Genomic DNA, 265,887 nt, shown 5'->3' with positions numbered 1-265,887 from the left:
ATTCCATTGGCAACAACATGGATGGAACTAAGACCAGAAAAGAAAAAAATAAAAGAGCATTCATGTTTTCATTCAGGGAATATTTGTTGAGGTCCTACTATGTGCCAAGCTCTGAGCCAGGCACTGGGATCAGAACTATGAATCAAAATCACAATCCTCACTGGACTTGAATTTCCCATGGGAGTATTTGACAGCACAGGAAGAAGAGAGATACCATTAAAACAAAACGCAAAATGTGTTTTAGGCTGTTATAGTGCCCACTAGCTTCATCTTGCCTTTTCCAGGTGAAATCTCAGGGGAGCCCACTTCACCATGACCATGGTGCTCTCACCCGGGGAAAACACTGGAAAGTCAAAACAGGTAAGTGTAATTTGAAATAGCAATGGCTGTGAAGAATGGTGGAAACCACAACTCATTGTTTCAGCATTTTAGGGCAAGACCCTCCCTTCAGTTCACTTGGCCACTGAACTGGCCAACCACTTGGCCAACCTCTGATTAGGCCAAAAATTTAAGCAGACAACTTGTTTCCAGCTAGCTGCCAACTAATCTCAATTAAAGAAAGAGCCAATAGCTTGACGTTTTTATAGAATATTACAATCCCTGGGGAAGTGCCCTGAAGGTTAACCAGTCTCAGAAATCTTTCAACTACATTCTTGCCAAGTGGTTTTCCAACTCTTCACAAATTCGCTGCATTCTTGGGCAGCCCTGTGGCCCATGCTGAGTTTTGGAAAGTTAGGTCTTGCACTGATCTAAGACTGGGGTCCAAGAAGGCTTCTTCCTGTTGTCCCAGCTCTTGTGCCCAAGCAAGATGACATCTTCTTCTACATGAATCCCTACCTGAAAGCAGCTTTCCTGCCTGCCTTGCTTTCCCTCTGCAGATAGCATGGTTCTTCCAACCATTTCTCATATGCTGTGGGCTTGAATTCCCTCAGCACCCTGGCTGTTCTCCTCCAGACACTCCTGGCTGATCAGCTCCCTCCCGCAGTTTGGTGCCCAACACCCAGCCCAATGCCACGTGTGGTTTTCACCAGTTAAGTCAGGTAGGTCACCTTCCTGCACATGGTAATCTGGTTATCGCAGACTAAGACTCTATGAGTTCACTTTAGCAGCCAATCACAAATAGCCTACAACCAAGCATCTAAAACCCCAAATTCCTTTTTCAAGAGGATTCTTCTTTTTTTTTAAGGTTTTATTTATTTATTTGACAGAGAGAGAGATCACAAGTAGGCAGAGAGGCAGGCAGAGAGGGGAAGCAGGCTTCCCACTGAGCAGAGCGCTGGATGCGGGGCTCAATCCCAGGACCCTGAGATCATGACCTGAGCTGAAGGCAAAGGCTTAACCCACTGAGCCACCCAGGTGCCCCTCAAGAGGATTCTTCTGATGGCAAATGATGAGGCATTTGAAAAGGGAAAGTAACACTGAAAATGGAATTTGGGGGCTCACCTTATTTGTGAATTTCAAGGGAATTTCAAGGCATGTCTGAAGCCAGGTCTCCAAGGAAGATGCCATAGTTCTATCTGTCTGATTCTCTCCATGCCCTTTTCCATCTCTGCTGCTTCAATTGGGTCTGATTCTCAGTCGGGACCTCTCCATAGGGTACCAGCGGCTCCCAGTTGCTGTAGCCTACCCTCCTGCCAGCAGTTTCACACCCCCAGTGGAAAAGTGCATCTATCCCAAGGTCCTGGGAGAACTCTAGTCTAGCTGACCACATGTACACCCAAGACCCAATCACCAAAAGCAGGAAAATGGGGTGCACTAATTGATCAGGGTCGAGTTTTGCATTGACCTTTGTGTAATTGGCTCCACAGAGAAGAGTGTTTCTAAGAGCAAATGAAGGTAAGAGGAACACTGCTTAGGCAAGAATAGGAGACACGTACTCCAGCCATGTTGGCCATATTTAAATCTTGATCAGTCCCGTACCCATTCCAGGCATGAAATCAGCACCAAGCCCAGTAGCTGTACAGAGAAGTAACAGCCCTCTCAACACAGGTGATATTGCACACTGCTTTGTAGCCTGCTTTGTTTCACTTAACATTATAGTATAATATATATATTATATTATATACATTATAATAAATATATATAACATATTATAATATATTAATTAATTATAATATAACAAAATTTATATATATATATATCTATATAGATATATAGATATATTCCCTCAAGTGATTAAGACTTCCTGATGACATATTTTAAAATCCTGGTTACTAATTCATAGATGTACCATCATTTGTCTAACTGTTCCTCTACTGTTAGACATCATGTTTCTTTCATTCTTTTTTGTGTCTATAAAAAGTAGACACCAATATGAACATTTGTTTACATATTTCTTCAGAATTTCTGATTATCTCTTTAGAAGAGGTTTTTAGAAGTTGATTAAATATATCAAAGAGTATTTCAAAGTTCTTGATTGATATAAACCACATTGCTTCCCAGAAAGATTATACCGAAGGACATACTTACGGAAATAGTGGTAAATGGTAACTTTAATCTGAAAACAAAACCACAACATATAACTAAGGTCCTAGCTAGCTCAGAGACTGAAACTTTCAGGACATTCTGTGCCTGCAGATAGTGGCTAGATATGTCCAGATTAAATCTGGGAGACAGTGAGTTGGGGATTTCTCAGACCAGACCATCCAGAAGGGATGATGTGGTTGGCAAAGATTGCATCAGCCATACCAGCATCACAGTCTTGTCCCCTGTGTCACCCTGCCTCACCCATTTCCCCATCCCTGCCCTTTTTAGAAAAAACACTAACAACATCATTCACACTAGATGGCTGTCAGGTTTAATCCAAGGAGATTAATTAACATGAAACAAAGTTAAATACATTAATTCCTCATCCTAACTTTTCAGGCATCAGTTCTATTGGACATCACCTATTGGAAAGGTGTTCTTGGATAAACCTCCTTATTCCCGTAATCATACAGGGCAAGCAGCTGCCTTTCCAAACCAGTCCTAAAATTCATCTTAGTCCTATAAAAGCTTAAGGACCCAGTGAGTTGTAGGCAGGTGGAGTGGTTGATGTATCAGGAGCTGACAGTAAATTCTTTATAGTAGTATATCAAAGTATCAGTGAGAAATTAATGTAGAAGTTGGAAATTCTGAGATTAGTCTTTGTTTACCAGAGGAAGAAAGAGGCCAATTGTGTCAAGATAATTCTGTGCCAGTTACTGTTTATTGAGCTCATACAAGCACACAAGCACCACACTAAGAAGTTACAGATTTATTTAATCCTTAAAAGCAAACCTTGTGTCTCACTCATATTAAATGATGTGAACATACCATACAAACACTACTTCTGGCATCTGACTCCCAGACTCTTGTCTTCTTGCCACATCTCCATGTCTTGAAATCGGCTGCCCACAGTGGCCACCTCTCCTGGCCTCTCTAACACTGAAATATGATTTGTGCCCCTATTGGTATAGTGTAATGTTGTTAAACGGAAAAATAGTCAAAGCTAATAAAATTGTTTTAAACTACTGGTGGAACCACTATCGATGCTTTAATACTGGGCATTCATAATGAGCCAAGTGTCAAGTGTCTGACTGGTCATTGCTGGGAAAAGGAGCATCTTCTTCTGAACAGCCTCATGTCAAGTTCAAGGCTATAAATCCAGTCCTCCTTCAGGATTATTTGCCCTCCCTATCTTTGACCTTATCCCTTATGGCAGACATGGACAGTGCCTGGTGATTACAACACGATGTAAGGACTGCTGTCATTAGGCTCCCTTCAATCCCACCTCCCTTTGGAAATCTTGACACATCCCACTTTCCCTGGGGGCTTGCCCTCCACCAGCCTCCCTTTACCCCCACCTGTCCCAATCACACTGTCTCATACTTTTCCCTAGCTATATCAAGGGGAAAGGTTTAAAGACCAACAGTAATATTTTCAAAACCTAAACTGTGTAAATATTTCATCTTTTTTATACCCACTCATTCTGTCTCTTTTTTCCATCCAGAAAAATTTGCAACTACTTCCTATGAACAGAAGTCAAACTTTAACCAATGACATGTCTCATTTGAACTTGGATATTTTAAAGGATATGATTTGAACAATTTCACATAAAAATTTGACATTTCTCCTTCTCCTGAAAAATGAGAAGACCTAGCTCTTCATCCCTGTATCCCCACCAGGCAACAGGTGGGAGTTGACAGCAGCGCCCTATAGGTGGTTGTGGGCAGGCATCCTCATACACTCTCCTGCTGAGTTTTGAAGGGGGAGCAATGTGGCATGATTGAGTTTTAAAGGTTTTTCCTGGCTGGGTGACTGACTTGGTTTGGCTAGACACTCTGGTGGATATACACAGAATCTGATTGCTTCTCACCACCCCCAACCTTCCTAGCATGAGCTACCAATCTCTCCCACCTAGACCATTACAAAAACCCCCTAACTTCCTTGCTCTGTGGTCTCTTCTCACAGGCAACCTGAATGGTTCCTGAGGAAACTATTCAAAACCTCCAATGGCTCCCATCTCACTTGGATTCCAACCCAGTACCCTTCCCAGAGTCTACGCAGCCCCGCCTACCTCTCTGGCCTCTCTTTCCCTCTTTCCACCTTCTCCCATGCCCCTGGCACATTCTGGCCTTCCTAAAGCTCCTCAACAGGCCAAATGCTCTCCTCCTGACCCTCACCTTTGCATGCACTGTTCTAGACTTAGTGTCCTCTTGTCCACTTAGCTGGCTGACAACTTCCCTATCCTGGCTATCTGCTTATGATGCCTCAATTCCCCTACAAAGTGAGATCAAACAGGATCCCATATCACTCCCGCCCTTCACCATCTCTCCATCCCTGTTCTGCTTTATTCTTTACACATCACTAGCTAACAGAAGATTCTGTTCTGTCATCGGTCTCGGCTCTCAGCCCAACCTGCACCATAAGTCTACTGCTGTGGCCAGAAAACCCAACAGATACCCGGCACCTGGTCACATGCAACAACTATTTTGGAGGGAGAAGCTGAGAGATGATCCATAGCAAGTCTGTCACAGGAGACCAAGGGCAAGATCATGGGGATGTGGCCAAGAGAGCATGGTGGACATGGAGCAAGGAGCAATATGGGAAGTTATCCAGGGCAACAGTGGTGATGAGCTATAGGGGGCATCAGAAAGTGCTCCAGCCCTCTGATTTGGACAGCCAGGTGGAAGATTGTAGCATTTCATCCAGAGGGGTCACCAGGAGATATCAGGCTGGAGGGGAAGGCCATGAGATTGGGTTTAGACACTGGACATTGTGTGGGAAGTACAAGCTATAAGGATGCCAGAAGATGGACATTTTATGGTCATCCTGAGATCTTTCTGTTCAGTACAAGGGACTTGAGAATCCATTGTTAGAAGAGGAGTCACTCAGAGGGAGGATGTTCTGGATTTGGGCTGGTAGCCTCCCTTTTCTGTGTCAAGGAGCAGCTGGCAACAAAAAATGGGGGAGGAGGGGCATTGATCAGGGACTCTCCATACCTGGTGAGCCTACTTCCTACAGGTTGCTGAACTCAGAGGAGGGCCAGGAGGCTCTAAGAAGCTTCAGCTGACTCATTGATACAATTGTTTCCTTTAATAAAGTAAAGCCTTTCTTTAAAATCTGGGGGCATGACTTTTTTGATGGAAATCAATTCAAAATCTTTATATAACACCTGCAGCTTAACGGCAAGGGCTGCATTACAGTATTCGGAAAGTGACATGAAAGCAGCAAGAATGAAGCCAGCCAGCTGTCAGGACTACCTAAGGGAGGCATTGATATCTGGCCGCCTGGGAATTCTAGGACCTTCTAGAAAATTTAACGTGGTGGAACTAGAAGGATATTCTTTCACACAGTCCTAAGCATTCGTTGCCCTAGATGTAGAAAGGGATTAAAAATGAAAATAAAGCATTGACTCACAAAGCAGGCTTGGGAGTGAGGTCAATGGCTAGAGTAGAGACACATGGCTGGCATGAAAGATTAAACATAGAAGGCGCCACAGGTATGGGCAAATCCGCACCCCACCACGGATGAAGCCAGGATTCTGGTAACTAGAGACTTGTTTATAGCATAAAATAACTGAGAGAGTCCTCCTCAATTAAGGAGGAGAGAGAGGGAAGATGAGAAAAGCTTCACATTTTCAGAGATTAAATCCTTCCCATAGACCACAAAAGGGAGAACCATTACAGGAAATTTCATTTTAATGGGCACTCTGGTTGACTATTATCACTGTTGACTGTGAGTAATTCTGTTTTAGTACATGTGAGTTAAAATTTCTGCTTTTTCAGACAACAGTACTTTCTGCCAATGAACTGTGACTTGAAGCTGTGTGATTTGTGTAAATGTGTTCTAATTAATTGAGCTCTAAAAATTGACTTTGAGGGTCTGAAGGTTTTGGAAATGGATATTGGCTTGGGAAAAGGCACCTTCTAGAAAGGTGATCAAAGATACTTAATTGGCGGAAAGCTCCTCTAAACTTATTTTGGTGGAGGAAATTTTTAAAAACCTGTGCATGTTTAAATAAGGTAAAACTTAATTAAAAAGTATTTTAACATTAGAACAAAGTAAAGAATGGCTTAGTAAAGTTAGAGTTGAATGGGAAACATCAGTATGAAGTCACCTACTTTTTAAAAGATTTTATTTATTTATTTGACAGAGAGAGACACAGCAAGAGAGGGAACACAAGCAGGCGAGTGAGAGAGGGAGAGGTAGGATTCCTGTTGAGCAGGGAGCCCAGATTCAGGGCTCGATCCCATGTGATCTCAGGATCCTGGGATCATGACCCGAGCTGAAGGCAGACGCTTAACAACTGAGCCACCCAGGTGCCCCTGAACTCATCTACATTAAAGGGATTCTAATTCTATCACAGGAGCACTGGACAGCCCCTGCAGGGTGTAATATCTGTCTATAGTCTAGGCTTACAGAGAGCTCCAAGGCCTACTTCTTGGTGTCTATTACATTCCCCATAAATAGGGGTCAGAAATCCTTGGAAGATCACTAAATTTGTGCTAGGATGGAGAAAATCAAGATGGGCCCAGGACCCTTGGTGGTTGCCAGAAAACGTTTTTCAAACTGTTTGGAATATTGCTAAATGAAAGAACCCTCACTAACCAAACTGTTGCTTTTTCAAAAAGAAAGTACACATTCTAGCCAACTGAAGCATGCTGAGCACGAGAGTACTTAATCTAAAGGAAAGAGTTTGTTTTTTTAAACTGAAGCTTAATTTATTCAAATTGTGTGAGTCATATGCTCAAGTTCTGATCACCTAAATTGGCAATCTTAAATCATATGTAAGAATATAGGGGTGCCTGGTTAGCTCAGTTAGTAGAACATGCAACTCTTGATGTCAAAGTTGTGGGTTTGAGCCCCTTGTTGAGGGTTTGTTAATCTTAAGGTATAGTGTATTAAAATATATGTTGACAATGTAGGGATGCAGTTATCCAAAAGCTAAGTGTATAAAATGGTAGCTAAATGAAACTTTTATAAACAATTTTAAAAACTGAACTCCAGTAATCATGCTCTTGGCATTTACCTGGTACACACACATATTTATAGTAACCTTATTTATAACTGACCTAACTTGGAAGAAATCAGGATGTCAGGGAGCCTAGGTGGCTCAGTCCATTAAGCATCTGCCCTCTGTTGGGGTCATGATTCAAAGGTCCTGGGATCGAGACCCACAGCAGGCTTCCCACTCAGTGGGGAGCCTGCTTCTCCCTCTCCCTCTGCTTTGTCCTCTCTCAGATAAATAAATTCTTTGAAAGAAAGAAAGAAAGAAAGAAAGAAAGAAAGACCAAGATGTTCTTCAGTAAGTGAACAGTTAAATGAACTGTGGTACATCCAAACAATGGATTATTATCTGCAATTAAATAAAAAGAACTATCACGCCATGAAAAGGCATGGAAGAACTTCAAATGGATATTGTTAGCTAAAAGAAGCAAATCTAAAAAGGCTACATATGATATAATTCCAATTATATGACATTCTAGGAAAAGCAAAACTATAAAGACAGTTAAAAAAAGAATCAGTGGTTCCAAGTAGCTGAGGGGAGAGAGGGATGAATAGGTAGAGTATGGGGAATTTTTAGGGCAGTGAAACTATTCTATCTGATACTGTAATGATTGATACATGTCATTATACATTTTTCAAAACCCATAGAAAGTACAACACCAAGAGTGAAACTTAATGTAAATTATGGACTTCAGTTATTAAGAAAGCATCAATGGGGGCACCTGGGTGGCTCAGTTAATTAAGCATCTGCCTTCTGCTCAGGTCCTGATCATGGGTTTCTGGGATTGAGTCCCATGTCGGGCTACACGCTCGGTGAGAGTCTGATTCTCCCTCTCCTTCTCTTAAATAAATAAATAAAATCTGGGGGGAAAAAAGGGTAAAGTATCAATTTGGCTCATCAATTGAAACATTAGCATATCACACTAATAGAAGATATCAATATTAAATGTAATGGGGCTAGGGAGAGGCAGTGAGAAAATATATGATAATCCACTATACTTTCCACTTGATTTTTCTGTAAATCCAAAACCACTCAAAAATTAAAGTTTATTAGCCAAAATAAGACAGTTAGTTTCTTATCTAGGCATCTCATAAAATGGTCTCCAATAGGAGCATAAGCAAATATCTCCATTACAGACAACTAGAAATCAGGATTGGTCCTACAACAAAGGTTTATCTATCCATCACAAGTGCAAAAGGCTCAAAAGATGGTCATCAAAGCAATCTCTAAGCTGAACCCAGGTATGTGTCCAATAAAGTCAACATTCCTTTTTTTTTAAGATTATTTATTTATTTACTTGACAGATCACAAGTAGGCAGAGAGGCAGGGGGCGGGGCCAGGGGTGGGAGAAGCAGGCTCCCTGCCAGCTCCATCCCAGGATCCTCGGATCATGACCTGAGCCGAAGGCAGAGGCTTTAACCCACTGAGCCACCCAGGCACCCCTAAAATCAACATTCTTAATGGTTATTTTAGTATTATGTTGGGCTCATTATTTACAGTGCCATATTTGTTGCTTCAATTATCAAATTCAATCTCTTACAAAGGTAATAGTACATATACTTAAAAAACTAGTTTGTAGGACAAGGGACTTGGGCTTCCAGTCAAGCATGGAAGATCAGTCTTGTGTTTATTGCTCCCCCTTCAAAAGCCCTGCTGAAGTGATAATAAAAGAATAGAAAAAATGCAACCCCACGAGGTTGAAAAAAAAAATGAGAGGAAACCAGCTCAGTGCATCTCAGTGGACTTTTGGAGAATGGAAAGAAGATGAAGCTTAGAAAAACATCACAGGAGTGGGTAGATATATCAATCATTCAGTGCACCAATTTGTTGCACAGAACCTGTGAAGAATGTCAGTGGGTGGGAGGGGAGCTGGGTAGGCATGAGACTGGGAAAAGGAGTACATGTAGAGAGCGATTTAACTACTGGGTCCCCTTTCTCACCGTGAGCAGCCAAGAGACCTCCCTCTACCAGCTCCCTCTTTAGAGACCAAGGGTTATTTTCCCAGAGATGTCACACCTCATGGGCATTAGACTAGGGGCAGTAAATGAAGCAAGGAAGCATGGTGGTAAAGGCAGAGGATGAAGTGCCCAAGTGTACGGCCCTCTGACACTTCTTTCTGACCTGCTATCAACCATTTAAGTATTTATTCAACAAATATTAATATGAATATTAATCAACAAATATTTTTTGTGTGAAACTTGTGCCAGATACTGTTTTAGGGGATTCAACAGTGAACCAGACAGGGAAGTCCCTGGTCTCATGAAGCTGGCATTGTAATAGGGCAGACAGGCAATAAGTAAACAAATATTAAAAGAACAGGTAATGCTTGAAGAAAACTGAAATAGAATAATGGGACAGAGTGGCAGGACTCCACTTTTGACAGGTTGAGGGGGCTGAACTTCAGAGGAAGCGATACAGAAGCAAAGACTTGGATAAAATGGAGGCCCCCAGCAGGGAATTAGGTGCCAAGTACAAAGGTCGTGAGACAGAAGCATACAAGGCTTGCTCGATGAACAGCAAGGAGTCCTGTGGGTGCCAGGCATGCAATGATCCATGGAAAAGTAGGGATGACGTGAGAGAGATCCTATAGAGTGTCAAGATTATGATAAGAACCTGAGATGGATTCTAAGAGAGATTGGGAAGTCACTGGAAGAATCTGAATATAATATCTTGTCTATTGTAAATAACTCTGGGTGCCATGCAGAGAACAGATGAGGGGAAGATGGTGGAGGTGGCCAGACCTGTCAGGGGCTACAGCAGAGGCCCAGTGCCAGACTACCTATCACCACCAGCACGCCAGCAAAAGGGAGGAGAGTGGACTTTGGCTCCAACAAGTAGCCTCGAGAAGAGTTCTACTTATCAGCACCAGGGACTGCTGCTGAAAGGTGTTGGAGTCCTGGTCAGACCTTAGCGCAGTCTGCCAGGCCACTAGACAAAAAGATCCCACACATGTACACACAGAACTTCCAATCCCCACTTTTTTCTTAATTTTTCTAATTTTCAATTATAAGACAATTCAAACATATAAATACGAGAATAATATGATACCTAACAGCTGTGGGAAGATAAAGCAGAAATGGACATATCACTTTATCTACTTCATATCTTTCTATTTTGAAAAATGAATGGATGAACTAATAAAAAAGAAAAATACTATAAATGTAGGTGAAGTTCTCTCTCCTACAGATGGACATGACATTAATGGACATTATATCCTTTTTGCACTTTTACTAATTCTTATTACATCCATAAAAATCTGAACTATTGCTTTGTGTTTTTAAAAGTACATGATGTCATACAGTATATATCTTTTGCATCTTGATTTATTCACACAATGTAAGGGATGTGAGATATTTCTACTGATATGAGAGATAGCTTCTTAATTTTAACTGCTGGAGAGAGTGGTATTAAGCAAACAAATCACCACTATAACAATCAACCTGAAATTTGCCAGGTACTTTCTAAGCACCTGATTTGTATTAAGTGGTTTTGTCCACAAAATGACCCTAAAATATAGGGACTATTGTGACAACCCTTTTAGAGATGACAGAACATCTACAGAGAAGCTAAGAAAATTGCTCAAATTCACAGAGCTCATCAATGGCTGAGTTGGAATTTGAATCAAAGCAGTTTGGCTTCAGAGTTATCTTCTTAGCCACTCTTGTGTAAAAAAGAAGTTAGCTCCAATGTTTCACTATTATACAGGTTGTTAAACTAAACATCCTTATCCATATCTACTTGTACAAATATGAGAAAATCTCTTTAAAGCAGACAACTGTAAGTGGTTTATAGGACATGGGCATGCTTGATGTGGTATGCTGTGTAATGGCCCCCAAGATGTCCATGTCCTAATCCCTGGAACCTGTGGCTATGGTATTTTATATGGGAAAGGGGATTTGCAGATGTGATTAAGTTAAGGACTTTGAGATGAGAAGATTATCCTGGATTATCTGGGTGAGCCCAGTATAATCACAAAGATCCTTATAAGAGGGAAGCAGGAGGGTCAGAGTCAGAGAAGATGTGATAACGGGAGGAAAGGTGAGAGAGGGAAGCTAGGAGAGAGAAAGAGGAGGAGAAACAGGAGGAGAGGGGAGAGAGAGAGAGATTGAAAGATGCTACCCCATTGGCTATGAATATGAAGAAAAGACCATAAGCCAAGGAACACAAGCATCTTCTAGAAGCTAGAAGGGGCACACAAACAGATTCGGCCCTAGAGAGTCCAAAAGGAAATCAGCCCTGCTGACTCATTTTGGACTTCTGACCTCCAAAACTGTAAGACAGTAAATTAGTGTTGTTTTAAACCACCAAACTTGAGGTAGCTTGTTACAGCCACAACAGTTAACTAGTGCATCTGGAGTGTAGGAAGCTAGGTGGTGTGAATGATGTGGAAGTGTGGACATACAGGGTACTGAGTACAGGGTACTGAGGTGAAGTTAGAGAAGCAGTGGGGGCCAGATGGCCTTTAGGTCATGGTCAGGACAGCAGCTTTTACTCTGAGTGAGTGGGGAACCACTTAGGGTATAGCACAGTGGAGTGAATTGATTTCATTTACCTTATAAAGAATTCCTCTGGCTACTAAGTAAGAGTAAGGACAGTAGTAGAATAAGAGATGAAGGCAAGTCCAAGAGCATATCCAAATCTGTGCCTCCCTGAGGAACCAACATCAGAGGCTTAACATCACGGGGGGAAACAACTTCTCTAAAACAAACCATCCAGTCACTGAAAACATAAGCAAATAACCACCACCACCACAACAAAAAACACTACCTAGAGGTTCTACAATATTTTGTCAAAAAAGTCCAATTTCTAACAAAAAAAAGAGAAATATACAAAGAAACAAGAAAGCATGACCTGTACACACAGAAACACACACACACACACACAGAGGCAGGGAGCAGAAACTTCTCATTAAAAAAAACTGAAGGAAACCATACTTAAAGAAATAAAGAAGAGTGTGATGCCATCATGATATCACAGAGAGAACATCAATTAAGAGAAATTATTAAAAACAGCCAGGCATGCCTGGATGGTGCAGGCAATTAATCGTCTGACTCTTATTTTCAGCTCAGGTTGTGATCTCAGAGTCATGGGATCAAGTCCCACATGAGGCTCCATGTTGGGTGCAGAGTCTGCTGGCGTTTCCCTCTCCCTCTACTGCTCCACCCCTCCCCCCACATGTCCACTCTCTCCCTGTAAAGTTAAAACAAACAAACAAACCCAAATGGAAATTCTGGAGTTTGAAAGTACAATAACCAAAGTGGAAATTTCTTTGGAGGGGCCCAGCAGTAGGTTTGAGCTGACAGAAGAAAAAATTAGCAAACTGGAAGATAGGTTGATGAAGAATATGTAATCTGAAGAACAGAGGGAAAAATAATGAGGAAAAATGAACATAGCCTCAGAGATTAATGGGACACCATTAAGTACACCACATATGCCTAATGGAAGTATCAGGAGAGGAGAAAGAGAAAGGAAGAGAAAAATATTTAAAGAAATAATGGCTTGGAAACTCCTAAAGTTATTGAAAAATATTAACCTCGACATCTAAGAAGCTCATAGAAATCCAAGTAGGATAAGCTCAAAGACAGCCACAAACACTTTGGGGTAAAAATGCTGAAAGGGAAAGACAAGGAGAAAACCTTGAAAGCAGCAAGAGGAAAAGAACTCATGGCTTGCAAGGCTTGAGCCCCAGTGAGATCAACAATGGACTTAACCAGCACAAACAGCGGAGGCCAGAAGGCAGTGAAGTAACATTCAAAGTGCTCAAAGGAAAAAACTGTTCACCAAGAATCTTACAAACAGCAAAGCTGTCTTTCAAAACTGAAGATGAAATAAAGACATTCCCAGATAAAAACTGAGAGAATTTGTCACCAGCTAACTTATGTTCCAAGAAATAATAAAGAAATTTTTTCAGGTTAAAAGCAAATGATCCTAGACAGTGATCAAATCCACAATGTGGATGAAACTCAAAAATATTATGTTAAGTGAAAGATGCCTATATGATGTTATGTGTATGACATACCCCGAGATGGTAAATCCATAGAAACAGAAAGCATATTGGAAGTTGCTAAGAGCTGGGGGTGGGGAGGAGAGAATGGAGGGTAACTGCTTAGTGAGTATGGGGTCTTTTTTGGAATGATGAAAATGTTTTCGAATTAGATAGAGATGGAAGTTGCACAACATTGCCAATGTACTGTCATGAAATCATTCACTTTAAAATGGTTAATTTTATGTTATATGAATTTCATCTCAATAAAAAATTTTGAGTCCAAATTTTAAAAACGAAAGTAGAGCTAAAAATATAAAGAGAGTAACATGATGAAAAATAATATTGGGGGGGCTGCCTAGCTGGCTCAGTTGGAAGGAAGGACATGGTACTCTTGATCTTGAAGTTGTGAGTTCAAGTCCCACATTGGGTGTAGAGATTACTAATAAACAAATAAATAAAATAAAGTAATAATAATAATATGGAGGAAAAAAGAAAGGAGATCCAATCTGTAGATTACAGGTTTCCTCAAGAGTAATCAAGAAAGAATAAGACATAGGCAATCATCAGCCCCAATAAGAAAAATACAATTTAAAAAAAGTAAAAAGCTTTCCAGAGTTGAAACAAGCCTTGGTTCATGGATTAAGAGTACTTAGTGCATTTCAGGGGCTCCTGGGTAATTTAGTTGGTTAAGCATCCAACTCCTGATTTTAGCTCGGGTCACAATCTCAGGGTTGTGAGATTAAGCCACATATCTGGGTCCATGCTGCATGTGGAGCCTGCTTAAGATTCTTTTCCCCTGAGGATGCAGAGAAAGGGGAACCCTCTTAAACTGTTGGTCGGAATGCAAGCTGGTGCAGCCACTCTGGAAAACAGCATGGAGTTTCCTCAAAAAGTTGAAAATAGAACTACCCTATGACCCAGCAATCGCACTACTGGTTATTTACCCTAAAGATACCAATGTAGTGATCTGAAGGGGCACGTGTACCCCAATGTTTATAGCAGCAATGTCCACAATAGTCAAACTATGGAAGGAGCCCAGATGTCCAACAACAGATGAATGGATAAAGAAGACGTGGTGTGTATATACATATACATACACACACATATATATGTGTATATATACACACACATATATATATAGTTACCTATAATGTATATAATATATAAATACAAATATATATATATATAAATGGAATACTATGCAGTCATCAAAAGAAATGAAATCTTGCCATTTGCAATGACATGGATGGAATTAGAGGGTATTATGCTGAGTGAAATAAGTCAATCAGAGAAAGACAATTATCATATGATTTCCCTGATATGAGGAATTTGAGAGCAAAGTGGGAAGGTTGGGGGAAGGAAAAAATGAAATAAGATGGGATCAGGAGGGAGACAAACCATAAGAGACTCTTTTTTTTTTTAAGATTTTATTTATTTATTTGACAGAGAGAGAGAGATCACAAGTAGGCAGAGAGGCAGGCAGAGAGAGAGAGAGGGGGAAGCAGGCTCCCTGCTGAGCAGAGAGCCCAATGCTAGGCTCAATCCCAGGATCCTGAAATCATGACCTGAGCCAAAGGCAGAGGCTTTAACCCACTGAACCACCCATAAGAGACTCTTAATCTCACAAAACAAACTGAGGGTTGCTGGGGGAGGGGTGTATGGAGAGGGTGGTTGGGTTATGGACATTAGGGAGGGTATGTGCTATGATGAGTGCTGTGAAGTGTGTAAGCCTAACAATTCACAGACCTGTACCCTTGGGGCAAATAATATATTATATGTTAATAAAAATAATTAATACAAATTAAAAGATTCTCTCTCCCTCCCCTGCTGCCTCTCTCCCCAACCAAAAAAAGAGTACTGAGCACATTTCAGATAAAATTAATAGACAAAGACCCATACTTAATAATAGTCTGATAGCATTTTTATATCTAAGGATAAAGAGAAAAATTCTACTGGAATCCAATCATGAATCCAATCCATCAATCATGAGTTACCTACAAAGGAGTAAGGATCAAAGCAGCTTTTATACTTCTCCATAGCATTAAGTTTCTGGAGAAATATCACAGTAGGTCCAGAGATTTGAAGAGCAGAATTCTTTATCTAGGCAAATAGTCATTCATATATCATACAAAGACACTGAAATAGATTTCTCAAAAATATTTCTTGAATTATTGGAATACATAATATGTACTATGTTTATGTTTATTATGAATATATATGACATCTGAAAGCCAAATATTCAAGAAGAAGAAATTTGCAGTAGAAGGTATTGTTAGTAAAATTCAAAAGCAATTAAAAATGTAAATACTGAAACAGGGGTGTGCTGGTAAATGTTCAGCGAGATCTGGGGTGCAAAGGAAAGCTTTGGTTTATAGCAATTTCTGGGGCTAAGTTCTCCCATTATGACTGTTTCCAGCTATCAACATGATCTGATAGAAAAAAAAATCATAATCCTCATCTCAAATTGTATTAGCATGAACGCATCAAATGTAAGAAACATCAAAACCTACTACAAACCAATCAAAGCAATCAAAATAGTGTAGTGCTGGCATAAAGACAAACTATGGACCAATGGAATAGACTAGAAAGCCCAGAAATAAATCCTGCACATATAGCCAAATGGTTTCCGACAAGGACGCCAAGACGACCCAATATCAAAGAGACAGTCTTTTCAGCAAATGGCATTGGAAAAAATGGATATCCACATGCAAATGTATGAAGTTGGACTCTTACCTAACACCATATACAAAAATTAACTCAAAATGGATCAAAGACCCAAATGTGAGAGCTAGAACTATAAAATTCCTAGAAGAAAACATAGGGGAAAACTTTATGACATTCAATTTGGCAATCATTTCTTTTTTTTGTTTAAGATCTTATTTATTTATTTATTTGACAGACAGATCACAAGTAGGCAGAGAGGCAGGCAGAGAGAAGCAGGGAAGCAGGGTCCCTGCTGAGCAGAGAGCCAGGTGCAGGGCTCAATCCTAGGACCCTGGGATCATGACCTGAGCCGAAGGCAGAGGCTTTAACCCACTGAGCCACCCAGGTGCCCCTTGGAAATCATTTCTTGAATATGATACTTTTGGTTGTTGTCATAGGGAATAAAAGGAAAAAAACAGATAACTTGGACTATATCAAAATTAAAAACTTCTGGATATCAAGGGCATAATCAACAGAGTGAAAAGGCAGCCAACAGAATGGAAGAAAATATGTGCAAATCATGTATCTGACAAGAGATTAATATCCAGAATTTACAAAGAACTACAACTCAATGATAACAGTGACAACAAAACAAATAACCTAATTAAAAAATGGATAGATATTTCTCTAAAGAAGATATGCTAATGACCAATAAGCCCATGAAAAGATGCTTAATGTCACTAATCACTTAGAGAAATGCAAATCAGCAATGAGACAACATGATGAAATTGATCACACCCACCTGGATGGTTACTATTTTTTTAAAAAAAGGAAAAGAAATTAAAAACAAAAAAAGGAAGAATATTTGGGAAGATACATTGGAACTGTGTGCACTGTTGGAGATTCAAAGCAGTGCAGCTGTTGTGGAAAATACTCAAAAAGTTAAACATGAGGGATGCCTGGGTGGCTCAGTGGGTTAAAGCCTCTGCCTTCGGCTCAGGTGTGATCCCAGGGTCCTGGGATCGAGCCCCACATCAGGCTCTCTGCTCAGCACGGAGCCTGCTTCTCTCTCTCTCTCTCTCTCTCTGCCTGCTTCTCTGCCTACTTGTGATCTCTGTCTGTCAAATAAATAAAATCTTAAAAAAAAAAAAAGTTAAACATGAAATTACCGTATGATCCAACAATTCCACTTCTGGGTATGTAACCAAAAGAATCGAAAGCAGGGTTTCGAAGAGATATTGGTACACCCATGTTCATAGCAGCATTATTTACAAGAGCCAAAAGGTAGAAGCAACCCAAGTGCCCATCAGAGAGCGAGTACATAAAGTGTAGTATATATGGACAATTATTCAGCCTTTAAAAGGAAGGAAATTCTGACACATACTTACAACATGGATGAACACTGAGGACATGATGCTACATGAAACAAGTTAATCACACACAGAAAAATACTGTAGGAGCCCATGTATATGAGGTCCCTAGCATAGTCCAAATCGTAGAGATGGAACAGTAGCTGTTAACAGCTCGGGGGCTGGGGAACAAGACAGAGCTCTTGAATTTTTCAAGATGAAATAGTTCTGGGTATGGCTGGTGGTGATAGTTGCACAATAGTGTGAATGTACTTAATGCTACAGAACTATACACTTAAAAGTAGTTAAGATGGTAAAGTTTACGTTATGTGTATTTTATCAGAATTTAAAAATTCTAGGGGCACCTGGGTGGCTCAGTCGGTTAAGCGTCTGCCTTCGGCTTGGGTCACGATCCCAAAGTCCTGGCATTGAGCCCCACATCGGGCTCCCTGCTCAGCAGAGAGCCTGTTTCTCCCTCTCCCTCTGCCTGCCTCTCTGCCTACCTGTGTTCTATCTGTCAAATAAATAAAATCTTAAAAAAAAAAAGAATTAAAAATTCTTTACGGAAAAACACAGACATGAAGAACATTCGTATTAATACATAGAAAAAGAAAAAAAAGATGGGCACCCCTACTGAAACCCTGAAGAACTTAAAGTGTAAGTGTCACCTAGAGAAGAAGGATCCGGTAAGACCCAGAAAAGGAGCAGAGAGATAAGTAGGAAACTTGGACGCTGCTAGGCTTCAAAGGATGGAAGAAGAGTTACCAGGGAAAGAGTGTGATACTCTGTGTGTCTGAAAGTTGTGTGGCATCCGTGTCAGCGTATCTTTTCTCTTTTTAGCTCTTAAAAAAATACCTATGTTCTTGGAGCTAGCCTCCTATCTAGTAATCTCACTACTGGGCGTTTACCCCCAAAGTACTGAAACACTAATTCAAAGGGATGCATGCACCCCGATCTTTATTGCAGTATTATTGACAAAAGCCAAATGATGGAAACAGCTCAAGTGTCCCCTGACTGATGAACAGATAAAGAAGATGTGGTTTAAATACTACTCAGCCATAAAAAAGAAGGAAATCTTGCCACTGGCAAGAACATGGGCGGAGCTCAAGTATCATGCTAAGCAAAATAAGTCAGAGAGAGACAAATACCATATGATTTCACTCCTATGTGGAATTTAAGAAATGAAACAGATGAGCAAAGGAAAAAAAGAGGGAGAGAGGGAGAGAGAGACAAACCAAGAAAGAGACTTTTTAACTATAGAGAACAAACTGACGATTACAAGAGGGGGAGTCGGGGAGAGGATGGAGGAAACGGCTTCAAAGCATAAAGTGAACAAAAATCAAAATGGCTGCCCTAATGCCTCAGTAAAGCTCAATTTTTAAAAAGTAAGCTTTTTCCTCTCTTTCCAGCTATTTCCCTATAACCCCCCACCAGCCTCTTCCTCCCGGCAGGTTTGCAGCCTACTGCAGCCTCCTTCACCCAGCAAAGCAATAAAGCTATTGTTCCTCTTTATCCCAAACTCTGTCTTCCAGTTATATTTTGGCCCCGAAGCACAGAGATCAGTTTTTGACAATATGGGGATGAAAAGGTACATTTACCATAATGAACCCTGAGTGATATATAGAAGTGTTGAATCACTCAATTGCGCACCTGAAACTAATACAACATTATGTTAACTATTGGAATCAAAATAAAACACTTAAAGAAATGCAATAAAAAGTCATGTTCGAAGTAAAACAAAATAAAACACTTATGTTCTTCCTCTCTGTATCTTTTCTCTCTGTATCTTTCTCTTATCAATCTCCTTCTCTCTCTCTCCTCATTTTTGTTTCCTTTATGAATTCCTTCCCATGTTGCCTCCTCTAGCCAGAATAAGAAACTGAAGATATTACTTTATTTGTTGCTATTAAGTATGTAGGTTCATTTAATTGGTGAAAACAAATAAATGGATTCTTTTATTATATAAACGTGGAAAAATACAACCAAATAAGTGTCGTACTGGCCCTTAATTGATTTTTTTTTTCTTGTTAATAAGTGGCTTGAAGTCAGCAGAAAAAATGTGAAACTTACCTGGAGAATAAACATATTAAACATTGTTCTGGGGGCACCTGGGTGGCTCAGTGGGTTAAAGCCTCTGCCTTCGGCTCGGGTCATGATCCCAGGGTCCTGAGATCAAGCCTAGCATTGGGCCCTCTGCTCAGCAGGGAGTCTGCTTCCTCCTCTCTTTGTCTCTCTCTGCCTATTTGTGATCTCTATCTCTCAAATAAATAAATAAACTCTTTAAAAGATTGTTCTGGGATATTTCTCTTTTGGACCTACCAAGAAATAGAGAACAATATAACTGAACACACATACTAGATTGTTCAGAGCTTTATCTTGAGAAATTAAAAGTTACAGTCCTCCTTTGACCCCACTCTTACCTCCATTTGCCTTCCTCCCTTCCTAGAGATAACTCTTACCCTGAAGATAATGACGTAGTTTTGGGGTAGTGTTGGTGGTGAGGTCCAGAGCTAATGGCCAAGAAAGAATTCTTGAGACATCTTTGGTGCAAAAAGGTGATTTTATTGAAGCAAGAGCACAACACCCAGAGACAGAAAGAGCTGCAGCACTCAGGGTATGAGGAATGGCGGTATATATACTCGGGAGCTGGGGGGAGGGAAGGAATCAGGGAGGGATCCAAAAGGACTTTCATCTACTAAAGAAGACCCTCAGGATACTGGAGGCCTGGCTTTTGTCAAGCTAAGGTTGTTTTTCCATCTAGCAAAGCCTTCCCTTGAAGACAGTGGGGAGTTTTCTGGAGGAATGTCACACATATCCCAGCCAGGAGTTGGGGAGGTGGGAGGACAGGGTGGTTGCGGGGAGTCCGCTTGGGTTTTGTCTTCGGCTTGCCTTCTGCTCCCTCATCCGTAGTTGTCAAGAACTATGAGGAATCTGAAGTTGTACCATGCATGTGAACTAATAACTTAGCCTGTAAAAAGGAAAAACTTAGTTCTCTATCTCCAGGTGGAGGGTAGGGAAAATCCACATCTTCCCTGGGAGTCTACCCTTTACTACTCAAAACACTCCACTTCTAACATTCCCGGTCACCCAATGTGTGGAGCTTTTACCCCACACCAGGCAATAATCTGCAGCGTCTTCTGGGAATCCTACAGTTTAATTTAGTCTAATACTGTCTACCTGGAGAGAGTATCAGGTCTTACCGGTTAAGGGCTGAGTCCCACAAGACTGTCTCCATCCACCTCAGATGCCAATAGCAAGCGGTCCCCGGTTACCCACAGCTTCTATCCAATCAGCTACAACTTGGAGATTCCCACCACCCTCACCTCAGGTTATATTAATTTGCTAATGTGGCTCAAAGAACCCAGGGAAACACTAATTTATGTTTACCAATTTATTGAAGGAAAGGATAAAGGATATAGAGGAATGCCAGATGAAGAGATACATAGCATGAGTACGGAAGCTTCTGCCCCCATGGAATGGGGGTCACCTTGCCTGTGTGCATGTGTTTGCCACATGCTCTCCAAACCCCATACTACTGGGATTTTTATGAAGGTTTCATCAAAGAGGCATGATCTATTATTAACTCCATTTTCAGCCCTCCTCCCTACTCAAGAGAATGGGGGCAAGGCTGAACATTCCAAGCTTCCAATTATGGCTTGGTCTTTCTGGTTATCCATAAGCCATCCAGAAGTCCACCCAGAGTCACCCCACTAGAACAAAGACACTCCTATCACCCAGGAAGTTGTAAGGGTTTCAGAAGCCCTGTGTCACGAACCAGGGTCAAAAACCAAGTATTAGAAAAAAAGATGCTCCTGGTACATCTCACATGAACCCTATGTCAGGAACTGGAAGCAGAGGCTCATATACATTTATCTCCTTTTTTTTTTTTTTTGTATTTTAGTTTTTTTATTTTTTCAGCATAACAGTATTCATTATTTTTGCACCACACCCAGTGCTCCATGCAATCCGTGCCCTCTACAATACCCACCACCTGGTGCCCCCAACCTCCCACCCCCCACCCCTTCAAAATTCTCAGATCGTTTTTCAGAGTCCATAGTCTCTCATGGTTCACCTCCCCTTCCAATTTCCCTCAACTCCCTTCTCCTCTCCATCTCCCCTTGTCCTCCATGCTATTTGTTATGCTCCACAAATAAGTGAAACCATATTATTTATCTCCTTTTTTAAAAACAAGATTTATATATTTATTTGAGAGAGAGAGAGAGAGAGAGAGAGCACATGAGCTCATGAAGTGGGGGAGGATCAGAGGGAGAGAAATTTCAAGCAGACGCCCTGCTGAGCAGGGAGCCCCATGTGGGATTCCATCCCCAACTGTGTGTGAAACAAATGCAGAAGGAAATGTAGATAAAATTAAATGTCCTTATTACCTGCAGCCCATTGACAAATCCTTGAGGCAGGCAGAGTATAATGTTCCTCCAGGAAGCTCCTGACCACTGTCTTAATGTTATTGCCTTGCTGACCACTGTCTTAATGTTATTGCCTTGCTAGAGGGGGAAATAACTTTAACTTGACAATAGCAAGGCCTCCAGTATCCTGTGAGTCTTCTTTCACATATGAAAATCCTTTTGGAACTTCCTTTATCTTTACTTCCCCCAACCCCAAAATATATTATCAGTTGCTCCTCATAATCTCAGGACACCAGGCAGCAGCTGCCCCTCTTTCTGCCCAAAGGTTCTGTCCCTGTGCCTTAATAAAACCACCTTTTTGTACTACATTTTGTACCTTGGCCGTTGGCTCTGGACCACACCGACATTTCAAAACTACATCACCATGATCCATGAGATCAGGACCTGAGCCAAAACCAAGAGTCAGAGGCTTAACCAACTGAGTTACCCAGGTGCCCTATATATTTTTCTATTACCTCTCAGCTGTTAACTTCCCTTGGATTCTGGCAGAAGACATGAGACTCCAGGATCAAAGACAAAGGACAATTTATTATAACAATAGCAGGTCAGCATATTTACACTAATATTTTGAGCCCCAGTTCTCAAAGGGCAATGCAAAGAGAGCCAGATGACAATTAGATAGACAGTGGGGTGCATTTCAGGAACGGAGACTTGAGTTAAGGGACCTGAATCTTTTATACTGGTCTATAAGCTTGGCTGGCTTTGCCCCCAATGGGGACGCTATCTCTGTCTTCCAAGTTTGTTGACTATACAAGATCCTTCAAAAGGTAGTCTAGAACAAAAGTCACTCAGTGACTCACTTGTAAGACATGCTAACATATAAAAGACCAGCATTAGTATGTTCCTTCTACCTGTGTTGTTACACTAATGTTGCATATATCCAATTCCTTAACTATATATATGCTATATTACTTTGTGTGTTTGTAAACTTTATATAAATGCTTTTGTAGTATACACATGACTTTTTTTTCACTTGTTGCATTGTTTAAATTTATTCAATATGACACATGTAGTTTTATTTCATTTTTCTTTATTTTTTTAAAAAGATTTTATTTATTTATTTGACAGAGAGTGGAAGAGAGCAAGAGTGAGAGAAAGCACAAGTAGGAGGCGTGGTAGAGGGAGAGGGAGAAGCACACTCCCTGCTGAGCAGGCAGCCCAACACGGGGCTCAATCCCAGGACCCCAGGATCATGACCTGAGCCAAAGGCAGATGCTTAACCGACCGAGCCACTCAGTTGCCCCAACACATGTAGTTTTAGTTCATTTATTTTAACTGGTAATAGTATTTCACTGCGTGACTGTATCATGATGTACTTAACCATTCTCCTGTTGATGACATTAATGAGTTTCTAGTTCTTTCACTCTTACTCCATTATCGTAATGAGCATCCTTGTACATGTCTCTTTGCACACAGGTGTGAGATTTTTTTTTTCTTAGGGTCTATATTAGAATGGGATTTCTGGGATGTTAAGGTCTGTTCATCTTCAATTTTTAGTTGCTTCTTTTCTAGCAGATGCCTCCTGCCAGAGATCTTCCTCTCTGACTCCAGTTAACACGGGGACAACACATAACCTAGACAAGGCCAATGAGATGCTCTCAAGGGCTAAAGTGAGTGGTTTAAGGAAATGGGAACAACTGGAAGTCAAATTTGTCATGAAAGGGATACCCAAACCCAATTAGGTCTGCTGTGTGGCCTCAGTTGAGGCTCCGTGGACTCGGAACTCCAGGGGTTCTCAGTGCTGTTCTGTGTTCAAGCCTGCTTTGTATTCTGCCATTGAGAACACATGCCAGTAAGTTTCCTTTGTGCCTAAGAGAACTACTGTCAAATCCTATTGCAGGCAAATAAGAACTTTTTGATAGGTTATAGGAAAAAGCATAAGAGGTGCACCTTCTGCTCAGTCAGTAGAGCATGTGACTTTTGATCTCAGGGTCATGAGTTCAAGCCCCACATTGGGAGTATTGCTTACTTAAGAAAAAAAAAAAAGCAGAAGAGGGTAGAAGGAAAGGAGAAAGAGGGAGAAATAAAGCTAAAGAGAAGCAAGGAAAGAGAACGGTCTTCACAACTTTCAATTTTTGTGGGTTTTTTTTGTTTTTGTTTTTTTTTTTAATTCAGAGAGAAACTTTGCCAAGTAAGCAGGAAAAATGTCCCTTCAGCAGTATTAGTAAGACTTTGCTGGCAAAGTTTTAAAACATGTACAAGGATAATAACAACAAAGCAATTACAATGTACTGCCTACAAAAAAATAAAATAATAGGCAATGAAGCTTATTTTGCAAAAAGAAGATTGTTACTCTGGTTATGGAGGTTTTTGGGTTTTTTTCCCAAATGAATACAGTTGTCCTCCCATTATCTGGGGAGACTATGTTCCAAGACCCCCCCCCCAAGGGGGGGGCCAAAACCGCAAATAGCATCGATTTCTGTACACTACTATGTTTTTCCTACACATATATACCTCTGACAGTTTGAGTTATAAGTTAGATGAAGTAAGAGATCAACAAAAAAATAACTAATAATAAAATAAAACAATTAAAACAGTAATTGTGATGAAAGTTTTGTTAATGTGGTCTCTCTCAAAATAGCTTACCATACTGTACTTACTCTTCTTGTGAAGATGTGATGATACAATGACTACTTGATGACACGATGTGAGGGGAACGACATAGGTGTTGGGATGTAGTATGAAGCTGCTCCTAACCTTCCGGCCATCATTTCTGACAGAAAGTGAAAGGAGAGATAAGGGAGGAGCACTATATTAACACTATAGTACCTTTTACATGAAGCTTAGTAACTCTTTTTCCTTAATTTCCTATTATAAATGGCTTAGTTGACTCTACTAGTGAATGGAGATAGATCTTTGGTTAAAAAAAAACACAAAAGGTAAAGTACAGGAATGTGTTATATAAAAAGGAAATACATTATGTAAGGAAATGAGACTTTTTTTCTCTATACAAACCAAGGTGATTGTTGTATGCTGTACTCATTGATGACTGCATGACAAACTACCATAAACATTGTTCATTTAAAGTAACCCCATTTGTAAAAAAATATTTTATTTATATGAGAGAGAGAGATCACAAGTAGGCAGAGAGGCAGGCGGAGGGGGGGGACGCAGGCTCCCTGCGGAGCAGAGAGCCCGATGTAGGGCTCGATCCCAGGACCCTAAGATCATGACCTGAGCCGAAGGTAGAGGCTTAACCCACTGAGTCACCCAGGTGCCCCTCCATAAAGTAACCCCATTACTTTGTGCACATCTGTGAGGGTCAGGAATCTGGGGAAGGGTCAGCTGGGCAGATGGTCTCTAACCTCTAGGGCATCAGCCAGGATGACGGCGACAAGACCTGGTTCCAAGATGGTTATGTTGCTCACCTGTTGGCACCTCAGGCCCCTTGGCTTCTCTTGTCTCATGGGGTCTTATCTGCTAGGGCTTCTCAAAACAAGGTGTTTTCAGGATTTTTGCTTTTCTTACCTGAGGCCAGCTTCCAAGAAGAATAAAGCAGAAGCTGTCAGGTCCGTCAAAGGTGTGCTGGATCTGGCCATTATCACTAGGACACTTCTGTCATGTTTTGTTGGTTCATGCAATCATAGAGCCAGCCCAGAGTCACCAGGTTAGAGGAAGAGATCCCACCCTTGGTGAGGGAGGGGAAGCTCACATCGCAGAAGAGCGTGGGAAATGGTAGATACAATTGCAGCCAACTTTAGGAAATACACTTGGCCACACTGTGAAATAATGTTTGCTCTTTGTTCACTTGCAACGTCCTAGGATCAAAAGATCCTCAACTAGAAATACCGAGATTTTGTCTTTATTAATGTGAATTTTTTTTCTTTATACCACTTTCCTTTGAAATGAGTAAAATCATGTATGGTCATGTTAACAAGAGAAACTACCCAAAGATACATATTTTAAAGATGATCAAATCTCTCCTGCACTCATTGGATTTCCACTTCCCTGATGTAACCCATGCGTCCTTCCACGTGATCCTCTCCGCCCACACACAAACATGGACACTCACACGTGCAGACTCCTGTTGGAGGTTGTGTTTAGAAAACTGGTGTAACAATGTGCTTCTTGCTCTGTAACTTCCTGGTCACTTACAAGACCACGGGCATCCCTCCAGGCATACACTGAACTAATTTTTGTTAAAACTATGTAACATTCCATGTTGGTTGTAACTGTAATTTACCCAACCATCCCCTTTGTAGCAGAGATTTTTATGGTCCATCAGTACCCTGCTACCCTTCTGGGCACACACGCCTTAACGTTTGGCACCACCAATGGCCTCCCTCACCAGCTGAAGCATTGCATTTCCTTTGTGCTCCTCGGCTGCGGCAAGCATGCACACACATCCCACCCTGGCTCCTGAGAGGTCAATGTTAGCACAGCTTGATCCTGTGTCTTGATCCTGTGTTGCTTTTGCTGTTCTAAGCCATTGATGTTTTTGAGTCAAATGAATTTATGTTTCTGTTCATTCATTATGCTTCTTTCCTTTTTTTGGTTATACTTCTTCTTTTTTTAAAGATTTTATTTATTTATTTGACAGAGAGAGAGAGACGGCAATAGAGGGAACACAAGCAAGGGGAATGGGAGAGGGAAAAGCAGAGCCCGATGCAGGGCTCGAAACCAGGACCCTGGGATCATGACCTGAGCCAAAGGCAGACGCCTAATGACTGAGACACCCAGCTGCCCCTGGTTATACTTATTTCTATTGGATAAGCTTATTTGTTATGTTTATATCTATTGGATAAACTAATACACCCTAATGTGTACAGCCCTTTTGGTGCACCTCATATTGTTTGAAGTTCTGCTGCTGCAAACTACCTGATAAATTTATACTCTCTGGTGATTTCATTTGTACAGGATAGACTCCCAAAGTCTATCCTATAGATTGTTGGGTCAAAGGACTTTAAGTTTTAATAGACATTTTTAGATTACATTCCTCAAGAGTTTTAGCAGTTCACACCCCTACCAGCAAAGTAAGGCTATTTCTCATTCACTTCAATTTTTAATTTTTGTTGACTTGAGGAGCAAAACGAAAAAGAAAAAAAAGATATCTTATTATTGCTTTAATTTGCATTTCCCATCCCAGCAGTTCACACTCACCAGCAATGTAGGGATGCGTGATGCATTTAAATTTTTCAATCCCGAAAAATGGCATTTCACAATTGCTTTCATTTGCATTTTCTCAACCAATTTTCAGATGTCTATTAGCCAGCTAAGTTTTTCATTCTGTGAAATGTCTGTGCTCTTTTATCTACTTTTCTAGTAATTGTCTTTCCTTATCAATTTATGGGAGAATTTGGTGTGCTAGAAATAGAAAGTGCTGTAAATGGTTTTACCCAATATCCGGTCTCTTATCTTTGCTTGTGACATCTTCTTGATGTTCAGTATGTAAAATTTTGTGTTAAAATACATCCACTAGGAAGATGGAAAAATTCTGGTGATGGGGGTGCCTGGGTGGCTCAGTTGGTTAAGCATCTGCCTTTGGCTCAGGTCATGATCCCAGGGTCCTGGGATGGAGCCCCACATCAGGCTCCTTGCTCAGTGGGGAGCCTGCTTCTCCCTCTCCCTTTGCTCCTCTACTTGCTTGTGCTCTCTCTCTCTCTCTCTCTCTCAAATAAATAAATAAAATCTTTTTGAAAAAATTCTGGAGATGGATGGTGATGATGGTTGCACAATAGTGTGAATATGTTTAACACCACTGAACTGTACACTTAAAAATGGTAAAATGGTAAATTTTATGTTATGTATATTTTACAATAAAAAGCAATATGTCTGACTTTTCCTTATAGCTTCTGGGTTTCTTTTCCTGCTTAGGGAGCTCTCTTTCACTTAAGGTTATAGAAATCGTCTTTTAAAATTATAGTTTTGGGGGCGCCTGGGTGGCTCAGTGGGTTAAGCCGCTGCCTTCGGCTCAGGTCATGATCTCAGGGTCCTGGGATCGAGTCCCACATCGGGCTCTCTGCTCAGCAAGAAGCCTGCTTCCCTCTCTCTCTCTCTCTGCCTGCCTCTCCGTCTACTTGTGATCTCTCTCTGTCAAATAAATAAATAAAATCTTTAAAAAAAAATAAAAAAAAATTATAGTTTTGGGGACACCTGGGTGGCTCAGTGGGGTAAGCCTCTACCTTCGGCTCAGGTCATGATCTCAGGGTCCACATCAGGCTTTCTGCTCAGCGGGGAGCCTGCTTTCCTCTCTCTCTCTCTGCCTGCCTCTCTGCCTGCTTGTGATCTCTCTCTCTCTGTGTCAAATAAATAAAATCTTAAAATAATAATTTAAAAAAAAGAAATAAAATTATAATTTTATTTTTTACATTAAAAACTTGAATCCATCTGGAATTTACTTGTAAGTATGACATAAAGTATTGGCTTTCCAGTTGTATTAGTCAATTATACCATCATGATATTTTTCTTTTATTTCCATTAATCCATTTCTGGCCTTATTTTTATTTAATAATTAGAAATTACCAATGCATGTTTTTCTACTGAAGTCAATAAGTTATCTTTTGGGAGCAGACTATGAGATTTCTATAATTGATGGGATTCTAATCACTCTCAAGGAAAGAAAGAAACAAATATATACATTTATAAATTAAATCATCACAAATGGAGTCATTCTTTCTTACACTCTTCTAAATATGCAATGGAGAGTATTTTTCTAAAAGTCTGCATTTTTGTAACCAAAATGAAGTTGAAATTTGGCAATTAATTGAATTAATTAATGTGAACAATAAAACAAAATGCCTGTTGAGGCTTAAATTATTCACTTTGACTCTTTTATAAGAGTTATAATTATCCAGCTCAATTTTTCTATGTAGGCATGACATAACCATTCTTGAATATTAGCTTCGTATTTTTATTTTCTTCATTACATTGTTTTATGAATTAAGATAAAAATTAAAATAGTACTTCTGATTGTAGGTGCTTAGCAGCCATAGCTGGGTCCCACATCTATTCTCTCTAGGACTGTTATTGTAATGAGTTACAACTGCTTGGGGGTATTTTCAGTGGACAGAGATGGAAATACGGATTTTTTTTTAAATCATGAGGGCAAGCTAGTATTTCTGTTTTAAATTTAATATTCTGTTTTAAATTTAACTTCAAAGGGATTTTACTTAATACCTTAGTTTATCTTTGAATTATAATATCACTTTATCTCATGCGAAAAATCTCATTGCTAACAACCTTAATTCAATTACTCATTTACTCTACCCTGATATGTGTATCTGTAGACATTTTAAGATATATACATTTTTTTAAAGATTTCACTTATTTATTTGACAGACAGATCACAAGTAGGCAGAAAGGCAGGCAGAGAAAGAGGAAGGAAAGCAGGCTCCTCGCTGAGCAGAGAGCCGGATGTGGGGCTTGATCCCAGAACCTTGGGATCATGACCTGAGCCGAAAGCAGAGGCTTTAACCCACTGAGCCACCCAGGTGCCCCGACATTTTAAGATATTTTTAATAAACATATAAAACATATAAATATCCATGTATGTTACATATTTTATACAACACATGTAAAATAAACTATGGATACAACAGTTTCCAAAGTAACAATCCCATATTACTGCAAACAGCCGTAGTACAGAAGGAAGGTCTTTGCATCTCTACCTCTGTTTAGGCTTCTCACTAAGGATGGATAGCGTAAATACTGTGATCTAAAGTCTCTGAAAATAATTATTGCTCTCTGAATGGTTATGTCACCAGTCCAACAGGGTCATTCATTTCCGTTTGTTTTCGGAAATGTTAGGAAATTGTTAGGAACCGGTTCTTGCTTTTGGACTATTTACAATAATATATAACGTGTTTATATGACCCCGAAGTCAAAACTGTAAAGCACATTCTACTCTGAGAAGCCTCAGTTCCCCATTGTTGGCCTCATCTCACTCTGTCCCTTCCCTCCTCTGCAGTATTTGGGTCATCCTTTTCTTTTTCACAAATATGAGTGCATTCATAGGCACACATTCATGTTTCCCTATCTTTCTCACCAAACGTGAATGCACCACATACACCGTTCCGTATCTTGGGCTTTCCCACTTCACAGCGTGCCCCAGGGTTCCCTTTGTTATCCGTGCATCTCATCCCCTGTCCTCTCCACCGTGTGGGTGGACCCCAGTGCACTGAGCCAGGCCCATGACGGACACGAATAAAGCCACGATGAATAATAACCCTGTGCCTGAGTTACTTTGAGTTTTTACCTGTATTCCTCCAAAATATTTTTCTGTCGACATCAAATTTAGGAGAAATGCCTGAGAGCTAAAAGAATTGTGAACCTTAATTTTGAAGCTAAAACGGTCCTGAAACATTTTCTCAACCCTTTCTGCTCCCATTCTGGGGGACGGCATGCACCATTTCCCAGGTGCTAGCTGGGCTCTGGACGCAGGGCCCTTGCACGTGAGGCCCACGGTGCCAGGGGTCTGGCTACTGCGGACACGGTCTCCTCTGGGCAGGGGCTTGGCAGAGATGGCTCATTTCAACGTGATGCCAGAGGACATCTGACACCTAGTCACCCTAGGTTCCAACTTTTATGTAATTTATATCCTTAAGTTAGGTAGCAATCATTGAAGCAATATAAATACAAAGAAGAAAGCGCATAATATATAATTCACAAAACAATCACAGATATATAAACAAATAGTCTTGCTCCTTTATTTCATTTAATCTCCCCCCCCTTTCTCTGATGAACTTTTGCCTGTAGAGTATGCCATGGGCTTTTGTTTAAAACACACATAAGAGGGGCGCCTGGGTGGCTCAGTGGGTTAAAGCCTCTGCCTTCGGCTCAGGTGATGGTCCCAGTGTCCTGGGATCGAGCCCCACATCGGGCTCTCCGCTCAGCAGGGAACCTGCCTCCTCCTCTCTCTCTCTGCCTGCCTCTCTGCCTACATGTGATCTCTATCTGTCAAATAAATAAATAAAATCTTTAAAAAAAAATACACGTAAGAGGGGTGCCTGGGTGGCTCAGTAGTTAAGCACCTGCCTTCAGCTCAGGTCATAATCCCAGGGTCCTGGGATGGAGCCCCACATCAGGCTCCCTACTCCGCGGGAAGCCTGTTTCTCCCTCTCCTACTCTCCCTGCTTGTGTTCCCTCTCTCATTGTGTGTCTCTGTCAAATAAACAAATAAATAATCTTAAAAAAATAAAATAAAATACAAGAACTATATAAAATAAAGACTTATTATATTCTTTATTCTATTCTTCATTCTACATATTCTTTATTCTGTATTATATATCCTAATATATATCTATTATATTATACAAAATAAGAATTATGAACTCTAGTTCCTTCTACAGTAGGCCAGAACCCCCTGCAAAATGCCTGAAATGTACTAATCAATAAATATGCAAGAGATTTTTACAGTGGAATTTTCCCATAAGAAACCATTAGGCATAAATGACAGTTATGATCGGAAAGGAAGGGCACAGGAATTTTGAATTAATTGATCGATTATTTTCCTGCCGGAGTCCACCTGGCTCATGAACTTCCTTGGGGCGTAGGGTGAGCCTTTGAAAAGCTGTTTAAGTGCACCAGGAAGTAGAACTCTGTTCAACTTTGAAGCGAACAGATTTTTCAGGACACTGTGTCCTTCACTTCGGGTGGTGGGGGAGGACAGAGCCTTGCAGCCAGAGAGCAGGGGTGTGGCTTCTGAGCCACCTTTGCTGTCGGACCTGGAGGTATATTTACCCCTCCGTTTTAGGTTCCTCATGAGCAGAGTGACAGTTAAGAGTGACTGTTCTCACAGATCCCAGCCAAAATGATGACCGGGGCACCTAGGTAGCTCAGTTAGTTAAGCAAGCTACTGCCTTCAGCTCGGGTCATGATCTCAGGGTCTTGGGATGGAGTCCCACATTGGGCTCCCTTCTCTCTCTGCCGTTCCCCCTGTTTGTGCGTGCTCTCTTTCTCTGTGTCAAATAAATAAATAAAATCTTTTTTAAAATGTTGATAAATAATCCTTTTCTTTTGTGTAGCATGTTTTGGTAGAGAGTGGTTTCAGACAAGGTCCTGGGAAAATGTAACATTTCCTTTTTTTTTTTTAATTATATTCAGTTAGACACCATTTAGTACATCATTTTTGATGCAGTGTGTGTGTGTGTGTGTTTTAATCAAGTACTTACTCCATGTTCATCCACTAGCAGTGACGTCAGTGATCATCAGTGGGGCTGGAGACCTGAAGAAACCAAGCCTTGCATTCTGTGATGTCTTGGCAAGCAATAGCCTCCAGTCCTGCTGGCCTTTGTGTTGCATGGTTTTGTTGGGGCACATTTGTATTTTAGACAAATACACTGGGTTATGATTAGAGTTTTTAAAAAAAAAAAAAAGAATGTTCTTACGGGGGCACTGGATTATTAAAGTGAAAAGTTGGTAGGAGTGTGTTCTTTGAAATGAAAGCACCAAGAAAATGTCAGGTGTATTTGCCTTACCCCTTTGTCCAGATTTCGAGCTTTGAGGACAGATGTTGGTCTCATTAGTCTGTGTCTCGAGCCCGCTGAACAGAGCAGCACCTCACATGTGTTCACTGGGCTGGGGAGAGTCCCCAAGAAAGAGCTGAGTTCTTGGGCGGGGGGTGTCCGTTCTTTGTTTGGCAGTACTTCCTCTGAGATGGCTGGGGAGTAGCTGTGTGTGTTAGGCCATTGTGCAGGAAGGGGAGTTTTAAGACTAAGACCGAGGCCCTGCCAGGAACGTCTGCGGTTGGATATGGCCCAGGCTGCTTGGCATGACCCTGCTTGGGAAGTATCTGTCTGGTCTGCAGGCCTCCGTTTCCTCGCCTGTGAGGAGGCCTGCGGTCCTCATTCAACAGGCGTTCATTAGTCACCTACCTGTGTCACATGAGTGGGTACAGAAATAGAAAACCACGGCCCCACTCTGCAGGAGCTACCCTGTAGAAGGGAAGACGCCCCAGGAACTTGAGCTGCGAGGGAGCGTGAAGAGGCCAGTATAGGCAGAAAGGCAGGAATCAGACCCCAAGTGTCCCTGGGAGACAGGGGGCCCCTGCAGGGTGGCTCTCTCAGTCTTCAGTCTCTGTGGGTGCTGAGCTAACCAACCAGCCTCCAAGAGGGAGGTTCCCCCAAGGCTGATGCCCCCCAGGGGTGCCGGTGCAGCCTTTCCCTGCACTGCACAGTCCTGAGCTCCTGGGCTGGCAGGTTGGATGAAGGGCAGCGACTACTCTTGCTGTCCTGGCCTCCCCTGCACTGGCTGTCACATGAGGCACAGCCAGGCACACAGCCTGCCACCGGCCAGCTGTCAGCTCACAGCCAGGGGACACAGGCCTATGGCCGAAGCTGAGGGACTGGGGCTGGTCCTCACATTGCAATGATAACTGAGTACACCTGTGCTTGAGAAGACGGTGTGAGCTGCCACCCCCAAAGCCCCAGGCCAGCGTCAGGGCTGTTCCACTAGCTGACTTTGTCATTTTCACATAGCCCAGGGTGGTCCACAGAGCCTTTTTTTTTTTTTTTAAAGATTTTATTTATTTATTTGACAGATAGAGATCACAAGTAGGCAGAGAAGCAGGCAGAGAGAGAGGAGGAAGCAGGCTCCCCGCTGAGCAGAGAGCCCGATGCGGGGCTCGATCCCAGGACCCTGGGATCGTGACCTGAGCCGAAGGCAGAGGCTTTAACCCACTGAGCCACCCAGGCGCCCCTCCACAGAGCCTTTTGCTCCAATGACCGCCCTCAGTTCTTCCCACGCCCTCGGCAGCCCTCACTGCCCAAAAAAGAGAGAGATCACTCATCGGGACCCAAAACAGGGCTGCCCAATTCTAGCTGAGCTTCACAGCCACTTAAAACCACAGCAGTAATGATGGCAGGTGTACGTGGGATGCTCTCTGAGCCAGGTACCACCTCTCGTGCTCTCGTTGCATTACCACCGCGAACTGCCCCGTAGCGGCAGAGGAACACTAACTCTACTATCACCAACCCCCACTGACAGAGGAAACAGAGGGAGGCCTGTGAAAACAGTAAGAGGTGACAAGTCAGATGCCAGAGCTCTGACAGGCCCTCCAGGCCTTGGCGGGATCTCTCCAGGGAGCAGAGAAAAGCTTCCCACCTTCCTCTCCTTTCGAGCGTTGAAGGCTCTTCCTGGCCCCCCTGTAAGGCAGTGTGTGTGTTTTCTCTCTCCCTGGGTGCCTGATGGGCCTGATGCCCTACCCCTGGGAAGACTGGAAACCAACAGGAAGGCTAATGAGGCCCAGAATCTGGCGCTCAGGAGCCGGGCTCTCACAGCAAACCACATTCCCAAGTGAGAAGGATAAAACCAACATGGCTAACCAGAGGGATGAATCTGCGGTTTCATCAAAGGGCAGGCTTCGCTGCATCTTCTGGCTGCAGGAAGAAGCTTTGGGACAAAAATCTAATCCCTGGTTAGCCTTATGGGTCAGTCCTAACAAATCTTCTTCCTCATCAATCTTTACTCAGTTGGCCAGCGTCTTCCTTGGGCCACTCATGGAATCCCATGTAAGTCCATTTCCACTCTCCTCCCTGTATACACAAGGGTTTATTTCTGGGCTCCCTGATCTGTTCTACTGAGCTCTGTGTCTGTTGTTATGCCAATACCAGACAGTCTTAATGACTACAGCTTTATAACAGAGTCGGAATCAAGGTGTCTACTGTCTCCAGCTTTGTTCTTCTTTTTCACGACTGCTTCAGATCTTCAGGGTCTTTTATGGCTTTATACAAATTGTGGAACTGTTTCTTCTATTTCTGTGAAAAATGCCATTGGAATTTTGATAAGGATTGCACTGAAACTGAATATTGCTTTGGGTACCATGGAAATGTTAACAGTGTAAATTCTTCTAATTCATGAGTGTGGAACATGTTTCCATATACTTGTGTCTTCTTGAAATTCTTTCATTAACGTCATGTACTTTTTAATATACAGGGTTTTCACCTATTCACTTAAGTTTATTCCTAGGTATTTTACTTTTTAGTTGGATTATAAATTGGACTGTTTTCTATTTATTATAGTTCTTTATTAATGTATAGAAATGCATCCGATTTTTGTGTATTGATTTTTGCCCTGCAATTTTACTAAACTTGTTTATTAGTTCCAACAATTTTCTGATGAAATCAGAAAATGAGTGTTCCATATATAATATCATGTCATCTGCAAATTGTGAAAGTTTTACTTTTTTCTTTCTAATTTGGAATTCCAATTTTGTTTCTTTCTCTTACGTTATTGCTCTGGCTAGGATTTCCCATACTATGTAGAATAAGAGTGGCAAGAGTGGACATCCTTGTCTTGTTCCTGATCTTGAGGAAAAGCTTTTAGCTTTTCATCATTAAGAATGAACGTAGCCTTCATTATGTTGAAGTATGTTCCCTCTATACCTGCATTGTTGAGAGTTTTTATCAGAAATGGATGTTGAATTTTGTCAAATGCTTTTTCTGCATCTATTAAGATGATCATATGAGTTTTATCCTGCAGTTTGGTTAGTGTGTTGTATCACATTGAATGATCTGTAGATGTTGGACCATCCTTGCATTCCTGGAATAAATCCCACTTGATCATGGTCTATGATGTTTTTAATGTATTACTGAACTCAGTTTATTAATATTTGTTGAGGATTTTTACATCTATTTTCTTCAGGGATATTGGCCTGTAATTTTTTTGTTTTTGACGTGTCCTTGTCTGGTTTTAGCATTAAGGTAATGCTGGCCTCATAAAGAGAGTTTGGAAAAGTTCCCTCCTCTTCTATTTTATGGAAGTGTATGAGGACTAGTATTAATCCTTTGAATCTTTGGCAGAATTCACCAATGAAGCTGTCTGGTCCTGTACTTTTATTTTTTGATAAGTTTTTTTTATTATTGATTCATTCTCCTTACTAGTAATTGGTCTCTTTAGATTTTCGATTTCATCATGATTCAGTTTTGGTACATTGTATGTTTCTAGGAAATTAACAATTTTTTCTAGATTGTCCAATTTGTTTGTATATAATTGTTCATGGTCATCTCTGATGATCCTTCATATTTCTCTAGTATCAGTTGTAACATCTATTTCATTTCTGACTTTATTCAAAACCTCTCCCTTTTTATCTTGATGAATCTAGCTAAAGGTTTGTGAAGTTTTTATCTTTTCAAAGATCCTGTTCTTAGTATCACTAACCATTGTCTTTTTAGTCATCATTTCATTTATTTCTGCTCTAATCTTTGTTATTTCCTTCCTTCTGCTAACTTCGGGTTTTGTAATACTTTTTCTAGTTCCTTGAGGTGTAAAGTTAACTTGTTAATTTGAGATTTTTCTTCTTTCTAGAGATAGGCATTTATTATTATGAATTTCCCTCTTAGAACTTCTTTTGTTGCATCTCACACATTGTGATATGTTATTTTTTATTTCTCTTTTGATTTCTTCATTAATGCATTGGTTGTTCAATAGCATGTTGTTTAGTCTCCACATACTTGGGAAGTTTCATATCACTGTGTTTAGAAAAAATGTTTGATATGATTTCAATCTTCTTCAACTAATAAGTTTCATGCACCACCCACCACTGCCCCTCCCCACCCTACCTCCCCACCCCTCCACTCCACCCCCCCACCCTACCCCACCTCCAGCACCCGCCACCCCCTGATCCAGCAGCTCTGGAGCAGCTCCAGGTCTTAGCTCTTTACATTCAAATCAACCCCATACTCTCGGGGACAGTTAACAAATTATCTAAACCTGAAAAACTCTGTCTATTTATAAACAATTGAGAGTTTTAATAATATCATTTAAATGCCTATGTGGTTTGACAGTCTCATACACTGAAGGCACTAACAAACGCTAATTAATAATGAATGCTAAATAATTATAAGATGATGATAAAGTCTGTATCACTTCATAATTATAATCAGGAAGATAATTAATAATTAAACTCTAAACAAAGAAGAGTACAGAAAATAGTTCATGTAGACTCAATTCTTTTGTACTTTCCATTAGATTCATTAAAGAAGAAACTTTAAAATCACAACAAAATTTACAATATCACAGTCTTTTTTTAAAAGATTTTATTTATGGGATACCTGGGTGGTTCAGTCGGTTAAGCGACTGCCTTCAGCTCAGGTCATGATCCCAAGGACCTGGGATCCAGCCCCACATAGGGATCCCTGATTAACAGGGGAGTCTACTTCTCCCCATTCCCCTGCTCATGTTTTCGCTCCCATTCACTCTTTCTCTTTCAAATAAATAAATAAAATCTTTTTTAAAAAAGATTTTATTTATTTATTTGAACGACAAAGCATGAGAAAAGGTGAGGAGCAGAGGGAGAGGGAGAAGCAGGCTCCCTGCTGAGCAGGGAGCCCAATGCAGGGCTCTCCATCCCAGAACCCCCAGATCACAACCTGAGCCAAAGGCAGACACCTAAGCAACTGAGCACCCCCAGGCACCCCTACAATATCATATTCTTGACAAATGAGTTAGGACCCCACAAGAACGTGAAAAAACAAAAACACAATGACCGCGTCTCTCATGATGAATTACGTACTGAGTTTGGAAATCAACACAAATGGTGAAAGATACGCATGCATTATAAATTGCTTAAACATCCAAGAAAATAAGATTACTCCAGAAAAATGTGAACATAGAGATTTCTGTTATTCAGTAAATCATAAGTAAATATATGTACTAACCACATATGTATTAAATTATATATGTGAAACCTTTATGTCAGTTGAAGTTCTGAGATGCGTAAATGAATTCTATAAGCCAGTTTGACTATGGACTAGAAGGTCAAATGTATATATTTTGGTAAGTAATACATTCATGTAATAAATGGGCAGTGTAGAAAGGCGAAGTTCCCTGTGCGTATTTCCGAGGCGATTCCCAGAGCTGATGCAGGGCCCTTTCTCCACTAACGACCCGGTGTGTGTAGCCAGCAACCTCTTCCTCAAACTTCTCATGAAATCCTGAAATGACTCCCCATGTTGGTGGTTTGTTTTCAAAGTGTTGCCCCAAGCATACCTCAGCTACAGTAACACCTTCAATTCAGCAATCCCACTGTAAATCCGTTTATGCTGCTCAAATGTCAAACACAATTACAGGTTCTGGAAAGTCTCCCTTTTTACTCACTGACAATCATACCCTCACATAACACGTCATCAATACCAGGCGGGGATTCAATCATGCCTTAGTGCAATAATTTACAGCTTGAAAGTGCCATTTTAAAGTCCAAACAATTTACTAGTTTTCTGAAGGTCCCTGCGTTTTAATAAAATGTAGTTTACACTTCTGCTACAGACCCAGAAACTGTCTTTTAACATCAGCTCTTGGCACCAGATTCCATCTCCTGGGACCCAGGAGCCCCATCAGGGCCAGTGTGCCAGTCTTTATGTTTGCACCCTGTGGTCTGAGCTGGTTACAGACTCTGTATCTTCATCTGTGAAATGGTCACAATGTAGTGTTCACCCTGGTTTTTTCAGAGAAATTTTACAAACCAAATAAAGATTATCGGGGCACCTGGGTGGCTCAATCGTTGAGTGTCTGCCTTTGGCTCAGGTCATGATCCCAGGGTTCTGGGGTCGAACCCCACATCCGGGCTCCCTGCTCCATGGGAAACCTGCTTCTTCCTCTCCCACTCTCCCTGCTCGTGCTTCCTCTTTCACTGTGTCTTTCTCTGTCAAACAAATAAATAAAATCTTTTATTTTTAAAAAACAAACAAAGATTACTTGAGACAAAATATCTGTAAGATGAAAAGCACTATCTAACTCCATGGAGAGGAAAGAGGGGACAGGGGACAGAAGAGAACCAAGCAAGAATAAAAACGGGGAGAGTCACGGTACTGAATTAAGACAGCAGCACATGAGATAAATATATAGAAAAAAATGGAATAAATAAGTTTATCCTCAGAAGCCTTAGTGGAGACATTCCTCCTAACACAGGTAAAAGGGGACTACTTAAGATGAAGAAATTTGGGGTGCCTGGGTGGCTCAGTGGGTTAAACCGCTGCCTTCGGCTCAGGTCATGATCTCAGGGTCCTGGGATCGAGTCCCGCATCAGGCTCTCTGCTTGGCAGGGAGCCTGCTTCCCTCTCTCTCTCTGCCTGCCTCTCTGTCTACTTGTGATCTCTCTCTGTCAGGGAAATAAATAAAATCTTAAAAAAAAAAAAAGATAAAGAAATTCCTTTTCCAAGGACCATCTGTAGAAGGTGCTTCCAGGGATGGTGGCAGGTCCTCACAGACCAACCCTCCCTCAGGCAACAGCCATAAACTGGGGACAAAATATAAGCAGCTTTGAGGAGGCACCAGCGAGCCCCAGAGCAGACCAACTCTGAACGGAGTCTGTATCTGGAAGAAGGAAGCTGCAAATTCTTGTTTTCTGTGGCTTTTAGCCTGAAGACTGCCCCAGCCCCTGCTAAGTGGGGTAGCAGGCATTTAGAAGGTCTGAGGGCTTGCTGGCTTGAAGAACCAGAGAGCAGGATTTGAGCCGCCCAGAAACCCTGGAAAAGGAAAAAGCCAGAGAAGCCTAAATTCTGTGGTTACCTAAATCTCCTGGAGACTCCAGCTCGGGGGGGGGGGGGGTTGTAATTGATGGGTCTCCTTGCCAGATCAGATGCATTTTTAAAATAATATCAACATGGACTAGTAACATGTTGTGATATTATTTATTCTGGAATAAACTATGTTGAAAGAAACTGGTAATTGGTGGAAATGATAGTGCTTACAAAGCATGTTAATGTAGGCAACTACAACTTTTTATTGGAGTGAAAGTCTAAGTAACATTTTGCTATGCAAAAAAAAATAAATATATATATATAAATATATATATATATATATATATATTTTTTTTTTTTTGCTTTGGTTCAATACAAACTTTGAATAAAAGGTAAGCGGATTTCTTCAGGAGAGAAGCCTTCTGTGGAGCTACTGGTGGAGGCTGGAGGTATGAGCTTCTGTGGAATGATGGCCTCAGTCTCCCAGGAAGTGAGTGATACCAAAAGGCACCAAAGGTTTTGTGTCTACATCAAAATGTGGACCTTGGAAGAGCCGGCAGGCCTCAGAGAACTATGATCAGCAGCCAGCTATTTTTTTCACATGCTGTTTTCTGGGGGGTTTTGTTTGTTTTTTTGTTGTCAGAGAGAAAGTGCACAAGCATGGGGGGAGGCAAGGAGGCAGCCCACTGAGCAAGGAGGCAGGCCGCTGAGCAAGGAGCCTGACTCGGGACTTGATCCTGGCACACTGGGATCAGGACCTAAGCAGAAGGCAGACGCTCAATCAACTGAGCCCCCAGGCGACGCACCACATGCTGTTTCTATACATGTACATCAGAGTGCCTGTGGGATCCCTTTATGTCTCACTCTTGATCACATGCCTCCATAGGTCCAGGTAGACAGCCACGACCAAAGGAGTCCCATATTCAGCCACCACATAGAGATAGTCAACAGGACTTTTTCTTGTGTAAACTGTGGGGTATAGCTAAGCCCACCAGAAAGATTTCAAAAGAGTAACATGGGCATTAGCTTCACTGTCCTCCTGATTCCCTTATTAGTGAGTTCAATACATCTGTAACACATCTTTACTCTACATTTCTATGAAAGGAATGTTTTTTCTCTTTCTGCAAATTAGTTGGACAATTTTGGAGGCCCCATTGAGATGCCTGGTGGACTCACCCAACAGAGCCACAGAATTCCCCCTCCTGAGAGTGCCTCAAGGCTACAGACCTGATGCTTTAACCCCAGAGTAGATCCTAAATGGCCCTAGAACGTTCCCTTCACTGACTCATTGTTTCTTTTTCTCCTGACCCTGTGTTTCTGTTTTTGTTTCTGGTTTTTGGCCAGCTTTGATTCTGGTTCTGGTTTGGCCAGATCTGTACTTTCTTCCCCACTACCAGCAGCAGCAATGCCTAGAGCAGGTCTTATGGCTCGCCATTAGGAGGCCCATCTCCATTGGGGTGTCAGGGATCTACTGTGCACCAGTGACAGAAGACAAAAAATCTGGTTTACTCACCTTTTTTTTCTGCTTGTGTGCTCACCTCCATCAGAATGATGTGTTGAAGAAGAAGAATGGGTTTTTAAGGTCTCCGTCAGGGGGTTGTTATGTTTCTGTGTTGATTTCACCTGGGGCTGAGATTATAGAAAGAAAGCTATAAGAGCTCAGTGCTGTGTGTTTCCAGTGAGAATTTTCTCATCTTCTTTTCATCTCTCTTCATCAAGCAATTGAAACATTTTCTGAATCAAGAGTGAATTAATAAATTAGATTATAAAGTCTATCACAATATATAAATGTTGATTGGTTTATAGCCACTAATAATGCTTATATAAATGTAACATTCCCAGAATTCCTAGAAAATAAAGAAACTCAACTTCTAATAGTTTATTTAATGTGCTAACCTTTTAAGAGAAAATCTTTCTTTCCAAAATGTCTACCACTTACAGCACTTTTCTGTAAGAAACAAAGTGAATATAATCAAAGTGATTAAATAATCATTTTGTTAAAGAATACTAGGTTAATAAGTATATTATTAAGTTTATTAATAACAATGATTATTAAGTTTATTAAGAACAATTAAAACAATTAAAACAATTAACAATATCAGTATTTGTCATTAATTATATGATAATTATAATTATGTACTATAATATAATTATATATAATTACATATATTTGCATATTATAATTATATATTTTTATATAATTATATTTATAAATATAATTATAATTAATTCTATATTATGATTTTTATATAAATTTATAGTTATATAATATATATTATATAATTAAAATAATTATGATATTGAGTTGTGAATAATATTAATAATATTAAATAAGTTTAAAAACAGCTAATATGCTTTTTTCTTGGTTTTAACCTATGTGAAGTATAATGCAAGCATATATTTTACTTTTTATAAATTTTGAGTTTGTTTTATCCTGACTAGATTAGATAATCAGAACTTCCTATACTTCTTATATTGACCAAATATGCTAATATTACTTCCATATAAATTTTCAGATTTAAAAAATGTAAAATCATGTTCAACTCTATTGAATTACAAATCTAACAAACTTTATTATACCACCAGTAATTATGTTCTGTAGAATGTCATTTTTACATATCATTTCCAAGGTCCTTAATTACCTTTAAGACATTGCATTAATATTAAACTAATCAACAGATCATCTTCACATACTTACTTTTCTTATTTTTATATGCGCCATGTTACAAATGTGTCCATTTTTACCACTTTGATGGGTGCACTGTAGGGGTCCTCTTCTATGTCCGTGAGCCTCCCTGGCTGTGGTGGGTGGTGTGCGGGTGTGCAGCCAGAGGGCCCCACTGATCACTGGTCAGAGCCAGCTCCCAGGAGATGTGCGGTGCCTGGGGCTCACCACTGAATAGGGAGGGGCTTCACAGCCCCCACTATGCAGCCAGTGCAGGATGCCTCTTTTTGTCACTTCTGGTCCCACAGGCCCTGACTCCTTCCTCTGCCCAATTCTGCTTCTTCCCTGTCCTCCCAAGTGCTGGACCGTAGAAACCATCGGCACCCCCAGCTCTATCTTAGCAACTTCCCCAGAGGCTTCTACATGGGACACTGCTCAAATGCTGCACAATGGCGGGCAGTTCGCAGTCACCTACCTCCCAAGTCTCTCTGTGAAACAGAAGTTAATGACTTGGGTTAACCCTGGTAATTAACACTGGTAATTAATTATGGTGACTGAGACCATACTAGGAGCCATAGTGGCTCTCAGGATGTGCTTTTGTTTATCAAGGAGAAGAGATTCATTTGTCTAAAATAAAGTGTTGGTTTACTCCAGAGTGGAAGAGAGAGTTGCAAAAGATACAGCTTGAGGGAAAACAGAAAGTTATAGAAGGTTTGAAGAAAGTGAAGAAATGAAATGAAGAAAACTTCATTTTCCTTGGTTCCAAACATCGGCAAATAATATATCCAAAGAGAAAAAATGAGTTGTGTTAAAAGTTGGGCAAAATTTGTTCATACTTAATGGATTTGTTCATAAGAAAGTATAAAAGTGTATGAATTCGTCCCCGCCAAATATCATATTAATGCAACACTGGAATTTGGGCTTTCTCTCTGTTACAATAACAAATCAGCACTGGGGTATTTAGTCTGCTGTTTTAGAAATGATCATAAGTTCCTAAGTGATGGTGCATTGACCTGAATAACAAAAATGTTGAAAAATCTAAATGTCAGAAGAGTTAGGAGTATGTGAACAACTCTATGCCAACAAATTTGACAATCTGGAAGAAATGGATGCATTCCTAGAGACATATAAACTACCACAACTGAACCAGGAAGAAATAGAAAACCTGAATAGACCTATAACCAGTAAGGAGATTGAAACAATCATCAAAAATCTCCAAACAAACAAAAGCCCAGGGCCAGATGGCTTCCCAGGGGAATTCTACCAAACATTTAAAGAAAAATTAATACCTATTCTCCTGAAACTGTTCCAAAAAATAGAAATGGAAGGAAAACTTCCAAACTCATTTTATGAAGCCAGCATCACCTTGATCTCAAAACAAGACAAGGATCCCATCAAAAAAGACCAATATCCTTGATGAACACAGATACGAAAATTCTCAACAAAATAATAGCCAATAGGATCCAACAGTACATTAAAAGGATTATTCACCACGACCAAGTGGGATTTATTCCAGGGCTGCAAGGTTAGTTCAACATCCACAAATCAATCAATGTGATACAAAACATTAATAAAAGAAAGAACAAGAATTATATGATACTCTCAATAGATGCTGAAAAAGTATTTGACAAAGTACAACATCCCTTCCTGATCAAAACACTTCAAAGCGTAGGGATAGAGGGCACATACCTCAATATTATCAAAGCCATCTATGAAAAACCCACCACAAATCTCATTCTCAATGGAGAAAAACTAAAAGCTTTTCCGCTAAGGTCAGGAACATGGCAGGGATGTCCATTATCACCACTGCTATTCAACATAGTACTAGAAGTCCTAGCCTCAGCAATCAGACAACAAAAGGAAATTAAAGGCATCCAAATCGGCAAAGAAGAAGTCAAACTAGCACTCTTTGCAGATGATATGATACTATATGTGGAAAATCCAAAAGGCTCCACTCCAAAACTGCTAGAACTTGTGCAGGAATTCAGTAAAGTGTCAGGATATAAAATCAATGCACAGAAATCAGTTGCATTTCTCTACACCAACAACAAGACAGAAGAAAGAGAAATTAAGGAGTCCATCCCATTTACAATTGCACCCAAAACCATAAGATACCTAGGAATAAACCTAACCAAAGAGGCAAAGAATCTATACTCAGAAAACTATAAAGTACTCATGAAAGAAATTGAGGAAGACACAAAGAAATGGAAAAATGTTCCATGCTCCTGGATTGGAAGAATAAATATTGTGAAAATGTCTATGCTACCTAAAGCAATCTACACATTTAATGCAATCCCCATCAAAATCCCATCCATTTTCTTCAAAGAAATGGAACAAATAATCCTAAAATTTATATGGAACCAGAAAAGACCTCGAATTGCCAAAGGAATATTAAAAAAGATAACCAAAGTTGGTGGCATCACAATTCCGGACTTCGAGCTCTATTACAAAGCTGTCATCATCAAGACAGTATGGTACTGGCACAAAAACAGACATAGATCAATGGAACAGAATAGAGAGCCCAGAAATAGACCCTCAACTCTATGGTCAACTAATCTTTAACAAAGCAGGAAAGAATTTCCAATGGAAAAAAGACAGCCTCTTCAACAAATGGTGTTGGGAAAATTGGACAGCCACATGCAGAAAAATGAAATTGGACCATTTCCTTACACCACACATGAAAATAGACTCAAAATGGATAAAGGACCTCAATGTGAGAAAGGAATCCATTAAAATCCTTGAGGAGAATACAGGCAGCAACCTCTTTGACCTCAGCCGTAGCAACTTCTTCCTGGGAACATCGCCAAAGGCAAGGGAAGCAAGGGCAAAAATGAACTATTGGGATTTCATCAAGATCAAAAGCTTTTGCACAGCAAAGGAAACAGTGAACAAAACCAAAAGACCACTGACAGAATGGAAGAAGATATTTGCAAACGACATATCAGATAAAGGGCTAGTATCCAAAATCTACAAAGAGCTTAGCAAACTCAACACCCAAAGAACAAATAATCCAATCAAGAAATGGGCAGAGGACATGAACAGACATTTCTGCAAAGAAGACATCCAGATGGCCAACAGACACATGAAAAAGTGCTCCGTATCACTCAGCATCAGGGAAATACAAATCAAAACCACAATGAGATACCACCTCACACCAGTCAGAATGGCTAAAATTAACAATTCAGGAAATGACAGATGCTGGTGAGGATGCAGAGAAAGGGAAACCCTCCTACACTGTTGGTGGGAATGCAAGCTGGTGCAACCACTCTGGAAAACAGCGTGGAGGTTCCTCTAAAAGTTGAAAATAGAGGTACCCTATGACCCAGCAATTGCACTACTGGGTATTTACCCTAAAGATACAAACGTAGTGATCCGAAGGGGCACGTGCACCCAAATGTTTATAGCAGCAATGTCCACAATAGCCAAACTGTGGAAAGAACCTAGATGTCCATCTACATCTACATCTACATCTACATCTACATCTACATCTACAGATGAATGGATAAAGAAGATGTGGTATATATATACAATGGAATACTATGCAGCCATCAAAAGAAATGAAATCTTGCCATTTGCAACGACATGGATGGAACTAGAGGGTATTACGCTTGGCGAAATAAGTCAATCGGAGAAAGACAACTATCATATGATCTCCCTGATATGAGGAAGTAGAGATGCAATGTGGCGGGTTTGGGGGGTAGGAAAATAATAAATGAAACAAGATGGGATTGGGAGGGAGACAAACCATAAGTGACTCTTAATCTCACAAAACAAACTGAGGTTTGCTGGGGGGAGGCGGGGAGGGGTTATGGACATTGGGGAGGGTATGTGCTGTGGTGAGTGCTGTGAAGTGTGTAAACCTGGCGATTCACAGACCTGTACCCCTGGGGATAAAAATACATTATATGTTTATAAAAAAATTTAAAAATTTAATTAAAAAAAGAGTTAGGAGTATGATTCCATTCATAAGGTCAAAGCCGTGGAAGACTGAACAGGTATGGGAATGTGTTTGCGCACGTGTGTTCGGGAACTGGCTTTAAAACCACAGAAAGGCAAAGTTGTGACTACCCTGGCACTCAGGAGAAGGGTTAGTCTTGGGAGCAAGAGGTTCCCAGAGTGGAGAAAGAGGGCTGAGCTGATGGTCACATCCCTGGTGACACTCAGGTTTCCATATTGGACATGGTGGGGCACCCTAGACACCAGCCCCCTACAGGTGCTGCTGGACAGGTGTTCGAGGCTGCTGCCTCTGGTGTGGGATGGGCCTGGGCACTGCCAACCGGCGCGCATGAGGAAGAGTACCGCTGGCCTCCCCCACCCCTGGTGAGACCTGCAGGTGCTCCCACAGGGTGACAGTAACGACAGCACTCTGCCTCCCCAACTTTGGGCTGATTTCTCTTTGGGCTCCCTCTCACCCAGCATTGTGCAGAGAGGGGATTCTGGAAACAAGGTGTTAGCTGAACCAAGCCAGGAGAGAATTTATGTCCTCAACAGAAGTCTCCAAGCCTCACAGAAAGGACTCCACTTCAAGGAACAGTCATTGATACAGTTTGGGAGCTGACATTGCTTAGATATTATCAGATAGTCCCAGGGAATAGAGTTAAGATTTCTGGGATTCTCTGTAGTCCAAAAGCAGAGAATTTTAGGTATAAGATCCCTTGAAACAAGAATTAATTAAGCAGACCTGAGTGGGTGAGTAAAAGAGGTGTTTTATTTTTTGATTAGAAGATGATGAAGTCCTTTCTCTTTCTTCTCCATCTCTCTCTAACTTTTAATTTAACAGACTATGCTTTTGCAAGTTGATATGAGACACTCTTAAATATCTTATTCTTGATTCTAGCTCAGAATTCATAAACAAATAGTTTTATTGAGTTCCTCTGCTTTGAATGGCATTATCTGTGTACATTCGATAAGAATCTGTCCTCATTTTTACCAGGATAAAACTGGACAAATTGTGCAACTTTGTTCTGCACTTTTGTGTTTTAAAAAAAAAAAAACTTTTTTTTAAGATTTTATTTATATATTCGTCAGGGAGAGAGAGAGAGAAAAGAAACAGGGGGAGTGGCAGACAGAGGGGGAAGCCAACTCCCCGCTGAGCAGAGAGCCTGATGTGGGACTCGATCCCAGGACTCTGGGATCATGACCTGAGCCGAAGGCAGATGCTTATCAGACTGAGCCATCCAGGCACCCCTAGTTTGCATTTTTGTATTTTTTATAATAAATCCTATTGATCAGGTATGACAAACTCATCATTGAGGAACATCGATTGGACTTCAAATGTGGTAATAATACCTCTAAAGCCCTCCTGGGGAAAAGAGAGTAAGGAAGGCCATTTTCTCGCAGGCTGGGAATTTTAGCAGTTTGTAGGACTTTAAGGAGAGTGGAATTCACCCTCTTTTATAGGTTCTGCAGGCAAACCTGAGCTTCATTCCATGGGTTGAATGTCCCAGCCTCGGAGTAGAACACATTAAGAGAATTTCTGAATCTCTGGACTGGTAAAGGCTATTGAAAATGCAGTCCTTGGGGTGCCTGGGTAGTTCAGTGGGTTAAGCCTCTGCCTTCGGCTCAGGTCATGATCTCAGGGCCCTGGGATGGAGCCCTGCATTGGGCTCTCTGCTCAGTGGGGAGCCTTCTTCCCCCTCTCTCTCTGCCTGCTGCTCTGGCTACTTGTGATCTCTCTCTCTGTGTCCAATAAATAAATAAAATCTTAAAAACGGAAAGAAAAGAAAAGAAAATCCAGTCCTCGGGGCGCCTGGGTGGCTCAGTCATTGAGCGGCTGCCTTCAGCTCAGGTCATGATCCCAGGATCCTGGAATTGAGTCCCACCTCAGGCTCCCTGCTCAGCAGGAAGCCTGCTTCTCCCTCTCCCCTCCCCCTGCTTATGTTCCCTCTCTCTTGCTGTGTCTCTCTCTGTCAAAAAACAAACAAACAAAAAAACAAAACAAAACAAAACAACAAAAAACTAAAAGTCTTAGGAAAGAAAGAGAGAAAGAGGAAGGAAGAAAGGAAGGAAAGAAGAAGGGAAGGAGGGAGGGGGAAAGGAAAGAAAGAACGAACGTGCAGTCCTCGGATCCTCCTTCCATCTCTTCACAAAGTGAAGTTAATTTTCTGGCCACATTTGTCACTCACACTCTGAGCTCCAGTTCTGATGAGAGAGTACAAGGAGTCTGACGTGCCTTAACTCTTCTGGCTCGACCTGTGTCAACCAGTCAGACCAGCCTTTCTGTGTGCTGGGTAATACTGGAAGCTTATCTGTGATTACAAGGGGGAGCTCTTAAGAAAAGAGCAGTATCAACTGACAGCCTGTTCTCTCTCTCTCTCTCTCTTTTTTTTTTTTTTTGAAGATTTTGTTTATTTATTTGACAGAGAGACACAGCGAGAGAGGGAACACAAGCAGGGGGAGTGGGAGAAGGAGAAGCAGGCCTCCCGCTGAGCAGGGAGCCCGATGCCTGATGGCCAATGTGGGGCTCCATCCCAGAACCTTGGGATCATGACCTGAGCTGAAGGCAGATGCTTAACGACTGAGCCACCAGGTGCCCCAGCCTGTTTTCTTAATGTCACACCAAAGCACCCACTAAGTGGATGCACCCACAAGGCCCCACCCGGCAATTCTCACTGAACGCACTCTATCATGAGGGTAATTTATAAACCTCATAGGGTAGATGCTATCTCTTAGGAAACTGATAGCGATGCAAATTATCCTTGCCCAACAGCAAGGAGATGAATCTTGTCCTGCAAACATACATAATAGTCACTGTCCAATAGAAAAGATTACAACCCAGAGGACACTGTTTTACTGCCCTGGGGTGTTGGCCAGTTTTGTATATAATTCAGCCACTTTATTCCTACAATCTTTCAATGACTAAAATATTTTTTTTAAAGATTTTATTTATTTATTTGACACAGAGAGATCACAAGTAGACAGAGAGGCAGGCAGAGAGAGAGAGAGAGGGAAGCAGGCTCCCTGCTGAGCAGAGAGCCCAATGCGGGCCTCGATCCCAGGACCCTGAGATCATGACCTGAGCTGAAGGCAGTGGCTTAACCCACTGAGCCACCCAGGCGCCCTGACTAAAATATTTTTTAAACCAGCTCTATCATCCTACTTGTCCTCTCCTTGATGAGTTAAACAAGTCCTTGGCATGTGCTCATTCTTAAAAACCAACCAACAAACAAAAAGAACAACATCAAGGTCACTAGACAGTGGGTCCTGTCCCTGGCTGCAGATCTCTGCAGGGCTTTACCCTCAGAATTCCCCGGGCTCTCCCCTCGGTGCCACCCTTGCAGCCCCCATCCTCCTGGGGTCTTGGCAGGTGTCCCTGGAGGGTCTCGCACATCTCACAGGTCTAGTGCTCCCAGAAAGCCAGCCCCCGGGGCACTCGGAGCAAGTCATCCCACATTGCTGGGTGGCTCTCCTGACCTCGACCTCCTCTTCCCCGTGCCAGCCTTTATTCCAGGGGCCGTCCTCGGTGTAGTGCTCAAACAGCAAGATGGGGGAACATGCAGCTTCCTGACATATCCCCACACGTATGCGTACCTTTGGGGGCTGATGGCTCAAGTGAGTCTGGAAATGACATGGATTCCATCATTAGGATAAAATTCTTTCTGTAGACCAGTTATAGTGCTAGTTCAGTCGTTGCCCTTTCTTGAGGGAAAGAAGCGCCACTCCTGAGCTGATGGAAAAATCCTTCCAGACGGAGAGGCCAGTGCGTGGGGCACACAGGATGCTCCCTTCCCCTCATACCTGGGGAGCGAACCCTGTGCTCTTAGCCACCCAGAGGGTGCGAGTAGGCTCCCCCAAGGCCTCAAGTGGTCTGTAGTCTAAGGTGAGGCAGCAAGGAGGGTCCTGTCCCAGTTGTCTATCTTTAAGCCTGCGCCATGCTCTGAGTGACTCCTCTGACTCCTTCCACCCCCTCATCCCTGGGCTCCCAGCCAGGCACCTCTGGTCACTCCTATCTTCTGTCCCTTTGACTCTGTTCCTCTTCCTCTGGGCCCTCTGTCTGAAGTCATCAGAGTCTGGACTCCCACTCAGGTCACTAGCCTCCCCAACACCTTTCTCTGGTCCCCATGGTGTGAAGCCATGCCCCACACACACACACTTGTTGGGCGCTGCGGCCCCTGCTCCCCACTCCCAGGGCCATCACGGTCCCAGTGCTCCAGGCCCAAGACCTTCAGTGGCCACCCATGGGCTACCAGTGCTGCCTGCCCTGGCCACGCTTGCCCGGGAGGACTGTCCTTCCCACAGTCCCCACACACCTCTCCCACCAGGCTTTACCACATTCTGTCTCATAACCACCCACATGTAGAGTAGTGTCCCCCAACAAACTGGGCCTTGCTCCCCTTGGCCATGTCCCACTTCCCGCACCAAGTCTGTTCTGCGGAAAATTCTCCAAAAAGTACTCAATTAGAAAGTCAAATATGGTCTAAGTCTCTCATTTTACAGCACAGAAAGGGAGTTGTAAAGAAGTAACCAACTTGCCCAAGGTCCTGTGGCTGGCTACTCAGTGTCGGAACTGGGACAAGATCCCAAGTCTGCTGGGGCCACTCTAACACGTGGAGTCCAGGGTGGCTGCAAGGACGAGGCTAGGTTCATCAAGGCTACAGGCACCCACACTGGGGTCCTTGGGGGGTGAAGAGTTCTGGGGTGAATACCAAGGATGACTGGGGTGAAGCCTGACTGGGGTGGGGTGCTCAGGCAGAGCCCACAGACCCTCTCTGCTGCCTCCTCTTGGGGGACGCCAACACATTGATGGAGCCCTTTCTATACTTCAAGGCACCTCATACTTCCCACCGAGCTCACTCTCTGGAAGGTGGGAAGAAGCAGAAGAAAGCGATGACAGTAACTCTTACCCCTACATGAAAATGTCTGCCTTCCCAAGGTGGGTCCCTCACCCCTGGGAGTTTTGCCCAGAAGCTGGATAGCCTCTGGCAGAGGTGAGGATAGGCAAAGGGGACCTGACCCTGGAGAGAGGTCTGGACCACTTGGACTCAGCCCCCTTTAAGCTAGAGTTCAACTCTCCAGTGGAACAGTCAGACCGAGTCATATTGCCTGTGGTAAGGCTGCCCAGAGAGAGGAGGGAATCTGGCCCCAAGGCCAAGCTGTCTTCATTCTTGGCCGATGACCTCCACAAAGTGATCCCAAGGTACTTATCTAGCAGGTTTCATTACTGTCCTTTCCTCCTCCAAAAAAACGGCACATCTCCTAGGTTTACAAAGTCTATTCTTGGGACTTTGTTCTGCCGAGTGCTTTTTGGCCAGCAAGCAGCACACTCTCTGTCGTCCCCATGCACCTTCTGCCAACCCTAATGCTCTGATTCCAGGGCCACAGCTTGCCACTGGCAATCAACACCATGCAGATGGCCTCGCTGCTGATGGCAAGACTGAAAGGACAGTGCCTCTCAACAAATAGCATTCACATAAATGTAGAATAAAACAAAAAAAAATGTAGAATAAAACCCTTCTACTTGTTTTTTAGGTTTTTTTTTTTTGTTTTTGTTTTGATTTTTATTGATCTCTACACCCAACATGGAGATTGAACTCAAGACCAGAGATTAAAAATTGCACTCTCTTCCTACTGAGCTAGCCAGGTCCCCAAAACTCCTCCACGTGACCTGCCAAACCATGTTCTTGCCCACTAGAAGGAAAGTGGTGATATCCTGAGGACAGAATGTCCAGAACGTGGCCCTGAGTCCAACCACTGCTGTCACCTGCTGTTAACCAGCTCTGGCATCCTGTGTCTTCCCTAGGAGGTAATTTTCTACTGAGACTAAGGAAACTTCAGCTTCAGGAAGGTAGAAGGAGTGGTGCAAAGAGGCCTGGAGTCAGAAGGTGAAGACTTGGGTTCTAGTCTTGGATTCACCCTTTTCATACTGTGCATTTGGAGCAGGTCACTTAATCAGAGCCCCAGTTTCCTTATTTGAGGAATGGGGATACTAATTCTTTCTTTTCCATTTTGCAACATTATTTAAATCAAATGATCATTTCCTTAGCCAATGTGACAAACAATCCTCGATTGTTCACTCACTGATTACTTCTTAAATAGTCCTTTTACTTTTTTCTCTTAAGGTGTTTTAGTCTTGGGGAGCCTGGGTGGCTCAGTCAGTTGAGTGTCTGTCTCTTGATTTCTGCTCAGGTCATGATCTCAGGGTTGTGGGACTGAGCCCTGCATCAGGTTCTGCACTCAGTGCAGAGTCTGCTTGTCCCTCTCCCTCTGCTCCTCCCCTTGTTGCACTCTTTCTCTCTCTCTCTCAAATAAATATAAAATCTTTAAAAAACAAATGAACAAAACTAAATAAAGTATTTTAGTCTTTTAACCATTGAAAAAGCACCAGATTTTCCTTCCCAAAATAAAATTACTTCTTGCACAAAACACTCCCTACTTACTACCACTGAACTGGATACTTAAAAATGGCTAAAATGATCAATTTCATTTTATCTTAATTTTCCTACCCATAAACAGAAAGCACTCCTTACTCTCCTGGAATGTTCCTTTCACCCCAACCCACCCTCAGCAGCCAACTCAAGTTCTGCCCTCTCACAGTGCCTACCCTGGCCTACTCCAGTCCATAAGGTATCTCCTTGATCCCCCCCATCATCAGGACACCTGGCACCCATTGACCATAATAACTGGGGATATTGTACCTCTCCAGCAAGATGGCCACCACCAAAATTAAAAAACTGAGACTTCCAGCAGGTTGGCCAACACCTTATGCAAGAGGGATAGTTAGCTGATTTCTACACCCACAGTGAAGGGAGGGAGATAAGGCTCAGGCCTTTCAGGGATGTGTCTTCTTAATCGGGTGTCCTTTATGCTTCATGAATTTTGTTCACTGCATATTTTTGATGTCCATATTAATTCCTATGGTTGTCATAAGAAGTTACCAGAAGGGAGTTATATCAGCCAGATGGCAGAATGGGAAGCCCCAGATCTCATTCATTTCCCCAGAGAGACACCAACCGAAAAACCATATATAGTCCCCCCACCAAATAAAAACAACATTATGAGAACTCTAGAAATTACTAAAGAAGTCATAATACCCCAGGCAGGCTTAAAGCCAAGAACACACAAATTGAAATAGGTAAGGAGAGCTGTTTAATTTCAAACCAGTTGCCTTTTCCCCAAGCTGGAAAGCTTGGTGCAATAGGGTGAAAAAGCCTACATATAACTTCTCCCTCAGGAGGGACAAAAGACAAGTAGAATGTACATCCAACATTTCAGTTTTCAAGATGCTTCCTGAGGGACTGGTTTTGGTTTCACCTGCCTCAGGAGGGTGATGGAATGAACATACTTCGGATGCCTAGGGCCATGGAAAGCAAAAGACCTCAGAGGACCCAGGATTTGCAGTACCATAGACAGACACCAAAGGAAGGGGCAGATTACTAGCTTCTAAAAAAGAAAAGGCAAATGTCTCTGATTGGAAGACACATCATCAGAAAAGAACTGAGAAGCTCCAAGCATCTCTAGCTGTACTGATTGGTGAGGTCTTTTCCTGTATGAAGCCAGTTGAAAACCACACACACAAAATAAATGTTTTAAAGACACATGAAGAGACAAGGAAACATGGCCCAATCAAAGGGAAAAAAATAACCCCCAGAAATCCATTCTAAAGAAACAATATATGAGAGTTGCTACAGGCAAGATGGCAGAGGAGTAGCAGACTGAAATGACGTCAGGTCCAGGAGTTCAGTTAGTTATCAAACCATTCCAAACACCTAAACACAACAGGAGATAGAAGAGAAGAAGAGCAGCAATTCTAGGAACAGAAAATGGACCACTTTCTGAAAGGTAGAACGTGTGGAGAAGTGAATCTGAAGCCCTGGGAAGATAGACCGTGGTGGGGAGAGGCTGGCTCCCAGCAAGCAGCAGAGGAGTGGAGCACAAAACTGGAACTTTTAGAAGTCTGCTCCACTGAGGGACATCATTACAGAGGCTAAGTGGGGGTGGAGCCCTCACAGGGACAGTGTGGTCTCAGGTCCCGTGAGGTCACAGAAAGACTGGGGGTGTCTGGGTGTGGCAGAGCTCCCAGATATCGGAGTGGGGAAGCCGGCTGCAAAGACTAGCTGAGGAGGGGCTCTCAGCTCGGGGTTACCTTAAACCGTGATCTAAGGCACAGTCGGGCCACTGTTTTTTGAGCAGGGACCCCACAAGTGGTAGATCCAGAGAGAACCCCTCCTTCCTCCTCCAGGAGGAGTGGCACAGGAGCAGCATAGCAGGAATCAGCTGGGTTTGGAGACTCCAAACGGGGCCAGCACCAGAGACAGAAATGCTCAGTCACAGGCTGGGTACACAAAGCATGCAGCCAGAGACCAGGGAGACAGGAGGGATTGAAGGCTTTTCGCTGAGGGCACACTGAGGAGTGGGGCCCCAAGCCCTCCTCTCCTATGGAGCTTGGGAGGCCACCATTTTCATTCCCATCCTCCGAAGCTGTACGGAAAGTGTTCAGGGAACAAAAGCTCCTGAGAACAAACCCGAGCAGATTACTTAGCCTGGCTCTGGCAAGGGTGGTGCAATTCTGCCTCCAGCAAAGACATTTGAGAATTACTGCAACAGGACCCTCCCCCCAGAAGATCAGCAAGAACATCCAGCCAAGACCATCCAGCCAAGACCAAGTTCACTGATCAACAAGAACAGCGGAACTCCAGAGGTAGGGGAAGCAATGCATAGAATTCATGGCTTTTCCCCCATGATCCTTTAGCCTTGCAAAATTAAATTTTTTTAATTTTATTTTTTTCTTATTCTACTTTTTAAAAAACTTTTCCTTTTTCCTCTTTTAACTTTTTAAAACTAGTTTATCTTAACTATAACTTTAAAAAAATTCTTTTTAAATCTTCATTGTTATAGTCATATTTTATCCCTTCATTGTATTTAAACTTATTTTTTGTATACATACAAGGCTTTTTCTTTAAAATTTTGGGATACAATTTCTTCTAATAGATCTAAATATACCCTAAATCCAGCACATGGCTTTGTTCTAGTCTCCAGCCTGATCACATTCTCTCCTCTGTTCTTTTTTTCTTTTTCTAACAGACATATCTTATCAATTCCTTTTTTAGAATTTTTTTAAATTTTCATCTTTACAGTCATATTCCATCCCTTTGTCATGTTTACCCTTATTTTTGTATATATTTGTTTTTCTTTCTTTAAAATTTTCAGAGGTAATTTCTTCTAAGAGACCAGAATATACCCCAAATCAAATGGGTGGCTCTGTTCTATTCACCAGTCTAACATATTATATAACTATTTTTTAAAATTTCTTTTTCTCCCTTCCTTCTCCCCCCGGTTTTGGGTCTCTTCTGATTTGGGTAGCATACATCTTTCTGGGGTCTTTGCAACCCTTTTAGTTTTTTATTCTTTCATTCATATATTCTTATCTGGATAAAATGTCAAGGTGGGGGGCACCTGGGTGGCTCAGTGGGTTAGGCCGCTGCCTTCGGCTCAGGTCATGGTCTCGGGGTCCTGGGATCGAGTCCCGCATCGGGCTCTCTGCTCAGCAGGGAGCCTGCTTCCCCCTCTCTCTCTGCCTGCCTCTCTGTCTACTTGTGATCTCTCTCTGTCAAATAAATAAATAAAATCTTTAAAAAAAAATGTCAAGGTGGAAAAACTCACTGCAAAATAAAAAAAGAACAAGAGACAGTACCAATGGCTGAGGACCTGATCAATATGGACATTGGTAATATGTCAGAACTAGAGTTCAGAATGATGATTTTCAAGGTGCTAGCTGGGCTTGAAAAAGGCATGGCAGATATTAGAGAAAACTGTCTGGAGAAATAAAATCCCTTTCTGGAGAAATAAAAGAACTAAAATCTAACCAAGTTGAAATAAAAAAAGCTATTAATGAGGTGCAATAAAAAAAAATGGAGGCTCTTACTGCTAGGATAAATGAGGCAGAAGAGATAATTAGTGATATGGAAGACCAAATGACAGAGAATAAAGGAGCTGAGCAAAAGAGAGACAAACAACTACTGGACCATGAGGGGAGAATTCGAGAGATAAATGATACCATAAGATCAAACAATATTAGAATAATTGGGATCCCAGAAGAAGAAGAAAGAGGGAGAGGGGCAGAAGGTATATTGGAGCAAATTATAATAAAGAATTTCCCTAATACGGCAAAGGGAACAAGCGTCAAAATCCAGGAGGCACGGAAAATCCCCCTCAAAATCAGTAAAAATAGGTCCACACCCCATCATCTAATAGTAGAACTTACAAGTCTTAGTGACAAAGAGAAAATCCTGAAAGCAGCTCAGGACAAGAAGTCTGTAACATATAATAGTAGAAATAGTAGATTGGCAGCAGACTTATCCACAGAGACCTGGCAGGCCAGGAGGAACTGACATGATATATTTAGGGCACTCAATGAGAAAAATATGCAGCCAAGAATACTATATCCAGCTAGGCTGTCATTGAGAATAGAAGAGGAGATAAAAATCTTACAGGACAAACAAAAATTAAAAGAATTTGCAAACACCAAGCCAGCGCTACAGGAAATATTGAAAGGGGTCCTCTAAACAAAGAGAGAGACTAAAAGTAGTAGACCAAAAAGGAACAGAGACAATATACAGTAACAGTCACCTTACAGGCAATACAATGGCATTAAATTCATTACTTTCAATAGTTACCCTGAATGTAAATTGGCTAATTGCCCCAATCAAAAGACTCAGGATATCAGAATGGATTTAAAAAAAAAAAAGATCCATCAATATGCTGTCTGCAAGAAACTCATTTTAGGGCGCCTGGGTGGCTCAGTGGGTTAAGCCTCTGCCTTCAGCTCGGGTCATGATCTCAGGGTCCTGGGATCAAGTCCCACATCGGGTTCTCTGCTCAGCAGGGAGCCTGCTTCCCTCTCTCTCTCTCTCTGCCTGCCTCTCTGCCTACTTGTGATCTCTCTCTGTCAAATAAACAAATAAAAAAATCTTAAAAAAAAAAAAAAGAAACTCATTTTAGACCCAAAGACACCTCCAGATTTAAAGTGAGGGGGTGGAAAACAATTTACCATGCTAATGGACATCAAAAGAAAGCTGTGGTGGCAATCCTTATATCAGATAAATTATATTTTATGCCAAAGACTATAATAAGAGATGAGGAAGGACACTATATCATATGTAAAGGGTCTGTCCAACAAGAAGATCTAACAATTTAAAATATCTATGCCCCTAACATGGGAGCAACCAATTACATAAACCAATTAATAACAAAATCAAAGAAACACATCAACAATAATACAATAATAGTAGGGGACTTTAACACTTCCCTCACTGAAATGGACAGATCATCCAAGCAAAAGATCAACAAGGAAATAAAGGCTCTAAATGACACACTGGACCAGATGGACATCACAGATATATTCAGAACATTCCATCCCAAAGCAACAGAATACACATTCTTCTCTAGTGCACATGGAACATTCTCCAGAATAGATCACATCCTGGGTCACGAATCAGGTCTTAACCAGTACCAAAAGATTGGCATCATTCCCTGCATATTTTCAGACCACAATGCTTTGAAACTAGAACTCAACCACAAAAGGAAAGTTGGAAAGAACTCAAATACATGGAGGCTAAAGAGCATCCTACTAAAGAATGAATGGGTCAACTGGGAAATTAAAGAAGAATTGAAAAAATTCATGGAAACAAATGAAAATGAAAACACAACTGTTCAAAATCTGTGGGACATAGCAAAGGCGGTCCTGAGAGGAAAGTATATAGCGATACAAGCCTTTCTCAAAAAAAACAAGAAAGGTCTCAAGTACACAACCTCACCATACACCTAAAGGAGCTAAAGAAAGAACTGCAAAGAAAATCTAAACCCAGCAGGAGAAGAGAAATAATAAAGATTGAGCAGAAATCAATGAAATAGAAACCAAAAAAACAGTAGAACAAATAAAAAAATTTGTTCTATTCATTGATAGAATCAATCAATAGGAGCTGCTTTTTGGATAAAATTAATAAGATTGATTGATAAACCGCTGGCCAGACTTATCAAAAAGAAAAGAGAAAGGACCCAAATAAATAAAATCATGAATGAAAGAGGAGAAATCACAACCAACACCGAATAAATAAAAACAATTTTAAGAACATATTATGAGCAACGATATGCCAGCAAATTTGACAATCCCAAGAAATGGATGCATTCCTAGAGACATATGACTACCACAACTGAACCAGGAAGAAATAGAAAACCTGAACAGACCCATAACCAATGAGGAGATTGAAGCAGTCATCAAAAATCTCCCAACAAACAAGAGCCCAGGGCCAACGGCTTCCCAGGGGAATTCTACCAAACATTTAAAGAAGAATTAATACCTATTCTCCTGAAAAATAAAATTGGAAGGAAAACTTCCAAACTCATTTTATGAGGCCAGCATTACCTTGATCCCAAAACCAAACAAAGACCCCATCAAAAAGGAGTATTACAGACCAACATATTTGATGAACACAGATGTGAAAATTCTCACCAAAACATAAGCCAATAAGATCCAATCGTACATTAAAAGGATTATTTACCATGACCAAGTGGGATTTGTTCCTGGGCTGCAAGGTTGGTTCAACATCCAGAAATCAATCATGTAATGCAATACATTAATAAAAGAAAGAACGAGAACCATATGATACTCTCAACAGATGCTGAAAAAGCATTTGACAAAGTACAGCATCCTTTATTGATCAAAACTCTTCAAAGGGTAGGGATAGAGGGCACACACCTCAATATCATCAAAGCCATCTCTGAAAAACCCACTGCAAATATCATTCTCAATGGGAAAAAATTAAGAGCTTTTCCCCTAAGTTCAGAACAAAGCAGGGATGTCCACCATTACCACTGTTGTTAGACATAGCACTAGAAGTCCTGGCCTCAGCAAGCAAACAACAAAAAGAAATTAAAGGCATCTGAACCAGCAAAGAAGTCAAACTCTCACTCTTTGCAGATGATACGATACTTTATAGGGAAAACCTAAAAGACTCCACTCCAAATCTGCTAGAACTTGTACAGGAATTCAGTAAAGTGTCAGGATATAAAATCAATGCACAGAAATCAGTTGCATTTCTATACACCAACAGTAAGACAGAGAAAAAGAGAAATTAAGGAGTCAATCTCATTTACAATTGCACCAAAAACTGTGATACCTAGGAATAAACCTAACCAAAGAGGCAAAGAATCTATACTCAGAAAACTATAAAGTAGTCATGAAAGAAATTGAAGAAGACATAAAGAAATGGAAAAATGTTCCATGCTCCTGGATTGGAAGAACAAATATTGTGAAAATGTCTATGCTACCTAAAGCAGTCTACACATTGAATGCAATCCCTATCAAAATAACATCAAGTTTTTTCAAAGAGATGGAACAAATAATCCTAAAATTTATATGTAACCAGAAAAGACCCTGAATAGCTCAAGGAATGTTGATAAAGAAAGCCAAAGTTGGTGCCATCACAATTCCAGACTCCAAGCTCTATTACAAAGCTGTCATCGTCAAGACAGTATGGTACTGGCATAAAAACAGACACATAGATCAATGGAACAGAATAGAGAGCCCAGAAATAGACCCCAACTCTATGGTCAACTAATCTTTGACAAAGCAGGAAAGAATTTCCAATGGAAAAAGATGGTCTCTTCAACAAATGGTGCTAGGAAAATTGGACAGCCACATGCAGAAAAATGAAACTGGATCATGTCCTTACACCACACACAAAAATAGACTCAAAATGGATGAAAGACCTTAATGTGAGATAAGAATCCATAAAATCCTCGAGGAGAACACAGGCAACAACCTCTTCGACCTCAGCCGCAGCAACTTCTTCCTAGAAACATCACGAAAGGCAAGGGAAGCAAGGGCAAAAACGAACTATTGGGATTTTGTCAAGAACAAAAGCTTTTGTACAGCAAAGGAAACAGTAAACAAAACCAAAAGACAACTGACAGAATGGGAGAAGATATTTGCAAATAACATATCAGATAAAGGGTTAGTATCCAAAATCTATAAAGAACTTATCAAACTCAACACCCAAAGAACAAATAATCCAATCAAGGAATGCAGAGGACATGAACAGACATTTCTGCAAAGAATACATCCAGATGGCCAACAGACACATGAAAAAGTGCTCCACATTACTCGAAATCAGGGAAATACAAATCAAAACTACAATGAGATACCACCTCACACCAGTCAGAATGGCTAAAATTAACAAGTCAGGAAATGACGGATGCTGGCAAGGATGCAGAGAAAGGGAAGCTTCCTACATTGTTGGTGAGAATGCAAGCTAGGGCAGCCACTCTGGAAAACAGTATGGAAGTTCCTCAAAATGTTGAAAATAGAGCTACCCTCTGCCCCAGCAATAGCACTACTGGGTATTTACCCTAAAGATACAGATGTAGTGATCTGAAGAGGCACATGCACCCAAATGTTTATAGCAGCAATGTCCACAATAGCCAAACTATGGAAAGAACCTAGATATCCATCGACAGAAGAATGGATACAGAAGATGTGGTATTTATATATACAATGGAATATTATGAAGCCATCAAAAGAAATGAAATATTGCCATTTGCAACAACGTGGATGGAACTAGAGGGTATTATGCTGAGTGAAATAAGTCAATCAGAGAAAGACAATTATCATATGCTGTCTCTGATATGAGGAATTTGAGAGGCAGGGCAGGGCGTTTGGGGGGGTAGGGAAGGAAAAAATGAAACAAGATGGGATCAGGAGGGAGACAAACCATATGAGACTCTTAAATCTCACAAAATGAATTGACGGTTGCTGGGGGGCAGGGGGGAGGTAGAAGATGGTTGGGTTATGGACGTTGGGGAGGTTATGTGCTATGGTAAGGGCTGTGAAATGTGTAAGCCTGATGATTCACAGACCTGTACCCCTGAAACACATAATACATTATATGTTAATAAAAATAATTATTCAAAAAACTTTAAAAAAAGAAACAATATATGACTTTCCTTACAAAGAATTCAAAATAACCATCTCAAAGAAGTTCAATGTACTATAAAAGAACACAAATAACCAAGGAAAAGCAGGGAAAAAAACGCATGAACAAAATGAGAATACCAACAAGGATAGAAATGTAAAAAAGAACCAAACACAGATTCTGGTAAGATGGCAGAATAGAAAACAGCAGAAAGCAGTCTCCCTACCTAGATGGTAATTTCATTGGCAGAATCTTTTGCTAAACTATTTTGGAACTCTGGAGCCCATTGAAATCTTGCAACTTCCAGGGTAAAAAGTTACAGTTGGGGCACCTGAGTGTTTCAGTCGGTTAAGTGGCCAACTCTTAGTTTGGGCTCAGGTATCATCTCAGGGTCTTGTGATCAAGCACTGAGTCTCACGTGTGATATAATACATGAATATAAACATCCAAGAAGCTCTGTGATCTTTCAGTAAGATGAACTCAAATAGATAGACACTGAGACACTTTAAAATAAAACTTTCAAAGACAATGAGAGAATCTGGAAAGTAGCAAGAAAGGAGAGAATTATCATATACAAGGGAGCCTCAAAAAGATTTTCAGCAGATTTCTCATTAGAAACTTTGGAGGCCAGAAAGCAGGGGGTTGATATATTCAAGGTACTAAAAGAAAAAAAAAACCTGTTAATTAAGAATTCTCTATCTGGCAAAATTGACTTTCAAAGTGAATGGGGGATTAAGGCATTCCCAGATAAACAGAAGTTGAGGACATATGTGACCACTAGTTTTGCTCTGCAAGAAATGCTCAAGTGAATCCCGCAAGGTAGAATGAAGACTGTAACCTGAAGCCTTATGAAGAAATAAAGATCTCAATAAAGGTAAATACATGGGTAATTACAAAAACTAGTATTATTGTAACAATGGTTTGTAATTCTATTTTTTGTTTTGCACAGAATCTTTAAAAACGAATACATTAAAAAAAAACTAAAAGTCTACAAGTTAGTATTATTGAAATTTTGGTTTGTAATTCCAAATTTTGTTTTTAGACAATTTAAGACACTAATGCATTTAAAGAATTATTAGCTTATATTTGGGGGCACACATGTATAAAGTTATTTGGTGACATCAACAGCCAAAAGGGGTGAAGGCAGAGCTGTAGAGGAGCAGAGTTTTTGTATGTAATTACTGAAGTTAAGCTGGTATAGATTCAAATGAGGGTGTTATAACTTTAGGATGTTAAATGTAATCCCCATGGCAACCATAGAGAAAAATAGCTACAGAATATATACAAAAGGAAATGAGAAAAGAATTTAAACACTTCACTACAAAAAAAATCAAATATGAAAGAATAGTAATGCAGGACATAAGGGACAAAGCTATAAGGCCAATAGCAAACTATTGTATCAAATAGAAAAATGACAGAGGTAAGTCCCTCCTTAGTAATTACTTGAAATGTAGAGCAATTAAACTCTCCAGTCAAAAGACAGAGGTTGGCAGAATATATAAAGACCACATGATCTATATTCTGTCTACAATAGACACACTTTATTTTGTGTGGGGGATGGGGGTTCTGAAACTGGTTTCCTCTTTATTGTTATTTTGTAATGGACCGTGAACATCTTTTCCATGCACCTGGTGGACGTTCCTTACTGAAAGACAGAGAACGCTGTAGTTGGATCAAATGGCTGGTGGTAACAAGAGCGACACTGAGCAAAGTGTCAGCTTAACATCAAAACACTTAGCCTGTGGTGACTAACATAACCTAATATAAATAAATAAATATTAAGTTAAATTAAAAAAAAAAACACAAAACATTTAGCCTGGCAAATGCCTGCCATGGAAAGCATGGTTAGAAATACTCTCATCAGAGAAATTAGAATTGAAGGCCGAAAGCATTAAAGATATGGGTCCCTTTGCTCCTTACCTCTGTCCCTCACTCTCCTGACATCTTTGGGGTGAATGGGTCTTGTACATCTCTTTGTATCCAATGAAAACAATGCATTCTCTGTTTTTTTCTTAGCTTTTTCTGAGCCCTTGATGTACCTCCACATTCTCTCGTGATCTGCCCAAGTGCCTTTTCTGTAAGTCTTCCTGATGGTCCTTGGGGGAATCATACATCCTCCCATTTTTCTTTTTGCTTTTCTGGGCACATCGTCTTCAACTAGGTGCTTTTGGGCAGCCCACGGCTCAGTCACAGCCTTTGCCAGGAATTCTGGCTTGCCCTCACTATGTGGTTTTTCTCTCATTTTCAGACTTGCCCTGCTTTTCTTGCTTTCTCTCACCTTCTGGTTGTCTTTCATCATCTGGCTATCCCTCATTCTGGAGCTTTCCCTCATGCCCTGGTTTCCCTTCCACTCCCAACTTCTCTTCTCATCTGGTTTTCCTTCTTCAGGCCCGGCTTCATCTTTTGGCTTTCCCTCGATTTCCACCATTCCTTCATTTACACTGCAGAGTTCTTTCATGTTGATATTTCCCCTTTCTTCCTGTCTTGCAGGGATTCTGGACAGGCTCTTCCTCCTTTTCTAGCCTTGCAGAGTGCTGGGGACAGACACACAAACCTGCAGGTCAGGGGAAAGCCTGTGCCTCTTCAGGCTCACCAAAGCTCCCGTGCCCACCACCAGGCAGCTCAGGCAGCTGGTTCCATGCAGGCAGCAGGAGTGGTCAGTGCAGGGACAGGATTGCAGGGCAGATGAGAGGGCTACAACAGACTCACTTTAGCTTCAAAGACACAAATAGATTAATAATGAAAGTATGAAAAAAGATTTCATGTAAATAGTAACCAAAAGAAAGCAAGGGAGGCTATGTGAATATCAGGCAAATTAGATGTTAAATTTAAAAATCTATAAGAGACAAAAAAAGACATTATACATTAATAAAATATTTACTAGAGTAAGCACCCAGTATCGAACCATCAAAATAGTGAATCAAAAATAGATTAGAACTGAAGGCAGAAATACACAGTTCTAAAACAATGACTGGAGACTTTAACATCCTATTCTCCATATGGATAGAACAACCAGACAGGAGATAGAGAAGGAAATAGAGGACTTAATATAATAAACCAACCAGATCAAACAGATACATACAGAAAACTCTGCCCAACAATAACATGTAATTCTTCTCAAGTGCATGTGAGACCTGCCAGGATAGATTAGACCACAAGTTAAATTTCAGTAGATTAAAATATGTAAATGTCTGACAGAGTATCTTTTCTAACCATAATGGGATAAGGTTAAAAATCAGTAACAGACATGGGGCATCTGGGTGGCGCAGTCAGTTAAGCATTTGACTCTTGATTTCAACTCAGATCATGGGTCATGAGATCAAGTCCTGCACTGAGCTCTGTCCTCAGTGGGTAGTCTGCTTGAGATTCTCCCTATGCCCTTTCCCCCACTCACACATGCATGCTCTCTCTCTCTCTCAAATAAATGAATAAATAGATTTTTTTAAAGATTTTTATTTATTTATTTTGAGAGAGAGAGAGAGAGTGAGAGAGAGCATGAGAGGAGAGGTCAGAGGGAGAAGCAGACTCCCCATGGGGCTGGGAGCCCAATGTGGGACTTGATCCCAGGACTCTGGGACCATGACCTGAGCTGAAGGCAGTTGCTTAACCAACTGAGCCACCCAGGCACCCCATGAATAAATAGATCTTTAAAAAAATCAGTAACAGACATAAAATTTGAAGAATCGGAAACTTGTGAAAATTAAACAATACACAATTAAACAACCAGTGTATCAAAGAATAAATCACAAGAGAAACTGCAAAATTCTTAGAGATGAATAAAAGTGAAAGCACAGCATACCAAGATTTTTGGGACTCAGCAAAAGCAGTGCTAAGTGGGAAATTTTTAGCTATAAACACCTTTAAAACAGGGGTGCTTGTGTGGCATAGTCATTTAGAGCCCCAACAATTGATTTCAGGACAGGTCATGATCTCAGGGTCATGGGATCAAGCCTGGCGTGGGGTTCTGTGCTTGACAGGGAATCTGCTTGAGAGTCTCTCCTTCTCCCTCTCTCTCTGCCCCTCCCCTGCTCATGTGCATGCTTTCTTGCTCCCTCTTTCCCTCAGATAAATAAATAAATCTTTTAAAAAGACAAAACAGAAAAGATCTCAGGGCGCCTGGGTGACTCAGTCAGTTGAGCATCTCACTCTTGGTTTTTGTTCAGATCATGATCTTGGGGTCATGGGATTGAGCCCCTTGGAGTCTTGCTTGAGATTCTTTCCCTTTTCCTCTCCTTCCCCTCTGTCCTGACTCCTGCTCAGGCATGGACTCTCTCCCCCTCTCTCAAATAAATAAAATATTTAAAAACAGGAAAATCTCAGATCAACAACTTAACTTTACAATTAACAATCTAAATCCAAAGCTAACAGAAGGAAGAGAATAATAAAAATTAGAGCAGGGATAGAAAAACAATAAGGAAAATTAATGAAACTAAAGGTTAGTTCTTTGAAATTGACAAACCTTTAGATAGACGGACTACTAAAAAAAGAAGATTCAAATAACTAAAATTAGAAGTGAAAATAGGAACATTATTACTGATTCAACAGAAATAAGAAAGATTATAGGAAATGCTATGAACAGCCATATGCCAACAAATGGGATAACCTAGGTAAAATGGACAAATTTCTGGAAATACAAAACCACACGGCAAATCACAAAGAAATAGAAAATCTGAATAGAGTTATAACTAGTAAGAAGGTTGAATCAGTAATAAAAATCTTCCAACAAAGAAAAAGCCCGGACCCTATGGTTTCATTGATGAATTCTCTCAAACATTCAAAGGAGAATTAACACCAATATTTCTCAAACTTTTTAAAAATATGAAAGTGGAAAAATACTTCCTAAACACATTCTAAAAAGCCAGCATTAACCTGATAATGAAGCCAGATGAAGACACTACAAGACATGAAAACTACAAATATCCCTTATGAACTTAAGGGATGCAAAAGTTGATGCAAAAATCCTTAACAAAATGCTATCTATCACATTCAACACCATATTAAAAGGATTATATACCATGACCAAGTGGGATTTTTCCTGGAATGAAAGATGGTTCAACATAAAAAAAATCAGTTAATGTAATACATCACATTAACTGAATGAAGTGTAAATTCTCAATTGATGCAATAAAATCATTTGACAAAATTCAACACCCATTTATGATAAAAACACTCAACAAACTTGGAATAGAGGGTAACTACCTAAACATAATAAAGGCCAGATGCAAAAGCCCACAGTGAATATCACATTCAATGGCAAAAGACTGTGAAAGACTGAAAGCTTTTCCTGTAAGATCAGGAACAAACCAAGGATGTCCATTCTTGCCATTTTTAGTCAACATAGTACTAGCCAGAGCAACCGGACAAGAAAACGAAATGCAAGATACCCACATCAGAAAGGAAGAGGTAAAGTTATCTGTTTGCAGATGACATAATCTTATATGTAGAAAACACCGAAGATTCCACAAAGAAATTTTCAGAACTCATAAATGAATTCAGCAAAGTTGCAGGATACAAAGTCAACACACAAAAAGGAGGGGTTTTTTTGTTTGTTTGTTTTGTTTTTATGCAGTAACAATGGACAGTCTGAAAAGGAAATTAAGAAAACGCCTTTTATAGTAACACCAAGGGGCACCTTGGGGGCTCAGTTGGCTGGGCATCTGACTCTTGATTTAGGCTCAGGTCATGATCTCAGTGTCATAGGATCATGGCCTGCATCAGGGTCCCTGCTCTATGGGGAGTCTGCTTGAGATTGTCTTCTGCTCACTCATTCTCCCTAAAATAAATAAATAAAATCTTAAAAAAAACCCAACAGCACCAAAAAGAACAAAGTATGTATGAATAGATTCATCCAAGCAGGCAAGAGACTTGTACACTGTACACTGAACACTACAAAACACTAAAATTAAAGAAGGCACAAACAAATGGAAAGAAACCCTTTGTTTATGGATTGGTAAACTTAATGTTGTTAAAATGTCCATACTACCCAAAGTGGCCAGAGATTCAGTATGACACCTATCAAAAATCTCAGTGGCATTTTTGCAGAAATAGAGAAAAACTTCCTAAAATTTACATGGAATTTAAGAGGATCCTGAATAACCAAAACAATCCTGAGAAAGAGAAACAAATCTGGAGGCCTTGTACTTCCTGATTTCAAAACATGACAAAACCATGATGTAGTTTTGCAAGATGAGAGAGTTCTAGAGATGTATTATACAATAAAGTGCTTATAGTTCATACAATTGTACTGTATACTTTGAAGTGGTTAAGATGGTAAATTTTATGTTTTATGTTTTTTATCACAGTAAAAACAAAAGGAAGAAAAATTCTATGATGTCAAAGACCTTGTCTCCATGGTCTAAGACAGTGCTGCTACATAGTAGTTGTTCAACAAATATTTGCTGAATAAATGAGTGAATTCATGAACCCAAACCCTATGCTTTTCACTATTATGAAGTTCTCTTTCTAAAGTGGTAATGACCGTCTTATTTTGAAGATCTGGAATTATCTTGTCCAGTCTTTTCATTTAGTGGAAAAAGAAACTGAATCTCAAAGCAGTTCTATAATTTTTTCAAGGTCATCAAACAATCCCATAGGATGATTTCTGTAGAAATTATTGTATACCAATGTTTTAAGCAGTCACTTGAACTAAATAAAACGACTTTCTTGGAAAACAAGTCACCACAAGCTTAACACTTTAATCAAAACAAACATTTTCTCCTGCAGTTCTGGGAGTCAGAAGTTCTGTTTGGGTTTCACCAAGCTCAAGTTTGTGTTGGCTTGCTGCCCTCCTTCCTCAAAGCTTGTTTTCCTGCTGATTCAGTGGTTGGCAAAATTCAGTGCCTTGTGGTTGTATGCCAGAGGTCCCTGTTTCTCTGCTGGCTGTCAGCTGAGGGCCATTCTCCACTTCCAGCGGCCACCCACACTCTGTGGCTCCATTCTCAAAATCAGCCCAGTGGACCCGGTCTCTTTCTTGCTTCCCTCTGACTTTCTCCTGGGGTGTCAGCTGTCTCTGACCACACTGGGAAGCGCTCTCTACTTTCAAGGCCTCAACGTCCACAATGTTAGTTGCATCTGCAAACCCCTTTTTGCCAAGTAAGCGGTCGGGGGACATCACAGGGGAGTGGACTTCTTTGGGAGGGCATTATTTTGTCTACCACAGTGTCACTAACATTTCTTGTACATGTGTCTTTGCTGTTAAACTATAGTTAAATCTAGAGATTTGAACCTATTCAGGCTTGATTTCTTTGGTGAGCCTATGTTGGACCTTGCAATGCACCAGGAAGCATAATGTCTCTGGTTTGGGGAGGCTGAGATTAACCATCGGGTGTTGCTGTTGTCAGACTAATGTATCCATTCCACCTCAACAGTTCCCCGGACTGAGCAACGATGGATGATTTTTGCCTTGACCTATTCTTTCATTAAAGGTTGCAAAATCGGGGGGGGGGGCACCTGGGTGGTTCAGTGGGTTAAAGCCTCTGCCTTCAGCTCAGGTCATGATCTCAGGGTCCTGAGATCAAGCCCCATATCGGGCTCTCTGCTCAGCAGGAAGCCTGCTTCCTCCTCTCTGCCTGCCTCTCCGCCTACTTGTGATCTCTGTCTGTCAAATAAATAAATAAAATCTTTTTTAAAAAAAGTTTGCAAAATGGTAATATTCTATTTTTCCTTCTTTATTCTGGACAATGAGTTGGAATTTCTCTATAAGAAAAAGAAAAAAATTTCTCTAAAAGAAAAAGAGAAAAATCTCATCAATTATGTGATTACTGGGAGCTATAGTTTATAACACAAAGGCAGGGTAAATTCATGATTGTTTTCTTTTATTTACAAGTTTGCGGACAAGAAGCATGGCTTCCTAGTATCCTCCAAAGTGAAGTGATGAGTTGCGGGTGTTGTTTGTTTGTTTCAGCATTACGGAGTCTCGGATTTAGATGTAATAATGTGTTTCAATCCTTTGCAATTACTATTCTTTTTAATGTTCAAATGGTTGCATCTGGGGCCTAAGGAAATGCCTTCAAGTTGGCATCTGAGTCTTTCTGGGGTGACCCTGGTCAACTGTGATGACTTCCTTGTTTTCTGTTGAGACAGGATGTCCCAGATTCTGGACATGTTTTGCCTCGGGCCTGGAAGCAGTGTTTCTCCAGGGATGTCTGGTTCTTTTTACTGTAGAAGCTCATCTGGAAGGCAGGGGCTCCCCTTGCTTTTTGGCTAACGTAGGTTGTTGCAGTATTTTTCAACAGATAGAGCCAGGAAACAAATTTTTTCAGAAGAAACATAACATGAGTTTATTCTAGTCCCAACTCAAATTTAGTATTAAAGGAGTTTTACTTAATTTCTTTAATTTCATACTCCTTTCTCTTCTCCTAATGCTGAACATTTTGACTCCTAATGACATAATACAATTAAGTATTTGCTTCGGCCTACTGAACCTAATAGCCTTTGAGTAACAATGCCAATAATATTAGTAGTAGTAATCATATTGTTAATAGTGCTGGTATATGATCCTTCACAATAGAGTTGAACTCTTCACAATAGAGTTGAAGATACATTTGTAATACTTTTTGGCCTTAGGATATATCCCACTAGGGATGTATAATTAAATTATTGAAATCTAAAGTCATTTGAAGTCATTTCTCTTGACGTGGTGTGAAGTCATAATTCAGTAGAATTCGTTTCACCCGTTTTATTTTTATTTTTTATTTTTACGGATTGAGTTTTCAAACTTTAATATTGATTTATAATTATGCAGCCTGTTCACAAAATTTTAAAGTCAAATCTACAAAGCAAAGTACATTCAGGTGAGCGTAACTTTCCTCCTGTGTCTCCTCCCTCACGCTATATATAATGATTTTTATTAGCTTTTCATTCTTTCATTTTAAAAAAGTGTAGACAAACATACATTTATTTGAAAACATACTAGTTTTCTGTTGCTGCATAACAAATCACCGGGAACTGGAGAAGGCATGAAACAACACCCACTGATTAGGTAGCTCACAATTCTGGAGGTTGGAGCCCAGCAAGCTCTCGGCTATGTTCTCCGCTCAGGGTCTCACAAGGCTGAAATCCATGTGCTGGCTGGCCTGTGCTCTCATTGGGATCTTGGAGAGCCCTTCTAAGCTCATTGCTTTGGTGACTTTCAGTGCATGGCTGCTTGTCAACCACTAGTCACCATCCTGGTGGCCTCTCTCAGCTTCTTGGGCAGGTCACACCATAGCTGTTTGCTTCTTCAGGTGGGCAGGAGCTCACCTATAGGTCGTCTTCTGCAACTTCCTGGAGAAAATCCGGCTTTAAAGGGCTCATCTGGTTAGGTTAGACCCACCCCAGATGCTCTTTCTTTTTCCAGCTAACACAACATAATCACAGGCATGATCTGATTCTGTTTAGACGGACACCCACACTCAAGGGGACCATATAGGGTGTGTACACAGGGTGCAGTGATCATGGGGACCACCTTAGGATCTGGCCTGCTATTCCCATCTCTTAGATAACAGGTAGCATGTAATTTACACCATTCTGAACTTCCTGTTTCCACATAATGTTTCCCTCAGTTCATCTAGAGAGGATACAATGATAAAGATGATAAAAGATGATAAGATGATAAATAAGGGTATAGACACATTCCCCCATCTCTTTTGTTGTCACGGCAGTTTCACTTCTATTTTATTGTCTTAACATTTCACATGCAGGAAATTCACTCTTTTGGGTGCATATTTCTGTGAACATAAGTAAATGCACATAGGGATGCAACATCAACACATTCAAGATAAAAAAGTTTTTTGGGGGGACGCCTGGGTGGCTCAGTTGGTTAAGCAGCTGCCTTCGGCTCAGGTCATGATCCCAGCGTCCTGGGATCGAGTCCCACATCGGGCTCCTTGCTCATTGGGGAGCCTGCTTCTCCCTCTGCCTCTGCCTGCCATTCTGTCTGCCTGTGCTCGCTCTCTCTCCCTCTCTCTCTCTCTGACAAATAAATAAATAAAATCTTTAAAAAAAAAGTTTTTTGGGGGTGCCTGGGTGGCTCAGTCAGTTAAGCGTCTCTCTTCAGCTCAGCTCAAGATCCCAGGATCCTCGGATCGAGCCTCATGTGGCTCCCTGCTCAATGGGGAGTCTGCTTCTCCCTCCTCCTCTACCCCACCCCCAGCTATGCTCCCTCTCTCACTCACTCTCTCTCTCTCAAATAAATAAATCTTCAGAAAAAAACAGTTTTATCATCCCGCAAACTTTTCCTCATGCTTCCTTTTTGTAATCAACCCTTCACTTCACTTTTAATTCCTAGAAACCACTGATCTGTTTTCTGTACCAATAATTTTGCCTTTTCCACAATGTCCTTTAAACAGAATCGGATAGTATATGGCTTTTAGGTTTGGTGTTTTTTTTTTTAACTTTTTACTTGCAAACTACATTTGACATTTATTTATGTTCTTGCATATATCAGTAGTTTCTTCCTTTTTCTGCTGAGTAATATTCCATTATGGTGTTTATCCACTCACCAGTTAAAAGATAGTTAAACCTGGTTGTTTCCAGGGGTTTTTTGGTTATGGTGAATAAAACTGCTATGAACATTCATCTAAGGATTTCCCTATGAATGCATGTTTTCATTTCTCTTTGGTTAGTACTTAGGAGTAGGATTTATGGCCATATGGTAACTATATATGATTGCAAAAGAGATTGCGAAACAGTCTCCACAGTGACCATACCATTTTGCATTCCCACCAGCAAATGAGAGCTCTGGTCCCTCCACATCTTCATCAGCACTTGGTGTTGTCAACTTTTTGTTCTTTTTATTATTTTTTAAAGATTTTATTTATTGATTCGACAAACAGAGATCACAAGTAGGTAGAGAGGCAGGCAGAGCAAGAGAGGGGAAGCAGGCTCCCTGCTGAGCAGAGAGCCTGATTTGGGGCTCGATCCCACGACCCTGAGATCATGACCTGAGCTGAAGGCAGAGGATTAACCCACCGAGCCACCCAGGCACCCCAGGTTCTTTTTATTTTTAATCCTGTTCTAATAGACATACACTGGTATCTCATTGGGACTTTAATATGCATTTCTCTAGTGAATAATGATATTGAGTATCTTTTGCTGGGTTTAATTGCCATCTGTATCTCTTCTTTAATGAAGGTCTGTTCAAATTTTTTTTGTTCATTTAAAGTTTTTCTTATTTTGACTCTTGAGAATTCTTTACTTGTGATGGATACAAGTCCTTTGTCATGTATGTAATATTAAACATTTCCTCCCAGTCTGTGATTCCTTTATTCATTCTCTTAATATTGCCTTTAGTAGAACAGGAGTTTTAAATTTGATAGAGTCCAATTCATCAACATTTTCTTTTATGGATCTTACTTTTTTGCAAAAGATTTTATGTATGTATGTATTTGCCAGAGAGAAAGAGCATAATCAGGCAGAATGGCAGGCAGAGGGAGAGGGAGAAGCAGACTCTCCACTGAGAAGGGAGCCCGACCTGGGCCTCGATCCCAGGACCCTGGGATCATGTCCTGAGCCAAAAGCAGACATTTAACCAACTGAGCTACCCAAGCACCCCTATGGATCTTATTATTTACAGTGTATTTAAAAACTCTTTGCCTTTCCTAAGGACCCAAAGATTTTCACGTTAATTTTTTTTCTTTTATCATATTTGCATTAAAATGTATTTATTAAATGCTAACCTCCAGATTATTAGGAATATTAAAGTTACAAATATCAATAAATATGTCATCACAATTGAATTTTTATTAAGTTTTTATTTTAACTCCAGTATAGTTAACATACAGAGTTGTATTACTTTTAGATGTACAACACAGTAATTCAACACTTCCATAGGACTCCTGGTACTCATCACAAGTGCCATCCTCAATCCCTATCACCTATTTCACCCACCCCCTGCCCCAATGTCCCCTCCAGTAACCATCAGTCTGTTCTCTATAGTTAAGAGTCTGTTTCTTGGTTTGTCTCCCTCTTTTCTCCTTTCCTTATTTTGTTTCTTAAATTCCACATATGAGTGAGATCATATGGCATTTGTCTTTCTCTGACTGATTCATTTTGCTTAGCATTATACTCTCTAGAACATCCATGTAATTGCAAATGGCAAGATTTTAGTCTTTTTTATGGCTGAATAATATTCCATTGTGTATATATACACATACCACAACATCTTTATCCATTCATCCATCAGTAAACATGTGGGCTGCTTCCATTATTTGGTTATTGTAAATAATGCTACTATAAATAATAGGGGTACAATTATGCTTTTGAATTAGTGTTTTTGTATTATTTGGGTAAATACCTAGCAGTGCGATTGATGGATTCTATTTTTAACTTTTTGAGGAACCTCCATACTGTTTTCCACAGTGGTTGCATCAGTTTGCTCTTCCAGCAGTGCAAGAGAGTTCCTTTTTCTCCACATCCTTGCTACTTGTTTTTTGTGGTTTTGATTGTAGCCATTCTGACAGGTGTGAGATGATATCTCATTGTGGTTTTGATTTGCATTTCCCTGATGATTAATGGTGTTGAACATATTTTCATGTGTCTGTTGGCCATCTGTCTTCTTTGCAGAAATGTATGTTCATGTCTTTTGTCCATTTTTTTAATTGGATTATTTGTTTTTTGGGGTGTTGAGTTGTATCAGTTCTTTATATATTTTGGATACTAACCCTTCTTCAGATATGTCATTTGCAAATATCTTCTCCCATTCTGTCAGTTGTCTTTTAGTTTGTTGAATGTTTCCCTCACTGTGCAGAAATATCTTATTTTAATGTTGTTCTAATAGTTTATTTTTGCTTTTATTTCCCTTACCTCAGGAGACATATCCAGGAAGAAGTTGCTTGGCCAGTGTCAGAGACATTACTATTTGTGTTCTTTCTAAGAGTTTCATGGTTTTAAATCTCACATTTAGGTCTTTAATCCATTTTGAATTTATTTTTGTGTATGGTGTAAGTAAGTGGCCTAGCTTCATTCCTTTTCCTGTGGCTGTCCAGTTTTCCCAACACCATTTATTAAAGAAACTCTCTTTTTCTCATTAGATATCCTTTCCTGTACTGTCAAAGATTAATTGACTGTATAATTGAGGGTTTATTTCTGGGCTTCCTATTTGTTCCATTGATCTATGTGTCTATTTTTGTGCCAGTACCATACTGCTTTGATTACTATAGCTTTGTAACATAACTTGAAGTCTGGAATTGTGACACCTCCAAGCTCTGCTTTTCTTTTTCAAAATTGCTTTGGCTCTTCAAGGTGTTTCATGTTTCCATATAAATTTTAGATGTTCTAGCTCTATGAAAAATGTTGTTGGTGTTTTGATAGGGATTGAATTAGATCTGCTGATTGCTTTGGGTAGTATGGATATTTTAACAATATTTGTTCTTCGGGGTGCCTGGGTGGCTCAGTCAGTTAAGCACCCAACTCTTGACTTTGGTTCAAGTCATGATATCGGGGTCATGGGATCGAGCTCTGTGTCAGGCACCATGCTCAGTGTGAAGTCTGCTTGAGATACTCTCTCTGTCCCCCACTCACTCTATAAAATAAACAAACAAATAAATAAATAAAATCTTTAAAAATACCGAACAATATTTGTTCTTCCGGTCCATGAGCATGGAATGTCTTTCCATTTCTTTGTGTCCTCTTCAATTTCTTTCATAAATGTTTTATAGTTTTCAGAACACAGGCCTTTTGCCTCTTTTGTTAGGTTTATTCCTAGGTATCTTATTATTTCTGGTCCACTGTAAATGGGGTTGTTTTCTTAATTTCTCTTTCTGTTGCTTCATTTATTAGTGTATTCAAATGCAACAGATTTCTACACATTAATTTTGTATCCTGCAATGTATTGAATTCACTCACCAGTTCTAATAGTTTTTCAGTGGAGTCCTTAAGGCTTTCTATATATAGAATCATGTCATTGGCAAATAGTGCAAGTTTTACTTCTTCCTTACTGATTTGGATGCCTTTTATTTCATTTTGTTGTCTGATTGCTGTGACTAGGATTTCCAGTAGTATGTTGAATAAAAGTGGACATCTTTGTCTTGTTCCTGACTTTATGGGAAAACTTTCAGTTTTTCCCCATTGATATGATGTTTGCTGTGAGCTTTTCATATACAGCCTTTAATATGTGGAGGTTATGTTCCCTGTAAACCAACTTTGTTGAGGACTTTTATCACGAATGGATGTTATACTTTGTCGAACGTCCTTTCTGCATCTATTGAAATGCTTATATGGTTTCTATCCTTCCTCTTATTGATGCTATGTATTATACTGATTGATTTGCAACTATTGAACCACTCTCGCATCCCAGAAATAATTCTAGTTGATTGTGGTGAATGGTTTTTTAAGTGTAGGATTCAGTTTTCTAGTATTTTCTTGAGGATTTTTGCATCTATATTCATCAGAAATTGGCCTGTAGTTCTCTTTTTTTGTGGTGTCCTTATCTGACTTTGGTATTAGGGTGATACTGGCCTCATATAATGAATTTGGAAATTTTCCTTCTTCTTAATTTTTTGGAATAATTTGAGAAGAATAGGCATTAACTCTCCTTTAAATGTTTGGTAGAATTCCTCTGTGAAGCCCTCTCATCCTGGACTTCTGTTTATTTGGAGTTTTTTGATTATTTATTCAATTTCTTTGCAGGTTATTAGTCTACTTAAATTTTCTATTTCTTCCTGCTTCCGTTCTGGCAGGTTACATGTTTCTAGGAATTTATCCATTTCTTCTAAATTGCCTAATTTGTTGGCATATAGTTTTTCATAATATTCTCGTATAATAGTATATCTGTCACATCAGTTATATTTCTTTGCTTTCATTTGTGATTTTATTTGTTCCTTTCTATTTTTTCTTGATGAGTCTGGCTAGATGACATCAATTTTGTTGATCTGTTGAAAGAACCAGCTCCTGGTTCCATTGATCTGTTCTCTTGGGTTTGTTTTTGTTTTTAGTTTCTGTATCATTTATTTCTGCTCTAATCTTTGTTATTTCCTTCCTTCTAGTTTTGGGTTTTGTTTATTCTTTCTCTAGCTCTCTTAGGTGTAATGTTGTTTATTTGAGATTTTTCCTGCTTCTTGAGGTAGGCTTGTATTGTTATAAAATTTCTGCTACAAAATTCCCTCTTAGAACCACTTTTGCTGCATCCCAAAGGTCTTGGACCATTGTGTTTTCATTTTTGTTTCCTTCCAAATACTTTTCAATTTCTTTGATTTCTTGGTTGACCCATTCACTGTTTAGTAGCATGTTATTTAGATTCCATGTACTTGTGTTCTTTCCAGATTTTTTCTTGTGTTTGATTTCTAGTTTCTTAGTGTTGTGTTAAGAAAAGATGCAAGATATGAATTTGATCTTTTTGAATTTGTTGAGGCTTGTTTTGTGGCCTAACATGATCCATTCTGGAGAATGTTTCATGTGCACTTGAAATGAATATGTATTCTGCTGTTTTAGGATAGAATGATCTGAATATGTCTGTTAAATCCATCTGGTCCAGTGTGTCATTCAAAGCCCTTGTTTCCTTGTTGATTTTCTGTTTGGATGATCTGTCCATTGATGTAAATGAGGTGTTATATCCCCTACTATTACTATGTTACTATTAATTAGTTCCTTTATGTTTTTTATTAACTGTTTCGTGTGTTTAGGTGCTCCCATGGTGGGTGTATAAATATCTACAATTGTTATATCTTCTTATTGGATTGTCTCCTTTATTATTACATAGTGTCCTTCTTTGTCTCTTTTTACAGTCTTTGTTTCAAAGTCTAGTTTGTCTGGTATAAGTATTGCTACTCTGGTTGGCATCCATTTACATTATAAATGTTTCTCCATCCTCTCCCTTTCAATCTGCAGGTGTCTTTAGGTCTAAAGCGTGTCTCTTGTAGGCAGTATATAAATGAGTCTTGTTTTTTTATCCATTCTGACACCCTATGCATTTTGATTGGAGCATAGAGTCCATTTACATTCAAACTACTTATTGATAGATACTTATTTGTTACCATTTTGTTGGTTGTTTTTGTAGTTTTTCTCAGATCCTTTCTTCTCCTTCTCTCTTCCATGGTTTCTTGGTTTTCTTTAGTGATATACCTGGATTCCTTGCTCTTTATTTTTTGCATATATATTACTGTTTTTTATTTGCAGTTATCATTCTGCTTATAAAGAACATCTCCATGTAGCAGTCTATATTAAGCTGATGGTCCTGGGCATTAACAAAATTTACGCTAAGCCCAGGCTCTTGGCCAGCAGGTTTGAAGTGGGCAAGTCCTTAGGAGAACAAGTGGGCAAGGCACATCACCAGCTGGTAGCTAGTAAGTATCTGTGCAGCACTGCCTCCTGAAGGTGGCTCTGTGTTTATGCCAGGGGGTGGGGTAGGAAAATGGCGCCTGCCATTTCCTTTGTTTCCAAAGAAGTCCCCCAACAGGATCTGAAATCAGAATAAATAGATCTTACTCCCATTTGCCCCAGTCACTATGTTGCCTCTCCATGAGCTGCTGTCTGTTTAAGGGCAGGCACCCAGCTTTCTCTGGCCCTCCTGGCTGGCCCAGTGTTAAGTCAGCTGACTTTTAAAGCTCCTGCTGGTTATATAGAGTCAGGGAATTCAACTCCTCTGGTTTTCAAAGCTAGATATCATGGGGATTTGTCTTCCCCTGGTGGGTTCCCTGGTGCTTTCCCCTCTCCACAACTGCAGCTCTCCCCCTCCTGTGGGCAGCTTCCGACCACCATTTTTGCCCTTCCTAAACTCTCAGATGTTGCTTCTCTTCTACTACCTTCAGTTGTGGAATTTGTTCTGCCAGTTTTCAGATCACTCTTCAGTTTATTTACATGGATGTGAATGATAGCTAGTTGAAAATGTGGGATAGGGTAAGCTTTAGGTCTTCCTACTCTGCCATCTTCCCAAGCTCCTAAAAATTAATTTTTTTCATATGGATGTCCCGTTGTTCCAGCACAATGTGTTGAAAAGATTATATTTTCTTCACTGAATTGCCTTTGCACCCTTGTCAAAAATTAATTGACTATGTATGTGTAGGTCCATGATACATTTTCATTTAGTTTTATACCAAGTGTGAGGTATATGTCTAGGTTCTTTTTTTTTTTTTTTTCCATATGGACATCCAATTATTCCAGCACCATTTGTTAAACAGACTGTCATTTCTCCATTAATTACTTTTGCAGTTAAAATCAGTTGAATATATTTGTGTGGGTCTACTTCTTGGATTCCCATTATGTTCCATTGATCTAGATATGTCTATCATTTTGCCACTACTCTCGATTCTTGTAGCTTTATCATAAATCTTGAAATCAGGTAGTACAATTCCTTCTATGTTGTTCTTCTTTTTCAAAATTGTTTGATTCTTCTATTCCTTTTGTTTTTTCATATAAAGTTTTTTGAATCACCTTGTCAATACCTATACAAAATTCTGATAGGATCTTGATTAGGATTGCATTAAATCTAAAGCTCAGTTTGGGGATAATCACCATTTTAACAGTTTAAGCCTTCCAATCCATGAACATGGTACATCTTCTAATTTGTTTAGGACTTTGATTTCCTTTGTAAGTGTTTATAGTTATCTGCACAGAGATCCTACACATATTTTCCTAGATTTATATCTAAGTACTTCTGCGTTAAAATGTTATCCCAACAATTAATTTTGAAATTTTTAAACAAATGAAGATATTAATAAGTCATCTCTGTACTATAGTCTATATCAGACTAAGTGTACCCAGATGAGTTGGTGAACAGCATTGTGAGGAGTGGCCATGAGGGATCCCTGGGAATAGAAACAGACATGTTGTTTAGTGTCCATGGATATTCAGAGCAAAGTGACCTCTCTGCTTAATGAAACTCTTAACAATTAGTACAGATTGTAAATTCCATTAAGAACTGTGTGCTGAATGAAGAAGCTTGCTTTCCCTTTGAGATGAAGAGCTCTAAGCAAATTCAAGTACTGTTTAATGCTGAAATAATCTGGTGGCTTTGAATGAGTCTAAAAGGATCAAGTTATAAAAATGAACTTAGAACAGTACTCCAACAAAAGAATTAGGATCTTTCTAATTTATTTTTACTCAAACAAAACAATGAATTGCAAAGCTTGCTAGTAAGGCAATTCTCACCTTTGAAAATAAGCCAACTATGACTTTCCAGGGGAACTCTGATCACTACCTTCCATTTTCGTGATGAATTTGACAACTCTTTTTCAGAAATTAAACATTTGTTTGATATGCACCCAGGCAAGTAATTAGGACACATTATCTGCACTTTGTTTTGTTTTGCTTGACAGAGAGAGTGGGGGAAGGGGAGAAGCAGAAGGACAGGGAGAGAATCTCAAGCAGGCTCCACACTGAGTGTGGGCCTCCAATGTGCCCTGCGTTGGGCATTGGTCTCGACCCTGTGCTCACAACCATGAGCCGCATGGAGCCTGCCCACTCCAGAGTTCATTCTGCCACCAGAATATTAGTGGGTAAAAGATGCTATCAGGAAAAATTAGGAGGGGAGAGGGAAGAAGTGGAGGGGTGAGGGACATTTCCTCTGGGGACAGCAGGGAAGACCCAGTGGAGAGAGAGTGATGTGGGGTGAGAGTCACCCATAAGCATTTGTGGGAGAACATTCCAGGCAGAGGGAACAGGGGTACCACATGGGAGGCCGGGACAGGCCTCCCCATGACTTACTATGAGAAAAAATGGTTATATCCAAGTATTATTTGTGACTTACTCTTCAACCTTAACATTTTTCTTACTATAGATTTTTTTTAAACATAGGCAAAGGTAGAATAGAGAATATGAACCCCTCCATATCCATCACTCACCTTCTGTAATTATCAACACTCTTCAGGTTTTCCTTCATATAGTTTCCATCTCCCAGCTTTTGTCTATTGCTTTTCCAAATACTCTGAAGTAAATCCCAGACAACCCACCATTTTATCCATAAATGATTCAGCATGTACCATGGACATAAGGAAATTTTTAAAAATTATTATCACACAATAAAGTTAAAAATACTTTTGTAATATCCAATCCCTTGTCCATTTGCCAGTTTCACTTTTCTCAAAGTGTCTTTTTAATAGGCACTTTGTTTGAATCAGGACCCAAACGGGGTGCTTTAGGCTGCTGTGGTTGGTGTCTCTCTCTTTTTTCTGACTCTGAGACTTTTTTTTTTAATTGGAATATAACTGCCATAAAATATCCTATTAGTTTCAGGTGCACAAAGTATTGATTGGGTATTTCTGTGCATCACGAAGTGATCCCCAGGAGAAGTCTAGTTACCATCCGGTGTGCTGGTCTCTTGACCTGGGTTAGGGCTCTGGAGCTGTGAGGTACCCGCCTCCCTGTGCTGGAGTTCCCGCCTGTGAAATGTGAGTACTGAACACCTCCCTTCACCTTACTTACTAGGCATCTGACGGGACACCTGCATAGAGCCAGGGATCGGGCAAGAACTTGTCACCATTTCCCGTGGCCCAAATGGGTGCACAGAGTACTACTGAAGCATGCTGTCTCAAAGGTGGGCGAATCTTCGTTGTGCCCTGGAAGGCTGGTCAGGGTGTGTGGGTGTGGGGCAGCAGACGGGCTGACACAAAGCAAGGCACATCAGCACAGTCCTCAGCAGGGGCACCTGCCACCAACACACAGTTGGGCCGACCAGCAGTCACAGGCCTGACCATCCCCTTGTCACATTAGGCAAACTCTCCAGGAACCTTGTTTTCTGCCCCTCCCCGCCACGTCCCCCTCCCCCCTCACAAAACACACAAATGGACAAAACCAAAACAGAACATGACCCTTGGAAGGCACCATAAACTTGCCCCCTTGAGATAGTGGTTCAAGAGCTCAGGATTCATGAGTTGAGAGCCGAGGGGGAGCTAGCCATGCCACCCTCCCCTCTAAGCCCTTTCATTATGCTCACCGCCTACAGGGGAAGAGCTATTAATAGTCCTTCTTTTCGGAGAAGAAAACAAGGCCCAGAGCAGAAAGGCTCTGAGGTCTGGTGTCCTGGCGCTGGAGCCCAGGTGGCCTGCTGCAGCTCCCTTCCTGTCCTCTGTGTCACACGGGCACCGCAAACCCAGATCAGGTGGGCTAGTCCCCTGGAGAGACTTGGGGGAGAAACTGAGGCTGGAGAGGGATTTTGAGGAGAATGAAGGAGAAAAGAATAAAGGGCAGAGAGTGAGAGGTGGGGAGGGAAGAAGAGGAGGGCAGACTAGAGTGGGGCGTATCACACGGTGAGGCTGGAGGTCCTGTGGACCAAAAGAAAGGGCATCAATGCTCTTTTGCCCCAGGAATGATCTCCATGCCACAACCTTCCCCTGCCACTCCCAGGCTGCAGACCACACCCAGAACTGCCCCAGAGGGCCCAGCGACCTCACCAGACCCTACATCCACAAGCTTAGCAAAACAGTTTTATCCTAACACTTTACTGCGTGACAGCTGCAGTAAGACTGAATTTTAGGCTTTGAGATAAAATAGGAAGCAAATGAGATGTGTATTCTTTTATCCCTTTCAAAATTCAAGGTGTGCGGGTGCGGGAGGGGTGCCTTCCGTGTGTCATTCTGGGGAATGAAAGCAGGTTTTCCCTGCTGTTCCCACTCCCAGGTAGAATCTCGCACCTCCCTCCCCCTGCAGAAGCTGTATTGTACCCTGGATTCGTTTAGTTGTCCTATTCGGAATGCTTCCAGCTCCAACTTGCCTTTCCTCCCTCGCCCCTGACTCAAGAGCTATAGTGGGTGTGGTCCGGGGAGGGTGCCTCTGCCTCTCTTCCCTTTAGGATTCCTGAAGCTCCTGGCTGTGGGCGAACTTCATTCCTTTTTATCAGCACAGGACAACCTGGATGAAGACTGTCTCCCCAAATGGGTCAGGCTTCCTGTGGCCGGCAATTGGATGGGTCTGGACGCCAGAGTTCTGGCCAAAGGCTAAGTGAGCTACTGCAGCATTTTCTTTTTGCCTTTATATCGTCTCATGTGTGGAGAAGAATGGCTAGGCAGAGGATGTAGGAACATCAGTTAATTCTCTGTGTTGAGATTCAAGACACTTCAAGGCAAAAACTCAGGATACCGTATATGGAAGGGAGACCCCCCTCTGCCCCCTGCCATGGTAAGAGGCTCCTGGGGGCCGGTCTTTGGGTCCCTCTGGGCATTTTCTAGCACCAAGGGTGGAAGCAAACAGGATTGCTTGAATGTGCTCAGAAGAGGGTACTTCAGTGAGAAAAGCTGCTCCCTCCCTTTGGAGTGCTGCTAGAAGTCTCTAAATGGGACCCCTGTAGCTTTTTGTCTTTCAGATCAGATCTTCAGGACACAAAAGCTTGCAGAGACACAGAGGTTGCTGGAGCCCTGAGTCTGTGTGTGGTTCTGAGCTCATGTGGTCTACTCACCAGGAAATTAAGAGACTCCAACTCTAAAATGAAAAAGGAGGAAAGGAAGGAAGGGAGGGAGAGAAATCTTGAAGGGCTGATGAAGGATGTGATGAAAATGTGAGACATGGAACGTGTCAGCCTTCGATGTGTCCAAAGGTTCAATTTGGGACACTCGAAAAAACCTAGAGAGCACCAACGGTCTTCAGTGAGGCTTTGTTTGGGGTCAAGGTTCTCTTCCGTCCTCATCGCCCTGAACAGCTTCGGAAAGGAAAGGCATCTATATCAGATGCCTCTTTCCGGACCTGAGCCCCAAATTAGCCGACAAATCCAAGTGCATGGGGACCTTGGGGCTGTGTGAGGCCTTGCCCTCCTTGGTCCTGTCCCCTCTACAAGGAGCTCCTGGCCTTGGGCTGTGACAGTCCCATTACCTGGCATGATACAAAATTCCAGACCAAATGAAATGACACCAGGAAGTGCTATGTTTTGGAAGTTTGGGCATCTTTTCCATGACTGATTTTATTAATTTTATGCTAGAAAAGGGGTTGTTTTTCCCCCAAGGTGGGCTGACTGCAGATTTTCTTTTTCTTTTTCTTTCTTTCTTTCTTTCTTTCTTTCTTTCTTTCTTTCTTTCTTTCTTTCTTTCTTTTTTTTTTTTTGTATTCTTTATCTTTTCCCTTTTTCTGTCATTCCCATGTGGCTCAGTTTTCTTTTTTGACCAAAGCAGAGAAAGGCAATGGAGCAGTGCCCTGAAGTTGCATGGTGGGCTGCCTGCTCCTATGATCAGGGGGTGGGGGGGTGGGGACACACACGTGTGCTCCCCAGACCCACCCCAGCAGTTTGCCTCAGCGATCCCAGGTCCTGGGGCTGTGTGGTCTGCTTATTCAGCTCTCGCAAGGGCAGGATTTGAACTTCCAAAATGGCAAATGTAAATGGCTTCCCTGCAAATGGTTATCTGGTGTTCACAACACACACTGAGCGTTTGAATATTTATTGTGCGTGCGCAGCCGTCAGAGAACGTACAAAGATCTCTTACTGCAATTATCTTGCTCCAGCTTTAAAATATCAGCTGTCACTTCTTTCATGGGTCTTGTGAGAAAGGAAAGTCCCTCTTTCTTTAACTCTCTTTTCCCTGGAACGCAATTACCACCTCATTCACGGCTCTTTGTGGCCACCTAATCTCGCTGATTATGCTGGTGACATGGCCACAAAGCGACATGACTGACGTACCTGACAGCTCTGGCTGGTGACAGAGCAGCCACAAAGAGGGACAGCCCTTTGTGGGATGAGTCCTACTGACCGCCAAGCTCTGAGGAACGCAGGGCGGGAAGGTGCACACAGGGAGGGAGGGCAGGGTGACCCCTTCCTCACCCGCGGGGGTCCCTTGTTTTAACTTGATAGCCTGGTGGCACGAAGAGCAAGGACTCCTGAGCACACCTATGGGATTTGTCCACTGTTGCCTCAACACAACACTCTGCCCAATGAGGCAGGCAAGTCTGGAGGCCTGGGCTCCCATGGGGCCACTGGGGTCTAATCTGCCCTTCCCCAGATCCCTCCCTGAGTCCTGCCACCCCTCTTCCCCCTCAGCAGGCTGGGGGGCGGCACACAGTGCTGCAGTCAGACGCCCAGCTGCACGCCTGGTGCAGGGACCCCATGCACAGGGTCTCCATGGGCAGCCCTCCTGGGTCAGAAGGAAGCAAATACATCAAACTGACCTGGTGTAGGGTCCCCAAAGAAACCCCAGTGCTCTCAAGCTGCCCCCCTGCTCCGCTCCTTGGTGCAGAAAGTGACCCTGAGATTCGCCCCTTAGATGGCTTAGCTAGCATCAGATACAGTGGGTTGGTTATATTCTCTGAATTTTGGTCCTTTTCCCTCACCTTTCCTTCTTGGACGGAAGCAATAATGCATACTATTAAAACGTTACCCACCCTCCCATAATACAAGCTGGTGATCATCGCAGACCATGTTCTCCGGAACGTTCTCTGTCCATTTAGTAACATCCTTTCGTCTTATAGAAAAGGATCGCCCCCATGCATACGGTCTTACAACTGACTTCTTTTCCTTATTCTATCGTGGCCATCTCTGCATGACTGACGTTTTTAGTAACTGATCTTTGGTCAGAGTTAGGGATAGCTCAGGCTTGGGCTGGGGGGTTGGGGAAAGCAGTCGTCAACCCTAAGAATCAAAACTCACCTCGCCGGCTGGAGCTCACTCTGTGGTCATGGCTCTGAGGGAATCACCCCGGCCCCCTGAAAACAGGCTCGCTTCATGGCCAAAGATCAAATGAGCTAGAAACGCAGAAAAACGCTTGGTGGCTTAGCATGGACATTAAAATAACAGAAACCCTTATCAACTATACTTCAATTAAAAAAAAAAAACAATACAGAACACCAACTTGGAATGCAAGAGAACAAAGCAGACACAATGTGACCAAAGGTCTCCAGGCATGACTGACATCTCACTTCCCAAAGGCCAGGCAGGATGGAGGGTCGTCCCTGCAATGGCTCCCAGATCTCTCAAATTCTCTGGGGTCTCTGTCCCCAAAGGCTCGCCAAGGTGACCAGCCAGGGGGACACCAAATCACCCAGCTCTGTAAGCTGCTTCTTTCCGTGAACACCAAACTGAAACACTTGGCAAGCAGAGCTGATGGGGAACATCCAGCTCCCTGGTGACTTCTGCTAGATGAGCGTTCCCACGCCAGGCCCTGGAGAGGGACCCCAGCCTCTGTGGTTCAGCAGAGACAGCTGAGAGAAGAGTGAGGATCTAGAGCACAAGGGTTCTTTCACAAGGAAACAATCCATCTAAAATTTTACTAGGAGGTGTCATTTCAAAAGCCTTCTGAACGGGCGCCTGGGGTGCTCAGTTGGTTAAGCGTCTGCCTTCGGCTCAGGTTGGTATCTTGTGATCAAGCCCCACATTGGGCTCCCTGCTCAAAGGGGAGCCTGCTTCCTCCTCTCCCTCAGCCCCTCCCCCTACTCAAGCTCTTTCTCTCGCTCTCAAATAAAAATCTTTTTTTAAAAAAGCCTTCTGAAAAGGGCTACTGTCAATAGGTAGTATTTGGTTGCCCAATTAATTGGCCCAAATACCTTAATTAATAAGTGCATACCTTCCATCAAGTTTACTGAATGTTGGCGGAGAATATCTCTTACTAAAACTCAGTTGCTATGTTTGCCTTTTAAAACGTCATTACAAAAATTGTTAATACTTTAACATGTTAGAAAATTGGGGAACTCCAGTAAAGGCAAGCTCTCCCCCACCTCAGTCCAGAGGTTCTGGGGTTCTACCTCGAAGCAACTGCAGTCACAGGGCGCTGCCATGGCGGGGGGTGGGGCGGGTTCCCACGCACAGGAGCAGGGCTATCCGTGCAGGATCCTAGCTCAGTGTTGACTGTTACTGTTGTAAGACAGCAGGAGGTTGGGGCTGGTAGCTCCTTAGTGACCTATGTGGCCCAGGCTGTCATCCTTTGCCCTGCCATACTCAGAAGTGGCTTCTTGTCCACATATTTGTCGATATGCGGTCACAGATGGCTGCCATTGCTCCAGGTCGCATGGGACAGCATCCAGAGCCCAAAGGGAAGGATGGTCCTATCCTCAGAAGGTCTCTCTTTTGAGCTCAGCTTCCAGGGGTGCTAGGATAGCCAACGTCTGGCACATTCAATCTTCTTTGCTGGAGTGAGCCCTGGTGGGAAGTGGGTGAGGGATGGCTCCTGGGGGCTCTGCTCCGTGTTCAGACACATTGTGCTTTTTAAACCAGACACCATCTTTCACCTACTAGAGTGGGAAAACTGAAAGTTGGCTAACATGCCGTCTTGGCAAAGATGTAGAGAAACAGGCACTCTTCGTAGATTTCTGGCAGGAGTAAAAGCTTGTACGACCACCATGGAGAGCAATTTGGCAATATCTATCCAAATTAAAACTGCTCATACCCTTTGACCCAGCAATTCCACACGCCTAGTATTTTACCCTGCTGATATCCTTGAACATATGTGAAATGACATCTGTATGTAGACAGTCTTAGTAGTACTGTTCACGATAGAAAAATACTGGAATCGCCAATATGTCCATCAAATAAAAATTGTCAAATAAATAATGGCACAGCCATACAAAGATGCTAGGTGGCCATTAGTGAGAACAGAGGCAGTTTTACAAGTGCTGATACAGAATGATTTCCAAGATATATTTTTAAGTAAAAAAAAAAAAAAGCAAATATACTGACTTGTGTTTTAAAAATTATATGTATATAATTATGTAAAACTACAATTATATGGGTGGCTCAGTCAGTTAAGCATCATTCACTCTTGATTTCAGCTCAGGTCATGGTCACAGGGTCGTGGAGATCGAGCCCCACAAGAGGCTCCATGCTGGGTATGGAGCCTCCTTAAGATTCTCTCTCCCTCTTCCTCTGCCCCTCCCCTCTCTAAAAAACCCCTACAATTATATATACAACTTTATGTCATTTATTATGTGTCAGGCACTGTTCTCAGCACTTTAAAAATATTTACTAATTTTCACAAAAAGTCTAGGAAATGGATACTAGTACTGGTATTGTACTAGTGAGGAAATGAAGCACAGGTCCGATTTGCCCAAAGTCACAGAACCAGTGAAGTAAGTTGGTGGGATTGAACAGTGTCGGCCTGATGTATGCACGTGTGCGCGCACTCTCTCTTTCTCTCTCTCTCACACACACACCCAGGAAAGGCAAGAAACTGACACACTCATTTGCTTCTAAAGTCATTCCACAGCTAGTGGGCAGATGTAAGCAGACTCACTTACTATAAACCTTTTGTGTTTCATACCACGTACCTGAATTACTTGTTCAAAAGAATATCCATCATGGCAAATGTGGCTGTTGTTCCACATTCCAACCTTCATGACTTCCTGTAATACATAGAATTACACCCTGCACCTTCTAGGCCCCCGTGTTCGGTTTGCCTGTGTGACATGCTCTGGCCCATGAGAAGGCAGCGGCAGGGAGTGACAAGAGCTAGTTCCAAGCCAAGGCCTTCGGAGTCCTGGCATGTGTCTGCTGGGCCACCTGAGTCTCGAGTCTCACCCTGAGGAGAACATGACCCCTACTGGCCATGGCGAGGGAGAAACACAGGGGTTATCTGAACCACAGGCAGCCCGGAGCCTGGCCCTGCCACGCCTACGCGTAGGTAGGTACCATATCCTGTATGACACCTCCCACCCACCCAATGAGTGAGAAATACAAATGTGTCCGTACAGACACTTGAGATTGAGATCATTTAAAAATTGATTAGCATGCTTACTTAAAAAAATGTTAAAGTTATTTGTGTTCTCTATTAACTACCTGCCCATGTCTTTTGCCTGTATTTCTATTGAATTGCTTTTTTCTTAATATCTGAAGCCCCTTTACACAATTGTAAATTTCGCCCCAGCTTGTCATTTGTCTTTTGACAATGACAAAAGGTTTTCTCCACCCAGAAAATTTTAATTTGTGTTTATTTGTATGTGGTTGAATTTATCAGTCTTCCTTATAGAACTTCTAGTTTTTTGTTTCATTATTAGAAGTTTACTGAAATTCCTGCCCCATATTTTCTTCTGGGACTTCTATAATTTCATTTTTAATGTAAGATTCATCTGGAAGGTATGTTGGGATAACTCATCTTTTCCTCACAAAAATGCCACCATATATTAAATTTCTGTATATATTTGGGTCTTTCTGGAGTCTATTCTGTTTCCTTAATTTTTCATAAACCAATCTCACACAGGCCATCTTAATTACTGTTGTTATGGCTTGAAGTGGCCAACGAATCCCACCACCAGTTTTTCCCCACAGGTTTCCACTGACAGACGGGAAGATCAAATATAAACTTCCTTGCTGCTATGTTGCTTCCTACTACTTTCTGTCCTGAAGGAAGGCAGCAGCTCTGACAGGCAGCGGCCCTGGCCCTTAGCCCTCAGATGGAGGGGAGAAGGCCCAGAGCTGATTCCTCCTCCCGAGGGAGCTGGAGTTGAGGCTGGAGAGGGCTGCCTGCTCTCTCTCCAAGGGCTGGAGGGTCCTCACCTCTTTAGTGCTCCAGGGGGCCAACAGCTGGAGCCTCCCTCCCTCACTGCCTTTTTTCTGCACTGTCCTGGGCACTTGTGCACAGCCTTGTTCCACATCAACATTAGAGTCATTTTTCCACTTAAAAAATACTTCGTAGGTATTGTCACTGGAAACACATTAAATATGAGATCAGCTTAGGGAGAATGGGCAGATTTAATTATTGGATCTTTTTCTTCAAAAGCAGATTCCACAATAATGCAATATACGTATGCCTAATGAGCCTCCCCTTCACATACTGAAATTGAGGAAAACGGCGTTTGGGGGTGACTGCTTAAATTCAACTTTGAGGGCACGTGGGTAGCTCAGTCAGTTAAGTGTCTGTCTTCAGCTCAGGTCATGATCCTGGGGTCCTGGGATCAAACGCCGCATCGGGCTCCCTGCTCCTCAGGGAGTCTGCTTCTCCTTCTCCCTTTGCCTGCTGCTCCCCCTGCTTGTGCTTTCTCTCTGTCAAATAAATAAATAAAATCTTAAAGAAAAATCAACTTTGTAACTAAAGCAGTAATGATTGTTATATAATCCTCACCAAACTTTAGAGCAGTTAAAAGGACTTGTAAAATCCTAATAAAGATATACATTAAGTGTAGGGTTTTATCCTTTAAAAAAAAAAGGAGATGCTAGGTTGATGGAGGTGCCCTAAGGAAGGCTGAGGCAAGAGTGAAGATGTGGCAGCTGGACAGTCAGCTATGGGCCCAGCTCCAAGCCCCATGATGCCACAGACGAGGGTCGAGGCCCTTCCCTGTGTTTGTGGAGAGCTCCCACCCAGGAGGGAGTGCAAAGTGTTCGTCGTGGGGGGACGCCCCCGGGCGGGCATGCGTGACCATAGCTGCAGGGTCCCGCCCAGAGGTGACGAGGGCCTGTGACCTTTCTCCTCTTCGAGCTTCCTTCTGTTCCCTCCAGGGAGACTTTCAAGTCTCCTTCATATACATTTTACACATTTCTTTACACATTTATTCCTAGGAGTTTTAACTTGTCTCCCACTATATTGTGACTGTTATTATCTTCTCATGTATGGAATGACGGATTTTTGTATATCGATTTGGTACCAGTCCCAAGACTGAATTCTCTTGATGTTTACAATTTTTAAAGGAAATTATCTCAGAAACCCACATCAACACTGACATCACCTGGCTGAGCCATTTCACCTCTTGCCCTTGTCCACCTGCCCAGGGCCAACAGGTAGGCGTCCAGGGCCACACCGCGTGATAGCTGTGCTGTTGACAGGGTACCCTGCTCCTTACTCCGGTGCTGCTCCGTTAGCACCACTTGTTCGTGGCTCGAGATAGAAGTACATCATCATATTAGGGCACCTGGCTGGCTCAGTTGATAGAGCACATGACTCTTGATCCCAGGGTCATGGGTTCAAGCCCCACGTTGGGAGTGGAGCCTACTTAAAAAGAGAAAGAAAGAAGTACATCATTAAATACATATTAAACAAGGGTCCATCCATTCCTATGTTATTATGCATACATTCTTAGTATTTTCACATAAATCTACACACAGAGGCTTTCGAGGTAAACCAGACAGCCCTGGTCTCTGCCTTCATGGTGCTTCCAGTTGACTGTATGGATGGAACAGACACTCAATAGAGAATTGTTCAACACTATTACCCATTAGTCACGGGGCCATCTTCCCTGAGGGCCTGGAAGCGAGGTAAGAAAGCTCCTCCTGTGCGGGAAGTGTCCCCCTGAAAGGGAGAAAGTGTTGGGAGGCCCATCCCGGGGTGGGGTTGGGGTCGGCATGTGGCAGAGCGAGTGATGGGGAAGCCGGCTGGAACAGAGGACTGAGGGCATGCGTGGGCCCAGCAGCAGAACAAACTGGACTTTCTGGGTGTTTCAATAAAGACAGTTCCCCAAGAAGCTGCTGAATAACCAACTTCCAAGACTGAGGATAGAGTGCTCTGCTGATCGAGGTGTCCTCTGCAAAGCTGTGCCACAGCCCAGTGGCACTGGTGCCCTCTCTCAGCCCCCAGCAGGCCTACACCCACCTCCACAGATCTAGGGGATGCCTGGGTGAGTCTGTTCGGATGAAGGGGGTGTTTCTGGTGCCAAAGCTTCTCAGGGCCCAAGCCTCATGCACAGCCAAGCATAAGACTGCATTTCCACACACTGATCCCTACACAAGGGCAGTTATGTGGGTCAACCACAATATAAGGAGAATCTGCTGAATCAAGCAGCACAAGGCTTCCCGTCCCACCTGAAGGCATAGGAAGAAGAAAGCTTCCTTAGGCAGTGTATGCCAAGCGTGTCTATAGAAATCAACACAATCACTTTCGTGTGCTTACACATACCTTTCAAGGTAGGCACTGGCTGTCGAAATGAAAGTTATAAACATTCCAAGGAGGGCTCACCTAGCTTCACCTCAATGTCACTCTCCTCAAAGCTGGAGTTGCTCAGCTGTCAACTTCCAAATGGGTGCCCCATCAGGTGTATGCCACCGACCCCAAACACCCTCCTGTCTAAACAAGCCCATCCCTCTGGCCACCCCAGAAAAGTAACACAGACTCTCCTGTTTCCCTTAGAGCTCAGGAAACTCTAAATGCTTGCAATTCTTTGGTGTGCATTTGAAAACTTACAGGATTCTTGGTTCCAGTATGCCCAGATCTTTACTTGGGCGTAAAAGGGAGGGTCCATTTGGGGATTAAAAGAGAGCCTTCTAATCACTAAAGGATCTATAGTTGTTGGACTCTCTCCATCTGTTACATATAATGATTTACCAATGCAGCGGATTTGTATGAGCTTGTTCCATTGGCAATGGTTATTTTTTTTTTTTCACTAAGCATCACCATGTTAGGTATCTTCTTCCTCCTAACAAATTACCACAAACTTAGTGGCTTAATCAACAAGCAGGTATGATCTCAGTTCCTATGGGTTAGGCATTGGGGGAGGTTTAGCAGCTGGGGGTTGGAGTCTCTCACAGGCTACAATCAGGGTGTTGGATGAGACTAGGGTCTTGTCTGAAGGCTCAACTGGGGAAGGGCCCACTTTCAAGCTCATGTACTTGGTGGTTGGCAAGATTCATTCACTGCCTTTTGACCTGCTAGATTGTACTTCGAGGCTTCCCCCAAGATTTCTTACCTGGTTTTTCATCAGTCTCTGGTAGATCATTCCTCATCATAACAGGTGAACATTAACCAAGGGCTTCCTATGTGACAGGTAGCGTCTCAAGTGCCCTCTATGCACTGTCCCCCTTAATTCTCATCAGCTTTATTACAGAGACAGACCCTTTCTCGCTTGGCAGGGAGATCTGGGAGCAAGAGGGTCAGAGGCCTTCCAAGCCCCTGTGACCATGTCTGCAAAAAGACTGGTGGATTGGTAGCAGGCTGTGGCAATAGGATACCTGCAGGTTTCTTATATTCCACATGAGTGAAACCATATAATTGTCTTTCTCTGACCTTAGCATAATCCCCTCCAGTTCCATCCACGTCAATGTAAATGTAAGTATTGATACTTTCTAATGGCCGAGTAGTATTCCCTTGTGTATGCATCTGTATGTATGTACGTATACACACACATCCCCCACACCTTCATTATCCATTCATCTAGGTTCTTTCCACATATTGGCTATTGTGGACATCATTGCTATAAACATTGTGGGTGCAGGTGCCCTTTCAGATCACTACAGTTGTATCTTTGGGGTAAATACACAGTAGTGCAATTGCTGGGTTGTAGGGTAGCTCTATTTTTAACTTTTTGAGGAATCTCCATACTGTTTTCCAGAGTGGCAGCACCAGCTTGCATTCCCACCAACAGTGTAGGAGGGTTCCCCCTTCTCTGCATCCTCACCAACATTTGTTGTTTCCTGTCTTGATTATTTTTGCCATTCTAACTGGTATGAGGTGGTATCTCATTGGTATTGGTTTGTATTTCCAAGTGACGTGGAGTGTTTTTTCATGTGTCTGTTGGCCAACAGACCATGTCTTCCTTGAAGAATGTCTTCCTTGGAGAATGTCTGTACATGTCTTCTGCCCATTTCTTGACTGGATTTTTTGGGCCTTTTTTTGGGTGTTGAGTTTGCTAAGTTCTTTATAGATTTTGGATACTAGCCCTTTATCTGATATGTCATTTGCAAATGTCTTCTCCCATTCTGTAGCTGCCTTTTAGTTTTGCCGATGGTTTCCTTTACTGTGCAGACCTTTTTATTGATGAAATCCCAATAGTTCATTTTTGCTTTTGCCTTTGGAGACATGTCTAGCAAGAAGTTGCTGTTGCCAAGGTCAAAGAGGTTGCTGCCTGTGTTCTCAAGATTTGGATGGATTCCTGTCAAACATTTAGGTCTTTTATCCATTTTAAGTCTGTTTTTGTGTACAATGTAAGAAAGTGGTCCAGTTTCATTCTTCTACATGTGGCTGCCCAATTTTTCCAGCACCATTTGTTGAAGAGACTGTCCCTTTTCCATTGGATATTCTTTCCTGTTTTGTTGAAGATTAGTTGACCACAGAGTTGAGGGTCCATTTGTGGGTTCTCCATTCTGTTCCGTGGATTTATGTGTCTGTTTTTGTGCCAGTACCATGTGGTCTCAATGATTACAGCTTTGTAATACAGCTTGAAATCTGGCATTGTGATGCCACCAGCTTTGGTTTTCTGTTTTCCTTTCTCCTTCCTTTCTTTCTTCCTTCCTACCTCTCTCCTCCTTTCCTTCCTTTTTCTTTCTTTTCTCCTTCCTTCCTTCCCTTCTAGATTTTACTTGAGAGAGTGAGAAGAAAGAGAGAGCACGAGTGGGGACAGAAGGAGAGGGAGAAACAGACTCCCTGCTGAGCAGGAAGCACAATTTAGGTCTTAATTTCAGGATCCTGGGATCATGACCTGAGCGGAAGGCAGATGCTTAACTGACTGAGCCACCCAGACATGGGTTTTCTTTCTCAACATTCCTCTGGCTATTCGGGGTATTTTCTAGTTCCATACAAATTTTAGGATTATTTGTTCCAGCTCTGTGAAGAATGTTGATGGTAGTTTGAAAGGGATTGCATTGAATGTGTAGATCACTCTGGGTAGCATAGACATTTTGGCAATATTTGTTCTTCCAATCCATGAATATGGAATGTTTTTCCATTTCTTTGGGTCTTTCCTCAATTTCTTTCATAAGCATTCTATAGTTTTTAGAGTGGAGATCCTTTATCTCTTTGGTTGGGTTTATTCCTAAGTATCTTATGGCTTTCAGTGCAATTGTAAATGGGATTGATTCCTCAAATTTCTCTATCTTCTGTCTCATTGTTTGTGTACAGAAATGCAACTGAAAACCATCCCTGAGTTTAACTGTAGACTAAAAACAGATGCCCTCTTACCTAATCTCATTTCTGGACTAATTAAATCAGTAATGATGCACATTAATCATCCCTGAATCCTACAGAACTTCTTGCCTACTAAAATATCTTCCCTGGCTGAGAAGCACGACTGTGTGTAAAATGTGCTAATAATCTGTGATCTCAGGGTTGCTTTACAACCAAAGGGAATCAAACGTTTAAAGACATATACAATTTCTCTAATTACCACAAGAATAGTTTCTATTATCTTCAATTAGGCACCCCAAGTTGAAAAATCAAGGTTTGGATCCCAGTCCTGGCCTATAGTCTGAGCCTGAGTTTGCTCATCCATGCCAGGCTATTGGGGCCATCCTGCCCTCCTGAGGCTCAGCACCATCCACAGCCTGCAACCGATCCACCAGTCTGTTCCCAGATACAGTCACAGGTAACCGGAGACTAAAGCAGGATAAAGGCCTCTGACCCTCTCTCTCTCAGGTCTCCCTGTCAAGAAAGGGTCTGTCTCTATGAAGCTGATGAGAATTAAGGGGGACAGTGCGTAGAGCGCACTTGAGACACTACCTGCCACATAGGAAGCACTCAATTAATGTTCACTTATTATGGTGAGGAACGACCTACCAGAGACTGGTGAGAAACTAGGTAAGAAATCTTCGGGAACCCTGGGATGATGTTTACTGGGGCTGGTGAAGAAGCATGGCTGGGCTTTTGGGTCAGGACAGTGTGCAGAGAACCTTCCAGAACAATGAATGCGGTCAGTCATATCATACATGGGGCTGACCAGGTCTGGGGATGTAGTGATCAGGATGGAAGCCCAGGCCTGTGGTCACACAGAGCTCGCATTCTTGAGGGAGATAAGTAAACTAGTCAACAAGTATATAAGAAAGAGACAAGGTTGTAATGTGAAGCAAGAAGTGTGATGTGAGATAGTTAGGGAGGGACTCTCCTGGACACAGTGGTCAGGAAAGGCCCCCCTTGAGGAGGGGAGGAAGTAGCCATGCCAAGATCTGGGGAAGAACTTTAGAGGCCAATCGTCTAGCAGGCAATAAGGCCCTAGTGACTGAGTCAGAAAACAAAGGCCACAGAGCTGGTGCAAAGTGGTTGGAGAGTAGATGAGGCCTCAGGGGGAGGCAGAGAGGCCAGAGGACCAGTAACCTCCTAGGCCAACAAGTAAGTGAGTGTGGACTCAGACCATGTGTAATGTAATTATGTATTTTAGGCAGGGGAGCTTTGGCTCTGGTCTACATTTTTATCAATGTAACTCTGCCTGCTGGTGGAGAAGGGCTTCCTGAGGCAGGAGCACAAGCAGCAGTGTGGTGAGAGGACTATGGCAGCGGGATGAGAGTGAGGATGGTGGCATGGGCTATAGTGGCCACCCCTGGACACAGACTGAAAGACTTCTGTGAGACACATTCAGTAGAGTTGATGGGGATGATGGTAAAACACCCAAACCTACGGTTTTAGCTAAGAAATTGGATGGAGAGTGAGGACATCTGTGGAGACGAGGAAAGCTGGAGAGAACATCTTTGAGGTAGGAAGGAATCCAAAGTTTGAGATGCCTATTCGAGAACCACCTGGAAATGTCCCGCTGAGTTTGAAGCTCAGAGGAGAGGGTAAGACTCAAGGTTTCGATCTGGGAAGGAATGGGAAAGAAAGGGGACCAGCTTCTAGATGGAAAGCTAATTAGGGAAAGTAGATATGGTAACTTTGCCTATCAGATGCTCTTCCACACTGCAGATCACAGTGAAGAGAGCCAGTGGTCACAGCTGCTTTATGGCAATGACTGGCTATAGTCAATCACTGGTTCACGTTCAACTGCTCTCGAAACTCCAAGCATCCAGCTTCCAAAACACAGAGGCACAGGAAGAAATGAATATCCATAAAGGCATATGGTCTACAGGAGAGTAATTTCAAGGTTTTTTTTTTTTTTTTTTTTACCTCCTGAGTATAATCTAAAAGGCAGAGTGATCGTTCCACAGAAATGTAACAACCCTGAGGAACTGAAAGACCATGGCAAACATTTTTTAAAAAGCAACACTGGGGCACCTGGGTGGCTCATTTGGTGAAGCGTCTGCCTTCAGCTCAGGTCATGATCCCAGTGTCCTGGAATCGAGCCCCATGTTGGGGGGGGGTGTCCCTCCTCAGTGGGGAGTTTGCTTCTCTCTCCCTCTCTGTCTCTCCCCCCAACTCATGCTCTCTCTCTCTTGCTCTGTGTTCTCTCTCAAATAAACAAAATCTTTAAAAAATAAAAAAGTAATACCATCATTTCAAAATTTTTGAGGCTGAATGTTATCAAATTAACACATTGAAGCATGAAGTCACCCACATTTGATGTATGAAATCCAAATTGGAGTAGGGCAATATCAGTAACAGCAACAACTGTTTAACTTGTGTTAAAATATAATGTTTTTATTATTTTATATATATATTTTTTTAATATTTTATTTATTTGTCAGAGAGAGAGAGAGAGAGAGCGAGCACAGGCAGACAGAGTGGCAGGCAGAGGCAGAGGGAGAAGCAGGCTCCCCACAGAACAAGGAGCCCGATGCGGGACTCGATCCCAGGACGCTGGGATCATGACCTGAGCCGAAGGCAGCGGCTCAACCAACTGAGCCACCCAGGTGTCCCTATTATTTTATATTTTATAAAATGTTTTTATATATTTTTTTTATCTTATAAAATGTTAAAAAAATATGTTCTTATAAATTTGATTTTTTAAAAGATTTTATTCATTTAACAGAGAGAGAGAGAGAGAGAGACAATGAGAAAGGGAACACAAGCAGGGGCCGAGGGAGGGGGAGAAGGTTTCCTGCCAAGCAGGGAGCCCAATGCAGGGTTCAATCGCAGGAACCCAGGACCCCAGGATCACAACCTGAGCCAAAGGCAGACACTTAACAACTGAGCCACCCAGGCACCCCTATAAATTTGATTTCTAAGAAAGAATTTCTAAGCAAGAGAAAATAAGGTAGAAGAGGAAAGAAAAAAATTTTTTTAAAGATTTCTTACAGAGAGAGAAAGTATGTGTGCAAGTGGGGGGAGGGGCAGAGGGAGAGAGAATCTCAAGCAGAGCGCCATACTTGATGTGGGGCTTGATTTCATGACCTGAGCTGAAACCAACCAAGAGTTGGACGCCTTAACCGACTGAGCCTCCCAGGCGCCAATCCCCCCCTTCTAAGGATGTATTGATTTCAGAGAGAAAAGAAATTTGTTTTTCTACCTCCAGCGTACCATCACTGGTTCCAAACTACTGCAGACTGAAGCCATCCAGGAAGCTTCCTACATGTTCCAGTCTTTCTGCTCCATCAATAATATCCAGTTGTGGTCACCCAAGCCACCACACAACTGCTCACAATCTGGGATTTTGCTGCTCCCAACAACAAGGCTGTTAGCTGGGGCTCAGGAAACTTTGTCAGGAGACTTAACAGTAATGGTTGAGAAGCAATTCATCATCATGGTCCTCCTGGGTAAAACAAGTCCGTGTCACGCCTTTTCCACCTCACAGCTCAACATGCCACAATAGGGTACTTCTGCCTCTCGTCAACTCACGGTCTCTCCACCAGCACCTGCTTGTGGAGCCTTCCTTCTATGAAGGGTTCTGGAGCAGCTGTCCCATTTAACTTAATTACAATAAATGCTATTTTAAACTACATCAACCTCTCCAATGTATTTGCAGAGAATATGAATTCCCCTACTTCGGAGAAAAACACTTTCTTTAAAAGTACACTTCCTTTCTAGTCTGGGCAATTAGCTAAAAGACAGAAGGACCAGAGAAGGGATTTCTTAGAGGAAAGGAAACTGTAATGGAGGAAAAAAAAAATCACAAAATAGACCCAGCAGCTTGAGAAAATAATTAGCAGAATAAAGCAATATTCTGATTTCTGTAAGACATCATATGAAAAAGACAGGTTCAGTGGAAATTACATTTATTTCTGGGTATACCACATTAAAATATACACCGTATTTGTTCAGAGTATCATAATCAATGCAAAAATAGAATTCTCTTCTCCTCCATAAAAAAGTTAAGTACAATACTGTAGGCTACATACATGATATTTTAGTTGGGTCTTCAGTATTAGCTTCTCAAGACAAACCAAAATCTAGTTATACATATCAAGTCAATCTTACAAAATATATACAAAAGAATATCGTAGTGTAAAAAAACAAAGTTACCAAAATATAACTTATGTAATTTACTTTACACAAAAGGTATCTAGATAACTTTTTCAAGAGCTTCACCCATTAGCCGAATAGCAACACTCTTGCCTTCATCTGTTTGGATAACAAGCAAAGCTTCAAATTTGCCCACTGCCTTTGGTCTGAACTGCACAGGCATGTTGATGTAATGCTGGGCTCTGTAAAGAGAAAGTAAAGGTCACTGTCCTGAAGCTCCGACAGCATGAGCATCCCCTGCCACCTTCATAAGCACGACGCATAGCAGAGCGCGCAGTCGGTTTTCATGAAGAACTTAGTATTGTTACGTTCCATTTAAACCGGGTTCTCATTTCTTTGATGCTATTACTAAGAAACTAGCCAAGGAGAGGATAATCTAAAATCAGATTTAAATAGTATTGCATATATATTCCTGGCTACCCAACAGAAGAAGGGAGAGAGGACACCTGACATATCCTGCCCGTCTTCCCCCAGCAGCATACTCATACTACATATATCTATATATATGTAGTATATATTTATATATACTACATATCCTATATGTACTATACTACATATACTATACTACATATCCAGGAAGGATAGTAGACCAACCTGTCCCATGCCCACCAGTAACAGGGCAGGGCTGTACAGGTTCTGCTCCAGGACCGTTAGGAACTTTTATAAAAAATTTTCTTGAAAATTTCAGATTACGTTTGACCCTTGAACAACACAGGTTTGAACTGAGCAGTCTGCTTACCTGAGGATTTTTTTTTCTCAAAAAAGTGTAGTACTATAAATGTTATTTTCTCTGATTTTCTTGATCACATTTTCTTTTCTCTGCCTAATATAAGAATATAGTACATAACACACATATGAAAATATATTAACTGACTGTTACTGGGAAGGCTTCTGGCCAACAGTAGACCATTACAAGTTAAGTTTTGGGGGAGTCAAAAGTAAACCACAGATCTCCCATGGCATGGAGGTCGGTGCCCCTAACCCTCGCATTGTTCAAGGGTCAACTATATATAGAGGCAGGTAATGAGCACCCTGTGTTTAAGACTATTATGATGGGGGCCTGGGTGGCTCAGTTGGTTGAGCATCTGCCTTTTGATTTTGGCTCGGGTCATGATCTCAGGGTCATGAGATTGAGCCCTGTGTCAGGCTCCATACCTGGCAGTGAGTCTGCTTGAGATTCTGACCCTCTCCCTCTCCCTTTGCCCCTTCTCCCGCTCACACATACCTTCTCTCTGAAAAATAAGTCTTCTTTAAAAAAGTATTATGTTGGGAAGTTTTTGTTCATAAAACTAGGTCCCAAGAAATTCACAAATAAACCTTTATTCCCATGATGAATGAGACCACAAATATTTTATCACAGCCTATGTGATGTCACTTTTAGTCTTAATTGTCTTAAGTGAAAATTAATAGCTTCTGACTTTCCTCAGAGGGAAGGTACTTCATCCCTAAGTCTCATCAATAAACTACATGTTTTAAAGTTCAGCAATCAGAACTGATTTATGCTTTGTTTCCAGTATATTTCCTGATAAAACTCAGTACAGTGTTAGCTTTTGGGTGTACAACTGTAGTGGGCTAGAAATTTAGAAAACAGTTTTAGTATTTCAAAGCCCTTTCCCTGGATATTTAAAAGCAGAATTTTAAAAATGTATGCACACACACACAGTTTTTAAAAGTCTGGGTTATTTTCCCCAAATGCATTATATCCTAATTTCCTGTATCAAAGCTAATGTGCCTTTTTATTTTTTATTATTTTTTTAAGCTTTTATTTATTTGACAGAGAGAGAAAGAGAGAGATCACAAGTAGGCCGAGAGGCAGGCAGAGAGGGAGGGTGAAGCAGGCTCCCTGCTGAGCAGAAAGCCCAACTCGGGGCTCGATCCCAGGATCCTGAGATCATGACCTGAGCTGAAGGCAGAGGCTTTAACCCACTGAGCCACCACCCAGGCGCCCCTAATGTGCCTTTTTAGGTTTTTTGTTGTTGTTGTTTTATTTGACAGACAGAGATCAGAGGCAGGCAGAGAGAGAGGAAGCAGGGTCCCTGCTGAGCTGAGAGCCCAACGTGGTGCTTGATCCCAGGACCCTGAGATCATGACCTGAGCCGAAGGCAGAGGCTTTAACCCACTGAGCCACCCAGGCGCCCCCTAATGTGCCTTTTTAAAAATGGTACCTAGTCCTTAGCACTGACAAACTACTATTTTATCTTTCATGTTGGCATTTCAGTACCCAGAACAATGTACAATTTGCCAACTTAAGAGGCATAAGTTATAAGTAACTTATGAATCACTAAAATAAAGTATCCTGAAACAAATCTGACAGACCCATCATTAACAAATTTTAATATGGAACACAGAACTGTTCTATATTCAACTGAGAACGTGTTTTTGGATTTACAGATACTCTGAATAAACTAGAATGTAATTTAGAAAGAACTGTGAATTTAATAAGCTCTAGAACACTACCTGATGGATGTTTTAAACACAGTACCTTGTACTATTATCTCTTTAACCTCTCTCTCTTACACACACACACACACACACACACCCCTCTAACACACACACACACACACACACACACACACACTTAAAAGGAAAAAGTCAGAGTAAAGTATGCTGTAGCCAGAGGAAAGGTCTCGTTCAAAATCCCTCACTAAAGGGCTAAAGTTAGAACAAAGACACAGCCAAGAGGGAAGCAGGAGCTGTGGTAGAGCACTCTAAACCACATCCTTAACTATATGCCCCCATCTACAGAACCTAGAAAGTATATAAACCAGGTTTCTTCCCTTTTTTTTTAATTGTAAAGGAATACTCTGTGTAGGAAAAAAGGAGCCCATTAGCACAGTCAAGATACCATCATTACCAAAGAAAGTGAAAAGGAGACAAACTCCTTGGCTCCTGCATGTTGGTAAGAATGATGGCTCAATGACAGCACTGTCCTTGGCTGTGACTTCCCCCTGGGATGACCCAGCAGGGTCTGGCAGCTCAGCAGCAGGAGCCGGCCAGGATGCTGGGTGCATGCAGATGTGGGCACAGGAGATGGGAAATGTATTCCGATAATGTCTCAGCAGATTAGACTCGAATAAAACAATAGGTGAGCAGAAAGAATGCTTTTCAGGGCTAAGTGGGAAGATAAACGAATTCTTTTTACAAAGCTAGGATAGAAATGATCACCTGGAACCCCAAAAACAAACTTTACAAAAAATTGACAATCGGGGTTTCCTTCCCCTATTACCTTCTTTATAATCTACTGCTTTAAGGGAGCTATATCCCTAATATACATCCATGCTCCCCACCTCTGAACTAGGCAAAACCTCTGTGGCCTCTGGAGGAAGCTCTCCTACTTCTGTGGCATATCCCAAAGGCCTCAGGCCACTTTCACAGTTCAGTGTGAGAACTTACCCCGAGTAGCCCTGTCAGGCCTCACGACTGCCCTGGGGAAGGTGCCTATCTGGAGTGAGGCACAGATCACCTCAGGTTCTCTACAGATGACTTTAAGTCACAGTATTACTCTGGAAGGCTGGAGTTCATGGTGTCGTAGAGCAGAAAGTGATCAATGAACAAAAACATCACTAATGCAAAGCTGGGAACTGCTTCTCAGATTCTCAGAACAGATTCCGTTCTACCTGCCAAGGCAAGCTAACCATTGCTCTGAACCAGCATTTGTATTTCATGAGCCCCTGTGCAAAGTCAAAGTGGGATAAACACAAAAGCACTAACCATTACAGTAAGAACAGGCAGCACTATTTCAGTTTTGTGGTAAAAATTTTCAAGTGAGGGGCGCCTGGGTGGCTCAGTGGGTTAAGGCCTTTGCCTTCAGCTCGGGTCATGATCTCAGGGTCCTGGGATCGAGCCCCGTGTCGGGCTCTCTGCTCAGCAGGGAGCCTGCTTCCCTTCTCCTCTCTCTGCCTGCCTCTCCACCTACTTGTAATCTCTGTCTGTCAAATAAATAAATAAAATCTAAAAAAAATTAAAAAAAAAATTAAAAAAAAAAAGAAAAAAAATTTTCAAGTGAGATACTATAGCAAAGTTTTGCTTCCTCTCCAAAGCTGAAATAAGTTGTTCTCAAGTATAAAGAAACCAGCTTTTCTGCTGAACTTTATGTAAAATTTCAGCCTATGGAGGGGTCTTGAGAGAAGTTTTCTGTGACCTGGGTTTACTTCATTTGGTCTTCTTACTCATGTGTTTAGCAGTGCCCACCTACGGTAACACACGGTCTAACATCACCAGTCCTCAATCAGTCGGGCAAAGCCTCATTAACTGGAGGCCCACAGGCTGCTGGGAGTCAAGAACTCAAGACTGCAGAAACTAGAAAATGTGCAGCTACTGGTTTTTTACAACTTAGGGCCTTTCTCTTCCACGTGGCTGTTGAAGGGATTAAAGGAAAAGCAAAGGACACAAAAACGTGGCATTCCGTTAAAATCCATGGGGTTGGTCCTGACGGACCTCACCAGGGATGCTGGCTGAAAGGAAGGCATTGTCAGTAACACCCGAGATGCTACCACCTCCCAAGTGCCCCCGAGGGCTAGACGCTAACACCAGCACATCGCTTATGTCCTTCTCCTAATGAACCCGGGCTGCCAGGAGCGCGGCTGTCTCTCACAAATCAGGAGACGGAGGCTTAGAGAGATGAAGCCTATGATAACTTTCTAGATTCATTCATTATTTGATTTGCACAGCTTGTGCCCTTAGGTCAGGTGCTGGGAGGCAAAAGAAGTGCTGGACCCTCAAGTACATGAAGAGCAGGTTTTACAGTCTGGAGGCTGGGAGGGGAGGTAGAAGAGGTAAAGAGAGAAAAGAGAAAGAGGACAGGGAACGGGCCTCCCCCCACAGCATCTTTTTGGTATCTAGAGATACAGGTAACCTTCCAGAGTATGGCTCTACTAGTCTTAGAGCCTCAGAGGCAGTCCTAGAATGTTCACAGGGTGGTCCAAGTTTTCATGGAACATAACATGTTTTTGGAATCACCTAATACTAAAATAAAAGAGTTTATAATTAATTAAATGGCTTAAAGATTCAAAGATGGAGATAAAATTATTCTTCAGTGTTAAGTCTGACAGAACACTATTGTTAAAATTCTAGATAACCGTGACAACCCAGTTTGAGATTTCAATCTAAATGTAGATCCTACGGGGGGAAAAAAAATAAATGTAGATCATATGGAAAACAAAAAGTAGCAAGAGTGACAAGAGAAAAAGGACCCGGTTTAAGAAGTATAGGATATTTCAGGGCAGCCAGGTGCTCAGTTGGTTAAGCGTCTGCCTTCCGTTCAGGTCATGATCCCTGGGTCCTGGGATGGAGCCCTGCATCAGGCTTCCTGCTCTGTGGGGAACCTGCTTCTCCCTATCTCTCTGCCCCTTCACCTGGCTTGTGTACTCTCTCTCTCAAATAAATAAATAAAATCTTAAAAAAAATAAAAAAGGGATGAAGTACAGGGTATTTGAAGAATGACAACTGGAAAAATATCACAATAAAAGTTTTCCTAATTAAGCTGGGACAGTTTTGTCCCAATTATTGAAAATTCAACTCCCTGATCCTTAGCATAGTAAAAATAACATTTAAAGAAGAAATCATTCTAAATCACAAGATAATTAATGTTCTATGTATTTACATGATGGGCAAAATACCGGGTAACAGGAATCATGTGCTAAATCCAAAACATCCCACAAAGTTTGGGTTGCTACATAGTAAAGCACACTTGTGGGCAGTCATAAAATGCTTTCCCGGCAGGTTCCTCAGCATTTATTAAAATTTATGACAAGGAATGCTCTGTGGTGCTGGTGATAGAGATGATGGGCTATAATGGGAGTGGGGAGAGCTCACAAGGCCCAACTCTCAGGAGAAATTCTGAAGTCCTGAAAATGAAGTCCTGCACTCGAATGAGAACATTTTGATTTATGATAAACTCACCTCAAAGAATATTTTGAATGTTTGACGTAGAAAGGCTCTCTGGGACTTAAAAACTTGAGCTGGAATTTAATATGAAACACTTTATTAAATTATGCAAGTTAGACATTTGAGCATACGTAAACATACCATGCATTTCTTTAATTAAAGGTATTTAGTAAATTTAAGTATAGCCACAAAATTAGGTAAGACAATAAATGCTCATGAAAACACATTTAAAATAATTTTAATATGAATTTACCCTAGTTCTGACTAGAGTAAATGTTATCCAGAAATATGTTGGTATCAATTGGTACAGAAGAAAAAGAAAACAAGAGAAAAAAATTTAAAAATGAAAATATGAAAACAAATGCCAAATATTTTCAATTTTCAGATAAAGGGTCATGAACTTCTCATGAGTTACTTTTCAAATACAGCATAAAGCATTTAAAAACTAATCATTAAAACAGGTATAATTTATAAAACAAGCTTCTAAATTATCAGGAAAATATTTATTAAATAGTTGAATACATCCATCTTCCCAAAACCCACAGTACTATTTCCAACTTACGGAGTGCATAATGAAAGAATTATTTCGCAAATTGACTTTCAACGTCCTTGACTCCCCAACCCTAGTAGGCAGAAACTGATACACATCTTCTGGGGCATAAACTCCACGGTGCGTCAAGTCAAGCTGTCTGCTTTGGAAACAGGTTTAAAAGTCAACTATTTAAAATCCAGAGTAATTTAAACAATTTATATATATTCGACAAGGAAGTGTTTTGTGTTTCGATTTGTATTTTCTCTCACAGCTCAGCAGGAAATTAGTTCTGTAATGGCAACTTCACTAATCCCTATGAAGACAGAACGCCCAGCACAGTTCTCTGATAAGGTGCAGGGTGGGCTGCTGTGCGAGACAGGACACCGATGACAGCACCACCTCTGCCCCTTTCTCCCTGGGGACTGGGTCTCCACTCGCCTCAAGGCCCATGTGCACGCAGGTGCTCCTGTCACCTTAGTTCACTTCACCCAGAGCACTCCCAGCGCAGTCCGCTGGACGATCTTCATTTTTCCGGAGAGACTACCCTAACAGTGGAACACAAGCTCTGGCCTATCAGCAGCATCTGACGACAATGATGCAGACACCAGGCTCAGTCTGTGCTGGCTCATCCCCACGCCCTCACTGCCACTGCTGCTGTACCCTGTGGCTTGGCCCTGGACACCTCTAACTGCTCTCGCTGCAGTCTCCCTAGAAATCCCAGCTCGGTGAACCAGCAAGCCCACCCCCGTGTGACTCCCAGATCCATAGCTCAGCTCACAATGAACTGCTGGGCAACATGCCTGTCACCACACAGTGATCTGATGCCACAAATCCGGATTAAACCTGGGATCCTTCTTCTCAGACCAGACCCTCCACTTGTATTTCTGTCTGGGAGCCAACTCTGATCCCCTTTCTCTCTCAAGCCCCCTTACTGAACCACTCACTGAATCCTTCAAATTTCCTTCCTATACGCCTCCCAAATCTGTCCATTTCTCATCATCTTCCTGGACACTGCTTTAGTCCTGGACTACTTAAATGGCATCTGACTTGTTTTACCATATATACTCTTGCCTCCTTCTTAATCAGACTGTACCACAGCCAGAGGATTTTTCTATAAATACTCAAATCTGATCACGTCATTCATGGCTTCCAACAGCTTCCAGATAAATCCCAAATTAATATCGACCATGCGAGGCCCTGCACAGTCTGCCTCTGCTCACCAGCCCTCTGGCTTCACCTCACACTACTCTCCCTCCCTCTGGGCTCTAGGCCTGGATGCTGCTTTCGGTTCCTCAAGGGCCAAAGATCCCCACTACCTGGTCCTTACAAGGTCAGGAACTTCTCCCATGCTTGTCACGTCCGTCATTTCTACTTATCCTCCTCAACTTAAAGGTCCCATTTCGGGGATGCTCTTCCCAGGTATCACACATCAAGCTCCCTCTGTCATGTTTCCCATTTCTTTCCTTCCAGTCCTTTCCACAGGTTGTAATCAAGCCTGTTAGTGAGACGATCTGTGATGTGGCTCCTTCTCTAGGAGGTAAAGCCCCTGGAGAAAAGGACTAGGGCAGTTCTGCCTCCACTACCCAGCACATGGTGTGTGCTCCGTAAAGACGAGATGAACAAAAGAGTACGTAGCATCAAAAGAGTGTGGTTAGAACACATAATCTTTAAAGGAGCCTCACTGCTTACAAAATGCTTACAAAACTCCCATTAGAAAATAAATAACAACATGAATATTAAATTTAGCAGGTACTTAACACATACTTTTCTTACAAGTGTCTTCCTCCAGAACAAAGTTAGATCTAAGTATTAGTTAATTAAGGATTGTAAGAAACATGTTTATTAGGCAAAATACTTAAATATTACCACTAGAGCTGTGTAAGCTACTGGTACAAAAAACACATTTTAAAAAGTTTTTAAGGGGTGCCTGGCTGGCTTAGTTGGAGGAGCATGCGCATCTCTTGATCTTGGGGTTGTGAGTTCGAGCCCCACATTGGGTGTAGAGATTACTAAAAAATATAACAAATAAGCTATTAAATAAAAATTAAAGAATTTTTTAAAAGATCTTATTTATTTGGGTGGGGGGAGCTCAGAGAGAGTGACAGGGAGAAGCAGACTCCCCACTGAGCAGAGAGCCCCATGGGGGCTTGATCCCAGGACTCCAAGATCATGACTTAAGCTGAAGGCAGATGCGCCCCCTCCCACCAAAAAGAAGTTTTCAAGAATCGACTTTCATACAGTGTTTTTTGGGAACATAAAATGGTATGGTCACTTTGGTTAAACTATTTGGCAGTTTGTTTTAAAGTTAAACACATGCTGACCATATGACCCAGCAATTCTACTCTTCAGGTATTTTTACCCAAAAGAAATAAAAAAGTATGTCCACAAAAATACACATACAATAGTGTTCATAGCAACTTCACTTATAATTATAGGTTCCAAATGAGAAGCCGCCCAAATGTCACCAGCAAAATGAATAAATTATGGTATGATCACATAAAACAATACTCAAGGACAAACTAGATGTACACCCTACAACACAAATGCATCCCAAAAACATGTGTGATGAAAGAAGCCAGACTCAGGGAGTGTGTATGTGTACAAAATTCGACAAAAAACAAACTATATCAGAAAAGAACAAATCTTGGGGTAAGGGTGGGGCTGACTGCCAAGGGATATGTAGGAGCTCTCTGGGTGAAAAGAAATATTCTCTATTTTGACTGGAGTGGTAGCAATGCATGAGAACTCGCAGGTAAGGACACTGAGCATTTTACTAAATGTAATTATATCTCAATAAAGTACTGGAAAAAATGTCATAAGAATGATAAAGACAACATACCCGGGTATGAGAGCAGAAGCCTCTGACACAGCTTGTCTTCGGGACTTAACTAAATTATCTAGTTTAATGAGGGAGTTTGTGGAAATTTTTGAACTTTCAGGCTCATTTTCTGCTTTGACACTCTATAAAAAAAAAAATCACAGGGTGGGGGAGGAAAAATAAATATTCTTGAAAAATATATGGATAATTACCCGGTTGAATTCTATTTTTTCCTTCACAATTTTTCGAAGAAACCTTAAGATTTTTTTAAATTCCCTAAATCACAATCCCTACATTTTTTCCTGTTCAGCTTCTTTATACACACTACACACACACACACACACACACACACAATCTTACCTCATCAAGTCAAACACAGATTTCACAGAGCCAACCCAGACCTCAAGGCATGCCAATCAATAAAAGCAAATGAGAAAATTAAGATTACAGGGCCAGACAACAGAATTAATGAGATTAGAATAGTACCAGGAAAATAGTCTGCATTTTCAGGACAGTTTTCCATGTCAGTTTCACTTAATGTTTTTAATATGCATACACAATAATTCACTTAAATTCAGTGTAATACTCACTTGTCCAGAGAGTTGAAATCTCAGGGTATGTTTCATGTGAGGCTCTTTAAGGGGGTGACACTCAACATCCCAAAACTGAGCATAATCCCCTCTATCTCTGGGCAAAAAAGTGATGGAGACCTACAAAACAACACACCCAGGGGAGAAATTTAGACCCTAAGCCTCACACACCATGTAGTTGGAAGGCAGCTATGCTCACCACTATACCACCAACGCTCCATGTAGTTGGTATATGATTTAGCACTGGCTAGTTCTGCCACTAACTGAAAGGGATTTGAACAACTCTTCTTTTGGTAGAAGATTATACCAGATTCAAGATACACTTTTCTTTAGGGCTTTATGTAACACAGTCCTCAAAATGCAAATGCTCTTTACATTATCAAAAAATTCTAGAGCTGTCAAGTACAAGACCTAAATGAGGAAGGTCAACCCCAGAAACACAATCCAGTCTTTCACTGAAATGGTTATGGACCCCTCTGCTGGCCGCACAGTAAAGGCCTAAGGCCTAGAACCAGTTACCCCAACCACACACCTCAAAGTCATACACACGAACTGTATGCCTACAATCTGTAAAAAGGTCAGTAATGAGAAAGCTGTAGTATTTAAAAAATAGTATTTTATAAACTTTGCCAGTGTTAAGTGCTTCCTTTATCAACGAATTTAGTGTTAAAAATACTATTAGCTACATTAACCACTAATCAGTATCTTTGAGTCTGGACTTTACCTTAAAACTGTTAAGTGATCCAATTTCTGTCAATACAGAACATAAGAAACAATGCAGCCAACAAGTCTTAGGGTGTGGAGGCAAAGGCAGGATACTCATGGAAAAGAGATGATCATCAAGATTAGGGAATTACACTGTTAAAGAGGGTATGGACACTGCCAAGATCAAGGAAGAAAGAATGAAAACAACCATGTCCTAAATGGTGAAACTTTACGAATTATCTGGAACACTGTTTTCCAACACCAAAAATAAACAAAGAGGAGGGGACAACCTACTAGCACTGTATGTGACACACACTAGACACATAATAGGAGCTTGAGCATTCATTAGCTCATTTAATCCCATTCAAACTGACTGATGTTTCAGAAAATTACTAAGCACATCTCTTACTTTAAGAAACAGGTAACTAACAAACTAATTTTTTCTTCCTTCTGGATCACTATTACATACATCAATAGTGGTACTTTTTAGGGAGTATTTCCCTAAATGGTCCCAGAGTGATGTGCCTTGCTTTCTTCTCCCCTAACATAAATTAAGTACTCAGACCTGGAATTCAGCTGATGAATGTGACCTGACAGTGTGGCAAGCAACGAGTTCAGTCCAAGATATATAGTGATGAACACACAAAAAATCAAAGATCCCACAGAGGTTTCATTTTTATGTTCTACTGTGTGAAAGGAGAAATCCTGCATCCTTGTTTTTCTATTTTCAAACCTTATTGAGATAGAATTCGTACACCATAGACCCACTTCAAGTGCAGTCAGGGTTTCTAGTGTATTTCCAGAACTGTGCAACCACCACCACAACCTGATTTTAAACTATTTCCAACGATCCGCAAAAAACCCAGCCCCATACAATCAGCAGTCATTCTGCACTCCCAACCTTCACTTCCAGCCCAAACAACCACATATCTACTTTCTGTCTCTACAGATTTACCTATTTTACATATTTCACACAAACTCAGTCACACAATATATGGCCTTTTATCTCTGGATTGTTTCACTTAGCATGTTTCCAAGGTTCATGTGGTAGCATGTTATCACTACTTCACTCCTTTTTATAGCCAAGTATTACTTCACTGTATGGGTATACATTTTGTTTCTTCATCTAGCAGTTGATGGACATTTGGGTTATTTCTATCCTTTTTCACTATCTTGAATAAGGCTGCTATGAACATTTGTGTGTACATTTTTGTTTGAACACTGGATTTCTTTTTTTTTTTTTAAGATTTTATTTATTTATTTGAGAGAGACGGGGTGGGGTGCACGAGCAGGGGGTGGTCAGAGGGATATGGAGAAGCAGACTTCCTGATAAGCAGGAAGCTCCATGCGGGGCTCGATCTGAGGATCTCGGGATCTTGACCTGAGCTAAAGGCAGATACTTAACTGACTAAGCCACTGAGGTGCCCTGAACTCTGGTTTGCAGTGTTTTGGGGTATATATTCAGAAGTGAAGTTGGTGGGTCATATGGAAATTCTACATTTAACTTATTATGGAACTGTCAAACTGTTATGCAAAGCAGCTGTACCATTTTCCATTCCTACCAACAATGTATGAGGGTTTTAATTTCTCCATATCCTTACCAACACTTGTTATTGTCTGATTTTCAAAGTCTGTGTCATCCTAGGCATGTGAAGCGATATCTCACTGTGGTTTTGTTTTGCATTTCCCTAATGAACAGTGATTCAAATATTTTTTCATACATTTATTGGTCACCTGTATATCTTTTTTTTTTTTTTTTTTTTGAGAAACATCTATTCAGATTTTTTTTTTTTTTAAGATTTTACTTATTTATTTGGAATGGGGAGAGAGAGTGAGTGCACAAGAGCAGGGGGAGGGAGCCCAATGCGGGACTAGATCCCAGGACGCTAAGATCAACACCTGAGCAGAAGGTACTTAACTGACTGGGCCAACTAGAAGCCCCTCTTTATATCTATTCAGATCTTCACCCATTTTTAAAACTGGTTATTTGTCTTTGGGTTATCTAGTTGTAGGAGTTCTTTACACATTTGGGGTACAAATCCTTCATTAAATGTATGATTTCTAAACATTTTCTCCCATAATCTGGTATCCCTTTTCACTTTTTTTTTTTTTTTTTTTTAAAGATTTTATTTATTTATTTGACAGAGAGAAATCACAAGTAGGCAGAGAGGCAGTCAGAGAGAGAGGAGGAAGCAGGCTCCCCGCCGAGCAGAAAGCCCGATGTGGGGCTTGAACCCAGGACCTGGGATCATGACCTGAGCCGAAGGCAGCGGCTTAACCCACTGAGCCACCCAGGCGCCCCCCCTTTTCACTTTCTTAATAGTATCCTTTGATGCACTCAAGTTTTACATTTTGGTAACTCATCTATTTTTTTCTTTTGTCACTTGTGCTTTACTGGTGTCATATCTAAGAAACCAAGGCTTAACCCAAGGTCATGAATATTTACTATGTTATCTTTCAGGAGTTTTATAGTTTCAGCTCTTATATTTAGGTCTATGGTCTACTTCAAGTTTCTTTTTGGATATGGTGTAAGATAAGGATCCAACTTAATATTTTTGTAGGAGAATATCAGTTGTCCTGGCACTACTTGTTCAAAATATTCTTTCCCTACTGAACTGTCTCAGTACCCTTATTGAAAAAAATCAACTGACCATAAATATGAGGGTTTATTTAGGGACCCTCAAGTCTATTCCACATATTCTATATTTCTATCCTTATGTCAATACTACAGTTTTGATTAGTATGGTTTTGAAAATGAGAAGTGTGAATCCTCTAACTCTATTCTTTTTCAAGATTGCTTTGGTTATTCTGGTTCTCTTGCATATCTACATGAATTTTAGGATCAGCATGTCAATTTCTTTAAAAAACAAACAAAAAACCAAACACCACCTGGGATTTTTTATTGAGATTATATTGAATCTGTAAATCAATTTAGGGCATACTGCTATTTTAGTAATGTTAGATATTCTGATCCATGAACACAGGATGTCTTTCCTGCTGGTTTTTTTTGCAACCCTTCCCCCACTGCCTTTGCCCCAGATGTTGAACTTTTGTTAAGCAATGTGTCTGTTCCTTATTATACTGCTTTGCCATTACTGTGGGCTGGGAAATGAAATAAACTACGCCTTAGAAGAGTATGCCTTTCCAAAAAAGTCAGAAACCTTCTGGAAGCCTGTTACACAGACCTAGTAAAGTGCACAAGGTTTGTGACTATCATTGCTCAAAGATTCTTGTATAGTCAGTAATGAGTCCACAACTATAGTCTAGAACTGATTACCAGTCTGAATCTCTGAATAAATGGACCAATGTCATATAAATGCTATAGTTGAAATGCATTTCAGCAGTTAGCAAATGAAAAAATATATTACTGAGACCAAGTGAATGACTATGTCACTAAAGGATATCTGAAAAAACTATGTCAGGTCTACCAATGGATTAGAACTTAAGAGGATCATGGTACTAAAAGGATCCATCACCATTTGCCCATGAAGATACACTGTTGACTATGACATGAACACAGTTGTTCTTGAGTGGTAGCAGATTATTACGGCTGGTGGACAAAATACTGTCTAGATTAGAGCTATTCGAAGTGTGTTATAAGTAATGGCAGCCTGTGGCCACCTGAAGCGCTTATATCAGAATGTAAATCAATCCTACCATTAAGCATGGCATTTTGTTTAGCTATTTAGAAAGCAAGAGCTCTGCTGCAGGAAGCAGCCCACTGACATGCACTGAGGCAGGTCTTCTCCTGTGGAAAGCTGGTTGTTAGCAGAGCAACACTGGTCTAGGTGAAGCTGCTACTCTGGGTTTCCACCAAATGAAGGTCCCCCGGTTAATTGACACCATGTTCTTACCAATGGCTATGAAAAAAACGTCAAAACTCACCTTCCGAATTCCACGGCTTTCCAATATACCAGAAATAGGAGAACATATGAATGCTGCATAGGTAGCTCTAAAAACATCTCCACTGTCATCAACTCCCTACAATCATTTAAGCAATCAAATGAAAAAAACAGAAGTCAGAGTGACACCATTACCTTTATGGTTACCAAGGACACACGAACCCATTTTGCAGGGGCCAGGAGAGCTCAGTGCCCGCCTAGTAGTGGGAGCACTCCTTAACTCTGCTCACAAAGCCCATGCTGACGCCCCTCCTTCCACCAGCAGCCACTCCTTCCTGGCTAGTCAGCTTTAGGATGGTGCTCATCCTGTTCAAGGGCGGCCGCTCCTCAAGGACCCTGAAGACCCTTTGCTGAATGTACATTTTAACATCATATGCAATATCAGTTATTTTTTTTCAGTAGATACAGCACTATTTTTGCACACATTTTGTTAGTGTGAGGGCTCCAAACTACCACTGTCACACAAGATACACGGCAGGAAGGACACAGCATTCTAAACAACATGGGTGATGACACACTCAATTTAGGTATAGAGCCCGCTGCTGGAGACCATCTGCAGTACAGAATCGGCTAGCACTCACTGACAAAGAGCCTGTCTCCTACACTAGCTCCTACTGGCTGAAAACACGGAACAGCACCCAGACTGTGGAAAAGAAAAATGCACGTGCATGTGCACATGCACACAATATTCCATAATAAAACTTTCATGTTTTTTCAAAATAGTTATTTTCAGATAAAAATCAGGACTGTAGGAGGTAGCATTAAATGAGCAAGCACATATTTCCAAATATACTTTCTAATCTGACTCTAAAAACAATCTTGTGAAAAAGATGGGGCATGTATTAGGCACATCTATAGAGAAAATCAAGTAAGTGAATTAGTGGGACCAAAAAACCCCCAATAATCTCAACCTATGTTCATAATTCAGTATAAAAACACCCTGAATAAAGTTTAAACATTAAAACGAATATATCTAAGGCAATTATTACTGACCTTGACGTAAGGTGGAGCTAAGGATGACAGATGCCACTTCACTTCTGTGTTACCATGATTTTCAAGTTCCAGAAAATTTTCTACAAGAACACATATGTCACAAGTCAAACAATTCTTGGAGATATAAGTAAACAAGCAGATTACTGTGATACTGTATAATAATGACTAATTACCTCATCAGAGGGGAAAAATACACTCATCAGATCCTCAGAGGAGCCCCATGGGAATTTACAGTATTTTCTAACAAAATCAAATTTGACAGATATCTTGTTTTGGATTTAATCAAAGGATAATGAAGGGCTTAAGCAAGAGAGCTGCAAGATGATTTCCATGTTAATTTAAAGAGTTACTGGCTGCTGTGGAGAGGAGAGACCACAAGGGGGTCAGAGTGGACGAGGATCCGTGGTAAGACGCCTCAGCAACAGCTGCGTGGAGAGAAGACACGTGGGGTAGTGTCTATCAGGCTTGAGTCAAGGAAGTGGGAGGAAAAGGAGCAGGCAGACAGGGGATCCATTCTGAACACGAACTACAAAGGACTTGCTAGTGGACTGTGTGGGAAGAGGGAGAGAGCAGAAAGCAAATAACTTCCAGGGATTTGGCTTAATGAGCAGACAGCAGGGCCACTTACAGACATGGGTAGGGCTGGAGGAGAGGCAGGCTTCATGGGTAAAACAGGAGTTCTGTTTGTGAGATGCCAACAGGGCAGAAACTGAGCAGGGTGCAGGAAGAGCAAAGAGAAAGAAGGGGACACAGGTGGGCCCAGGAAGAAAAAGAGTCATCAGTGAAACCTGAGGAGGAGCCTGTGAAGCAGGGAAAACTAGGAGAGGCACAAGAAAGTAGTCCAAGGAAGGAGTGGTTGACCTCAGCCTTGAGGGGTCAAATTAACAAAGACCTATCAAGGAGACACTCCCTTTTCAGTGACCTTGATAGTGGGGTCAAGGCAGGTGGCAGCACCAATTTGGCTACAGCCTGAGGAAATGAAGGCAGGGAGCACAATCCTTCCATGAGGAAGGGGTGTCAAGGAAGCAGGGAGAGCAGTAAGGAGATGTGGGGCCAAGAAAGGCATTCCTTAGACACGTGATGGCGGAGAGTACTGTGTGCCAATGGAAAGGCATCAACAAAGGGAGAAGCTGAGGACACAGGAGGGAAAGGGGCAGAGGAAGGCCCTGAGATGGTAAGAACAGATGGGCCTAGATTCCAGGCAGAAGGATTCATTTGGGATGCAAGCAGAAGCCTCCCATTTAGTCTAATGGCTTTTGTATTTGCAATGATGTGTGAGGCAAAATCCAGAGGTGGAAAGAGAAACCAGGAGCCGGGGAGGGGCATGAAGAGCGAAGTTGTCGAATGACTACAGGAAACGGGAAAGGACACACACCAAGGAGGGCTGCTAGAACAGCCTGGTGCCCAGTGGCATCTGAGAACAGAAACCACAAATGTGCGGGTGGGTGCAGCCAACGTTTCCTTTGGCAGCGAGGTTCGGCTACAGGAGACATGGAGCTGGGAGGCGGCTGGGTCTGACTTGGCTTAGGATCTTGCCGCGCAGGAAGGCAGAGGGAGGGGCACACAGCAGTTAAGAGCATTCCTAGGGCACTAACTGCAGTGACAGATGACAGAATTCAAGCAGAAGTGGCCAAGACCGGGGTGCGGGCGAGTGAGGAGGTAGTAGGGCCAGTGGCCTAGACATCAGAATGAGGCCAGAGAGCCGCTGGAACTCCTAGAGGACACGAACGGGGAGGATGGAGTGAGTGGACAGGCGATGACCAGGGAGGGACAGGCTTGACGGGCAGTGGAAATTGAGTGTGCGTGGAAGACAAAGCCAGTGAGAGAGACAGGGAGTGAGGGCCAGGTGACAGAAGGCCCACAGCCTTTCCAACAAGTCCCACATGCAACCCCAGTCACTTAGACTGAGCCATCACAGGGAGGTGAGGGGGGGCAAGCAAAAGAAGGGTTCACAGGACCCTGGAGGAGTATTAGCAATACTGAGTACCTACTATGTGCCAAACACTATGCCGAGCGCCTTAAATACCTTATTTCATTTATTCCTCAAAGCCCTCCGTGAGAGTCGTAGACTAGGATAGCCATTTTACAAATGGGGAAACGGAGTGTATCTATCTAACCTCTTTTAGTGCTTCAAAGTATCATTAGTGAGGGACAGAACCAGGTTTTACCTACTTTCTCCTCTTCTTCAGCTGCTAACTAATTAGCAGGTCTGGTAAAAGACCCAGTGAGAACTGGGGAGGGATGGTTCTGACCAGGTGGAATCTGAGACTCCCAGAATACACAGAGTTCTCAAATACCTAGATTTAACATTTTATAATTTTTAAGCTCCTCCAATCTGGCCTGTGATTGAAGTGACTGCCAATGACAACCTGAGTATCTCCTGAAATAGGGGACAATATTATCCTTGTCACTGCAATGAAGGTCACTAAAAACAGTGTTAGACTCAACAAAACCGTGGTTATTTGAATTATATAACCTTGTGATACCACACCTGAGGTTTCACCAGGTTCTGTTGCAGGAAAAGTAATAGTCTTATTTCTTATCTCAACTTTTGTGGAACGTGGTTTTGTCACTGGTTTCACCAGATGACTAACTGCAGGCTCAGCTCCTGGAGAAAGGATTCCAAATGTGCTGGTGGCCAAGTGAGCAAGGAGTTCTTTCTGGGTTAAGTCTTCTCGAATTTGAACTTTCACAATTTTCTGAAATGAGCCAAATAATTTAGGCGGTAAGACACAAGTGGATCTATCATTTTAAAGAAACAATTCTTATTTTTAAAACATGGTGGAGAAAAGTAATGCCAAACAAATGAAACATGGATGGATTAGAAAATTTATTCAGATCTCAAAGTAAATCTTTGACTCTCCCAATTCCCTTCTTTTTCAATGCATATTTTACAAATCAATAGTGGTTTCTAGGCTCCACTCTCCATTTCTGCCCCCATCCAGGAGAATCGTTCAGATCACTAACGGAAAAAGTCTGTGCTAAGCTCTCTATATGAATACGTCTAGCCGGGCTGAAAGGACAGGCCCCTTCATTTCACTTCTGAAAAGTAAATGCTAATAAGGATCACAACACTTAAGTTGCAAAACAGGAAAAATGCTGCTTAAAAACAAACAAACACTTAAAGTACCTTCTGTCCATTGTCAGAGTGTACATAGATTAAACCACTCCATGGGAACATTGAATGTTTTGTAGATAAGGAGGAATTAGGACTCACAAGAATTTGTAGCTTACTCCTGGAAAAAATAATTTAATAATGAAAACCAAGAATATCCTATACTTGAACAGCAACAACCACAAGTTATAAATACTGTTTCTATCAATGCCCAGCTCTTCTTGTTGCTCACAAAGAGCAGAGAAGAGGTGAGATCCTGTACATGTCTGATTCTGCAACAGCCCCAACTCGTGGCTCACAAAAAGTTGAGTGGCATAAACCCATGAACCTAAGGGGAAAACTCATGTGAAAACAGACCATATCGTAGAAATGCCATTTAAAAAGCAATTCAAAATAAGAATTTCTAGAGCGCAGGACCAATATACAAAAGCTCTGAGCCACCTGATAACAAAGAATGATACAGTTACCGTACACAGAGAATGAAACAGCAGGAAAGAAAACTGTAAGAAAAAGGGAGGGGGATGGAAAAGAAATGAAAAAGACTCCTTTTTTATCCAATTGCTAAAACTTTCTGAGCTCACTGTCCTCTTCAAGAGCTATGGAATGTCAAAGATGACTTTTAAGGGGTGCCTGAGTGGCTCAGTGGGTTAAAGCCTCTGCCTTTGGCTCAGGTCATGATCCCAGAGTCCTGGGATCAAGCCCCGCATCGGGCTCTCTGCTCAGCAGGGAGTCTGCTTCCCTTCCTCTCTCTCTACCTGCCTCTCTGCTTACTTGTGATCTCTGTCTGTCAAATAAATAAATAAAATCTTTAAAAAAAAAAAGATGACTTTTAAAATGTGGACAATGTAATCAGATTTGTGACTTAGAAGAAACAAAAAAAGTTGTAAAAGATACTTTGGCGCACATGTCAAAAATGGCAGAGCAAGCGTGCCTGGGTGGCTCAGATAGTTAAGCATCTGCCTTCAGCTCAGTTCATGATCTCAGTGAGGACTGAGTTGGGCTCCCTGCTCAGCGGGAAGTCTGCTTCTCTCTTCCCTCTGTCCCTTACCTACTGTTCATGCTCTCTTTCAAATAAAATAAAATCTTTTAAAAAAATGGCAGAGCAAGATTATTTTCCATTCCTAACAGCTAAATGTGTGGGATGATGTTAAAAGTTATTAGTGAACAATCTGTTCTATCATTTCCCTATCTTTTCAACCGTTAATTAGTAAATGTTTAATTCATTGCTTTGGTCCTACGAACGTTTCTCTGGAGTATCCCTAACCCTACCTTAGGTCAGTATTAGTCAACTATAACTCTTCTAAAATGCATACTTCACCACTTTGCAAAAGTAAATAACTTCATATTGCTCTTCTGCGAAGCTTCCATTCCCAAATAGGAAGCAACCTGCAGATGTGAATGTTCTGTGCCAACCCAGAAGAAGTCCCTGAAAAGCTGCAGAAGTGCAGCTTTACCTCCTATTAATAATTAAGCTGCACAGAGAGGACAACTGCTTATCAGCATCTGGTCCCCAAGACTTCCTTCTTAGAATATTATTTGTAAAAAATGGCCAGCCAGGTTATGGTTCAGACATATTAAAAGTCGGGAAACTTTGTCTATAAAATGTCTGTTAGACAAAACTAGCAGAATAAGTTTAACCAGACCCAAGGTAATGAAGGACAGAACCATCGGGGCTTTAGGGACCACCACCCCTCATCATCTGCCCAGCTGCATCTCCTGCTTTGTAATTTGGTATGCAGAGTAACATGTCCGCACAATCTGATGTTTTCTACTTCAGGAAATCTTTCCCACCTCACTCATATCTCTTAACTCTTTTAGGCTATATACACTGTAAGTGCCCATGGACGTGGGCTCTACTTTGCTAAGAAGTATGAATCTTGAACTTCACTGTGGTCAGTCCCACAAAAACACAGGGAACTCTGTATGGGGAACATATGGCAAAATTCTACTGAATAAATTAAAATGGCATAATATCTAATCCTTCAAAAGTCACCATGCCAACATCTGAACAACACCTCGAGGGAAGGGAAGTCATACTTACTCTGGTGGGATAAATCCATGTTGTGGTGTTACAGTAAGGCAATGTGCCGGCCAATACAACTCAAATTTCAGTAACCTAATGGAATTATTTAAAATCTGGAAACATGCAGTTTTTGCCAGATCACCTATTATATCAGAGAAATAAAATATAACTTACATTTAGCATTAGTGGAAAAAAACCCAAATGTTAATAAATAGTAAAAAAGAATCCTAAATACATTAGTCTACCAACTTAATTTTACTTTATAGGAATTTCAAATCCCTGGTAAAATAAAACCATTGTGTTTACTCTTAAACTACAATGATACTGAACAAAGAGGTAAAAGGACATCTGGAAATTGTTACCATCTGGTCTTATCTTGGGCACATACATTGGTACCAGATTTATTCCTACTCTAAAGCAACTATATCAATGTGAAAAGTAAAAGATGCCAAGTACCAAATGAGATCTTTGGGGCAAGGGATGTGGTGGGAGAAAGGGCCCATGGACTAGTGGCCCAGCCAGATGGAGAACTGGAAGCTTGGAATGAGGACAATGGCCTTGTGCTAGACAATGCAAAGGTTGCGTGTGAGGTAGGTCTCAGTAGGGGAGAGGAGGACCTGCATAAGCCATTTAGTCACATCTGTATACACTCCACGTATATTTCCTAGATGAGCAATGGGCTCAGAGTGAGTACAGCCCTGGTTTCCAGAGTGCACTGCTGTTGTGTTGTTACTGATATACTCACAAGAGGGGGCCATCAAAATCAAGTGTTCAGGCTGGACAGTCCACATTTCCTTAGAGGATGATTTATCTTGGAGTGGGCAAACAGCTTGTGAAAGAAGTGGAGAACCTTGAGGACCCTTAACTGGTAAAACATCCAAAGAAACATTGCCACCATGTTTCCCAGGACCGTCAGATTCACTATAGAAACAGAAAGAGAGATGGGGAGAGGAAAGAAATTAAAAATGATAAAAAGCTGGGGCACCTGGGTGGCTCAGTCATTACGTGTCAGCCTTTGACTCGGGTCAAGATCCCAGGGTCCTGGGATCGAGCCCCATATCATGCTCCCTGCTCAGCGGGAAGCCTGCTTCTCTTTCTCTCGCTCCCTTACTTGTATTCACTCTCTGGTTGTCTCTACCAAATAAATGAATAAAATCTTAAAAAAATATAAAAAAATAAAAAGCTTATGACTAAGGATGTTAACCATTTGCCATGCACTGTAAATGAAATACTGTGTTTTCTTGCCAATATTTTACCGCAATGGTTTACTTTTTGGTTGTATAGAAGCTGTATATTAAAATATTATATTTCTGCTTTTTAAAAAAGATGAAAAGCCAGACCATGTCATATTTTTATATTAATTCTTCATAAATCTAAAAACATTTAGATAAAACTGAAAGTGCATTATGGAATATACTGTGTATGTTTCATGGAATAAAAATTGTTCACTGTGTTTTTTTTTTTTAAGATTTTCTTTATTTATTTGACAGAGAAAGAGATCACAAACAGGCAGTGGGGGGAAGCAGGCTCCCCACCAAGCAGAGAACCTGATGAGGGGTTAGATCCCAGGACCCTGAGATCATGACCTGAGCCAAAGGCAGAGGCTTAACCCACTGAGTCACCCAGGCACCCCTTTACTGTGTATTCTTAAAGTAATGTATAAAAATACAGTATAGTTCAAATATTGTTATACTAATCTTTCATTAGAATGCTGATTTAATTTCTTTCCTGTCTTGACTTAGCATGCCATCTGAAGTCTCTTAAAAGATTTACGAGAAAACCACACAATATTAAGAATTTTTAAAAAACAAAACTCTTAATATATCTATAACTGTACAATGATAACTGGTTTCATGATGCTAACATTAAAGAAAGTCTTCTGGGCAAAGTACTATGGTAAGAAATGCTGATAAGGTTTAAGATTTTTATTAAGTGTTAAAAAGTGTTTAGCCTTAGATTACAAAAAACTGTGTAATTCTAATGAATTTTGTAATCATAGGAGCATATGATTTAACAAGTTCACTTGGGTGGTACCCAAATTCTCCTACCACAGAGGAGAGCTCCATCTTTATTTCAAGTAGACACTCAACAGACAAGAAGAATCTTCTCCTCACTCTCTTACCCATTGCCCTCTCACCTGCTCCTTTTCCAATCAGACCTCTACTGCCCCAGAGACAGAGATATAATGGAGGTACCAGCTAATAGTCAGAAACAATTTTTTACAGATTATAGAGCTGCTTCTTGGTTGTTTATTTTCCTAAAAGCCAGCTCCTCACAATTTAAGTGGTTTTTGATATAATTTTTAATCTATTTAACAACTATTTTAAACTCTTTGATTGAATATCTTAGAAAAGAATTATCAGGGCGCCTGGGTGGCTCAGTGGGTTAAGCCGCGCTGCCTTCGGCTCAGGTCATGATCTCAGGGTCCTGGGATCGAGGCCCGCATCGGGCTCTCTGCTCAGCAGGGAGCCTGCTTCCCTCTCTCTCTCTCTCTGCCTGCCTCTCCATCTGCTTGTGATCTCTCTCTGTCAAATAAATAAATAAAATCTTAAAAAAAAAAAAAAAGAAAAGAATTATCATTAGAAGCATAGGAATCCTTTTAATATATTGTTAAATTCAGTCTGCCAATATTTTGTTGAGTATCTCTACATCTGTATTCATTAAGGATATGGACATGTAATTTTCTTTTTTTTTTTTAATTTTTTAAATTTATTTTCAGCGTAACAGTATTCATTGTTTTTGCACCACACCCAGTGCACCAAGCAATCCATGCCCTCTCCAATACCCACCACCTGGTTCCCCCAACCTCTCAGCCCCTACCCCTTCAAAACCCTCAGATTGTTTTTCAGAGTCCATAGTTCTCATGGTTCACCTCCCCTTCCAATTTCCCTCAACTCCCTTCTCCTCTCTAGTGAAATAAGTCAAGCAGAGAGAGTCAATTATCATATGGTTTCACTTATTTGTGGAGCATAACAAATAGCATGGAGGACAAGGGGAGTTAGAGAGGACATGTAATTTTCTTTTTCTAAGGTGTTTCTGCCTGGTTTCGATATCATGGTAATGCTGGCGTAATAAAAGAAGTCCTTCTTTCCTTTTATTTTTTGGAATAATTTGAGATACTAGCTTTAGTACAGTGAAGGGAATCATCAAAACAAAATGAAAAGGCAACCTACTGAAACTACTTACAAATCATTTATCTGATAAAAGGTTAATATCCAGATGACAGAAAGAACTTATACAACTCAGTACCAAAAAAAGGAAATAGCCTGATTTAAAAAATGGGCAGAGGACTTGAATAGACATTTTCCCAAAGAAGACATACAGATGACCAAGAGGCACATGAAAAGATGCTCAAAAAGAAAGAAAAGATGCTCAACATTACTAATCATCAAAACCACAGGAAATCACCTCATACCTCTCAAATTGGCTATTATCAAAGACAACAAAAAAGTGCTAGCAAAGATGGAGAGCAAAGGGAACCCTTGTGCACTGCTGGCAGGAATGCAAACTGGTGAAGCCCCTATGGAAAATAGTATGGAGGTTCCTCAAAAAATTGAAAGTAAAGGTACCATATGATCCAGCAATTCTACTCTAAGTGTTTATCCAAAGAAAATGAAAATACAAATCTGAAGAGATATATGCATCCCCACATTCACTGCAGCATTATTTAAAATAGCCAAAATATTGATGCAACCTATATCCTTGATAGATGAATGGATAAAGATGCGGTTTATATGCCCAGTGGAATATTAGTCATAAAAAAGAATGAAATCTAACCATTTGTGACAACATGCACCTAGAGGGTATTAAGCTAAGTGAAATAAGTCAGAGAGAGAAAGACAAATACTAAATAATTGCACTTATATGTGGAATCTAAAATACAAAATGAATGAACAGACAAAACAAAACAGAAACAGAGTCTTAGACCCAGGAAACAAACTGTTGGTTTCAGGGGGTGGGAGAGGGGCTGGGAGTGGGTGAAACAAGTGAAGGGGATTAAGAGGTACAAACTTCTAGTTAAAAAATAAATTATGGGGATGTAATAAACAGCTTAGGGAATACAGTCAATAATATTGTAATAACTTTGTATGGTGACAGATGGTAACTAGACTTATTGTGGGCACCATCTCATAATGCATAAAAATATCAAATCACTATGATGTACAACTGAAACTAAAAGGATATTGCATATGAGTTGTCCTCTAATAAGGTTTTTGTTTTCCGTTTTTTGTTTTTTTAAATACAGGGAAGAAGGCAAGCTGGAATGAGATGGAGGCACTAGGGAGGTGTGTGAGCCCTCAGTTGGTGGCTGCAACTTCCAGAGAACTCTCAGCCAATACGAGTTGGCAACACTGTGCCAAGGAGACAGCCCATGTGATGAGAAGACTGGTTAAAAACAGGAGAACTGCGTAAATCCAAATATACTGAGGATATTGAAGCCAGGTTTCTCAGTACTGGAGATATCAGTATAAATTCATGGTTTCAACATATTTATAAACGGATTTGGATACATGGGGATTTATATATAAATACATGTATTTCCTAGCTGTGACCACTGAGGAGTCCTAGAAGTAGTAACACCTGAAAAGCAACAGCACACTTACTACTCATATCCTGGTTTCTAATACTATTCTCTACCAAAAGGACTTAGGACTTCTATTCCAGGGCCGGGACAGGGAAAGTATACATGAAACCTAGAATATCCATCGTGCCAGTGAATAATGAGCCAGGTTAAGCGACCAAATGGTGACAGTAAAGGATTAATACTGAATCCAGCAGTCTGCCCTGATGTAAGTAAGTACATAAAAGAGGGTAAGGTAAGTCTCTTCCTCATTGTGAAAGACAACTAGAAAACGTAGAAACACAGAATTAGAAAATCACCATTTGGTAATTAAGACAATACTAACAGGATTCAGGCAATAATCATCACTGGGGTGCTACAAGTGTGAAAAGGAACATGATACTCATTATCTCTAAGGATCTCCCTTTAAGACATTCATTAACTATAGTGGAGAAACTGGCAGACATCATTTTAATTAAGCAATAAAAACATTTCTAGTAATGGGACAAATCAGCATTGTTCATTACCTGAGAAGATGTACCGAGAAAACAAACAGCATCATTTCCATGGTGTGAGGGACATTTTACAAAGTAACTGTCTATACTCTACAAAAACATCAAGGTCACTGGCAAGAAAACAGTTAGCAGCTTGCCTGCACCCTTTCCCCCTTTTTTACTAGGGAATGCCCAGGAAAAAAAGAAGGATGACTTGGTCAAATTCCCTGTGATCTTCCTAATGACATCTCCCAGCAAACACACTAATTTACTTTTCTATGGAATGCTTATAAAAGGATATTCCTGGTCCGTCTAGTATTGGTTATGGTAAAGAAATCTGAAATTTATGAATTTATGTGGCACAGTTATTTGAAAAAATATCACATAAAGTATGTAATTACACAAGTATAAAATAGCTTTTGTAACTGAAATAGCTCCCCCTTTTGTGTAAGCAACGGATAATCGCATGCACAACTTAAGAGACCTCATGTTAAATTTGAACCAGAGTATTTTTTTAAAATTTTTTAGTTTTTCTATAAACATATAATGTATTATTAGCCCCAGGGGTACAGGTCTGTGAATCACCAGGTTTACACACTTCACAGCACTCACCATATCACATACCCTCCCCAATGTCCATAACCCCACCACCCTCTCCCTAACCCCTTCCCCGCCGGTCATCCTCAGTTTCTTTTGTGACAGTAAGAGTCAGAGTAGAGTATTAATGTTGCAAAAAGTGCCTAGGAAGCATCATTAGCAATCCCAATTTCCTCATGTTTTCATCTAAAATTATTACTAAAGCTTAGTTCTGGGTAATTGATTCTGTGGCTCTGGTTTGATGATGCAACCCTCTTTTCTTTCATGAAAGAGGACAGACTGAGGAAGTGTTCTATGTTGAAAAAAGATAAAGAAGACAGGCTAACTAAATGTAAGGTGTGATCTCAGATTAGACTCAGAACCAAAGAGGAGATTTCTTGCTTATTTCTTTGATTCAAATACATAAAACTTTATTAGGGAACTGGGGGATTTGCATGGAATCTGTGGACTAGATCTTAGCACTTTAACAATACTAAGGTCCTAATTTTGATGGGTTTACTATAGCTATTTAGAAGAAGGTCTGTGTTTTCAGGAAACTTAGGACAAAGTGGTCATTATACCCGCAAATGATTCAGAAAAAAGTTATATATATACACGTATAAAATAATAAGGTAAATGTGGTAAAATGTTAGCAACTGGGGAATCTCAATGGAGGCAGCATATATTCTATTTTTAAACTCTTCCACAAATTTGAAATTATTTCAACTTAAACTAAAATATAAAGATGAAATAAACATTTTGGGAGGCAAAAAAGTACAGAGAAAAGATCAGCTCTACTATGAATTAAATTATCTTGAAATCTGGTGAAAGATGTTTTGTTTGTCTGTTTTACCTTTTAGATTCTGAGTCAGCTTTGGAAGAAGACTGAAGGAATTCACTGCTAGACCTGGAATCTCTGAATTCTCCAATTACTGAAAGTATAATTTTACGCATGTTTCCATAAAAGAGCTGAATATCATTAGGCCGTTGGGGAAGATCATATACTGAAATAGAAAATAATGTTTGAAATACATGAATCTTCACATAATCACACCACAAAGTAACAGATAAACTTACACATTAACCACCACAGAATATTATTTTCTTAAGAAGGTTGAGGATGAGTGACAATTGATGTTTACCTCTACTGACTAGCATGAAATTATAGGCAGCTCAGGCTCTGGCCTTGAATTTGGCAACTTAATCTCTCTAAACCCTAGTCTCCTCAAGGATAAATATAAAGTAACAATTCATCTCAGGGGTTATTGTGAGCATTAGAGTATTAATATGCTTAAAACTCCATATGCAACGAGCTGACTGTGGGCCAGGTACTGTTCTAATCCCTTCGTGCATATTAATCTAGTCAGCCTTCACAACTCTTTGAGGTTGGTATATATTATCTCTACTTCAAGGATGAGGAATCTGAAGCACAAAGAGGTTAAGGATATACAATTTATAAGTGGTGGTCTCACAGACATTTAACTTTAGCAAATCTAGAAACCCGGAAATAATACTACTAAATTTGGCAGTTAATAAAATAGTGCTAGAGTTGAACATCTCTAGCTTAGTCCACCCAAATTTGTATATACAAGAAATTTTACAGAACATTCTTGTATTCCACATTTAAATAAAACATTAAGAGGGGAGCCTGGGTGGCTCAGTCAGTTAAGCCTCTGTCTGACTCTTGTTCTCAGCTCAGATCTTGATCTCAGGGTCATGAGTTTAAGCCCCACATTGGGCTCCATGCTGGGCATGGAGTCTACTTAAAAAAAGTAATAAGCTGGACATTAAAAATTACACTTTTGGGGCGCCTGGGTGGCTCAGTGGGTTAAAGCCTCTGCCTTCGGCTCAGGTCATGATCCCAGGGTTCTGGGATCGAGCCCCGTATAGGGCTCTCTGCTCCGCAGGGAGCCTGCTTCCTCCTCTCTCTCTCTGCCTGCCTCTTTGCCTACTTGTGATCTCTGTCTGTCAAAATAAATAAATAAAATATTAAAAAATTACACTTTTTATTTTTATTCTTTTAAAGGACTTTATTTATTTATTTGACAGACGGAGATCACAAGTAGGCAGAGGAACGGGTAGAGAGAGAGGAGGAAGCAGGCTCCCCGCTGAGCAGAGAGCCCAATGCGGGGCTTGATCCCAGGACCCTGGAATCATGACCTAAGTGGAAGGCAGAGGCTTTAACCCACTGAGCCACCCCGGCGCCCCAAGAATTACACTTTTTAAATGAAAAAATTTTTAAAAGAACACACTAAGTGTAAATTGACATTTATAATAACCAAGATACTGGACTATAAAAATTTAAATCAAGTACAAAAATATTTGCCGCAAATTGTATCATTTTGCAAAAGCAAGATTATAAATAACTGTAATGGTGATGTGTTCAAATAACCAAGTAAAAAGTTCAACTGCAACATTCTCACAGGTGATCTACTATACTAACCAACACAAGACAAAGTGGGATTGGTTCCTCCTTTCCTCTGGACAATAATTATACCATCTCAAGGAATCAATCTAGTACTCTGGTGTCCCAAAGACCTACCTGAAGTCCCAACTCAACCCCATCTTAGATGGAAGTCTTGACAGGTTACTTGAGCTCTTGGTTGGGTTTGTCAACATGACCCTTAACATAACACATTTCTTGAATTTCTGTACATGCAAATCTCTTTGGACTATCCTTCCCCATTCTGGTCCCTACCTTCTGCATCTTGTCAACTTCTCATTCTTCAAGATATTTCAAGAGTCACCTCATTTTAAATGGGGTACTCTTTCTCTACATTCTCCAGATTCCTTTTTGTTTTTTAAGATTTTATTTATTTATTTGAAAGAATGCAGGAGAAGGAGAGAGAACACAGAGTGGGAGGGAGAAGCAGACTCTCCGCTGAACAGTGAGTCCAATGTGGGACTTGATCCCAGGAACCTGAGATCATGATCTGAGCCAAAGGCAGACACTCAACCGAGCCACGGAGGCATCCCTATATTCTCCAGATTCCTAAACACACATCCATCATGGCCCTTTTCATACCACACATTAATCACCTGTCTTCCCCTCAGGCTGTAAGAACCTAAAGGGCAAGGACTGCATCTTTCACCTCTACAGTCTGGCGCCCACCACTCTCAGTACATGTCCATTCAATCAATAAATGAAATGTTGCCGAATCATCCAACTGTGCCAACTTCTGAACCACCAAAAACTCATCTACCTACTTTTAATCACAGTATTCAGGACTGCTGTAGTATGTTACTAAGTGCTTCTGTCTACAAAGTATAATTCAGTTTAACTCCTTTATTTATTGAGATCTTTCTTACGATGAAGGGAGGAGGAAGGTAAAGCTCAGAGGAGATAAAGTGACAGACATGGCTTTAAACTGTTTCAATTCCAAATCCAAGGTTCTTTCCATATTCGGCTCCCTTAACACACTGCTGACAAGATCCATTTCAAATATTTTCACTTTTTTTTTTTAACTAATCCCCCCGTACCTTCCCTTTGAGTAGATGATTTAGACTCCTAATTACCAAAAAGATCACAGACTATTTTACATCACCTCTACATAGGCATAAATATCCCTTTATCATTTCATATTTTAGAAGTAATATATATTTTACCATTAAAAAACTAAGTAACAAAAATGGGGGGAAAAAAACCACTACCACCTGAAACCCTACTACCAGAACATAACCACTGTCAATAGTTGGTGTGTATACTCCTGCAATTTTACCTACATAGCTGTATACAGACACATTAAATTATTTTTACCATGAGATCTTAATATGTAAACTTTAAAACAGTTTTTCTTAATTAAGAGATTTCTTTTGTCATTTAATATAGAATCATATTGTTTTAACAGCTTCAACATATTCTATTACATAATTAAACAATGCCCTATTCTTGGACATTTAAGTTACTTCTGATTTCCTGCTGTTATGAACAACACTGTGGCAAAAATCTGCCCATTTTTACACAATTTGTATGTCTCAGTACATATATTTTTTAACAGTAATAAACACCATTAGATGCTTAAATGATTCAGCTCAAATACAGCTAAAAATCTAGGTTGGAATTATTCCACAGCTGCCTATTTTGGATTTTTTTCCCCACTGTCACATCCTCCTCCATATATTGCACAGCAGACACAGAAATCTCAAAATAAGTTCAAGTTTGCATCATTAAACCTTAAATAGTAATTACTTTGAGTTTAATAATGACCATTCTCCTCCAGTTTATAAGTCTATCCATAGAATAGGTGCCATAATACATTAATAATATCCAACATTTATAAAGCAAAGCTCTCTCATTTTATTTTCACAATTCCTTATGGATGAGAAGTTAGGTATTATAGTTCTCATTTCCGAAAAAAGGAAACGAGCTCAGTGACGTCCAGAGTCATACAGCAGAAATGGGGCTCAAACTCAGCCTGACTCCATAATCTAATACTCCTCCACCCTATAACACATCACTGGACCTAGATAAATCTTTTGAGTCATTTGTAGTAGTTAGACATGTTGAAATTCTTACCTTCAGTTACTAGTAACTCATCCTGAAATTTTTCCGCAAAATCAACATGCTGCAGCACACTATGTTCTGGAAGTACTTGTTCTATAATCCCTGGTTTATGAGATAGGGCTCTGCCAATAGAGATTTTTATTCAAAAATGATTTTACATAAATTAGATTTTCATTAGTGTATTTGGCAAATCTCACAGACAGCATGCATAATGCATTGATATATAGATCTCATGTCTTAAATTCTAATATAAGTAATTTTTAAAAGAAAATCTATTTTGGAAGTTCCTTTCAAAGTTATACATGGTAGTACAGTCGTCACTTTCAGTGAAATATTAACATTAAAACAAGAGCTCCCTAAAATGAGGGTAGAAAGAAGAGTGAAATTAGTTTCTTTTCAGGTCTTACATTTTCAATATTTGTATGAATTTGATCATAGTTAGAAATCTGTCTCAGGAAAGAAAAGAATATGGCAAGAACATGATATGAGTAAGAGTTGTCAGAGAGAGACATTTAAATTGCCATGTGACTGTATTTTACCTGACCTCTTCTAAAGAATCTCTGAGGTAAGAGAACAGAAATGTAAATTTCTCTGTAATACTCAGATGTTCACAAACAAAAGAAATCTCATTACTATGTATATGTGGCAAAGAGGAGTTCTAAAACAATATGCTCATTTCTATATCCCAGTAGAGATAAAGGGGGAAAAAACCTCAAACCTGTAATTTAATTTCTCCAAATGCCAGTTTCTATATTTAAAATACTTAATTGAGAAACAAAACCAGGTTCAAGGTTGAGCTCTTTACATTGGGTCTATTTTAACATCATGCAGCTACCTATCATTCAAGTCTCTTTTTAAAGGGTCCAACAATCCTCAACAGATTAAAAATAAAACGATTTCCTAAATTATGTATCAGAATAACACAAAGCAGAGCACAAAGGGTTGGATGAAGGAAATACTGGTATACTCATGTAACACTCTCCTACTGGGAGTGAATGATTTCCTACTGACAGATGAAATGTTGTGAGCTTCACTTATTTTATATTCAGGCCCTGTAGGCTAGGAAATAAAATTTTATAATGCAAGAACTCTTGAATTCACCATGCAAAAAGTTACCTATGTTTAAATCACACCTAAATCTAAATGTCTAAATTTGATATTTTTGTGTATTAAAGTATATTTAGAAGTACCAAATTTTCTAGAGGCACATGTGTTAAGCTAGTCAAGTTAAATACCCTTTTTAAGGGTATTTCTAAGTACAACTTTCTAAGTACAACTTATTCCTTTTCTAAGTACAACTTAGAAAAGTACATTTCTAAGTACAACTTAATCCTCTCAAATAATTCACAACACTCCCAGAAATACTACAAATAAGTAAGGTGTGTTTATACACAATATATTCTTTCAGTAGTTCCTAAATCTGTTCTAAAATTGACCTATCATCATTAGGAATACCATCCTATTATGAAGTCTAAGGTTCCTATTTGCGTAAAGGAGAAGAAGCACAATATATATGTCTAGAAAAGAAGGCATAATGCAAATATGGCAGATGGGTATCCTACACGCATTTCTTCCTCAAAAATTAGACTATCATAGTGGACTACCAGCTGTACAAATTTTACCAAGATTTTTTCAGCCACTGGTTTACTAATAAGTAGCTGAGCATGTTCTATAACTTTCAAATCCCAAACCATTTTTAAGCTTTCATTATTGCTACTGAAGAGTTTCCAACATCATCTAAGATAAATAACCTACCTTCGATACTGCTGTCTTGAAATTTCATCGCCACCAAAGAAGTATATAGTTGACAGTTCTGTTGTGGTTGTATAATTGCTCTCCCTGACTGATGGATTATATATTATAATAACATCCTGATGCCAAGGAAAAAAAATCATGAGTTGAATATTAAATATTTTTCTTAAGTCATTTCATTGTGAGTTAACTATCATATGAACCTAAACAGTCAATACACATGGATGCACATGACAGAATTTCTAGGAAGATCAGGTATTCCCATTCCTTCATTACTCTCAAATACTAGTTTTTAGCCATAAAATACATAATTCTTAATTTAACCTAAAAATGAGTCCAATATTTTTAGTGCAGAGACTTATACTTACTTCTCGTGATTTTTCTTTGAGCACAAATTTATCTGGAAAAATCCTTAAAACTTTAGGATCCAGCAAAACTTTTTTCTGAGAATCCTTAAAACCTACTGCTTTAACAAAAGCTGCCCGAGAGCCAGTGTTATGAACAGAAAAAACAATTCTACTTTCTTTGCCAGGTATTAAGTCATTCACTGTTACCATGTAACTGTCAGATAACTTTTTAACATCTTCCAAAATAAGATTACTTGTTCCTCCATATCCAGACAAAGGTATCTATAAGCAGAAAATACATATATCCAAAATTATTTTTTATGTAAGCAGAAAGAAGATTAAATTATAGACAGGAAAAAAAAACCCCTCACAACTATTATTTTTTGTGTACTTTGGCTAGTTACCTCAATTCCAGTCCAGCATTATATTAAAGAACTTCTCTTAGGACAAAAACAAATCAAAGAGTTGCAAAATTATTTACCTTCCAATTTTTAGGTATGCTAAATTATTTCATTGTTATACAAGCCAAGCTTACATGATTAAGGAATAAAAGATTAGTATAGATAAACTTGCTTAAGAAGCGTTTAGGGTGAAACATACTGATGTCTGCAATTTACTTTGAAATGCTTAAAAAAAAAGAGACAAATTGATGGATGGTGAGATATGTGATCAAAGAAATACAGCAAAATGTTAACTGTAGAATCTAAATGGTAGGGTATGTGAGGGTTCACCATATAATTCTTCCAACTTCCCAATAATTATCAATTTTGAAAATGAAATGTGTTAGTGAAACAAAATCTATTGTTCTATACTCCTGTTAGCTTTTGATCTACCAGCATGAGAAAAGAAGTGTGCCAAAGGGACCGAACAGAAGCCAAGAACTCAACTCCCAGAGGACAGACCCCTGGTAGCCAGAATGCAGACTAGAGGCAGGCTTTAGGGGCCAACCAGTGTGGTCTCTAAGCCAGGCTGCTTCCACAGGGTTCAGCACTATCAGGAAACAAGGATTCAAGAATAAAGACTATAAATAAAAATGTGAGAAAATAGATATGGTGCTGGAAAACAAACTTTCCATATCCTTTAAAGTGCACTCCTTTAAGTGGCACCTGGGTGGCTTGGTTTATTAAGCATCCAACTATTTTGGCTCAGGTCATGATCTGAGGATCCTGGGATGGAGCTCCTAGCTCAGCGGGAGCCTGCCTGAGATCCTCTCTCTCCTGTTCCCTCGCCTCAGCTCACACACACATGTGCTCTATCTCTCTCTCTCTAAAATAAATAAACAGGAGTACATGGGTAGCTCAGTCAGTTAAGTGTCTGCCTTTGGCTCAGGTCATGATCTCTGGGTCCTGAGATTGAGCCCAGAATCTCTCTCTAATAAATAAATAAATAAATAAAATCTTTAATAAAACAATCTTCAAAAAAATGCACTCCTCGGGCACAGTGGTTTAGTGGCTCAGTGGTTTAAAGCCTCTGCCTTTGGCTCAGGTCATAATCCCAGGGTCCTGGGATTAGCCCCATATTGGGATCTCTGCTCAGCAGGGAGCCTGCCTCCCCTTCTCTCTCTCTCTGCCTGCCTCTCTGCCTACTTGTGATCTCTGTCAAACAAATAAATAAAAAATCTTAAAAAAAAAATGCACTCCTTTCAAAGTGATCTATCATTCCTAATTATTAAACTGTGTTTCAGAGGCGCCTGGATGGCTCAGTTGATTAAAAGTTTGCCATCTGCTCAGATCATGGTCTTGGGGTCCTGCAAGAACCTGCTCAGGCTCCCTGCTCAGAGGGGAGTCTGCCTCTTCCTCCCCTTCTGCCCCTTCCCCCCATCCATGCTCTCTCTCTCTCTCTCAAATAAATAAATAAAATCTTTTAAAAAATAAGGTAAAATGTGTTCCAAAGAATGTCTTGCAAACTTGAAAATATCAATAGCTTATTTTGAGTTGTGTTATACACTTAAATTAAATTAACGTTTTGAAAAATTAAATTAGGGACCTCATAAATTGGTATTGGCTTGCCCATGTAGTCCTCTCCACAAACCACCTGATTCTGACTTGAAACCAGACCATCAGGTTATGTGGTACTCTGGCACTGTGTCCTCGGCTCATATAGAAGGATGTTCTTCCTAAAGACAACACTTACATGTTTTGTTTTGTTTTGTTTTGTTTTTAATTAAGTAAACCCTACCCCCAACGTGGGTCTAAAACTCAGAATCCCAAGATCAAGAGTCACATGCTCTACTGACTGAGCCAGCCAGGCACCTGACCACTTACATCTTTAAACAATTTTGCCCACCACAGCTCATGGGGCCAAGGTGAGAGCTCCACAGAGAATATGTCAAGCTTCAGCATCAAAAAAAGCTAGATTTGCCATAAAGATCTACTGTTTTAAAAAACCATTTCAGGGGTGCCTGGGTGGCTCAGTAGTGAAGCACCCAGCTCTTAATTTTGGCTCAGGTCATGATCTCGGGGTCATAAGATTGAGCCCTGTGTTGGATTCTTTCTCTCTCTCCTGCTGCCCCTCATCCTATCCTCACTCACTGTTCAGTCTCTCTCTCTCAAAAAACAAACAAACAAGCAAAAAAACAACCTTTTAAGCACTGCTAATCTTGTAATTCATTACATTCCTTCTCTAGCACTAGAAAATGGACCAACATTTTAGTTCCAACCCCACAGCCAAAAACCGGGTCGTTTTAAGGTATGCACTTTTATGGAGTACACTGTGTTTGATTACCCTGTCCTCCTTTCTTTTTCTCAATGATATACCAACTTCATCTCTCACTGCTCTAAATAAATCTAAAGAAATGAGTTGAAATCCTTTTTTAAAATTATGTTGGGAAGAAACAAAATATAAAAAGCTCTCGTCTTTGTATCCCTAGTTCTGGATGAGTCTAGTAAATGGTGTCAATAGATATGTTGCTAAATTGAAAGAATACAATTTACTTGGAAAAGTAGTATATTAAACAATTTGATCTGGTTTTACCAAAAAATGTGTTCCTGTTGGGTACACTTCAAAATTCTCAAGCTGAAATGAAACTTAAAGGCACAAGAAGAGATGGTTTCCTATAGGAATACTATGAGACTACTCTCATAACACAACACTTGTACAAAGTACATTAATTACTTCGTAACTTGTTTGTAAAGCAAGGCAATCACCTATTCTGACTTACAAAAAGCAGAGTATACAAAATTTACCAATATTAAACTAATAGTTACAACATGTAAAAAACTCCAAGGGACGAAAAAAAAAGCAATAAAATCATCTTACCGTGAACTTAATGCCTGGTTGTGATCGAATTCCCAGTTGTTTAATTTCTAGTTTAGCCAACATACAAGATAATCGAGTAGGTGCAAATAACACAGAGATGTGAATGTCTTCTTTTGGACGCATTCTGATCTCACAGTTACTGGTTAGTCGTTCTTCTGAACCAAAAGTGTGCTGAAGCTATAATTTAAAACAATCACTGCATACAACAAAAGCAGGAGTCCAAATAAAACTATCATCAACCAACCCAAAGCTTCAAAGATGAAGCACCACCCAATGGTCTGCACATGTAAGTGGTCTAAAAGAACATGGAACAGCACCAGGCACTCGACCAACCTGAAAGCAGTCCTGGTCTTGTCCTCTGATGAGCAGTCGCAGATGTTGGGTTGTAGATGTACAATTATTGCGTAAAGCTAGCTTCTGAAGCCTAAAATAAACAATTACACATTGTAAATGTAGTTTCCCTCCATGGATACTGCTACAACTATAAAACCAAAGCCAATTAAAACCGACTGCAATGTTTAGAGATGGGCTGGATTACATACACTACTTTATTAGCAGCCTGGAAAGGTATCTCCACAGTCCTAAGATGCCACAATTCTGAAAACATACTCAAAACATTCCTCTTTGTCAAAGAAGCTCTTTGGGTTTAATCATTCTCCTATTATAGCTCCTTAGCGGACCTTGTTATTTACACTACACATAGAAGCCTTAGCTGTCTTGTAAAACAATCAAATGAAAAACCAGATTAACAAATTAAGTCGCTAAGTCAATACTATGTTTAGCTTGAATTCCTAGCTTTCATGCGAACAGAGTCCCAGGCACACCACTTAGATGTTTCACTCTAAGAGCCTCATTTGCACAAATTAGTCTTTTAAACAGTACATTGAATTAACCATACTTTTAAAACGTTGTGATATGCAAGTACAATAGACTATGAATAACAGCTGGCTGGTGGTTTTAAAAAAAACAAAAAACAAAACTCCTTCAGTCTTTGAAAATACATGAATCCTCTTCATTGGGAGAATAGAAAATCATTAGTAAGTCTCCATTTTATTCAAATTCTGAATAATGGCAGTTACAATATTTAAACTGTGGTCTATGTCTTGTCCAACTTGGGATAAAGGGGAAAGGGTGCTAAGCTTAACCTCAGAATAAAATGCAAGACCTTCTGCTATCAGCATACCCAAGAAAAACATTCATACTGACTAGGAGAGATTTACTGAAAAAAATAATTCTTTAAAAGCTTTTATGTTTTATCTCTTTTTAAAGAAACGTGGTTATCATTTTCAAGTAGTAGAGTTACCAATCTGGGGAAGGGGGAGTTCAGTTTCTAGTTTTAAAAAGGAACTACACAAAATAAAAAAGGGTTAACTTCTTTATATATAGGGTCCACACAAATTAGTAAGAAAAAAATACTAAATCCTAACCAACAAATAACCAAAGTATAGATGCAGACTTCTGAGAGAGAAACTAGAATGAATGACTGAATGAATGAATATATGGAAAAATGCAGAACTTCAAAAGTCCAAAAACACTGGAATGAAATACCACTTTGGACCACTTTACCTTTAGAAAATATAATTTTATTAATTATCATTTCTATCTATAATGGAAGCAAAACGCATTACTCAATGAGAACACTGTGCCCCCACATTATACATGAATTTTTTCCTCTTTACTCTAGAAGAGCTCCCTTCAAATCTCCATTTTGCAACAAGCACCTTCCTCCACAAAGACAGGCAGAGAACAGGCAAGTACCACATCAGAAGGGCACCTAGTAGGCACCAGTGCCTCCCACCCTTTGTTTCTGAGTCCTCTCCTAGCACCCACTGGGTCACAGCCCTCTGACTGTTTCCTAGGACATTTCTAATGGACAGAAAATGATCTCTTTCTAAGCAGACAGTACACCACTTCATCATAAACTCTGCTGCAACATCCTTACAAAGGATCTATCCTTTGTAAGATAGATCCAAAGGATCTATTGCTTTCAACAAGACCACTTTCAGCCATCATGTGGCGTAGCATCCAAGGACTAAGGTAGTCTCTTTTTCATATGACTGGCAAGCTCCTCCAAGCTGAGTTAAGACACCTAATCAACTATAAACAGGGGACATGACAGCTCTTCAGGTCAATTCCCTATGCTGGCATGGGGCTTACACTTATATCTGTTGGATTAGAAGGTGGACCATGAATCTCCATGAGGAAGGGAATTTGAGAAATAAAAGAGGACAGCCTGAAGTCCCTTCACTCAGGAGAGAGCCAGAGAAAAAATGCCACTGACAAGTCTAGAAGTATGCATAAGACAGTGCCCCCATTTTCAACCTCACTAATGGAATTTCTTATCTGAAGAAAAAAAAAAAAGTTTAGCACACATTAATTTTGTTTCACATGAGCTGTAAGATTTTAGGATGTTACAGCATCTGGAGCAGCTAGATTTTAAGAGCAGCCATTTTTACCACATTAATCATTTGCTACAAATTTTATCAGAAGGCAGGGAATTCCGTCAAGAACAACACAAGGATGATGATGACTCTTACTGAGCTCTCTTCTGCCTTTGGTTAAAGGAAAGAGCAATAATAGAATAAGCTGTCTGTCAACAGAGACACATAGTAACTGATGCTTGCCAGAGTCTGCACTGTCATAATGCCTGTGGTTGCCAGGGCGTACTGGAAAGTGATTTTCCACTTCCTTTTACTTAGACATCAATGGCTGATCTGAACAGCTAAGTTATTTCAGCCACCTTCGATAGCACAGAACTTCAAGGTCTCAATCACTATTTGTTTGTATATTGGAGCAGACCACAAATTAATGTTTCAAGGAAAAACCTGGCATACAGACGCTGTTCAGGTTCAACTGTACAAAACTGGAAAAGCCTTCTATAGAGAAACAGGCCCTTGTTCAGCCTTTCCTCTCAATGTGTATTCCTTCTTAACTGCTGCAAAAAGCATATGACATAAGAACACAGGAGCTAACTGAAGAGGGCACAGTACTTCAGGATTTTTCAAAGGTCTAGCTGAGAGAATCTTTACTGAGAGCTGCTTCAAGAATACATAGCCCACCATTCTTCTAGGGGCCTAAGCTGTCTCAAACAAGCCACCACATGCTTCAGTACCCAGAAAACGCTGTTAGCTGAGTGTTCCCATGTGACACGTCTGGACTGGACTGAGCACCTCAAAGGGGGAGCATCCTCACAGGAATATTTGCTGTGAAGCTGTTTTACTTTGAGACTCACTATATTATATGGATTTCTCTTTAAAAGGATCCTGGAAGAAATGCCTTAAGTCTATAGCAGGAACAGCCACACTCCCTCACACAGTAACTGGCTTGTTCTTAACCTCTGAACACTGTGCCTTGTTTCAGGATGATGGGGGAGGAGTCAGAACTGAACACAAGACCCACGTCAAGGCAAGCGTACAGGGTTTGCAGGTGAACCTTTGGACACTACCTTTATGGTGACCACGTCTCATTTTCCCACAGCTGTCCGCCCTCAACTGTTTTTACCTTACTGTGTCCTTTTGAAAGCTGCTTTTGGAACAAGACAAGGTACGTATGACTACACGGGTGGTTAAGCAGATGTATGAACTCTATAAAGTAAGGCGGTTCAATTAGATCCTTTGTGCACTGACAAACGGATTTTAAAGAAGATTCAGCCAGAAGTTTCTGATCTCTCAGGTGCAAAAAAAAAATGTATGGGGAAAAAAAAAAGGTACTGCGCTTTAGATCAAACACAAAAATACAAAGTATAAAAGAGTAAACACTGAGGTTTAATAATTACTAGGTTATTACTTGGTATATATGAGGTTGGCAAAAAATTTTTAGCTATGTTACCAAGCTTATGAAGGGAAAAAATATTACCATACTACATATTATATACCAATTTATTAATTCAGAGTTCATATTCAAAATGCATAATCAAAGTACACATAAAAATAAGATCCAAGATGTAATTCACATTAAGCTATGACAGAATATATCTGCTCTATTTAAGACTCCCTACACTCTTTAAAGTACGAAGTACTCACCAACTACTTTGTGAACTCTTTAAGCAGAATGCCAGGTCTCTGATTATTTTTCCTTCCTACCTTTCCATACGGCTTTCCAGAGAAGGAACAAAGAAACTCTTAATAGCCTAAATTTGGTAATCAGCAGAGAAAAGAGCTAAAGAAAACTGAAATGTATTTTTCTGGACTGCAGAGGTCAAAATTTTAATGAAAACATCTGCATTCAAGATAGGAAGATAAGACAGCTTTATTTCAACTCTAAAAACATGAACGTGGTCAAAATTATTACAGCAGAGACTAACACTAGGTGCTGACAGCAGAATCTCCACGTGCAGAGGCTGCTACGCGCATACTTACTGAGTTCTACCGAGAGGAACACCCCCCCAGGCCAGAAATTGCTTGTTGGACAAAATTGCTGGAACATCTGAGCAGCAAGAGCCAGGTGCCAGAGGTTTATCTCCTGAAGAAACTACTTCACCTTTTAACACCACTTCATACTGAGGTCCAAATGGCTGCACAAATATTTTCAGGATCCTAACAAAGAAAACCATCTAAGTTCAATGTCCAGAATTCAATTCTACTGGCATCTATTCCCCACATGCTTCCTCTGTCCCAAGAGACTGAATGGGTGCTGAGGATACAAGGACATTCCCACCCTGAGCTTGTATTCCAGAGAGGAACAGACAAGGAAAGAGACAGTCACAACCTCTACATAATGGGAGAGAGGACGTTCATGGGGCCGTAGGAATATTACCAACTACTATTAATGAGGCGTTTGAGAAGAGTTGAGGAAACCTTCTTAGATGAAAGAATTAACCCAGTGATGTTGCAGGCGCACGTTCCAGAGACAAGCAGTCCCATCTGTGCAGGCCAGCTCTTCTCCATAAGGTCACAGGGGTGGACTGAGCACACTAAAGCATTCTACAACCCAGGTGGAGGACAGGCCATTATGTCTCAGGACAACATACTTCTAAGCTCTGTTTACCAAGCAAGTTCAAATACTAAGGACAATGGTGCTCTGCCCACTATCAGGTAATATTCACTTATGATTTGGGCACCAAAATGTCACAAGACTGGAGAACGGGTGGTGGGTAGGGAAGCACCTTTAACAACTGGCAATGGTTCCCTTGGAGAGCAAGGAAAGGTTAAAGAGAAACATCAAGACTGACATTTTATTATTTACTTTTGTAGAATATATTTGAAAAATAGTAATTTCTTAATTTCCAGTCAGCTGGTTTAAAAGAGAGTTTTAGTAAACAAAAAGAAGAAAATCTGAGGCAAAAAGAGGGTAAAGAGAACTATACTATCTATTAGGTGTGATAAAACATGTACTCTGTCACTCAGGCTGTGGACTGAAGCACATGGCTATTTTGAGAGAAGAGTAAAAACTTGTCATTATAAAGAATTTTTTATTACCTTTCCTCACAGGCTTTGGGGTCCTTTGGAGTAAAGGTAACTATAACTTCGTGTTCTTCTCCAGGTTTAAGGAATAGATTCTCTGGATCCACTGAAAAGTGACTTCCTTGATCTGGGATCTAAATTTTTATACAATTATAACTAAATGCCGACTTGGGCAAATACGGCTTTTACTCAGTTACTCTCATTTTTCATTTACTCTGATAGGTTATTTTCCCCTTCTGTCTTGTCACTGCCCCACCTTGTCTTATTCTCTTGGAAAGGGCGCTTTCTCTTCCATAACAAACTTCATCTCCCATTCCATGACATCCCAAGAGATTCCTGTCACTGATACCCTCTTGCTCACTGACCCGTTTCAGAACTGAAGTCTACATATGTGATCACTCTCCTCCAATTCCACCTATCCACTAGGATAACACATACATTTTTCCAGAACTAATCTAGAACTTGGTTCTTATACATAAAACAGCAGATGTCAAAGTTACAGTACCCCACCATCTATTTCATACTAGTGTAGCCCCCGGCTTTTAAAACACTCACACGCGTTCTTCCATTTGATCCCCATGGCACTCTGCCAATGGAGGCAGCTGAGCAGCCTTCAGAATGTGAGGAGATACAGTCTCACAGTCTGAGGAAATACTATGTCATAGCATTCTGACACAAATCCTTACCTTGATGTCTAAGTAAACATCAATATTCCCCGCATTTTTCAAAGGTAAGTGCTGCTTTGTTGAGGAAGCCACACTGGCAAACAAGTGCATAGTCTGGAGGATGGGGTAAAACCGACATTTTAAATAATGTCACAATTAGAATGAAATCAACCAGAACATAAAATCATGGCAACGAGAAGAGTTTAGGGTACCTGTAAGTCTTTTGGAGCATGTATCCTAGCTATTCCTGTTCTTGCTTGAAGACCAATACTTTTAATGACTGGAGTAGGGTTTGGGCTGTCAACTTCTATATCGACTCTTGCCAAGAACTCTTCTGCTGAGTCTAAAATCTCTGTAAAAGTTCATTCTTTCAGTTCAGAGACCAGAGAGGTATTTCATTCTAAGTGCCTCCTGTGGTCCAACTTTATCCCCTCAGGGGTCACAAGAAATTCTAAGCAAGATGTCTTTCTGTTCCTTCTTTTTTTTTTTTTAAAGATTTTATTTATTTATTTGCAGACAGAGATCACAAGCAGGCAGAGAGGCAGGCAGAGAAAGTGGGGTGGGGGAGGGAAGCAGACTCCCTGCTGAGCAGAGAGCCCGATATGGGGCTCGATCTCAGGACCCTGAGATCATGACCTGAGCCGAAGGCAGAGGCTTAACCCACTGAGCCACACAGGTGCCCCTCTGTTCCTTCTTAAAGGAACAGAAATGAGTGGAAGGGAAAGGAAAGAAAGAAAGAAACATCCAACTGGTAGATGTGATAAAATCAGTGAACAGAAAAGATCCCAAAAAGTCTTCAGTGGTACTTACTGGGGTTACCCATACGTGGGTTTGACCCGAAACAGCATGCATGCTCTCTGCCCCATTTTAAAAACAACATAAAATATTTGACAAATTACTCAAAGTATTCATATTTATTGATGGAGGAAATATGCCTCAACTTTGTGTTTTATTTAGCCAGAGTAAAGCAATTCCCAAAAAACATACACATGATACCTGAAGAAGTGATCCGTTTCTTTGGACTATGGAAAAGAACCCAAATTATCAGAAATTCTGGATCCTGTAAAATAAAATAAAATAAAATAAAATAAAATAAAATAAAATAAATTTACATTATAGCATTAAGATTTAAGTCTTAATGAAAGATAAGCTATCTGGAACCTTAACTTCCTCTTTAATTCTAAGCCATCTTACCTGTCCGTCATAAGTGGCAGGCATCATGTGGTTGACCACAGAAGGAGCTGCCAGCTGAGCAATCACGTCGGCATATGGAGCAGCTTTCAAAGAAGCATGGATGGGTGCCTTGGAAAACGTGAAGCAGCGCCAGGCTATGGCATTCTGTTCAGAAATAGGAGAATCAGTTTCAATAAAGCCAACAGTACAATGGTGGTGTGATGTTAAATGTTAAATCTGTTGACAGAATCCTTAATCAAAAAATTTACTTCCGTAAGAAAAATTAATCAAGAATGATATCAGGAGTGTTTACAATGCCAAATAAATGTGCTCTGTAAAGTTTCTTATTGTATGTTTGTACTTACAGCATTAATAACAAGTCTGATTGGCACAGTGGCATGAGTCTTGTTTATCAATTTTAATGGCAGAGCCTTCCAGCCACCATAAATCAAGTCGCCAAAATCAAGAACATCTTTCTTTTCTGTTTCTACCTAATTACGAAAGAAAATACTGATTTCTAAAAAGCAATAAATCAATATATACCACAGCTTATATTCATGTCACTACTCTTTACAGCCACAAATAGTCAGCATTAAATGTAAACTTACTTAAGTTTCCCTAGGTCATTTACAGCTGCTATTTTCTACAAAAATAAACATTAAGGTTTTTTTTTGAGGTAGTCTATGTATCCAAATATAAACTATAGAACAAAGCTATACGTTTGTTGTTGCTACTTTGAAATGACTATTAGATCTTAAGACAAACTGACAATTTTATAAAATACATAAGCTTCCCTTCAAAAAGCTATGAGCTTATTATTATACAATTTTAACTTCTCAATTGCCTTCTAAATATATGTTGACATTTTCAGATTTAGTCCAAATTTCTGACAAAACTGAAAATGTTTAAAATGATATCAAAATAGACATATCAAAAGTTTAAAATGAGTGCCTGTCATCATGACAGATGACTTCTTTAAACACTGGAGAACAACCTAACATAGACCCCTCACACCCACATGTGTAGAAATGTTGGCTAATATTTAAAATATACATAAATTTCTTTAGCCTGGTCAAATGCAAAAGGAAATCAAAAACAGACATGGAAAAACAAATGGGAGCGGACTTCCATGAAGGTCTGGGATCAACCCATTCCCAAAATAGCTGAGCTTCAACACCCTCCTGAGAACAGAAGGTAGGATTCTGAGCTTGTTATGGGCAGGGTGAGGCTGGGATGGAATTTGAGCTCCCCGCATCAAATGCAGAGATTCAAAGAAGTGTCCTTTTATGAAAAGGGACTTGGAAAAATTCTGTTAACATGTCTGAGGTGATATCAGGGAAGTTTGTCCAGAGATGGGCGTGTGTTAGAAGATCATTTGTAGGAAAGTAAAACCCCAGGCCTATACCACACTCGGCATGGGAGCTCCAAGCTGAAAATCAATAAAACCTTTAGAGCCCCCAGCATTTATACAGAGTACTCTCCATGGACACACAGGATTTCTATAGCAGAGAGCAGCCTCCATGACAAGAACCCACATTTTAAAAATTTAAATTACTAGGGACACCTGGGAGGCTCAGTCGGTTAAGCATTTGCCTTCAGCTCAGGTTATGACCCCAGGGTCCTGGGATCAAGTTCCGCAGTGGGCTCTTTGCTCAGCGAGGAGCCTGCTTCTCCCTCTGCCTGCAGCTCCCCGTGCTTGTGCTCTCTCTCTCCGTAAATAAAGAAATAAAAGCTTTAATAAATAAATAAAAATAAACAATTTAAATTATCAATTCAAAAATCAGAAACCACATGAAGAAAGTAATCGGGAAGACCTAGCAAAACTAGTGGAAGAATCAGCAGCTGAGCAACTAGAAATAATTTGGATTAATTATAAAATAAGTACACTTTAAATACAGATAATAGAGTCCATGAAAAAGGTAAAAATATAAGATTCAAGAAACAATAATGAGCAAAAAAAAATGCATAGCTTGATCAATCTGTTAAAAAAAAAGCTCAATGCTGGGGTTTTAAAATGGTTTGGGACTAAAGTATTAAAGATATTACAGAAGGAAAAGATGAACACTAAAATACTGACTATAGGTTTTTGAGCTATTTGGGCTAGAACAGAGCTCTTGATTAATTTTATACCTGAGTAACCAATTTGAATAAAAAGGGAATAGAAACCCATAACTTCCAAACTAATATAAAAGAAGGATTAAAGACAATTTTTATTTTAAAAAGGAACAATTTCACACAACACATAACAATTCACATAACAACAGAGCTCAGAATACACAAGACATAAATAAATTGAAGAATTATAAAGAGAAAGAGACAAATCCACAAACACCTCTCTCAGAGGCCAAAAGACAAAGTACACAGAAACATTAGTAATGATACAGAAGACTGGAACCACAATAGTAATAAATCAGAGCTAAAGGATATATGAAAGACTTTCTCCACTCAAGAGAAAGAAGAGCAAGCCATTCTTTTCAAGCCCACAAGAAACATTAACATAAATCAAACACATACTACACTATGGAATCTCTCACTCCTTTTCCCTCTCCCCAACCTGTATTCTGACTCCAATGTGGGGAGTACAATAGCGAGAGGCTGCTGAAACACTCCCGACACATTTGCAAACTATAAATGTACTTTAGGGGCGCCTGGGTAGCTCAGTTGGTTAAGCATCCAACTCTTGGTTTCAGCTCAGGTCATAATCTCAGGGTCTTGAGATCAAGCCCCACATCAGGCTCGGCATTAAGCAGAGTCTACCTGAAATTCTCTCCCTCTCCCTCCACCCCTCCCCCCACTCATGCATGTGCTTTCTCTCTCTCTAAAAATAAAAATAAATCTCAAAAATAAACCCAGAGAAACTATAAATGTACTTTAAATTGCATAACAATCCAATTTCCCCAAGAAACTATCCAAAGTCTTCTCTGGCCAGACTTAATACATAAACCTTTAACCATATGGATGAAACAGCCAACTGACTATATTCATTGGTCTTGGTACACATATATGCAATATGTAATATTTCAAAAACCATACATGTTTAGAAATACTGCTATTTCTACTTCTATTTGAAGCAACAGTTCAACTATTACTTGAGCCCCTACTATGTGCCAAGCACTATTCTGGAAGTGAAGAAAAGACACACATCCTGCCCCGCAAAGAGCTTACACTCTAGTGGAGGCAAGGAAGACCAGACGATAGACAGGTATTTAGTATGTCACTGATGAAGATGCTAAGAAGAAAAGTAAAGTGAGAGAAAGGGAACTGGGCATGTGGGGATGAGGGGACAGGTGAGGACTGCCATTCTATCAACAGTGTGAGGTGACATCTGGACAAAGCGACAGTATGGTATGCAGTGTGTGGGAGAAGTACTCCAGGGAGAAAACAACTGTACTCAACCTCTGGCAAAACTGTCAACACTGGTGGCTTCTTCATCGCTAGAGACACTGAGCCGTCTTCCAGCTTTGTCTTCATGTCCATTTAAAACTAACATCAGGGTACCTGGGTAGCTCAGTGGGTTAAAGCCTCTGCCTTCAGCTCAGGTCATGATCCCGGGGTCCTGGGATAGAGCCCCACATCAGGCTCCCTGCTCAGCAGGGAGCCTGCTTCCCCCTCTCTCTCTGCCTGCCTCTTTGCCTACTTGTGATTTCTGTCTGTCAAATAAAATAAATAAAATCTTTAAAAAAAAAAAAACTAACATCAAACATTTAAAACTAACATCAAAACAGTTTTTAAATCCGTATGTGATGTGGTCACTGAACATTATTCCAAACTGAAACACTCATTCCTATAACATAGGGCAGCTGTTCTTATTTTCCCTATATACATATATACAAGATTTCCCCTAACCACTTACTGTGTTGTTTCTTAAAGTGATATTTAAACAGGTAATATGGGGCACCTGGCCGGCTCAATTGGTGGAGCAGCAACTTTTGATCTCAGGGGTTGTGAGTCTGAGCCCCACATTGGATACAGAGATTATGTAAATGAATAAATCTTTTAAAAATTTAAAAAATAAGAAAAGGCTAATAAATAACATCCAACGTTTACATACAGCACCAGGGATAATCACTGATGTGGTTACCTTTCTTAGTCTCCTTTAAAATAAACAACCCAGTATGTCTAGTGACTTAAGAACATCCCAAACTAACACCCACATCTAGCAAGTATATCTGTGTTTCTGTAAAATAACAGAAATAATTTTAAATTATAAAATAAGAAGATCTGAAGAACCAATGGTTAGCTTAAAAGCTATTTAACCCCATATTCATTTTTCCCAAGTAACAACCTTCCTTCAAAGGCCAGGCATGATGACAAAGACCTGCTTACAAGCATTTACCTCGATCACAGGGGTCTCGGCAACAGCCGTGAGAATGACTCGACTTGCCAAGGCGTCTGCCTGTGCTATGGTCTCAGCATCTGCTGAAAACGGCCAAGAAGCAACACTGAATATACATCTGAAAATCCCAGGATCGGATGGTATGAAAAGTACTTTTATCTCTTCCGTGGCATGAGGTCTTATGATGACTTTATTCTTGAAGACTAAACAAGGATACGCTGAAAGATCCACCTAAAAAAAAAAAACCACATAGTTCATTAAGAAATGGCTTCACAAGGAAAATCAAGAATTAGGGTCAACTAGTCTAAGATCCCTTTCTTCCTGAACTATCAAATCCAAAAATTTATTACTCTTTCAAAATATCCGAGTCTTGTAACTCATTATCTGTAAAGTACAATTAGCCGAAATTATGAAGACTTATGGAGCTCAGTTGAATGTGTATTCCCTGATCTGTTTTAAAGTAAACACAGCTATCTACACTCTCACTTGCACTGAAAGAGCCCCTGGAGCAGTACTCTGGCACCCCACACATTGTCTAGGAATGGCTTTTGCAACTGTACAATCAGGGGTCTCAGACTGACCTCTCAGGTCCTAACCAGGCCTCCAAGTGCATGGTTATGACTCACTTCAACCCCTCCCTCCTCACTGTACACAAGGGCATTCTTTTCTACTCCCAGGTGCAGAAGCACACTACTTCCTAAGTGCCCCTAAAAGGGCCTCCAAGCTCACCTCTCACTGTTAACGCTTTGCTCCAATCACATACATTCCACCTAACCTCAGGATCAGAGAGGAAAGGCTAGGAAGAGGGAAAGCAGACACAGTCTTACTTTCCCAGGTAAATAAGGGTTATTACCAGGAGGTAAGAGGGAAAGTAAACTCATACACCAACGCTCACTACAAGCAGCAGTTGCAAAACCAGGATATTCCAAAACGGAAGTTGTTGACCATATTTCCCACCCTCCCTGCTCCCTCATGGCCACATAGGTCACTGTAATCATGAAAGGAGATTTAGAATCATGTCCTTTAGCACCTCTAGCTGATCATGTGAGAGACCATTGCTGGAAGAGTTCACGTTAAAACTGTATTTCCAGGTATTTAAAGATTTTATTTATTTATTTAACAGACAGAGATCACAAGTAGGCAGAGAGGCAGGCAGAGAGAGAGGGGGAAGCAGGCTCCCCGCCGAGCAGAGAGCCCGATGCGGGGCTCGATCCCAAGACCCTGGGATCATGACCTGAGCTGAAGGCAGAGGCTTAACCTACTGAGCCACCCAGGTGCCCCTGCAGGTATTTAAAAAGAGCACGTTAAGAACACGGTCAGATAAATTAGTCAAAAAGACTCCACTTACTGAATGAGGGTATAGGTCCCAAGAGTAACTTTTCTGATAAATGTCAGTAACTTATATTCGATCACATTTACAAAACCAACAAACAGCAGAAATCAGAGCTTTCAGTGGTTTAAATAGCACTAAAAGTGCATTTACACAGTTTGATGAATAAATAACAAAATATAAAGATAAATAACTGATAGAAAAAAGAGAAACAAAGATATTTCAATTCTTACACTGGATGTACTACAACAAAATGAGGGTCTAAGAAAAAGATATAATGTTATTCTTTCATATATCATTGCAATGATTCTGTGCAAGACATACAAGGATGAGGGGGGGAGAGACTCCCCTGTATAAAAGGAAGTACTAGAGAGAGATCCAGCATTAATTGTAAGACAACTGCTAAGTCGCAGGAGAAAGACACAAAAAGCTTACCTTTTCACCATTAACACTAACGGTGAGAACCCCAATGCTGACCTGCAGCCAGCGGTCAGTCGGGTTAAGTACACTCAAGAAGGTCTGCGAAGCAATGCCAACACAGCAAGCATGAGGAAACTTCAATTCCTCAGGTACTCTGACCTTCCCTGGGCAAAGACAAAGCACGGTCAAATGCTAGTTATATCAAACACCTGATTAAAAGCACAACTGGCTAAATGGAAATTTTTACAGAAGACTGCCTGTTGACACCCAAGAGCTATGGTATGAAGTGCCCTGGGTCTTAAGGAGTCCTTGACATTGTATAAGCCTCAGCACAGGCCAACAATTTTCTCCTGTTGTATCCAGCCCAGAAAGAACAAACTGAAAGAACTGATCAAACCCACAATCTGCAGCTGATCAATTCTTCGATGTGACTGCCTATTAGTAATCTCTTCCCTTTTTCTCCCACAAATACAAGCCACTACCTAACCTAATAAAAAACTTAGAGAAGGCTCTTTCAAGGTTTGTACATCTACACAGAATTTTAGTAAGACCAATCTTTTCACCATCCTTATGCAGAAACTTTGGAATTTCCTCGAGAAGAAAAGATGGTAGAGAGGAAGACAGCATGCCAGTGGCCGTGTGCACTGCATCAGGGAAGCACAGCACCCAGCTCTGCTTAGAGTGGCCGTCTCTAGCCAAAGAATCTGGGGCCAGTTCAGCCACTGCAGATAAGGGTGGAAGGGCTCTGTCTCTCACAACTGTCATCCCTCAAAAGACTTTAAAAAGTGGAAGGAGACTCACTCCTCCAGGGAGCCAATTCTAAACTGGGTGGTTGCTAGTTGAAAGAGGAACAGAAATCTAAGCACAGAGTACAGGAGAGACAGGAAGACAAAGGCACTAGGGAGTTTACCTGCATAAGTATTTGTGTTTTTCTAAGGCCATGTCAGGGACCCTCACACGGAAATGTATTATGGTCTGTGTTCTCAGTTTAGGACAAAGAATAAAATGAAGAGAAATTCAGACCAACCAGTATGTCCTTGAAACAAAATCGTTTTGTGGCCTTGTTTGAGAAAACTCAATTTTTCAATAATAGCAAGCAACAATAAGCAATAACAGAGAAAAAGCATCTTACCAAATCCTGACAGCATTCCTGAATCCCACGGTTCAATTCCACAATTTGTACCAACAGACTGCACAGGAAAAGGTTTTGCGGTACTTAGAAGATTCTGATTTAAGGCATTAGGATATGGGTTATAAAGGGAAGAGGGACCCATCAACCCAGAGCCGATATTTTGTCCTAGACAAATTCCCATGGCCACAGAATTCTGAACATGCTCTCCTGTGACAGGTGGATACGGACAGCTTCCCAAGAACCCACAGACAGTGGCACTGCCAGCACGGCACTGGGGCAAAGCAACATTTCCAGCTGAAGGTAGCGTTCCCAAATACTGCTGGGCAAAGGGAGCTGTGGTAAAAGAATGTTGAGTCAAGAGTGTAGGAACTGCGCTGGGCACGTTCTGCATCTCAGGAGCAGAGCCACAAGACAGAGTGCTGGGAATAGGGGTGCCCTGGTGTCCAGGGGCCATCCGATGAGGAATCTGGCCACTTACTGCACTGTCGGCAGTCAGCGTATCTTCAGAGGCTACTCTTTCACCTTTGTTCACAGATGCCTGGTGTGACACAGGGCGGTGTGGCATCGCTGACACAATTGGGTGGGTGAGACCTGACTTGCTCTGTAGAGCCAGGCTGATCTGGTCCAGTTCACTGGGGTTAGAGGTCAACCCTACTGTACCGGTTTCTGATAGATCTCCACTCCTGGAGGAAAGATCTTTATTCAGCCTAAAGTAAGGTTTTACATCTTCAGGTTTGCTACTCAGAGAAGTTGTTTCAGTCACATTGTCTGTATCTGAGTTTTTCTGATTATACGATGGTGCTACTTTACTTCTACTTTGACATGGACCTTTTTCTCTCAGCTTTTCCATAGCCTGCTCCTCTGATGGAATTAGACTGGCTTGAATAATCGTGGCGCTCAATTCACTGGTGACATCACTCTGTGTGTGACAAAAAAAGTTAAACAATCCACAAACTTACTAATTCAAACCATGCTGATATAAACTCAAAGAAGAGATCTACAAAACATGAGCTCTCTGGAAAAAAGGCCAACTTTTTACAGCTGTGTAACTCAAGATTAAAAGTTAGAAAGTGTTAAGTTACTGCTTCACAGAAATTATGAGGAGATTAAAGAGGAGCTACATACCAATTACATCTCTAACAAATTTACATAAATAAAGGACCAGCGACAAGTACTTCCATTCAAATTTAAGGGATTGTTTTCCTGGCAGCTGTACAATAAAAATATAATTAAATTAATAACACAGGCGTGAAGGCTAAACAAGCTCTCAAATGAAATCGACACAAGGTCAGGAAGAATCTATGCAGGTCACAGGCTTTCCCACCCCTGGTGTTTGTTTACACCACTGTTATGCTTGAAGACGCTAATTTCTATGAGCACTAAGTCTTGTCAGTGCCTAAGATGAAGCAGTTGTTTTCTTAGGTAAGAAGTAACAGCCGCAGTCAATGTTCATGTGCTCACTTCATTATAAGGCATCACCTTAGGAGCGATGCCTACAACTCTGCAGGATGGACCAGCTTTACATGTAAGTTAAGATGCACTTAATGATTCTCCAAACTTGGTTTGAAAATTTCTCTTAGACCACATAGAAACAGACATTAATAAAAAAAGACCAGGTTATTTACTAGACATCATCAACCCATCAGTCAATAAAAATAAATAACAGCCAGTAAGTATTTAGCGGTAACTTCTCGGTGGCAAGCACTATTCTCACATCACTGTCCGTCCATACCGATGAAGAAATGGGCTTGGGGAAGTTACAGTCTATCTTAGAAAACAGTGAGGAGAACCCATCTAACTCTACAACTTAGCCTATAACCACTAAGCTAAGAACAAAGAGACCCAACATTTACCACCATCATCAAAAAGATGGCTTTCAATGATTTGTCCAATGTGACACCATATATATAGTAATTCTAGTGGATATATTTACTAAGGGCTTGGTGGAGGAGGACTGTATTGAACACAACAGTCATATTTAGCTCATTCAAAAACTGAATACTATCCTATTCTCAACACACATACACGTAGATAATAAAAGTTTAGCTTCTCCCACGTAATCTCTTGGATCTACCTGCTTCTCTCCCACCCCCACTGCACCTTAATCCAAGCCCACAACATCTCTTGCCTGACTACAGCAGCCCTGTGTCAAATTCTCCTGGTTTTAATCTCACACCTGCTCAGTGCCCCCTCCACACTGCTAGTGCCATGAGCTTTTAATACATCTACAAAGGGGTGCATGGGTGGCTCAGTGGGTTAAACGTCTGCCTTGGGCTCAGGTCCTGATCCCAGGGTCCTAGGACAGAGCCCTGCATCAGGCTCCCTGCTGAGTGGGAAACCTGCTTCTTCCCTCCCTTTGCCTTGCTCTCCAACCCTGGCTTGTGCGCTCTCTCTCTCTTTCTCTCTCTCAAATAAATAAAATCTTAGGAAAATAAAAATAAAAAATAAAACATTAACACAAATCAAATCATGTCAGTGCCCTGCTTAAGGGTCTTTGAACTCCCAAATTTTACATCCAAGACTCTTCGTGGTTCGGCCTCTCCTCCTTGTCCCATGTACAATTCACTGTAGCCATTCCAGACTTACAGGGGTCCTTCAAATGCAGTGTGCGTTTTACAACTCCATCTCTTCCCTTGTTTGTTTGTTTGCTTCCTTCTCACAGAATATGCCTTCGCTGTATTGCTTATCCCCCTGATAACCTTTGTTGAGCCATCACTAAGTCCACTCAGATTTATAGTTAGCTCCCTCTGGATCCCACAGCACAGGTGGATCACAGCACACTTCATTCCAGCATGCCTGGCAAGTGTCCTCCATCAGACTGAAAGATTAAAATAGCTGTACTTCTGCCTCCTCAGCATTAGTAGCTATTTGATCAAAACACACACACACACACACACACACACACACACACACACACAATTTTAAAGTTAAAACAGCAAGAGAAATTACAAAGGCCTCAACTTCAGTCTGACTCCTACAATCACTAACTTCAAAGCCATAAGCCTTACTAAAGAAATAACAGAAATGCTGCCCACCTTGTGGCCCTCAAGGCCAGGATCTGAGGCCGCAGTGGGACAGGAGCTGTCCTGTTCAGACACATAAGTCAGCCTACTCACACTCGCTTGTGGACACACCATCTGAGACGACTCACCCTCAGAGGGGGGCTTTGGATGAGCTGCTGAATCAAAAGACTCTAAAACACACCTGAAAAGGAGAACAACTTGTGATTAGTTTTCCATTCCTTGACCTATGCTAACAAAAAAAAGCCGTTTGTGCTTGCCTACGAGCTTGTTAATCTATAGTCTCTGTTCTTGCTGCCATGTATGGTAACTCAACAATTGTACTCTTAATTATCTAAAATTATAACTCATAGTCCTGTTGAGTGAAGTACCTGGTAAACTCTTATAAAAGAAAAAGGCTGTGGCATTTTTATTAATAAATTTCAGATACAGTCACATTAATAATGTTAGCTATTCATTTGATAAACATTTATCGAATACCTGATATAAAGCAACGAGCCAAGCCTTCAAAAGTTCCTGCCCTGAAAGAGCACAGATGAAAACAAAGAATCATGTACATAAGTTCAAAGAAACGGGACCAGCCATACACTGCTAAGTGGAATATGAAGTGGAGCGCCTGCTGACTGAGCAATTAAGCAATGCACACCACAGCACTGTGACTCAGACATTCCAAACCTAGGAACTAATCCTAAGGAAAAAAAAAAAATCAATGCTAATTATAAAGACTCTGCCAAAAGGATACGTCTTAAAAATGTGCGAGAAATTAGGCTATGGCACAAACATACAGTAAAACCCTATTCAGCTATTTTAAATCATGCTGTTAAGTACTATCCTTTGACTCAGAAAGATGTTCGTGGCATTAAAAAAAAAAAAGATTCGAAAGCAATAAATATGAAAAGATCCCACATCTACCTAACACACGTGCCATGTTCTGTTAGCCAATACCCATCCCAGGGCCAGGTCAGCCCGATGCAAGGAGAGAGACGAAGCAGCAGAGCCCCATTGAAGAGGAACAACTTCTGAGGACAGCAGCTACTGCAAGCACACTCGGCCCTGTTGTTTCAGTTCAGCTCTTACTGGACTGAATTTTACCCCATCACTTCTTTTTTTTTTTTTTGCACAAAGTTCAGAATACACAGCTGGGCATCACATAGAGAGAAAACCCCATTTTGAATTCTGTATCTTTGGAAAGCCTCAAATTGAGACAATGGTATTGACAAAAAACTAGTTAGTGAATTTCTAACCAATGGTCACAGAATATTAACCAAATTGCTTCAGGCCTATTTCAGCTTCTGCATGACATGCACCCACATGGGCTCCTACATGCATGTACACACATGCACATGCACAAGCACACGCACACACACACACACACATACCATGATACAACATGAAAAAAGTTCTGGGTTACTAGGGTGATGTGCTGCATTACTCTAGTTCCTTTTTTTTTTTTAAACGATTTTTATTTATTTATTTGAGAGACAGAGAGAGCAAGCAGGGAGGAGGGGTAGAGGGAGAGGGAGAAGCAGACTCCCTGCTGAGCAGGGAGCCCAATGCAGAGCTCCATCCCAGGACCCTGAGATCATGACCTGAGCTGATGGCAGATGCTTAACTAACTAAGCCACCTCGGCATTCCTAGTCTAGTTCCTTTGATTGAAAGGAACGAATGCATTTTGGGTGTATTTTCTCAAATAATGAGAAGTGAACTGTAAGAACACTTGGAAACAGAGAAGCCTGCGTGGCTTAGTCAGTTAAGTGTCCAACTCTTCATTTCAGCAGGTCATGATCTCAGGATTGTGAGATCCAGCCCTGGGTCAGGCTCTGTGCTGGGTGTGGCGACTGCTTAAGATTCTTTCCCTCTCCTTCTGCTCCTCCCCTTCTAAAAGAATGAAAACATGGTAATATAGAAATTTTAGCTAAGATGTCAAACTTCAAAGGAATCCCAAAGCTGCCAAGGTGCCAGCCACACGGAGATAGAAAGGCAGTTCTGGAACTAGAAGGTCTAAATCAGCTCTATGGACCTGCTGGAAACCAGCTGGAAGACTAGCTAACAGGAATGCTAATGAGCAGCAAAACTTACCAGATAAAAAGTACACTCACCAAGAAAAGGTTGCCACTGAAGAGAGAAAAATTCTGGCCAACAGTATAGCTATAATAAATATTAAAACAAAACACAAAAGAGCACCTGGGTGGCTCAGTCGTTAAAGTGTCTGCCTTAGGCTCAGGTCATGACCCCAGGGTCCTGGGATCGAGCCCCACATCCGGCTCTCTGCTCAGCGGAGAGCCTGTTTCTTCCTCTCCCTCTGCCTACCTCTCTGCCTACTTGTGTTCTTTCTGTGAAATAAATAAATAAAATCTTAAAAAAAACAAACAGGGGCACCTGGGTGGCTCAGTTGGTTAAGGGTCTGCCTTCGACTCAGGTCATGATCTTGTGGTCCTGGGATGGTGCCTCACATTGGGCTCCCTGCTCAGCGGGGAGCCTGCTTCTCCCTCTCCCTCTATCCCACCCCTGACTCAGGCACTCACGCTCTCTGTCTCTCTCAAATAAATAGTCTATAAAAACAACAACAACAACAAGAAAACCTTAATGCAATGCAAGTTGGTAGAAACTAGAGAAACAGAATAAAAATATCACACTCAAAAAAAAAATCACACTCATTTTACCATATTAAAAAAGTACAAGGAGAACTTCAATAAAAATAAATGAACACAAAACCAAAGTTGATGTTGGCAGCAATAACAAGCCTAACTGATGCTAGAGAAGATCAGTGATGCAGATGATAAACACCTGAGCCACTACCCCACGGTAGAGTAAATGTATAAAGAAACGAAAATTAGGGAAAAGAAAATCGTCATAAATGACCAGAGAATGGAGTGTCAACTAATGGGAAATAAAGGTTCTCAAGAGGAAGAGAGAATCGATGGAACACGGTCAACAATCAAAAGTAACAGAAAACAAAACTTCCTCCGCTGAAGAAATAACTATGTATACAGAGTTTACCATAATTCAGGAAAATCAATGAAGAAACTGACACAGGCATTTGAAGTTGACAAGGAAAAAAAGAGAAAGCTGTAGTAGGAAGCTCAAACAGAGCTGGAAATAAGGCTTAGATGAAAATGCATACTCTGCCCCAGGAGAACAGATACACAGCACCGTGACAGTCACATGATGGGAGTGCTACACAGCAATGCACAAGAGGAGCTACTGGTACAGGCAACCACAGGATAAATCTCAGAAACAAGTCAAAGCGTTGGCAGCTAGACACAGAAAAATGTATGATTCCACTCATATGAAATATAGTAACAAAAACTAACCTATCATGATACAACTGGGAGGCAGGGTGGGAGTGGGGAAGGAGGAGAATTGATTTGAAAAAGGCAAAGGGTCGGGGGCGCCTGGGTGGCTCAGTGGGTTAAAGCCTCTGCTTTCGGCTCAGGTCATGATCCCAGGGTCCTGGGATCGAGCCCCACATCGGGCTCTCTGCTCAGCAGGGAGCCTGCTTCCTCCTCTCTCTCTGCCTGTCTCTCTGCCTACTTGTGATCTCTCTCTGTCAAATAAATAAAATCTTAAAAAAAAAAAAAAAAGGCAAAGGGGGGCACCTGGGTGGCTCAGTTGTTAAGCAACTGCCTTCGGCTCAGGTCATGATCCTGGAGTCCCAGGATCGAGTCCCACATTGAGCCCTCTGCTCAGCGGGGAGTCGGCTTTTCCCTCTGCCCCTCGCCCCTCTCGTGCTCTCTCTCTCTCAAATAAATAAAATCTTTAAAAAAAAATAAAAGAGGGACGCCTGGGTGGCTCAGTGGGTTAAGCCGCTGCCTTCGGCTCAGGTCATGATCTCAGGATCCTGGGATCGAGTCCCGCATGGGGCTCTCTGCTCAGCAGGGAGCCTGCTTCCCTCTCTCTCTCTCTCTCTCTCTCTCTGCTTGCCTCTGTCTACTGTGATCTCTCTCTGTCAAATAAATAAATAAAATCTTAAAAAAAAAATAAAAGAAAAAAAATAAAAGAAAAAAGCAAAGGATTGTTAATGGAGGGACATACATGTTTTATATATTCTAGGTGGTAATGTTTAAATAGGTGTATGTAAGTGTCAGAAACCCACTGAATGAAACCCCTAAGATGTGTGTATTTTACTATATGTTAATTATACATCAGTAAAAATAAAATACAACAACGCATACTGCGAAATCCTAAAATTGGGTTAGGAGTGGGCCAAAAATCTGACAGTAAGCACTCTAGTAGGCTAAACCACACCCCCAAATGATTCATGGATTAATCTACATGCCAGGGAGTGATGAAGAGATCTCAACTAGTATTTGCTTTGGTGGCTATGGCAGTAAAACACGTACGCTGCGCAACTCAGCAACACTCCCTCACTCTCACTGCATCTTCCCCTGCGATTTTAATTCAGAGCACACTTACCCTCTTCTAAATTGGCCTTTTCTTTTTAAGTCCTGTTGTGTTGCCCCAAGCTAAGAACTGGGGTTGCAGGTGCCTGGTTAGCTTACCCATGTGGAGAAAGCTTACCAATTCCATGGTCACTTTAGAAAGGTTAAATATGACACCCTCATTCAAAGTATCTGAACATATAGCAAGTTCATGAGAAACGTTAGTATTCCCCTAAGGTATATTTCCTATACATAATAGATAAGTATATTTTCTTAGAAAGACAATCAATCAATCAATCAATCAGGTGAGTCCAAGAGTAATAAGACCAGCCAGCCAGCATTCTATCTCTGACCAAGGGCAGTGTGATGGAAAAAAATAATAATGTAAGGCTTTATATGAGAGTACTAATAGTTTTTATTAAATGCCTTCATATGTAATTTAAAAATATCAAAACCACAGAAAACAAGATGAAAACTGTAAAGTACGCACAGGAAAGGAGACACTCCAAAAAACACTGCAAGGAATGCAGAGATCAAAAATGTGAAATGCAAATAAGATGAAAGAGAAATTAAGAAAGAGCCAGAGCATTGTGGTGGTGGTGAAGTTCTGTGTTTCTGATTGTGGTGGCGGTTACATGAATTCACACCTGTGATAAAATGACACCAAATTCTACCCACACATTCACTGTTCCCACGACAAGTTTCTGGTGATGACACCCTGCTATAATTATGAGAGATGTAACCACTAGGGGAAACTGATTTAAGTGGATATGGGAATCCCTCTATAATACCTTTGTAACTTCCTGTGATCTATAATTTTTCCACAGTAATAAGTTCCTAAAGGATTAAAGAGAAAATAAATGCAGTTGTCAAGCAAAATAGATCCCACATATGCATCATTAGAGTTCTGGGGGCAGTAAAGGGCTGGAGCAAATTTTCCTTCAATAAATAAATGCTTGAATTCCCATATTGAAGGGTATACTGTATGATGCAACAAAATAACCACGAAAAGTCAACACAGAGATACAGCCCAATAAAATTAAACTAGACTTGAAAGAGAGCATCTCTGGCATAAGCTTACAAAAAGACCAGGTCTGAGGCAGAAAGAAGTGGGGTGCCTCAGATTTCCCTCCTACATTCCACAGAAACAGTAAAGCAATTCCTACAAAAGACTTAGGGGAGGAAAATATAAGCCAAAGATTTTAAACAAAGCCATGCTATGCTTTCATTACAAAAGCCACAGGTTAACTGTGGAACATAAAAGAGCCTAACAAGTACTGTTCCCTCCGTTGTCTCAGCAAACTACCACAGGACCAACTTCCTTCAGTGGAGAGAGAGGAAACACCTGATGGCTAGAAAAGAATGTATCTAATACAGAATAAAAACTAAACAAGTGTAGGATACAGTGATGAATCAAAATGCAAATGAAATGCCAATGCAGAAATTATGTAACTAAAAAAGAAAAAAGCAGAAAGGGAAAGAACATGAGAATAAGCTCCCTAATTGTCTCATTGGTGATAGAGGCTATTATGGGTTGAGCTGTGTTTTCAAAAAACCGTATGTTAAAGTATTAGTCCCCAATACTTAAGAATGTGACTTTATTTGGAAATGGGGTCACTGCAGATGTAATTAGTTAAAATGAGGTCATAGTGGAAGAGGCTGGACCCTTGATCCACTGTGAATGCAGACGCAGAGATTAGAGTAATTCATCTAGAAACCAATGGACGCCTACAACCATCAGAAGCTGAAAGAGGTAAGGAAGGGTCCTCCCCTAAAAGCTTTAGTCTAAAGATTTTTTTTATTTGTAAGTAATCTCTACACCCAACAAGGGGCTGGAACTCACAATCCAGGGATCAAAAGTTACATGCTCTATCAACTGAGCCAGCCAGGCACCCCTCCCCTAAAAAGCTTCAGAGAGAACATGGCCCTGAACTTCTTGCCTACAGAGTATGAGGTAATACCTTTCTGTTGTGTTAAACTACCCAGTTTGTGGCACTTTGCTATGGCAGCCATGGGAAACTAACACAGTGGGACTCAAAGAACACCATTTAAAAGCTGGCAAAACAAGTGTTCAGATGCAGAAGCATATTTAACAGTACAAAGATAAACACTCAGATGACTTTACAGACAAATATTAGAGGGGAGACAAAGGAGAAATATCAGTAAATGACATGAATCATGACAAGTCAAGACCAGGTGACCTTCAAATTTGATTGGGCTGGATGACTTCTAATGTCTTATAAACATGAGCCGTTAAACAAGAGGTGGCCGTGTATACGAAAAAGTGTTTCAAGACGAGGTATCTAAGAGTCACTGAAACAGGAAAGAATTTAAGCCCTCTACTAATAGTTAACTCTAACTTACCCATACCATTTCAGATGAATACGCAAAAACTCCAATGGCAGCCAGGGAAAGAGTTAACAGATAACTTTGAAATCATATATGACTTCAACCTGCTTCAAAATACTGAACATTTTTTATAACTTCACCGTTTAGGTAAGTTCTTCTTTTTATTAAAATCTTTCAATAGAGAAACATATAAAAGATCTTTTATAAAGCCATAAAAGGGGCACCTAGGTAGCTCAGTTAGATGTCCAACTCTTGATTTTGGCTCACGTCATGATCTCAGGGTTGTGAGACTGAACCCCAAATCAGGCTCCACACTGGACGTGAAGCCTGCTTAAGATTCTCCCGGGGCACCTGGGTGGCTCAGTTGGATAAGCGACTGCCTTCAGCTCAGGTCATTATCCTGGAGTCCCAGGATCAAGTCCCATATTGGGCTCCCTGCTCAGCAAGGAGTCTGCTTCTCCAGCTGACCTCTCTCCTCTCATGCTCTCTCTCATTCTCAATCTCTCTCAAATAAATAAATAAAATCTTAAAAAAAAAAATTCTCCCTCCCTCCTTTCCAAAAAAAAGCCATAAAAGACAAAATTCATAAATTTAATAATAAACTTTTTATATGGCAAAATAAATAAAAGCAAAAGTAAAAAGAAAAAAATGCTTCTATAGACTAGGAACTATATAACTCATATCACAAAGGGCTATTCATTCTCCCTAACATCAAGGGCTCCGAGAAATGGAGAAAAAAAGACTAAAAATCCATCAGAAAAATGTGCAACAAACATGAACAGATATTTCATAGCAAAAGAAATACAAATATAGAGGAAAAGATGCCCACTATCACTCCTAAAAAACATGAGTTAAAGTTATACTCAGATACTATTTCTTTCACCTTTCAAAGTGTCAACTACCAAAAAGTTGTATAAACATTGTGTGGATGAGGGTGTGGGAAAACAGGCTCTCTTAAACTGCTGGTGGGAAAATTAAATCAGCAATAATATTAATTAATTAATATGGTTTAATATTAATTATAATTAATAATTGTGATTAATTATAATTAATATTAATCATATTAATCAGTATTAAATCTATGGCATGGCTATACTAATTTAAATGTGTACATGAATGCAAATACTCTGATCCCAAAATCTCATTTCTGGGAACTTAGCCTATAGATGATCTATTTTACATGACCATAGTGACTATAATACAAACAAAGCTGTAATAAGTAACCTTACACAGCAAAACACAAGAAGTGTGTAAAGGACTTTATATTGAATATAAAAAGGGATGATAGTAAGAATATATATTCCTATTTGGTTATGCATGCATAAAGAAACTCTAGAATACCTAATAAACTAACAACAGCAGTTCCCAAGTGAGGAGATTGGAGAACTAGGCAGACAGGGAACACCGTAATGCAGGGAAATACACACAGGCACATGAGTGCATATACACATATATACATATGTATACATTTCATATATACAAATATATACATTTACAAATACACATATAAACATTTCATAAAGCAATAAATCTACACCATTCAAAAGTTATATGTACATATATCTATGTAATTTTTGAATATGCAGATTACAGCATTTTTGAAAAATTATGTTTTAAAATGTTCTTACAATAACTTGAGTTAAAACCTATGAAGTATTAGGAGTCTTCTTCTAACCCTTGAAAAAGTATCTACCAATCTCATTAGCATTAAAAAGAATCAAATTAATACAAGATAAAAAAAATAATATCCAAACCTTTAAGCTATTTAAAATATTGATAAGAAAACAGTGAGATGGATACTCTCATCATACACTGATGGTAAGAATGCAAGTCTTTTAAGACCTATTTAGATAATAATTTGCTAATAATTTCCTGAGCTGGCAACTTCTACTCACCTATCCTTAGAAAATTAGTCAAAACATGGAAAAAAATTTTATGGGCAAAGTTGTTCATCTCAGTATCATTAAAATGGCAAAACAAACAAAAGATAAAATAAAGTGGGGGCACATGGGTGGCTCAGTGGGTTCAGCCTCTGCCATTGGCTCGGGTCATGATCTCAGGGTCTTGGGATCAAGCCTCATACCAGGCTCTCTGCTCAGCATGAAGCCTGCTTCCCCCTCTCTCTCTGCCTGCCTCTCTGCCTACTTGTGATCTCTCTCTGTCAAATAAATAAATAAAATCTTAAAAAAAAAAAAAGATAAAATAAAGGGACAAAATACAGTAAAATAGAGTGTCTACCACTTTCCACCAGGAGCATCAAATAATCCATGGCTGATTCACTGTGCAGACTAATTTTCTCTTAAATACAAAGAATCAGTATAATAAGTGAAAACAGCAAAGTATAAAGACTTGCACAGAAAAATGGCTTGAAACAAATTCATAAAATATTTACAATGGTTACCTCTGAGAAATGAACCTATAAATGATTATTTTTCTTCTCTACACTTTTTCCAATTTTCTCATACTGAACACATATTTTTTATTTTTAAAGAAAAAGGAAAAAAAAAAAAAAAAGGTAAGCACCTACCCTGATAAACTTGTTCCAGAAATTTCACTAGGAGAAGAATGACTCAGTGGAGAAGAGGAAGGTCTGAAGCTATCCTGGTCATCCTCTGAGCTATGTCCACCATGCTCAGGAGAGTGATTTTTCAAATCTATCAGAGAGGTGTTATTTTTGATGAGAACAACAAAAAAATCACTTGTAATTTTGCGAACATGACCAATTACTTCAATACTTACCAACATTTTTAGGTGTAATTATGGAATGTTTTCCAAAAGTCACATGTTTTTCACCACTGCCTGCTTCACTAACACACTCATTTTGTCTCTGATTTTCTCTACTGTTTGGTATTTCTTCACAGTCTCCTGACAGCCAAACGGATGCTATCCTGTGGTTCCTTACTAATGAATACCTATTAGATGTTGGAGTGGATACTGAGGTGGCTGTTTCACAGTTACCAGTATCTGGTAATTTGTTGTCCATAGGATATGTCTTCACATCAACTATGGTACTTTCATTCTCTTTTCTATTTGTAAGAATTGAATTTGGACAATTTGTTCTCAATGATTCTTGATTCTTGCTCTCTCTGTTTTCACCATAAACAGAAAATGCTTTATTTTCTTCTGGTTCCCTTATACTTACATTAGTGGCACCTAAGTCCACTGTATGGATGTCTTGTGTAGTCTGTTCTTTTGGCAAAGATAAATCCCACAGACCAGATGTACCAGCTCTTGAAAAGTTTTCTAGTCCACTTTCATATCTACTGAGTTCTGTTTTTTTAAGGTATTTCTCCATGTCAAACATGCTGGATCCATTACTTTTTTCTGTATCATTAGGCAAGAAATGAGGCAGCATGGAACAGTCCTTTTGTTTATTATCTTCCTGAAAAGTCTTCTCTCTGGTTTTATTTGAAAGTGCCTTGATCATGGCAGCAAGCTGGGCAGGATCGGTACTTACTGACGCATCTGCAATGGCTGAAGCGATGGTGCTTATCCTAAGGACAGAATCACTGCCAGTAGGCGGCTTGCTTTTGTATCTTTGGGGTTGGCTACTCATGAAGAAACTGTCCTAGAAAGGAGAAAATTCACATCAGATAAATTTATCTCAGTTCCCATGGACATACACATATTAGTTTAATCTTTAGATGTCACATAAAGTTTAACAGCAGATAGAAATTAATGGTATACCAATTAAATATCCTAATTAAAAAACAGATAGCTGTTATCAACTTTAATTACAGAGTACGGGGTTACTCACAAAATTGGATTATCAATTATTTTTGAAAAGTCTTCAGGAGTTGAAGAGATGCTAAAGAGGTGTTAAAACTGAACCAGATGATAATTTAAAACAAAAAATTAAGATTACTGGGATTGAAAAACCTTTGAGCCATTGTGATTCCAAGTATAATTCTTGGTAATTTCATTCAGTTGTTAGAAATGAGGAACACTAGCAGTCTCAGATCACTTTGATCCAGGTACTGGGATTGAGCTGATTGGAGCTGGGCCTCAGTCCTTATGAGAGCCAGCCTACTTTTGGTTCGTCTTTTCTCCTAAGGTGTGTAGCCCTTTATGGTCTCATCCTGAAGCATGGTTACATGGCTAGGCTCTCATCATTGGTGGGCACTGAACTCTGTTTTTATTCCTTCACTCCCATAAGAACACCTTTGCTAAGTTTCTTCTTAAAACTCTTATCCATATCATCTTCTTTAAACTCTTATCCATATCATCTTCTTTTTTTTTTTTTTTTTTTTTTCCATAGCATCCCACAGGAAAGAGCATCCTCAGTACTGGGATTCTTCCTTCTCTTGGATTTGGGCCCAGTAGTTTTTTGTTCCTTTTTTTTTTTTTTTTTTTTTTTTTAGCTCTCCTATGCCTTCTAAGAGATGCTTCTGGATACGCTATCCAGTTCTAACTGTTGTCAGCCAGAGTTGGTTTGCATTGCTTAGTCTGCTATTACTGGAGACAGAAGTTTTAACTTGCATTTTTAAAATATTAAATAGGTTTATGTTTCTTTGACGTGGCTTCCATTTCAGTTGTTTACCCGTGGTTCCTATTTATGTCTTGCTAGTGTTCCTCTTTCACGTCAGAAGCAAACACAAATCCTGTCTGGAAGACTATCTCCCATGGCCTCAAATTATTTCAGCGACTTTTCCTGTAAAAGGTTAAAAGCAAAATAGGAAAAGATACAACATACAAACACTCAATAAACACTAAAGAGCGAAAGCTGGTGTCACTTATGTTAACACCGGACTAGACTTAAGACATAAAGCGTAACTGCAGACAAAGGCAGTCATACACAATGACAGAAGGTCTGATTCATCATTAGAACAATTCTAATTTGTATGTACCCTAAAAACCCAGCTTCAAAATTTTTAAAGCAAATAATGCCAGATTCACAGTATGTAATAGACAAATCCATAATCATAGTGTGAGATTTTAATATCTAAATAACTGAAAGAACAAGTACAATATTTTTAATGATAGTTTCATCACTATGATTTAATAAATTTTTCTAAATAAAATATACAAAAGAGAGCAACCAAAGATCACACCACAGGCATTCCTGTCATGTGCACAGAAAATATTTTCAAAAATGGAACAAATGTTGAGCCATACATAATGTTTCAACAAACTTCAAAGGACTAAAACCAATCTTTCTCTGACTACAATACAATAGGCCTAGAATCAATATTTAAAAATTTGGAAAATCCCTAAATGTTTGGAAACTAGGCAATACACTTGCATAACACAATGGACCAGAAAAATCAGAAAATATTTAAAATGGAATTATAAAGACAGTATGACTGGGGCACCTGGGTGGCTCAGTGGGCTAAAGCCTCTGCCTTCGGCTCGGGTCGTGATCCCAGGGTCCTGGGATCGAGCCCCACATCGGGCTCTCTGCTCCGTGGGGAGCCTGTTTCCTCCTCTCTTTCTCTGCCTGCCTCTCTGACTACTTGTGATCTCTGTCAAGTAAATAAATAAAATCTTTAAAAAAAAAAAAAAAAAGAGAGTATGACTTAGCAAAATATATGTGATGTAAAAAATAGTACAGGATGCAACAAAATCCCTGCTTTCAGGGAAATTTATACCATTAGATGTTTATGTAAGAAAACCAGAAAGGCAGAAAAATTAAGCTTAACATTTATATCTAGAAGTTAGAAAAACAACAAATTAAATCCCCAGAAAATATAAGGAAGGAAATAAAGACCAAAAAATATGAATAGAAGACAGAGAATACATAAAATGAATGAATTAATAACATTGAGAAATACCTGATAAGAATGACTAAGAAAACAGAGAGGGAAAAGAGCCAATATATAACAAAGAAGATATTCCTTAAGAACCTAAAATATTAAACAATCACAAGAGGATATTACGGTCAATATTTGTCAATTTATACAGAGTGATAGATTTTCAAGTTTAGATGAAAGGTTGTAATTCCTAGGAAGCTACAATCTTAAAACTGACACAAGTTTTAAAGATCAGAATAGTCCTATAACTATTTAAGAAATCGAGGGGCACCTGGGTGGCCCAGTCAGTTTAGTGTCTGACTTTAGCTCAGGTCATGATCCCGGGGTCCTGGGAACAGGCTCCCTGCTCAGTGGGGACTCTGCTTGTTCCTCTCCCTTGCCCTCTGCCCGTTCCTCTCCCTTGCCCTCTGCCCTTCACCCTGCTCATGAAGTTACGTGCTCTTTCTCTCTCTCAAATAAATAAAATCTTAAAAAAAAAAAAAAAAAGCTGAGTCAGCGATTAAAAAGTATTAAAGAAAATTCCAGACTCTGAGGATTTCACCAATGTATGCTATCAAAATCTAACAGCACCAATTTTAAAAAAATAAATAAATAAAAATAAGAGTACCATTCTTCTACTTTCAGAAAAACAGGAAAAAAAAAATGAGATGATCAAAACCTTGATAACAAAACCAAAAAGGCATTCTGCTCACTCACAGACCCAGCACTCTAAATAGACCATAAGCAACGAATCCAAGGATCTATAAAAAGGATAGGTGTATTCCAAGTATAGAAGAACAACAGAACATTTAAAAACTATTTCTTGTGGTTCACCACATTATCAGAAAAGAAAAGCTGATGCTTGCTTACCTTGACAGATACATAAAAGCATTTGACAAGATTCAACTTCCTTACAAGTTAAAAAAAAAGCAAACTAGCAGACAAGTATCAGAGTGAATTTTAAAAACCGATAATAAATAAAAACTACAGCACCCATCTAATTTACCTTTTTCTTCCAAATTTTAAAATTCTAGTTAGTTAACAGACAGTGTAATACTGGTCTCAGGAGTGGAATGCAGTGATTCATCACTTACATATAAACACCCAGTGCTCATCATAACAAGTGCCCTTCTTAATGCCCATCACCCATTTAGCCCATTCCCCACCCACATCCCTCCATCAACCATCAGTTCGTTCTCTATAGGTAAGAGGCTCTTATGTTTTGCCTCTCTCTTTTTTTTACCCATGTTCATCTGTTTTGTTTCTTAAACTCTACATATGAGTAAAGTCATGTGGTATTTGTTTTTCTCTGATTTATTTTGCTTAGCATAATATACTCTAGCTCCATTCATCGATGCAAATGACAAGATCTCTGATGGCTGAGTAACAGTCTATTTTAGATATACGCCACATCTTCTTTATCCATCCATCAGTCAATGGACACTTAGTCTCTTTCTGTAGTTTAGCTATTGCTGAACTATTTAGCTATTGCTAATGCTGCTATAACCACTGGGGTCCATGTGCCCCTTCGAATTTATATTTTTGTATCCTTTGGGTAAATACCTAGTAGTACAATTGCTGGGTCATTGAGTAGCTCTATTTTTAACTTTTTGAGGAACCTCCATACTGTTTTCCAGAGTGGCTGCATCCATTTGCATTTCCACCAACAGTGTAAACGTGTTCCCTTTTCTCCGCATCCTCGCCAACATCTATTGTCTCCTGTGTTGTTCATTTCAGCTGTTCTGACAGGTGTGAGGTGGTAGCTCATCTTGGTTTTGATTTGTAGTTCCCTGATGATGAGTGATATTGAGCATCTTTTCATGTGCCTGTTAGCCATCTGGATGCCTTCTTTGGAAAAAAGTCTATTCATGTCTTCTGCCCATTTCTTAACTAGATTATTCGGTTTTTGGGTGTTGAGTTTGATCAGTTCTTTATAGATTTTGGATACTAGCTCTTTATTATGCAAATATCTTCTCCCATTTGTAAGTTGCCTTTTAGTTTTGTTGTTTCCTTCGCTGTGCAGAAGCTTTCTATCTTGGTTAAGTCCCAATAGTTCATTTTTGCTTTTGTTTCCCTTGCTTCAGGCAACGTGTCTAGTGAAAAGTTTCTATGGCTGAGGTTGGAGATGTTCCTGCCTATGTTCTCCTCTAGGACTTTGATGGTTTCCTGTCTCATGTTTAGGTCTTTCATCCATCTTGAATTTATTTTTGTGTATGGTATAACAAAGTGGTCCAGTTTCATTCTTCTGCATGTTGCTGCCCAGTTTTCCCAACACCCTTTGTTGAAGAGACTGTCTTTTTCCATTGGATATTTTTTCCTGCTTTGTAGAAGATTAGTCAACCACAAAGTAGCACACATCCAATTTAAAAATAAAATACTGAAGAGCTTTCCTGCCCTGTCAGGAAACCCCAACATCATTACTTTTTCTTCAACACTGCTCTGAGGTATAATCGGGTAGGTTAGTCAAAGAAATTGAAGGTATCAAAATCAGAAAGGAAAAAAACTACTGTTATTCTCAGAAGATAAAACTGCATATATAGAAAAATCCAAAGAATCTACAGGTAATTATTAGAGTTAATAGTAAATTGAGCATGGTCGCTACATATAAGTTGAGTATTTGAAAAAACATGTATTTCTGTTTAGCCAAAAAAAGGAAGAGTGAAGCTAAGAAAGGCAGTATTAAAACACTGTTTCAACAAGTTAGAAAGAAATCCAAATGATGTGCAGTCATCTCTGCACACCCACAAAACAATCATAAAATACAGAGAAAAATTAAAACCTAAGTGGAAGGATATATAATTTTCATGAATTCTAAGATTCAGTATTATAAAGGTGTCAAGCTGACTGACAGATTAAATGGAACACCAGTTAAAAGCCCAACAGTACTACCGGTTGGTTTGCTGAAGGTGGCAAAGTGATTTTAAAATATATATGGAAATGCAAATGGTCAAGAACAGTCAAGATACTTTACAAGAAAAATAAGGTAACAAGACTTACAAAGCCACAGTGTCATATTGACATAAGACCCCAAATGTCCAAAGGACATGTCTAATGGGCATAGCAAAAGCAGGGTATTCTTATAATAGAATACTACATATAGTAATGAAAATGAGTTTCTTCTTATACTTAAAATAGGTGCATCTAGCAAACACAAGTGAAAAAAAATCTAAGAAAAAGAATACATGGTACATTTCTTAAAAATAAAATTCAAAAGCAGGGAAAATTAATAGCACATAGAAGGAGTAGTGCTCAGAAGGGGGAAAAAAATGGTTTCTGAGCTACTACTGATGTTCTTTCTCGACCTGGGGGTATGCACGGGTAAGCCGTGGTAACTCACTGACTGTAAGGTTGTTTTATAAATTTATGTATCCTTATTATTGTTAGTATGTACGTATGTACTTGGCATGCATATTTATTATACATTGACTAAAATATTCCTGAAAATTCAAAGGACATTTATCATAAAACTGAATCCAAAAAAACCCAACCAATATTATACTGTATATATTTTTCACATGTGACCTTATGTTGATCTTATACAAGAACTATGACAATGCAGTTTCAGTTTTTCTCTATGGAAAGCTCAAGATACCTCTGTTTTGCTGTTAGTGGCAGTTAATGTCACATCACTTTCATCCACTTGTGAAATACTCTCCAGTTCTTCAGCCTGAAGTGTAACTGATCCTTCACTTAGCTGTGCTTTTAAGTCTCCTATAGAAAATAAACAATAATTCAACTTACATCTATATGCTACCTCACAGAAACAATCTGTGGGATAAGGACCACGCAGCATGACTAACTGCCAAGGAAGAGTCTTTGGACCTCAATTTGATTTTGCCAAGTTTAAACTTTAGATTGTGGATTTTAATCTCTCCCTTTCAAGTACTGACAAACTCATTTAATATTTTCAGCTTTAAACATTTCACAAATATACAATAAGCTGAATTCAAAAATGAGTACTTCTTGGGGCACTAGGTGGCTCAGCTGGTTGAGCAGCTGACTCTTGGTTTCAGCTCAGGTCATGGTCTCAGGGTTGTGAGATCAAGTCCCATGTCAGGCTCTCCACTGAGTGAGGACCCTGCCTGAGATTCTCTCTCTCTCCCTCTGTCTCTCTCTGCCCCTCCCCTGCTGCTCATGCACACACTTGCTCTAAAAATGAATAAAAATAAAAATGAGTCCCTCTTTACAACAATAGAAAATCAACTAATTTTATATCCAATCTCTTCATCCCAACTCCTCCACTAGATATAGGCTCTTTAAGGACTGGAGCAAATCTTGTACAATTTTATATATGTAGCACCAGGCACTGTACTAACAAAAAGTAGCTGTTCAGTAATTGTATGTTATTACTGAGAAAGTCTGATTTTAAATATTTATCATGGAGGGGTGCTTGGATGGATCATTTCATTAAGCATCCAACTCTTGATTTTGGCTCAGGTCAAGATCTCAGGGTCATGAGCTCGAGCCCCGCATCAGGTTCCACACTCAGCAGGGAGTCTGTTGGAGATTCTCTCTCTCCCTCTATTCCACCACCCCCTAAGATAAATAAATAAATCTTTACAAAAAATATTTATCATGGATACTTGTCATACTTAGACTATTATGGTCCAAATCTCAAAATATTATTTTAAGCAAAAGTCTAATTAAGTTCATTAACTCAGTAGTTGAATAGGCCAAAATTAACTAACCCATTTGAACTAACCCATTGAACAAATGAAGTATTTCATTACAAAAGGATTTAGGTGGATTTTGGTTGACTTGTTTCCACTTTCGACTAAAAAGGCAATACGGGTTATATAAGAATAAAATCTGTAACAAATACTGAAAAAATTCAAAACAATATATACATTTTCACTCATTAACATGATCACAGAACCACTAACTTATAGTTTAAAAAAAGGTTACTAAAAACTCCTTCATTTAATCCATTACCTGAAAATATATCATGCTTAAGATGAGCCATTTCTTTTTCCAAATTACTTCTTGATACATCAGATTTTCTTATGAGAGCAACAGGTTCTCTCTTCTCTGGTGATCTAATAAAATAACCAAATGATGGCTACAAAATAAACATGTGAGTTATTTCCTTAATTTTTAACTGCTCTGAGAAATTCTAGACTATTTTATTTTACTATTGGTAACCTAGCTAAATTACTTCAACAAAATAATTGTTCTTTTCATTTAAACTCAACTAGAAGTAAATTTTAAAAGTCTACTTTTATTTACTTACTGCCATATTCAATCATCAAACTAATACTGTCAGATAAGCTGCTCTAAGAAATCCAAATTCAAACCACCCAGAAAATATACTTCATTCCTTCAGGAATTATTATGGAGTAGCTACTGTGTCAGGCACTGTTTATCATCAGTGTGACATATCAATGAGATAAAAGATAGAATGTCCTGCCTTCTTAAAACTTATAAGTATAAGGGTATTTATTTTATACAATACATCCACAAAAATCTGTATTAAGATTAGTTGGGGGTGGGGGGAAGATTAGGTTTGTTCCTAGTACCTGGAAGAAAGTGCTAAGGAGCGGGGAATTCCCACTTGTCTTTCTTATACAACTTTGACATGTCAGACCTGAAATGTAAATTCATTAAATGCACTCAATTTTCAATTGAGCTTCACCTGGGAATTTCTTCCCTTGATCCAGCAACTTGAATGCAAGTAACATTTCATAATTCAAACCAAAACAGAAATTCTAAATGATAGATCTATTTTTCCATGATCCAGTGCTTTGTTTGTTGAGTAAGGATTTCATTTAATCTTCAACTTCTCTCATAACGTCAAAATCCCAATCAATCCAGGAAGGAAAATCTGTCTCTCCAAAGCACTTATTTTCATTTTTTAATTCACTGCACAGACAGGAATGTATAGGGATGGGATGTGTCAGGGAACCCCAACATCATCACTTCTCTTTAACACTGCTTTGAGGTGTAATCAGGTAGGCCAGCCAAAGTAACTGAACATACCAAATGCAGGTACCAGTTCAGATCAAATTTAAGTCCTGTATCTGGACTATCAGAGTTCTAACACCATGGCTACTATTTCAAATTATATTTAGTAAAATCCAGTTTTAATACCACTCCCTCCAATAACCAAACTCCCTATAAAGAATTTATCAAGCTTTTTGACTCTACCTCCAAAAGGAATCTTGAATCCTTGATTTTTCTGTGTCTATACTATAATTCTAGACACCGGCCTTCACATCTCTTCCCAAGTACGAACGCTCTGCCTGCTGCTATTCCTCTTGCCCCTCTCCACCCAGGTTCCATATACAGTAGTAGCATCATGTCACACTTGGAGATGGCGCCGGCACGACGACAAAGTTGCTTCCTGCCTCCAAGCATTTCTTCCCAATTAATTTCAGATGAACCCAAGTCCTACAATGACCCCTCATGATCTGGTCCTGATATTCTTCTACCAATGAACCATCCTACCCTCTCTCCCTTCCCCCATTTAAATCAGCAACTCTGGCCTGCTTTCTGTTCCTTGAAATGCCAGTCTAGTTTCTACCTCCAAGCCTACACATAGATGGTCCCCCTTTGCTGGGAACACTCTGCCTCCAGATCTTTTGGCAGCCTCCTCCTTCCCATCATTTAGGTCCCAGTTCAATGCCATCTCCTCAGAGGTCGGTCGCCCTGACCACCACAGCTAAAGCAACTTCTTTTTTTTCCCCCACAATGTTCCAAAATGCATTGTTTATGTACCACACCCACTGCTCCATGCAATACGTGCCCTCCATAATACTTACCACAGGCTCACCCAACCTCCCACCCCCCTCCCCCTCCAAAACCCTCAGTTTGTTTCTCAAAATCCACAGTTTCTCATAGTTTGTCTCCCCCACTCTTCATAGAACTTACTATTATTGCTTACATTTTCAAATTTTTATATGTATTACAGCTTATTAAACCAAAACTTTCCTATATTCCAAAACATGTTTTCAGGTAAAAGTTTAAAAAAAAAAAAATCTTCAAATTCTTCCCGTCAACCAATGATATAACAATAGCAATATCAACTAACAGGTATTGAATGCTGCAAGTTAGTCTTGGTGCTAAGTGCTTTCTTTTTTTTTTTTTTTTTTTTTTTAAGATTTTATTTATTTATTTATTTATTTTTTAATTTTATTTTTTATAAACATATATTTTTATCCCCAGGGGTACAGGTCTGCGAATCGCCAGGTTTACACACTTCACAGCACTTACCATAGCACATACCCTCCCCAATATCCATAACCCCACCCCCCCTCTCCCAACCCCCCTCCCCCCATCAACCCTCAGTTTGTTTTGTGAGATTAAGAGTCACTTATGGTTTGTCTCCCTCCCAATCCCATCTTGTTACATTTATTCTTCCTACCCCCTTAACCCCCCATGTGACAGATGCTGGCGAGGATGCGGAGTAAGGGGAACCCTCCTACACTGTTGGTGGGAATGCAAGCCGGTGCAACCACTCTGGAAAACAGCATGGAGCTTCCTCAAAATGTTGAAAATAGAACTACCCTATGACCCAGCAATTGCACTGCTGGGTATTTACCCTAAAGATACAAACGTAGTGATCTGAAGGGGCACGTGCACCCGAATGTTTATAGCAGCAATGTCTACAATAGCCAAACTATGGAAAGAACCTAGATGTCCATCAACAGACGAATGGATAAAGAAGATGTGGTATATATACACAATGGAATACTATGCAGCCATCAAAAGAAATGAAATCTTGCCATTTGCGACGACGTGGATGGAACTAGAGGGTATCATGCTTAGCGAAATAAGTCAATCGGAGAAAGACAACTATCATATGATCTCCCTGATATGAGGGAGAGGAGATGCTAAGTGCTTTCTTTATGTGTCCCATCACACTTAATTCTTATGAAACCCTATAAAATAGCACTCCATTTTAAAAATTGGAAAATTAAGGCACAGATGAGTTAAATAAATTGCTCCATGTCACAGAATGAGTTAAAAGATAGAACCAGGACTGGAGTCAGGGTCTGACCGACTATAAAACCCAAGCTGTCTACCACAATTCTATCATATGCCTATTCTGTCCCTGCTGTAAAGATACTGTGCTATAGTTAATATCATCATAACATTCAAAATATAAGGGCTGGTAAATTAATTCAACCATTTTCAGCACATATCATACTTACTCTTTTCACATTGTAACCACCGCCAAGGCAACCAAGAGCTTCAGATCTTTGAGCAAAGAACTCTCCTAAAGATAGGCGTAAATAACTGGCATCATCTTTGTCCAAATCTGATGTGCTAAGTGATTTCCTCAACAAATTATAATTAATTGAAGTTCCCCAAGATGTATCCCCTAGTGCAGCTGAAGTGTTCTGGGCATCTATATTTTCTTCCTAGGGAGAAAGTTATTGTTTCATTTTATTTCCCCAGCAAGGCTTCCTTCTGTCCTTCTAATATGCAAAAATAAGAAAATTTAACTAAGAAAATTTAAACATCTTCATTTAAAAAAAATCAGGACAAAATCAAGCTTAAATAGCTAATAATAAGGTAATCAATATATTCAATTTGTTTAAATAGCATTACTTCATTTTAAAACATGGTTAAAAACTATGGTAAGATCTTTAAAGCCTATTAAGGTGAGTCTAAGTGAACTGAAGTTATTTAGCATGCAGTTATTTTTAATTAATAATTGAGAGCATGACTGAAAAAGAAATTGTGTAAACATGAGAAAACAAGATATAATTCTATACAAACTATGTATCTATCCAGAAAAAATATAGGTAAAATTTTAAAACTTTGGTTAATCCCAATAAAATACGAACCTGCATAAATTGATGCTCTTTATTAAATTCTTCTTCATCTTGATCAATCAAATCCAGGGCTTCAGCTTAAAAAAGAATTAGTTTATATAATTAAATTATACTAATGCCTAATTAAAAACTAGCAGATATTGAAAACTTAGTTAGGAAAATGAAACAGTAAAGAAATAACTGAGAAAAGTATATGAAAGCTTTCTTCATACAACTGATGTATCTATTTTAAGTATGTTAAGTCTCTGGTTCTTAAACTTTTAGTAATGAACACTCTACTGTTAATGATTTTATGAGTTACTAACTTGTCCTAACTTGCTAAAGGGCCCTTACAATGTAAGCTTATCTGTAAAAGATGTACTTTAATTTTAGCTTTTGAAGATTTTGGCACAACTGACTTAAAGTACTCCAGGAATACCTGTAAAATTTTATCTGGAAACAGCACAACAGTAAGTCACCCTATAAACTTGTAGTGAAGAGGTCTGCTGGGATGCCCAACCACCTGTTTGCCCAGGACTGTCTCAGTGTTAGAAAGGAAAATCCCACATCACAGCAAACACCATAGGCTTGACAAACTAAAACAAGTGGTCATCCAACATCTGCCCTCAAAGTCCCTACTGAGCAACTCAGTTTACCTTAGGGAAATGAACGGGCCTGGACACCTTAAATCTCTAAGTCAAATCCACAAACTAAAATGCCTCAGAGGCCAGAAGTGGATGAGCATAAAGGTCCAGGTGTGACATGGCAGGGAGTGATGGGATAGTGGCAAACTAGAAAGCACATGATCCTGCTCAAGTCATTAGAAGAGGAAAAAATTTTAAACATGATGACTAATCAGACAGTCTGCAGGCTCTCCGCCTACCTGCTACCCACTCTGGGTCTCTGCCTGGTACTTTAGGAGACTGGCTGAAACAGGAAGCTGTATGCAACCCAGAAGAGACAGTCTACCATGGCCCAAACAAGAGGTATCCCCCTCTCTCATTAGCTCATCAGGAGCTAATCAGATCCAAATTGCTCTTTTGGAAACCCTTACAGTTCAACATTAACATCCTGAGAAACATAATGAGAATAGAAATAGACTATTTCCAATCAGGAAAAAAAGAACACCAGAGATAGCTCAGGTTCTTACTTGTTAGGATAGTGGGGGTTCTTTTTTTTTTTTTGTAAAGATTTATTTACCAGAGAGAGAGTGTTCGTGCACACAAGCAGGCAGAGTGGCAGGCAGAGGCGGAGAGATGGGCAGGCTCCCTGCTGCGCCAGTAGCTCCATGTGGGACTCGATCCCAGGACCCTGGGATCACAACCCGATCCGAAGGCAGTGGCTTAACCGACTGAGCCACCCAGGCATCCCGGATAGTGGTGGGTTCTTTACTTTGTGAACCCATCATTTCTTACATAAACATATTCTTAACCTATGAATGGGCACCAGGAGAACAATGAAACTCTCAAATCACATTAGAGATACAATCTTTCACATAAAAACTTTTCTATGAGGATTCTCTGTGATGCCCATGACTCAAAGAATTAAAAGCCATTGCCCTAAAATGTGAAAGCATCAACCAACCAACTCTAACAGCCAAGGGATGGGAAGTAGGAAATCAGACCACTAAGAAGATAACCCAGAAAGACTTCATTTACTTCACTGCATTAAATATCAAGTGTTTTTCTGGGGTGTATGGGTGGCTTAGTTGCTTAAGCAGCTGCCTTTGGCTCGCATCATGATCTCATCAGGGTCCTGGGATCAAGCCCCACATCAGGCTCTCTGTGCAGCAGGGAGTCTGTTTCTCACTCTCTGTTTATACTCTCCCCCTCTCTCAAATAAATAAATAAAATCTTTTAAAAAAAATCAAATGTTTCTCAAATCATTAACTAAACAGTTCCAACTGATATTTGTTAGATTCCGAAGTACTTTCTTCTCCGAACTTTAACAGATTCTTCCATTCAAGAAAAATCTACAGTAATATTGCTACTTTGTATGCTCACCAGAAAATCAGTCAGCAATTACGAGAAAAAAGAACTTCATTTTTTATAAGAATCAATACCCAATTCTTTGCCAAATCTAAAATAGTCCTTTCAAATAACTCCTGAATGCTTCCACTGTTAAATTTTGAAGCAGGCCATATACCCCAGCCCTCCAGCCAGTTTTAATCCTAGGCCATAAGGACAAGTGATACAGTGACTCAGATGCATGGAGCTGTCAGAGAGGGGGCAAAGCAGAAATGGAGCAGAGGGTGCCATATCTCTTATTTTCTGAATAAAGTTTATTAAGTAGATAAATTTTCATTTTGAATGACTTTGACATTATGAAATTACACCTTGGTCCAACCTTCCTCTTCTGAATTATCTCTTCTTATATTTTAAAAATTCCCTTCCCCTTTCCTATAAAAATGCTTCCCCTGCATTCATGCTCCCGACGCTGATTTCCCTTGACCTAGTTCATCCTTTCTTTCCTTCCATCACACTTTTCCCCACAGTATTCCATAATCATTTTCCCCATTTCTTCACCACTCATCCTTTCCAACCTGGCCTTTGTTCATTCCCTAATCACAAGGATGGTTTCATTAAACTTCTTTTATCTATTTTAGTTTTCCTTGAATAGTAACACACCCACGTAGTTCAAAATGCAAAGGTACCCATATATATGTTATGCTTCAACAAAGAGTTTTTGGAAGTTAACCAAAGACATAAAAGGGAATATGGCACTGGAAAGTCTCCCCCTTATCCCTGACTCTACATCCCACATCTCCAAAAGCAACCAATATATAAAGTACCCCTGATATCATGATTTGAATCTATTTGATTTCTGAGTTCAGCAGCTGGGGATTCCTTGCAATCCATTTCTTTCTCTTTCAAAAAAATCTTGGCCACCATATGTATTTATAAATACATGTGTGTCCTTCCCCCTTCCACCTTTTTACATAAATGTCAAAATATTTTATATGCTTTTCTATGTCTTGGAATTTAAACTATTTCAGTGATTATTCCACATTAGTACCTAAAGAGCCTCTTTCCATTTTTTTAATGACCACAATATATTTTCCTTATATGGACATACCTTATTTAATTAGTTCCCTATTTTGTACATCCATATTGCTTCCAACCTTTTGTTACTATAAACAATATGTATTCACATACCATTTCTGCAAGCATATCTGAAGAATAAATGCCCAAAAGAACCCCTTGGTTACAGGGTATGTACATTTGTAATTTTGCTAGATGCTTTAATACTTCCCTATCTACATAAATAGTATATAAATACTACAATACCTTTTCCCTCACACTCTTGCCAATATAGTTTTATTACCAAACTACTGGATCACTGCCAAAAAAAATAATGGAAAAATAGTATCGTGGAGTAGTTTCTTTCCATGAATAAATTCCATTAACTTTTTTTGAACATTTAACAACCATTTTCATTTCCTTTTCTCTAAATTGTCTGTTTATATCTTCTGCCTAATTCTACACTGAGAAGCTGGTCTTTTTCTTACTGTTTATTAGAACACTTTATACATTAGGAAAACAGGTCTTTAACCCATAACAGGAATGCAAATATATTTCTCAGTCTGATCACTAATTTTTAAAAACTGCTGACCAAAGCGTTTTATATATATATATATATATATATATATATATATATATATATAAAGTATTTATGTGTACAATGAACACATTTGTGTGGCCAGATTAACACCCTAGGTCAAGAGAGATAACATTGCCAATCAAGCTTCCTTGCCCATCAGAGGGTAACCAGTATCCTTACTTCTTACTCCACAGAGCAGCGTACATTTTGAAATATATACAAATAGATTTATATAGCATGTACTCTTATTTTGCACTATTTCATTCAATATGCTTGTGAAATTCATCCCCACTGCTAGAAGTAGCTACACATCATTCATTTCCATTGCTACATAGCATTCCAATGTGTGAATAAACACAATCCATTGTATCATTAATGAGAATCTGGGAGTTTCTAATTTGGAGTTAATCATATAGTGCTGCTATAAATATTTCAGTCTTTTGGTGAAGAGTACCTCTATACACTGGGTATATACTCTGGTGCAGAATTACTGGGGGCCCTAAAGTATGAAGTTCATAAAGTTTACCTTCAAAAGCTCCTCCTAGACAAATTTCCCAAATGGTTCTATCACTTTATACTCCCACCAGTTACACATGAAAATTCCATGACCATTGACTTTTAAGTGACACAGTTGCTATCCACTGTCCAGACTGTACCCTCTTGTTCTTTCTAAATCAAGATATTGTTGAGCAAGCTCGAACTGTAACTTAATTTCCAGTTTCTGGCTCACACTTCCCACCTCAAACTATAATCATTCAAAATTCTACAGTTTCTTCTGATTTTCCCACCTCAGTTCATGGTACTGCCATTTTCTCAAGTAACTCCGACCACAAACCTCAATCTTTTCTTGCCTCTCTCTCTACTGAAATCCAGTCACCAAATCCTAACCATTTTATTTCCAGGTCTTTCATTCTCTACTTGCTTTTCATTCTCACTATGACACCTAGATTTCTACAACATCCTGAGGAATCTTCCAGTCAACTGACCATTGCTGCCAGAGACAACTCACAAAGGAAGTTGGACACTGAAGTCTGCAGTGGCTCCCTATTGCTTATCACACAAGCCTCAACTCAGACACAGTAGTCAAAGCTCAACTCTACTTTACTTGGTCCTACTCTACCTCTCCAGCTTCACCTCTTCGTATCTTACTACTCTCCTCTTCCCATACCTTGTCATAAATGCTAGCTACATTGGACTATTTACCATTCTCAAAACACACCCAGACTTCCTCATTTGATTCTCTTTAATTGGGTTTTTTATCCATTTAGAATTTCTCATGCCCTCAAGCATTTACCTTTCGAAACTCTTACCTCAAAAGCTACTACCTCCTATGTGAAACCCGTCACCCATTCATGCAAAAGTTATTTTTCCTCTAAACTCCCAAAACCATTTGGTTTGTGTCTCTTACGCTGCTAATTACTGTTTTATTCTTATCTTATCCCCCTTAGCTGATGGACAATTTCTTAGAGGCTGGAAAAATACCTTATGTGTCTCTACCTTCCACATCATTACATGGTTAGGAGGAGCTCAGGACAAGCAGTAGTCAGAATAACTTCTTCCTGAGGTATGTTCTGAGCCTATTAAAAATATGACTAGGCTTGACAGGCCACTGAATGCCTTTCTTTATTGCAGGTTTACAGATGCTCAGGGGCTGGAGGCCTCAGTGGCACAGCACCTCCATAGACTAAGGCTCAAAATGTAATTTGTTCTGCAGACTTAAACTGGTTTTTCCTTTCACTGTCAGAGATAATCAACAAACCTAGCTGATATTCCTAGGTCTCATTCTTCTTTTTTTTTTTTCCTAGCTCTCATTCTTTGAGATTTATGTTTTCCGTCACTTTTCTCCCATCATTTCCACATTTCTTAAGTTTTACTCCAAAATGGATAGGACTTTGTAATTGCTTTTATCAGATGATATTTCTTTTGTTCGGGACAGAATTTTAAAAGTGAAAACGTACAGCTTGAGGTCCCTTCCAACTCTGCAAGATGAAAGTTCTAAACTGATGTAAAAGAATGATAGCCTGACTCACTGTCCTTGCTTAAGGAAAAGGCTCAGCTCATTCTATAATGATTAGCACTGACTAATTCAAGACTTTGTTCCTATAAAAACTACTGATAAGCTCAGCATTACAGCTGACCCTTGAACAACATGGGTTTGAACCACACAGGTCCACTTTACATAGATTTTTTTTTTTGATAAATACAGTATAGTGCTATTAATGTATTCTCTCCCTTATGATTTTAACTTTTTCTTCCTCTAGCTCACCCTACTATATGAATACAGTATATAATGCAAATAACATGTAAAACAGGTGTTAATTGTTTACGTTACTGCTTAAGGCTTCTGGTAAACAGTAGGCTGTAAGTAATTAAGATTTTGGGGAGTCAAAAGTTATACACAGATTTTGAAATATGCAAGGAGTTGGTGCCCCTTAACCCCCATATCGTTCAAGGTTCAAATGTATAGTCCAAAAATGATTTGATATGGCTAACCAATATATAGAGTAATCTCAGAACACCATGAAAAACAATGAAAATGGTACAATAAAGTGGTTATCAATACACTTACAACCAGATCTGAAGTCTTCATTCATCTCGTCAGTTAGAGACATATTTAAAATTTGTTCTTCATTAAAAGATGTATAATATGCAAGGTCAGTGACCCATCTGCCCTCTTCATTCTGATAGACAACATTTTGTGGTAGATCTGTTTCTAAAAAATTCCAAAAATATCCAATCACATATGAAACAAAATGATGTAATATTCTAAATAATTTTACTTAGTTGACTTATCTTAGATATCAACAGTACTGCAATCTGCCCAAAACTAGTTAGAAAAAAGAAAATCCATTCCCACAAAAGAAAAATTCTCTAAAGGTGGATAAGCCAGCTTTAACTCAGAAAAGATCTGTAATGGAGAACCAGTGGCAAAAGGAAAAACTGAGACTTAGAGTAGTACACTTCCACTAGATCTGTGAATAAAGATATAATTTCTAATCCATAAGACACAAAATTCTAATACAAAAGATTAGGCAAGTTCCACTTGAAAACATATTCTATTCAAAATATATAAACATTTTATACATTTCTTAACTTTTATTTTTTTTAAATAAACTACTTACGCTCTTTGCTCTTTTCAACAGACTTGTAGTATTCACATGTTCGCCTTTCCTTAGTTGGTGACCGAAGACTATCAGTGTAATTAATTTCATTGTCATTAATAGACTTCAAAGATGCTACATCCACATATTTTTGAATGGACACTTCAGGAGTTTCAGTGTCTAAACATTTATCCACAGGCAAAACTGTTTCTGAATCAGATTCCAAATGCTTATTTTGATGAAGAGAACTGGCCTCCAGCTTCAAAGGGTCCATTAAATCAAAATCACCTTTACTGGCATATGTGTCGTGAAAATAAACAGGGTTAAGTTTCACATTAGTAGCCTGGATAGTCTTCACAGGAATTTCTTCTCTTTCGCTTTCCTTTAAAAATGTATAACAGAATAGCCATAAGTTTTGTTTTTCATAACTTATTCTAAAACTTTATGGGAAAAATGTATGTAGTAGACATAAATGATTATTATATGAAGCATCAGACTACATGGAATTCATTCTACTCTTTTAGACTATAAGTAAACAAATTTTAAGCAATATACCAGAACCATAATGTGGTCATTATGAACACTTATCAACAGATTCAGATACCAGAAGTAAGTCCAACATGTTCAATATTACAGGATGTAAGAAATATTTAAAAATTTAATTTTTAAAATTACCACTAGAACTCTCAAGAATGACAATTAATGTAACCTAACTCATAAGTACAACTAACATCCCTTGAAAAGATATATTAACACCTTTTAGAAATAATCCCATTTACAGTTATGCCAAAAAACCGTAAGATACCTAGGAATAAACCTAACCAATGAGGTAAAAGTAGAAGAACTGTACTCTGAAAACTACAAAACACTTATAAAAGACATTGAAGAGGACACAAAGAAATGGAAAAGCATTCCAGGCTCATGGGTTGAAAGAACAAACATTGTTAAAATGTCTATACTACCCAATGCAATCTATACACTCAATGAATTCCCTATGAAAAATATCATCAGCAATTTTCACAGAGTTAGAACAAACAATCCTAAAACTTATATGGAACCACAAAGGACCCCAAGTAGACAAAGCGATCCTGAAAAAGAAAAGAAAAGCTGGAGGCATCACAATTCCAGACTTCAAACTATATTACAAAGCTGTAGTCATCAAGACAGTATGGTACTGGCACAAAAACAGACACACAGTTCAATGGAATAGAACAGAAAACCCAGAAATGGACCCACAACTATATAGTGAACTAATCTTCTACAAAACAGGAAAGAATATCCAATGGAAAAAGACAGTCTCTTCAACAAAGGGTGTTAGGAAAACTGGACAGCAACACGCAGAAGAATGAAACTGGGCCATTTTCTTACACCACACACAAAAATAAATTCAAGATGGATGAAAGACCTAAACGTGAGACAGGAAACCATCAAAGTCCTAGAGGAGAACATAGGCAGGAACATCTCCGACCTCAGCTGTAGCAACTTCTCACTAGACACGTTGCCTGAGGCAAGGGAAACAAAAGCAAAAATGAACTACTGGGACTTCACCAAGATAGAAAGCTCTGTACAGGGAAGGAAACAATCAACAAAACTAAAAGGCAACCTACAGAATGGGAGAAGATATTTGCAAATGACATATTGGATAAAGGGCTAGTATCCCAAATCTATAAAGAACTGAACAAACTCAACACCCAAAAACCAAATAATCCAGTTAAGAAATGGGTAGGAGACATGAATAAACTTTTTCTAAAGAAGGCATCCAGATGGCTAACAGGCACATGAAAAGATGCTCAAAATCACTCATCATCTGGGAAATACAAATCAAAACCAAGATAAGCTACCACCTCACACCTGTCAGAACGGCTAAAATGAACAACACAGGAGACAACAGATGTTGGCGAGGATGCGGAGAAAGGGGAACACTTACACTGTTGGTGGGAATGCAAATGGATGCAACCACTCTGGAAAACAGTATGGAGGTTCCTCAAAAAATTAAAAATAGAGGGGCACTTGGATGGCTCAGTCAGTTAAGCCCGACTCTTGACTTAGGCTCAGGTCATCATCTCACAGTTGTGGGTCTGAGCCCCACATCAGGCTCCATGCTCAGCATGGCGTCTGCTTGAGATTCTTCTTACCCTTACCTCTGCCCATACCCCCTACCCCACTCACTGCTTCTCTCAAAATAAATAAAATCTTTGAAGAAAAAAAATTAAAAATAGAACCACCCTACAACCCAGCAATTAGACTACTACATATTTACCCAAAGCACACAAAAATACAGATTAAAAGGGGGTACATGTTTATAGCAGCATTACCAACAATAGCCAAACTATGGAAAGAGCTCAAGCGTCCATCAACTGGTAAATGGATAAAGAAGATGTGGTACATACATTATTTTTACACACACACACACACACACACACACACACACACAGAGGAATTTATTTTTTTTTAAGATTTTATTTATTTATTTGACAGAGAGAGAAGGATCACAAGTAGGCAGAGAGGCAGGCAGAGAGGGAGGGAGAAGCAGGCTCCCTGCTGAGCAGAGAGCCCGATGCGGGGCTTGATCCCAGGACCCTGAGATCATGACCTGAGCTGAAGGCAGAGGCTTAACCCACTGAGACACCCAGGGGCCCCCACATAGAGGAATATTATTCAGCCATTAAAAGAATAAAATTTTGCCATTTGTAATGATGTGCATGAAGCTACAGTGCATTATGCTAAGTGAAATAAGTCAGAGAAAGACAAATACCATATGATTTCACTCATATGTGGAATTTAGGAAACAAAACAGATGAACATATGAGAATAGGGAAAAAGAGTGGCAGCGGAGGGGGAGCAAAACATAAGATCTTCTTAACAATAGAGAAAAAAACAGGGTTGCAGGAGGGAGGTGGGTGGGGGATGGGCTAAATGGGTGGTGGGCATTAAGAAGGGCACTTGTTATGATGTGCATTGGGTGTTATATTAAGTGATGAATCACTGCATTCTACTCCTGAGACCAACATTGCTCTATATGGTAACTAGAATTTCAATACAAATTTGGGAGGGGGAACAAAATACCATTTAACAGGAGTAAAACAGCATATACTACAGACACCCATGAGATGTCCCGAAACAACTGCATCAGACATGGCAAATTAAGCCAGCACCTCAAAACCATGCTCTCCTAACATACTTTCCTAACTGGCATTTCTTATTCTTTCCTAGAATAACAACTGCTGAAAAAGGGCCCAAGTGCCTAGAAAACTCTTCAAGACATTCAGCTACCATCATAATTTCAAGTCCCCATAAAGCATGTTAAGAGTCGTCTTTCCTGTTACAAGATGTATGATGACAAAAACAGTCTTACAGGCAAAGTTCTTTAAAGTTAAAATACTAAAAGCAGATAGTTCTACATAAAGGAAAAGATGCTGACTTTGAAAAAAAGTCATAGGTTTAAATCCTAGTGCCAACACTTATTAAATGAGTAATCTCCCAATAATGTTATACAGAAAATAAGCTTACATCCATCCTACCTTACATCAAAATAAATCCCAGATGGCTTAAACATTCAAAAGCAAGTGCCAAGAGAAAATACAGGTGAATAACCTTATACTCTTTAGTAGATAACATCTATGAATAACACTCTTGTGAGTTAAAAATTTCCCAGTCTTTCTTTTTTAAGGTTTTATTTATTTATTTGACAGACAGAGATCATAAGCAGGCAGAGAGGCAGGCAGAGAGAGTAGGAAGCAGGCTCCCTGAAGAGCAGACAGCCCGATGCGGGGTTCCATCCCAGCACCCTGGGATCATGACCTGGCTGAAGGCAGAGGCTTTAACCCACTGAGCCACCAGGCACCCCCAAAATTTCCCAGTCTTAACCCCAGGTCCCATAAATTGTGATCTTATCTGGAAACGGGGTCCTTGCAGATGTAATTAAGGATCATGAAATAAAACCATCCTGGATTTTTAATGAGCCTTTAACCCAAAGAGCAATGTCCTTATAAGAGAAAAAAAGATTTACCAGGACACAGAGACACTGAGAAAAAGACCATGTGAACATGGAGGCAAATATTCAGATAGTGCCACAAGCTAAGGAAAACCAGGAGCTATCAGAGGCAAGAAAGGAGCCTTTGAGGGAGCTTAATTAGCCCTTCTAATACCTTGATTTACATCTGTTGGCCTCTGGAGCTGTGAGAGTAAATTTCTATTGTTGTAGGCTACCATATGTTGGTAGTTTGTTCTGGCAGCCCTAGGAAACAAATGCAAACATTAAAGCCTAAAATGCATAAGGACTGAGAGAGGGAATGCCATCTGAAGACACAAGGAAAAAAATGCCATCTATAAGGCAGAGAAAGAAGCACAAGGAGAAAACAACTCTGCTGAAACCTCAATCTCTGACTTTTCTAGAAGTGTAAGAAAATAAATTTCTATTGTTTGAGCCAAATAAGTAAATAAATAAATAAAATGTGTAAGAATCAAAATATCTCCTTAACTCAGAAAGCTTATAAAAACAGTAGTTAAAATATGAGTATTCCAACAGAAAAAAAAGACAAAGTCATACCATTTAAAAACAGATAACTATTTTTCATATAGAATACTAGCAAAGATTAAAAAGAACCAGAGTGAAATGGAGATTAAAAAAAGAATGGATAAGATGAATGAAACCAAGAGTTGGTTCTCTGAAAAGATAAAACTGACAAGACTTCAGAGAGACTTTATCAAGATAGAGAACTCAAATAAATAATATTAGAAATGAAAGAAGAAAAGTTACAACCACCACAGAAATACAAAGGATTATAAGAATAGAATACTATGAAATATTATAATCCAACAAATTGGACAACCTGGGAGAAATGAATTAATTTCTAGAAACATACAATCTTCCAAGACTGAATCAGGAAGAAACAGAAAATCTAAATAGACTGATTACTACTAACAAATTAATCAGTAATCAAAAAACTACCAAAAAACAAAAATCCAGAACCAGATGGCTTCACTGGTGATTTCTACCAAACACTTAAAGAAGAGTTAACACCTATTCTTCCTAAACTGTTTCAAAAAAATAGAATGCTTCCAAATTCATTCTACAAGACCAACATTAATCTGACACCAAAATTATACACCCATATCCCTCATAAACATAGATACAAAATCCCCTAAAATATTAGCAAACCAAATTCAACAACACATTAAAAGGATCATTCTATGATCAGGTGGGATTTATTCCAGGTATACAAGGATGGTTCAATATCCATACATCAATCAACATAATTACCAAAACGAAGGCTAAAAATCATATGATCATCTCAATAGACACAGGAAAAAATATTTGACATAATTCAATATCTATTCATGACAAAAGACCAAAAGTGGTTTTAGAGGAAACCCCTCAACATAATAAAGGCTATGTATGACACACCCTAACTAAAATCATACTCGATGGTGAAAGGTGAAAGCTTTTCCTCTAAGATCAGGAAAAAGACAAGGATGTCCACTCTTACCACTTTTATTCAACATAGTTTTGGAAGTCCTAGCCCAGCAATAAGACAAGAAATGAAATAAAAAGCATCCAAATTTTAAAAAGGACCAAAACTGTCACTATTTGCACATGACATAATGCTACAGATAAAAAACCCTAAGATCCCACCAAAAAAACTATAAAATAAATAATCTGAGTAAAGTTGCAGGATACAAAATTAATATACAGAAATCTGTTGTTTTCTGAAGCTAATAATGAAGTAGCAAAAAGAGAATTTTTTAAAAATCCTATTTAAATATCAAAAAGAATAAAATACCTAGGAATAAATTTAATCAAGGAGGTAAAAATCTATACTTTGAAAACTATAAGACACTAATGAAAGAAACTGAAGACCCAAATAAATGGAAAGATAAAACCATGTTCATGGATTGGGAAATACTGTTAAAATTTCCATACTACCCAAAACAATCCACAGATTAAATGCAAGACCTATTAAAATACCAATAATGTTTTTCACAGAACTAGAACAAACAATCCTAAAATTTGTTTGAAATCACAAAGACTCCATATGGCCAAAGCAATCTTGAGAAAGAACAAAGCTGGAGGTATCACCATCCCAAATTTCACCCTATACTATAAAGCAATAGTAATCAAAACAGTTATGGGGTACCTGGTTGTCTCAATAGGTAGAGCATGCAATCTTTGATCTCGGGGTTGTGAGTTCAAGCCCCACATTAGGTATCGAGAATACTTACAAATAAAATCGTAAAAAAACAAAGTTATGGTACTGACACAAAACAGACACAGAGATCAATGGGACAGAATAGAAAGTCCAGAAATAACCCACACTTACACAGTCAATTAATCAATGGCAGAAGAGGCAAGAATATACAATAGTGAAAAACAATCTTTCCAGTAAGCAGTGTTAGAAACACTAGACGGCTACATGCAGAAGAATGAAACTGGACCACTTTCTTTCACCATATAGAAAAATAAACTCAAAATGAATTAAAGTCCTAAATATAAGTCCTGAAACCATAAGACTCCTAGAAGAAAACATAAGCCATAATCTTTTAGACTTCAGCCTTAGCAATATTCTCCCACAACTGTATCCTCAGGCAAAGTAAACAAAAGAAAAAGTAAACAATGGGGACTACATGAAACTAAATGGCTTTTGCACAGTGAAGGAAACCATCAACAAAATGAAAAAGGAATCTACTGAGTAAGTGAAGGTATAAATAAGTCATATGTCCAATAAGGGGTTAATATCCAAAATACATAAAGAACTCATAAAACTCAACAGTAAAAAAATCTCAAACCATCCAATTAAAAAATGGGAAGAAGACTTGAACAGACATTTCCCCAAATAACACCTACAGATGGCCAAAAGACACATGAAAAGATGCTCAACATCTATCATCATCAGGGAAATGCAACTCAAAACCACAATGAGATACCACCTCATACCTGTCAGAATGGCTAAAATAAAAAACACAAGAAACAAGTGTTGGTGAGGATATGGAAAAAAGGGAACATTTGTGCACTATTGGGTGGGAATGTAAACCGGTGCGGCCTCTATGGAAAATGTATGAAAGTTCCTCAAAAAAATAAAAAACAGGAATGCCTAGGGGACTCAGTCACTTAAGCATCTGCCTTCAGTTCAGGTCATGATCCCAGGGTACTGGGATCAGAGCCCCGTTTTGGATTCTCAGCTCAGGAGAAGCCTGCGTCTCCCTCTGCTTATAGCTCTGCCTGCCTCTCTCTTCCTCAAACAAATAAAATCCTTAAAAGAAAATTTAAAAAAAGAAAACCATATGATCCAGTTATCCCACTGCTGGGTATTTATACCAAAAAAATGAAAATACTAATTAAAAAGAATAAATGCACCCTCCAGGTTTATTACAGCATTATTTACAATAGCCGAAGAGATGGAAACAACTCAAGTGTCCATCAATAGATGAATGGATAATGAAGGTGTGGTGTACACCCTTACATACACACACATAAGCACAAACACACAGAATAATACTCAGCTGTGGAAAAGAAAGATATGGCCATTTGTGACAATATGGATGGACCTAGAGGGCACTGTGCTAAGTAAAATAAGTCAGACAAAGACAAATATGATTTCACTTCTTTGTGGAATCTAAAAAACTAACCAAATGAACAAAACAGAAACAGACTCATAAATACAGAGAACAAACTGGCAGTTGTCAGAGGGGAAGAGGGTAAAGGGATGACAGATAAGACACATGAAGGGGCTTAAGAGATACAGACTTCCAGTTATAAAAAAAGGAAGAGGGATAAAAAGTAATGCATAGGGAATACAGTTAATAATACCATAATAACTTTGTATGATGACAGACGGTAACTACTTATCAAGGTGAGCATATCATGACATATATAATTGTCAAATCACTATGTTGTACACCTGAAATCAATTTAATCTTGTATGTCTACTGTACTTCAATTTAAAAATAAAGAAAAAAAGAAAAGCCAGAATGTTGGAAACTAGCTATCTTCTCAAACTACTTAAAATAGTCATGAATAAAGAATACAGCCAAGTGATAGTCTCCAGAAACACTGCACTATCTGATGAAATGCATCTGAACCCTTTATGTGTTGGGCTGAGGAACCAATGGGGCAAAGCTAGCATCTGTGGGATTATGACTGAAAGCCTCTATGTCAGAATCCTGCCCAGGTTAAATGATAAGGCAGTGACATGGGGCCTCAAACCATCCTGTCAAACCCACATTGTTGCACTGTTGGTGGGAAAGCTGGTGCTAAACCATTTCGTAGATGACCTGCTCCTGAGTTGGGGTTCCCTCCAGAACAGAAGAGTCCCCCTTGCTCTGATCTAATAATAATGAATAAAGCAAAGACAAATGCGGCTTCTTTGACAATTTTTAAACCTAAACATAAAATGGGTTTTTGTTTATATTTTGACAGTGTAACTTTCCCAGCAAAACTTGAGTTAGGAAATGTGAGGTAAAGGAAAAAGTAAAAGCAACCCCAAGTTTTCTTAGGAGGTGGGGTTTCAAAAGGAGATAAGGAAATTCTTTGAAAGTCCCATCTTATTGGCATCTAAAAGAAACAAAGAGGCAACAAAACGCCCTGATGGGAACATGCTGATGTCATCTCAAATAATGACTGAACAATATGGCTGAGAATGAACTAAGGAAGAGATGCCCGCCAAAATATGAAAAAACAGCATCCTTCATAGAATCTAAACTCTGATTTTAAGATTGCCATTACTGTATGTGCCACTAAGAAAGAGAACATAAAACTACAGCATATCAGTAACTATAAGACACATATTGATTTCAGAAGTGTTAAAATATTGGGCGCCTGGGTGGCTCAGTGGGTTGGGCCTCTGCCTTCGGCTCAGATCATGATCCCATGGTCCTGGGATCGAGCCCCACGTTGGGCTCTCTGCTCAGCGGGGAGCCTGCTTTCCTCTCTCTCTCTGCCTGCCTCTCTGCCTACTTGTGATCTCTCTCTGTCAAATAAATAAATAAAATCTTAAAAAAGAAAGTGTTAAAATAGGAAAAATGTGTATCTTATATTAATGAAAAATCAAAGAAATTCCAAATGCTTAAGGAGGAAAAATGGGGGGAAAGGAGAGAGCAGGGATAAATAGTACAATAAAAATTTTGAAAATGATAAAAATAATGTAAATATTAAATGAAGTACATAAAAAAATAAAACCAAGAATATTAATCATTAAACTGAGTATTAAAGGATTTACTTCATCAAAAAACAGACTACCAGGGGCGCCTGGGTGGCTCAGTGGGTTGGGCCGCTGCCTTCGGCTCAGGTCATGATCTCAGGGTCCTGGGATCGAGTCCCACATCGGGCTCTCTGCTCAGCGGGGAGCCTGCTTCCCTCTCTCTCTCTCTCTCTCTGCCTGCCTCTCTGTCTACTTGTGATCTCTGTCAAATAAATAAATAAAATCTTAAAAAAAAAAAAAAAAACAGACTACCAGATTACATTAAAAAGCAAAACTTAGGGGCACCTGGGTGGCTCAGTCAGTTGAGTATCCAACTCGATTTCGGCTCAGGTCGTGATCTCAGGGTCATGAGACTGAGGCCCACCCACATCAGGCTCCGTGCTCAATGTAGAATCTGCTCGTCCCGCTCCTTCTCCCTCTCCCCTGCTTGCACATATATGCACACACTCTGAAATAAAATCTTTAAAAAAAAAAAAAAAAAAAAACCTAGCTGCATGCTATTTATTAGAAACCCTCTAAACAAATGATAAAGAAAAATGTAAATGGGATGGAAAAGAAGATAACAAGTATACACAAAATACAGGAAAAGCAAGGGTATTAATACTAACATACAAAGGAAAATTTAAGGTTAGAAGCACTGAACAGGATAAAAAAAAGGGTGTTGTTACTAATAAGGTACTCTTATCACTAAAGTTATAAATCTATAATCTTATATGGACTAAACATAGCAGAGAAGTACATTAAGAAAAAAATTGGAGGTGCAAAAATAACTTGGTAAAAAAATACAATTAAAATTGGGAGACTCGGGGCACCTGGGTGGCTCAGTGGGTTAAGCTGCTGCCTTCGGCTCAGGTCATGATCCCAGGTCCTGGGTTCGAGCCCCGCATCGGGCTTTCTGCTCAGCAGGGAGCCTGCTTCCTCCTCTCTCTCTGCCTGCTTCTCTGCCTACTTGTGATTTCTGTCAAATAAATAAATAAAATCTTAAAAAAAAAAAAATTGGGAGACTTTGGGGGCACTTGGTTGGCTCAGTCGTTAAGCATCTGCCTTCGGCTCCGTCGTGATCCCAGGGTCCTCGGATGGAGCCCCGCATCAGGCTTCCTGCCCAGCAGAAAGCCTGTTTCTCCCTCTTCTACACCCCCTATTTGTATTCCCTCTCTCACTCTCTCTCTCTCTCTGTGTCAAATAAATAAATAAAATCTTTTTTTTTTAAATTGGGAGACTTTGACTTATCTTTTCTGGACTGATACATCTAGTACAGATAAATAAAAGTGATCACATGGGGCACTTGGGTGGCTCAGTCGGTTAAGTGGTCAACTCTTGGTTTCAGCTCAGGTCATGGTCAGGTCAGGTGGTGGGATCAAGCCCCACAACCACCTCCACACTCAGCAGGAAGTCTGCTTCAAGATTCTTTCCCTCCCTCTACCCTGCCCCCTATGTGCACAAACACACATGCTCTCTAAGATAAATAAATAATCTTAAAAATAAAAGTGATCATAGAGAAATTGAATAATGCACTAAATAGTCTAATAGCTTCTAAAAACTAAATATTTTTCAAAAAAGCACATTTTTCATTTTTCTTATGTCCATGAAACACATATAGAAATATACAGTTTTACCCAAAATATTTAGAAGGATTAGATTTTCCAGACCAAACTTTGTAAGCCTATAAAGTTAGAAATAAAAAGTAAAGTTAACAAGAAGTAGTATCAGAAAAGATGGCAGAGGAGAAAGCACCAGGAATCTGTCTTTTCTCCTAGACAAGCGTTGTACTATACTGGGGCAAACACTTCTGAAGTAGCTATTTTGGAACTCTGGACTCTATTTGAACAGTTACGGCTACCAGAGAAAAGGTTGGCTGGTAAGCTACAAATAAGTAGGTCACTCAGTCACTCAGGCTTCAGAATGATCATGGCTACTCATCCTAAACCCTAAGGCAGACAATGTGGGGAGGGCAATCCCTCTTTTTAACATGGTTTGCTGGAGCCAGAGAAGCAATAAGGATTTTGCCTCCCAATTACCAGGTTTCTGTCTTCTGACTGCAGACTGCTGCTTCTGACTGCAGAGCTACAGGCACCAGACCAGGAGGCTGGTCACCAGTGATTCAACCCCTACCAGCTGAAGTGATCACCATACTGAAAGGAGTCACTCCTATTTCTTTAAATATCAAAAACAACCATGTACAGAGAAAATTAAGAGAGCTGCTCTACATGCCCAGGAAAAAGTACAGTCTCAGAAAGGACCTGTAAAACCTTAACTTTCACCATATGCTCATCCCTGCACAGACATACTCTATAAAAGTTAAACAAAGAGCAAACCCTAGAGAAAAGGGAGAATGTGATTTCTAGAGTTGTTATCACATAAGATTCAAATGTCCAGTTTGCAACAACAAAAAAATCACAAGGCATACAAAGAAACAAGAAAGCACGATCCATTCAAAGGAAAAAAGTAAGTCATCAGAGCACATACAAGAGGAAACCTGTATATCAGACTTACTATGCCAAGACTTTGAAAACCAATATCTTAAAGATGCTCAAAGAGCTAAAGGAAGATGTGGACAAACAAGAAAATGATCAATGCACAATATGCATAACAATAAAGAGATAATTTTTTAAAAGAGCCAAACGGAAATTCTGACACTGAAAGGTACAATAACTGAAGTGAAAAATTCACTAGAGGGGCTTGAAAACAGATGTGCACAAGCAGGATAAAGATACAGCAAACCTGAAGATAGGACAACTGAAATTACAAAGCTTCAGAAAAAATGAACAGACTCTAAGGAACCTATGGAATATCATCAACACATTGGGGACCAAGAGCACTTTCTGCAAAACACAGAAGACAGAAAAAGGGAAAGAAATTATGGCTGTAATAAGTAATGCAAGCAGTACACACTACAGTATTTCTAATAATACCAATGAATTTCTCTTACAATTCCCTTAATAAGTTTCTTTTCTTTAGCTTACTTTATTGTAAAAATACAGTACATAACATGTATAACATACAAAATACTTATCACTATTTATGTTATCAGTAAGCTTTCCAGTCAATAGTAGACTATTAGTAGTTAAATTTGGGGAACTCAAAATTAGTAGCTTCTGAGTTCCTTAGATGGCATTAAGGAAAATGGGCTGCTAATCTGCCCAAAAAGAGAACAGAAAACTGTCACCTCATGGTAACACAAACCACATGACCTTATGATATGGGAAAAGTAAGATATCTCATGAAATAATGTAACATACTTTATGGTTGACCCACAGGTAGGAATTTCCCCCCATCTAAACAACAAAGCTTTAATGCAAGTGCTCATTCCACAGTGTCTGGAACATCAGCAGCCAGAGGCCACTCCTACCATCCTTCCACACTTGATGCCCTCCTCCAACCACAGCTGAAGGCATCAGGGCTTTGCAGTCATACCCTCTGAATGCTCCTCCAGAACATGGTTATCTTTTTTTTTTTTTTTTTTTTCTTTTTTTGACAGAGAGAGATCACAAGCAGACGGAGAGGAAGGCAGAGAGAGAGAGAGAGGGAAGCAGGCTTCTTGCTGAGCAGAGAGCCTGATGTGGGACTCGATCCCAGGACCCCGAGATCATGACCTGAGCCGAAGGCAGCGGCTTAACCCACTGAGCCACCCAGGCGCCCCCAGAACCTGGTTATCTTACGAATAAATTCTTTTTTAGAAAATGGACTAGAAATGAATCATCAGAAATTATGTTTTCACTTAGACCTCAAAACTCCAAAAAGCTTTTAAGAATGTAAATCAATCAGAACTTGGGGACTTCCTTCAGTAAGCATGATGAGATTCAATAGAAAGGATTCTGCCTTATTTTACAGTTATCCAAGTAATTCTTTTACTTTCCTACTATGTTTCCTGAAGGAAGATGACCTTTGCATGACCTACAATACCAAGCACCACACCTATCACCAAGATGTTACCAATGATTCTTTCCATTAAAATGGCCTGACCAAGATGCCAAGCAATTTGCGATATTCAACAATATTAACACTACTGTTTTTTAATGACAACTGCTAATTAGAAAAATAATTATTATAACAGAACAAAGTCCTTAGCCTAAAATTAAATGGCCATGGATAGACAGATTTATAAAATTTATCAACTACCACATTTTGACAAAATCAAGATTAATAGATGCAGTCTCCCTTTTCTCATTGGCTCCCCCTAATCAGCTGAGGGCTGGACTATTAAACTAGATGTATTAGAATTATAACTCTAAACCATCAGATGACTAAACATATGACCAAGCGCCCACAGCATTGTCCTAGAAGGATAAACCAATTGACTCTGAACACTAGTTCTGGTTGTCTGAGGCAAGGGGCTCTACTGTATTTGTACATAACTGGCTCTTTGGACGACTAAGAAATTCTTGAAGCTGCTGACTAGGCAACTTCTGGATAAGTAAAATATTCCTGTATTAAAAAAAGTACTATACTGTGGAATACAATCACTGTAGTAAGAATTTAGAAAAATAAATGTAATCTAGAGTTACTGAAAAGTAACCAAGGCTTCATGAAAGATTGGAAAGATGATCATAATCAGGATTAGGGAAAAAAGGGAGAAAACAAAACAGGAACAGGGATTTGTAGAAGACACATATAAGAGAAAAACAGATTAATATGGGGTCAGATTATATTAATTTGAAACACTGAGGCATAGAAAATACTTATATGCATTATATACATTAAAACCCATTGTAACAAGATTAACCTGGTGTTGACAAATATAATGGAACGGCACAATAAATCAGACATGAGGTAGTAAGCATCTTCAACTTGAGTAGTGGTAAAGGAAATAAACAGGAAACAATAAACTTAAGACACAGTCCTGAGAACACACTGAGAGAAATTAGGTTTTCTGAGCTATTACCTTTAAAATGACAATCCCATCACCACTTACTGCCTTAATCACTCAAAGGATTACTATGAGGATAAGTAACTGTCTCTATATATACCAACACACACACTCCCTCTAAATTAAAAATCATCATACAATCTTGAGGTATACATTACTTTTAAAAAGGGGACAAAGAATTAGTAAGAGTCAGAAATGACTACTAAGTTTCAAGTGTAGGAGTAATGGGTTGCTATTAAGAAACAGAAAACAAGGTGCGCCTAGGTGGCTCAGTGGGTTGGGCCTCTGCCTTCAGCTCATGTCATGATCTCAGGGTCCTGGGATGGAGCCCTACATCAGCTTTCTGCTCAGCAGAGAGCCTGCTTCCCCCCTCCCCCTCTGCCTGCCTCTCTGCCTACTTGTGATGTGTATCTCTCTCTCTCTCTCTCTCTCTCTCTCGGTCAAATAAATAAATAAAAAACCTTTAAAAAAAAAAAAAAAGAAACTGAAAACAAACATGCTTGAGCAAGGTTAAAGACAAACAGTTTGCTTTTTTATTTAATGTTTTGGTACCAAGCTGAAGAACTTTTCAAATTAATAATCTAAATGCAAGTCAAAAATCTTTAAAATTAAGAAAAATGTACATAATTATATATTTAATATAATCTTAGTGATCTCAAAGATACATACCAACACACACATAAAACATTATCAATAGGGAAACTTAATATTTTTTCTGTTTTCCAGATATCAAATTTTTTTTGGAAAAAAAAAAAAACTGATACAATTCAAAAGGCTTTTCATCCTTTTCAGAGAAAATTTGAAGAAAATGTATATAAACTTACTCTGCCACGATGTGGGACAATACCCTTCAAACTGTCTGCCCTTTCTTGCTCCTGTTCAGTTCTCTGAGTACTAGAAGAAAATGATAATACACCATCTACATGCCTTCTACTATCTCCATTATCTATAAAATTACCTGAAATACAAGAAAAAAATTTAATAGAGCAACGTCAAAGTCTCAGTAATCTAGTAACTGCTTCTTGCTATTCAAATTATTTTATGTAAATCTAGTAATTAACAATCATATGACAAATATAGCAATTAGCATACAAGAAAAGGTAACCATCAGTAAGAGACAACAGGAAATATGACAAACTGTGACTACACAGAATTCATTTTTAATTCTCAAATGTTTGAATAAAACATACTCATTTGTAATAAGTGATGTAAGAATATACATTATAGTTTTTCTAATAATATTCTTTTGAAAAGTTTGAAGGAATTCAACAGTTAATATAGGTTACACTATACCACAGAAATGAATTCTTTGGAGAAAAGGCAAAGTCAAACAGAATTTAAGAACAATGGTATTAAGAAGGGCACGTGTTATGATGAGCATTGGTATTATACACAACTAATGAATTACTGAACACTGCATCAAAACCTATGATGTACTGTACATACGGTGGCTAGCTTAACATAATAAAAAATAATAATAAAATAATATCTTTAAAAAAAAAAAAAGAACAATGGGGTCATATTTCAATACGTACTGGTCCCAGGCAGACAAACAACGTGGCCTATTTCAGACTCTCTGTGGGATGTTTCAGAATTTCCTGAAGAGTGTGAGCCATGGGAAATCAGAGAGCTGTTACCTGCTGATTGAGATTTATAGCTACCATTTTCATTTGCCTGTTGAGAAAATATCTTAGCTGTATTAATTTTTTTAATTAAAACCAACGTTTTTAGGGGGAAAAACATGAGAAGCAGAGAATGACTTCTTGACAGAAGGATGGAAACATAAAGGAAACATCACCTTTATAATCACCATGGGAATACTTGTTTCTAGGAGGCCTCAGCAATGATACTAAATCCAGTTTGTGAAAGGTTCTTGGGGAATAGGAAGTTCACATGGCCTCAATGCATCATTCCTCAGAATACTTATAACAAAGAAGAAAAGAAAGGCACCTACACAAAGGAGACATCTAGCCAACACCACATTAACCAAGATTATCAAACACAACATCACCAACAATGGGACCAACACACTTCTACGTCTCCTGATGTGATTCAAGGAGAAGCACACATCCTTACTGTTTAATCTTAACCTGTTCATGATAAACATGCTTACTTGGACTTCTTGCCAAAATCCTTAATCTAATCAGGAGGGAGAAAAAGCAATCAGATATAATTAGCTTATGGTTCATTTTACAAAAACTTTAATGATATGGAAGAACTACTCCAAAGTGAAATACTGAAGAGATAGGACAACCAGAAGTACCTGTAACCCTTGATTAAATCCTAGATCAAAAACAATAAAAGGACATTTTGGAGACAATTGGGTAAATGTAAATATGGACTGTATATTCATTTCCTTTACTGTATCAAAGTTAGATAACAGAATTGAAATTATGCAGGAAAATATCTTCATACACAGGAGAAAATGTCAAAGTACTAGGGTGACTTGTCAAAAATATCCAGATTCCTCTTAAAAGTACCCATGGAAGGACAAAAAAAAACAAACATAAAGATGGCCAAATGTTAACAACTGGTTAAAATGGATGAGGGGCATACACATGTTCACTGTGATATTCTTCAATTTTTCTGCAGAGGAAGGAAAAGTAAGAAGCAGCAAGAAAGGATGGGCAAGGTATTTCTCATCACAAGGTATTTCTGATCATAAGGTATCATCTCATCACCAAAGAAAACCAAAAGCTTACATTTTATGGTAATATCTAATGAGGCCAGTAATAGTTTTCTAAAGTCAAATTTATGAAAAACCATAAGACTAGAACATACCTGACATGGATCACTTGTTGGTAACTTAAAATCTTTTTCTGGATGTTCCTGTTCTAGGTCTTCATATATCATTCCTGGAATAGCCAGTTGTTCAAAGTAAGCCTCCAAATGTTCATCATAAAACTCTTCATCATCAATATCATCATCTATTGGTAAAGTGGGGGGGAAAAAGGAAATGTTTTAAAGTACTGATTGAACTACAAATAATATTTAATCAAAAAGGCTGATAAAGACTTCTGAGGAAGAAGAAAAAGTAGGGGGTCCCTAAGCTTACCTCGTTATACGGATACAACAAGATACCACCCACATAAGTATGAATAACCCAGAAAAGGACCCAAAGACTGCCAGAACAAACATTCCACAGCTAAATGCAGAGAAGAGGCCACATCAAAGAGGACAGGAAGGGCAGAGACACAGTCAGGAGCTAAATGAACCCATGGGAGAGTCTTCAAAAGGGAGGGACACCAAGAGTGCAGAGACAGGAGAGAAACAGACCCTCACATCAGGCACCTTACAAAACCCCATGACATCTAACTTTGAAAAACAAAGGGGTTAAATTTCACAAGTTCTTTCAATCACTGGGGCATATCACCTGGAACTTTAAAAATCAGTGGGCTCAGTTCTGGCAGAGCCAAGAGGGCAAGAGGAAACTGAGTCCCTGCCTTTAAAAACACATCACAACAAATAGCCCTGCAGAGATACAACACAAAACCAATAGTCTGAAAACCATCTCCCTTCCCTACTCCCCAGCCTAGATACACAAACACCTGTGGGGACCAGTGGACAAAGACACTCTCTACATAACTTGCTAACAGTGCACCCTGCCCCACATTCTCCTACAGACACACCCCTTCCATTATGCCCTTGGCCGGAGCCCATCCAAAGCAGTGCCACAAGACTGGCAGTGTGCAAGCAGCCCTGACAGGGGCCAGCACCACTCCAAAGGAACTCCTGCCCCAGGGAGAGGGGACTACAGCCACACACATATCAAGACTGTGGTCCCAGCAGTAGGCTGAAGACAGACAGCTAATCTGACTACCAATCTACCAATGAAACCCATCTACCAATGAAAGCTTCTCAGGGGACAACACAGGGAAAGCTCCCTGCAGTTTGGTGCTACCACAGCTCTGGCAAATACCTGGTCTGACTCATCTCAAGCCCAAGGCAGCCCCAGACTGCCCCAATACAACACAGGGACCAAACCCTGCCCATAACAGACAAACAGAAACTGCAGATGACTGCACTGAAAGCAAAAGGGGCTCAGCTCAGCCACAAACACACACAGGAGACAGCCCTTAAGCACCAGGCTCCAATAAACAGGGGAAACTGCACTGGAGGGCACTACAGGACCTCTTATTCATAAGGCTGCCACTTTCAAGAACAGAAAATGTAGCTGACTGTCAAACCACATAGAAACAGACACAGAGAGTTGGACAAAATAAAGACAGAGGAAAATGTCCCAAATGAAAGAACAGAACAAAAATCAAAGCAATAGACCTAAGATAAGTAATATTCCTATAGAGAATTTAAAGTTATGGTCATAAAGATAGGCACTAACTACAGAAAAGACTAGAGGACATCAGTGAAACCCTTAACAAAGAAATAGAAAACAAAAAACAACCAAAGTTCAACAATTTAATAAGTACAATTAAAATACATGGAATAAACAGATGGAATAAATAGACGAGATAAAGCAGAGGAATGGATTAGCAACCTGGAAGATAGAATAATGGAAAATAATCAAGAAGAACGTAAGAGAGAAAAAATAGTAATAAAAAAGTGAAAATAGACTTAGGTAGCTTAACAACGCCATCAAATTTAAGAACATTCACATTATAGGGATCCCAGAAGGAGAAAAGGGAGTAGAAATTTATTTGAAGACACAAGAGCTGAAAACATCCTGAATCTGGGGAAGGAAACAGAAATCCAGACCCAGAAGGCACAGAGAGCCCTCAACAAAATCAACCCAAGGAGGTCCACACCAAGACACATAACAATTAAAATGGCAAAAAATAGAGATAAAGAGAGAATTCTAAAAGCACCAAGAGAGTTGGGGTGCCTGGGTGGCTCAGTCAGTTAAGTATCCAACTCTTGATCTCAGCTCAGGTCTTGATCTCAGGGTCATGAGTTTAAGCCCCATGTTGGACTCCATGCCTTAAATAGATAAAAATAAAAATAAATAAAAGCAGCAAGAGAAAAGAAAACAGTTACATGCAAGGGAATCCCCATAAAGCTATCAGAGGATTTTTCAGCAGAATTCTTCTGCATGCCAGAGGGACCAGGGACGAAATATTCAATGGGCTGAAATGAAAAAACATGCAGCCAAGAATACCCTATACAGCAAGGCTATAATTCAGAATTAAGAGAAAGATAAAGAGTTTCCCCCACAAACAAAATTTAAAGGGATCCAAGACCACTAAACCAGCCCTATAAGAAATGTTAAAAGGCACTCTTTACTGGAAAGACCTTAAGTGGGAGTATGAAAAGTAGGAAGCACAAAAGCAGTAAAAGTAAGTACAAGAATTAGTCTAGACATTCACAAAATAAAAGGATGTAAAGCATGACACATACCTAAAACATACACATATACCTAAAATGTAGAAGGGAGAGAAGTAAAGAATGGGTTGAAACTCAAGCGATCATCAAATTAATAGACTGCCATATGCAGAAGCTGTTATCTTCAAACCTAATAATCACCACAAATCAAAAATCAGTAATAGATAAGGAAATAATAAAGAGAGAGGAATCCAAGTACATCACTAAAGAATGCCACCAAACCCTGAAAGAAGAGAGCAAAAAAGAAGAAAGAAACAGAGAACTATATATAGACATAAAACAAATAACAAAATGGCAGTAAGTACATACTTATCAATAATTACTCTAAATATAAATGGACTAAACACTCCCATCAAAAGATACATGGTGGGTGCCTGGGTGGCTAAGTGGGTTAAAGCCTCTGCCTTCAGCTCAGGTCATGATCCCAGGGTCTTGGGATCGAGTCCCGAATCGGACTCTCTGCTCAGCAGGGAGCCTGCTTCCCCTTCTCTCTGTCTGCCTCTCTGCCTACTTGTGATCTCCCTCTGTTAAATAAATAAATAAAATCTTTAAAAAAAAAAAAGATACATGGTGACGGAGCAGATGAAAAAGCAAGACCCATCTATAAGCTGCCTGTAAGAGACTCATTTCAGGGACGCCTGGGTGGCTCAGTCATGAAGCATCTGCCTTTGGCTCAGGTCATGATCTCAGGGTCCTGGGATCAAACTTGGCATCAGGCTCCCCCGAGCAGGAAGCCTGCTTCTTCTCCCTCTCCCACTCCCCCTACTTGTATTCCTTCTCTCACTGTCTCTGTCAAATAAATAAAATCTTAAAAAAGAGAGAGAAAGAATCATTTCAGACCTAAAGAAACATGCAAATTGAAATTGAAGGAAAGAAGCATTTATCATGCAAAAGGAAGTGAAAAGAATGCCAGGGTAGTAGACAAAACAGACTATAAAACAAAGAAGGTAACAAGAGACAAAGGACACTATATAAACATAAGGGGACAATCCAACAAGATATAACAACTATAAATATATATGCACCCACCATGGGAGCACCAAAATACATTAAGCAACTGATAACAAATATGCAAAATGTAATCAACAGTGACATAGTAATAATAAAGAGCTTTAACACGGGGTGCCCGGGTGGCTCAGTGGGTTAAAGCCTCTGCTTTCGGCTCAGGTCGTGATCCCAGGGTCCTGGGATGGAGCCCCACATCAGGCTCTCTGCTCAGCAGGGAGCCTGCTTCCTCCTCCTCTCTCTCTGCCTGCCTCTCTGCCTACTTGTGATCTCTGTCAAATAAACAAACAAAATCTTAAAAAAAAATAAAAAAAAGAGCTTTAACACCCCATTTACAGTAATGGACAGATCATCTAAACAGAAAATCAACAAAGAAACAGTGGCTTTGAATGACACACTGGACCAGATGGATCTAGTAGATATATTCAGAATATTCCATCCTAAAACAGATACTTCACAAGTGCACAAGAAATATTCTCCAGAATAGATTAGATCACAAAACATGCCTCAACAAATTCAAAAACACTGAAGTCATACCATGCATCTTTTCTTACCACAACACTATGAAACCACAAATCAAACAGAAGAAACCATCTGGAAAGAACACAAATACATGGAAGTTAAATAACATGATACTAAGGAATAAGTGGGTCAACCAAGAAATCAAAGAGGAAATACGAAAATATGTAGACAAATGAAAATGAAAATACAACAGTCCAAAAATCTTTCAGATGCAGCAAAAGCTGTTCTAAGAGGGACGTTTATAACAATAAAGACCTATCTCAAGAAGCCGAGAAAAATCTCAAATAAACAATCTAACCTTACAAATAAAGGAGCTAGAAAAAGAACAAACAAAACCCAAAACCAGTAGAAAGAAGGAAATAATAGAGAATGGAGTAGAAATAAATGAAATAAAAATTAAAAAAACAATAGAAGAGATCAATGAACCCAGAAGCTGGTTATTTGAAAAGATCAACAAAAGTGACAGATTTTTAGCAGTATTCATTTAAAAGAGAAAGAGAACACAAACAAAATCAGGAATGAAAGAAAAGAAATAACAACTGACACCAAAGAAATACAAAGGATTTTAAGAGAATATTACGAAAAAGTTACATGCCAACAAATTGGGACAACCTAGAAGAAATGGATGAATGCATAAAAACATATAACATCCCAAAAGTGAATCAGGAAAAAAATAGGAAAACTGTCTGAATACCAGCAAAGAAATTTAATCAGTAATCAAAAACACCCAACCAAAGTCTAGCACCAGATGGCTTCACAGGTGAATTCTACCAAATATTTAATAGAAAGTTAGTATCTCTTCTTCTCAAACTCTTCCAAAAACTCAAAGAGGAAAGAAAGCTTCCAAATTCATTCTATCATTACCCTGATACCAAAATCAGATAAAAATACTACAAAATGGGCACCTGGGTGGTTCAGTGGGTTAAGCAGCTGCGTTCAGCTCAGGTCATAATCCCAGGGTCCTGGGATTGAGTCCTGCATTGGGCTCCCTGCACCGTGGAGAGCCTGTTTCTCCCCAGCTTGTGCTCTCTCTCGCTCTCTGACAAATAAAGAAAATCTTAAAAAAAAAAAAATCCATCTTAAAAAAAGAAAGACAAGATGGAAAAACTCACCTCAAAAAAGAAAACAAGAGATAGTACTGACTGTTAGAGACCTAATCAGTATGGACATAAGTAAGATGTCAGAACTAGAGTCCAGAAAAATGATTATAAATATACCAGCTGGTCTTAAAGAAAGGAGAGAAGACACTAGAGAATCCCTTTCTGGAGAAATAAACTAAAATCTAATCAAGTCAAAATCAAAAAGCTATTCTAAGATACAATAAAAAAAAAATGGAGGCTCAACCTGCTAGGATAAATGATGCAGAAGAAAGTATTAGTGACATAGAAAACAAAATGATGAAGAATAAAGAACCTAAAAAAAAGAGAGAGAAGGAACTACTGGATCATGAGGGGAGAATTTAAGTGATAAGTAATCCTATAAAGCAAAACAGTATTAGAATAAATGGGATGCTAGAAGAAAAAGAGAGATGAGCAGAAGGTATATTAGGGCAAATTACAGCTGAGAACGTCTCCAATCTATGGAGGGAAACGGGCATTCAAGGCGAGGAGGTACAGAGAAGCCCCCTCAAAACCTATAAAAACAGGTCAACACCTAGACATCTAATAGTGAAGCTTGCAAATTTCACAGATAGAGAAAAGCTATCTGAGCTACTTTCAGGACCAAAGGTCTCTAACCTACAAGGGTAGACACATAAAGCTAGCAGCAGACCCATCCACAGAAACCTGGCAGGCCAGAAAGGACTGGCATGATACATTCAGAGTGCTAAATGAGAAAAATATGCAGCCAAGAATACTTTATCCAGCAAGACTATCATTAAGAATGGGAGTAGAGATAAGAGTTTCCAGGACAAAAAGAAACTAAAAGAATTTGTGATCACTAAATCAGCCCTGCAAGAAATAATAAAGGGCATCCTGTAAGCAAAGAGAGCCCAAAAGTAACACAGACCAGAAAGGAACAGAGACAATATACAAAAACAATGACCTTACAGGTAATACAATGGAAGTAAATTCATATCTTTCAATAGTTACTCTGAATGTAAATGGGCTAAACGCCCCAATCAAAAGACACAGTGTATCAGACTGGATAAAAAAGGAAGACCCAGTGATATGCTGCTCACAAGAGACTCATTTTAGACCCAAATACACCTCCAGATTTAAAGTGAGGTGATGGAAAACCATTTATCATGCTAATGGACACCAAAACAAAGCTGGGGTGGCAATTCTTACATTACACAAATTAGATTTTAAATCAAAGACTGTAATAAGAGATGAGGATGGACAGTACATCATACTTAAAGGATCTGTCCAAAAAGAAGATCTAACAATTGTAAATATTATGCCCATAACATGGGAGCAGCCAATTATATAAGCCAATTAATAACAAAATCAAAGAAACACACTGGCAATGATACAATAATAGTAGGGGACTTTAACACTCCACTCACTGCAATGGACAGATCGCCTAAGCAAAATATCAGTAAGGAAATGAGGGCTTTGAATGACACGTTAGACCACATGGACTTCACAGATATATTCAGATATTCCATCCCAAAGCAACAGAAGCAACATTCTTCTCGAGTGCACATAGTACATTCTTCAGAAGAGATCACATCCTAGGTCACAAATCAGATCTCAACCAGTACCAAAATACTGGGATCAATCTCTGCATATTTTTGACCACAATGCTTTGAAACTGGAACTAAATCACAAGAGGAAAGTTGGAAAGAACTCAAATACATGAAGGTTAAAGAGCATCCTACTAAAGACTGAATGAGTCAACCAGGAAATTAGAGAACAATTAAAGAATTCATGGAAGCAAATGAAAATGACAACACAATTGTTCAAAACCTTTGGGATGCAGCAAAAGCAGTCCTAAGAGGGAAGGACATAGCAATACAAGCCTTTCTCAAGAAACAAGAAAGGCCTCAAATACACAACCTAACCCTACACCTAAAGGAGCTGGAGGAAGAAGAGCAAATAAAGCCTAAATCCAGCAGGAGAAGAGAAATAATAAAGATCAGAGCAGAAATCAATGAAACAGAACCAAAAGAACAGTAGAATAGATTAATAAAACCAGGAGCTGATTCTTCGAAAGAATTAATAAGACTGATAAACCCCTGGCCAGACTTAATCAAAAAGAAAAGAGAAAGGACCCAAATAAATAAAATCACAATCAAAAGAGGAGAGACCAAAACTAACAACCAAGAAATACAAACAATTTTAAGAACATATTATGAGCAGCTATATGCCAACAAATTAGACAATCTGGAAGAAATGGATGCATTCCCAGAACGCATGAACTACCAAAACTGAATCACGAAGAAACAGACACCTGAACAGACCCAAACTGCCAAAGAAATGGAAACAGTAATCAAAAACCTCCCAACAAACAAGAGTCCAGTGCCAGATGGCTTCCCAGGAGAATTCTACCAGAACATTTAAAGAAGAATTAATACCTATTCTTCTGAAGCTGTTTCAAAAAATAGGAATGGAAGAAAAACTTCCAAACTCATTTTATGAGGCCAGCATTACCTTGATCCCAAAACCAGACAAAGACCCTACTATAAAGGAGAATTACAGACCAATATCCTTGATGAACACAGATGCAAAAAATCTCACCAAGATATTAGCCAACAGGATCCAACAGTACACCACAACAAAGTGGGACTTATTCCTGGGCTGCAAGGGTGGCTCAAATCAATGTGATACACTACATTAATCAAAGAAAGGACAAGAACCATATCATCCTCTCAAGAGATGCAGAAAAAGCATCAAATACAGCATCCTTTCTTAATCAAAAGTCTTCAAAGTGTAGTGATAAAGGGAACATACCTCAATATCATAAAAGCCATATATGAAAAGCCCACAGCAAATTATCATTCCAATGGGGAAAAACTGAGAGCTTTTCTTCTAAGATCAGGAACACAGCAAGGATGTCCACTATCACCACTGTTGTTAGACATAGTATTAGACGTCCTAGTCTCAACAATGAGACAATTAAAAAATAAAAGGAATCTGAATTGGTGAAGAAGTCAAATTCTCACTTTTGCAAATGACATGACACTCTATGTGGAGAATACAAAAGACTCCACTCCAAAATTGCTAGAACTCATACAGGAATTCAACAAAGTAGCAGGATATAAAATTGATGCACAGAAATCAGTTGCATTTCTATACACTAACAATGAAACAGAAGAAAAAAAAATAAGGAGTCGATTCCATTTATAACTGCACCAACAACCATACGATACCTAGGAATAATGCTAACCAAGAGGGAAAGGAACTGTATTCAAAAAAGTATAAAACACTTATGAAAGAAATTGAGGAAGACACAAAGAAATGGAAAAATGTTCCATACTCATGGATTGGAAAAATAGTTAAAATGTCTATGCTACCTAAAGCAATATATACATTCAATGTAATCCCTATCAACATACATTAACTTTTTCCAAGCGCTAGAATAAACAATCCTAAAATTAGTATGGAGCCAGAAAAAGACCACAAATAGCCAAAGGAATGTTGAGAGAACCAAAGCTAGTAGCATCACAATTCCAGACTTCAAGTTCTATTACAAAGCTGTAATCATCAAGACAGTATGATACTGGCACAAAAATGACACCTAGATCAATGGAACAGAATAGAGAACCCAAGTCTATGGTCAATAATCTTTGACAAGCAGGAAAGAATACCAATGGAAAAAAGAGTCTCTTCAACAAATGGTGTTGGGAAAATTGGACAGCCACATGCAGAATTATGACACTGGACCATTTCCTTTCACCAGACACAAAAATAGACTCAAAATGGATGAAAGAGCTAAACTTGAGACAGGAATCCATCAAAATCCTTGAGAACACCAGCAGCAACCTCTTCAACCTCAGCCCCAGCAACTTCTTGCTAGACACGTCTCCAAAAGCAAGGGAAGCAAGAGTAAAAATGAACTACTGAGACTTCATCAAGATAGAAAACTTTTGCACAGCAAAGGAAACGGTCAACAAAAGCAAAAGACAAACGACAGAATGGGAGAAGATATTTGCAAATGACATATCTGATAAATGGCTAGTATTCAATATCTAAAAAGAACTTATCAAATTCAACCACCAATAAACCAAATAATCCAATCAAGAAATGGGCAAAAGACATGAACAGACATTTCTCCAAAGAGAACATACAAATGGCCAATAGACATATGAAAAAATGCTCCATATCACCTGGCACCAGGGAAATACAACTAAAACCACAATGAGATACCACCTCATACCAGTGAGAATGGCTAAAATTAAGAAGTGTGGAAATGACAGATGTTGGCGAGGATGAGTAGAAAGGGGAACCCTTCTACACTGCTGGTAGGAATGCAAGCTGGTGCAACCACTAAAAAAGAGTACAGAGATTCCTCAAAAAGTTGAAAACAGAACTACCGTAAGACCCAGCAATTGCACTACTGGGTATTTACCACAAAGATACAAATGTAGTAATCCAAAGGGGCACCTGCACCCAAATGTTTATAGCAACAATGTCTACAATAGCCAAACTATGGAAAGAGCCCAGATGTCTATCGACAGATGAATGGATAAAGAAGATGTGGTATCTATATACAATGGAATACTAGTCACCCATCAAAAAAATGAAATCTTGCCATTTGTAAGACATGGATGGATCTGGAGAGTAGTATGCTGAGCAAAATAAGTCAATCAGAGAAAGACAATTATCATATGATCTCACTCATATGTGCAAATTAAGAAACAAAACAGAGGAGCCTAGTGGAAGGGAGGGAAAAATAAAACAAGACGGGATCAGAGAGGGAGACAAACCGTAAGAGACTTAATCATAGGAAACAAATTGAGGGCTGCTGGAGGAAAGGTGGTGGGGGACGGGGTAACTGGGAGATGCACATTAAGGAGGACATGTGATATAATGAACACTGGGTATTATATAAGACTGATGAATCACTGAACTCTACCTCTGAAGTTAATTATATACTACATGTTAATTTAGTTTAAATTTAAATTTTTTAATTAAAAAATGAGGGAAAATAAATAAAATTTAATTAACCTAATCAAAAAACCCCACTAATTTGAAGGGCTATCTGTACCCCTATGTTTACTGCTCATTATTTAAAATAGCCTAACTATGGATGCAGTCCAAGGGAGTCTCCATCTTCCTCCCTCTCTGCCTGCTGCTTCTCCTGCTTGTGCACATGCTCTACCTCCCTGACAAAAAAATAAATTAAAAAATCTTAAAAAAAAGGGGGGGGGGCAGGAAGAAAAGAAAGAAAATGGTGTGCCAAAGGGTAACTATCAAAAAGGGACAGATAAGCATGTCACAGGAGAAGTAAAAATAAATTCCAGGTGAACTAATGATTAAGTATAAAGTGAAACCTCACATAATATCTGATCTTGAGAAAGAAGCAACTAAGGAAAAAATATATAGCAAAGTTGAATACTAATAGATATGAATAAAAATTATTCAACTTCCATCAAACGAAAAAGATGTATATAAATAAAACACTACCTGGTTTTTAATATTCTAAAATCCAGCCCAGCAAGGCCAGGACTAGAACTAGAACTCTCAATCACTAGTAATGGTATTATAACATGTCACTGCCTTTTCAAGAGGATAATTTTGCAATCAGCATTAAAAGCCTTAAAAATGCTCATAACTTTGGACTTCAGCATTTCACCTCTAAAAACCTAGTCTACTAAAACAAAGATCTGTATGAATTTAGTCAATGATTCCTTATTTACAATGCCATAATCTGAAAATATTTTAAAAATTTGGCAGGAAAATTATCCTGAATTTATAATTTTTATTTATCCCGAATTTATAATTTTTATTTATCCCACTCAGCTCAACAGTCTGGCCTTCAAAACTGTAATTAATGTGGTCCCTTCCTCTTTGTCTGAGTTTATTTCCCAAAATAGCCTTCTATAGGTGCTATAAACCTGCTGCACAAAACCAAAGCCTGGCTATTCTCCAAAACGTGGTCTAAAATGCCCCCACCATAGCACCTTTACAGATGCTGTCCCACTTCCTGAAATATAGTTCTCTTCACAAATCTATGTTAAGGCCTATCACGGGCCTCTTCATGAAAAAGGAAAACCTGCATCCCCTTTTAATAAAGCTTCGTAAATACTTCCCTCGATCAGAACTAATTTGTCACCCTCCTATGATTCCTGCACAATTTGTACTGTTGAAATATACTTAAAAGCTTCATAAATACTTCCCTCGATCAGAACTAATTTGTCACCCTCCTATGATTCCTGCACAATTTGTACTGTTGAAATATACTTAAGGTAGTCAGAGGGTTAGCTGTGCATCTCTTTTCTCACTTGGCAGAACTTTCAGAGAGCAGAGGCTAAATATTTCATTGCTCCTCCAATTTCTTAACAAACTGCTTTATACTCCATACCCTAATAATAATAAACTGAGGATGAACATAATAATATCAGATTTCATATTACACAAGTTTTTAAAAATTCTACCAACAGAAGTGCCTACAAGTGCTGATAGGGAAGAGGTAAAGGAGAAGATAGAAACAAAAGGTTGGCATAGTAACTATGAAACAGAAAGACGTGGAGCAGCAAGGTAAGGACTAGGAAAACACAAGTCACTTTACAATACCGGAAGAATCCTCCAAGCTCGTCAGTGATGTAAGTTTCTCATTTTCTAATAAACTAGTGTGGCTTAAGTCACTGGGCAGATTCTTCTCTTCAAAATGTTTCCCAGCATGAGGAACAACAATCTGTAAGAAATAAAATGCCAAGTAACATAAGCAAACTTCACTACTTTGAGGACCACAATACAAGGTTGCAAAAAAGACCACCAAATGTGCTCAGTATTTGTAATTCACAATTTAGGCAATGAAGGTCTAGCTGTTTTATGTGTATCAATAACTTTCTTCCTGCCCCCATGCCTCTCTTCTCCCCTGACCCACCCACTGAGACACTGTTAAAATTTAACATCTCAAATTGTATGTACAAGCTCAGAAGACCTAGTAATATAGTTAGGACACTAATACCCAAATGAATTTGAATACAAGGCTTGTGGTAGGAAGTGAAGATAATAGCCAAGTTGGACTCTGCGGCCTATACTGAAATCACTGATTGTTCTACTTCTCAACTCAGGGACAACATAATCCTAAAGGCACACAGCAGGTTGTTAAGGGAATTCAAGGTCAACAAAAGATAACATGGCCTTCAACTTTATTTCACAATCTTATTAAATTTATCTTTAAAATTAGATAGCAAAATACACAATTTTTAAGATAAAAACATGGGCTCACTATATAATTGCATACTTGTAGAAAACAGTGAATTATGCTCACAAAGATCAAAGATGTGGCAATAAAAAAACAATGAACAAACAAAAAAAACAGAATTAGACTCAAACACATCTGAGAACAAAGTGGTGGTTCCTGGAGGGGAGAGGGTGGAACAATAGGTAAAACAGATGAATACATAAAATCCCAATTATAAAATAGATACGTCATAGGGATGAAAAGTACTACATAGAGAATATAGTCAATAATATTATAGTAATTTGCATGGTGACAGAGAATAACTACACTTCTGGTGGAGAGCATTTATGATGTATAGAGTTGCTGAACTGCTTTGTTGTATACTAATAACTATACTTTGTTGAAACTAAGAGAACATTATATATGAACTATACTTTAAGAATAAGAAAAAGGGGCGTCTGGGTGGCTCAGTCCATTAAATGTCTGCTTTCAGCTCAGGTCATGGTCCCAGGGTCCTGGGATTATACCCCACATCAGGCTTCCTACTTGGAACATTCCTTTGAGGAGCCATGTGGAACTGGTGGGGCTGACAGCTGTATATACACACACACACACACATATATATATATGCACACACATACACACAGATATATACACACACATATATGTACACTGATATATATGTATACACACACACACACACACACTCACAAAGAAGTGGACCTGAGTGCAGGCTTGACAAACAGAGTATTTTACTCCAACCTACCCCTTGACAGTGATTTACATAGGGGAGAACTTATGACCCAAGTGAGCTCATTAGAGTTGTCTTTTTTTCTTTCCCCTCAAAGAAAGTTCATGGTCTTTTTTTTTGTTTTAAGATTTTATTTATTTATTTGTCAGAGAGATAGCGAGAGCAGGAACACAAGCAGGGGGAGTGGGAGAAGGAGAAGCAGCCTTCCTGCCAAGCAGGGACCCTGAGGCAGGGCTCAATCCCCCAACCCAGGAATCATGACCTGAGCTGAAGGTAGACGCTTAACGACTGAGCCACCCAGGCACCCCAGCATGGTCATTTTTTCTTATCACAAATGTTAAGAATGTAGGCTTGCTACAAAGGAAGACAGCTTCCTGATCATTCAAGTAATCACTGAGTGCCAACTATGTGCCAGGCACTCAGGATACAATAAACAAAACAAAGATGGAAGCATGGGTGGGTCAGTAAGCTAAACATCCACCTTCAGCTCAGGTTATGAACCCAGGGTCATGGGATTGAGTCCTGCGTGGGGCTCCCTGCAGGGAGCCTGCTTCTCCCTCTGCCTGCCACACCCCCTGCTATTGCTCTCTCTGGCAAATAAATAAAACCTTTTAAAAGAATAACATAAATGAAACAAAGTGAAACTTTTACCCTCCCAGAGCCATCTTTCAAGAGGGAGCCAGCATGGAGTGAAACAGAGCAAAAGTGGAAAAGTCCTAATGACAAGGGAGCCCTGGACCAGGACTATGCTCACGTGCCGATTACTTGAGGCAGTAACGTGGATCTCTGCTATTTAAAGTACATACTTCTAACTGAAATTACTACTGTTTAATACTTTGCACATGTGAAATGGAAACTTTCACTCTCCCAGTTACACTCCAGAAATTGGTAACATATAAAAGATTACCTTGTTATCCTTATTATTCATCCATGGTTGTAAGCAAAAATCAACAGGTGAGTCTGTTTTACAAAACAAAAATAATTGAGACCAAATTATTTAATCAATAAAAATGCAATAGCCCCTAAAAGTAGCAAATTAATGAACTAAACATTTTTTCCCTTTAGTAGAATAAAGCACTTTTATATCATGGTACAAGAAGTTATCACTGGTCAGTTTAATTAAAAAACTATCAGGGTGGGAAGTATGAAAAATTATACATATGCCAAAAAAACACTCACTATGAATCTAATCAAGGCTTTAAAGCTAACTTTTGCTTTACAGAGGATACAGGGAAGAGAGAAACAAGAAAAATGACAGCATGACTAAACAGACAGACAAATCCAAATCATGGGACAATCTATAGGGTGACAGACTGAGCTTTTTTCAACAGGAACTGACTTAGGACATAGAACAAATAATATACCGTAACATATGGTAACCTTCTTTGGACTCCAATTCAAGCAAACCAACCTGGATAATTAGTAAAATGAATATGGACTAGAGTACTATATGATAATAAAAGAACCGTTAAGTCTGTTAGTGGTGTTAATAGCACTGTGCTTATGTAAGAAAACATCTGTATTTTTACGGATGCACACTAAAACAATACTTGAATTTTAAAATATCAGAAAAAAGTAACACGAAAACAGAAGAGATAAAGCAAGTATGACTAAATCTTATACTAACTGGGACTGTGATATAAGTATATGGGTTTTTTTAATGGACATAAAATTTGCATACCATGAAATCACCAGTCTCCTAAAGCATTCAATTCCCTGGTTTTTAGTAAATTCTCAAGGTTGTACAACCATAAGCACTCTTTAATGACACAATATTTTCATCACTCCAGAAAGAAACACTGTATCTATTAGCAGTCATTCCCCATTCTCCCCTTTCCCTGGCCCTGGCCACCACACATCTACTGTCTCTATGGATTTGCCGATCCGATCCGATGTCTACAGATATCTATGGATGAAAAGATCCTACAACATGTGGCCTTTGTATCTGTCTTCCTTCACTTAGACTAATGTATTCAAAGTTCATCCATATTATAGTACATATCAATACTTCACTCCATTTTAAGGCTCAGTGATATTCCACTGTATGAAGTTTTTGCATTGTTTCCACTCTTTCACTATTGTGATTAATGCTGCTATGAACACTCATGTACAAGTTTTTGTGTGGACATACGTTTTCATTTCTCTTGGGTATATACCTAGGACTGCAACTACTGGCTCAAACAGTAGCGTGATGTTTTGAAGAACTGTCAAACTAGTTTCACAGCAACTGCATCATTTTAACATACCCACCAGCAATGAATGAGAGTTTTAATTTCTCCATATCCTCACCACACTTGCTATTTTCCAACTTTTTGATTATAGCCTAAACCCAGCAGGAGTTAATAAGCCTAAACCCAGCAGGAGAAGAGAAATAATAAAGAGCAGAAATCAATGAAACAGAAACCAAAAGAACAGTAGAAGAGATCAACAGGGACACCTGGGTGGCTCAGTCGGTTAAGCGTCTGCCATTGGCTCAGGTCATGACCCTAAAGTTGTGGGATAGAGTCCCACAACAGGCTCCTTGCTCAGCAAGGAGCCTGCCTTTCCCTCTGCCCCTCCCCTGCTGTGCTCCCTCTCTGTCTCTCTCTCTCCGAAAAATAAATAAAATCTTAAAAAAAAAAAAAAAAAAAAGAAGATGAGATCAACGAAACTAGGAGCTGGTTCTTTGAAAGAATTAATAAGCGTGTTTAAACCACTGGCCAGACTTATCAAAAGAAAAGAGAAAGAATCCAAATAAATAAAATCGCAAATGAAGCAGATAAATCACCACCAACACCCAAGAAATAAAAACAATTATAAGAACATATTACGAGCAACTAAATGCCAACAAATTAGGCAATCTGGAAGAAATGGATGCATTCCTAGAAAAGAATAAACCACCAAAACAGAACCACAAAGAAATAGAAAATCTGAACAGATCCATAACTGGCAAGGAAATGGAAACTAATCAAAAACACCCCAACAAACAAGAGTCCAGGGTCAGATGGCTTCCCAGGAGAATTCTACCAGAACATTTAAAGAAGAATTAATACCTATTCTTCTGAAGCTCTTTCAAAAAATAGGAATGGAAGGAAAATTTCCAAATGCATTTTATGAATCCAGCATTACCTTGACCCCAAAACCAGACAAAGACCCTACTAAAAAGGAGAATTACAGACCAATATCCCTGATGAACACGGATGCAAAAATTCTCACCAAGATATTAGCCAACAGGATCCAACAGTAAACTGAAAGGATTATTCACCATGACAAAGTGGGATTCATTCCTGGGTTGCAAGGTGGCTCAACATCTGCAAACCAACCACTGTGATACAATACACTAATCAAAGAAAGTACAAGAATCGTATCATCCTTCCAGATGCAGAAAAAAGTATTTGACAAAGTACAGCATCCTTTCTTGATTAAAACTCTTCACAGTGTAGGGATAGAGGGAACATACCTCAATATCATAAAAGCCATATATGAAAAGCCCACAGCGAATATAATTCTCAATGGGGAAAAACTGAGAGCTTTTCCCCTAAGATCAGGAACACGGCAGGGATGTCCACTATCACCACTGCTATTCGACATAGTACCAGAAGTCCTATCCTCAGCAATCAGACAACAAAAAGAAGTAAAAGGCATCCAGATAGGCAAAGTAGTCAAACTCTCACTCTTTGCAGATGATATGACACTACAGGTGGAAAACCCAAAACACTCTAACCCAAAATTGCCAGAACTCATACAGGAATTCAGCAAAGTAGCAGGATATAAAATCAATGCACAGAAATCAGTTGCATTTCTATACACCAAAAATGAGACAGAAGAAAGAGAAATTAAGGAGTCGATCCCATTTACAACTGTACCTGAAACTATAAGATACCTAGGAGTAAATCTTATCAAAGAGGCAAAGAATCTGTACTCAGAAAACTATAGAATACTCATGAAAGAAATTGAGGAAGACACAAAGAAATGGAAAAACATTCCATGCTCATGGATCAAAGGAACAAATATTGTAAAAACGTCTATGCTACCTAGAGCAATCTACAGAGTTAATGAAATTCCTATCAACATACCATCAACTTTTTTCAAGAGCTGGAACAATCAATCATAAAATTTGTATGGAACCAGAAAACCCCAGACAGCCAGAGGAATGCTGAAAAAGAAAACCAAAGCTGGTGACATAATAGTTCCAGACTTCAAGCTCTATTACAAAGCTGTGATCCATCAAGACAGCACAGTGTTGGCTAAAAAACAGACACACAGATCAATGCAACAGAATAGAGAACTCAGAAATGGACCCTAAACTCTATGGTCAAGTAATCTTTAGACAAAGCAGGAAAGAATACCCAATAAAAAAAGACAGTCTCTTCAACAAATGGTGTTGGGAAAATTGGACAGCCACATGCAGAAAAATGAAACTGGACCATCTCCTCTCACCATACACAAAAATAGACTCAAAATGGCTCAAAGTCCTAAATGTGAGACAGGAATCCACCAATCCTTCAGGAGAACACAGGCAGCAACCTCTTCGACCTTAGCTGTGGGAACTTCTTAGACATATAACCAAAGGCAAGGGAAACAAGGGTAAAAATGAACTATTGGAACTTCATCAAGATAAAAAGCTTTTATACAGCAAAGGAAATAGTCAACAAAACCAAAAGACAACTTACAGAATGGGAGAAGATATAAGATAAAGGGCTAGTATCCAAAATCCATAAAGAATTTAACAAACTCAACACCAAGGAATAAAAAAATTCCAATCAAGAACAGAAGTCAGGATGCCTGGATGGCTCAGTCAGTTAAGCATCTACCTTCAGCTCAGGTCATGATCCCAGGGTCCTGGGATCAAGCCCTGCATTGGGCTCCTTGCTTGACAGCGAGTCTGCCTCTTCCTCTCCTTCTGCCTGCTGCTCCCCCTGCTTGTGCTATTTCTGACAAATGGATAAATAAAATCTTTTTTAAAAATAAAAATGGGAAGAAGACATGAACAGATATTTCTGCAAAGAAGACATCCAAATGGTCAACAGACAGACACATGAGAAAGTGCTCAACATCACTTGGCATCAGGGAAATAGAAATCAAAACCACAATGATACCACCTCACACCAGTCGGAATGGCTAAAATTAACAAGCCCAGAAACAACAGATGTTGACGAGGATGCAGAGAAAGGGGAACCCTCCTACACTGTTGGTGGGAATGCAAGCCGGTGCAGCCACTCTGGAGAACAGTATGGAGGTTCCTAGAAAAGTTGAAAATAGAGCTACCTTATGACCAAACAATTGCACTACTGGGTGTTTAACACAAAGATACCAATGTAGTTATCTGAAGGGACACCTATACCCCAATGTTTATGGCAGCAATGTCCACAATAGCCAAACTATGGAAAGAGCCCAATGTCCCTCAACAGATGAATGGATAAAGATGTGATATACAGACATACAGTGGAATATTATGCAGCCATTAAAAAAAAAAAATGAAATCTTGCCATTTGCTACAATGTGGAGAGAACTAGAGGGTATTATGCTAAGCGAAACAAGTCAATCAGACTCTTAATTTCCGGAAACAAAATGAGGGTTGCTGGAGTGGAGAGGGGTGGGAGGGATGGGGTGGCTAGGTGATGGACACTGGGGAGGGTTTGTGTTGTGGTGAGCACTATGTATTGTGTAAGACTGATGAATCACAGACCTGTACCCCTAACATTATATGTTAATACCAAAAAAAATTTTTTAATAAAAAGATTAATCAAGAGACCATTTCCTATAAAAATATTAATAGGTAAATGCCAAACCATAAGTGTCTTTCAGTTTACCATACTGTAGCTTAAGATAAATAACAAAGATAGACAAATCAGAAAGGAAACTGAAATATATGCATTAGGCAGTAATTTCTAAAAGTAATTTCTATAAATTCAGTACCTTGCACTTGTTCCAGTGGTGAAATCTTATCAAAAGGATCTTGGCTCTGAAAGCGTTTTGCAGTTTTAGCCTGCTCCTCTTCTGTTCTTGCTATATCACTTTGCAAAGCAGACTCTTCAAGAACAGCATCTGACAAATGTTGACTTTCTATATGGTTCTTTTTCTTAGAGACAGAACTTTCCAGTAGGGAACAGAATAATGATTAAATGTTAGTTACCTTGGGTAAATCAATAAAATATTAATTAATCAGTTATGTATTTAATATCACAAAAAGAAAAAAATGGATACAGTGGAAAGAAAAATTTCGAGGACCAGCCAGACACTACAACTGGCTCCACTGTAGGTGCCCTGGGGACTGCACACCATCTTGGGTCCAGAGATACAGTCTACCAAAATCAAATACAGTATCATATTGCTATTCTGCCTCTCAAGTGATAAAATGAGGGTTTTTTTTCTTTCCTAAATAAGTATCTCTGAATCTATCATATATGGAGAAAAACAGCTTTCTAAAAACAAAGAAGACTTAAAGGACACTAGTATATATGCCAAAAAGCTGATTCTCTGAATTATGAAGTGCTTTAAAAGTTTTACTTTTAGCCCCTGCCACTGGCCTTGTCCTCATCTTTGTATCTCTGTTGTTTTATATTTGGATGACAATGTTTTTCCTTAAAGACAATTTTCCTCCCAATCTTAACCAAATCTCATGGGTCTCATGCAGCTCATCACAGCCTTCTGCCAGCAAGAGGAGGGGTAGGGATGAACTTTTTAGAAAAATGCCTCTAAATGCAATAAAGCCATCATCTGACAAACTGCTATCTAGGGCCAAGCTTAAATCTGACCAGGATGGATGAAAACATAGTCCTTTCACATATTCTGAGTGCTAACCCTCTTTGCCTGAGGCAACTCCCAACTGCAATTTACCTCCCAGTTTCTCCATGTCTGTACTGGGGTTGTAATACATAGAAAGCCATTACCAACAGTTCAATCCAAAGGTGCATTCATAGGTCGATACAGGAAAGTTTCATCCCAATCAAACAGAAACTGAGTAAAACAGAGGGTAGAGGTAGGTGGAAAGACTGTAAGTGAATACAAAGTTGTACGATAAAGAAGAGAGAAAAAGAAGTGTGGGGATGTGCACAACAAAGGAAACTGAAAAAATGCAAAGACAGTCTACAGAATGGGAGAAAATATTTGTGAATCATATCCGATAAAGGGTTAATATCCAAAATATATAAAGAACTCATACAACTCAATATCAAAAACAAAACAAAAAGCAAACAAGCAGACAACAGGATTAAAAAATGGGCAGATCTGACTATTTTTCCAAAGAAGACATACAGATGACCAACAGGTACATGAAAAGATGTTTGGGGCACCTGAGTGGCTCAGTGGGTTAAAAGGCTCTGCCTTCAGCTCAGGTCATGATCCCAGGGTCCTGGAATCGAGCCCCTCATCGGGCTCTGTGCTCGGCAGGGAGACTGCCTCCCCTACCCTCTCTGCCTGCCTCTCTGCCTACTTGTGATTTCTGTCAAATAAATAAATAAAAATTTAAAAAAAAAAGGTGTTCAATGTCACTAATCATCAGGGAAATGCAAATCAGAACCACAGTGAAACATCGCCTAACACCTGTTGTAATAATTGTTATAAAAAAGACAAGAGGGCTTGTCTTTGGCTCAGTCGGTGAAGCATCTGCCTTAGAATCAGGTCATGATCCCAGGATCCTGGGATCAAGCCCCACATTGGGCTTCCTGCTCAGCGGGGAGTCTACTCCCTCTGCCGGCTGCTCCCCCTGCTTGTGCACACACACACAGTCTCTCTGACAAATAAATATTTTTTAAAAATAAATTAAAATAAAAAAATTTAAAAGACAAGAAATAATAAGTGTTGGTGAGGATGTGCAGTGCTGGGATGTGAACTAGGAATGTAAACTGGTGCAGTCACTATGGAAAACCATATGGAGGTTCTTCAAAAATTAAAAATAAAACTACTATATGATCCAGCAATCCCACATCAGAGTATTAATCCAAAGAAAACTGAAGCCTTAACTCAAAAAGATATATGGCACCTCCATGTTCACTGCAGCACTATTTACAATAGCCAAGAGGGAAACAATTTAAGTGTCTGACAGATGAATACAAAAAATGTTGTATATATACACGATGGGGTATTATTCAGCCATAAAAAAAGGAAATCTTACCATTTGCAGTAACATGGATAGACTTTAAGGGCATTATGGTAAGTAAGACAGAGAAAGACAAATACCACATAATTTATATGCAGAATCTAAAAATAAGAACAAAAAACTAACCTCACAGATAGAATGGTTCCAGAGGTAGGGGATCGTGGCAGAAGAAACAGGTGAAGGGGGTCAAAAGGTACAAACTTCCAGATATAAAATAAGTCATGGGGATATAATGTATAGCATGGTGACTACAGGTAATTACACTGTACTGCATATCTGAAAGTTACCACAAGAGTAAATCTTAAAAGTTCTCATCATAAGAAAAAAAATTTCTGTAACTATGTAAGGTGACCAATATTAACTAGACTTATTGTGGTGATCATTTTGCAGTATATACAAATATCAAATCATTACGTTGCACAACTGAAATTAATATAATGTTATATGTCAACCATATTTCAAATAAGTGAGAATATAAAAGGGAAAAGAAAGACAGTAAAGGTCCCTAGGTGACATATTAAAAAAAAAAAAAAAAAGTGGTGGGGAAGCAAAATGGAGACATCAAATAAATAAAGAAGTCATGACATTTAGGTTAATTTCATATTTCAAAGCGTCCCACTCCAAGAAGAGCATGTGCACTTTACCCTTGAATAAGATGGGGGTTGGGGCACTGACCTCCTGCATAACTGGAAATCCATGTCTAACTTCTGACTCCCCCAAAACTTAACTACTTAATTGAACTACTGTTGACTGGAAGCCTTACAAATCACATATACAGTTAATTAACACACACTTTGTGTGTGTGTGTGTGTGTGTGTGTATGTGCACATATATATATATATATGCCATGCTATTTCTTATAATAAAGCTAAAGAAAATGTTATTAAGAAAATCATAAGAGAAAATACACTTTTAGTACTATGTATTTACTGAAACAAAACTGCATGTAAATGGATCCATGCAGTTCAAGGGTCAACTGTAGCGTGACCATTAGAACTTTCTAACAGAGTCAGTTAAATTAACCACCTCCCCTAAATCTACTGCCTCAAAACTATAGCTCTCACTTGTTCTTATTAGCCCATCAAAATTCCTCAAACTAAGTCAAATATTAAGTCAAATAAGCTTCAAGTTAAAGTGGCAAGAGTAACTTCTAGGAGTGCATGAAAATGACAATAAAGGACCTCTATAAAAGTGAAGCAATCTGGGGTGCTGGGTGGCTCAGATGGTTGGGCGTCTGCCTTCGGTTCAGGTCATGATCCCGGGGTCCTGGGATCGAGCCCTGCATAGGGCTCTCTGCTCAGCAGGGAGCCTGCTTCCTCCTTTCCCCACCCCTGCTCCCCCTGCTTGTGCTCTTTCTCTCTCTCTCTCAAATAAATAAATAAAATCTTAAAAAAAAAAAAAAAAAAAGTGAAGCAATCTGGATGAGAGCCACCAGTCCTAGCCCGAGCTTACCTCAGATTCTAGAATCTGAACAGCAGATGGGATATGCAGGAGAAACAAAAGCATGGTCCAGAACAAGAACAAAAGGGCCGGGAAGCAGAAAACAAATCTGCCAGGAAGAATTGCAGAAATGTTTCCTGACTATAGTAGGAAGGAGGGCAGGAGGGAGTCCAAAGGAAAGGGATGACTGAAAGTCTATCAGGCGCCCATGCAGGGTAGTGCTCCACTCTCACTCCCCAGCCCACACAAACAAAACAGCAGTGTCAACATGTTGCTGTACACCTAGGAAGGCTCTTCTAGGAAGGCATATGAAACGCCTGTGTAGAATGAAGCTACGGTGGTGACAGCAGCATTAAACACCCGGCATGGAATCCGTAAAGCGAAGCCGGCCATGAGCTTGCACGAAGACCTAACAGAAATGAGATCTGGATACCCACTAGCCCACACCAGCAACCTAGAAGACAGCCATAAATCAGATGCAGGAGAAGGAGCAGCTTGAGAGATAAAAATAAAGATGAACAAAGTAAACAACCCCAGACACAAAGATAATTTATAGAACTTTGAAAAATCTCAATTAGAATTCTCAGAAAACATTGAAGTCACTATTATATCCACAAAAAGGAGCTATTATAAAAAAAAATGAAAAGTTCAGAAAAAAAAAGCTCTCAAAATTATGACTGCCAAATGATTTAATAGAAGGGTAGGGAAAAAATTAGGAACTTTATCTAGAACACTGCCTATTTGCACTGAAACAAAAGAAAAACAAAAACAAAAAAGGAAAAAAATAATGGAAATAGATCAACTCAGGCAATCCAAAACCGCAGTCCCAGAAAGAAAGAAAATAGAAAAATACCAAAGTAATAATAATTATTTAGAACTAAAGCATACAAATCTCTGGATTGATGCCAATTAGAATTTGGTTGGGGGTATGGGCACCCACCATGGACTCAGGGAGGATTCTAAGAGTTTCCAGAGAGAAAAAAGTTCAAATACAAATGGTCAAGTATCAAAATGACATCAGGCTTCTCACACTATGTAGCAGTGCCTTCAAAATTTTGTGAAAGTTATTTTTATCTTTAAATCCTATCCTCAGTTAAAATATTCATTAATTCCAAAGTTAGAATAAGGATATTTTAAAAACATAAATTCCACCCTCCCCGAGAAGGAGCCACAGAAGCCATCCTTCACACAGGGATAAGAGCATACCTCTGCAGGCTGTGCACCCACCATCACAAGTAGCTCACAGGAAGTCCAGGCTCTCAGACTAACAACCCAGAACTTCAGACTACTCAGTGGGGGCAAGGAGCAGCCCCAAAGCACTCACCTCTACCCAATGAAAGTCTAGAGTGAGGCCAGTACACTGCATGTAGGACTCCACCTTACCAGGTCTTCTATCTTCCATTAAAAGGGATCAACAAGACCACTTCCCAGATCTCCTGGCCCACATCAAAGAGTCAAGTGTTACTTCCGATAGTCTCCTCCCCTCCCCCCATATCTAATGTCTCATTGCCAACACCAGTTCAGTGGGACTAACTTCATGATGCCCTTCAATAAGCCCAGGACTCCTTACCACTGACAAAGATCCACAAGGATACTCCCCCTACCCAGCCCAACAAATCAATGCTGAATCAGCAAAATCTTGCTATTCCTGAGCCCTTCCTATGAACATCCCTTTCACCTCACTGCTTTACGGAACACCTGGATGTCCTGTGAGGACACTGCCTCCCTTAAACACTGGCAAGTGAGGACTATCCGTCTCTCCCACAGCCTTGGAATCACTGGGTGTGGAGATGGAATGGGTGTCTCTATCACCATGTCCCCTCAGTACAACTTCCAGATCATCCTCACTAAAGCCTCCTAGCCTGGAGTCACCTATGACCCCTCACAGCATCTGCCTTAGTACCTCAACTCTGTAACCCTCTCTCTGCTGTAACCCAAGCCCCCAATCCATTCATATCCCCACATCCCACATTCCCTTGCTGTTCTACTATCCTCTTCCTTAACCTAATCAGATGGCCAATCATCACACACCTCAGCTTCCTCATCCCTCACTGCTTTCATCAAACTACAAGCCTAGTTAAACCCAACTCTCTCCTCACACCCTGCAAGCACCCCAACAGCTGAATGTGGTTGGAGATAACATCACAATCACAATAAATTCATGACCATGACCCCTGAGTGGGACTCCTGATGCTGTCTGACAATGCCACTATTTCCCTCTCTCCTCCCCTCCCACATGCCCTTGACTGTTTACATCTCTCTACTGCTCCTCTACCCTGAGTTGATGTCATGTCTCCCACTGCACTGAGAGACCCTAAGCACTGAAAAGACAACTTCCTCAGATTCTTACCAGGACATGTACCCATACATTCTGCCTTCCCACTGGTTAATACAGAGGAATTATCCATGGTCTTACCTCTCTAGTCATTCCTTCCACGACACATTAGTTCCTGGCCTCTTATTTTTGTAGAAGTATTTCTCTAACAATTCTCTTCTTTCTACATAATCAAATTTTCCTATTCCAGATCATTCCTATTACTACATAAACTTGCAGTAACCTCTCTCACCACAAAAGAAAAAAGAAAAACTTCTCTTGACACACTATACTCACCAGGTATCACAGCCCCATTTTTTGGTTTCCTTTTGCAGCAAACTCACCATCTCCAAAATGAACCTCCCATTCTCTCCTAAACTCATTCTCCTACACTATTGTGCCTCCTCCTATTTCCACCAAAACCACTTATCAGGGTTACCAATGACCAAACCTACGTGAATTCCAATGGTCACTTCTTAGTCCTCATTTTATTTGACACACTGGATCCCTTTCTCTTCTTTTACATATGTTCTTTCTGTGGCTTCTGAAACACTTTGTTGTCTGCCCAACCTCCAGCCACTAATCCTTAGCCTCCATGTCTATTCCTCCTCTCCCCAACTTAACAATGAAGTGCGCCAACATGAGGCCCTGGTGCTCTTCTGTTCTCCATCTACCTCCCCACTTTGATAATCCAACCTCCTAAAGGGTCTTCCTGTTTCCAGACTTGCCTCCCAACAGTCTGTTCACCCCACTGTAGCCAGAGTGAACCTTCTAAAACATAATCCTTGAATGGTTTCCACCTCTTTCAAAATCTTGCTCACCCCATGGCAGCCTCCTTCCTGCTGTTTGAACACAGGTATGCTCTGACCTTAGTGCCTCTACACTCGTGCAGCCTCCACCTGAAGTCCTCTTCCTCCTAATGTCTACATGGCTAACTGCCTCCTTCAAGTCTTCGTTCAGATCTTACACCTCCCTCAATGAGATCCACACTGACCATTCCCTTCAGCTTACCCATTTACCCTCCTTATCATGTTCTGGTTTTTTTTTCTAGCACTTTTCCCTTCAAGTATACTATAAAACTGGTATATTTTTAATGTCTTTTTGTTTTAATGTCTGTTCTGGTATTTCCCAAGTACTTAGAGAAGTACCTGGCACACAGTAGGCACGCGGTCAAAAATACACATGGAATGAATGAGTATTCAAAGAGTTAACATCTTTAATATATAGAAAGTGCTTATATCCAAATGTTACCAAGAGGCAATTCACAACAAAAATATAAGTAATGAATAAACATTAAAGTATGTTCAATTCCATAAATACTCTATTATGAATTCAAACAGAAACTTTAAGGATGCCTGTAATACCACCATCAAGAGATAACTACCATTTACATTTTGGTTTATAGCCTTCCAGATTTTCCTCTATGCATTTATGCATGTGTACAAATTTTTTTACTTCTAAATTCAAGGATTAAAAATAATACCACCAAATGTTGGGGAAGGCTCAGAGAAGGCTTTCTCATGTACATCTTCTAGTGGGAGTGTAAAGTGGAACAAATCTTCTAAAGAGCAATGTGCTGCTTTGTAACAGTCTTTAAATATTAACTCAGCAATTTCAGTCCTAGGAATTTATCTGAATACAATGATTTGCTAGGTGTGCAAATAAATAAATAAAATTCAGTAAATTTGTAATAGCAAAATTCCAATAATCTAAATGTCTAACGTAGTGCAGACATTAACACGACATATATCTACATTAATTATAATTGAAAGATGAGCATAATACACTAATTTTTTAAAGTTATAAACAGTATGGGGGCGCCTGGGTGGCTCAGTGGGTTAAGCCTCCGCCTTCGGCTCAGGTCATGATCTCAGGGTCCTGGGATCCAGCCCCATATCCCCTCTGCTCAGCGGGGAGCCTGCTTCCCCCTCTCTCTCTGCTTGCTTCTCTGCCTACTTGTGATCTCTGTCAAATAAATAAATAAATAAAATCTTTTTTAAAAAGTTATAAATAGTATGTACAGTTCAATCCCCTATTTGTAAAAAAAAAAAAAAAAAAAACCAACTTAATATGTACACGTATAGATGCATAGAAAGCAGTCTGGAAGGGGCTCCTGGATGGTTCAGTTGGTCAAGCATCTGCCTTCAACTCAGATCATGATCTCAGGGTCCTGGGATCAAGCCCTGTGTCAGTCTTGGTACTCAGCGGGGAGTCTGCTTATCCATCTGCCCCTTCCCCTGCTCCTGCTCTGTCAAATAAATAAAATCTATAAAAAGAAAGAAAGAAAGAAAGCAGTCTGGAAGACTATAAATAGATAATCAATGACTATTCTCTCTTACTTTTTTGAAGATCTTATTTTTAAGTAATCTCTATACCCAGTGTAGGGCTCGACCTTAAAACCCTGAGATCAAAGGTTGCATGCTCTGCAGACTGAGCCAGCCGGGTGCCCCAGTGACTATTCTCTAGTTAGTAAGACTACAGACTTAGTGTCTTCCTTACAATTCTTTGCATTTTCTACTTTTTTAAATGAGCTTATACTACTTTTGGAATGATAAAAGGTATTCTGAAAGACTAAAAATGGTTGTGATTAAAAACATATAAAGAAAACTCCTAAGAAGATTCTTATAATTAGAATTATTCAGAGACATAGTCACACTTTCATTTTCCATAAGACTGAGTGAGGCCTGCTTTTAACATGGCAAAAACAAAATGAAGGTATGAACTTACTCATCATCCGGGAAGCTAAGTTGTAACTTCTCTCTTGGGTCACCTTCACTCTGGATGCTGGGAGATGATTCAGATGGAACTGAAAACTTCCCTTCTACTAAATAAGATGCCTGGATATCAGAATACCTACACACATACAAAAAAATTTGTTTTGTTAATAGTTAAATTATGCATATTTAAAATTCACCATGACATTAGGGCCACATGACTATAAAACCAACTGCTAGGGGATAAAAATAAACAGGGCCCCCAGTGTTCAAAACCATCATCTCAGGTGCAAAGCACTGAAAATCTACGTGTCAAGAATGAGGTGTGTTCTTACTAAACAAAGAGTCACAGAAATCTTAAAGCTAAAAGTCTTCAGAGTTAAACTCTTCATTCTAAAGGTAAAGATAATGCTTCTTACCAAACATCCAGGTTGGGAGGAGGACAGGAAAGTAGTTAGATTATTTAAGCATGGGCAAACTTTACACATCATACAAGATGGATGGGCTGTACACGTCACATACGGAGATGCAACTCAAATTACTGGCTGCCAGTAAGGCTGAACTAATACAAATCCAAAACACTATGAACAGAGAAAACAATTAGTAGACCAAAAGGTCACTGGTACTCAGTTCCAAATCCACCCACCCACTACTGATTAAGGCAATGGAATAAGGAAATGTATACATTTTTCAAAATAATTATATATACATATGAATATATATAACATATGTATACATACATATATCATATACTTAAATATGATATACATATCATATTACATATATAAATATACATAAAGCAAAAGCTCAAGCTTGGCTGAGAAGTTTTTTAAATATATTTATTATTTGAGAAAGAGAGCACGCACGTGTACCCGCACAAGCATGCAGGGGTGAGAGGTAGAGGGAGAAAATCCCCAAACCAACTCCCTGGAGAGTGTGGAGCCCAGTTCAGGGCTCAATCCCAGGACCTGAGATCATGACCTGAGCCAAAGCCAAGAGCTGGGACACTTAACCAACTGAGTCACCCAGGTGCCCCTTGGCTGAGAAATTTTTACAGAAGTATCAATGTATTGCAGGCTTTCTAGACCTTACAAAAAAATCATGTGTTCTAAAAGTTCTTACCTGTTGTCAGCACTGGATCTGTTTCTAGCAAGTGTTGAAACAGCAACAGGCAAGCCAAGATTTGAAGGAAGAGTGACATTTTCCAAAATCTCACTATTACCAAATAATGAATTGGTTAAAAAGCTTGGAAATGACTCTTCAGCTATTCCTCGGAAATCTTCCATCTCACTACAACAATAAAAGCTTTTTAAAAATCAAATACTATAAAACCTTTCCAAATGATTAAAAGTCTCAAAAATCTTAGAAAACTGATAGATCTTAGAGAAAAATCATTTTCTTGGAACAGCACAAAGGGAATAAAATCAACAAGCATTTGGAGGTAAAGTAATTCTCAGAATACTTTGCTACTTAAGAGCTGAGACTACAAATGTCAAACTATCTTTTTATAATTAACCTAATAAGTGTTATTTATAAATAACATAACAAATTTGTAAAATATAACACAGATTAATTTACTCTTGGTTTACTATCGCAAAGAATATCAATTGCCACACTTGTCTAGTAAAAAAACAGAGACCCAACACTGAAGGAATATACAGATGATTTCAGGAAGTACTTCATTCTAACATGGAGGAGGAAAAAAAATTAAACCAGCAAAATCTAGCCCCTAATTTCAGAAATTATTCTTAAGGAGGAGTAAATGTTAGTTTAAAAGGGAAGTCCATTGAAGGAAAAAATTAAAGTTAAATCAAGTCTAGCTGGCACATGGACAAGACAAAAATGGTGAAAGTGGTATACAAAGGACTTACTCTGGAAATACAAAGGACTCATCTGGCACAGAATCTGTATTACTGAGAGATCTTCCAGCCCACATTGGACCCTGGCTCTACTTAACCCTGATTACAGTACTTAGGAGATGTAATCTCAAAATTACTTCAGTGTTTATCATGTAAGGGTTATATGGAATTCAGTAAAAAAAATTAAATCATGAAAGGCTCAATAAATGAGAGAGTATAGGCCCTCTACCTTGAAAAATGAGTAGAACTTCGACAGGCCAAGTATGACATGAGGGGGCTCTCAAAGATAACAAATAAACATGAGCAAGGTGGAAGAGAATTAAGATTTATTGTATATTCACGACCTTAACTCATTTATCCCACTTTATGAATGAAGAAACAAACTGAAACCAAATTAGCTAAATGTACCAAGGTTGCACAATTAGTAAAATTCAAACCCAGGTCTGACCCCAAAATCCACCCCAAGTACTAAATACGTGGAGGCAATAGACATGTACTTCAATGTGTTTTGGCAACGAGTATACAAAAAACACAGTGAATGAAACCATGAAGTCAGATTCTAAAAGTCTTAAAAGGTACATTAGGAAGTATGGACAGTATTCCGCAGCCCAGGGACGGACTGATCCTGACAGAGGAAGGGAGAGGGCTTAATACCTGAAAGGATATTCAAAGAGCTACCACAACTGGTGAGATAGAGGCCAATGACAGACTATGCTGGGGCCAATGACAAATGCACTCAAGTATTGGTATTAGAGAGAATGGGCTAACTAACTCTATAGAGTAGAAAATATTTAAGAATTTTAGAGAGCTATAAAATATATTTGACTGTGAAGTATCCAGGTTCCCGTGCAAAGCTCACCTCTCTACCTGCACTTGATCCCACCCGTCACCAGTGCAGTGACAACCACTCCAGCAACTACCCTCCTCCTATCTGTCATCAAAACTTCTCTGTGCAGCCATTCCTACCAGCATGCTGTTATTTCCTCATCTTTTAAAAGTTTTCCCCTGTCTCATACCCTGTTGTCCCCCTGCAGCTGTACCACTTCTATCTACCCTCCCTTTACCACATACTCCTCCAAAAGGAATCACTACCGCCATCTGTTTCCACTTCTGTCATCTCCTAGACCCATGCCAAGCTGGCTCTTATCCTACTGCCCCATCAAAACACTTGCCAACATCACCACTGAGCTCCCTGTTGCCAAACCCATAACCCCACAGTCAATTTTCAGTCCCATCTTCTCTGACCTAACAATATGGGATTTGTACTCCTTCCTTGAAGAAATCCTTTCTTCACCGGTTTTCAAGACACAGCTGTCTGGGTTCTCCAGTCTCACCGGCTGCTTCTTTTCCTTCTCCTTGACTGGTTCCTCCTCATCTCCTGGACTGCCATACAGTAAAGGTGTGAGGGGTTGCTCCTGGATCCCTTCCACCTACCCAACCTCTCTAGGTGACTGCCCTCAGTTTCAGAGTTTTAAATACAATATGAAATTTATATCTCCAGCCTGGACCTCTCCCCTGAACCTGAGATATGCAACTACCAACTAGACATTTCCACTTAGTTTTATCTAACAGGCACCTAAACCTGAAGTTTGATTCCATCTCCTTCCAACCCACTCAAAAAATCCTGCTTTTAGAACTTCCCCACGGAGAAAATGACAAATCCATCCTCTACCTGCTCAAACCAAAAACCTTAGTGATTACTAACCACCACCTCCAACCCCTCAACATACACACACACCCAAAAAGCAATCCCTAGGCAAATCCCAATGTCTTTACCTAATAATATATAGAACCTGCCATTTTCTCACTATCTCCACTTGGTCAAGCCACCACCACCTCCTGCATGGATACTCACTACAAGACACTTTATATTATATAACACTTTATATTTACATAACTATCTCCCCCCCCTCCATTCTTCCTTCCCTAGTCTATTCTCCATACACTGAAATTATCCCTGCTAAGTTAGTCAAATACTGCCACTCCTTAGCTCAAAACCCTCCACTGGTTTCCCATCTCATTCAGACTTAATACCTACAATGGCCAAATGAGGGCTGGATAATCTGATCTCATTCTCTACCACTCTCCCTTGCTTTTGCTCCATCCTCACCATCCTAACCTCCCCGCTGTCCCCACGACTTGCCAGGGCTCCAGCTTCAGGGACTGTGCCCTGGCTCTAACCTCTGTTCAGCACACTGATGCCCCACATGACCTCACATCTTGCTCCTTCACTTTTCTCAGGTTTTTGGTAAAAGTCCACTTATCTGTCTGGTCTCCCTCACCAATCTTCTTCTTCAACTCCAAGCTTTCTTTTTTTTCTGGTGCTGACCACCATCCAGCATGTTATATAATTCACCTATTTAATTAATTTTTTTCCTCCACATTAGAATGTAAGCTCCATGAGGGCAGGGACTTGGAGTATTTTACTACTGAGTTTCTACTTAAAGCAGTGCCTTGCCCAGAGTAATTCTCAATAAATCTGTTGAATGTCCTCAAATTATTTCAATACAGAGCAAATTTAGTACCAACTATCATATAAGCACCCTTCTCTCAGATCATGTCCCAGCATTTTCCTTTCTTTTTTGTTTCTACTTCCTTTTCTTGATTTCTATAAACATGTTCAAAATGATCCCACTGTAGGATGGAGGAGGTAGGAAACCTGTTCCCATCCTTCATTTGTGCTTCCTGCCACCACCTTCTCACCTCCCCTTCACAGACAAGTGTCTTAGAAGAATCCAAACCATAACTTCTATATCTCAATGACATCTTCTTCCTCCACCTATTCCTTACACGGTAGGGATACCCAGGATTCTGACCTCAGATTTTGTTATACAGCGTACATCTTATACTCTTAGGTAGGGATCTCAAACTCAAATGCTTTTAGGCACTAATACTGTCAGACAACAGTACTGTAAGATGAGATCAATTAGAAGTTATAGACCCCACCTGAACTAATTTCAATTTGGTAAGAAACACTACTGCCAAATAAAACAGATCTACTGGTGAAACCCATTCCGGAGGGCAAAACAGGTCTATGTCCCAAACAGACCCTAAATCGTTCCATATCTTTCTATGTCTGCTACCACCACCTTATTGTGCTGCAAAGCCTCCCAACTGGTCTCCATGTTTCTATTCTTGCCACCCTACAGTTAAATATCCACATGGCAACCAAATGCACTATTAAGTACAAACCAGGTACCACGCCCCTATTGAACACTTCAGGGAGACACCCCTGAGGCTCATGACACACCACATACTGGTGTCTCCGTTCCTGTAACATCCAAGCCCCATCTCTACCTTGGGGGCCTAGAGTACTCTGCTAAATCTCTGCACCAACTAGCTTCTTCCTAACATTCACCTGAATTTAAACGTCACCTTATAAGAGAGGTGATTCATCATCATTAATCCAATGTAGCCCCACTGTCCCTCACAATTGTTTTAATTTCATCCAGCACTTATCACTACTTTTATACTTTTCTTCCCCCACTAAAAAGATTGCTCTCTGAGAGCACAGGCCTTGCCAATCTGTCCATCACTCTTACCTAACACCTATAACAATACCTAACACATATTTACGAAATATTTATGAAATGAATGATTAACATCTTCAATATCTTTGACTTTATAATTTTTTAAGGAAACACTTATGACATTGGTTTCTTTCGCTCTTTTTTTCTCTTAAATGTGCATTTGTTTTTAACATTTTATGCATTTATTTGATAGAGACACAGAGAGGGAACATAAGCAAGGGGAGTGGGAGAGAGAGAAGCAGCCTTCCCACCAAGCAGGGAGCCGGATGCAGGGCTTGATCCCAGGACCCCAGAACCATGACCTGAGCCGAAGGCATTCACTTAACGACTGAGCCACCCAGGAGCCCCTCTCTCACTCTTTTTTTTTAAAGTAGGCTCCGTTCCCAGTGTGGAGCCCAGGGCCTGAACTCATGACCTGAGATCAATATCTGAGCTGAGATTAAGAGTCAGACACTTAACCAGCTGAGACATCCAGAGGCCCCAACATCTTCAACTTTAGATTATCAGTATCTTGGGGACATTTCAATCTTGTACACCCATATGCTCCCAGTAATTGATATAGAGCTGGGAATACAAAATGAACAAAAGAAAAGAGTTGAAAGAAATAATCTATACTCCCTAGCTATCTAGCTGACATATGGTGTCTACTCTATTATCAATTAATGCACTAAGTATTTTATATACAATCCTCTAATCCGTGCATCAGATCTGCAAGATAGCTATCATCCCTATTGTTGAAGAAACTGAGGCCAAGAGAGGGAATTATGAGGATTTTCCAGGCCACATAGCATGAATGGGAGCAGAGGATTCACAGACAGGCAAGTGGCCCCAGAGTAGTCTTTCGTTTGCACTAATGCCATCTTCCTCATTTTCAAATCACCTCAGCTCTCTATCCTGAGCTCTAGACTCCCACTTCCAAATGGCTCACCCCAACACCCTCTCAAGTGTGCAAAGTTAACAAACATAAAACCAAACTCGTTTTTTTTTCTCTCTTTGGTTTGACCTATGTTACCCCTATTCTCCTGCTATACAAGCCAGACACTTGGGACCATTTCTCTCGTTCTCTTGGTTATCAAATTCTAATGCCTCTACTCAAAATAGATCTCTAAAACGGAGATTCACTTCTATATTCCCAACACCCTACCACTTTTTAATCTAAACTATTGCATAAGTCTTCCAAGTAGCCTGCCTTCCCACGTCCAATCTTGTAATCACTAAGTTATTCATTCATTTATAAACATGTAAACCACATTAAAATATATCCCAAATTCTTTAAGGATTAGTCTCTATTTAGAGTCAAATCCAAGAAAATTCAGATATTAAGCAAGTATCGTTCATGCAACAATCATTACCAAGTGCAAACCATGAAACACACTCTACTTATCTCTGGAAATACAAAAATAAAGCTGCTCCTCTTCACGGAGTTGATGACGCTCATCAATTATAATCACTTATGCTCCCAATTAATTATGACAGTGTTAAGGGTGGGGATGAAGCTTGGCTATGGGTGCAGGGGTAATAGAAGCCAGTGGAAAATTCCTCGAGATGTAATCCAATACCTAATCTCTCGTTTCCAGAAAGGATTACACTTGTTTAAACCATCCATGGATATACCACATTCCTAAAGTTCTCCTAGAAGGAAAAATTCCCTAAATTCCCTCTATATTGCATTATCCACCCCTCCTCCATCACCTAAAGTGAAGAAAATATAACATTACCTTTTCTTTTACTATATCTGAACTAAGTAGCCATCTTTGGAATAGCTCTTGCTATTTTCTTAAAGTAGAGACCTCAAATTTTCACAGTTGAATTGACTAATATTTAACTGCTTTAATTACATTTCTGGGTATGTAAAATACCATTTACTGTAGTCATTAATTGGAAGTCTACACATACAATTAAACACATTCAAAAGCATATGCTGTCAAGCTTCCCTAACATTCATCATTTACTCTTGGTGTTCTAAGAAATAATCTGTAATTAGGCAGCATTTAATATATTACTTTTCAAAGCTTACCGTAAACTTTGATCACAAAACTGAAATTCGGTGAAAAAAATGATTTTGGAGCAGTAAAAACTCCAGTCGAATGACCTCAAAATGGTAACAGCAAACGGAAATACTTTCATAAAAACAGCTGTTCTCCAAAAGACTGCTTCGAAAGGGACCTCATGTTTTACTAAACAAAGTCTGTAATTAAGAGAGATCAAAAGTATAGTGATATTAAACACTGTCTTCTTTCATGGTTTGTTTTTTGTTTGTTTTCATAAAGAAATCAGATGTAAGGAATGTAGTAAAGGTACTGGGAGTAAATGAGAACGCGGCCTAGCAGAAACCAAAACAAAAAGTGAATACCAGGGTGACACTAGCAGACCCCTCTACATTTAGTTAACAACCTTCCTTCGTGGGTCAGTTTTGGACAAAAAAGAGAAACAGAACCGCCTATCACGACACACATGAAGCAAACACCGGGTCAAGAGCACTTTGCAACAAGAAACTCCAAACCAAAGCGCAAGGCGTGTTGGTCCCTAGAAGTCAGGAAGTGATAGAGGGTGGGGGGCTACCAGGATGTTATCCCCAAAATCAAAACCCGTTTCCTTAAAAGCCAATCTCTCAGAGGCGCCCAATTAAACTCACTGAGCGGAATTCTGCGTGGCGGCCGGAGCAAGGCCATCAGACCCTAGGCCGGCGCCCCGCAGTCCCTGGCCCGGAGCCTGCGCCCCGCGCCCGACCCTGGCCCAACCGCTACTGCCCCATCCGCCCGGCAGCCGAAATGCCTGCGGAAAGCGGGTTCGCGTGCCCCCTGCCGAACCACAGTCAAGACACAAGGGTCCCCTCCTCACCAAGCCCGCGACTCCAGCTGCGGGAGCCGAGAGTTGGTCAGAAAGGTCCAGGGGAGGGGGCGTCCCGGTGTCTCTGTAAATGCGCGTGCGCAAGAAGCACCCCCCCCACCCCTCGGCCACCCGGACTGGCCGTACAGCGCGCCCCTGAGGTTTACGTCTGTTCGCGGCACGAGAAACGGGGCGGGGACTCGGAGCTGGCCTTGCATTGGACAGCAACGAGGGACGGGGTGGGCAGGAGGCCGACGATTGGGCGAAGACCGCTAGTCCCTGAATTTGAAGCGAGGAAACCGCGCTCCGCAGGTCCGGAGGAGGAGCTCTGTATTCGGAAGGGTTGGGTGCACTGTGAAAGTCCTTCCCCCAAAAACTGAGCCGAACGCAACATAATGAAGGCCTTGGCCAACTCGGGGGTGGGGGGGGGGTACTGCTTACCGAATTCAGTCTGGAACCCCAAAACATCGTCACTCACTTTATACTTCCGGTGAACAAGTCATCTGATACTACCCTGAGTTTAGAACTGTGTCATTTTTTTGTCGTTTTACAAGAGCAGATGCAGACCTTTTCTACCATGCGGATCTTTTCTACCACTGCTTGGCAGACACTGAAATGTGTCATCATTTGCCTTATGTTCTAAACCGCAATAAAGCTTCAATTGGGAAATCATTTTTCAGGATCCAAGCTTCATGATAGTTCTCTACACTCTTTGTGACGGAGTAAGGCTGCTTGAGGGTGGAAAGAGCTGAGGAGACAGAATTCATCCCTAATTACTCCCTACGTTTTCCTGTTCTCCTTAGGCCACAAATGCCACCACTGCTTTACTACTATACTGAAACCAGAGGTAATTCAATTTCATGCCTTTTACTTTCCTTCATCTCAAAATTTCTTCCATACTGTCTGAGAAAGAGTCCCTCTTTTCCAAAGCTAGCTAACTTCATTCATGCAAATTATTTAATGTTTAAGATGCAACAGCACACTTGGGGGAGAAAATGAAAAAGTTGAGCTTAACAGTCCCTACTCCTAATGTTAGCCTGTTGGGGAATGACATGTTTATTTGATCACTTTACTTTTCTGTGTCCTCTAAAACACTGCTCAATTATCATTCCTGGATACCTTCTCTACTGGTACCTGCCTTTAGAAACGCTGCATCTTTCCACCTAAAACCAACTCACCCTTCCTTGATTCTGTTTTATCACCTTAAGACCATTCTGTTTCTCCTACCCTTAACCTTACCTTCACTTTCACACCTTATAGCCATTCATGCTATGATATCTGGTTTGGTCCTGAGTCTTCTTTCAACACTTATTTTATTAGGACTAGCCTCCTGTCAAACTCAGTTGATGTCTCTGCAATTCTGCCATTTTTTTTCTTGAAACCCTCCAGCTTTGACATTTGCAAACTCTAATTACCCCTATTCTACCTTTGTCCACACTCAATGAACAAAGGTAAGTGGAGAAAATCTCAAGGTTTTCTGAATCCAGAAAAATAAACCTACTAGCTTTAGAACTAAAAGGATGCTATTTGACTGTAATGAGCAATCCTGTTTCACAAAGTATCTTAACTACTGTCTACACCACGAGCATACATTGGAGGTGAACTACTGGAATGTGTCTATTCGTTCACCCTGTATCCTTGTACCCAACTCAATAAATGTCTTTCTTCCATAAAATCAAGTGACCAAAGCTCTCCCCACAACATCCTGCAACCTGGTGGAACTCTAATGACAAGGATCCAAAGTATCTGCAAGCAAGAGAGCGGAGACTGATACCAGCCTGCCAAAATCTCAATTTTGGTTCTCACTTCCTAGCTGTGCAGCCTTGGACAAAGAGCTTTAACCTTCCAATTTCCTTACAGGTAAAATGGGGTACTTAGAGCACTTGCCTCAGAGATTTGTTGTGAGATTAGTTAATTCACATGAAGTATCTAGAAGAGCACTGACACAAGGACGTACTCAACAAATACTAGCTATTATCCAAACTTACTTGCCAAATTAAGAGGCACACAACTCCCAATGATTTCAAATCTCCTTAGACACTGGGTAGATCTTTTTGTTTTGTTTTGTTTTCAAATTAAATTCAATTAATTAACATATGCACTATTAGTTTCAGAGGTAGAGTTCAGTGATTCATCAGTCTTCTATAATATTCAGTGCTCACTGCATCACATGCCCTCCTTAATGTCCATCACCCAGGACCCTGGGTAGATCTTGCAGAAGTCTCAGGGCTAGGGATGCCTCCCAGGAATTAGAAGTCATGTTTATCCAGTTAAGAAAAGGCAGTCATCTCCCATAGTTCTCCTCTACCAACTGCTTTGTGGCAAATCTCAGCCACAGATATACAAAGCCGCATACAATGTGACCACAAAGTTTGATTCTAAATTAATCTCCCATGAGCTCCCCAAATGGACCTCACATCAGACTAATGCTTATAACTTGTTGCCCAAATAACCCATCCTCTCTTACCGCTGGGTCATCACCTCAGAACTCCTACCCTCCTCTGCTTCAACTACTCCACCTGTTGAATACCCTCCCACATTGCTTCCAAACCTGGTCAGACCAAGTAAATCACTTTCTGTGTTTCGACCTTTATGATGAAACCGAATCCTGGTTACTTTCTGTAAATTCTGTAAAAGGCTTCTCCCACTAGAATAACTTTGTGTGCAGACTACATTTTGTTTTTTGTTTTGTTTTATGTATCAGCACAGTGTCTGGCACGTAAAAGCTGCTTGATATTCATTAAATTGGAGAATCTGTCTCATTTCATTTGCCCATTCTAACCCCATGCACCTCTACAACTGAAATCTCAAAGACATGAATTTTTAATTCTTAGCTAGATTCAGCCTTAAGTTAGACCCCTTGCTTTGAACACAAACAAAGCTAGCAAGTCTAAAGCCCTTTAACAGAAGGAAGACCTCTGAGAATTATTTGGAAAAGGCTCTTCTCCATAGATTGAAATGCTAAAATGCTAACTTTATGGAAAAAACACTTTAATCAGTCAGCACAAAACTCAAATATTCCTTATGTTGAAATTACTCTCTTATTAGCTCTTTATCCCTTGCAGGTTAAGAAGTTTCAAGGGTATGACACTATACAAAGGAAAGGTGTCTTTGAAAATTAGATAAATTATATGGTTATAACAATTGTACCTACATGTGATTAACTGAGACACATATGAAATGCTATTCAAATTACACCTTCTCTAGTCCTAAAGAAAAGTTAAATCCTTGGCAATTCTTAAGAAAACTGAACTAAAAAGAATATTACTAGTCTCATAGTTTTAATCACTTTATCATAATTATTGTCAATTATTTTCTGATTTCAAATTTTAAAAGTATTAAAAAATAATATAATGTGTAATTAGATTGGAATTCAACATCTGTCAGTTGTAGATGTTAGTCTACATATTGACTTTCTACCTTCTAAATAAATGTCATGCTCATCTCCCAATTTTTTATTGTTTGGGTTTTTTCTTTTTTTTTTTTTCAACGTACTATTATAAGGAGATACAAGCGTTATCATCTATCAAATAGAATAGAGTTGACCCCTGAACAACTAGGGCTTAGGTGGTGCCAATGCACCCGCATAGTTGAAAATCTGGGCTTAACCTTGTACTCCCCAAAAAACTTAATAGCCTATAGTTGAGAGAAGCTTTACCAGTAACATGAACAGTCAATTAACACCTACTTTGTATGTTATACAAACTAATGTTTTCTTATAATAAAGTATGCTAGAGAAAAGAAGTATTAAGAAAATCATAAAGATAAGAAAGTACATTTACAGTACTAAACTGCCTTTATTGGGGGAAGGAACCATCAACCTATGTATAAGTGCATCAGTGCAGTTCAAACCCATGTTGTTCAAGGGCCAGCTGTACATTCTCTTTTCATAAGGCAAGAGATTCATATCTTTTAAAATATATTTTATTAAATAATCTACTTGGAGAATAATTACAAAAGCTTTAAACAATAATTCCAAGTAGTAAAAGGCAATTTCTTTAAAAAAAAAAAAAAAGACCCAACAGTCCATTATTTTGTTTTGCTGCTTTATACACAGGAATGATTTATTTTACAAACTAGTTGGTTGCAACAACAGCCTGTAAAATGTAAAACATTTCTTAGTACGTCTCAAAGGCAAAGTGAACTTTATGGTAATCCTTTCACACGAACCAGAATGACAAACCATAAGAAAACTAACACCATAACAGTTCAAAATAAAACTTACAGAATAGGCACTTTGAAATTGAAATCAGCTACTGTAACTCACAGTTCATGTTACTTGTACTTATCTCATTTCATCAAAGGTTATCAACCAGTGAGGCAAATGTTCCTTTGATGCAGAAGCACAAACACATTTAGATTCAAAACACTGTGTTCTGGTTGTAATACATGCAAGACAGACCCTAAGTTAGAAAAATCTTCTAAAAGAAAATGAAGAAAAACAAAAAGCAGCCAGGAATGAAAGCATTTACAAGCACTTGAATAAGGCCTTTAAGTGTTAAATCAGTGTTTTAAACCCCTTCATTCTCAGGTAAGGGATTAAGAGGCCGAGAGAGAGATCGTCTGCGAGGGTGAGGATACTGGAGGTTGGCAGTGTCAGCATCGCAAGAGTGCTCTACCAGAGGAGGAGGAGGAGGAGGAAGGAGCTGGGCATAACTGGACCATCTCGATCCAGCCCGTGGGGAATCCAGAGGGGGAAAGAAATACCTGAAACAATGAAGACAGGAACAAAACACCAAAACAAAACAAAAACAACAGAAAAAAAAAAAAAAAAAGAAAAAAAAAAAAACAGAAGAAAAAGAGAAAAGTAGTAAATACAAAGAGAACCAAAGAGGAGAAAACACATGCTGAAAAAAAAAGCTTTAGTATATTCATGCCAAAACTAACAGAACATAATCGCAAAAATCAAGACCCTTACTCAAATCAAGCTTGCTTAAGCAAGTATAGAAACTTGAAAGAAAGAAATACAATCTGTTAAACTTAAAATGTTAAAAAAATTATCAGTACGAATGTTACAAAAAAAGACATTTTATAATTTAAAACATTTTCTAATCTTTCATATTTGATGCTATCCTGTAAATTTACAAATCTAATAAGCTTTTTCTTTATTTTAAGCAATGCTTCGATTGTAGTAGCAGCAGGCACAGGTTTTTTAGTGCATACATGACACTGAGAACCAATCCAAATATACTTTCATATAGTATGGCCAGCTATTGCAATATACTTCTGAAGAAATACAATCTTTGAAAATACTTAGGTGCTTTTCTGCAAAAACCTTAAATAGTACAAAATTTTGTTAAGCAAAAGAGCTCAAAGAATATGTCCTTGTTGTTATTCTGCCATTTTATAACTTACCCGTAATACTTAAGCATTTTAGCAAAGACTTATAGTTTTATCATTAAGGTCAGAGTTCTAGAGAATATGAACTAAATGAAGCAGCCAACTAAATTAAATTCCTGAGACTTGGAATGTGGAGGTTAACATGCATGCACAATTTTAGCAAATTTTTAACTGCTCCTCTTACGGTAGGCTTCCAAATTTTGAAGAAAAACTTAAGCCATGGAATCATACCATAAAAAAAATATACAAGCACATATTAGAAACGTTAAGCTCTTTAGTGAGTATGAACTGAAAATTTACAAAGATGTCTTCATTTTACTACCAAATTATAAAATGAAGCAATACCAAATGTTTAATTTGGCCGCAAACTGTACAGTCAAATCACTTTCATTTTACTACTACTTCTCTCACTCCTTTACTAATATTTTTTAAATATTACAAAGAAATGACAGAGTTGTACTAAATAATACCATGTGTAAACCAATTCTACAAAAGGTAAACAAATTAGCACTCAAAACAATCTTTATGAAAAATATTTATTCAACCTTCAAATTATAAAAATTCATCATTTTAGCCTACTGTTTTAGAAAACAAAAGAGGTAAGTCTATTTTCTCCAAATGGAACAAAGTGATATTCACCCTCCTCCCAACTGCTTATAAGGATAGGAACAATCCTTTGAATTTTAAAACCCATGTTAGTTTCAGGACCATTTCAAAAAATTGTTTTGGTGACAACGTCTCAACAAAAAGCCTCTCCATTTATATTTCAAAAGCTTCAAATAGCGTCAGTAAACGGCTAGTACAAAAAAAATGATATACACTGGATTTTTAAAGGCCTTTTGGATTGCGTTTAGTAGTAAGCAGGCTGCTGGTGTATCTCGGGAGAGGTCAAACGGCGCTGGGGAAGGGGAAAAGGAGCTCGCTCTCCGTTCCTGTGTGCATGCAACAAGCAGCAAAACAGCAAAGTTACTCCAGTTAGCTGGTACTCAGCTGTGCTTTCTGTTAAAGGACACAATACAAATGGAGAAGGGAAAAATGCATCACAGATCTAACACACACGGTTATTGGCACAATAAGAATACAGACCGAAACTTCAAAGCTCTTTACGATATATGCAGTAACAGAGAGCAACCACAAACCAGGTTTGTTTGTTTTTTTTTAATTAACGGTAGAATCCTTTGTTTCATGAAATATTCTTCATAATCTGGTTATTTTCGGTGGTAACCTGAAATTGTCTTCATGCAAATACTTAAATCTCAAAAGATTTAAGGACTTTTTTTTTAAAATATAACAATATAAAATTAGTTGAAATTTTAAATAGAATTCTGTTATTTAAGATGACAACAGGATAACCACAGGACAATTTGTTAAGGCTGTGCTTTGAAGTTTCCTGAATTGTATTCCAAATTATTCACAAAGGCATATTAAAATAACTTTATCTTACCAATTCACATATTTGAAATTTGAATATAAAAACAAAGGATGACTCTTGAGATCACATCAAACATTGTTTAAGATAAACAAGAATCTAAAATATGTTAAAAATTCTAAAAATCAAGAAATCAGAATTTACCATTTCCTCTTAAATATCCATTAAAGTTTTAAACACACACCAAAAAACCACATCTAACTCACTCTCTTCTACAAAGCCTTTGGTTAATGCAGTTTATTTAAAATTTCAGCGTGACCTAATTCAAAGGCTGCACTACTACCACTAACATACTCATGTTCAGTTAGGACTAAAAAAAATCCTCGGCATTATGCCAGATTTACTCTTCATCTGACTTTAGAAGCAAAGTAAAATCTTAAAGTTATAAATATTTCTGACAGACCACTAAATTTCAGAATATAGTTTAGTTTAAAGGTTAACAATCTACCTATAAATATGGCCACATAAGCTAAACACAGAGCTAACAAAGTGAAATTTTTTCTACTTATGTATGAATTTCTTCATTCAATCTTAAAATCCACAAAATCACAGACTTATAGTATGCCTACCAGAATGATTTAAAAAGGAGATAATTTCTAGTTTTCCCACAAAACAGCCTACCTGCCAGAAGAAGATCCATTTAATGAATTTTGAAGATTTGGGATATTTGAACCTAGGGAAGGATTTGAGTTTCCCTGCTGAGAATTCCCATTGACAGGGCTCCCATTACCTTTCAAAATACCAGTACACTTCCAATTGTCCATATAATTAGCTGAAAAGAAAATGGTCAAATACATTAACATGACTAACAGCTGTACTCAAGGGCACAAATTTGTGGTCAAGTCCTTTAACTATAATTAAAAAAACAAGAAGAAATAACTATAATAAAAAAACTATAACATATCTCTCAAGATATATTACAGACATGTTTAAAATGAAATACATATATCTCAATTTTAACAATTATTTTGTAAAGTTTTATAAGAACTAATTTAAAAAACAAAATTTTTATCATTCTCCTTCCTTATAAGATAAATATTAACAAAGACTATTCTCTAATTTACCACATTAACATTTTACTATCAAAATAAATTCTTCAAGTTCAGGAAAATGAATTTCAATCACATGTATATGGAGGGTAATGGAGTTGTCCTCTTAGTTATGCAAGTATAGATCATGTGGGTACCTAATGTCCTCAGAGATGGATGTAAGTAACAAACCTTTAGGGTTTGAGTGGCTTACCCAACATGGCCTAATTCTCTGAATGCAAAACAGACTGCTGGAGACACCGGGTCCAGGAAACTCAAGTTAGGGAGCCTGCTGGAGTGGAACTGTGTGGTCCTGACTAAAGCCCAGAGGCATGAAAAGGAAGCAAAGCCCTTGATATCAAATGACACTGAGGAAATTGAGGTCTGGGCTGGTTCTACCACAGCCTAGAACTGGCAATGGGAGACTCAGTCAAACTGCATTTTGAGAAACGGTAACTGCTCAAGGTACACGAACTAAGCTTAAGTTTGGATCCTAAAAGTGGGATACCACCAACTAGAGTGGTAAAAAGACCAAAGACCCCTCCACCCAGTGGATAAACTTCCATGGAAAAGTGCAGACCATGCTGCAGCAACCAGTGAGCACTGAGTTGCTAGACGGAATTCTCAGCATGGCACAAGAAACTTTCAGAATCAGTGGCCGGAAGCTTCAACTTCTGAGAGCTGCAGACAGCAAGTGGGGTAGATACTGGGTTTTGTCCTATGAAGGGCTGGTTGGCTGAAAGCAATTATTTAACAGGAGATGTCTGTAGTCCTATCCTGAGTTTGTAGAGCAGTCACACAGATTACAAATATAGCAAATGGTATCTTTTGCAGATACCGCATAATATAGCAAACAGTATCTTATACCACTTATTCTGTTACAATTACTTTTAGTTTTAAAAGTTGCTTTTTTCCACATGGAAACTTAAAAAACAATTCAATCAGTCCTAACTGCCATGAACTAAATAAATGGATGGAGGTTCAATATAACACAAATTAATGTTAAGACATCAATTTAAGTAACTGTAGAAAGATAATTTTTTCCAAAGTATTTCTGAATTTACACATTTCTAATTAAAAATTCTGATGTACCAACACAGAGCAACAATTCCTTCATTAAAATCTTACCTTTCCACAATCTCACACAGCCATCATCTCCTGAAGATGCTAGCACTGTTCCTGTTATATTCCAACTCACTCGCCAGACCTGGGAATTATGATTATCAAACTGAGCCACTATATGGATTTCAAATTTTGTTGGTCCACCAGAGGAAGTAAGTTCTTTCCTATTAATAAAAAAATTTCCCTAAGAAATGCTGATTAAAGATTTTATACACACACACACACACACAGAGTTCTAATTTTTAAAATACAAATGGTCTCACGTACTATATTATTTTTACCATATTACATTATAAAACTGTGCAAATCCATAACCACCACCTTTCTTCCCACACCCCTCCAACCTTAAGTCATTGAGAGCTGGGCCATGTCGCTTTCATTTGACTCCCCAGCACCTGGTATGATCCTACCACGTAAGTATTATTCAGTAATTATTTCATGAAAGAAAGGAACAGGAGTGCCTGGGTGGCTCAGTCAGTTAAGCGTCCAACTCTTGATTTCAGCCCAGGTCATTATCTCAGAGTTGCAAGATTAAGCCTCATGGCTTCTCTGAGGTGGGCTTGGAGCATGCTTAAGATTATCTCTCTCCCTCTTCCTCTGCTCCTCCGGGCCCCCCACCACCCACTCTCTCTCTTAAAAAAAAAAAAAAAAAAAAGAGGATTCCCCCACACAAAACTGAGAAATAAAATACATAACAATTTTAAAAGGAAAGCTGTAGGAAGGAAAGAATAGAAGGGGGAAAGGAAAGAAAAAGGAAAAGAACTGAAACACAATTCCAAAACTAAAGATTAAACAGATTATTCACAAGAATGTCTCAGTGCTAATTTAATTTTCCTAAGTAAACTCCCACCTCTCATTTGTTCAAACATTTACAGAGTACCAATTATATTCAGAGGATCCAAATCATCATATCAGCCTAAAGAAAATGCAATTAAGAAAACATAAATCTCCTGTCTTTATTCCATTCCCCAACCCCAAAACTCATATATTTGTAGATAAAATGTTCAATAAAGAATCCATTCTTCAGTTCACAGTTGCCACTTCACTCTTCTCCATGGAAGAAAATAATAATAAGTTAAGAACAGTTTTAAATTAGTAATTGCTTCAAAACCTCACCTCACAGGCTTTAATGTAAAAATCCTCACATCTTTGGTTGCTATGGCCAGAATATGGAAAGATCTTCCCAAGTTTGGAGCAAAGGCAATGTCATGCACAGGGTCTGTGACTGTCATGAGGGTTTCAGCTTTTGCATATTTCCTAATGAAAAACCAATTCAGATAAAAATTTCAGAAATGAAAATTTTTAAAAATCCACACTGAAGCAGTGTTTACCTCAGAGTATACAATATGGCCAAGGCCTAACCCCAGAAACAGAAATGTGACCTAATTTAGAAAAAGGATCTTTGCATATATAATTAAGAATCTCAGGATAAGATCATCCTGGATCATTTGCATAAAAGACAGAAAAGGAGAAACAGACAGAGAAGGCAGCATCTGAAGACAGAGGGAGAAAATGAACTTATGCAGCCACATGCCAAGGACCTCCCAAAGCCACCAGAGGAAGACGAGGAAGGACTGTAGAGGAAGCACGCCCTGACCACACCTTGATTTCAGATTTCTGGCCTCTGGAACTGGGAGAATAAATCTCTGTTTTAAGCCATTAGTTTCTAGTAATTTGTTATGGCAACCCTAGTAAACTAATAAAGCCGCCTGGGTTCCTTTCTTTGACTTCATAAGTTTAGCTTAGAACAGTTTAAAAAAACTTGAATTATTAAATGAGATCCTGATTTATTAGCCATTAATATCTAATTCCAAGAAAAGAGTAATTCAATTCCTAAGTACTTGAGTATAAATTGAAAAATGAACCTGATAACACCAAGAATGGAATTTTAGTGGGGATAAAGGAAGCTATACCAAAGTCTACTTCATCCCTACAATTCTATTTCTCTATCTGCAAACAGAGAAGAAAACAATGAAGGAGACAACAGATTAAGAGTCTCCTATTCCATTTTTCTATGTCATCAATTGAATATCAGGAACAGAAGTGAAGCACAGAACCCTGAGTATAACAGAGGAGTCAGAGAGAGGCACCTACCTTACCCTCCTCTGAAATACTAGTGTTCTCAACATTCTATGCTTAGCCTTCTTTTCACCCCAACATTTTTCTCAAATGTCTCCAAGCCAGGACATGCCTCATTGTTTTTTCCTTAACCTCTCCTCACCCTATATTGCTCACCCTGAGTAATCTAATCCACAGCCTTGCTGCTTCTACTCTCCTACTCCTGACTTCTGTTTGATATTAGACAAATCATTTTACCTTGCTGATCTGTTTCTTCATTTATAAAATGGTGCTAATATAAGCTACCTACCCTACTCATAAGATGATTGTTAGAATCTGAATTTCATAAAATATGTGAGAATGCCTTATATAAAGGCAGGCACTTACATCACTATGAAGACCAGGTCTTTCTTAATATTTTCTCTCACCAAAGAAATAAAAATATCCAATACTGGTTAATTTGACAAATGTCTCCTGTGTACTAAATGGTGTTATTACTTACAGGAAGATCAACTAGGTATTCATCACTGCATGCTACATAGTCCACTATCACTCTATGTTAACATGTTTAATCTATATAAGAACCTTTGAACAACTCTTGCTTCAAAGAACCAGACCAAAAAAATCCAAAAATGGGTGAACTTAAAGGTCTGATAACTTCCTAAGTCAATCCCTCACACACTCACACACAGACACCTTTACCTACCCAATGCCACTTCCTGGTCATATGTAGAAAATACCAGGCCTTACTGTTTGACTCCCTTGCATCTAAAGCATGGTAAGTAACCCAATTCTGGCCAGGGGACCCAGTGAAAAAGCCTGCTAAGATGCTTTCAGAAAATATTTTCTCTCCCTAATATAAGGAAATATGAAAGCAAATGCCCTTCTTTGTATTTCCATGTGAAAACCTAGAAAGGCTCTTGTGATCTAAGAGGGAGCTGTCACCACACACTAAGTATGACAGCAAAAAAAAAAAAAAAAGGAAAATACCAAGGCCACTGCACCAAGTGAGCTGCTTAACTGACCCCAGAACTGCTCTGCTGCCAAGCTCCTTGTTATAGGAGATAATGCAGGAAATCCGGCTCCTAATCTAGATTCCTTCTACTAGCTAAGAGATTCATTCCGTTATCTTTATCACCGAATTCGTTGAAGTTTTAGGCTCTTTTCTATCTGCCCTGTATTTTCTTTCAGAACTAACTAGAAGTTCTTATCCCTTTATTCAAATATTATTTATGAAGTACTTTTCATTCTCCTATGTTTTAGAAATGGTCCCCCTATTAAATTTTCAATTTATGCCTCCAAACTCATTCTGTTCAGCTAAGGCTGAAAGAAATTACTTTAACAATATTAACTCTTCATGAAGCCTCTTTAAAATATGCTATTAGGGGTACCCGGGTGGCTCAGTCAGTTAAGCGTCCAACTCTTGGTTTTGGTTTAAGTCATGATTTCTGCCATGGCATTGGGCCCTGCATCAGACTCCATGCTCAGCAGAGAGTCTGCTTGGGATTCTCTTCCTCTACCCCTCCCCTGTCATGCATGTGCACGCTCTCTCATCTCAAATACATCTTTTTAAAAAATGTTTATAGGGCGGGGAGTGGGGGGTTAGGGATAGGGTTATGGACATTGGGGAAGGTATGTGCTATGGTGAGTGCTATGAAATGTGTAAGCCTGATGATTCACAGACCTGTACCCCTGGGGCAAATAATACATTATATGTTAATCACAAAAAATGTTTATAGGGCATCTGGGTGGCTCAGTAGGTTAAGTGTCTACATTCGGCTCAGGTCATGATCCCAGCACATCAGGCTCCTTGCTCGGTGGGGAGCCTGCTTCTCCCTCTGCCTCTCATGAATAAACAAATAAAATCTTTTAAGAAATGTTTATTAAAAAAAAACAATGTGCTACTAATATTGTTCATAGCTTTAGTAGCTTAAAAGGTTACAAAAGCCTCAAAAGTTCTAGAGGAAAGTTCCTATAATCTAGAACTATGCTGGCCAATACTGCAACCACTAGCCACATGTGCCTATCTAAATTTAAATTTCTAAAAATAAACAAATGCAGTTCTGCCGCTGTAGTAGCACATTCTGAGCTTCCACAGCTGCATGTGGCTAGTGGCCACTACGTTAGCTGGTACAGGCATGGGGCAGTTCCATCAGCACAGCAAGTTCTACTGGACAACACTGTGTAAGCAGAGACTCTCTGAAGAAATCAATAATCTGGGAAGTTAGAGAGCTGGTATAAGAACTCTGCAAAAACCCTAGTAACATTCTGAATTGCAGAGCCCAGAGGAATTAGTGGTTCCCCCCTTAGCCAGTCTTGCTTCTCACAGTTTGTTACCCACGATCAAACTGCCATCCAGAAGATGATCCTCCTGATACACCATCAGAAGGTCAGCAGTAGCCTAACGCTACGTCACAGGTGTACACCATTCCCCTTCCTCCATCTCATCACATTATCATCTCACATCATCACAGGAAGAAGTGTGAGTCCAACACAGTAAGATATTTTGAGAAAGACTACATTCATATAATTTTTATGTACAGTGTATTATTTCAATTTTTACATGTTACTACTAGCTACTATTGTTAATCTCATACTCTGCCTAACTTATAAACTTTATCATAGGTATGTATGTATAGAAAAAAATAGAGTATATACAATTTCATACTATTTCAGGTTTCAGAGAGCCATTGGGGGGTCTTGGAACATATCCCCTACAGATAAGGGGAAAACTCTAGTTGTTCTTTTCTGCTTCTGGCCCTGCCCAATATCTGGTTCCTCGACTCAAGACTGTTGTCTAGCACATGTGAAGCCCACTTGATCAACTGATGTGTGCTCTCTTTCCCTGTAAGACTCTGAATACACCTCTTTACAGCTTGAAGAGGTGTTGCAAGTATCACAACATGATCCAACATAAATTTTCCATCATGTGCTGCTATACTCTACTCAAATCTGTCTTATTTCCAGATGTCCTTATTTCAAGAAATTACATACCATCCATTGAACTATTAAGCCAGAACCTTGAAAGTCATCTCAAAAACTTCCCACATTCTTCACCTTCTACATCCAGTCATCAGATCCTATAGATACCATTTAATTTATTCTCCAACTGCCTACTTCTCTCCATCCCCATTGCCACTACTCTATCCCAAAGCCACTACAATCTCCCACCTCAACCTCTGCCCTCAAAAATACTTTCCATACCTATGGAAGAGTTAAACTACAATGCAAGCCCATCATTCCCCAACTCAAAAATCTTTCAATGGCTTCTCATTTCCCATAAAATAAAATCTAAACATGGAACACTAGGTCTCACAGATCTAAGCTTTATTTCTTACCACACTCCTTTTTGCCTATTACATTTCAACTACAATAAAAATATATTGGTTCTCTCTTGTTCACGTACCTTATCATTTGTAGTTTTCTCCATTTGGAACATTTTGCCCTCTTTGGCTAACTTTTACTCATCCCATAAGTTCTGTCTGGAGAACCTTCCTGGCCCTCTCCCGCTTAGGTATAGTAAACCCTTAACACCCCAATTCTCCCAGTTTATAAAATTCATCATCACTTTAATATTTTTGTTTGTTTTCCCAGTGAGATGGTACATACTGGAAAATCAGTCACCTTCTCCTCTATACCATTTAATTTTATATTATCAGAGCCTAGCACAGAACTTGGCATAGCACAGGAATTAGTAAATAGGTAATGAATCATGCATAATTCAATGAATGGATAAAGAAATAACATTTTTAAAAATTAAATGCAATTTGGGACACTAATTAAAACCAAAGCAGTACTCACCTGGTATTTTCATTATACTCGAAAATCTGAACCTTGGCCATTGCATTTGGACTACTGTCATCACTTCCTACAGCTATCATGGGGGAATGAGCACGAGAGCTAGAAATGAAAAGTAAAAACTTTTTTACATAATTATCAAGTTAATATACATCTAATTCAGAGAATTAGAAAAACCTGACATCAAACAGCTCTACAACCCACAAATAAGCATGTCACTACCATGACTAGATCCCTGCCATACATCTGACACAGCCACACCTTGGAAAGGTATGTCCTTGAGAATGCTCAACATGGGGACAAATGATACCATCCTTTTGCTAATAGACAGTAATTCTTGGGGCGTCTAGTAACTCAAGGGTAAGCAACAGACTCATGATTTTTGGCTCGGGTCACGAGATCGAGCCCCATGTCGGGCTCTGCACTCATCACTGAGTCTGCTTGAGATTCTCTCTCTCCTTCTCTCTCTGTCCCTCCTCCTGCTTGTGCACAATCTCTTTCGTGTGTGCTCTCTAAAATAAATAAATGATTTAAAAAAAAAAAAAAAAAGTAGCTCTTCTCCCAAAAGGTTTCAAGCATTCAGTAGAGTTAAAAAAAAAAAAAAAAAAAAGACAGCCAGGAGTTCTTAGAATTTTTCTTCCTGAAAGATTTGGTCATTAACTATAAAATGAAAAGTAATCCTATGGCAACCAATTCACGGCAAAAGGATTTTTTTTAATTATTATTATTTTTTTTATTAATTTTTTTTTATTTTTTATAAACATATATTTTTATCCCCAGGGGTACAGGTCTGTGAATCGCCAGGTTTACACACTTCACAGCACTCACCATAGCACATACCCTCCCCAATGCTGGCAAAAGGATTTTAAGTGCTTTGTACAAAAAGAAGAAACCCTGACAGAAGGAAGAAAAGCAGAAAAAGATCAGCCCTCAAGAAGGCATGCTCCCCACATGTCATTCTCTTCTCTAGATTCATTTGTGGTCAACTTCATTTTTAAAAAGGCAAAAGAGGGGCGCCTGGGTGGCTCAGTGGGTTAAAGCCTCGGCCTTCAGCTCAGGTCATGATCCCAGGGTCCTGGGATCGAGCCCTGCATGGGGCTCACTGCTCTGCAGGTAGCCTGCTTCCTCCTCTCTCTCTGCCTGCTTCTCTGCCTACTTGAGATCTCTGTCTGTCAAATAAATAAATAAAATCTTTTTAAAATAAATAAATAAATAAAGTCTGTTAAAAAGGCAAAAGATAATAAAAGCATGACCTCTACTGAAGTGAATTCTAGGTTGAATTTTTTTTTTAATTTCTGTGCCTAGTTACCTCAATACTGATTTCCTTTGCCTCCCTCATCCAGATTAAGTAATATCCCTATGAGCATGACTCCTTAAACCTCTGACCTTGTCATCTGCCAACCTCATAAAGCTGAAAACAGAATGTAGTAATTAAAAAAAAAAAAAGTTTAGTTCTTTAATAGACCTTTACAGCACTCTAAAAGTGGCAGAGAGAGGGACAAGAAGAAACAAAAATTAAGGTGCTCCATCCCCAAAGTGAAGTCCTCCTGAAATTCAGGGGTACCCCAGCCCACCAGTTCCTTTGGTTTATACTCCCTACAAGGAAATTTTGCCAACACACTCTACCTACTCAGTTGGAACTCAGCCAAGCCCTAGGTAAAAGAGTGTGCTACTAAGAAAACAGAGCACCTAACAGTAGAAAAATACCAATACCGGTTCCTAGTTATAAATACTACTCCCTTGTTCGTAACTACAAAAAAACAAGCAAAGACTAACACACAAGGGAACCAAGATGCATGAAAATGAAGACCAAGGTATACAAATGATCTCTGAGAAAGTAGATACAGCCAATCCTTATCATTTGCAGGTTCTTTATTTGTAAACTGGCCTGCTTACTAAAATTTTTTGTAACCCCCAAAATCCAATACTTGGGGCTTTCACGGTCAACTCATGACATGTCTGGAGCGGCTCTGCAAAAAATGAATCATCCGACCTACATGTTCCATGCTGAGGTCAAACAAGGTAAGGTTCTGCCTTCTTATTTCAGCTCTCACACTGAAAACAAGTGTTGCACTCTATCTACCACCATGCTTTTTGCATTTTTGTGGTGGGTTGGTGATTTCTTTTTTTAAAATGGTCCCCAAACATGGTACTGAAGTACAGTCTAGTGTTTCTAAGCTTAGCAAAAAGGCTATGATATACCTTATGGAGAAAATACTGTATTAGATAAGCTTTGTTAAGGCATGATTTTTAAGGCTGTTGGCAGAGTTCAATGTTAATGAATCAGCAACGTATGCTAAATAAGGTATCTTTAAACACAAACACTCATAAAATAAGGTTAAGTATTTATTAGTTGACAAAAATGTGATCAAAGGCTCATGGGAAACCAATCCCATATCTCCCCAAGGAGTAAAATACTCAGTTGTCCCCTTGCCAGTTATAAGCAACGTAACAAAATATTAGAAAACAGGTGAATGAGAGGTATAAGCAAAATAAGCTAATTTGTTTAAAAAAAAAAAAGAGGTGAGTCCATATTTAATCTAAAAATTGACAAATCACTAAGTTGAAAATGGATACATTATCTGAAATTCTGATAATTACCAATATAACTAAAAAACCATCATCGACATTCCCACAAATAAGATCTCTCTAACCAGGTGGCTCCGCTGGTGAAGCATGCAACTCTTGACCTCAGGGTTGTAAGTTCGGCTCCACGTTGGAGGTAGGAATTACTTAAAATCTTAACCCCCCCCCCCCAAAAAAAGGGGAGATATCTATCTACTCATACCTTGAGAAATGGAAAGCTTTTGTAAATGTACTAAATTTATCTTTCTTATAGTGAGTATAGGTACTGTTTAAAGCTAACATAGCAAGAACCTGAGGCATAAGTAAATCATTTATAAATATAATAGCAACTGGGGTTCCAGGCTGGCTCAGTTGGGAGAGCATGCAACTCTTGATTTTGGGGCTGTGGGTTCAAGCCCCATGCTGGGTGTAGAAATTACTTAAAAACAAAATCCTTAAAAAAAATTTTTTTAATTAAAAAAATACAATAGCAACTGGCAGAATTAAAATCTAAAATCAGAACTATGGAGGGCATTTTTAGCAGGTAGGGGAACTTTTAACCTTTCATTTTCTTTTCTTCTTAAAGATTTTACTTATTTGAGAGAGAAAGCAAGACCGTGGTGGGGGCACCAACCAGGTGCCCATGAAATTTTTTCTCTACCAAGTAATTCATTACTCTTTTAATTTTTAAAAATAACTTAATAGAAAGCAACTATGAGGAGCACCTGGGTGGCTCAGTTGCTTAAGGGTCTGTCTTTGGGTCAGATCACGATTCCAGGATCCTGGGATCGATCCCAATGTCAGGCTCCCTGCTCAGCAAGAGTATGCTTCTTTCTCTCTCTCTCTGCCCCTCCCACCCACTCATGCTCTCTCTCATAAATAAATAAAATCTTAAAAAAAAAAAAAAGCAACTATGATATGGTATAGCAGTTAAAAAAAACAATGTAAGACTAGATATATATACTAATACACTGGGAAATACCCACAGTATATTTGTAAATGAAAAAAGCAAATTTCAAGTAAGGAGAATATATGTCTGTACATGTCTGTGTGTTCTGATCTACCTTTACAGGATAGTTTATGTGCTTGTTTTCCTATATTTGTGTATTTAAAAACACATTGAGTATTCATTTGTATATTCATGGAAAAGGCCCAGAAGTTGTACACCCAAATATTTACAATGGCTGGCTTCTTCTATGTAATAAAAATAGGGGACAAGAGACCTAACAGGGTGAGGGCAGATTAAAGAGAATTTTTATTCTACATAACATGTATTTTTAAAAATAATAAACATGACTAAGAAAATATTTTAAGGAAATTAACCCATCAAATGCTTAGCTTAAAAATTACTAATTTGCTTTACTAGGATTGTATTATCAGATTTTCTGTGTAAGCTTACCTTGAAGGGTTCCAAGAAATACAACTACAGCTTAGCTTACATGAAATCTCGTGCTGCAGAGACCACTGGCTGAGATTCATAACATCTGGCGCCTCATATATTCTTACTATACCATCTGCCGAACAGGTTGCTAACATAAGGCCCATATGTTTAGGAGCAAATTTCACATCGGTAACAGATGTTCTGCTATCCACTAGAGTTGTCCTCTTAACCTGAAAAAAAAATTATTTACATACAAAAAGGAAGGATGGTAGAGTAGAAAGAACATGGGTTCTAAAATCCCACTGCCATTTTACTAGGTATATAACCTTGAATAAGTTATTTAAAAACCACCTGGGTCTCAATTTCCTCCACAGCAAAATACCACATACACAGCTGGCAATCCGTAACAAATTAGTGACCTATAATTAATTATTCCCTTTAAGGTAGAAAAAAAGTTTGCCTTAGAAAGTCTAACTTTATTAAGAGTGCAAGGACTCTCCCATAAGCAGACCAGTCACTAAACTACAAACTGTTTGAATTTTAATATAGGTAGTTTTGTTTTGCACAGTATGCTGCAAGCAGTAAATTACATGAATTAAGATTCTTTAACAGTAAAATGAAAAGCATGCAACTTCTTCCTTTAAACATAAATGCCAGTTAGCCCTACTTGGATCACCACCAACCACTTTAAGAGAAGGCGTTTACTAGAGACCAAGAGAATGGTACAAAGCTGGCATTGTGATAATTAGAGAATGCCAACAGAGCATGTTCAAGCTACTTTCTGGCATCTAGATTTCTGACTGAAAATATCAACAAAATTTAGAAATCAGCACTTTATTGTCTATGGTTACTAAAATACATCTTAAGAAGTCTCAATAATAGAAAAAGAGCACATAAAACTCCAAAGATTATATCCTTGCAAACATCTATGAACACCACTGAATAATCAATACCAATACAACTGCTGAAATATTAAAAGCATTAATGACAGCTGATTTAACTAAATACAAATAAATATACAGATATCCCCTACTTTTCAAAGGTTTATGTTACAGCACTTTGCTTTTACAAAGACCTACTTTAGTACCTTTCTTGCTAACCAAAAGAAATCTGAAGATCAGGACCCCTGCTTTTGCGACAAGAGAAAATAGCATTGTCATTTGTTTTACAAGTCTTTAGAGGCAGCGAGCACCCTCATGTATAAGAATGGCACCACCCAGCTCCTTCCCTGGGACCTACACAGCATCTCAGCATCAAGCCTCAAGAGCTTTGAACTGTGTCTATAAGCAACTGTGCTTTATCTTGATTTATGTTGTGCTAACATTAGCAAAGTGTGTCTTAAGGCATCAGAAAAGCCTAAAAGAGGTTATTTTTTGGCTCAGGAACACTCAAAAATTCTTCCATGTAAGTTAGTGCTAACTGATTCTCTACTTTATGGCCGTTTCAGCTTACAAAGGTTTTCCTAAGTATGTTCTACATTCATATAATGGGGGAAACCTTTACCTCTAAGTTCAAACAAAAATCTTTTCTATGCCACCACTCCTCAACCCAGCCTAACATACTAATTAACCTATTTCTGACTGTTAGAAAACTCCCTCCAATTATATACATTTCCCTTCTCTCCTCCCCTCAAGCAGTTGTTTGCCTTTTCCCTAGGGAAAAGACAATTAAACCAACCCCTCCCAACATTAAAAAAAAAAAAAAATTTAAGGGCACGTGGCTGACTACTCCAGTTCTCAGGGTTGTGAGTTGGATCCCCACGCTGGGTGTAGAGGTTATTTCAAACAATCAATCTTAAAAAAAAAAAAAAAAAATTATAAAACTGTGAATAGCATGCAAGCTACAAACCTGGAGTAATCAGAAGAATATGATATTGGCATTAAGGAGAGACACATAGGCTAATGGAACAAAATACAATCCAAAAATAAACCTTCTTTCTATATATAGTCAATTGATTTTTTTTCATTATTTCATTTTTTCTTTTTAATTTCTTTTCAGTGTTCTAGAATTCACTGTTTATGCACCACACCCAGTGTTCCATGCAATACGGGCACTCCACAACACCCACCACCAGGCTCACCCAACCCCCCACCCCCCTCCCCTCCAAAACCCAGGAGATGAACCATGAGAGACTGTGGACTCTGAGGTACAGTCAATTGATTTTCAATGAGGACACCAAGACCATTCAAAGGGGAAAGCGTCTCCTCCAATCTGATGGTGGCCCCCAAATGTAGAGCAACCTAACTGGGTAGAAGCCTGAAAAACAGGCAGTGAAAGGATCCACCAGACGTAGAACAAAGGAGGTAGGTGTAGCAATTCATCCAATGCACCGCAAGGGAGTGCCAGGCAGGACAGCATAGAGACTGTCTGCTAGGAGGCAGTGGGTGGGGGCTGTATTTAAAGGAGGAAGACCAGGAGGTATGGGGACTTCTGGAATTTTCCCTGTTTTGGTAACTGTGCCAGGTTATAAGTAGCCCATTGGTTAGTTAGAGCCTATGGATATTTTGAGGTGGGTGGCCCTTATGGGCCTGTTTGTATTCAGCCTTGCTTTCTTTATATTCCACTGTTCAAGCCTGTTGTCTAAAAGCAGCCTCTACAAAGAGCAGTCATTCCAATAAAAGATACTGGGGGAGGGTATGTGTTATGGTGAGCACTGTGTATTGTGTATTGTGATGAATTACAGACCTGTACCCCTGAAACAAATAATACATTTAATAACTTAAAAAAAGATACTGGGGCAGGGGGCACCTGGGTGGCTCAGGGGGTTAAAGCCTCTGCCTTCGGCTCAGGTCATGATCCCAGGGTCCTAGGATTGAGCCCCACATCGAGCCCCACATTGGGCTCTCTGCTCAGCAGGGAGCCTGCTTCCCCCTTCTTCTCTCTGCCTGCCTCTCTGCCTACTTGTGATCTCTGTCTGTCAAATAAATTTTTAAAAAATTTTTTTAAATCTTAAAAAAAAAAAAAGATACCGGGAAAACTGGATATTAACACACAAAAGAATAAAGTTGGAAGCACCTGGCTGGCTCAGTTGGTAAAGCATGTGACTCTTGATCTCAGGGTCATGAATTTGTGCACTGGGGGTAGAGATTACTTTGAAAAAAAAAAAAAAAAGTTGTTCATTTACTTTACACCATATACAAAACTTAAATAAAAATGGAAAGAAAAAAAAAAAGACCTAAATGTAAGCTAAAATTTTAGGGATGCCTGGGTGGCTCAGTTAAGTGTCTGCCCACAGCTCAGGTTATGATCCCAGGGTCCTGAATCACCCTCCTTGCTCAGCCAGGGAGCTTGCTTCTCCCGCTGCCTGCTGCTTCCCGTGCGCACACTCTCACTCATCTCTGACAAAATCTTTTTTAAAAAGCTACAATTTAATACTCTTAATATAAAACTTTGGGGAAAGCCTTTTTGACATTGTATTTGCCATGGTTTCTTGAATATGACACCAAAAACACAGGAAACAAGAAAAAAATAAATTGGACTTCCTGAAAATTTTTAAATTTTGTGCATCAAAGGACACTGTCAAGAGAGAGAAAAGGCAACTCACAGAACAGGAGAAAATATTTGCAAATCATACCTGAGAAGGTACTAATAGCCAGAATATAAAGAACTACATACAACTCAACAGCAAAAAACAAACAAACAACCCAATTTAAAAAATGGGCAAAGGACTTGAATAGATATCTCCCTAAAAAAGTAAAGGACTCTGGTACCAATGCCAATTCAGGGACTGTTGGAGAGGGGATAACCCCCGCTAACAACTAATTCTGACATAGCAACAGGCTGTCTGAATTCAAATCTATTCTGACACTATCTACCCAGAAATAGCATCAGATTCCACAAATTATCAAACCTGTAGGACTTCCCCCACTTCAGAAACATGAACAGTTATCAAAACGCAGACAAGCAATCTGCTTAAAAGATACCATTTATTATAAAAGGATATAACTCAGAAGCAGCCAGATGAAGAGATATAAATTGTAAAGTAAGGGGAAAAGCATGAGAAGCTTCTATGTCCTCTTCTGGCCTACAACTCTCCCAACATCTCCACCTGTTCACCAACCCAAAAACCCTCTGAACCCACGTTCTTTGGGGTTTTTATTGAGACTTCATTACATAGGCATGACAGATTAATGCACTGGCCATTGGTGATTAATTCAACATCCAACACCTCTCCCCTCCCCAGAGGTCAGGGGTGGGACTGAAGTTTCACCCCTCTAATCACATGGTAGGCCCCATTGGCTACCAGCCCCCAAAGTCACCCCATTAATATAGCAAAAGATGCATTCATCACTTTCAACATTTAGAAAATATCAACAACTCCTGGAGCTGTAAGTCAGGAACTGTATTAGGAAGACCAAACACATAAGAAAAATATATTTCTTATAAATCAAAACATTACAAAAGATACACAAATGGCCAATTGGCACATAAAAAGATGTTCGACATCACAAACCATTAGGGAAATGCAAAAAAAAAAAAAAAAAGAAGAAGAAGAAGAAGAAAGACCTCCACAAAGAGATACCATTTCACACCTACTAAGACAGCTGCAATAGAAAAACAAAAACCACAAACATTGGTGAGGACATGGAGAAACTGGAACACTCATGCATTGCTGGTGGAAATGTAAAATGGTATAGCCATTGGGGAAAACAATTTAGCAGTTTCTCAGAAGTTAAAGACAGAACTACCATATGAGCCAGCAATTCTACTCCTAGGTTCATACCCAAAAGAACTGAACCCAAGATCTGAAACAGGTATCTGTACAATAATGTTCACAGTAGCAATGTTAGTTAGCTAGGATGCAATGGGGAACTTTCTCAAATAAGAAGGCTCAAAGGAAAAAAAAAAAAAAAAAAAAAAAAAGGCTGAAAGCTATCAGCAAAGGGGAAGGGGGAAGGGATAAAAGCAAGGAAGAATATGTTTTGTTTTGGAGAACCAAAAGTCCCAGCCAAGGAGACCCCCGACTAGGTGTTTCACCTCATAACCCCTGAGGTGAGCCACTCTGAGCTGTACTACAGATGAGGACATGCACAGAAGCCCTTGACCTTTAGCTCATTATATTAAGATCTTCTATGGGCAGAGTTTTCCACCATTTTTTGAACATACATGTGTTTTTTGTACTAGCATGCTGATATGCTAGGCATGTGCAACTGAACTGAAGTATTTATGCAAGCTCCCTGTCCCTGCCCCCTATACACTGAATAAAAGCTTCCTATACTAACCCCACTCAAGAGTGCTTTGGAAACTATCTCCTTGTCTCCTTACTTGTAACAAATAATAAAAAGTGTTTTGCTTTCAACATTTCTGGGGTTGTGTTCAATTTGATGCACCCCAAAGGGCAAATCCCTTGAGTTCGGTTACAGCATTATGTACAATAGCTAAAAGGGAGGAAGAACCGAACAGTCTATCTACAGATAAATGGATAAACAAAATGTTGGATATACACACAACGGAATGTTATTCAGCCATAACAGGAGTTAAACTGATGAATGTGACAACATGGATGGACCTGAAAACATTCTGCTTAGTGAAATAAGCCAGACAGAGGACAAACACTGTATGAGGTAGCTACAGCAGCTGAATTGACAGAAAGTAGAACAGAGGTTACCAGGGATCGGGAGAATGGAAGGAGGATGCTGGGAATGACGACGTTTTGCTATAGATATTGGTGATGTATACGCAGCATTGTAAATGTAATTAATGCTACTGAACTGTACATTTATAGTTAACATGTTAAATACGTATAAACCACAATTTATAAAGTGCAGCAGAAAAAAAAGAGCAGTACTGACAACATACAAACATTAGCGCTGGATGGTGAAGAGGACTATTAGGAACAGAGAAGAGAACACTATAATCATATCCTTAAAAAGGCACAGAATATATCCAGAATATAGAAAAAATTCATAATGGTGGTTGCCTCTAGGAAACAAACTGTGTGGCCAAAGACAAGGAAGTTGTCACTGTTTACACTCATTTGTACCTTTCACATTTTATACCTTGTACCTGATTATCTATTACAAAAAATAGGGAGGAAAAAGAAAACACTGGAATGGGTATTAAAGGTAATCTAGTCCAATTCCGGAGTTTGGCCAATATACACACTATACTCTTGTTAAAATTCAAACATCCAATCAGGGAAGAGCTAGAGTAAATAGCAGATACAGATAAGAATATATTTTATAAGAGGCAAAGGTAACCACAAAAGAGAAAAAACAATTTTTTAATGGATTTTTAGAGGGCACTCACTGTATGACAAAGAAAATACCACAGATCCATCATTAAAGTTATAATTAAATAATGCCACTAGTGCTCCTCAGTACCACTTCAGGCCCAAGACAAAATTAAATAAACAAGTAGGAGAAAAACATGGAAGAGGGAAAAAAATGGAACTAGTAAATATAGTGAGGAGTGGGAACATCTTATCAAGTGCCTGAAGCGTTCTTGGAAAGACTGATGCTCCTTGGACGTTCATGCACCCTTCTCCCCATTCTACCCTCCCAACCCCTGAAAACCAACAAATGTCTCACCCAATGACTCTGTCCTCGAAGTTTATCATTTGATTCTCCTACTATTTCTTCCCACACAGCAGCGGTTCGGTCAAAAGAACAAGAAGCCAAAACCTGTCCAAATTCAGGATGGGCCCATGTCACACGCCACACAGATCCACTATGTGTCTGAGGAATTATTTAAAAAAAAAAACAAAAAACAAAAAGCTGACTTAACTCATGTTTCACACACATAAAATTTTACTTGAGGAAATACACCACAGATATATTTACTTCAATAAGAGCAAAAACTATTTAATTTCTTTTTTTTTTTTAAGTTTTTTTTTTTTTCTGATTATTTGACAGAGAGAGACATAGCAAGAGAGGGAACAGCAGGGGGAGTGGGAGAGGGAGAGGCAGGTTTCCCGCTGAGCAGAGAGGCCAATGCCAGGCTCGATCCCAAGGACTCTGGGATCATGACCTGAGCCAAAGGCGGACGCTTAACAACTGAGACACCCAGGCGCCCCTAATTTCACATTTAAAAAAAAAGTTAAGTCCTAGAAATTTTTAACTTTTAGAAGATATTCTCTATTTAGGATTGTGGCTGTTCTGGAGTCAAGTCCTTCTAACATTTTACTAATAAGTAAAAATCCAGCTGGATAAAGTTGACCTCTTCCAGTGCTAACAGAGACTTGCTTCAGAGTCTAGCCTAACCAGGGTTTAAAAACAAGATCTACCAGTCCACCATTTTTTTTACTTGCAAATTCCCTCTACAGGAAACAGCCACCTAATAAAATAAATAAGACTAATCAAAATTATTAGTTTCAAAAACCTAGTAGTACATAGAAACTGTAGTAATAAAACAAACAATTCCAAAACCTGGCTAGACAGTGGACTATTCCAGGAAAAGCAGCAATGAGCGATCAAATTTAGAGAAGACAAATCCTTGTATTCTGAGAAAACAATCTGAAGCTCAGTAGCATTACCTTTAATATTTGAAAAATGGCAAATTACTATTCTTCAATTCTTCATGTTGAACAATTTTTAAAAAAAGGGAACAGATAGGTCTTAAAGCATTTCACATCCACAGAATTTCATTTGTGCTTTCCAGTAAAGACACAGTATGACAACGAGCCTCAGTACACAAATAATGTTTCTAAAGTTTGTTTTATGCTTCTGTATATCTAACACTTTCACACTCAACAATCTCAGGAAACTTTCATAACTGTATAACTTCTACATGGTAAATGTCATCCAAAAGTACACTTTGCACTCTTATTTTTCATCCTTTGTTTTGCCCAATCTTTTGGTTTCATTTTAAGTTCTTATTTATACAGGCTATCAGGTAAAAAATGCACTAGAGCAGTGAGATTTTGTTAAACATTAGATTTCCATTAAAGCACATCCTAACTAAGAAATAAAGATTACAGAGATAGTCATCAAAATAAAAAGAAAACAACTATATTAACTATCATCAGTTGAAGAAAACATGATATATTTACGTTTTACTGTTGTTTTTTAAGAGGATTTAAAAACCTACCAAAGTATTTATGAACTAAGTGGTTAAACTAAAAAGGAAGAAATAAGGGTTCCCTTTTGGAGTGATATATAGTTCCAGAACTGGATAGAGGTGATAGTTATACCAACATTGTGAATGCAGCAAATGCCATCGAATTGTTTATAAAAGATCAAACTACTAAAAATGCCACAACATAAATGAACCACAAGGAAAAGGGAAAGTATACATTAAGAATTATGTATTTTAGAATTCCACTTATATGAAATGTCTAGAAAAAGTAAAACTACAAAGACAGAAAATAGTTCAGTGGTTGCCTAGGGCTTCGGTGGGGAATGGGGATTGGTCCCAAAAAGGCAGAAGGGAAATTTCAGGGTTGATGAAAGTGTTCTAAAACTAGACTGTGGGAGTACCTGGGTGGCTCAGTGGGTCAAGCCTCTGCCTTAGGCTCAGGTCATGATCTCAGGGTCCTGGGATCAACCTCTGCATCGAGGTCTCTGCTCAACAGGGAGCCTGCTTACCCCTCCCCCTCTGACTACCTCTCTGCCTACTTGTGATCTCTCTCTCTCTCTCTCTCCATCTGTCAAATAAATTAAAAAAAAAAAATCATTATAAAAACTAGACCGTGGTGACAGGTGCACAAGTGTATAAATTTACTGACATTTGTTGAACTATTTCATTTAAAATTGATGACTCTAGGGGCATCTGGGTGGCTCAGTCAGTTAAGCGCCTGCCTTCGGCTCAGGTCATGATCCCAGGGTCCTGGGATCAAGCCCCGCATCAGGCTCCCTGCTCAGAGGGAAGCCTGCTTCTCCCTCTCCCACTCCCCATGCTTGTGTTTACTCTCACTGTGTCTCTCTCTGTCAAATAGATAAATAAAATGTTTTTTAAAAAAAGCGTTAAAAAAAGTAAATAAATGAAATAAAATTGATGACTCTAATGGTATGTAAAATTCTGAGTAAAGCCGTTTCTAAAAAAAGAAATAGAACTTGTACAAAATATCACAACTATTAAAAATATGCAGGGGCGCCTGGGTAGCTCAGTTAGTTAAGTGTCCGACTCCTGATCTCAGCATCATGAGTTCAAGCCCTATGCTGGGCTCCACACTGGGCGTGGAGTCTCCTTAAATATATATATATATATATATATATATATATATATATATATATACACACAATCACACAAAAGAAAAAGTAGGTAATAAATACTGAAATACTAAAAATAGTTATATTAGAATCCTATGAAATTGTACATTTTCCTACTTTCAAAATTTCTGAAGTATATTTCTGTTACTTTAATAGTTAAAAACATAAGATACTTTAGGAAAAGAATTATACATTTTACAATTTTCTCAAAGATGAATAGTAAGTCACTGATGATACCAAATAAATAGTAAACATCTAAATTTTTTTAAAAAGCACTGTAAAAATACTAACCTTCCAGCTAGCAGTACAATGCCAATCCCCACTTTCACTTTTATCCCAGACCTGTAAAAAAAATAAAAGACATATTTTATTCCTACACAGTCCTACAAACATGAAAAACACTGGATCAGCATTAGGGCAAAAGAAGTGAGCATAAATTCACAAAATAACAACAACCAATAAGTAAACATTCATTCACATACTAATTGAGAAACTGAAGAGTGCCAGGCACCAGGCTGAGCACTGAGGGGTCAAGGAATCTGTGCTCTCACAGGTAACAAAGACAATTGCAGTTGCAGTCCAGTCTTGTCATTGTACTAGTTATGTCCGACAATGTCGCTGGGAACACCGTGTCAGCAAATTCTGTACCACTTGCTCCCAGGGAAAATACAAGGTTAAGATTCACAGGAGCTTGTGGTCACAAAATTTGTCAACCAATCAATACATAACCTTGTTTTCTGTATGTACCTGTTAAAGACACCTTTTTAGTGTGTATTATTGATTCATTAACACTGAAAGCACAGCTAACAGCAACTCATGTCTGAATGAAGCTCTCCTAACACATACATTTTCTCTGTAGGGCAATCACAGCCTTCTTGTACCTAGGCACACTAGTCAGCAGTTCAGCATGACACCTGGGGACAATTTTAAACAGTGAAATCACCAACAAACAGCAAAAAATAAAAATGTGAAAAATACAGCAAAAAATAGACAAGGAAAAGGACACTTGTTTACAGAATGACAGCCCAAATAAGAAAGCAGTATCACCCTGTTTCACCTCAGCGGGAAACACGCACATCAGGCAACTCCAATTTTTTGCTATTCCGTGCTCATGTCAGCAAGTAACTTTGAGTACTGGTTATGGGATTACAAATAAATTTTAAGTAGGTAAATTCACAAATACAGAATTTGCTAATAGTGAGGACCAACTGTATATAAAACAAACAAAAGCAAAACACTGGCTCTTACTATCAAGAAAAAATATAGATGCCAGGGGCTGCTGGTTGGCTCAGTTGGTTAAGTGTCTGCCTTCGGCTCAGGTCCTGATCCGAGAGTCCTGGGATGGAGCCCCATGTTGGGCTCTCTGCTCAACCGAGAGTGTGCTTCTCCCTCTGCCCTTCACCCAACTCGTGCTCTGTCTCTCTCTCACTCTCTCTCAAATAAATAAAGAAAATCTTTTAAAAAATAAAAATATACAAATATAGATTATAATAATGAGACAACATTTTAAGCTCCTAAAAAATGCAGTGATGGGGCGCCTGAGTGGTTTAGTCATTTAAGCAGCTGCCTTGGGCTCAGGTCATGATGGCAGGGTCCTCTCTGGAATCCACATGGGGCTCTCTGCTCAGCGGGGAGCCTGCTTCCCCCTCTCCCTGCCACTCAGCCTACCTGTGTGTGAGCGCGCTCTCTCTGTCAAATAAATAAAATCTTTAAAAAAAAAAAGTGATAAATTCCTCAAAAAATGAAAAATAGAATTATCACATGATCCAGCAATTCCACTTCTGGGTACATACACCCAAAAGAGCTGAAGGCAGGGTCTCAAGGAGGTATTTGTATACCCACATTCATAGCAGAATTATCCACAATAGCAAATCATATAAGCAACCCAAGTACACTGACAGATGAATGATAAGCAAAATGTAGTATTTATAAGACACATTCAGCCTTAAAAGGAAAGGAAGCAGGGAAGAAATTTTGAAGAACTACATTTTGCCTATCATTCAGCCTTAAAAAGAAAGAAATATTTACAAGATATATTCAACCTTAAAGAGGAAGAAAATTCTAACACAGGTTCCAACAGGTGCAAACTTCAAAGACCCTATGCTAAGTGAAATAAGCTAGTCACAAAATAAGCTAGTCAGACAAATATTGTATGATTCCACTTATATGAAGTACCTAGAGTAGCCAAATTCATAGACAGAAAGTAGAATGGAGATTGCTGGGGGGTGATGATAGGGAGAATGGGTAGAGTTTCAGTTTTGCAAAATGAAAAGGTTCTGTAGATAGATGGTGGTGATAGTTGCACAAAAATATGAATGTACTTAATACTACTAAACCATACACTTAAACATGGTTACAATGGTAAACTTTATGTGTATTTTACCACAATTTAAATAAATAAAAGAAAAAATGTTAATAATGCCTGACATGGATAATGATCCCATCAAATCAACACTCTGGCAGTATAAAATATATTGTAGAACCCTGGAAAAGGCAATCTGCCAATTATTCACAAAAGCTTTTAAAATATTCATACTTGAATGAGGTTAAGAAAATCATTCAAAACACATGAAAAGCTAAAGTAATGAAGATTTTAACTGCAATACCACTTCTGACAGAGAAAACCTACAAAACTGAAAGATTAAAAGATTCAATAATAAGTGGATAAGGAAAAAATGTATGGCATATTCAGTTAAGAGACAACAATGCAATATTCGACAAGTGGATAGATGAATGGATAAACAAAATGTGTACATATACAACAAAACATTCAATTTTTTTTTAAGATTTTATTTATTTATTTGACAGAGAGACAGAAAGAGAGGAAACACAAGCAGGGGGGAGCCGGAGAGGGAGAAGCAGTGAGCAGGGAGCCCCATGTGGTGTTGATCCCAGAAAGCTACAATCATGACCTGAGTCGAAGGCAGACACTTAACAACTGAGCCACCCAGGCACCCCATCAATCTTTTTTTTTTTTTTTTTAAGATTTTATTTATTCGTCAGAGACCGAGTGCGCTGGCACAAGCAGCAAGAGCGGCAAGCAGATAAGAGAGCAGGTTCCCCAGCTGAGTAAGGAGCCAACCTGGGAATTCAGTCCTGCCCCAGGACCAGGGATAATGATCTGAGCCCAAGGGGCTGACCTCAACCTACTAAGCCACCCAGCCATCCCAATATTATTCAATCTTAATGAAATTCTGTACATGCTATAAATATGGATGAACCTTGAAAACATCATGGTAACTTGTATGATTACATTTATATGAGATATCCAGCATAGTCAAATTTATGCAGAAAGGATTAAAAGTGACCAAGGAAGAGCTGGGGGCAGTGGGGAAGAAGTTACAGAGTAGAATTTTAGTTTAGGATGAAAAGAAAGCGTCAGAGATGAATAGTGGTGATGGCTGCACAACAATGGGAATGTTGTGCTTCATGCCAGTTAACTATAAAATACACTTGGAGATGGTTAGTTTAACACAATAAAAAAAAAAATTCAGGTGACTTTAAACCTTTTAGGAATTACAATGCTATAGTTATTCCATGGATCTGACAATACGACTTTTCAAAAGGGAATTTATGTATATATGTATGTATATATGTATGTATTTTAGAGAGTGTTTTCTGGGGACAGGGGAGGGGGTAAAGGGAGGAGAGAAGCAGACCCTCGCCGAGCTCAGAGCCCCATGCAGGTCATCTGCCGACTCTGAGATCAGGACCTGAGCTGAAATCAAGAGTCCCACGCTCAACCAACTGAGCCACCCAGGAGCCCCAAATCAGGTTGTTATTAATAACTATCTTTGAGGGATCGCTGGTATCAAACCTGTCCGTGAAAACTAGTAAAAACGTCCTTCAGATTTTCAGTTATTCTGGAGTCGTCGAGAATACAAATAATCCACACTCCAGCTTTCAACTTCAAAACTACTATCATTTACTGTATAATAATATCTACAGCTCCTAAATCCCAAATACCATCCTCTTATCACAGAAGTTCTGCTTGTCAGAGCCGTGTACATTTACACGAACTCTAAGAAACAAACATGGATTTAGGTTTCTTCCACGGCGAAAAGAGATGAGCTTCCCGTCTCCCCAAGACAGGGACAAGGCACACAGCACTTGAGACAACACTGCGAACGGACTGCATTACAAGTCGCAAGGCCAGGTCCCCTGGCTGAACCAGCGTGGTAACAGCACAACCACCCCCAAACCCGCGCGGTCTGAAAAGCCCCTCACGCAGACTAGGCTGAGGATCTCTCGGCTCTTGCCCACAAGAACTCTAGCCTGCGCGGGCGGGAACACGCGCACTCCCAAGGCTCCCAGTGGCAGGAGCGCGCACGTGGCTACGACGCCCGCCCTCCCAGTCCGCGCAGGCGCAAGGCAGCGTGCCACCTCCCACCCCGAGCCAGGGGGCGGCTATGACCCCACAATACTGAGGCAAGGCTGGCGAAGCAAACCCGCTGCCCGCCCGCCTTGGGCTCCAAACCTCATGCCCAGCGGCACGCCTCAAAATCGGCGGGTAGTCCCCTTTCCAAGCGCGGCTCGCTCCGCTCTAACAGGGAGTCGTGCACGTTCTCACTTCCCCCCCTTTCTGGGCCCGGTCCCACCCCAAGGCTCCGCGCACACCTTGACGCTCTGGTCGCTGGAGCAGGTAGCCATCCGTCGCCCATGGAAGTCGAAAGAGACATCATGGATGAGATCTTTATGGTCCGCCGCGATGTGGCGCGCCACAAACATGGCTTCCGTCAGGCCGCGCCTCCTCGGTCTGCCCCTCCCACCACCAAAGAGGGCGGCCGCGGCGGCCCCGGGACTGCAAGCCCACCAGGACCCCGCCGCCGACAGGGCGCGCACGGAGCGTGATGTCCGCGCGCCCCCGAGCCGTGCGCCCCGCCCCTTTACCCGTCATACCCCGAGAGGCCGCGGAGAGGGCGACTGCGTCTGCGCCGCCTGAAAAAAGTACCACGGCGGGAAGGCCATAGAAGACTGAGCTTTGCTGTGTTGTAATGAAAATTAAAAGAATTAGTTGTTGAAGTATGATAATTGGGAAAAGTGAGAAAGTTAGAAAAACCATCCATAGCCGTGGGACTTGAGTCAGTATTGGTTAGTGTCTAAGCCCCAACCCAGACAGTGGCTCAGAGTAAGTGAAGACGGGGGGGCGGGGGCGCTTTTCCGGGACAATTAAAGGGCAAGGAAGGGTGGAAATACATCTGAGGAGTCCAGACTCAGCCGAAAAGTAAAGACAGGAGGGATAGAGTTGAGAGGGAAAAACCGAGGGATTTTGGAGGTCGAAGAGCTGGTGTGAAGGAAAGAAAAGGTAAGGATCCAAAGTCACCAAAATGGTTTAAAGTTTACACAGAACAGGCTTCTGGTGTCAAGAACCAAGATATGGGCAATGGGATACTAGAACTTTAAAAGTTCTTTATGAAGAAACTCAAGTCACCTAAGAAAATAGCGGTATCCAAAACGAACTGGAAGGCTGAGAAGTCTGGAGCCAGAATTCTCAATAAAGAAATAAGTCAAACAAGCAAAACAAAAAACCCTGGGAAGAGACCTCTGGAAAAGAGCTCTCAAATCAATGATTTTGTCAAAGCCCGGAAGTGGAGGAATACGGATTTCTCTTGCTGATCTGAAAGTAGAGCATTCCTATAAAACCTTTACTAAGATGAGATGGCAGAAAGGAAGAATCAATTACCGTAAGTTTACATGGAAATTTCTTAAGCAGTTTCAGACCCCAGAAATAAATACTCTTGGGCTTTTCTGATAGCACCTTAGGGTCACATCTTGTTAATGGATGCACAAAATAAATCAACATAAGGAACAGATGTTCACACACACAGTTCAAAGCTTTGGCAGTCTGACGTTCAGATGCTGTTTAGTTCCCAGGGAAGAAGCTCTGCATCCCCGCTGATGCTCACAGTTACTGCTGCTTCTATGACATCTAGCTGCAAAACAAACACTGGATCTTTCTGTAAAAGTAAAAAAATCCCCTTTAGATTTTTTTGTTGTTAGCAAAAACAGGTACTGATGTAGGTCTTGCATGAAAGCGAAGTGGTGTAACATGAACTTTCGAAAAGAGGAGCATGCCTCTATTCTGCAGAGAGTGTAGCGATTTACGGTGTTTTGTTATCAGGCATTCTAGAGGGGTTATGGTAAAATGAGGATGGGAAATGGTGGAATATTTGGAGAATGAAAATAGAAAAAAAATCTCAATCAGCCCGC

The 265,887-nt window shown here is 39.7% G+C and overlaps 2 protein-coding genes and 1 pseudogene across 8 annotated transcripts; all 3 read right to left on the bottom strand.

Annotated features, from left to right (window-relative positions):
- Positions 1 to 62,768: 62,768 nt before the first annotated feature.
- On the bottom strand, positions 62,769 to 63,391 carry LOC125081759 (transcription elongation factor A protein-like 3; annotated as a pseudogene).
- Positions 63,392 to 97,351: 33,960 nt separating this feature from the next.
- On the bottom strand, positions 97,352 to 232,621 carry CEP192 (centrosomal protein 192). Of its 6 annotated transcripts, none has more exons than XM_047698551.1 (46): positions 231,815 to 232,621; positions 230,996 to 231,166; positions 224,712 to 224,879; positions 223,603 to 223,728; positions 214,940 to 215,115; positions 209,949 to 210,001; positions 207,675 to 207,795; positions 195,913 to 196,058; positions 194,667 to 194,805; positions 193,956 to 194,089; positions 179,089 to 179,449; positions 178,536 to 178,679; positions 172,400 to 172,464; positions 171,761 to 171,970; positions 168,543 to 168,669; positions 167,203 to 167,321; positions 160,621 to 161,449; positions 160,409 to 160,535; positions 151,165 to 151,333; positions 148,130 to 149,048; positions 147,013 to 147,161; positions 145,248 to 145,478; positions 141,277 to 141,402; positions 140,933 to 141,076; positions 140,735 to 140,798; positions 139,951 to 140,090; positions 139,760 to 139,852; positions 139,089 to 139,207; positions 138,030 to 138,206; positions 134,005 to 134,095; positions 133,672 to 133,848; positions 130,435 to 130,695; positions 130,070 to 130,185; positions 128,327 to 128,436; positions 124,664 to 124,814; positions 118,925 to 119,100; positions 118,198 to 118,321; positions 116,172 to 116,277; positions 115,533 to 115,740; positions 113,042 to 113,121; positions 112,032 to 112,127; positions 107,442 to 107,561; positions 106,873 to 106,994; positions 104,064 to 104,193; positions 103,517 to 103,575; positions 97,352 to 97,797 (listed from the first exon to the last, which is right to left on the bottom strand). In XM_047698551.1, the coding sequence occupies exons 1-46, from the start codon at positions 232,273 to 232,275 to the stop codon at positions 97,656 to 97,658; spliced, it is 8,277 nt and encodes a 2,758-aa protein (XP_047554507.1). In that variant the 5' UTR covers positions 232,276 to 232,621; the 3' UTR covers positions 97,352 to 97,655. The 6 variants fall into 6 exon arrangements, with proteins under 6 accessions (XP_047554507.1, XP_047554508.1, XP_047554510.1 ...); XM_047698552.1 differs by having other exon boundaries at positions 104,064 to 104,190; XM_047698554.1 differs by having other exon boundaries at positions 231,820 to 231,936.
- A 3,094-nt stretch (positions 232,622 to 235,715) lies between these two features.
- SEH1L (SEH1 like nucleoporin) lies at positions 235,716 to 264,540 on the bottom strand. 2 transcript variants are annotated; one of them, XM_047698558.1, is made up of 9 exons: positions 264,295 to 264,540; positions 259,969 to 260,019; positions 257,059 to 257,205; positions 250,547 to 250,758; positions 246,586 to 246,684; positions 241,843 to 241,983; positions 240,733 to 240,890; positions 239,198 to 239,348; positions 235,716 to 236,514 (listed from the first exon to the last, which is right to left on the bottom strand). In XM_047698558.1, the coding sequence occupies exons 1-9, from the start codon at positions 264,403 to 264,405 to the stop codon at positions 236,319 to 236,321; spliced, it is 1,266 nt and encodes a 421-aa protein (XP_047554514.1). In that variant the 5' UTR covers positions 264,406 to 264,540; the 3' UTR covers positions 235,716 to 236,318. The 2 variants fall into 2 exon arrangements, with proteins under 2 accessions (XP_047554514.1, XP_047554515.1); XM_047698559.1 differs by lacking the exon at positions 235,716 to 236,514 and adding an exon at positions 236,658 to 238,146 and having other exon boundaries at positions 264,295 to 264,539.
- Between the last annotated feature and the right edge of the window lie 1,347 nt (positions 264,541 to 265,887).

Source organism: Lutra lutra, chromosome 12 (assembly GCF_902655055.1).
Source record: "Lutra lutra chromosome 12, mLutLut1.2, whole genome shotgun sequence".
NCBI classification, from domain to species: domain Eukaryota; kingdom Metazoa; phylum Chordata; class Mammalia; order Carnivora; family Mustelidae; genus Lutra; species Lutra lutra.
The sequence above is the reverse complement of the archived record's forward strand: the minus strand, read 5'-3'. Positions and strand labels throughout refer to the sequence as shown.

What these genes read in the sequence shown, in the direction of transcription:
- CEP192 (XM_047698551.1), bottom strand. Translation starts at nt 232,275, where the DNA reads ATGTTTTGGGGTTCCAGACTGAATTCGGTAAGCAGTACCCCCCCCCCA. An exon ending in TGAATAATAAGGATAACAAG is followed by an intron (nt 207,796 to 209,948) that starts GTAATCTTTTAT and finishes TATTTCTTACAG; the next exon opens with ATTGTTGTTCCTCATGCTGG. An exon ending in TAGCTCCACCTTACGTCAAG is followed by an intron (nt 112,128 to 113,041) that starts GTCAGTAATAAT and finishes AAATGATTGTAG; the next exon opens with GGAGTTGATGACAGTGGAGA.
- SEH1L (XM_047698558.1), bottom strand. Translation starts at nt 264,405, where the DNA reads ATGTTTGTGGCGCGCCACATCGCGGCGGACCATAAAGATCTCATCCAT. An exon ending in CCAGCGACCAGAGCGTCAAG is followed by an intron (nt 260,020 to 264,294) that starts GTGTGCGCGGAG and finishes TTTTTTTTACAG; the next exon opens with GTCTGGGATAAAAGTGAAAG. An exon ending in AATGGATCTTCTTCTGGCAG is followed by an intron (nt 236,515 to 239,197) that starts GTAGGCTGTTTT and finishes TCATTGTTTCAG; the next exon opens with GTATTTCTTTCCCCCTCTGG.